This window comes from Xenopus tropicalis, chromosome 3, assembly GCF_000004195.4.
Source record: "Xenopus tropicalis strain Nigerian chromosome 3, UCB_Xtro_10.0, whole genome shotgun sequence".
Lineage (NCBI taxonomy): Eukaryota > Metazoa > Chordata > Amphibia > Anura > Pipidae > Xenopus > Xenopus tropicalis.
The window spans coordinates 64,062,579-64,277,370 of NC_030679.2; the positions used below are offsets into that span (position 1 = coordinate 64,062,579).

The 214,792-nt window shown below is 36.9% G+C and overlaps 1 protein-coding gene across 1 annotated transcript; it reads left to right on the forward strand.

The window, feature by feature from the left end:
• The first annotated feature begins 53,719 nt into the window (after positions 1 to 53,719).
• Positions 53,720 to 168,518, forward strand: nell2 (neural EGFL like 2). The gene is given in 20 exon segments (NM_001097285.1): positions 53,720 to 54,391; positions 54,696 to 54,824; positions 82,947 to 83,097; positions 93,090 to 93,263; positions 93,352 to 93,448; positions 94,705 to 94,777; positions 94,886 to 94,968; positions 98,788 to 98,916; positions 100,927 to 101,029; positions 114,534 to 114,625; positions 120,793 to 120,895; positions 125,851 to 125,979; positions 134,542 to 134,667; positions 140,026 to 140,148; positions 140,895 to 140,990; positions 151,671 to 151,811; positions 154,343 to 154,536; positions 156,105 to 156,281; positions 156,393 to 156,617; positions 167,632 to 168,518. Coding segments are annotated over 20 exon segments (2,445 nt in total). The 5' UTR covers positions 53,720 to 54,342; the 3' UTR covers positions 167,683 to 168,518.
• Positions 168,519 to 214,792: the final 46,274 nt, after the last annotated feature.

The window sequence follows — 214,792 nt, forward strand, 5'->3', positions numbered from 1 at the left end:
TGAAATCTCTCCATCTGGTTGAGTGAGTCAGCAAGGAAACATTGAGCCGACAGAAGTTCTTAGGAATACAAAAACAGAATCTAAAGCTATAGAAGATGTCACTTATAACACTCGCAAAATGATGTTTTAAAATCAGTTCTTTAACCTTTTGAGTTATTTTGTAGTAAGACAGCTTTCGTGCTAGTACAAATTTGTTTGGTTTTATGCTTCAACTTTTTTACATGCAAAATATAATTATATTAAAAAGGTTAAAACAATAGCATATCATTACACTAGTTTATGAAGGTTTTCTTAACTTCCTGCTAATGAATCCACTAATGAGCAGAATAATTAATTTGGTAGCACAGACCACAAATGACAATAAAACTGAATCCACAAAAACCACCAACATTTTAATCTACGATGTTCTTCAACCTAAAAAGCTTTCTTTGGGCACCTATTTATTAAATAAACACTTATAAACAATTATACAAAGATACGTTTTTTACCAGTGGTGCCTTATACATTTTAGCCCTTGTATTTAACAGTAATAAATGTTACTTTTCAATGCCCGAGCACTGAATTCCTATACAGTTTTATCAACTATATTCCCCTATGGCTGCCTAAATCATGGACATCTTTCTATCTATCTATTCTAATATATCTATAAAACACATTATTAGGTTTAAAAAAGGGGAGTGGACAAGCTTCCACTATAGGCCCTCCACGACATAGGCCAGGAAAATTCCGGTCCTCTGTACCATAGAAGTCGGACAGCACTGATCTAAAATATCCTTATGTCATTGCCCTTAAGGACGAAGACAAAAAGGCTGATCTACTCCAGAATACTACTTCCCAAAAGGACGGGTCATATGAGACTCAAGTCCATACTAATAAGCAAACTGCTACTAAAACCAGCAGTGTCTGAAGGTAATATTGCTTCAGTTCATTTCAATTTTAATTCAAGTAGCTAACTGCCAATTCAGAGACAGACAGAGAGGAGTGGGGAATGGTGGAGAAAATAGCCTCTGAAGCGTAGGAGAAGAATAGCACATGAGTTTAGTAAAAAGATTGGTATATGGAGGGAAAAGTCCGGATAGTGCTTGGATTTAGGGTACAGAATTTCACATGGGGGATAGGGACAGAACAGCATATTTGGGATAGGAGAGCAATGGCAGTTGGGGGGCCCGAGAAACAGCCAACCTGCTGGCATCCGCTCACTCATGTCTATGCACTGACAAAAAGACACATGGGGTGCATGTTTGCACCAAAATGCCAAAATATTACTTGTAATACTTTTACCTACTTGCTCCCCTGGAATATTTTCTGCAAACTCCCATAGGATTAAGAAGTGATACTCTCCTTGTCCAGGGTATTAGCATATGATTTAAAATACATGGGAAAATTCCAGCTATTTTTGCAAGGTGTGGAGCAATTTATATTTCCTCTTTCAACATCTGTGGGTCATGGGTGTCACTCTATAACAAATCCATATCACTGTAGTTTAAAAAATGTTTACATGGTATTATGGTTGCTCCATCCCTTTTTGAAGATGGAGGTACGGCGTTAGCATTATTGTAGTTCATGATAGTTGCAGATTGTCAGAAAAGAACACATTTATGAGGGGTTTTATAGGTGAAACGCCCCTTCATTATCATAATCCTGTTTGGAATTGTCGAATTTTGTGTAGAACATTATTCTAATACACTGTTAACAGTTATATACTAATAATGTATCAAGAGCATTAATTTAAATGTAGATATTCAGGTTCAATGCAAAATCTGCCAGGCCAAATTTTCATTTTAATGCAGTTCTAAGTATAATTCTAATACTATAATTGGAGCAGGGTTAATTATTTAGTTAAGAACATAAATTCTAAAATGCTTTTCTTGGTGGTAGATTTTTCAGACTCTTATAAATATTGAATTAGCTTTCAATTTGCCTCAAGAAATAGTTAAAAAATGTTGGGCCCACAGCATACTCTTCAATATATTCAAAAATATTTGTAAAGCCACATGCCATGTTCCAAATTTTAGATTTACTTACAGTAATTAATTCATTTATTTTTTTAATAGAGTGTCTGTCTAAGAAGGATAGCGGGATCATATTTCAATGCAGGTGCAAAGTGCTAATTTGCAAACAAAAGGGCTCATTATGAGCACAAGGGCAATGTTTAAGGTGCAATTTTAGATGCAAGCCACCATGTTTTTCAATTACAATGCAGTGTGTTTTCACATAATTCCAATGTAATTGTGGCAATGCCAAAGCACACACAACCGCATGCCAAACTGGATGCACCAGATACAAGTGTCATTATTTAGGAACAAGTATGCTGTTTCTTTTGACCTGGCCCACTGTGGGAGCCCTGGTGCTACCATCACTTTTAAGGGTCCAGAGCTCCCCTGTATCACTAGGCATACTTGAGCATAATTTGCACGGGGGTTGGAATGAATACACTGAGGACAACTATGTGGGATTGCAAGGAGCACTTGCTTGACAGCAGCTGTGGTTGCAGCCATAGATAAGCCATAAGAGTTACCATGCATTGATGCTATTCACAAAAGGTACTTCACGCTCCTTGCCAAACCTTGGGCAGAACAGCAACAGCATTCCCCTTAGTGCTCACTCAGACAGACCTTCTTCCCTGTGTCAGGGAAGCTTTGCACATCGTGCCAGATAATAAAAATTGGGCAGGTGATCAGGACTGGGCCCTGTTGCAGGCAGCTTCCTTGCAAGTTATACCTAGGGTAAGGGTAGGGGGCAGGAGTTGGTATGCCTATGTGGCTCCCCCTACCCACATAGTATGCTGTTTCTTTTGACCTGGCCCACTGTGGGAGCCCTGGTGCTACCACCACTTTTGAGGGCCAGAGTTCCCCTGTATTACTAGGCTTACTTGAGCATAATTTGCACCAGGCCCTGTTGCAGGCAGCTTCCTCTGTCACTCCCTAACTTGCAAGTCTTGCCTAGGGTAAGGGGCACAAGGGGGTATGCCTACATGGCTCCCCCTACCCATTTTCATGAATACAATCTTGCCAAACTCAGGTAGTGGTGTGTTCATGGGCCTAGCCGTAGGTCTCAGTGCTTAGAAATAAAGATCAGAGACAGCAATTCAGACAGTACTCAAGGCAGGGTGCAAAGTGCAAAAGAATGACTGATTGTTTTTTGCATTTTGCACCCTCTATGTACTGGGATCTGATACAATTAGAGAAATGATTGGAATGGCTGGATTACACATTTTATCAAACTACACAACTGAATGTTTGGCCTTCTGAGAGTATTGATCTTTAATGAAAATAGGCAGAACCCCATGATAAAGCATGAGATATGAAGCCCCATTTTGCTAAAATGTATACAAATGCTCATTCATTAAGTTGAATTGCCTGCCATTTTGTGTCCATGAAGGTGCATCGCATCTTAGGTTGAGTTTGGCGCAACTTAGCGTATGCCTGCAATTCTTCTGAAATTGCACTTTGCACAATGCCCTACATTCAAAAATGAGACTTTGAAAAGGAGATTTACGAACACAGCCACAAGGGTGGTTGTGGTAAAATAGAAAATGTTTCACATATTGACACCATTTATAAAACTTGCTTCCAAATAGGCTTTTTGCACTTCTGTATAGTTTAGCTAAACACAAATGTGCACAATGATGATGAACTGTGCCCAAGGGTGCATATTGGTCTGTGGAACGCTGGAGCTACTGTCACCCTAAACATAGAAATAATTCCATGGCTTACAGAGCAAGTTGCAACATTTTTGTCAGAAACTACAGATTTCAAGAAATACACATCTCACTGAATGCAGAAAGGGGCTCCTACTCTGACCTCAATTTTTCCTGTATGTAAAGCTAATGAACCCCTCATATTTGTCTTTTGACATGGTTTAGCTTTCTTCCTATTTTAAAGTAGCTCTTAGTACTTGTTTGGGGGTCTATCCTAGCTTCTTTACCCTTATACAACTTTTGACTATGCTTCACTAGTTCCTATCAAAAACAATACTGAAAGATTAATCTGAGGATAGTGGAGTGGACAGCAGATGACAGTGTTCCAGAAATCTTTCTGCACTATTTATATAGTTTCTCAAAGGCCTTTCTTAATTAGATTACAGGGTTGCTTGGAGACTTTTGAACAACTATATCAGTATTTGCAACACCTCACTGTAAATTGCAGCACTCATTATCCTCCTATTTGTGTCTGTAAATTACCCATCAGCTTCTATCCCATAAATGGTTCAGTTGGCCCATTAATAAGATTAAATCCACCATGAAGTTGGGCCCGATTATCCCAAAGTGTCTAAACTGTTAAAGGTGTTTTGTTTTTTTTAAAGAAAACTGCATATGGTCCATGTCTATGCTTTTTTTTATATAGGGATGAGCAAGTTTTTTCCCCAGACATGGATTTGCAGCGAATTTCCCCATTTCGCCATTGGGGAATAGTTTCACAAAACTACAGTGAAAATTGGGCTCGGAAAAATTTGCCGCCCAGAATTTTTTTCTCGAGCGTCAAAATTGGCACGGTCGTGTCAAAAAAAGCGTAGGTGACAAAAGATAGCCGCGGCGACAAAAAAAATAGAGTGACAAAAAAGACGCAGGTGACAAAAAAATCACGCGACAAATACATTTTTTGCGAATTTTCTTGCCGTTTCGCGAATTTTATGGTGAATCGAAACGGGACAGATTTGCTCATCAGTAATTATGCATATTTATAAGTCTGTAAAATTACCTTTTTTTGCTTTTGCCTTTAGTGTACCTGCAAAAAAAAACATAAATGAGAATTGTGTGATAATATAAGAATGTGACAATAACAATCCTTGTTTGTCAAAACTCATAACAGTTTTAAAGAAAAAGTGGGTACTTTCTTTCTGAATAAGTAAGGTATTTGAAACAAAACACTAACAATTTAGAGCAGGTCTAAGCAAGATAACCACAGGGAGTTGGATGTAGGTCATGGATTAGAAGATAGAGTTACTATGGAGATAGTAGGGGTTTGGAAAACCCGAGAGAATGAGAAAAATAGAGTATATGGCTCAATTTTCAACAAACAGTACTCTCATTTGCAAAAGTGCCTGGTAAAACAGATGAACTGGCAGATGGATAGATAGATATTTAAAGAAGATTAGTAGTGATAGAAGGAGTGGGTATATTTGACTGTTTCATATTACTGATAAAGGAATCAAATTGTTGTAATTAGTATGCACAGAGAAGATGAATATAGAGTGAAGGAGATTGGCCAAGGACAAATATGAATTGATAGAAGAAATATAACCAGAACCAGTAGTAGAGAGCATGAAAGATTGTTTGGTTAAATAAAAAGGAAGCCTCAAGGTATCGAGTCACAGAGACTAATTATGAGCCCCCTGTAACATAGAAATCAAGGACATGAATAGTAACATGCTGATTTCATGTAATTACGCCAGTACTTGTGAGACACAGAGGGCGAAGTATAGAATAAAACTCAAGTTGGAAGAATAACATTTCTCCTTGACAGACATACAGCAAAAGCTGCATTCACTTTATTTGACTTTTAAGTGGACAAAAACTCCATTAAATACAGTTGCTTATTTGTAAAAATTATTTTGGAAATCAGCTGCACCCTTCTGTACATCCCCTATCACATGCTGATATGGTAGGCAATCACCACCATGGTGCTTGGGGCAGATAGCAGTGTGGACATAGATGGTGGACCATTAACACTGTTTAATGTCAGTATATAGTCCTAACCTATTTTTATAGTTTGAAAATTACTAACTTTTTCTGATTGTACCAGCTATAACCCTAAAACTATTGTGAATACATTTGGTATTGTATTTCAAGCAGCTGTAGTTTTTATTTATACATGCTAGCAGCTGACCTTAGTGCCGCCATTATAATCTGCATATTTTTCTAGTCATATAAGCATTTCCAATATGTTTTTCTTTTCTGAAAAAAAGCTTGCTAGAACTTCAGTTATCCCTGTCAGTGTAAAATACAGCACCAGTAGACAACAGTTTTAGATAATCTTTTTTACTGCAGCTAATATTTAAATCAGCGTATCCCTATAGTACATTTTAGTTTAATAGCCAAATTAGTTTTTCTTAGGACACAAGGTTAATGCATAACTCTGAAGCAGTGTCATGTCTGTGCTGCTAAGGATAGAGAGATCATTTGTCCCCATCTGTTATAGGCTACTTGTTTATGATTTCAGGATATGGAGAGTGAGTTCCAATAAATCACTGGGTTTCTTCCTGCTAATTAGATTGTATAAAATGGATATTGATGTGCCCATGTTCCAAGAACTGCTTATGTATACATTCATGCTGTTAGTAATCCAGATGCCTTGCTTGGATTTTATACAGGCCTAATAATGCAAGGCTTAGATATGCATGAACAGAGTTTTATGCACAATTCTTTTATTTTAAGCACTGTTCTATTCTTAGAATCTAACCTTCCTACCCAATGTCCTTCTATTTCTAAGTAAAGTATATTTTTCATTTGTAAAGCAGATGGACCAGCACATTCTTTTCCAATTCTGTATTCTGTATTGCAGTAACGTTTCCCAGAAGGTGCAGTAAAACATTCCCAATAAAACTTTTTTTTATTTCATGTATAGTAAAAATGTATTGATTTCCCTATTGGGCTGAACAATCCTGGAGAAAAAAAAGCATATTGGTTGTGGTCAGTGATTTTTATTTATGCTATTATTCATTAAAATATTGCTGCCTATGATTTCCCATGCTGCAGGTGAATTATCCAATATTTACATTTTCATGGTCTCTATTATAAATTGATAATATCATACAAAGAAGTCTATGGGCATGCTGAGGGGGAATAAAATATTCTTGCAGGGCCACATCTTCTACTGTATATTCCTCATGTCTTGTGTAAGAAAATGAGTTTGTTGTTTATTAACCTTTTGTAAATTTCTGCAGGCTCCATATTCCAAATAACCTATAGGGTTGTATTTGTTCTTTATCATTGTATGGGATGGCACCCCCAAATTCAAAACTTTTTATTCTGGTTTGGAATTTTTTTTCCAAATCATAAAACTTTTTTTCTGGTTTGTTTGCTATGCTGTATTAAAATATAATTATGTGTCTTCAGGGCTTTTCCAGATGGTTGGCCACATGGACATTTTAGTAGGAGGGAAATTTTTCCCAATGTTGTTGACAATAAAGATGCCATCTGTTATAGCAATATTCAGAAACTTTACAGACTATATTTAGCAGGCTGATTAAACCTTTATGTTTTCTAGCATTCCTCTGAAGAATAATACAGAGATAATACAAGGGACACAACTTTCTTAACTTAGGCATCAACTTATGAAGAAGGTAGATTGGTTTCCTCTTGTGAGTTTAACCAAGACAGTAATTTAAATCCCTACAGATCCCTACATGTAAAGTGACTTGGTAGTCTGTCTGAACTTGATACATACTACAAGGTATTATATTACTTTTACATGAACGAAAAAGTATAATATTCAAAAAGAGCCAATTTACTCACAATAAGTAAGAAAGCTAAAATACACAAGACAGCACATACAAATGACTTTAATAGAAAATTATAAAATTGTGCTTAATGTTCTGCAGTATAAAGTACACAGCTGTTAAATACTGACAGGAATGTTACTGTAAGAAATCTGCCAAGAATATTAAGTGCCTAACTCCAAATATATTTGCAGAGTGTTCTTCTAGAGATAACGAGGATTTCTAAAAATAGCCTGGACTTGTAATGTCTTATGCATTATGATTTTTTCTTTATTACACCAGTAATTTTCCCTTTTTGTTTTCAAGGTGTACATAGCTCCACCTGGTTTAGGTGCAAAGGTTCTATCTGTAATTTGGATCTTCATACCTTAAGTCTACTAAAAAATCAATACAACATTAATTAAACCCAATAGGATTGTTTTTCCTCCAATAAGGATTAATTATTTCCCAGTTGGGGGTCAAGTACAAGGTACTGATTTATTATTACAGATAAAAATGAAATCAGTTTTAATAATCTAAATTATTTGATTTAAATGGAGTCTATGGGAGATGGGCTTTCTGTAATTTGGAGCTTTCCAGATAACGGGGTACCAGATGATGGTTCCCATACATGTACGGCATAGCAGGGATGCAGACTCATGTTTTATTTTGGTTTTTGGGATGATATAGTTCAGCTGGAGGAGAGTTGGACATCATTGTTCTGTGTAAATACTGTCCAGTGTTTATTATATATTTGTTTTAATGGGAACCATGCCTAGAAGTGGCAAATTGCAAAAAACTTTTGTTAGTTTCAGATATAGACACATACTTACATTTTCTGCTTGCCAACTTTCATGTTTTGGTTATTAAATATGTAAACTGCAAAAAATCTGTCTCTCTTCATGCATGAGTCAGAGTTAGATTTTGATGTTAATCAGAATCTGATTTTGACTCTGAGACGATTTCCAAGAAGAGGATACTGATGAGTAACTTTTTTATTTTTATTTAAAAATGGTATGCTTATATTACATTTTAATTTTTACAATAGACAGGTATTAGGTAAGAATGCTTCCTTTGCAGAAAGGTTTACAGTCATGAATGATTACTAGAAAAGTTGGTTGCTGGACCTGGAACAACTTTTGCTTTTGCAGTGTTTGAAGAGTCTGCAGATTTGTTTAAGTAATTTAATTGATGTACATTGTTTTTTTACAGACCTAAATATCTCAGTTAAATTGGTTTGAGTTAAAAATATTCATGGGTGCAAAAGAACACTACTCTGATGGCTTGCATACATATACTATGCCTGGAGTTCAAGTCCTAAAGCAATGAGAAGTACTTTCAATGAAGAGCAAATCTAGCATGGATCTGTGGATCACTACATGGTCTATACCTTATTATCTATTAGTTTGACATTTCTTGAGAGGATAAATGAGCATCTTACATTTTGTAAATCGTGGTCTTTATTAGGCATGGAAATCAATGATCCTCACCCTTGTACTGTCTTAGATGTGACATTGTTCAAATGAATAGCTCACTACAGCTGCACTGGTCCTTGAACTATAATGGGGCGCTGGAAAGAACAAAGGAATGCTTTTAGTAATTGTTCTTTTTGTTAGTGATTGTGAATGATTTCACCAACATGTCATGCTATAAATGGCATAAAAAGAAAGAGTTCCTATATGATTTCATGGCTAATGAATCTATTCAAAAGACTATTCATTATGTTCTTTTATATTAAGTATTCATTTATCATGTTTTCTTCAACACATTTATATGAGTAGCTTGACAGTTTAGGATGAGGAACAGATATTGCTTAAATATTGCTTGTGTACAGTAAATCTGAAAATGTAGATGATGCCACTGTGACATTCAACTAAATTCTACAAATTCTGAATTTATAATTGTGTATAACGTCTTACCTAAAATTATGAATATTAAAATCTTTTGCAATACACAGAGAATACTCAAAAAAAGACCTGCTACTATTTATACACATATAATTGTAAGCTCTCAGATGAAAAGCCTTCTATTAGTAGCCTCCCCAAACAAAAATTGACCCTCTACCATTGACTTCAGCCCAGATGCAGATACATTACTTCATTCATACATAAATCATTTGATGCAAAACTGCACTGAAACAACTGTTCTTAACAGAACTGTAAAAACAATCATACAGTCTTAGATAACATACTTGACATTTGTGTTTTGATTTCATAATATGTCATTTAAAGATCAAATAAATATACTGTCTGATATTTTAACCTACACTGTAGTCAGTTATATTTTATCCAGACTTGAGTGTATTTGACACATAGACATCATACTGAGTTCCATGAAATCCTGAAACTCCCCAATTTCAGGGGCGGGCCAAGCAGACTGGGCACCCTAAGCAACCCGACTGGCCTGCTCACTCCTGCATGTGTGTACATGAAGAAGCAGTGACATAGCTGTGTAATGACTAGTGTCTGGGGCGAGAGAGTGCCAATAAGGTGCCTCTTCTGCTTACCCCTAGTTCCAGCCATGCCCACTTTAGAATAAGCCCTACAAGGTACATCAAAGCTGTAGATAATCTTGTAATCTTAGGGGCAGATGTATCAATGTGAATAAGAGTTTACTACAAAAAAACTCACCCACTTTCTATTTATTCCTGTTGAATTTTTAGAAGCAAATTTTTTAATCGGTGAGAGTTAGAGTTCAGCAGTTGACCCAGTCCCATGGGTGCGGGGAAAGTAGTAGTATTTTTCAGTGGTAAGCTATAATCTCGCATTTTCATAACTCTGCCCCTTAATTCAATAATTCAATATTTTATAGGGCTTTATGACGATATTAAAAGGCAAGGAAACTCCCCTAGAAGTTTTAAAAATGCCCCACCCATAGGTCCCCTTCCTAATTCCCCAACTGCAGCAAGTGCTTCTCATTGGCTTCCCCTTCTTCTGTACCAGGCCATAGAATGCAAAGCAGTGCATCTACCTTGGTGGCCACCATGCTTGGCTACATGCACTGGAGCTAAACTGGTCCTGGCTGGCCCTACACACATTATATAAATATTTATAACAGCCAATTCTCTGAACTCACTGGTTTCCACTTACCCTCATTTTTAGATTAAAATTGAGAAGAAATTTGAATCAAATGGAAAAAAGAAATCATCTTGATCTTGATACAGGGAGTAACTGAAATGCAAATAGCTGAGTTTTTTGCCTTTTAAAGTAAAATAGACTTTAAGTGATTTTCTTGTTCTCTAGGAAAAAGAAGGATCCAGCAGAGGCTCAATTTGAATCGTTTTAACCTCTGTAACCATGCAGTAATGTGTGATAATATGCAATGAGCACGACTGTTACACATTCAAGAGACATCGTTGAAAGTGAATATATTAGGTGAGTAAGCTCATAGGCTACAGATAAAAGGTTATTCTAAATCTTGGAAAATCAAAGCATCCCTTTTGTTCACATTTTTACAGCAAGTAGGAATATAGATGATGTTAGTCATGGTGTAAAGGCAAGTTGAAGAATATGTTTTAAAGGAACTGTACACTAGAGTATTAATATTAGATACTGTATGTAATTTTGTAATAAGAAATGGCTTTTTAGCTAATCTCTCAACATAGATAGATAAGTATTAAACTTTATATATTGGTCCCCTATTTTCTACTTAACAACCTAATCTAACAGTACAATTTATCTTGTGCATTCTAGTTTGTGCATATGTAATGGCATCAGAAGATTTATAATGTCATCGTATTACTTGTATTACTGTTAGTCATGACCATTGCCTAAGTACTACTGAACTGCCTGTCCATGACAACACAAATAAGTGTTATATGCTATAATGGCAAGACACTGGTAACCATTATAGATATGTGCGGGGTTGGACTGGCCCACCGAAATACCTGGGAAAAATTCAGCTAGACTGCCCCCACTGTTAAAGTCTGCCTCCTTTTTTCATCTCTCCCTTTTGACCATTTGCAATTCTGTCACGGGGGGGAGGGGTCTTCGCCCCTGTCGCGCAATTGTGAGTGACAATTATAAGGGGGTGGAGACTAGGGCTAGCCCAGAGAGGTACCTGTCTGGTGCCCCACATCATTGTGCCTCTTCTGCCTATCCATAGTTCTGCAACATAGTTATATCAACACGGGAGCACTTACTGCTATTCATCCACGTGTGCTACTCGCGGACCAACTCCCAATGGCCCCAGAACTAAACAATCACATCCAGAAGAAGCGGAGCACCACGTGGTGAAAAAATAAATAAAATCAGTCTTTATTCAGTCACATTAAAATGGCACATGTACAGCATCAGGACTTACGCTTAACGCGTTTCGTGACCTCACGTCACTTCATCAGAAGCTTAGAACAGTCCCTGTATGGGAGGGGTTATTTATTCTGGCCCTGCTGCTGGGCACTGCCTGTGCACCACCCTTCTGGGCCCCCTGAGAGCCCACCAAATGCACACTACCATACACACTACAGAAGTAACCCCCCCAGTAAAACCCATGGAAATCTTTGATTTTCATGCTGGACCAAATAAAAGATGAATAAAGATGTCTGTGTGTTTCACTTTGGAAAGCTCATCCATCTTTAATATATATGCAGGAGGTAGAATGGAGCAAGCAACACAGGAACACGACTTGAGCAAGAATGGGTGAGGTAATGCTTTCAATCTATATGCAGTGATCATAATGTCAGGGTTAATGTGTTTACTGGCCTTTTAAAAAAATATTGTGGTAAACAATGCATTTTTGGGTGGATGGCAGTCACAGCCGCAGCAGCAAATGTGCTTTTGTTTATAGTGGGCTCCTGTGGTGATGTTCTCTGGTGGGCCCCACGTACCTTTAGTCCAACACTGGGTATGAAAACTACTTTCCTAAATGCATGAGACCTGGAGTTTTCTGGATAAGGTGTTTTCGATAATTTAGACCACCATGTCTTAAAAACACTTTTAAACATGTAATAAATCCTATTGTTTTTGGGTGGTTTTGCCACCAATATGGATTCATGCAGTCTACAAATGAAAATGCTAGCTGATCCTTGTCAGGATCAATAACCCAAGCAACCAAAAAAACAGAATAACTGTGTAAGTTCATATTTACTGGTATTTCTATTTTTAATAATTTAGTTTTCAAGCCTTTTGCCTACTGATCTGTCATTCTGACCTCCAAACTGTTTCCTAAAAGTTCATAATATTTTAAAAGTTAAACCCCCCCCCCTACAGAATAAATTATATGTCATTACTACTAATACCAGAAATACCAAGTAAAAAACTGATTCTCTAAGGGTTTAGAATCATATTGTATGCGATATTAGTATTTGCAGAAGAAAAATCTACAGAAAAGAATGGAAGGATGAGTCTAGCCAGAAAACAGATTCAGAACCTATTTGTTTGTTTTTCATTTATCTAAAACAGCACTTCCTATAAACTTCCCAATGTTATATTATTCCTGCACCAATCTATATTTATTTGATTATTTATATGATTTATCGTTTAGTTTGAAGGCTTGGCTGTTCCTGATATCTATAAATTGTTTTTGAAATCAATATCATGAAATCCAATTTATGCAACATAAATTACTGCAGCATGAGAACAACCATAGCACAGAAGCCTTTAAGTTGGACATTAGGATGCAAAGGCTTACATACTGAGATATAGGCTGCTTTGAATCTCCATTATAGATATGTATTTTTTTTTTATACATAGCTGTAGATAAAATGCGAACGCTTAATCTGTATAATGCATCGCAATGTCATATAAAGTAAATGTCAACGTTGGCTAAACCAATTCAGTCAAAGAGTCTTGCTAGTAGCCACATAGATATCAAATCATATTACTGCTTAGATCCCATTATAAGACTTGTAAGGCGACTTTCATAATAATACATAAATAGTATATATAGGGGCAGATTTCTCAAAGTCCGAATTTGGGATGTTTCGAAGTACGATTGGCAAAAATTCGGATTAAATATGATAATTTGTGATGTGCATTAATTGCGCGAAAATTCGTATCGTGGTCATACAAAAATATGGTGGTACGATCCGAAAGTTCCAAAATGTTCATATCCGAACGATCGTAAACGGTGCGAAAACCTTTCTGTGCCTGATTCTGGAAGCCTCCCATAGGACTCAATGGCACTCTGCAGCTCCAACCTGGCCCAAGGAAAGTCACGATACTGAAGCTTGAATGAATAATGAAACTTTCGTAGCCGTTGTGACTAATACGATATTGTCGCACAAATTGATGCAAAGTATGAAAAAGTTGCCGAAAATATTGCAAAAAATACGCAAAGTTCTAAAAGTTAGAAAAAATACAAATTTTTCACATTCGTACTAATTCGTACTTTAATAAATGTGCCCCATAGTGTACTCTTCTTTAATTGTATGTATATCTTTATTTATAAAGTTCTACTTACTAGAATACATTAATACAAACAGGGGGTTATTAAGATAATAATAGATAAATACAAAGTATAACAATAAATACAAATAAATACAAGATACAGTTGCAATAAGTTAAGAGTCAAAGACACAAGAGGATGGAGGTCCCTGCCCCGTAGAGCTTACAATCTATAATTGTCTTTAGATTATTTAGGTAGTGTTTAAAAGTGGTTTATGTTTTCACTGGTAATGATATAATAATATGGTACAGGTATAGGGTGGAATTTACAAAAAGGTGGAAAGCCATGACAATCAATAAGTATATAACCCTTCTCTGCTTGAGGCTGATGTCAGACGAGGCGTAGGGCGGATATTTTTGGCGGAAAAACGCTTGCTGAAAATTCCGCCCTATGCCTCCGAGTTATGCCTGCACCCGAATGAATGGAATACGCTCGGGTGCAGGCACATGTAGCCGATTAAAATGCGAGACTTTCAAACTCTCACGTTTTTATGCGTATTTCCACTACATGTGCCTGCACTCAGGTGCAGGCACAAGTAGGAGGCTGGTCTAAAGCTAGAAATACAAAGGAGCTTTTATTTTTAGAAAAACTGGTAACCCAGGTGGTTGTTCAAATTGAATTAATCTAGATAACTGACCCAGGGGACCTGAGCCATCTTTTCAGGAGAGAAACATATCCACCACCTGATGCAGCCCTTGCCCACAAGATTTAACAGCCAGCAAAGTCCTTATCTTGATGAGCTGTCAGCAGATATTGGTTGAGATTACCATCATTTTGGCTGTACTCAGGCCATTAAGCTGTGTGGTCAAAAGTGGCTGTGTTTACCCAAACACACACATATACATGCATATGCAGCACTCTGAAAAGCTCCAACTAGACTGCCAATAGAGATGGATTACATATAAAAGTAGGGGCATATATACAGTAGGATCTGTTATTAGGAATATCTAAATTATGGGAAAACTATCTCTCATAAACTCCACTTTAATCAATAATAATTTACATTTTCAAAAATGACTTTCTTTTTCTCTGTAATAATAATAGAGTACTTTGTACTCAATGCTAACAGAGACATAATTATCCTTATTGGCAGCAAAACAATCCTATTTGTGATCCAAATTAAAGAAAGACCCCTTATACAGAAAACCCTTTACCCCAAGCATTCTGGATAACAGGTCCCATACCTTTACCACTTTTGGATTCTTCTTATAAAACATAAATCCAAAATTGTTTATACTGTAGCATCCATTTTATACATTTAAACTAGTACTAGGTTGCTGCATAAAAAAGATGGCTGCTCTCTAAATGCCGTCACCATCTTTGTCTAGGCGCTGCAGCTGCTTTGACAAGGGGACTCCTCAATTGACCCTTCGCCTTGAGGCTCCCCACTGAACCCCCTTGTTACTAATAAATACTACTAATACTAAAGCCATAATTCCATAAGAGGTCGCTACTATGCTCTGCTGAAGACTTGAATGAGTATTAGACTGCCTCTACCTACAGAGAGGATGGCCCCAAACTCTGCTACCAGCAGGAGCTGCATAACCAACCATGAGAGAAGTTCAGCAGCCCTGCTGCCGGTCCTGGATCTGCAGTGTCTCGATGATAGGAAATCCAAGCATGCTGTCACCTAGCACAAGCAGTAGTAGCGTGTGTATCTATCAACAATCCACCGTGCAGTCACAGGAGAGAACCTCCTTTCTCCCTCTGCTAAAATTACCTGGCAAGGTCCTACCGCTGCTGTAACAAGTAAAAATTAAAATATATTATCATATATCCACTGTTTTGATCCAGAGGAAGGCAAAAAACCCAACCCGAAGCCTTTGCCAATTATGCCTCAAGAAGGAAAAAATTCCTTCCTGACCCCCTTGGCGATTGGAAACATTCCCTGGATCAAGCAATCGTAGTTAACATGAATTAAATACAATGCTGACTCTTAAGTTTATACCATATAAAGATACAGAAAGCACAATATAATATATAAGTGCATTCAGGAAAACATCAACATTCAGTTATTAATAGATATTGTAAAAACAAAAAGAAGAGAAATTCCTGACATTTTGCAAAATATGCAAAAAGGGGGAGGGTGGGTGGGATGTTTCTACCTGCTCAGAAGATAAGGAACTGAGTGCCCTCTTTTTCGGACATCACATCCCTCTCATTTTCTCCGCCCCCCAGGCCGGCTTTCTCCTGCCTTAACTCTTTCCTTCTCACCTAATCACAGTTGAACATAGTTCTGCCAATCTCTAAACATAAACCAGTGTAATCTGGCTGCTGGTTATTCGATCCCTTGTCATGCAGCCCCTGCGCTTATAGCTCCAGGGTTTTCCTTTTATTTAAAAGCCTTACTGATCATGTGTGAATCCTTTAACCAATTGCCCCTCATAATGTGCAATGCATAATGCCCATGCTCCTCTGCTGCCTGCAAGTTTCTTTGGGAGTGACTGTGGAGAAGGAATCGAGCATGACCCTGGAGATCTGTCACGTCCATACCAATTGTTTGGAGGTGGGTGTATGGGAGGGGATTGGAGGAGGGAGTGCATTTCAAAGAGAAAGACATAAAGGCAGGAATTACTCAGGCTTGTTAGTAATACTTATAATAATGCCTTTACATTGGGATATACTTTTTATCAAGCCTTCTTTGTCCTTTAAAAGTCATTGGCTCTTTTATGCTTGGTACGCAGCTAATTATTTCTGCTTCTTCTCTGGCAAAAAAACAAAAGCCTATCTTGCATTATGTAAGGAAAGATTTACCCTCAGAGTCTGTGTCCCATGAGACAAGATAGGATTAAATACCATTTACGTGAACAGCTCATAAACACGAGTTAATACTCTGATGCTTAGAGTGCCTTTGGCTGGCTTAACAATCAGAGTAACAAAGTTTGTCCAGGTGCAGTACCCCATAGCAACCAAAAGTTGTTTGCTTTTAAACAGGTAAACAGGTGACCAGTAAATTATACCTCGTGATTAGTTGCTATAGGTGACTATACCCGTAGCAAACTTTGCACCACTTATTACATAACCCCTAAGAATACTTATAAATTATATAAATATATGACATCTTAACCTTAAAATAATGAAAAAATGAGAGAACACATTTAAAGCTTGTTTAAAAAACAATACTATTATTATAAAATAGGGTGATTTTCTGATGAAAGTATCCCTTTATATGGTTCCATGAGTAGCGTTCTAAATGTAATCAAATTTTAAAGTCTGCTTCTGGAAAGACTGCTGTAAAACTAGCACCCCAGAGACCTTATTGTATGTTTTACAGTATAATTATAAACTATACTATCATGGAAAAACATGTTTTTTTTTCAAAATGCATCAGTTAATAGAGCCTCTCCAGCAGAATCTTGCATTGAAATCCAATTTTTAAAAGAGCAAACAGATTTTTTCTTATATTTCATTTTGAAATTTCACACAGGACTAACCATTTCATTACTTTCACAGGTGCTACAGCCATGTGATCTAATAAACTTCAGTCACTGGGGGAAAAACTGTCCCATGAGCCTCAGTTATATACTGTATATATATACACACACAATATGACCTAAAATGCTAAATACTGGTATATTCATTTCTATGAACAATAACTCCAGATTCTAAAAAACAAATGACATTAAATTCAATGAGAGACAGATGGTAGTGGCACCAAAAATTACATTACATACAGTAAGAAACATTGGTAGGTTAGCCCCACATACATTAAATACAATAAGAGGCAATGATTTCTGACTTCCCAGACCCCCATACCCACTCAAAAAGCAGGTTTCCTCAAGCATTACAGAAATCAAAACAAGTTCATAAATTGTTTGCATTGTTTGCTAAAGTTGTTGACATGCCTAGTGGTAGACATGAGAATAGCACCCAGGAAGGAGAACCCCTGTTTGCTGCTAGAAACTTGGGTTATTGAGGCTTAGGTCATATTGAAGGTACACTGAGTAGGAGAAACAATAGCTTTTCTAAAAACAGTTCTAATGTGTAGCGCTGGCTCCTTCTGAAAGCTCAGACTCAGGAAAAATGTACTGAGATGGCTGCCTACACACCAATATTACAACTAAAAATACATTTGTTGGTGCAAGAATAAAGATTAAAATGGTAGAGTGAATTATTTGCAAGGTAAACAGTGTAAATTTGAAATAAACATATATACAAATATATAGATAATAAATATAATAAATATATATACTTCTGCAGGGGGGCCCAGCCCTATTAAGGTATGCCACTGTTTAAGTCCTGAGCTTGTTTGATGACTAAAAGTTATATATTGAGGAAACATAGACAGCTAGACACAATATTTTTCCTCTGCTTTTTCACCCACGGGATCTCAGTATAAAATACTTTTGGTTGTTTCTTTGAGAACGAATTCTGGCTTAGGGGAATATAGCTTTGTAATGATTGACTCCAGAAAATGTGTTTTGTGACCTGTGATTCCATTTGTAAGTTTGCAGACCCATCAGGATATGCTTTAAATTATTGGTAAGATCATTCTAATCTCCATTTCTTTCAAATATATTGCTTTCCATTTTCATTTATTTCCCCAGACAGCTTCTATGCTGAATATCAGAGGTAGAATGGATAGAGAGAGTAAATCTTTCTAAATTTGGATCAGATGAAAAGATTTTGTTGTTCTAACTCAGATCTGTTGTCTAGCTTGACATCTTGATGGACACAAGAAAATAAGAGATGCTAGATGTCTTGAACCAGGGATTGACTTTGTTTACGTATACTTTTTACCAACAATTTACCAAAATGACTTGCAAGTACAAATATGTTTACATGCCCAGTGCCTTTTTAAAAGAATAATGGGTCATAGGTATCACTTTCACAAATAGATCAGTCATATCCTTGTGTCCAGGGTTCGGTAAGTGATTTATCTGGCACCATTTAGCAGATAAAAATGCCTCACTGAAATACCTTATTGTTTTATTAAAACAATAAGTTTTACTTTTTTGTAATAGATACATGCATTCTTCCATCTACAGTAGTAACCTTTGTATTCACTATATCTGCATACATGTTTTATAAAGCACTGAAATGTAGGGATGCTAATGCTATTTAGAATTCAGAAAGGGTTAAATGGTCAGGAGATTTTTAACCCTTATGATCCTAATCAGCATATGTTAATTAGGATTCTGATTTGGTTCGGGATTCGGCCGAATCCTTCAGGGTGGATTCGGGTGTTCGACCAAACCCAAAAAAGTGGGTTTGGTGTATCCCTAGTTACAAACAGCTGACATAGGGTTGAAATTGTCACAGCTGATGTCTGGGATGACCTCTAACCATTTTGAGAAAGAGTCTACCGCTACAAGAAAGTTCTTTCCCTGGAGTGGTCCTGCAAAATCAATATGAAGTCTAGACCAAGGCTTTTTTGTAATCTCATAAGGAAACACTGGGGCTGCAGGGAGGCTGTGATGACAGTTCTGGAAAGTGACACACAGATGTATGGCTTCTTCTATGTCTGTGTCAATTCTGGGCCACCAGACATACAGTAACTCCTTGCAAGAGCTTTCATATACATAATTCCTGGATGGGCTGCATGTAGCATATCTAGGACAATTTTGCGTCCTCTTTGAGGAATGACTACTCTGCTTCCCCATAATAAACACGCTTTATATGCAGATAGTTCATGTTGATGACTTAAACAACTCTTCAAACAACTTTTCATTTGGCCATCCCATCCACACCCAGTTGAGAACACGAGAAAGAATTGGATCCTTTGCAGTCATATGAGAAATCTCAGTAGCTTCCAGGGAGGGATTCCAGCATAAGTATTTCAAGTAAATGGGGTAGTAAGCAGTCTGAAATCTGTAAAGGCAAGCGACTTAAAGCATTAGCATTTAAGTTTGATTTTCCAGGTTTATAAAGAAGAGTACAATCATAAGCACTTAGCATGATACTCCATCTGAGCATTCGAGGTGACATAACATTAGGAGCAGGACTATCTTTTGAAAGCAAACCCAGTTTTATGATTAGTGTGTATTTCAAATGTATGTCCATAAAGGTAATTATGAAACTTCTTAACACGAGCTATGACAGCTAATGCTCCTTTATCAATTTGTCAATAGTTCCTCTCTGCTGATATCAATTTTCTAGACTAGAGTAATGTGGGAGAATGTGGCTAAGAACAGCGCCAACACCATAAGGAGATGGATGTTTAGTAAGTATTAATGGCCGATCTTCATCATAATGGACAAGAAGAGAATCAGATGTCAGCAACTGTTTAACTTTGCAGAAGGCCTCTCAATGTTTAGGAGTCCAGTTCAATGGAACCCCTTTGTCAAGAAAGCAATGAAGAGGCTATGCCACTGTTGCCTTGTGAGCAAGGAAGCTGTGGTAGACATTGAGCAACCCAAGGAATGCTTGAAGTTCTTGTTTAGATTTTGGTTCAGGTGCATCGTGGATAGCTTTCACTTTACTTTCTGTAGGATGAAAGCCTGAAGCATCTTAATGGTACCCCAAGAAGTTTACGCTGGTAGCTTTAATCTCACACTTTTCTTTTTTTAAACAAATGCCTTGAATCAAAACGAGATAGCACAGTATAGCCAGTATACTTTCAGATGACCCCATTAGTAGAACATCCTCAAAATATGGTACAACACCAGGAATGCTGGATAGCAAGGTTTCCATAAAACACTTTTCAAAGTGCAGTTGAAATCCCAAACTGGAGGCGCTTTACCCTGAATGCACCCCGATGGGCATCTGTAGAAGCTTCATCCACCAACAACTGTTGATATTCCTGGGCAAGATCAAGTTTTGGAAAAACTTGCCACCAGCTAGTGTGGATAACAGTTGATTCACAGCAGTCACAGGATATGAATGCTGATTAAGAGCTTTATTCAATGTGCATTTATAGTCTCCACAGAGTCTAACATCACCATTAGGCTTAAGAACTGGCACAATCGGTGTTGCCCATTGTGTGTGTGTCACTGGCTCAAAGACCCCTTGTGCTGTGAGACGTTCAAGTTCAGCTTCAATATTTGGACGTAAAGCATATGGCACAGATCTGGCTTTTATGTGTGGGTGAAATTGCAGGGTCTAATCTAAGTGTCACAGGTGGACCCTTGTAAGTGCCTAGTTCATCTGAAAAAACTTGTGGAAATTTCTCAGTGACATTATTACTGATCCCCCAGTTACAACATGGATGCCTTGTATGCTGATTTTTAATGGGGAGAGCCAGTTCCTTCCCAAAATGCTTTTTTGAGTACCTTTGGCAATAAGCAGTGGTAACATTCCGCTGAATGTTTTGTACTGAACACTTACAACACAACTTCCAAGAAGCTCAACAAACAGCCCATTATAGTCATGGAGTGTGCACCCTGGCTTTGATAATGTGGGAGGATTATGAGGGAACAGTTTATTAAGTAATTCGGAGCTTATTATGGTAAATGCAGCTCCTAAGTCAATCTTCATTTCACACTGATGGCCATGTATAAAAACATTTGCAGTATTTTCAGAGTTTACAGGGCCCTCAGGCTAATGCCACATGAAGCATATGGCACATATTTTCGGCAAGCCGAAAAACGCTTGTCGAGAATATGCTCCATATGCTAAAAGATCCCCCACCTGTGCCTGCACCCAAATGAATATGCTCAGGTGCAGGCACATGAAGCCAATATACGCCTAAAAATGTAGAAAATACAAAGTCTCAAGTTTTTATACAGTTATTAGCTACATGTGCCTGCACCCAAGCGTATTCAATTCATTCAGGTGCAGGCACAAGTAGGGGGAGCTTGCCGTATTCTCGGCAATCGTTTTTCGGCTTGCCCAAAATATGTACCATACCCTTGCTTTGCAAACACGTATTACATGGCCTTTCTTCTTACAGTCAGCATCTTCTGACAGACAGCATTCTTAAAAGGGCATGCAGAGCGTCTATGCTGACCACTACATCTAATACATGGCGTAAATGTATGATGAATTTCCTTAGTGTGTAAAAGTGCAGTTTCTGTAGCCAAGGCCTACTCATACTAACAAGTTTTTGTTTTTGGAGAGGCTGTGTTCGCTTCTAGGAAGTAGGAAAGTCTCTCTGCAAATGAGTCCCAAGAAGCAGAGTCACTTACATCAAATTCCTCCATGTGTCCCAGGGCAGCCATGTCTGCAGTGGATCTGAAGTTTTTCCTGACAATTCTTTTTTCTGTACTTTTCCTATTCTGCTGCTCTGTCCAGACAGCACAGTTCTAATCCTCGTCACCACAAAAGGTGTTGGGTTCACAGTGGAATTATACAGGACTCAATGGTAATGCTTTAACAACCTATTTATTAGAGCTCCAACATAGCTAGCTATATACAGACATTTGCTAGGGTCCATGGCTGCATTAAATTATATGAATATTTGATATGTTGAAATCTTTCCACAAACACATTTGGTTTAACTGCAAAACTATTTTTAAAACTTACATTATATATATTGTGTTATATTTGGAGAAATATATTTATTGCTCAATGCATATATGACATATTGCATATGAAGAGATATTATTGTTTAATATGATCATAGCAAGGACTTACATGTAGGTAATAGAAAGTTTGATGAAGATGTGTTTTTATACAAATTGAGAATAATATAGTTTATATCTTCACTGACAAAATGAATGGAGCTTGTTACTAGGATACAAATTGATGAACAAAAATGCCACATAAGCCTAGTTGGGAAGGATGAGCAGATGTTAAGATCAAAAGCTTAATCCTCTGTAATTTCTCTATCCAATGAAATGGTTTTTGGCATTTAACCCACTATATAGTTCAGACTACATAAACAAAGCTGTAGATGTGTAGATGTAGCTGTGTACATGTACTGTAAAGTGACATGGTGACATCACTGTCATATGAGTATTTCTTTTATTTAAAAAGGTGCCTTTGGATAAATAGCACATTGTATTGTTTTTATGCCAGACACTCCATACACCAATTTGATCTTCAGTCCCATACAATACAAAAGAAGGACATTTATCTATTGTTCTACTGTACAGTGCTGCTTATATAAGTAGCGCTCTATAAATAAAGATACACATACATACAGTGCCGGATTTCTTATCCAGGCTCCCCAAGGCCACACCCATTCGCCCCCCACCTCCCGTGCGCATGCATGAACACCAAAGCCACCCTCACCTCCCCTCACACATGCGTGTTTGTGACTGCGTACTTTTAAACTGACATATGGAGCAGTGGGGAGAGGTCCCCATTTAGGGGCATGCCACCCCTAAATTTGTGCTGCCCTAGGTCTGGGTTAAGACTGACCTAGTCCATAGCACTTCTGTGTCCCTAAAATAAGGCATTAGCCTGTAGGATACTATTACTTGACTCTCCTCTCCTAGGTGGAGCAAGAAAGCTGCTCTTTCTAGATACACTCTTTCTTAGAAATGCTCTGATATTAATTAACCTGTTCTTTCTTTACCTTGTTCACGGGGTCCCAGCTCCCCGACTTTACTAAGGGTGCTTGTCCCCTTTGGCCTAACCTTCTGGGCCTTGGGGATCCCAGGCTTCCTGGAGACATCCACTGAGGTCAGATGCTGCAGGACAAGAAGAAAGAACCAACCCTTTCCTAACACTATATTAACGTGTGGTAGGGTGTGGTCTAGCCTTGGGCCAATAAAATATTATATGTAAATTATAAACTAGATATATTAATCCTTGGCTAGGGACAAGGAGAAAGAAAAGGTAGGGTTTAAAGCCATAAGGGCATATTAACCGTATGGGTCCCTACATGTGCTTTGCCTGTATCCTTGGAACAACTTAGGAGGAGCTACAGTCATTGTGGTTTTCCAGGTTTATTAATTCTCTGTGCAAATTATAGTGGAATACCTCATGTGTCCTGTACAAGCAAGTAAGTTCCACTGATATAGTAATGGCTCTGTCTGTGAAAACAAATATAGACAAAAATAGTGGTAGAAATGAATATGTTATTTCAGTGAATTTTAGTTTTTATTTCAAAAACAAAAATAAAAAAGTTTGCATTAGCAAGGAGTTTTTGATGTATTTTGACACTTTTTAATGCAATATTTGAAGCAATCTTTATTTTGTATGGGTGGCAGAGGGACTTTTTTGACAAGACAAAAGTGAAAAGAATATAAGCAAGTGATTTTCAATAATTATGTTTCTATGCCCTTGGCTAGTTGGGTCATAGAAATTCACATCCAGCCCACAGGCTTTCAGTTGGAAAGCTCTGTAAAAAGATAACGTCTGCTTAAAGGAGAAGGAAAGGCTAGTAAAGAGTTAATCTCAAGCTGCAGGCATACCTTCAGTTGTCTCAATAGTGCCCTTAAGTGTCCCCATATTTCACCTGTTAAGAAGATCTGAAGCCAAATAGGAAGAAAAAACGCTGAGCTGTGTAAAGAAAGTTCCCAAAATGCCTCACTCCTGCACAGACACCCAGACCAAGTGAACATGCTCAGTTGGAAAGACTATGAGGAAGCTTCCTGCTGATTGGCTCAGATCCACATTCCTAAGGGGGGGGGGAGTGAGTTCTTAGCATTCTTGAGGGACGGGGGAGCAGGAGAGAGCAGAGAACAGAAAGCTGCGTGTCTCTGGCACAGGAATTACAGACACAACTAATCTTTTTTCAGAGAAGTCAGTGCAGCGTTTCTGTGAGTGCTTATGGCTGTATTTACATAGACCTTTCTGATAAAGCTTACTTAGTTTTTACCTCTCTTTCTCTTTTAAGCACTAAAGTTGTATCTGTCCTCCTTTATATTTGTTTATCAATTGTAATAGCCATGTTGGCTTGGGGCTGAGTTCTACTTATGTGCAGCCAACACTTAGGGGCCTATTTATTAAGGTTTTCCGAAAAAAGTTATTTTTTTTTCACATTTTTTAGTTACGTAAACGATTATTTAATTTTTTTCGAACAATTTGAGATAATTCTGAGTATTTTCCCCTAAAAAATTTGAGATTTTTTTTTAAAACCAGGAACGCTCCAGATTTATTAAACTTTATGTGACTTTTTTAGACTGACAAAAATTACACCAGGTTTAAAATGTCAAGAACCATTGAGTCCTATGGAGGCAGAGAAATAGAATAGTTAGTGAAAGTCTGTCCGTGACACATTTTTAAGGGGAAGTTATTGTTTTGAAGTTATTGTTATTGAAGTTATTGTTTTTTTAACACACTTTTAAGGGGAAGTAATCCTACCATTGTTTTCTATTTCACACAGTTTCAAGGGAAAGTTAATCACATAATTGTTTTGGGGACAGTTTCAATGGGAAGTTAATTACGTAATTGTTTACGGCAATTTATTCTCGAAAATTTCGTAAAACTTTCACCAAAATTCTCAAATGTTTGGATCAGATATTGCACAATTTGATCTGATTTCAGATATTTGCATTTTTAGCTAGCAAAAAATGTATGTGGAGAAAAAGATCACCCTTTGTGGCATTACTCTAAAAGATGTGCATAAGCATGTCGCTATAAGGTTCTGCTGCCTTATAACTACACATACACGTGTTGGTTTCATTTAAATGTCACATTGCCTGTTGCTGTGGGATTTATAAGCCTCTTTGTGATTTAAAAAATTAAGATTAATAAATTCTAAACCATGAATGCTGCAGGCATCATTACCCTTTGTATGGATTTATCTTTTAACGATGACACTGAACGAATAGCCCTATAAACTTCAGTTTTAAACCTAATTTTTAGTACACTATAAATTCATATAAGCTGAAAGTTTAAAATAACCTCCACTAAATATCTTTAATAAAACCAGTTACAAGGCATAATTTTATGCAGATGTATATACGTAAATATATGTACATTTTTATTTCTTTATAGATCAGAACAAAGACATGAGGTTTCCGACACACTTTAGCAGTACTTATTTTTATAGCATTTCTGCTAAAAGTAAGTATTAATTCTAGATTTTTCCATAGGAAAAGAAACTTCTTCCCAGTGTAAGGGATGTAAAGGAGTTAACCATCCCTACTGGAAGGACATGTAATCTATGATGTGTGGTTGGTGTTTCTATTTGGCCCAAGGGTAGTATGAAAAGATCCTTTGTACACAGAATTTTTATCACCTGGCTCTACCTGGTTGTTACACCACGAGTGTCTGCCCACAGTGTAACAGGATTTTCACAAGGTGTGCCAAGGGATTTTTACTCACTATCCTACCCTCTTGAGTCCATACAGTCCATACAGTCTGTGGGATTTTCCTTGGGAACTAACTTACACTGCAATCTCCTTAGTGAACACAAAGCTGCTCTTATTAGCTCACACTGTGTCACAACTTCTAGAGAATGCTGTAATACATACTACATAAAACCTTTTAGAAGCCTTCATGTCATCTAAGGTATCAGACTAAGGGGCCCATTCATTAAAGTAAGAATTTCGGAATGTTCTAAGTACGATTGAAAAAAATTAGTACTAACCACAATAATTTGTAATGATGTGCGTAATGATGCGCCTTCCATAGGACTCAATGGCACTCTGCAGCCTGGCCACAAGATAGTTATCGATATTATCGTTAACATTATGAAAAGTTCCAAACTTTAAAAAAAATACGATTTTTGCAATCCTGGTCATTGTGCTTTGATAAAAACTCCCGTTGACTTTAATGAAGTGAGAAAAAAAGTCACATAAGTAGAAAGTCATGTGGTAGGATAGGAGTGAGAAAAAAACCCCATTGACTTTAATACATTTGGAGTAAGAAAAATGTCGCACATGTAAATAAAAAGTTGAGCGGTAGCAGCAAAAAGAACACCTATTGACTTCAATACATTTCTCCAATTTGTTGCTGTTTTGTGAATTTTTCAGCAAAGCAAAACGGGAAAGATTTGTTTATCACAAACGTTACCTGATAGAAGGGGGTTGGCAAAAATTACAAATTTGAGGGTTTTTTTTTTTATCAAGCGCAAAAAACACTTGAATTTGCCATTTAACATGTGGCAAGTTCATGTACAAGACAATGGGCAATGTATTTTCAAATGTCAAGCTTTTTTTCCAATTCATTTTTCAAGATTAATTCAAACTTTGGCACACTTATTGAAACTGATGTGTTTTCACTGTGTTCCAGTTGTTCTTTTCAGTGACCAAATTTTTGAGTTTCTCCTTAAATAAGTGCTTGTTTGAGATTTTCCAGCTTTTTTAATAAATGTGCCCCTTAGACTCTCTCTTAGATGATCCCTGGAGAAAAGGTCTTGCAGCTGAACTGCCATGACAGTAAAAAGCATGAAAGAAACGTTCCCCAGGCAATCACTCACTCAGAGGATAGGATTGACACCTCAGTACTTGAGGGTCCCTTGCAGTGTAAGCCTCTCAGGTAGCCAGAGCCTCTTCCCACCTGTGTCACCTCAGGAATTCTCAACTCACAGCACAGAACTGCTCTTGCTCATTAGCCCTGTCTATCTTACACCCCTGGGGAGTAATGTGACTGGATCTAATCTGTCATTTTTTACGCCTAGTTTTCATGGTCCCTTGTACCCCGATTTCACGAAATAATGGTTTCTTTAGAGTTTAATCTGGATCTACTATACTGAGGCCTACCTCCACCTCAGGCCCTCTACCATAGCTACTAAAGAGACTAGGTACTTATCTCCTGTTTTATAGACTAGGAAACCAGTAACTGTTAACTTGTCCCTGTGCAAACAGGAATCACTTCCATTTGTTGCTATCCAGCCCTTCCTGAGCAGTAGTGGAAAAATAACCATTTAGGACTTCTATATTAGGCATGCGACAACAAGAAAGCTCAAGATTTTTCTTAACCTTATAAAGCATTTACACTTTCAGCTACACTAAAAGAAGCTCCTAGTAAATTCTTAATGTACAGAGCTAGATGCTGGGAGAACAAATGGTAAGTACAGGGTACCCGTAAATACAGGCTTACTAACTTACGCAAATGCAGTGTGCAAAGTGCAATTTCAGGCACAAGTTGCCATGTTTCTTGCCCAGACTGCATTGTTTTTTCCCCACAATTCCAGCATCATTTTGGCTTAGTGCAGCCTTGCGTTTGCTAAAAATGCACAATAGTCAAAATGAACGCAATTGTGTAATTGTTCATTCATGCAAAGATGTGCTGGGATGGCTTCACTTCTAGTATATAAAAACAGAGTAATTGTGTGATTCTTTGGGCACAAGTCTGGTGTGCTAATTGATGCAACACTCTATGAAAACTGGAGCTACCCCCATGTTCAGTCTGGCAATAGCTTGTGGGTTAAGTTTTGCCATTGGCTGATTGTTTCAGGAAATGTGCGTAAAAATTTGTTTTATTTGATGAGCTTCATTTTCGGCGCTTCGCAAATTTTACACCATTTTGCAAATCTTTTCAAAGATTAAAGGACAATGAAAGGTTAATATAAATTAAAAGTAAGTCTGAAGGCATTCTTTTTAAGTACTTACTGCATATCTAAATTCCCAGATCCCTGCTTGCATCTCTGAAATATGGTGCTGGCAGCCTACAGCAGTGTGAAGACTACATTGACATCACTAAAATATATCTTCCCTTCCTGTAGGCTGCCAGCAGCAGCCTTCCTATTCTCTGAGCATGTGTGTAACTTGATCCTGTCTCCTGTTCTGAGCTACACATGCCCACCAGCCAATCAGAACTGGCAGAGGGGAGGGAATGAAACACATGCAGTATGAAGCAAGGAGGGAAAGGAAGGGAGAATACCTTTTTAGAGATGGCTGCCTGTTCTAGAAAATGTGAAGTAAGTGTGACTGAGTAAATATTTGATTAGGTGAGCCAAAACATGGCAGACACCGTGGCGCGATTTCGCGCAAATCGCCGAAAAAGACTTGCGTGGCTTTTTCGGCGATTTCCCGAAATCGCCCCGCCGCGTCTGCCATCCCGCCGGCGACTTACATGTTCGCCGGTGGGATGGCAGAGGGAAGGCAACTCGGGGAGATTAGTCGCCCGCGAGCAGGGAGTTTTGCCGCGGGCGACTAATCTCCCCGTGTACCAGAGCCCTAAGACAGCATTCAAGGAGATTAGTCCTATCTATCCACATGATATACAACAATGACAATTTACAACTCAAACATATTCTTGATAAGACAGAAGTGATATGATAGGCACAATTGTATTCATCCTTTGATGTTGTATGGGCAGCCCATGTACTACCTTTAGTGAAATTTCTGAAAATAGTTTTCCCACAACACAGCTACCAAAGAATTTATAGCAGCAGTAAGAGAACTTTAATTACATATTGCAAATAGTATTCTGTTCTAACTGAACAAAAGTGGTGTAATGTAATGGAACCCTTAGACCCAGTGGGCTTGTAAGTGCATTTATATAAAAGTGCAGGTCAGGCAGTTCACTTAAGTCTAGAATCAATGATTTAAGGAGATGTGTATTTAATTAGGTATTGTGCATTTTTTAAGTGTTCTTTAAAAATAGAAACTGTCTGAGAAAGCAGTATAGATTAAAAGTGGTCATTAAATCTCCTTTGTTACTTGGTCTACAGAAAAACAAGATCAAGGTATTTGATTGCTGTAGGATGTGGGAAGTGATATTAAAATAAATCCACATTTTTGACAATGCAAAGAAAAACCTTAGGTTTGTTTAAAATCAAGGCTGTTTAAAAACAAAGAAGCATATGAACACAGGAAAATCATGTCCACAGAAAATTATGTATCCTACTTCTGGTAGCTAATAATCTCTCTGTGTGATAGAAGCCCAAGGTTTTCATCATAGTATGGCCCTCAGTGGTTTACAGAGCTTATGCTTATTGGCAATTAAAAATGCAGTGATCAATACACCTTATGTGACACTGACCTAACAGAACCTTAAATATACCGGGGCCAGAACTAGGGGTAGGCAGAAAAGTCATGTGCTTAGGTTGCAATGGTGGTGGTTGGGGAGCTATGCATGTACCTTGTTTGCCTACCTCAAATTTATTGCAGAGGTGAGGGAAGCGTGAAGGTGGGGAGATGAGCAGAGTGTCCTCCCTTGGATCAGCCCTAGGCCCAACAGTGGTACATACAAATATATCATGAGCATGCTAAAAAAGGGCAACTTCACCAAAAACAATTTAGTTGAGATAAATTATAGCTAAGAATGCTAAGAGTAGAGAAAGACAATTTTATTAAGAAGCTGCTGACATACCAGAAGGGATGAGGACATTTCAGTAATTCCATGCATTTCCATCATTTATAAGACTGAATGCACATTGTCTTTGCATTGTTGTGCTGTCAGCTGCAGCTGTAATGTGCTTACAGTGTCATATCATAATTAAGAAAGCAAAAATAAAGAGGGGAAATATCTTACAGAATGGGAGTTTATTGCAAACAATTTGCTGTTACATTTTTGAGGTAGTTCTGCGCCAGCATAAGTGATCCAGTGACAGATTATGGAACAACTTTTAAAACAATTTTACATTTTCTGAGTTACTTGGTCCACAAAATATTTGGAAAAACATCTGCATTATAATCTTCTTAAACACAGGCAGAGAATAATGAAGATTTAGGGAGGCCTAGCCACCTCGAAAGAGACCTAATTCTATATATTCATATATAATTTTAAAGGAGGAGGAAACTCATTTTGGCATTTTACTACCAATAGATTTGCCACATTAGTGCCACCTAGAACAATATATTTATTCAGCAGAAAGCATTGCCATACCCGAGTTAAGAGCCCTAGAAGCTTCCTCTGTTTGCTTAAGACAGCAGCTGCCATTTTAAATAGCTTCCTGCTCCAGCTCTAGCCTTATAGCTGAGATCACACATTCCTTAGGGTGGGGGGGAGTGAGTTCTTAGCATTCTTATGGGAGGGGGTAGCAAGAGAAGGGAGAGAGGAGATAACTGCACAGACTCTGACCACAGGAATTAGGGAGGGAGACAAGAAATCCTGTGTTTCTTTTGATAGAGGATTCAGTGCAGGGTTTCTGTGAGTGCTTATGGCTTATGGCTTTCTGGTACTTAGTTTTTACCTTTCCTTCTCCTTTAAGTTTAATAATGGAAATCCTTTTATTGGTAACCTTTGCATAAAAAAATGTCACCCGAATCCCTTGCTCTTTTTGCCACCCCTGGTAACTGGACACTCACTGCCACCCGAGGCAAGGTACTCGCTGGCTGTGACAATAGTTGATTGAGATGAACCCATTTAACAATCTTAATAAATGGAAATAATGTAATTCCTTAAAAAGACACAAACATGGTTCAAGATTATACACATTTTTACACAAATTTTGCGCTACCGCATGCGTTAATTTTAACGCTTTGCGTTAATTTGCATGCAGAAATAATACTAACACATGATTCACAAACACTTAGACGCGCTAAATATCGTTTTTGTCTGTGCGAAAAATAACACCTACAGCCTCCAGTTTGCAGGGAAATGGTCATTTTCAAGTAGTTTTACGAAAGTAATGCCGTGTATGGCTAATATGGCGTGCGTTTTTTCGCACCCGGCGACTATTTGTGCGCGATACGTTGATTAGCGTGCGTTCCGCCAAATACCGCATGAAAATAGTCTTCCGACTTAAATAACACAAGCAACATCGCGTCTAAATTAACGCAAGTATCCTTTTAGTGAATCGTGCTTCAAGACATGAAAAATTAGACGCAATTAAATTTTTAACGCATGCTATAAATAGCGCACGTTTTAACGCACTTTAGTGAATCGGCCCTATGATTTAATATATACTAATTTGCATTACCACTAATTTTGTGTGTATAATACACACACATAGCAGTTTTTATACTAAAAAGGTTATTTATTGCTTGTAAATCCTGAGTCACCTGAAAAGCGCAAAAACGTTTCTAACAATAATAATTATCAATATCATAATTAATATCATAAATAGAGTCTCAGATGTGATTATTTGGTATTTACAATATTCCTAATGCCACTTCTAATGCTTCATGAAACAACTTCACAAGCCTCTAACCTTTTCCACCTACATGCGTTTCACCAGATTGTGGCTTGCTTAGGGTGAAATGATGCCATTTCCTGATGCCCTTTTAAATCAGAATCACTAGCGAAGTAAACTGTGTTGTCATGGCAAAAATTCCTGCTCCTGCTATCTTTTAAAGAGATCATTGCAAATTCATATGTGGATACTTATCCAATTTATAGCTATTTCCAATCTACATCTTTCTTTCAAGGTCTAGAATATGTAGCTTTCTATCTACTTACATCAGTACTTTATTAAACTACATACAAAAAGCCTAGGGTAGAACATAACACTCAAGGTCTACTAATTACCAAGATTATTATCAGAAATGTAGCCAAGATAAATGTAAAGCTTCACAAAAATATTTGAGACTTCCACTCCTCAATTAACTGATTAGGGTATTGAATATTTAATTAATGTGAAGGGAGGCAATTTCCTCCAATTAAGCTAGATTGCCGCAAGTAATATGTTTTACTCATGGTGATCCCAATGTTAGTCTATGGCAAGGCATTTTCAGAGGGATCTGTAGCCAACGGTAGCAAATTTTTTAATGCTATAAATCTCCCAGAGTGTCATTGGCATTATACCTATGACAGATAACACTTGCCCTTATCAACAGCCCTTCAGTAATATGAATACTATTTAACTGCACCACTCCCAATGCAAAGTAAAAAAGGTGCCTTTTTTAGGCATACCTGGTTACTAAAATTACCCTGGGCATAAAGCAAATTTTTACCTCCACCTTCTAATAATGCCACTGAAACCTATATACAAAAGGTTAAAAGAGACAGGGGCTTGTTAAAATACAATGAAATACTAAGTATGAAACAACAGAGATAAAACAGAGATAACATTTTTGAGCAGTTTCACAAATTTTTTAGCAATGAAAAATGAGACAGATTTGCTCATCACTACCCAAAATCTATAACAATTTACAAACCCAGCTGGCAAATCAATTATAGCTAATGCTGAATTTGTTTAGGTCTTAGGGTCACATTTACTAATCCACGTATGCTCCGAGCATTCGGTCGGCGTATTTTCGGCGGCTTTTTCGCATTTTTCGCGACTTTGTCATACTTTGCGACAACAACAGAAATTGCAAGCCACAAAACATGGCAATTTCCAATTACTGAATAGTGCTCAGTGTAACAATAGGCTTTTTCTTCATAGATCCATATACAGCAAAAAGTTTTGCCATTAAGGAATACAGTTGAACTTATTTGGTATACTAATGTGTGTTTGTGCTTTTTTTTTTGTTTTTGCTTATCTTGAATGTTGAGACCTGGAACCCAAACTGCATAAGGAAAGGGGCCCTGAGGGAAATCTGAGCATTACCTGTTCTGTGGGTATTATCCTCAATTTCAGGCCAGATATCGTTCAGGCATGCCCCTCGCTCCTGCCCCTACACGGGCCGGTAAGCTGCCGAATCAGTCCAAGGGACCGACATTGGCAGCAACAATTGGCCCATGTATGGCCACCTTTACCCCAGAGACCAAAATACATATCTGCTGTTGAGGTTACAATTTAAATGTTACTGTTAATTTTATGTTTAAAGGGGTAATTCATAGCTATTTTTAATAGTAATTATTACCTTTTTCTCCTGCTTTTCATCTTTTAAGTGGGTGGGTTTGGGGGGGGGGGTCACTGACTTCAGCAGCCAAAAACAATTGCTCTATGAGGCTACAATGTTATTGTTACTGAATATACTCGAATATAAGCCTAGTTTTTCAGCCCTCAAAATGTGCTGAAAAAGTCACCCTCGGCTTATACTCGAGTCGGGTGCCATGGGTCCCTCCAGACTAGCACCCTCTCTCCTTTGTGTGCAAATTAGGCCACCTGCAACCAGACCCTCCAGTGCCCTGGCCCACTCCCAGTCGCAATATTCCCCCTTACGTGTCCTCCGGGACTGGGTCTGCTGCCAGTTTGCCAATGTGCAATGAGCGTGGGGTAGTACTCATATTGTTTTTGTTGACCCTCTTCTCCACTTACAGAGCTAGTTTACGGTTTTTCTTTTAAATAAATATTTTAAAAACATATACCCCACTGATGCCTCAATTTATGTAATTTACTGGTTTTTATTTTGATTATTGAAACTTAGCAGTAGCTGCTGCATTTCCCACCCTAGGCTTATACTCGAGTTAATACGTTTTTCCAGTTTTCTTAGGTAAAATTAGGTACCTCGGCTTATATTTGGATCGGCTTATACTCGAGTATATACGGTACTTTTTATTACTTATCTTTCTGTTTAGACCCTCTCCTATTTATATCCAAGTCACACATTCAAACCACTGCCAGGTTGCTAGAATAAATTGGACCATGGCAACAAAATAACTGCTGGAGAGCTGCTGAACCTAAAGTTATTTAAAAAATAACAAATAATAAAAAATGAAGACCAACTGCAAATCATCTCAGAATACCACTGTCTACCTTCCTTATACTAAAAGTTAATTTTAGGGTAATTAATCCCATTAAGCACTCATCTTTCTTTTCATGCCATCTCCTGTTGATCATCCAAACTGACTTCCAAACTGTTGGCTGGCTGCTAGGATAATTTAGCCAGTGCATGGCTCAAAACATTGCAACATCTTCAAAGGAACTCTGTATACTACAATGGAAAGTGTATATCATTTTTACACAGTATTCATATCTCAAGTCCATATGAAGGACATGCAAGCATATCAGCCTTATAGGTGCATATAAATATGTCAATGGGGATACACCTTGTAGAACTTCAGCATACATGCTGTGCCTCTTTTTTACCACCAGTTTCTACTAAACTGAAATTGTATCCCAGTACACAAGTTGCTGCCTGTTGCTACAGATTCTGCCTAAGCCTATTTTACTTCCTTATCACGGCTCTGTCTAGTTTTATGAATTCCGATGTCTACTGCCTGCCCTGATCCATGACCAGGAATATTTTATATTTTTGCCTACCACGTTACATCATCTGGTGTGAAAACTTGAGATTTTGCCAATGCAGAAAGACCAAGCATGGTGGGTGAACACTAATACGTGTTTATTGTTAAACTGTAGCTACCACATGATGGGAACATTCCAACCACTGGTTTATATAAATCAGAAATTTAATGTACATATTTATGACAGTATTATTTCTTCCTAATAGTAACAAAACAGAGGGAAGTAAATGCAAACCTATTTAGCAATCACTGTCTCATTTGGGCTGTCTATTAATTCAAATGAATAATTATAAGTCATTATAAGTCATTTTTTCCAGATAATTGTTCACTCATGTCATAAACATTAAGAATTCAGTCTAATCAGCTAATGTTAGTTAACTGGAAACAGACAGGTTTATGCTATACAGGAGTATAATGTAGTTGGCTCTCAGTTGAGCCAAAAGAAAATATGAGTGGTTTAAAAGAAATTGATATGAATAAAAAAAAATCATGTAAATTGCAAGACTGCTCAGGGAAGAATGCATAAGTTTACATCAATTACATTTTTAAGCTTTGATCACCAATGTCTGGCCTTCAGTCAGGGCATTATCAGATAAAGCGCTCTGACAAAGCTGGAATGTTGGTCAGTTTTGACATGCAATTGAAAAACTTGAACTATATATATATACCATATATACTCGAGTATAAGCCGAGTTTTTCAGCACGAAAAAAGTGCTTAAAAACGAATGCTCGGCTTATACTCAAGTGAATATGGCATTCGGCATGATTTAGTAGTCATACATTGTTGGGAAATACACTGATGGAGGGGGATAAAGGGACTAAGCGCTCCTCGCTCCCTGGCAGCTTTCCGGTAGGAGAGCGGTGGGTGAATACAGGCTGTAATGGCATTCGGCGAGCACGCTGCCCCCCCACCCACTGGTTACTCGCCTTTAACATCAAAGCGATTGCTACTGTCAATGCACATAACCATAATTGTCCGTGCAGATGACATTAGGAACTTCTTTTCCGGCAGGAGAGCGGTGGGTGAATACCGGCTGCGCCGCTGGCATTCATAATCATAATTGTCCGTGCAGATCTCTTTTCCGGTAGGAGAGCGGTGGGTGAATACAGGCTGCGCCGCTGGCATTCATAATCACAATTGTCCGTGCAGAGAGAGCTGGAGAGTTTTCAGATGAGTGCAAAGATCACAGAAAGCAGGAGAGTGCCGAAACCCCGCCCCCCGCGAGTACTTGGGCGGACGCGTATGCGTATCCGCTCTCCAACCGGAAAAGAGATCTGCACAGGCAATTATGATTATGAATGCCAGCGGCGCAGCCTGTATTCACCCACCGCTCTCCTACCGGAAAAGAGATCTGCACGGACAATTATGATTATATGCATTGAAAGTAGCAACCGCTTTGCTGTTAAAGGCGAGTAACCAGTAGCAGTTCTCCATTTAGTTTGCTCAGCTGTAGGCCAAGGAAAAATGTAAATGGGATGGAGAGGGAACCAAGGAAATAAAATGATCCTTGTCTAGAACTCTAAGCTCAGTTCAGAAAATTAAGATGCTTACTACAGGGATATGTAGACCCAGTCCATACACTGTGATAACAGCACTCCGGTAGCATATTATTAGATCTACCACTCCTACAGGGAAGTTCATTATTAGCCTTATAAGTGCCACTGAAGTTTTCATATGAGTGCATAGATCACATATCAGAGCCAGCTCTTATATTTGCATTTTAAGGGGTTGGCCACATATAGTTACTGAATGCGCAGATCTGGTACCACTTTGTTCATCCACATTTAGGGCCAAATTGGGCTGACTTCATTACAATTGGATCATCTACTGGGCTTATGGAGACGCGTCAGCTAAGGACCACGTTAGTGCAATGGTATCAAACACAGAGACAGTATTTTTGTTATGTATGTTAACTAGTAAGTTGGGATCCTGTTGATGGGTGCCAACTGCCCAGGATATCCTCTAGATGTAGGTGATAGGATAAGCTTTGATTGGACAATTTGCTTCCTTTATTAATTATTTGATTATTGAAACTTAGCAGAAGTGGCTGCATTTCCCACCCTAGGCTTATACTCGAGTCAATAAGTTTTTCCAGTTTTCTTAGGTAAAATTAGGTACCTCGGCTTATATTCGGATCGGCTTATACTCGAGTATATACGGTATATATATTAGTTACAATTGTATCTCAGTGCAGGTGTAAGCTTGTTAAGTTTCTGGGCTCTCTGCCAAAAACTACCTTTTAATTAAAAGAACAGTAACACCAAAAAATGAAAGTGTATAAAATGTTATTACAATATAATGTACTTGCCCTGCACTGGTACAACTGGTGTGTTTGCCTCTGAAAGACTACTATAGTTTATATAAGCAAAACTACTGTATAGCCATGGGGGCAGCCATCAAAGGAAAAAAGGCACAGGTAATTTAGCAGATATCAGATAAAACTGCTATTATATTCTACAGAACTTATCTGTTATATGCTATGTAACCTGTGCCTTTTCTACTTCCTTGCAGCCTGAATGGTTGCCCCCATGGCTTTGTATAAGCTATAGTAGTGTTTCTGTAGCAAGCACACCAGTTTTACCAGTGCAGGGCAAAAGTACATTATATTTTAATTACTTAAAAACAATTTCATTTTTTGGTGCTACTGTTCCTTTAAGTTTGTATCTTTTTTAGCATTTAGTGCAGGAGATCAAAGGGAAATGAGGGACTTTTCAGCTGAGCTGTTAAAAGAGGGACTGTCCCACGCAAATCTGGACAGTTGGGAGGTATGTATAAGGACAATTAATACAGTGTGCATATATAATTTTATATATTATTATATATAGATTAATATCTCTAGTTCACAGTGCAGACATTAATAAATACACAAATCAGCTGCATCAGTATCCTAACTCTCTAGCTCAATATATAGGGGCTCTCTAATCTAGGGGATCTAATAGAATTTTAAATCATATTAATATCCATACATATACTGTAACATATCCAGAAAACTGTGTATATTTCATAACAATTACTAAGACATAATGCAAATCATATATATTCTCGTATATATTTATATATACATACTCATTTTAAATACCAAGTTCATATATTGCACATTACAATCTGTAAGTAATAAGCAATTCAATTACAACACACTGTTCAGACCTTTGAAGTAACATATGATCAGTATTGCCCTTTCTTGGTAGGGTGCTGGATGCTTAGGCTATAGTCAGTGTTGTGCTAAGGTTGTTTTGCTTAGATTTAACTTACATTTTGCTTAGGTTTAGCGTCAACAGCAGCCCTAATGGCTCGATACATACTTGCTCATTCCCTCAACTGTCTTTTCATTTTGCTACAATATACAAGTCTATATGAGCACTTTTTTATTTTATAAACTACATTATAAACAGTACAGGTAGGTCTGTGTTTAATGTGGTAAGCCTTACTGCTGTAAGGGTTAAAAAAATTATCCCATGTAATAAGTGTATTAACTTTTAGTATGTAATAGAATGGCCTATTTTTAGCAATTTTTCAGCTGGCCTTATTTATAAGGCTAATTATATATATATATTTTTTTTATAGTTTTTTAATTATTTACCTTCCCTTTCTGACACTTTCCAGCTTTTAAATGGGTGTCCCTTACCCCGTAGCCAAGAAAACTACTGATTTGTGAGGCTAAAATTTCAGTTAATGTAACATTTTATTACTTATATTTCTGTTTAGGTCCTCCTCTATTTATATTCATATCTCTCTTTTTCAAGCCACAGCCCGTTTACTAGGTTTAATTGGACCCTAGCAACCAGACAGCTGCTGAAATTCCAAACTGGAGAGATGCTAAACATAAAGCTAATTTAAAAACCACAAAGTTTTTATCATTTCTATGTCCAAAATGAATCCTATATATATTTATTGCAGTTAAATCCATATCCGAATTCACAATGGGCCAATGCTGTAATACAGAATTTTTGATCAACATGGTATGGACATCATATGTGGTAAAGTACTTCAATCCGATCGAGGGCCATTGCCAATTGCTTAACCTCATTTACTAATTTCCCTGGGCAACCGCTTTCATGCAATTGTCGTCATTCTGTCAAAATCCGTACTACACATAGCTTTTGGGATAGTTCAGTAAATGCTTGGTATGGCTACTAGTGTAATGGAGTGAGGTATTTCTATTGATGGGTTTTGTTTGGAGTCTACTTCCTACTAAATCCTTAGAAACCATTACATCCAAGAATTGTTTAGTTCTGCCATCGTAATACAATGTAAATTGTATAGTTGAAGGTCTCTGATTAGGATTATCCACAAAGTTTATTAACACCTCCATAGGCTCAAACCACAGGAAAAATGGGTCATCTATACAGCATCTGTAATAATTGGCATCTTTATGAAAAAGATGGTGGGCCAAAATATACCCTGTTTCCTACTGATGCATAAATGTATTGGCACATGACAAGGCTAAATATATATATATATATATAGTGTATGTGTGTGTTCTAATATATCACTGCAAAATGTTAGGAACAGTAAATGCATCAGCAGGTGAATTTACAGTTTGAGACTGACTTGAGGTCACCTGAGCAGGCAAAGGAATCAAAAGAGGGTTTTCATTTTAGCAGCCAGATCCAGTTTCCAGCCGCCATCCTTTGTATAGTCTTCACAAACAGAATGCACAAAAAGTCAAAGGCATCTTTAATCTGTGGGCTCATTAGTATTGTTTATTAATGATGTTTCTACCCAGCATAAACAATGCATTGAATAACTGTTTTTTTTCTTTCTCTTTCTCAGCTTTCATTAATAACACATACACTTTAAACATGGTACACAAGTATATCTACTGTTAATAATGTCTTGCCGCACTCATAGTTAAGGGCCTTCCACCTGCTGTGAGCTTTTATGCAGGGAGTTCATAGACTGTTGTCACCTGCTCTCTAATTTGTCTTCCATAGTGTAGAAATAATTGAAGCTATGCCCAAAGAAATCCCCAGGATGAAAATCTCTATCTTCTGTAATCCCTCATATTTCATTCAGACCAGTGCTAAGCTCTTTTCCCCATCACACTAATATACAGTGAAAAGCTCTCCTTGCCCTTTTCCCTTTAATATACAGTAAAGAAGACTTTCATTTGATTCTGTGTGCAATTCCCAATTATCCCATGTTTTATCTATTTGGTGGCACACGCAAACAAACTGATGCATCTTATGCAGAAAGGAATGCGCCTTAAAAGTGATTGCACTGTAGTTTTTAAAGGAAAACTATACCCTCGAAAAATGTAGGTCTCTATAAAAATATATTGTATAAAACAGCTCATATGTTAAACCCAGCTTTATACAGATAAACCATTTTCCAAAAAATATACTTTTCTAGGAGTATGTGCTATTGGGTAATTCTAAGTACTAAATCGCCATTTTTGCACCATATGTTTTACAGTGCACACAAATAGACCAAGGGCACACATACATGTTAGGTCGCATCAGCCAATTAATGGACAGAGTTCTGTCTTTTACACCCACACTTCTTTCTGTTACAGTTAGAGCTGCATTATTTCCTGTCAGGTGATATGTGAGAGAGCATGCAGACAATCACAAAAGGTGACTCAAGGGAAAAGATGTAAAAGGGCAATATTTACTGATAAATATATTCCTGTTGGTATGGTTCTTTCATAGGCCACTTGATATGATATAAACTATCTGATGGTTAAGTAATCATTCTGGTTGTATAGTTTTCCTTTAATGGGCTGTTTGTTCTGTAAACTAAACCCTTACAATGAATATGGCTTAAAATGCTGAATATATACTGAACTTACTGCACCAACTTAAAGTTTTGGCACCTCAATAGCAGCAACATGTCTCTACAGTTGTCACAGGGGCTCCCCATTTTGGAAAGTGTCTGCGACACTCACATGCTCAGTGCACTCTGAGCAGCTGTTGAGAAGCTAAGCTTAGGGGTTGTCTCAAATCATTAATCAGAAAATGAGGTTGGTCTGCCATATAATCTGATGCTACAGGGCTGATTATAATATTCTGATGATAAGTTGCTCTGTATATACAGTATATTCACAGTGTTGGCTCCTAAGCTCAGGTAAGTGACAGCAGCAAAGGGCATATGCAGTGAATCAGCAGAAAAGAAGATGGGGAGCATCTTTGGAGGCACAGATCTTCCTGCTAAAGGGCCTTTGGCTGGTACAGAACCCCAAAACATAATATACAACATTTCTAGCCTACTTTTTTAGTTATGTTTTAGTTCTCCTTTCATGAACATTACACACACTAACGCCCTAATGTTCATGTTATTTTCCTTACAAATACAGCAACTTTCTGACATAAATTGTTACCCTTGCTGGTATATATGCATATATATGCAAAAAATAGCTGCACTCGCTTATTAGAAAGAAAACCTGGGTGCACTTCGCAAAAAAGTAAATATAGACATATAGTCATATAAAGCAGGGCACTCACAGGACTTAAACGTATGGTGAAAAAGAAGTTTATTTGTTATTCCAATGTTTCGGTCTTCCTTGAGACCTTTGTCAAGGTAACAACAGAGTGAACACTCACCAAACCTTATATCCCTCCCCCAGAAAATGGCGCCAAAAAGTGTGTAATCATTTGTAACCATATGTGAGCAAGTGATCAGTTTGCTGTTGTTAGCATATCTGGAAACTGTGGACATAATAATGTAAAATATAGATATTTACTATAGAAAAATGTTGCATAAAGTGTGATAGTTCCAGTTATAAACACAGCATAGGTCAAAAAGCCATATGCAATATGCAAGATTATATTGGCATAGAAAGGACAGATTGTAAGAAATTATACAAATATTACAAAGTGGAGCACCACCACGATTTCAAAGCCTAAAATTAATCAAAGAAGGTTTGCAAGATCATAATTATATGAACCTATAATTTTACGAAAGAAAAAGTATGACCATAAGGATACACTTCCCCTTCTTGGGTATCCAAGACAAAGTTCCTCATTAATATATAACTTTTATTCAATATAGATAAAATGCACACTATAAGTTTGTGTTTTTTGTGGCTAAAAGGTCCTGCCATCAATGTGTGAAATCACAACAAATCAAACCCACACACATTCCATACAGTGACTCAATACCACGCTCACCAGTAATGAGTCTCAGTGGTAAGAAATGGGTCAAACCTGCCCCTCATGCAAACAATTCCCCAGTGCCTAGTACCTACAAAGAAAATCTCCCCATCAGGTAGATTAGAAAGAAGAAACCCTGCCTGACTTGAAACTAAAAGGCCCAACGCGCGATTCACCACTTACATTGGGGCTTTATCTTGGATATCCTTATGGTCATACTTTTTCTTTTGTAAAGAGAAACAGCACAAAAGTAAAGTGAAAGGCTCAGAGTCTATTTAGATAAAAAAAAAAATACATTAAAGTAACCAACCTAGATGTAGCAGAATACCTGGTCTTAATAGCAAGGGCATATTTGAGTTTGTTTGTTCTTCATGTAACAGGGGATGGTATTACACACTTCATGCTTGTAGGCCATTACATTCAGGGGTGAGTTCTTACAGGTGTGAGACCCATTTACCTCTGTAGGACAGTTTTTTAAGTTGGCCTCACATACCGCAATCAGCTTAATATCCAGCAGTCCAGCGAGTTTTGACACATCATAAGTCTAGGAGCAATTACACAATCTTACATCATTCTGTGCAAACTTGGGCACAGAAAAGGGTTTAGCCTTGTAACCTAGTGTACACACTTGTTAAATTTATTACTCAATTGTAGAAGCTTCAGGTCTCACCGCCAACACGGACCCTGCCTGAGCATGCGCAGTTGGGGCAATCAGGACATCAGCTTCAACTGCACATGCTCAAGCAGGGTCTGTGTCGGAGATGAGACCCGAAGCTTCTACGATTGAACAGAAGATGACGCCCAGGTAAGCAGCTGTGCTGCTCCACATTTTTAGGTTGGGGTTTGTAACAGGGGCAGTTTATTAACTTACAGAGTATGCGATAAGTGAGAGGTGAGGGGGTCAAGGCAGGCCAGTTAAGGGGGCTTTTATAGCTGGGGGGGTATAGTTCTCCTTTAAATACTAGAACAGAGCATATTCCATACACTTTTTTTCAGTCCAATTCTGGTGTTATTTTTATCTTAGTTGTCAAGAATGGTATCAATTAAAAAAACAAAAATGATCTTTTTTGAAAAACAACTGAACAAAACACATTGTTGCTGTATTCAAGTCATCATCTTGACCGCATTAAGAAATTGATTGCTAGGATTTAGTCCATGATAAATATTTCAGTAATAGACTGTGAGAGGTACAGAGAGGTTATCTGAGGAAATTATTAATGAACAAAAAAGAGATTATATTGTCAGATACTGCTGCACTGTCAAAGCTGTTAAGCAGACATTAGTACTTGTTGAAACAGATCCAGATTTCTGAATTTCAAACTTTGATGTCTAATCATATACCTAATAAACAGTTACTACACTTAGGACTGGTATGTACCATTGTGAAAATAGAAGGAAATGTTGGTTTGTATAGAAGGGCTCTTAGTTTTCTTAGTTGAGAGAATGGGGCAATATATATATATATATACATATATACAGTATGTCTACGTTTGCCCATCTGCCTTGTGCTATGAGCGTGAGACTACAAAAAATCAGGACCATGTGTTGACACATTGTTCACATTGTGTAAAATGTAAACAACCATCACATTCTGTGGAACACAGGCTCTGGGTTCAGATTAAATAGATACTAAAGCAAGAGGGTGTTAGACTGTTAAAAAAAACCAAAAAAAAAAAACAGGTGGATTCACACATTATATACTATGTGGCCAATTGGGATTATAATTTATGTGTCTTTACACATTTTCATATTTATATTTTACTATAAAATATATTCTGGGAGCAGAAGGTTCTGGTTGTCTAACAAGTAGCCATAGTGCTGTCCTTGTCTGTATCAGCTCTTTTTTTCAAACTGTTCTCATAGCGCATCAATGTAAGTACCTGTCAGCAGTGATATTGGCATAGATTAGTAAGTTATTAGTAAGTTTGCTGTTAAAACAGTGTCAAGAGGATGTTAGAACTTGGCATTTAAAAATTTAATAAATTTATAAATTTTGCATTTATGCATATAATTTACATTTTGTTAAACTTTTTACCAGTGCAGAAGAAAGTAACATACTGTATATAACATGCACACAAGACCCTTTCATTTTTTGGTGTAAATTGGACATGGTTCTGATATACATCTCTGTACAGCATTGGAACTCACAGAACTACTAACTATAAAACACACACACATATATATGTGTGTGTGTGTGTATCAACATACCAAGAATATAAAAAAATAAAAACAAGTATTTCTAAACATGTTTAGCACACAAAACTTAAAAAAATTTAAAATCCCCTACAAAACATTTACTAGTAAATGTCTTTGCTCGTGGGAGGACGCTGGCGGGAGCTGGAGGATGTCGGGGAGGATGCTGGGAAGGACGCTGGGGGGAGCTGGAGGATGCTGGGGGGGAGCTGCAGGATGCTGGGTGGGATGCTGAGGAGGGAGCTGGAGGATGTTGGGGAGGATTCTGGGGGGGAGCTGGAGGATGCTGGGGGGGAGCTGCAGGATGCTGGGGGGGAGGTGGAGGATGCTGGGGGGGAGCTGCAGGATGCTGGGGGGGTAGCTGGAGGATGTTGGGGAGGATGCTGGGGGGGTAGCTGGAGGATGTTGGGGAGGATGCTGGGGGGAGCTGGAGGATGCTGGGGGGGAGCTGGAGGATACTAGGGGGGAGCTGGAGGATGTAGGGGGGAGCGGGAGGAAGCAGTGAAGCAGCAGGGAGTGGGTCATAGCATGAGGACACTGGGGAGGGCCAGCAATGTTTTAGGGGGCCCTGGACTGGCACCAATGCAAAACATAACCCCTGGCTACCAATGTTTAAAGGGGGTCCTGCTAAGTTACACAATAACATTTGCAAACAGCAAGCAACTAGTAACAGTGTACTTCAACTTGAAAGGAAAGATCTGATTGGTTGCTATGGAAACCTTAATTTACATAATATAGGACCTTTCTACCATATGTAATAAAAGTAACTGTTTACCCATGGGCACTAACCAATATCAACCATACGGGATCTCTCTCGGTGTACTTCAACTTGAAAGCAAAGATCTTATTGGTCTCGCTCAGTGTACTTCAGCTTATCCCTACATATATAATAAGCACAACTGAGGTTGTCCAGGTGCAGTAACTCAAAACAACAATCAGTTGCTTCCTCTAATTGGTTATTATAGGTGACTAGAGCTGTACCTAATTTGTACCTTTTATTGCATTACCCCACCATATGATGTTATAGTGAACCCAACACAATTGTCTCTTCTATTTCCAATGATGCATATAGAAAAATAAAATATGTGATGCTAATGTATTAAAAATAATAAAATGTGGATGGTTGTTGGAAATTAGCTGGTCCTTAGAGGGTTAAGTTTACGAGTTATACAAAAAGTTCTGTACTGCCATGGAAATGCCTCCTATAATTCTAAGGTTCTCTTACATAATTATGGAAAATGATGTGCTTAGAGTGTTTCAAATGTAGTATATGGTAAAGCAAATATAATATAAATGCAACAAACTGCATCTAAGGAATTCTAGAAGCGCTATATTATTATTATTGCATGAACTATAAATAAAATCTGTTTTCCCATTAGGAGAAGCTGACACCGAGAGACCAGCAGCTCAATCTTCTAGACTGGACCCACTCATCATCTCCAATTACTCCTTCTTTTCTGTGCTGGGAAAAGGAGGATTTGACAAAGTAAGTGATTGGTTCCCATTAGATGAAGCTCTTTTTGTATGGTTTAAATCCTAAATTTGGTAGGAAGCAAAAGGAATGAGTTCTCTGGGGACTTTCTATTGATGTGTAAAAGTAACAAAATCCAGATCTGAATTCCAACTATATATCAATGTGGTTTCCATCTTAATATTGACTCGTAATGATATATTGACTCTTTTCTTTCATTTTCCAGGTAATGCTAACCAAATTAGGAGATACAGAGCCATATCTGGCTATAAAATCAATAAGAAAAACAAAAGAGACCGACTACATCTGCATTAACAACGAGGCACAACTGCTGAAGATTGGCAGAGAGTGCCCGTTTCTTTGCAGAGGCCTTGCCTATTTCAATCTCAGGTACAATGTTGTCTCAGTATTGGCATTTAGTCCCATAGATGCAGGACTGGACCAGCCTGCCAGAGTAGCAGAGTATCGCCCATAGGTCATAGTCTCAAGGATAATTCCTGTTGATATTTCTATATTTTCACCATAGGTCCACATAACACCTATTACATTTAGCATTGTATATACCACAACTGTTGTGAGAGTGGGGCCCTTAATGAGAGGTACCGCCCACCTGTCTGCCCACTGCCCCCCCTAGCACACCTGCTTGCCACACCTCCATGCCCCCTTGCCTCCACTGAACCACCCGGCCTACTGCTGCTCTCTATCATTGCCTGTTGTCTGATCTGCAACTATGGGCGGGCAAGATATCAGGAACTGGAAGTGTTTATACAACCTATAAAGGGGAAGGGGAAAGCAGGGAGAAAGAAGAGACAAGTGGATGGCAGGAAGGAACAGAGAAGAGGGAGAGGGTGGGAGGCAGTAGAACTGATGTGAACAGATAGGTGGGAGGGAGTGGAACAGATGAGAGGGTGGATTTTTGTAGAAAGACATATAAATAAGGAAAGCTGTAGATTAAAATGAATAATATACCCCATCCTAAAAAAAAATATTGTATCAAAATTACATGTCATCTGCCTTCTTTCGTTTAGTTGGTCAAGCAACTGCTCAGTGATTTTTGGTATCTTTAAAAAAAGACATTAAGGGCTACATTACAGGGCCACTATATATATAAGGCAAGCAGGTGTGCTAGGGGGGGCAGTGGGCAGACAGGTGGGTGGTACCTCTTATATATAGAGGTATCACCCACCTGTCTTGCATTGTACTTCCTATAGAGGTTCATGCAAGATTCATATACTGTACCCAATACTGCATTCTGCCTGAAGGGATAATAACACGAAGGGTAACCATCAACTGCCCACAATATTAATGAGCTGATGGCATATATTCATATTATACATTTTATTCTTTTTGTGCAAGATGTGCTGAAATGGGTATTTATTGCTGATAAAACTAGAGAATTCCTTGCCCCATTCTACAGGTATGTGACCCGTTATCCAGAATGCTCAGGACCTGAGGTATTCTGGATAAGAGGTCTTTCCGTAATTCGGATCTCCTACCTTAAGTCTGCTAAAAAAAATATTTAAACAGTAATTAAACCCAATAGGATTGTTTTGGCTCCAATAAGGATTAATTACATATTAGTTGGGATCAAGTACAATAATAATGTGAATTATTTGATTAAAATAGAGTCTATGGGAGATGGCCTTTACGTAATTTGGAACTTTCTGGATAATGGATTTCTAGGTAAGGGGTCTGATACCTGTATTTGGTTTTACATATTTTTGCACCATCCTGTGATAAAATGCTCACTACTTATATGTCTGTACCACAAAAGTAAAAATCTTTATTTACTACTTCATTGAAGTCATCAATATCTCCATACATGATTGGTGCCCTACAGACATTTAGTAACAGCATACAACAGGAAGTGGGTATTTAAAGGCTAGACAGCCAATAGAAGAGAACATAGAAAACAGAATAAAAGAAAGGGGAAAATTGTCTTAAATTGACAGTGTCCTTTATAAACAACAGGATTAAGAGAAGCATTACAGCAATGATAAAAAACATACAGAAGACAATATGGGTAAGTAGATCTATGTAAATACAATATCCAAAAAATATGCATTGTTAAGTATATGCTAGTGCAATATAACAGCCAATAGAGATGGTACAAAAATTCACCACATCTATGGTAGAATTGAATATTATTTGGTTTACTACTCCAGCCACTGCAGGATCAATCTCTCATGTAGCAGTAACATAATAGAGCAAAATCCAAATTCAAGTATCAAGTGTAGAGCAAAAATCCAAAAAACTTTTAAAATTATTTTGTAGAAAGCACTTCCCTTGCTATCATGACTCACTTTCTCAATACCTTGTTTTTAAAATAATTAAGTTTTCTTAATACACATGAAAGAAAATATAATATGTACATTATGATACTATGAAACATATTTTTGTTTAGTAGTCAGTTACTTAATAAAAAGGTAGTTTATTATAGGATAATCTTCATGGAGATAGCCATTATTATCCTGTTTAAAAGGTTCCATTCCACAGAAATGCAATTCCTGCATAGCAAGGGGATCATTCATCAGTCAGTATAGAGTTTTTTATTTTTGTACCATTCTGCAGCAGAAGCCACACACAGGCTGTTCTGCAAATCAGCAGCCCTTGTCTTCTTCTATGTAACTCCTTTAATCTCTGTATTACAGAGACATTGAACCCCTGAATATTCTACATGTTAGGATCTCAGACTTTGGCCTGGCTGAGCTAAACATCTTTCGTGATAACACCACCACTGACCGGGCCAGAACCCGGGGATACATGGCCCCAGAGGTAAGAAATGAGTATATTCACAGTATAAACCAAGTAAAGGCATAAAGTATCAGTGAATGTGCACAAGACAACTAAATAGTGTATAAAATGCAGTTGACATATATCTTTATACATACATGTTATACAAATAATTATCAACAGGCACATTTATATTTATCTAGGTCCATATGTTTTTGTATTTGTGAATATGCCAACATGAGTATTCACAGCTATATTTATTACAGACCAATAAAATAGAAAGGATAAACAGCACATCAAAATACCAGGTGTCAATACAGGTGTTAATACATGATGAACTGTATCATATTACTTTACTTATATGATAAATGTTTCCATTACCAGATTAGCTTTACGCAGGTTTTTAGTGCCACCCATGTTATACCAGACATCATTCATATGTGGCGATACAGGTTCTTATGTGTTTCTACTCATACAGCTCTTATTGGGTAACATAAATTTTTCACTGCTCTCCATACAAACAATGGCCTCTATAGCATGTGTAGAAGGTGCCATTTTGCATTTATGTGATTTTTTTTTCTTCAAAGATCCAGCATGGAAGACCATACAACACAGCAGTCATTTGGCATCACCATCTACGAAATGGCCGTCCCCGTTTGACAGGAGTTACGGCAAGGAGCTCAGGCGTTCCATCAATTCACATTCTGTAGTCCTGATGTACCTAAATGGCTGGCTCTAATAGATCTTCTAAAAAGGGTGGGTACTAAAAGTGTGATAGAGGTACAGTATTGTAACACAAATATACTTATGCTTATATGTTTATATCAGAGTTTATAACATTTGCATCCCCTTTTGGGTATGCAACAACATTAGCACAGTAAATAGACCTTGAATTAAAAATGCAATCAAATTCCATAGTTTATTTATCATTTGCCATTATAAAGCATTTATTTTGTATTTCCATCAGCTTCATTGTTATAGGGATAGGTAACCTGAAGGCTTTAATGACCAAATTCTTGCCAATATAGCACTTATACAGTAGAGCTGACAGGCAATGCACCAGAAGACAAATTTTAGAATTGGCCAAAAAGCCTGTCCCAGACTGAATGACTGTTCTCATGTTATTTGCAACAAACCCATTAGAAATTTGAATATTTAACCTACAAACCTGTGATCTTAGCAATGTTAGCAAAGCATTTTCAATAATTTTATTGGTTAGTAAATAAAAAAATCTGTGGTATTAAAATGTGTCCTATAATCCTTTAGCTCCTTATTGGAAAATCCAGAACAACGGATTGGTGTGCAAGGAGACATAGATTCTTGGTGTGCAAGGTGCCACAGATTCTTTAAAAGCATCAACTGGGTGGAACTGGATTCAAATTATTATAACCCTGGGTGAATAACACTGACGGATCAGAAAGTAGTGGGATTAGTTTGTGGAAGTTTTATTTAAGCTTTAAACACACAAGTCTCCATTCTTACACAGCCATGACAGCCCATGGGAAACCTATTCACATAAGAAAGATCTCTGCAAAAGCAACCAATATGGCTTAACTTAAAACCTTCATATGGACATCTAAAAGCAAATACAATAACTATTCCCCTGCTCATAGACTTGTGCAGTTTAAACCTCTTGTGTTGTCTTTGTGTTACATTTGTCATATTTTGTGTTACAGGTGAAATTTAATCTCACTGAGGTGAACCAATGGCAAATTATTCACATTGGTTCTCCCCTCAGGCGTTACACCCGGCGTGAATGGCGTGTGAATGCAAGTAACAGGGTTGAAGCCTTGACGTGGCGTTACTGCTCACACGTAGACACGTGTTAATTCAACCAATGGTGCGACTGTGAGTGAAGTGTTGTTTCACAGACACAATTTGCTTGTCTTTGTTCGGGACAAGATTTATTTTGGTGGAAATTGTCTTTGAAATTTGGGCTTGATGTTTTAATTTAAAGACATAGTGAACTCTAAAACTTAACTGTTGTATGATGTAGACTGATATTCTGAGATATTTTGCAATTGGTCAGCATTTCTTATAGGTTTAGAATTAATTCCTAGTTCATCAGCTCTCACTAAGCCAAAACTGTTCTTAAAATCAAAAAGTCAAAAATTTTGCCAATATAACTCCATCTTTCTGTATCTGACACAAACACAAAGACAAATTGAGAAAAGAAACTCCACATACTCATACATTGTTCTGACAACTTTGCCTTATTTTTAACATCTAGATTCATAAAAGTGCCCCCTGAATGCCAAAACCCACAACACAATCCTATTTACTAGGTAAAGTAAGGTTGATTCTGTGGATTTGAGGTTCTATACACACAATGCAAAAAGAAAAAAAAACCTATTCAGTTATATGACAACAACAATATATACAGAGATATCTCATATCAGTTTACCACTATCCTGACACATTTATGGGCAAGTGTCCTTTTAGTGAATCGGTTGAACGTGATGGACGTACGTCTTTTGTCAACCTAACTTACTATGTTACTATGTTACTATGTAAGTCTCAAAACCCCCAATGGGTGAAATGGATCAGGCTTTTTATCTCAAGTTTTTTTAAGGCTTTGATTTTCCTGATGGTATCAGAGGGTGTCATTATTTTTATGCAAACAAAGGGCAGATTTTTAAAGTTTTGGGTTGAAGCCCAGTGCTAGAGGGATTTCTCTTGTTTTACAAAGATGTTAGACCACACCTGCTGTTACCCACAGTTCTATTGTTTTTTGTGTTTATAAAGGCCAGATTTTTCACAATTTATAGACACAACAATGCTTAATTAGGAAAAGACAATAGATGAAATTGACCAAACGTGTTTAGGCTTTATTTAAAAAAAAACAAAAAACGGGCCAAGTGTTTTTTGACTGAAAAATATATCCTTAGCTGGCACCTCATTACAACAACAGCTCCAGGATGACAGCTGAGCACACTGGCACCCTTGTTTATATTTGTTTATATTTTCCTAGGGCACAGAATGCTTGGGCACTACTGTATAAACACAATGGTGGGCTCTTATTCTGCTTACACATGTAGAAAAGAGATTTCTGCTATTTTCTAGGAAACCCAGTAGAACACAGCAGAGCCATGATGGTAATTTCAGGCTTCCCCTACTAGGATGGTATCAATGAATGCATCCCATTAGAGAGAGAGAGCAGAACATGGGTTTAGAAGAAGGTGGCAGGGCCCAAGCAGGAATTAATCAGCCTTTGTTAAGAAGCTCTGGACCCGTTATTAATTAGTTGGACGGTAGTGGGATGTGACTGACCTTCAAGTTAAAGTCAAAATAATTCTTGTAATAAATAATAAATAAATAATAATAAATAATAAATGAATTTCCATACTGTTCACCTACAGGTAAATAAATATCACATATTGAAGTAGGTTTCAATGCAGTGGTGGCAGAGTTTAATGGGTGGGGTGTCCTTTATTTACTGTATATGAACCTGTAGGGAATAGAGAACCTGCATTGGCAGCTCCCATACAAACAAATGCACACAAGAAATGGAAATTCTTAGGGCCTGGTATTTTCTAAATAAGGGATCTTTTGGTAGTTTAGATCATCAAATCTTCTAAATATGATTTAAACTTTAAATAAACAAACCCAAAAGCAATATTTGTCACAAATATAAATTCATGCAGCTCAGTTACATTCAAGTCAAAGCTACTGTTTTATCATTACAGAGAAAAAGAAAATAATTTTAAAAAATTTAAATTGGGAGATGGCCTTTTCATAATTTTGAGCTTCTAGGATAACAAGTTTTCAGATAATGGCCCCCATACCTGTACAATACATGGATAGACTTATTTATCCAAATTTAAATTTGTGGGTTTTTTTGTTTGAGTAAACTTTTTACCAAACCAAATTTTTTTAATGAATTATTTTCATTATTCATTATAAAATAAGTATCTAGAAACTCATTTGAATAAACTCTAATTCTAATTTAAAAAGTTTTTTGTTTAAAAAAATGGATGAATCCATAGTACAAAAAAGCTGGTTTAAAGAGAAATTTAGCCTCAAATCCCATTTTAGCCCTTACTGTACATCCCTCCCAATGTGCAAGAAAGCCCTAATAACAATACATCGTATCTATAACTGACTCAAAATATAGCTACCTGACTCTGTGCTGCAATGGTATCTTATAGCATGTTCCCAGGCTGAGATATGTACCTGGCTCTGCTCAATGGAATCTTCCAGCCTGTGCCCAGGTTGAGATATGTACCTGGCTCTGTGCTGCAATGGTTTCTTCCAGCCTGTGCAGAGATTGAGATATGTACCTGGCTCTGTGCTGCAATGGTATCTTATGGCCTGTGCCCAGGATGAGATATGCACCTGGCTCTGTGCAATGGTATTTTATGGCCTGTGCCCAGGTTGAGATATGTACCTGGCTCTGTGCTGCAATGGTTTCTTCCAGCCTGTGCAGATGTTGAGATATGTACCTGGCTCTGTGCTGCAATGGTTTCTTCCAGCCTGTACCCAGGTTGAGATATGTACCTGGCTCTGTGCTGCAATGGTTTCTTCCTGCCTGTGCCAAGATTCAGATATGTACCTGCCTCTGTGCTGCAATGGTATCTTCCAGTGGGAGGACACTGGGGGGGAGCTGGAGGATGTTGGGGAAGATGCTGGGAAGGACACTGGGGGGAGCTGGAGGATGCTGGGTGGGATGCTGAGGGGGGAGCTGGAGGATGCTGGGGGGAGCTGGAGGATGTTGGGGAGGATGCTTAGGTGAGCTGGAGGATGTTGTGGGTAGCTGGAGGATGTTGGAGAGGATGCTGGAGGGGAGCTGGATGATGCTGGGGACGAGCTGGAGGATGCTGGGACGAGCTGGAGGATGTTGGGGAGGATGCTGGGGGGAGCTCAAGAATGCTGGAGGGGAGGTGGAGGATGCTGGGGAGGGGAGCTGAGGATGCTAGGGGGGAGCGGGAGGAAGCAGTGGGGGAGCAGGAGGCAGCAGGGAGTGGGCCATAACATGAGGACACTGGAGGAGGACCAGCAATGTTTTAGGGGGACCCTGGCTACCAGTGTTTTATGGGAGGCCCCTGGCTACCAATGTACCGATTATCGTACAATTTTTTTCCGTACAATAATATCGGAGCATATATGGTCACCTTTAGACTGCCCATTTTTGTAGCCCAAAAGTTAAAACAATAAGGCAGGGAGTTTTTTTTTTTCGTTTAAGTTAATAATATGCTGATTTTCCAGAAGCTTTTACTAATGTACTGATCTATATAATTTTCTAACCTCATCCCCCCAAACCTTTATTATTTTCCTAAAACAAAATTGTATTCATTATAAAAGCAAATTAGTGTAAATCAGTTGGGAAAGTATGAGTTTATTGCAGAAAAATGAAATGTGCGGGGAGAATTAACAGTAGAAATGTGGATTAAAACATATACTTATTCAGTCATCACTGCAGATAAGCCTAAATACAGTGGATTACATGTTTAGTGGGGAAGCCCTGTAGTTAAACAGTAGAACTGAGAGCAATGATGTCAGCCTTGCTAAGGAGGATATACCTGTATATTTCATGAGGCTAAAATACTTCTCCATTAGGATGATCTGGAAACACATGGTATGTGGGACTGGGAAGAGAACTGAAGCACAAAGCTAAATCATATTGATAGTGCTCCACTAATCTTAATGTTCCCGTCTCCAGCCCCAGTCAGTACTGCGCATTCAGCTCTTTCCTAAACGAGCTTAAAAAGAACAGGGCAACGCGGCGCCTGGCACACCTAGTAATGTGAAGGGATGCCCATTTGTACCAATAAGCCCAGTCATTCACCCACCCCCATGCCAATCACTAGAGGACACAACCTGTGCCGCTGAGCAGTCGGATTCTGCCTGCAAAAACGCTCAGATCAGCTGCTGGAAGGGGCGCTTGTTCACTCCCTCAGAGAAAAGGGACAGTGGAGCCTGTGCCTCCCCCTCCCTCCTGAATCCCTGGAGTAGCAATTAGTGTGGCTCTCCGAGCAGCTCCGGCGGAGAGGAATATCCATTGTCTCTAACAGGTTCGGAGCGAGGATTTCCCTGTTCCCCAGATTCCCCTTTGCAGGCAGATCGTTCCCGAGTCCCCGAGTCCCTGCTGTGGGGTGGGTAGGGGTCGGACCGAGGCTGCCGCCGGGCACTTATTGGGCAGCCCTGCCTAGCTGGGTGCTGCTGGAGCTAATGATGCTAGCGCTGGGGATTCCAAGTTGCTGGCTCATCCGCTGGCTGCCTGTGCTGTTCTAGGAGGGAGCCCGGCACTCACAGCAGCGCTACACTAGCAGCAGGCACGGAGATTATGGACTAAGTGCATCGGTGCCAGAATGGAGTTTATATTGGGCATATTCTGCGTTATTTTCTGTCTCAGAGCAGGTAAGAGCTCTCCTTCTTTCCTTAGAAAGTTAAAGCCATCAGCTTTCTTTGCTGAGCTTACATTAGGGATGAAACTGATAGGAAAGGGGATGAGATTGGAATTTGAAGTTGAACATGTAAGTTTCTTGGGTATTGATTGATAAAGTAGGTCATATCAGTACCCTGAAGTGGATTCAGGTAACTGCAGTTATATTAGGTACCTAAACCGTTGAAAGATTAGATAGATAGATAGATAGATAGATAGATAGATAGATAGAATCCAATCTCACTCCCAGTAAATGGTGGTGCTATCTTTCTTGGCCAGGTGCAGGCTTTGGTGTGGACCCCTCCCTGCAGATAGACATCTTCGAGGACTTCCAACTGGGAGAGGCCACCCCTGGAGTGCAGCAGGTTCAAGGATTCCATAACCGGAGCAAAGCCTTCCTTTTTCAAGGTATTCCTTAGGGAACACTAAATCCTCTGTCTGTTACTAACCTCCTAGCATCCCATCCATCTGCAATATATGTCTTTCTGAGGGTGCAGGGATTTTAATTGTTCAACAACAGCTGGAGGGCCTCAAACAGCTGGACATGCCTGCTTTGGTTGGCCTTTGTCTGGCTATATATATATATATATATATATATATACACTGATAACTCATTACTGAGCATCTTTGTTCTCTCTGCCTGTTTGCTTCATCTCCCTCTTTCATAATTTGTGAAAATTGGATCTTTTTTTAATGAGGACCAGTTTAAAATGAAATAATGTGATGGTCAGATTGTGTAAAGTGCATAAGGGTATGTTTACAACAGAAATTATTGTGACACAGTGGAGAGGGGGTTTGCATGAACTAGAATTCCTTTTACAGTTTGGCAGAATCCCAGCATTTTTTTTTGCAAGATTCAGCAAAACCAAAAATGAAAGTCATTAAGGGACTTTATTGCTCTGGCCAAAGCAAGACTTCAAGTTTGCTCACATAATCTGTAGGTGACACAGATTTATGTTTTCATTGTTTGGGGCAATGGTCCAGATCTAAAAATAATAGATCTAGCACATCCTTCTGAAGTATGGCAACCAGTGGACAGATGTGCAGTGGTCCTTGTGGTACCGATTAGTATTGTTCAGGGCTGTGCAGTGGGGGTAGTGGTCAGGCTTTATCATACTCCTGTGTGCAAGAGGAACATTTGAGCAAATGAAGTGTTTGTGATCACAATTATTTCTAACTTTACAATTAGGGGATTGGTGACTTGCAGCTGAGCTGCTGAGCAGATGATCCTCCTTAGATTTGAGCTTTCTCCACTTAGTGTCAGTGTTCTTTTGCTAGAGGTTTGCTTTCCCACTGATTGATGGCCCCGTAATTAATGTACACCAGGACTAAGGCTGGCAGATGGTTGATTTGAGTCTGGGGATGCAATGAATAATAACACACGCTACCCTGATCAGCCAGAGAGATTAATGCTGCTGGGAACCTGTGACTTATGGAAAAAAAAAAAAAGATGGGTTACCGAAAGTTTCATCCTGTGTGCACAGAAAGGGAAAATCTGAAAATAATTCTGAAATAAAAGCGCTATTACAGTCCTAAAAGGGTAGTTAGCCTTAAAATTAATTGTAATATAGTGTAGACAATACTGTTCTAACATGATGTGCAATTAGTCCGTTTTTTGCGTTTTTCTTTTGTTTTGCAGCTTTCGTGCTTACCATTAAGATTGCTTTCTTGTTGCCAGGGCCATATTACCCTAATTATATTAAAGCTGAAGACTCAAGATCAATCTGTTTTTGCATTCTGGGGTCAGTGACCCTACAAGATTTATAACAGTTATAGTTGCATGCTAGAAGGAAGCAGATTAGAAACATACAATAAAAAAAATAAGACCAACTGAATAATTCTTTAGATTAGGTTCCTGTATAGCATATTAAGACTTAAGGTGAACCTTAACTTTGCATCCCGGATTTTGTCTAAACTGAAAAAACTATAACAATGAATACAACAGGCCCAGAAACATTTTTATGCAAGGTGAGCGTATGTTACATCCCTGTGTGCTGTAGGTACCCTGGACAAACATTAACGGTGTAGATTTAGGATTGTATTGCATTCCCTCAGTATGGGCTAAAATATCTTCCTCTGCAGCCCCACATTAGCATTTGTTCTTTTCAACATTTCTTTGTACAGACAAAAACTCCCAATATGTGTCCCTGCACAATGTATGTTGGTTGACATGGCTGTTGTGGTGGATCGTATTATTGTGGAGGCTTAATAGGCCACCAGTCTACTCTTCCCTTATTGACAGGTGTTACCTAATCATCTGAAAAATCAAATGCACATAATAAAGTGCACAATTACTGGGGTAGCTCTGACTGGAAATAATTTTCCTTGCTAAATGCACTTTAATAACAGCTCCCAGATTTTATAGGTGATTGACTTAACCTACTCTGTTTGTGCTTTTAGGTCATAATTTGCAGGCAATTAGTATTTGCTTTTTTGAATGGTTGGAATGACTAAGCAATGTGTGTTTTTTCAGTTTCTCCCTAGTCTGCGTTTGTGATGCAACAAGTGCTGGATAATGTTTTCAGCTGTCCAACAGCAAACTGAAATGACAAGATATATTAAGGAGGGGAAAAGGGCATCTTGTATTGCAGATTCAGTTCATTAGGAGCTTGGGATGCAGCCAGTAGTCAATACTTAATTATGGTTCTTTTTGAAGCATGTCTGTCTCTGTAGTACCAAAATGTGCAGTTAAAAAATCAGAAGGTGAATTTGAAGGACAAAATGCCAGGTTAATAAATATTATTCTTTTGGTCACATTTATAAATGACCATAAAGTGATTAATTGTGCTAGGGTTAGAGTAATTCTGGGCATACATAGGTGGGCACTCTTTAATCAAATTGTATGTGATTTGGCCATCTGGATATGAGAACTAAGACCCCAACTACTTAGATGATTGTCGATAAACCCCTACATCTAGTGATGGGATTGTGTGGTTATGCAACCTCATTTTTAAAGGTACCAGCAACAACAAAGAGTGAATATATATATTTTATTAAATTAAAGTTTGCATCTGTTGATCTAGAATCTACAAACCATTTATATGTGGCAAATGTCCTATTTCATATGAGAGTTCTTTAGAAATTCATGAATGACATTTCACCTGTTATTTTTTCTGTGTAAGAATTAAACCCATTGTATTCTACACAGCTTATCTGATGCCTACTATGTAACCTGTGCCTTTTCTCCATGGGCTACCCCCATGTCTACATAGCAGCTTATGTATTTATTTAGTGTTTCTGAAGCAAACATACAATTTTATCAGGGCAGGGCAACAGTACTTTATATTTTAAATTCATTATTGCTTCAAGTGTAAGCACTCATATCCCATATCCAATATGACTTGATTGGTTGGTGAACCAAGAAATGCATGTTGAATTTGAAAAAAGAAAGATCCATATTTATGGTCATATCTATGTTACAAGAGTAATTAGACCAAAATTGTATGCAATAAAATTGCAGTCAGTGCAAATGACTGGTCCCCAGTTTTTGTGGTCATCTGGTCTCTTTAATCTACAGCAGGAATGAGCAAATTCAAGCCAGCTAATTACTCACCCAGCCTCAGAACATTGCACAGTTGCCATTGTTACTCAGTGACTTTTATTGATGGCCTGCTCTCTGTATTTCTGTGGCAGAAACAATTAGCATCTAAGAAACATACTTACAATAGTAGTCAATCTGAATGCTGGCATAATTGGAAGTGAGTGCATGAGGGGGCACCAATAGGCTTGCTTCAAAATCCACTATTTAGAATGAGTGTTTGCATTGTGACCTACATACTGGCACCAAAGTGTACCCTGTCATAAAATGTAACAATATTAACCCTTTGCCTGCCAAGCACGTACTAGGTACTAGATACATTCTTGTGCAGATAGAGGTTTCTCTCTTGATCGGCAGCTTCAGAAGCAATCACAGTCTCCTGGGCAATAAGGCTATGGGGTTGTCATGCTGGTCCTTCAGCCCAATTGTTGCAGGACCAACCTCCAAATAACAGACACGACTGTATTGCATGTCTGCTGCTGTACCTGCTTACTACTCGCCCCGGCACAGCCCACTCACTTCCTGCTGCACAGCACTTTGCAGACATGGACCTCCAGGACCCCTCCAGAGATGCCAGTGTGCAATATGCACTTGCATATTTACACACATTTTTACTAAGTATGCACATTTTAGTAAAGATTGCTTTTTTTTAAAAATTTTTTTACACTTTTGCATACTTATATATACTTTACTAGTGTACACACATGTATATACAAACTTTCACAAACAGGTTTGTTTTGTACTTATTATGTTGGGTTGAAAACCCCAACATACTGTTCTTCGACTTTAGCTTATTCTTCTGCTTCTTCTTCTTCTTCTTCTTCTTATTCTTAGCACCCCCCATTTTCTAAACGCTACTCCTCCTACAGTTTTAGGGGTACAACACCCAAACTCCCCACACATCTTTGCCCTATAGCGGAGCAGGTTGCTTGTGCTTTTCTAAGCGATCCGGCCCCCCGTCTTTTTGTGGCGCCGCTCCGAACCCCCCAATTTTCCCATTGACTTTGACAGGGAAGATTTTCAAACTGCTGCCACACTCAAAGCTTTAAAGCTACACCCCCCAAACTTGAATAACATAATCATGGGGTCACCCCGAATGAAGCAGCAACATTTGTTGATGACCCCAATGTGGGAGGGGCCAACAACAGCCAATCAAATTTTAATCATTGACTTTAATGGGGAAATTGAAACTGCTGCCAATCTTACAGCTTTGAGGCTACACTCCCCAAACTTGAATCACATAGTCATGGGGTCAGCCTGAATGAAAATAGGATGATTATTGGATGCCCAAAAGTGGGCGGAGCTGTGAACCGCCAATCAGATTTTACCTATTGATTTGACGGAAATTCAACCTGCTGCCATTCTCACCCCAAACTTTTTACATTTGGTCACTAGGGGACTGCAGTTTAAGTTTTGGAAAGTGGGCGGAGCCACCAACAGCCAATCAAATTTCACCTATTGATTTTTATTGGTTTGATGCCAGATTTTCCAAACTTTGCACAGTCAGTCACTGGGTGACTACGCATTCAGGTTTTTTTTTTTAAACCTGCAAAGTGGGAGGGGCCAACAGCAGCCAATCATATTGTACCCATTGACTTTTATGGGGAAATTGAAACTGCTGCCAATCTTACAGCTTTGAGGCTACACTCCCCAAACTTGAATCACACAGTCATGGGGTCAGCCTGAATGAAAATATGATGATTGTTGGATGCCCAAAAGTGGGCGGATATGTGAACAGCCAATCAGATTTTACCTATTGACTTGGCAGAAATCCAACCTGCTGCCATTCTCACAGTAATAACACCGGGGTCCCCAAACTTTGCAGAGTTAGGCACCAGGTACTGTGATTCAAGGTTAGAAAAAGTGGGCGGAGCCACCAACAGCCAATCAGAGTTTATCTATTGACTTTCAATGGGGAAATCCAACCTGCTGCCATTCTCACAGTATTAACCCCAGGGTCCCCAAACTTTTCACAGTTGGTCGGAGCCACCAGATTTCACCTACTGATTTTTATTGGTTTGTTGCCAGGCTTCCCAAACTTTGCATAGTCAGACACTGGGTGACTATGCATTTAAGGTTTTTTGTATTTTTGTAAGTGGGTGGAGCCACCAACAGCCAATCAGATTTTACCTATTGACTCTAAATGGGGAAATTCAACCTGCTGCCATTCTCACAGTATTAACACCAGGGTCCCCCGTTGGTCACTAGAGTACTACAGTTTTAGTTTTGAAAAAGTGGGCGGGCCACCAACAGCCAATCAGATTTCACCTATTGAATTTTATTGGTTTGATGCCAGAGTTCGCAAACTTTGCACAGTCAGTCACTGCGGGACTTTGTACTCAAGGTTAGAAAAAGTGGGCGGGGCCGCCAAAAGCCAATCACATTTCTTTCATTGTTTTCAGTGGGGAAATTTTAACTGCTGACATTTTCACATGTTTAATGTCAGGGTCCCCAAACTTTGCACAGTTTGTCACTAGGTGACTATGTTCCAAGTTGAGAAAAGTGGGTGGGGCCAACAACAACCAATTAGATTTCACCTATAGACTTAATATGTTTAAATTTAAACTGCGGCTATTCTTTTAATATTAATACTAAGGTCTTCAAACTTTGCAGAGCTAGTCACCTGGTAACTGCAGTTCAGAGTTAGAAAAAGTGGGTGGAGCCAACAACAGCCAATCAGATTTTACCTATTGATTTTCAATGGGAAATTCAACCTGCTGCCTTTCTCACAGTATTAACACCAGGGTTACTAGGGAACTGCATTTGTAGGTTTTAAAAAGTGGGTAGAGCCACCAACAGCCAATCAGACTTCACCTATTGAATTGTTTTGGTTTATATTTAAAATGTTGCTTTGCTCACACTATTTATGTCAGGGTTCCCAAACAAGTGGGAGGAGCCACCAACAGCCAATCCATTTCCACCCATTATATTTCATTGGTTTATATTTAAACTGATGCTGTTATTTAAATATTAATTCCAGGGTTGTTAAAGTTTCCAGAGTTAGTCACTGGGTATTTTCCATTCAAAGTTAGAAAAAAGTGGGCGGAGCCACCAACAGCCAATAACATTTCACCTATTTACTTTCAATGGTGAAGTGTAAAATGCTGTCAGTCTCACAATGAATGCCTGAGTCCCCAAAATTTGCAAAGTTGGTCACTGGGGGACTGCAGTTCAAAAATAGGAAAAGTGGGTTGGGCCACTAACAGCCAATCAGATTTCATCCATTGAATTTTATTGGTTTAAATTTAAAATGCTGTCATTCTCAAACTATTTATGCCAGGGTGCCCACTGTTTGCCACTGGGTGACTTTGACTCAAGGTTAGAAAAAGTGGGCGGAACCACCAATCACAATTCACCTATTGACTTTTATTGGTTTAAATTTTAATTGGTGCCGTTCTTTAACTATTAATCCTAGGGCCCCTAAACTTCGCAGAATTAGTCACTGGGTAACTGCAGTTCCAGGTTAGAAAAAGGGGGTGGAGTTACCACCGCCACTACCGCCAATCAGATGTCGTTGACTTTCAGTGGGGAAATTTAAGTTGCTGCCATGCAGACACTATTAAAACCAGGGTCCCAAAACTTTGCACAGTGGTTTTTACTGTATAACCAAGGTCCAAGGTTAGAGAAAGTGGGCAGAGCCCATTCAGTGACTTCATGTTTTTCAACCCAACATGAAGTTTGTTCTCAAACTTCCCTTTCTAGTTTATTTTACCCTTTTATCTTTGTTTTTTTCCCCTAAAAACTGTATATTTTGGCAGTGTGACTATTGTATCAGATATTTTGCTGTAAATGACCCATTTTATGTGAAATAACATCATTCATAATAATTTCTGAAAAGATCATTTTGCTGGTGCCTTAGGGAGAAAAGCTGCTAATAGTGCAAGTATGTCTTTGCATAATAGTTATGTTTAAATTAGTTAAAATACAAGTACTTAATTTAAGGATGCCCAGCTTGCAACCAAAATTAACTCCCAGCATCCCCTGGCTGCAGAATTCTTGCTGGGATTTGTAGTAGAGCAACAACCGGGGACTTAAATGCTTGGCGTTACCAGCAAATTATATGTTTTTTCTTGTTATTCAGCAATTAATTGTTTGCTATTCATCCCTAGCTTGTCTTTAAGCATGGATGGTGAATGGAGTTTACATTAATAATAATATTTCATTTGAAATCCACTGTCTCTTGTTAGCTGCTCACAAGCTGGAAATGTGTTAATGTGCTTAATAAAAGTCTAATCTGTTCCCACAATATGGTAGACAAGAACTATTATAAAAATGTCATTATTCTTTTAGCCATGACTATTGTTTTATTGCTCTGTAAAGCAACAATAAAGAAAAGCAAAGTCCAATTGACAAAAAAACCCCTGCCACAACAGTCACAGATTTCCAAGTAAAAGGTTGTGTAAACATAACCAAAAAAAAGATGAGTTACAATGTAATCGCTCAATTTGTTTCTTTAAAAAAGAATACATTCTGCTATAACTGGCTTTTTTTTTTTTTGTAAGGCCCCTGTTTGTATAAATTAATGTAAAGCACTGTTTAACCTGCTATACAAATAAATTCTGATGATACTGTATACTTAATTTGGTGGCAGTGCTGCCATAGAAATGGGATGGAGAAAGGGTTGGGCTCATTTGGTGGCTTTGTTGCAGCTCTAGAGATGTGTTGACGGCTTGCATGTACTGTAATTACATAATGAGAGTACTGTTGAGTGGTAAGTCACTGATAGAGATTAAGAAGTGGTTGGATGAATAAAGTCCAAGGTGCATGGGAGTTTGTGGAGGCAGCTGTGAGCAGCTTTGTACTGGTGATCTAAATTTTACCCTGAATTGTACCAGTTGCCACTTCAATGATTGATATCATAGAAGGGGTGGTTTGGGTGTATATGAGTGCAGCTGTAGCATATATATCTGGGAATCTCAATTAACAGTTAAAGTAGTAAAGGAATAACTTAAAGGGGGAACTATTGTGAACATAAAAAAAATAAGCTTCTAAGTATAATCAATTAGAAATTCTGTACCAGTTCTAAAATAATCAAGTTAAAGGAGAATGCAAGTCAAAATGTAAAAAGCATACTGCCCAATAGTCCTCCTATTGTTTAGTAAAAACGCCACACTTTTGGCTCACCTAATCAAATATTTACTCAGTCACACTTACTTCACATTTTCTAGAACAGGCAGCCATCTCTAAAAAGGTATTCTCCCTTCCTTTCCCTCCTTGCTTCATACTGCATGTGTTTCATTCCCTCCCCTCTGCCAGTTCTGATTGGCTGGTGGGCATGTGTAGCTCAGAACAGGAGACAGGATCAAGTTACACACATGCTCAGAGAATAGGAAGGCTGCCGCCGGCAGCCTACAGGAAGGGAAGAGAGATTTCAGTGATGTCACTGGAGTCTTCACACTGCTAAAGGCTGCCAGCACCATATCTCAGAGAAGCAAGCAGGGATCTGGGAATTTAGATATGCCTTTAGACTTACTTTTAATTTATATTAAACTTTCATTGTCCTTTAAGGTGACCATACACAGGTAGATTTAAGCTCTATATTCAAATCCTTTAGACCAATTCAGCATCTTATCTGCCCGTGTATAGGGGCCCCCCATCGAGCTGTGTCAGTTGGCAGGTTCAATTTTCCTAGGGCCAAACGACAGACATAGCCCGATATTGCCCACCTTAGGTGGGTATTAAAGAAGAAGATCTGCTTGTTTGGCGAGGTTGTAGATCTTATGTGTATGGCCACCTTTACTCTTTACTATCCCCCTCGACATCCAGCTTTGTGCTATTTTAAAAGTTAGCTCTAATACATTGTCTAGGCAAATGGAGCCCACATTATTATATTTGACTTAACTGTCGATCAAAATCTAATGCTGCCACTTTATTATTTCATAAACAATGTATTATATTTAGAATTTTTTATATCACTAAGATGAAGCGCAGTTCCATTTTAATGATAGTTCCCCTTAAGAAAGTGAACCATTATTGTGTCTTGTGTGTGCAACATTAATATGGTGGGAATGTGGCACTGATGGTCTATGCCATGTTGGGGCAAACCAAACCACCAATAACTGCCTAGCTATTGCTTAGTGTTTCTGAAACAGTTTAAAGGTAGTTTGCATTTGTTAATGTGCCCTTATTCTTTCCTTGGTGCCTAAATAACCATGTTGGTAATAGGGACTTGTTAAAAAATCACTAATTTACTTGCCATTTTCTAAAAACAGTGTCCTTGCCCAAAACAAGGGTTTAGCCCTCTGTATACAGGAAGAGAGGGGGCAGTAGGAACTTCCAGTACTGAGCATGTCATGTCTAAACTCATTTGCATTGAATTAATCATATTCACAGGCAATAATTTCATTTTACAAATGAACAAAGGAAAACAAAGGCTCACTCACATTAGCATTGCCCCTGTTCTTTCTGCATGAACTTCAACCAGTCTCTGCTAGAGAATAACTGAATCATTTTTATTGTATTATAAACATAAAATAAACATTGGTCATGCAGTTTTGTCTGTAAAATAATATGTTCCAAGCAATCTGATCTATCTGCAATACAAGTATTAGATCTCTTATCCAGAAACCCGTTATCCAGCAAGCTCCAAATTATGGGAGGGCCATCTCCCACAGGCTCCATTTTAAACAAATAATTTGAATTTTACAAAAACGAATTTCTTTTATGCTTTGTAATAATAAAACAGTACATTGTATTTGATCCCAAATAATATTTAATTAAATGTTATTGGAGGCAAAACAATCCTTTTGGGTTTATTTCATGTTTAAATAATTTATAGTAGACTTATGGTTATCCAAATGATAGAAAGATTCCTTAACCAGAAAACTCAAGAATTTTTGGTAACATAATATATTATAAAAATGCTTGCAATAAATGCATCTAAAGTAGTTATACTTTGCACCATAATAAACTTATCAGAAATATGCCACAATGTAATCTGCCTTTACTGATTTCAGTGAATTGTTTTCAAGACATGGTACAACTAAATATCATTTATTACTTTGCAAAAATACAGTAAAATAGTACAGTCTTTTTAGTTGTCTGCTGCAATATCACTTCATTTCTCATTTCACCTCTAGATTATGCCAAACTATTGTTTTACTGTTTGACCTGACACACACACAAGTCCACAACTGTGGAGAATTTTGCCATGTTCATGTTGTGCACGAATCCATATACAGGTATAGGACCCGTTATCCAGAATGCTTGGGACCAAGGGTATTCAAGATAAGGGGTCTTTCCATAATTTGGATCTCCATACCATAAGTCTGCTAAAAAATCAATTGAACATTAGTTAACCCCCATAGGATTGTTTTGCACCCAATAAGGATTATTTATATCTTGGGATCAATTACAAGGTACTGTTTTATTACTACAGAGAAAAGGCAAATCAGTTTTAAAATTATGAATTACTTGATTAAAATGGAGTCTATGGGAGATGGGCTTTCCGTAATTTGAGCTTTCTGGATAACAGGTTTCCGGATAAGAGGTCCGATACCTGTAGAAACATCTGTTGTACATTATGGGGAATACATTCTGGTAAACAGGATACATGATCTGTGTGCTCAACTGCACACACCATATATATCACTAAAGGGTATAGAAACAAAACCTTATTTGATATACTGATGCAGAAAGGTTACAATTATGGTTGAAACAGGGTAGCCTGTGATCCAATATGTGAATCTGATCTATTAAATAAAAACAATTGTAAGAAAAACAAGTGCATTGAACAGATCACAGGGGGGCCAAGAAGTCTTGGGTTAAGTTTCCCTGTTTTTATACAACCTGCACAATCTAATACAGTTGAAGCTTTCAAACAAGGCACTTTATAAAATATACATTTAATCCATCACATGGTGCTTTTTCAGACTTTCATGCACCAGATATTAGACTTTCTACAAGACAAATAAATGTCACTGTCAGTTATATCTTTTTATATCACTTGTCATATAACATTATATGGAGGAATTCACAAAACAACGTTAGTTAAAAAAATGTCCAAATACTTTGTTTCCCATCTCTTTTTGCAATATTTGCACATACATTTGTGGTAAGAAATAGGCAAAAATACACAAAGAGATACATAAGGAGAAATAAGGAGAAAACTGCTTGTTACTGTTGTGTGCTACTACCCCTGTGTGCAAATTTATCTTTATTGTAACTGCCAAGGAACACTAAGTTCATAATTATACATATAAATATATGTGCAAACTCCCACTTTTATAAATACATAAGGCCCCCTAGATGTATATACCTACAAGAGTAAGAATAGTATAAGGTGTAAAACCATAGACCAGCATGTACCCCATCCACGTTTTAATTCTGTACAGTGTTTACACTGGTGTGACTGGGGCAGAAGGGTCACATGCAGAATGATTAATGAGCCTTCTGGTAATGATGGATTCACCCTGTCAAATGTATTGCTAGTCTGTTTTGATTATAAATTCTATTAGTATTAGTGTTTTTTTTTATACATTTCTGTTTAATTAATGTGAGTGATGTATTTGCTTTAACAATAAATTAAAGGGGATTAAAACCCAAACAGAAAAGTGAAAGCACTTTTACTTAGAGAAGTTATCTAAGCACTCTAATCTTTGTTAATTTTCAGTTTTTTTAGCAGCAGCCTACATAGTGAGTTAACACTATGGTCAGTCACTGAAAGAGAACTGAAAGCCTGGTATTAGCAGTCTAAAGTCCCTGGGGCCAAACGATCGAACTATAATGATGGGCATAGGCAACGAGCCGATGCCGCCCCCGATCCGACTAGATTTTCTAACCTGCCCAATCGAGATCTGGCCGATTTCTGGCCAATTATCGGTCGGGCAAGCCCGTCGGTAGTCTCCATACATGGGCCAATTAGAATCGGCCCGTGTATGGGGACCTTAAAAGGACAAGCATCACAGAAACAGCTATAAATAGCAAATTACTCAAAATTGCATATGTGCATTTTGACTAAGTTTACATGAATTTTGTATTTGGGCTTTGAAATTAATATGATTCATATATTTTGTGCATGAAAGAAATCAAACTAAAAAGTTTGGTAGATGTGCCAGTTACTAAAGCAAAGTAATGCGTTATATGTCTCCAGGGAATACAAGGACCATACTGCAGTCAAACAGGCCTGTCTGAATGATTTTATGTATGTATCTGTGGCATGTGACAGATCTTGTGCTAGAAGGGCAGTCTTTTCCGTAGATGCATTTCCTTAGCATTTATATACAATGTATGTAAGAATAGCAACCTTGAAACATACTGTATGAAACTGAGTAACTGAGTAATCAGAAGTAATGATTTATGAGAACTGTCTCTTATCACCTGGGCAGGACAGTAAGATGGAAAACTGAAATTAAACCACTATTCCAGAAAATTAATATGGCTTTTAAAAATATTTTGCCTTAATAGTGACAGTGCTTCTACATTTTATAAGATGATATTGGTGCATTGTCTCTAATGGTATGACCCTAGCTCATAAAGTTAGCACCACCTGCCCCCTTGCTCATAAATCATCAATATCTATTGACATCTCAGCTTTATTTATCTTCTCAGCACCTCAGTATTCACTACTACATGTGCTTATCTAATTCACTAGTGATGTATGCTTATCTTCATTGTGGCTATATATGTACAAGCATTTTTCTGAGACTTTTTTAGAATAATGAAAATGTTATATAATGTCACACATCTGGTTCCTGATTTAGGCTAATATTTACAGTACAGTTTTTAACTGCTACTTTTACCTACAAACAGGTTTCATTTATATAAAGTAACATACAGTAAACTCTTTGATTACTTTTTACATCTGTAGATCTTTCTACACTGAGAATTTCATAAATGTGCAATTTTCTTCCACATTTGATTCCTCCAGCATATAAATACCACAGATATGTGCTTAACTTAAATTTCTATCTTTGCCTGTTTAGCGCAGTTTTTTCATGATTCAAACAATTGGTAAAAAGTTTGTTCAGCACAAGAACTATTATATTGAACAAGAGATGTACACTGTCCCTATAAATATCTTTATTTCTTATACATTTCTAAGCAAATGTTAGCCAGGCTTATTTATTATTGCACCTATTATTGCACCTTTGCATTATTACATACTGTAGCAACCAGCCACAATTTCTCTATCTGCTCTAAATAGATCAAAACAAATGTCTGATTGGTTGCTAGGGGTAAGTGCTCCATTGTTATGAAACAGGGTACATTATGTCATGCTCAATATAGAAAAACCTTAAGGGTAATGACCCATGGGAAGACCAGTCACCCACAGTTAATCTCAGCTACTTTGGGCAACTAATCTCCCCAAAATGTCTTTCCATTGGCAATAATGTGAATCTTAGAAAAGAGAGTAACATATATTTTATTATCTCTAAGCCAACGGTAACAAATTATTCTAGTTTTATTTTGGACGTGCAGATTACAAAAATGTAAACATTTGGGACAGGATCTTTTTAAAAAAGTTTTCTTCAGGGTTTATTGAACTGTCATGTTGCAAGGACAGTTAAAGCTACAGTTAAATGTACTGTTTCTGCTATTAAAGCTATTACACAAAATGCTGTTTAAATGCATATTCATAAGGTAAATAGTCATGCACTAGTGATCAATTCTTATTCTAAAGACATTTCTTAGGAACACATATTCACAGTTCCATTTTAACACTTGTTTAAGTAAACACAGGCAAAGATTTTTCAGCTTAATAGAATTTTGCTAATTAGCTACATTGCTTAATATCCCTAGAAGTCAGTCAAGAAAATTATGAAGGGATGTCTCTTTTACATTTATCAAAATGTAATTATCTAACAAATCCTGTTTGTTTCACGGAGTGTAATCACCTTGAACCAATACTGAAAATACTGATCTCCCTGTAAAGTCTCTATCTAACAGGAGTGCACATTGTTCCTCAGTGTCTCAGTTTTTGTTGGTTGCCCAGACAATAGCAGCCATGATCAGACAAAAGTTGCTTTCCTGGACTGAGTGGTCGCAGGGACTTTGATTTTCCCTAAACTATAATCCTTAACTGTATAAGTAAGATTACAATTTTATTCTACATTCTCTTTGGTGTCTGAAATAAAATCATGATCTCTCATTGGCATGCCAGGCTAGCTTTGCTTAAGGTGGCCATACACGTGGCGATCTGACGATGTTTCGTACGACCATCGGTCGCACGAAACATCGTAAGATCCGCCACACACCATTCAGGGCTGAATCGGCAGGTAAGGAGGTAGAAACAATAGGATTTCTACCTCCTTCTGCCGATTCAGCTCTGAAGGGAGAATTTTGGTCAGGCGCCTTCTATGGCGCCCGATCAAAATTTTCAAACTGGTCCGATCGGCGAGTCGTCCAATATCAGCAGCTTCCTGTGATATCGGTCGACTCGCCGACATGCCATACACGCACCGATTATCGTACGAAACGAGGTTTCGTACGATAATATCGGTGCGTGTATGGCCACCTTTAAAGGTATCTGACCTTTAGGTTCATGGGCCAAATAATTGGATATTGTCTAAATTAGCCACTTGCACCGAACAAATAGTATTGATTCATTTGTTTAGTTGGTGGCTTAAATAAACAGCGCACAACAGACGGAAGCAGCAGCACCTGGGCCTGTTGACCTCAAATGACTAAAAATGACCTCAAAGTGGATATACACAGATTGTTAACCAAAATTGCACTTTGGTCCATATTGATGCATTTGGAGGACTGGACAATGTATAGATATATGTAAAGATATGTGCCAAGGCTACTGAAACAAAGATTGTAATTCTTTGGAGAATTTCAAATTCTTTCTAGCTAGAAAGGTCATAGAAGGTATGCAAATTACGTCAAATAAGGGATCAGGGATACATTTTATTTCCTCCTATAGAATTTTATCTAATCTGCAGGAGAGTGTATCTGCACTAATATGCAGTGGATTTAGAAAAATGACCTTATGTCTTTTCCAGCCTCCATTATTATGTAACTATAATCAGGTCTGCAACCTTTTAAGGTAGAAAATATGCCTTATGAACACATGAACATCCCAAGCTAAAAGGACATCGAAAACTAAAGGAAATTAACAGTGGTGTATGAAACTTACAGGAAAATGGGGCTTCTCATATTTTCGCTGCTTTCAATTCAGACAGCAGATTCTTGGTCACTCTGAGATTCTCACATGTCCACAGTAAACACACACATGGTAAATAAAGAGAAAAAATCTTTAAATTTACGGTGCTGGCAGTCAGGTTCTTGACAGCTAGTGCTGTATATTGTATGATCAGGGCAGGCAAGTGGTCGAAACTGTATGTGGTTAAACACATCTGAACTTATCTGTTGTTGAAAGATGCACTGGTCCTAAGACACTCTGTGACATACTGAAATGGGTGCACACAACTCTCCAGAGGCAAGCATGGCAGGGGCGCACTATATTTCCTATGGACCAGTTCTGTTTTGGCACCAGTGGACCTTTAACTTTTGTCTTTTCATTTTGAGCCCAAGATGGCTTCTGTTTTTTTAAATTCCTCCTTAAGCCAGTTCCTGATTTTTTTTCTGGCTTTTTGGTTTTGACTTCAATTTGTTTATTTAACTTCTCTGCTACCTGCCCTGACCCTTGGCCCATTTTTGAATACTTACTTTTCTTCAACAGTCTGTTCTCCAAATTAGTGTAGACTTTATGTTCATACTGTCCCACAATGTCCTGGGGCCCCAAAATGATATGCGTGAAGACCAGTTATAGCAGGGATGCCCTTCTCGCTAGAGGGGAATCTGCTAGCTGTCTATCATTAGGTTCCGATCCCAATAGAATTGATTAAATATGTAAAGGATTGTTGTGACAGTCTGTGAAGTCTTGGGTTAAGGTTATGTGGGACAATATTTTCATTTTGTATAATATTCACAAGAAAGTTTTACCTTTGATTAAAATACATTCATATGAGACACTGTTTGCCTTTATTTATTATTATTATTGAATATTAAGAATAAAAATATATAAACTATACATATATAACATTGGCTCAGAAAGCCCCAGCTCCTATATATGAGAATTTTCTAGCTTTTTTGATCAACTCTCAAAGATGAGACCTAGTGATGAGTGAATCTGATTCACGAAACGGTGAAAAATTTGCAAAAATTTTTTTTTTTGATGTGACTGCAATTTATTTGGTCACGTCAACATTTTGCAATCGTCTAGGAGAAAAATGTGGAATTTTGATGCAAATCCATGTCTGGTGAGAAAATTTGCTCATCACTAATGAGAACTATCCTGTAATTCTTTGATTATGTAAGTATTTATTTTCTGTTGCTAGACATCATACATAGGAGTTGATGGTAAAACTCATTGAGAAGCTTCTGAATTTTTCTGTATTCCTAGTCATTCTGCTCAGGAGAACATCCCTGAACATCTTTTTGTTTGGAAAGAGAAGGGGGAAGTTAGTAGATGCTTGGAGACAACTTGATTATAAGATCTGAAAAATAAACCTATAATAAAATGTTATTAAAATTAAGTATTTTAAATAACATAAGTAATAACCATGATCCTTTAATAAAATCCTTTTGTAAAAAACACTTAATATGTAATGGACTAGATTGTTTTTATTCAACATATTTATTGGAAGATATGAACGTTTATGCTTTATTTGCATTAAATTTTTCCTTTAACATTTAAACAAGCATGTTAATTTATAAAATATGATCTTTTGTTTAAAGAACACTAGATTCCTTAGTGATGGCAAATAAGCACTATAAAATATGCAGTGACACATACAAATGTTGCATACAATTATGCTTTTTGCAGAAGTCTCCTCATAAATAATGAATAATATTTTATTAAGTCAGGTCTTATTGTGTATTTACCACAGAGAAAATCTGTAATAATGCAGTTATGATAAAATAGAGAATCATAAAAACACATATAGTCACGGATATAATTTCTGAACACATCCCCAGTAGGATATCCCACAGAGTGATATTATTCATTCTAAGTAGGAGATTTGTCAACATAACTAAATCAGATCTTTAAATACAGCCATGTTTCTTGAAAACACATAAGAATGAATACTGGAATATGCTGCTCTATAATGTTATATATGTTCTTTATTCTATTGTAGAGTACAGTATATACATAACAAGCAGTATCCTAGGCTATTGTGATACTAAAATCTACAGTTAGTATTGATGTTGGTATATATGGTTTATGTATGTGAGTGTATAGATAGGTCAGTATAGGGTTGTCTGTGCTGGGTTTACTTGGAAGGGTTGAACTTGATGGACTCTAGTCTTTTTCCAACCCTATGTAACTATATACAGCATAACATGTGTCTATTAATGTTTGGCAAAATATAGAAAGTGAATATGATTTCTTTATAGTGGTGCTGGGACTGTAGGAGTAAAAAAAACTAGGACTGTTTGGAGGACCCTGAAATTGCTGAATATGGTGAAAATCCAAAAGGACTGGAGTTAGAGAAGAAAGGGCCCTTTGCTATGCAGGAAGGCTGGGCCCCCATCCGAGGAAAGACAAAAATGACATACAGATCAAGGTTTGTTTTTGGGTGGATGCTTAGAGAACAGCAACTGCATTCTGCACTTCATGGAGGATCTAATTTAAATAGCTAACATTTGTTTATAGTATATTTTTTATATACTTTAATTGATATTGTCCTTAAAGGGCCCCTCTGGTGATGCTGTCTCTGGGCAAATGGTCTGTGCTATGTTAATGGCTTGACCTAAAAATCCAGATGTTCAACATGCTGTATAGAATGAGAGCGTTACAGCTTTTTTGTTTGATAGTAAAAATAAAATAAATGTGTGTACAATACTTTGCAAAGAAATAAGGGAACATTGGCTGTTTTATCACATTTGTTGATTATATTGTGTACATTAAAAATGCACACAATGTATTTCTGTTAGTATCTCTGTATAGTAGTACATTTGCTAAAAGACATGAGGGCACATTAACCAATGGCATGCCAAGAGAAGCAAAATATCACTGCATTAAATGCCAGACATTTAGCACATGAGATCCCTGTCCCTAACGCCTGTATTGAACAGGCAGTAAGTACAGGGTCCCCAATGTGCTTTGTGCTTTCAAGGGCTTCTTCATGCACCTAAGGAATGACAATAGGTGCACGTGGACATCCAAGGGCCAACAACTTGCCACCTATTACAAAGTTGGCTCCATTTATGCCAATCAATGTCAGGCACAAACCTTTGTGTCAGATTACAGAGACACACAGAATTGTGCATTTGGCAGATGCGAAAACATAAAAACAAGGTGCATTGTGGGCAAAAAAATATTGCCAGTTTAAATCTTTTTAAGCAGTTTACAACTTGTCCTTCTTTAGTAAATAACCCCTTCTTCTAATCAGTTTATTTTCCAACACATAGCAGCATTTTATAACCTTTATATCAGCTATTTGGAACTGAGTTTTTTGTATTTCTTTTTATCTTAGTTTGCACAATTGTTCGCTCATTAAACTATTCTTAGTCTTTGAAATCAGCTTCTTTTTGTATAATGTATTCTCATAATTTTCCTTCTGCTATTAACAGATACAGGTATTTAGGATTGCTTCACTTGTGGCTGTTTTGCTGCTCTTAGCAAATTGTTCATTTAATAAATATTGCTACAATAACAATGGACTCAAAGCAGAAATAGTGATTTGTTTATTGCCCACGGTATTTATCATTCCCAATCCTTTTTTGCATAAAATTGCCCTCAAAAATGTGTCCTGTGGTTATATAACTGTACGTATTATCTGTTTTCATTACATACCAGAGTAACCTAATACAGTTCTTCAAGCCTTATTATCACGCCATCTTCCTTGATTAGTATTACTGATTCTTTGCCTCAAGAATCACAGGGAAACCACAAAATATCTATATTTTTATGATTCACATCCATCCCACAACCTGAAGGGCTCTTTAACCCTTCTGTGCCTGTTGCCTTGGAGTTATTTAACTCCGTGCTTACATCTATTCTTAGGCATAATCCACATCTTTGCACAGACAAACTGACAGTATGTACAATATTCACTCTTCTAGTTTAGGATCTTGAATCAGTATCTTAAATATTCTTCTTTAACCTCCATTTGAGGCTTGCCAAAAGGCAGAGTCTGCCTAAAAACTAGTCAGAATTCAACATTCTGATTTATTATTTATTAATCCATCATTCTTAGCATTCCACTGGCACCGTTGTCTCCTTTTAATTCATTTTTAAATGCTGCTGCCACCAAATAAAGACAACTTGCTTTATCTGTATTTCTTTTCTGAAAAATATCTTTAGTGATGCCATCCCAGGACTTTTCTTTTCAAACTGGCCTATTTTAAGCATTATCTGACTAACTAATCTATCTTATTTAAGATACTTGAATTTCAATAAATCTGGAATTTTGGGGAAAACATTGATTTTGGGGGAAAAACCCTGCTTATTGTGCCAGTTTTTTTTTTTTTTTAAATAGTGCACATTATTAAAGAAACCCATAATCACCTTTCTAAGTGAACTAGGAAATATCTTTAAAGGAAAACTAAACCCCGAGAATGAATACTTAACCAACAGATAGTTTATACTATAATAAGTGTCCTGTTAAAGAATCTCATCAAACTGAAATATATATATATATCAGTAAATATTTCCCTTTTACATCCTTCCCCTTGATCCACCATTTAGTGATGGGCTATGTGCTCTCTGAGAGATCACCTGAAAGGAAATAATGCAGCTGTAACTGTAACAGGAAGAAGTGTGGAAGCAAAAGGCAGAACTCTGTTTATTAATTGGCTGATGGGGCCTAGCATGTATGTGTGCCCTTGCTTATTTGTGTGCACTGTGAATCCTATGATGCAGGAGGCAGCCCTTAATTCCTAAAATGGCAATTTAGGAGTACCCAACACATTGGGTACTAAAAGTACTAAAAAAGTATATTTTTATGAAAATGGTTTATTTAGATGAAGCAGGGTTTTACATATGAGCTTGTGCAATATAATTTTATAGAGATCTACATTGTTTGAGAGTATAGCTTTCCTTTAACTGTAATTTCTGTTCTTGTCTTTGTAGAAAAATATGAATCGTGATTAATCCCCCTTATTAGAAAAACTGACCTTTGTACCTGCTGATCCAATCAGAAATATTTTAATCAACATGTATTCTATTGGCCATAATTAAGCTCAGTAGAGACCATAGAGACCGTTTGATTAAAAATACATGGATATCCCGTTTATTAGTGTTATTAAGGCTTTTTACCAGCACTGGATCAAGTAATAATTACTCCTGCTGACATCATTTTGCTGGTCTGGAAGGTGTCAAGGGGCATGATAAACAGATTTATTAAGTTTAGTCAATAGATAATCACTAATAGTGAGAAACAATTATTGATACAATCCCTGAATCCAATTTTTTTAATAATGCCTGATTATCTGGTAAATTTGAAAAATAGTAAAATCTTGATATGGTAAATAACCTACATGGGAGAAAATCAGGTTTAGATGCGTAGGTGGTGGCCCATAAAGTGGGATTTTAAAATAATTACGATGTAAAAAAGACATATTCACACCTAGACCGTACCAATTTGACATATCACTACAGGTATGGGATCACTTACGCAGAAACCTGTTATTCAGAAAGTTCAGAATTACGGGAAGGCCATCTCCCATAGACTCCAGCAGATAATTCTAATTTTGAAAAATGATTTCCTTTTTCTCTGTAATAATAAAACAGCACCTTATACTTGATCCCAACTAAGATATAATTAATCCTTATTGGAGGCAAAACAAGCCTATTGGATTTATTCAATATTTAAATTATTTTTAGCAGACTTAAGTTATGGAGATCCAAATTACGGAAAGATCCCTTATCAGGAAAACCCCAGGTCCCGAGCATTCTGGATAACAGGTCCCATACCTGTACTGGGATTATATGAGAAACAGGGCCGGAACTAGGGGTAGACAGAAGAGGCACCTGCTTAGGGCGCAACAATGAGGGGGCGCTAGGCAAGTACCTCTGTGCCAACCCCTAGTACGTGATCTCTTACCCAGCCTGGGGACTGCGAGCCTTGTTCCCCCCCCCCCCCACCTAATAGCAATATTTTGCAGATAGCCTGTCTGACTTGGCCCACCTCTGATGAGAACTCAAGGTATCTGCAAGATATTGCTGTTAGGTACATTTTTACATCACAAAGATAATTCAAAGATTATAAAGATTTTATAATCTAAGAAGCCAAAAAGGAAAGCATTTTGTACTTAGCCTTCTAGTATAACATCCTATCAGTAAAAATATATAGAGAGGGCGTTGAATGTCAACAAGCTTTAAAATAAGACAAGCTTTAGGGGCCCATTTACTTACTCACGAACGGGCCGAATGCGTCCGATTGCGTTTTTTTCGTAATGATCGGTATTTTGCGATTTTTCGGATAATTGTCGCAACTTTTTCGTTGCCATTCCGAATGTTGCGCAAAATCTGGCGATATTTTCGTAGCGTTAATACTTGCGCGAAAAGTCGTGACTTTTTCGCAGCTTTCGCGCCAAGTACGAAAGATTCGGATTCATTCAAGCTTCAGTATGGTGACTTTTCTTGGGCCAGGTTGGAGCTGCAGGGTGCCATTGAGTCCTATGGGAGGCTTCCAAAATCATGCTAAGTCTGAAAGTTTCGCCCGCCGGTTACGAGCGCTCAATACGAAAAAGTCGCGACAAGATACGAGCGCATCGTAATGGCTACGAAAAAGTCACGTTTTTTCGCGCAAATCGTATTGGTAACGAAAAAGTCGCAACAATTTCCATAAAGGCGCCGAAAATTCGCAAAAAATACGAAAAAGTCGCAAAATGTTCGTTTTCCAATCAGAATTTTCCCAATTCGGATTCGAATTTGTGTCTTAGTAAATGTGCCCCTTAGAGTCTGAGAAACACTACTATAATTACTGTACAGATCATTATATTTAAAGAAAAATGGACTAGAATGACCACCTTGATTTTCAAATAAACTGAAATGGTAGCATCATTTTTCTCCAATTTTAAACCTAATAGATTAATTCTAACAGTAACTGTCCTCAAATATTTTTTTGAAACTTGACTCACAACAGCTTTGTGCTTTTTCCCGCAGATCATTTAACATTCTAACATTTAACAGAAGGCGTCTACCAGTTTTAAATTAATGATTTTCTATTTTCAGATGATAATCAGAGGTGGATTACACCCATTTGCATAATATGGGGATACCTAATTACAATTTAGTGAAACTACAGTTAATCCATTAATGTGCATTCCATTAATATCCATTATTGTAAAATTTAGTTTATTGCTCCAGACTGTGAGCTTGCGTTTGGCTGAACAGTACAGTGTGATTTGCTATGCAGAACAGGTTTAGATTTAGAAGGCACATTTTCATCCTCAAATTTCTTGTTCTGACATATTTGCAGTGCTTAATAAAAGTTGTTGGCAGTAAACCTCATTTAATTGTGAATGTATTGACTTTTATAATAACAAAAAAAATTATGAGGCAATTTTATTTTTTTGTTATATTGAACAAAGGAAATAGATGCAGATGAACAGATTTTGCATACTTGACTTGCATACATAGGGCTTATCAATGTGCACATCTAGTGCTACTGAACCATAGCAACCAGTGAACAGTTAACCACAGCCAAGTTCATCTTTTCCAGGGAAGTACTACTGAAAGGTAGTGCTTCTTAAAGATTTGTTTTTCAGAATTCTGAAGTTATCTGCAAATGTCTTTAGCATAAGAAACCATCCATATGTTGATTGAAAATATAAATAGTATCTTAAATAATCTTTCTTGGTAATCAAAAATTGTTTAGGAAGCCTGCCCAAAAGAGATGTAAATCACCAAGGAAATGTTCTGTGTTTATATTATATATAATAAAATGTAACTTTTATTAATTAATGATTAAAAAGACCAATTGTTAAAATAACTAATGACTAAATTACAAATAAAACCATTAAACCCCCAAATCAACCCTGTAAATCAATTCCTGTACCTTCTAATCAATGGGGAAATCAACCTTATACATGGTTATAATAAATGCAGTTCATAGGCCAAATAGAACAATTCATTTAGCAGTATAGTGATTTCCTTAATTGATGATTAGTGGGAGGGGGAGGGGGGAGAAAGTTAGGAAGAAAACATTCTGCTCCAGTATATCTATAATATAAATAAGGGTGGGAAATTATTAATTGTTTTGATTTACAGGGTTGATTTGATGGCTTAATGGTTTTATTTGTAATTTAGTCATTAGTTATTTTAACAATTGGTCTTTTTTAATCATTAATTAATAAAAGTTACATTTTATGGCGTAAACACAGAGACTTAGCACATAGCACTTTAAGAAGATAATACGACAAAGCTGAGTTATATTTATGTACTTATTGTACAGCGCTGTGGAATATGTTGGCGCTTTATAAATAAATGTTAATAATAATAATAATATATGCAGCATTATATAGCATTTTAAAAATAGAAAAACAGTGGCAAAGGAAAATGTTCCTGACTGGTTCCAAAATCTACATCTTTGCATACCTGAGCAATCTTATAGTCTTCTAGGCGATCTTTGCAACAGTAAAAGATAAGGGTCTTCATTAATTACTGATTCATATACTGAAGAATTAATATGATGACAATTTATTGGTTATACAAAAAATATTTTTTGACTCCCCATCTTTAGTACCCCTAGTTATTCCTTACTAGGTTTATGTTTATACCTTTACCTGCGAATTCAGGTTGAGGAATTTGTATGCTTTAAAACAGAGTTTACTAAGAACTAAACAAAACAGATGCTGAGGATTTAGTGTAGACTTTGGAAGAAGTTAGGACAGCTAGGAATTAGAGTTCTGCATGAAACCTTACCTTACTCACACTTTGATCTCTGGGTCTAACATGCTCGTTGAAGGAATATATTTTTCATTAAGTAATTCCGCTGAGCTTTTAGCATCAATGCAGGATACTTTGTTCAAGAATTTATTTTTACTGGAAAGTCACACTCCTTTGTTCCTTATTTACTCCCCATGGAGAACTGAAAGCTTATTTCACATCCTTGTTTCTATCCACTTTTTCTTTGTGTATAGTAAGATCCTTAGGCATTTGGATTCTCTTTAATATCAGTCTTCACTAGTTATATAGGTTATGTTTTTTCCATTTAAATATGTAAACTGCATAAAAAATATTTTCAAATAAATGCTGCAATAATTATCATAGTCTACATGATTATGAGACTTATATTTTGGTTATTATTATGAACATGTTAGTCTCACTAAACCCTCTGTTTTTTGTTTAATGGAAATACTAAGAAGAAATGATGTCCCTTTGGATATGGTTTGGTTTTCTTTTTCATCTCCACTAATGTTTTAACAGGCATTGGGTTGTCGGTGAAAGCCACTACTTTTCCCTTAAAAACTCCCTTAACACTGCCTTCTTATTAATCTTATACAATTTTATGACTAGGCTGCACACCCTAACATAGCATATCATGTATTACATTATTGGGACTATGGCTTTTACACCATGGTGTTTCCCAGTTCTATTAAATTAAAGTCCTCATTAGCACTTTCTATTAGAATGTCCTACATGGACAGCTGCCATTCTGAAATATATATCTTCAAGAGGTATTTGTGGGTACCAGGTGATCTTCAGCTCTTCACATTAAGGTTGCTAGCAAATGATCTCCAGGAGTGGTTTAGTCTTGATTGCTGCTGCAAGTAGAGAAATCAAATTGCCATGGGAACCATATCTTATAGAGGACTTAATATAAGTGTATACATGTACATGAATGCATGTATGTAAAAACATGGTCTCCAATACTAATTCTAAAAAAGAAAGTAAATATAATGTTTCAGTCAACCTTAAATTTATTCTACAAAATCCTATGAGTTCAAGCTGTATTTTTACATAGTCTAGTTGGCAGTCTGTGTGTTAAATGCAAGATCTGTTCTATGCTTTAAACCAGTTTTAGTTTAACAGATTTCTGCCTCTTCGACACTGACTTCTCCAAGGGTTTTGTGTCATTTAACAACAAATCTAAAATGATCATATAATGGTTTTTATATACAGGTATAAGACCCGTTATCCAGACCAAGTGTATTCCAGATAAGGGGTCTTTCTGTAATTTGGATCTCCATACCTTAAGTCTATTAAAAAATTAAACCATTAATTAAACACAATAGGATTGTTTTGCACCCAATAAGGATTATTTATATCTTAGTTGGGATCAATTACAAGGTATTGTTTTATTACTACAGAGAAAAAGGAAATCAATTTTAAAATTCTGAATTATTTGATTAAAATGAAGTCTATGGGAGACAGGCTTTCCGTAATTCTGAGCTTTCTGGATAATGGGTTTCCAGATAAGGGGTACCTTTAAAGGTTAGTCCTCTAACTGAAGATATAAATGCCAGTTTGGGTAGGGCAGTACTGTTGTGGGCATCATTACAAGTTACAATAACATAGAGGCAAATATTAATATATAATATGATATAGTATAATATGCTTGTCTGCAGAAACATAAACTATGGGTAAATTCAGTCAAGTTAAAAGTGCAATGGCATCACTAATTGTGAACACAAAAAGGGGAAGTTTATCAGGTTATGAATTAAATGCATTTTGATAAATATTGTTGTGTATAGTATGTCCATCTAAATGGCAGTCCTTGCTTTCGGAGAAGCAGCATCACACATCTTTGGTGTGAGAATGACTTGAAAAATAATTGTCTATCAATGTCATCAATGTGAATAAATGGAACTAGTGTTAATTCCGAAACATGAGATCCTTATTAAAGGAGACATATTCTATAAAAATTTAGAATGTACCAGTGAATTATACTCCTCTAGATATAGAAGGATTGTGCTAAAAAAAAGTTTTGTTTTGGACTGATTTATTGAGAAATTCCACCAAAACCCCACGAGTCCTGCCCATCTGTTGAACTTTCTGCTGGCTGAATTATCTGGATGTGCTGAGGAGCCGGCAGCCCTTAGTACACTGCATTGTAGGATAGGAACCAATCAGCAGCTAGGTTGACCGGATAGGGAACTGAAGCCTGTCTTTGCTTGTGTGACTGCAGGGCTGTGATTGGCTTTCCCCCTCCTACTGTGCTTCTGGCAGGGACCGTTAGGACACGCCCACTCTTCATTTGAAACAAGGACAGAGAAGTGATAGGATCTATAGGGAGCTCCAATAAAGGGGCCATTTTTACATATAGGATTAATTTTTAGCACAAAGGGAAAGCAGCACCATATATTATTCATAATTGCCTACAAAATTAGGGTTTTTAGGGTCTATTTGTTTGTTCAGCATGGAAACAATCCTCAATATGTAATGTAACAGGGGTATGGGGGGGGGGGTACCTCACAATGCACTATTACCCTCTACTGTTGTACTCCAGACCTGGTCAAAGGGCCTTACTTCCAGCAACTTCCAGTAGGCACATGTTATACCAGATTGTTTCCTCTCAGGTGGGCCCTGGCTAATTGTGGAGGATGGGTTAACCACACTGATAATGCACACCACATTCAGTCTCTCAAAGAACTTTGAGCACCAGTGGTTGCTGAAATAGTTGAACAATTTATTGATGAATATCTTACAATCTCCTATGTGGGTGTGCTCACTTTAGAATACAGAACTAAATAGCAAGTGCCTAAATGTCTTCTTACACATTTCATACTCACACTATATCTCACACAGCTGTTGCAAACACAGAGGTATTATAGCCTGCCTTTTGATGAACAATCTCCATCACTACAGAGGTAAATTACTACAGGAATCTTCCTATTCCATGACTTAACTGCTTGGGTCCCTATAATGGCAGCATTGACACAGCAGGGTAGTAAACCTGACTAATCTCCTTGTTGGAGCCTCGAACTGCTCACTAACTTCTCCTAAACCTATATTTAACTCCTAGAGTGAACTATTACAAAATCTATCCCAGCACTTCTCCTATACTTGGCCTACCTCCACCCAGGCCCTCTGGAGCACACCTCACACACTTTTTACCCTCTTACAGTAATTACAGGCATAAAGTTATACCAGTTGCAGTAACCCATGGCAACTAATAAGGTTTTTGCTTGTAAACTGGTAACTAATAAATGCTTCCTGCTGATTGGTTGCTATTGTTGGTTAACCCTGTAGCAAATGTTGCACCTTTTATTAACCAGTAAATGCTTCCTGCTGATTGGTTGCTATTGGTGGTTAACCCTGTAGCAAATGTTGCACCTTTTATTACATAACCCAATTAGTCCCATTAAAAATTCATATTGAAATACTAGAATTTTTAATGACTGTAATGAAAGAGAGTGTAGGATGGTTTTGATGTACTTGGCATGGTTAAGTATCTTCCAAACAATACGGAACATTGAATTTGCTATGTTTAAACAATTCCTTTTTCGTTTGGGGAGGATGAGTAGATTTTTGCACAACATTTATTAAATGCCCATCAAAAAATTAGTAAGTGTGATTATAAATACACCTTGTCCACTTTTGATTGATTCCAGCAACACCCAAATCTACAGTTTCTGAAACTCGCTAACATGCAGAGGAGAGGAGTTTTGATGGCTTTTTCAAATTTGCATCTAAACTAGTGCACAGACAGCCCTGCAGCTATTGCACATGCATATTACAAGAGAAGTAGCAATCTTTGCATCTTTAATTACATAACCTCAAAAAGCCTGAACTGTGTGCTGTTGTGGTAAATAGGTGAATGGCTACATTGCACTGATCTGGTTATTTGTAACTTGAGCTGATCAATAACACAGCAAAGAAATCTGTAGTGCAACCACTTCCACTGATTACCTAAGAATGTGTATAGGCTCCAAATACTGTACATATTTACAAAAAGATATAGCATCAGATACAGGTACATTTGGTGGTATTACAGTGCACCTCTTCCAGTTGCCAAATGTTTCCACATATACATGGCCATACTAGATCAGTTTTGTTGTACATATTATTCTAAAGGCTGAATGCCAGAGTGGTATGGGCATTCTGAATAAACCATGACACCTATCAAAATATAATTTCACTTGTTTTTTAGATACATCCAGAAGCATAAAAGCCTCAGCAGAAACTGCAGAAAGAATTTTCACGAAGCTGAGAAATAAACATGAATTCACAATTTTGGTGACTTTAAAGCAGGCCATGTTAAATTCAGGCGTTATTCTTTCTATCCACCATGCAGATCACAGGTAAGCGCATGATTTGATTGTATCTATACCTTATGGAGAAAAATACAACTTTTAACTGTTTAAAGACTGAGGATATTAAATACAATTTTAGCCAATAAATATAGTTTTTAACTACTGACATTTCTACTGTTTGTACTTAGTAAATTATCTACACAGGTTATATGATGTTAGGTATTTTCAGTAATGAATGCTATAGAAGGAAATGTATTTTAACTTTAGGTCATTAGTGTACATACTAATAGGTGTATTTAGATGTGGTTGAGGTGCAGGATGTTCCAAGGTGTAGCTGACAATACCTAGAAGGCAAAACAGACAGTTGTAGATAAAGTATAGCCACACAACAGCTTATACCCCTGTGCTAAGAACAAACAGCGGGTAGTTTTGCTTTAGAAGTATCTAAACTTTAGTTCAACTCTCAAAATGTAGAACTTGTTAGAAACAACTGCTGTTACTGTATACCCAATATGTAAGATTTTTTTCATGTGAAGAGTTAAAATACCAGTAATGTTCAATTTTATATGGGAAAGGTTTCATTTCTGTGTAAAAACTAAATCAGCCTTTGTGTTTTTTACTGTGTCCATTAGGGATGCAAAAAACCCACGTTTTTGGGTTCGTCTGAACCCCCGAACCCACCCCGATGGATTGGGCCGAATAACGAACTGAATCCGAATCCTAATTAGCATATGCTAATTAGGATGGGGAAGGGTTCATTTCCCCCCTAACATTTAACCCTTCCGAATGCTAATTAGCAAATGGTAATTTATACTAATTCGGATTCGGTTCGGCGAAGAGCAAGGATTCGGACGAAACCGAATACTTTGAAAAAAGGCTGGATTCGGCCTGAATCCCAAACTGAATCCAGGATTCGGTGCATCCCTAGTGTCCATATATGTCTTATACCCCAGATTGAGTCTGAATGGCTGCTTCCATATCTGCACAAAATGTTATTTATACAGACTGCAGCAGAACTTCAGAAACAAATACATGATTTTTAGCAGTGTGGTGTAACAGTACATTATATTTGAATGCTTACAAAACTCTTTTAATGTTTTGGATCTGCTAGTTTGGTGTTACATAGCAGCTGTTAAAATCTGGTGCATAAGTTGCTGGCAAAGCTTTAAGCACTGCTATGGGGAAACATGTTAAAACTAAACTACTTAATTTAATTAGAAAAACTGTAAAAAAAAAAGAACAATAGAAAACACTATTTAGAGCCAGATTTATGATTGCTCCAGCCTTTTGGGGGGAAGGGCGACATTGTGGAGTCAGGGAAATAATAATAATGGCGTATGCACACAGACAGTGCATCTGCCATGTTGATGACACTTGTGGAGAGATCGTAGAGATCGTATTTATTAATCCAAATGTAATTGAATGTGGTACTTTTGAGGAAAGAACAATTAACGATTTGATCAAGCAAAGGAATGTGTATACGATGGCCAAAATACATTAGTAAAGGCTTGAGTTGTCCTTTAAAGTTAAAGGCTTCTCAGTTGGTGTATGCTTTCTGTGACTGCATAGGGTTTTACTGTGGCTGCATAGGGCTTTTCTGTAGCATATAGATGTAGTCATAGTGGGAATTATGTCCAAGACGAAACCACTCCGTTTCAAACTTATTATGATAATGAACAGTGGTTTAATGAATTCCTCTTTGAATCATGCAGTTCCACAGAGTAGTATGGGCTTCATTTTAGACTGTTGATCATACTACTGCATACTGCTTTTGGGAAAAGAAGGACTAGTACTAAATATTTAGCTTTTCCAAATGTCAGACCTGGCTGTACCAGTCCTGAGAGAGGAGAGAGTGTAGGTTTTGTTGAAGGAGGCTAATAATGTGGTGCTCTCTCTTGAAACAATACAGAAATATATGGCAGGTGCTAAGCCTCATTAAGCCATCAGCATTTCCTGTTTATGAAAATGCCTGGGGATGTACAGCCTAGGCTCATACTATGTGCACATCCAGATTGCATAAAGCATCACGCATTGCCCTGCACAATTCATTTTTGACGAACTCTGTGAATCAGAATGTTAAGAGCTATGTGTTTTTTTTATGTCATGCAGTGTAGCACCTACTTCTTTATATTATTATGGTACAACTGCGTGAATATTATAATGCTATACAAGGTCAGTACATGTGAGCCCAGCTAAACTTTTTGTTTAAAGAATTTACTTATTCACATATTTGATTCACTTTATTCACCTCTGGTGTTAAGAAATAGAAGAGACCGACAGGCAATAGAATAAAAATTTTTACAGATATTTAGAGAAGCAGTCTCACTGTTAAGAGGCATCAGATGCCTATGAGTGTGATACCTGCTGGCTCATCACAAGACTATGCAAAGTATTTTCAAAAGTAGTACTGGGAAAACCAGTGGGATTCCCAGCAGTTTGTTAAATTCCCAATTTATTGACATGTTTCTTGACAGTTAGAAAAGTGGTATAACAAATGTATACATTAATGTAAACATTAGCTCACGGCATTTATACAATTAACAGGTGGTATCTTATGGCTACATTTGTCAGTTCCTCAGCTCATTAACCAAGCCCTGTTTGCATAACTAACTTTTAAACCAACACAAGAATATGACTTTTCCAGACCATTTAAAGGCTTGCCAATAGACTTTAAGTAAGGTTCATTAAAAACAGCCATAGGTACTTCCTATTAGAAACACCACTGCATGTAGTCTCATGTCATTGGGGCAACCCCTGTCTACCACTGGAACATCATGGTGGTCCTGCCCTAAAAACTGTGTACCTGATCATCCTTCATGATTGGGAAGGGATTATTAAGAGAAAAACTAATACGAAACCCTGCACGTGGATGTAAAGAGTGCTCAGGCTCCCCCCATGGTCCTATATCTCAAAAGGGTGTGGTTTAGTAGTAGGTAAAAATGAAGGTGCTACCTAATGAAAACCATCCTTCACAGAGAGGCTGTCATAGCACAAGGCCATATGTGCTATGGCTCTAAGGGCATGTAGTTTTATTGCTAAAAATATGGTGGCAATGAAATATGTAAAATATTAATCTACTGTATGTGAAATTGTTATAGTGTATCACTGAGTCTAGGGAATTGTTAATGTCAGCATAACATATTCTAAAACCATTAATGTAATTACCACCCAGTGATTCTAATGAATCTTATATTACTAACAGATTTTTAGTGAACAAGCTCAGCTTTCATGTTACAAATATGGCAATTAAAATGTCCTTTACCAGTTACACAACAGATGATTAAATGATTCAGATATGCGCACACTCAAGATACCTCTCAGGCAATAAGATATAATATATCTATGTAGTTGCATAACTTTAAGCAGTTAATAACAAAATGATATGTTGCAGTGGGTTGGGTCTCAGAGTGATACACATGAGTCTCCCACAATAAAGGCAGGTATTAATTTACATCCCCAGTTTAGAATTGGTATTTGAAACTGTAGGCACTAATAGAAGATAGCAGAAGATACTACTCAACCTTTATTTTTTAGCCCCAGAATACAACATCATATATGCTGTATATATATATACGCTACACCCTCATTCCCATCAGTGCACCTAAATCACACACAGTAAGGGGCTGATTTACTAACCCACGAATCCGACCCGAATTGGAAAAGTTCCGACTTGAAAACGAACATTTTGCGACTTTTTCGTATGTTTTGCGATTTTTTCGGATTCTGTACAAATTTTTCGTTACCAATACGATTTTTGCGTAAAAACGCGAGTTTTTCGTATCCATTACGAAAGTTGCGTAAAAAGTTGCGCATTTTGCGTAGCGTTAAAACTTACGCGAAAAGTTGCGCATTTTTCGTAGCGTTAAAACTTAACGCTACGAAAAATGCGCAACTTTTCGCGTAAGTTTTAACGCTACGCAAAATGCGCAACTTTTTACGCAACTTTCGTAATGGATAGGAAAACTCGCGTTTTTACGCAAAAATCGTATTGGATCCGAAAAATTCGTAAAGAATCCGAAAAAATCGCAAAACATACGAAAAAATCGCAAAGTACCGATCGTTACGAAAAAAACGCAATCGGACTCCATTCGACCCGTTCGTGGGTAAGTAAATCAGCCCCTTAGTGTTTATAAATTAGGGTTACAAGATCTCTTAAAAATTTGGGCTCATTTCTTGAAATGCATGTTGCAAGACCACACTGATTTCATTAAAATTATATTGCAATCAGTGCAGCCCTTCCAGCTGGATTTTCTAAACACGTCCCTGAATTTTCAAGTGATCTGGTAACCCTATCATATATAAACCCCATTGCCTAAAAATTACCTAAACCTATGCAAACTGACATATATCACAAAGAATAAATTCTCTTGCTTCCCAGTGTAACACAATTAACTAGATTTTTGCTGAGTATAGGACCTGTTATCCAGAATGCTTGGGACCTGGGGTTTTCTGGATAAGGGATCTTTCTGTAATTTGGATCACCTTACCGTAAATATACTAAAACATCATTTAAACATCAAATAAACCCAATAGGAAAGTTTTGCCTCCAACAAAAATGTTTTATAGCTTAGTATAAGCTCCTGTTTTATTACTGCAGGGAAAAAGGAAATCTTTAAATCAGAATTATTTGCTTATAATGTAATCTATGGGAAATGACTTTCCTTAATTTGGAATTTTCTGGATAACAGGTTTTCAGATAACAGACCCCATACCTGTATTACTATTGTAGGCCCTTGGGTTTACATTATTTACTGACTACCTCTCCTTTTTTCACTCATTATTCAGTAGCTGATAGAGTTTCATATTCTGTCCTCTGACTCGGACATACAGTAATGTAAATATAACCACTTTATTATTTATGTGTGAAGATAACCTGATAGATCATGGCATCTAAACATGTAGTAAGTGTGTACTGACACCTATAAACCCAGGGATGTAGGTGCATAAAGGCAGAGAAAGGCAAGGTACACCATTCTTAACCTAAGGTCTCTAATGGCCCCCTCCCCCTGAATATATCATTTAAAGCTTTTCATGGGACAACATACTTTTACTGGCCTTCCAATGAAATACTGTTATTTACCCTTACACCCCATACTGTTTATTACCCTCACACACCATATCCATTTTTAATGTTTTCTTGTTTTTGCTACTGACATTAATAGTCTCAAACATTCTGGTCAGGGGTGGATATAATTACTGTAACTTTACTCTATGATGTTAATTAAATAAATGGTCTTAAATGTGCTACTTGTCTGGCAACCAACAGCAACCAATCAGCTGGTAGAATTTATTGGTCCGCTGATTGGTTGCTATGGGTTACTAGATTTGGGCAATAATTGAACTTTTTATTATTATTTTTATTACCCTATATATTTTTTTATTAATAACTCTTTAAAACATTATAGTGTATACAGCAGCGGTATATAGTCAGAGACACACCATGGACTTAAAAAGTGTAAGCATTGTAAGTGAGGACAGAGCAAAGGTACATCAGAAGTCTTTTATCAGTCTTTTATTTAGAAAGCACAATGAAAATCAGAATTGAATAAAGCCTGCTTTACTTTCATACAAAGAGTTGAAGGCAGTTTATTTGATTCCTCTTTGATTATATGGAAGGTCTTTCAAGAGAGAAATAGAATTTTCACTGGACAGCACTTTTAATGTAAAGCGTGTTTTTCAATTACCTACATGTATTTTATCTCAGTTGGTTTGGAAGGAGGGCAAAGAGAACTTGCATCATGTTAGGGGGAGGTGGCTTTACAACCCATTCTGCAAAACATAAAACAGACTGATTTAGCATTGGGATATTGAATTTTACGTCTATCAGCGAGAACAGCAGTTGGAATTTAAACTCAGGAAAATAATGTTTTTATAAATCCAACATATTCATCTCTGTCAAAGGCAAACTTTGCCTTTGTATTTTTGGCTGCAACCATACAAATTTTATCATTTCAAATTCATGTCCAAATGTGAGTTGACTTTCTTTGTTGCCACATTAGCAGTAAGGATTATTTTGCCATGCAGTCTTTTTTTATTTGTTAATTTATATTTTACCATTGAGCAACAAGAATTAAAACTAGAAAGAGAAGTTTGAGAAGAAACTTCATGCTGGTTTGAAAAACGTGAAGTCACTGAATGAAATCTGATCTGTTGTTGGCTTGACCCACTTTTTCTAACCTTTGACCACAGTTACTGTATATAGTAAAAACCACTGTGCAAAGTTTGGGGACACTGGTTTTAATAGTGTCTGAATGGCAGCAATTTAAATTTCCCCACTGAAAGTCAACAAGTGACATCTGATTGGCAGTTGGTGGCCCCGCCCACTTTTTCTAACCTGGAACTGCAGTTACCCAGTGACTAATTCTGCAAACTTTAGGGACCCTAAGATTAATAGAAAGAACGGCAGCAGTTTAAATTTAAACCAATAAAAGTCAATAGGTAAGTTGTGATTGGTGTGTGAGCCCATTTTTTTTAACCTTGAGTCGAAGTCACCCAGTGACAAACACTGCGCACCCTGGCATAAATAGTGTGAGAATGACAGGATTTTAAATTTAAACCAATAAAAATCAATGGATGAAATCTGATTGGCTGTTAGTAGCTAAACCCACTTTTCTTATTTTTGAACTGATGTCCACCAGTGACCAACTTTGCAAAGTTTGGCATCAGTTTAAATATAAACCAATGAAATTTAATGGGTGGAAATGGATTGGCTGTTGGGACTCCGCCCACTTTTTGTAACCCTGAATACATGGTCAGCCAGTGACTGACTGTGCAAAGTTTGGGAACCCTGACATAGCGTGAGAAATAGCGTGAGAAAGGCAGCATTTTAAATTTTAACAAAAAAAATTCAATAGGTGAAGTCTGATTGGCTGTTGGTGGCTCCACCCACTTTTTAAAACCTAAAAATGCAGTCCCTAGTAAACCTGGTGTTAATACTGTGAGAATGGCAGCAGGTTGAAATTCCCCTTTGAAAATCAATAGGTAAAATCTGATTGGCTGTTCCCAGCTCTGCATCTGCATCCAACAACCATCCTATTTTCATTCAGGCTGACCCCATGGCTATGTGATTCAAGTTTGGGGAGTGTAGCCTCAAAGCTGTAAGAGTGGCAGCAGTTTGAAAGTCTTCCCTGTCAAAGTAAATGGGAAAATAGGGGTGTTCGGAGCGGCGCCACAAAGATACGGGGGGGCGGGATCGCTTAGAAAAGCACAAGAAACCTGCTCCACTATAGGGTGTAGAAATGTGGAGAGTTTGTAGGAGGAGTAGCATTTAGAAAATGGGGGGTGCTAAGAATAAGAAGAAGAAGAATAAGAAGAAAAAGCGGAAGAATAAGCTGAAGTCGAAGAACAGTATGTTGGGTTTTTCAACCCAATAACGTTGGAACTCAAAGCACAGGATTCAGTATTTTACAGAAAATAATCTAAATCTAATGTAAATAATATAGAATATGCTGAGCATGGATGTGTTGTTATGAAAAAGGATAGGGATTAAAAAAGTAGCAAGTAGTGAACTGTAAGGATAGAGAGTCAGATACATTTGATAGTTTAGGTCCCTAAATAATAATGTACATTTTAAAAAGGGCACTTACTGTAAGTCTTTGAATACAGAATATAGGCAAATGGGCATGTCAGCAGTGTGAGGAGGTGCTAAGAGAAAGTCAGCTGTTCTAGACGTTACTGAGAGATTCAGGAGGGTGGGATGGTAAATGTGACCATAAAAGGCCAGTTTATCAATGACTGAGATGAGAAATGTCGAGCTTGATTAAAAAAATCACAATATTCTTTCAGCTCAAGGTTTTTAGTTATTTAAAATTTTTCCTATATGTTTTCTGGAAATCTTTTTATTGCTCCACTAACTCCAGAATTCTCAAAATATCTAATTTTAAAGTTGTTTTGCAGTTAAAGGGAATATCCACCAGGACCGGGATTCAAAATAGGCCCTGGCATTTCAAGTAAACAGAGGCCCAAACAGCAACCCCCCCCTCCCCGCCAGCCTATTAAATAGAAAACAGTCCCCGTCAGAAAAAACATATTTGTAAAGCATCTTCAAAATATTTCATATAAGCTGTGATGCTAAAACTCTTTGCTATCTTCTCTGGCAAGGGATCGCCAATTCTACTTACTGTAAGATGTGCAGGAAGACAAACAAGGAAATTCAGGACTAATTCTGTACTGCTTATGGCATACGCCCTATGCCTTTCCACTCCAGCTTTCTATGCATTTTATTGATCTGATTGGCTGAATCTTGCCTGGAAATGACCAGGCAGACCCAGAAAATATTAGATGCAACTGTGCCTCATATGCGGCAAAGCGCATGCACAATTGTGTAATGTTGCCGAATTGGACACAGTTGTGGTAGGGGCAGTGCAATTGTGTTGATTGCATTCCTCATTAGCTACCACAATGACACTGAAATTCTAAGAAAAAATGTGCCATTGTGGAAATAAAACATGTCGATTATACTCAAATTGCACTTTGCTTTTTGCACTTGTGCCCTAATGTATATCAAAGGCCTTCAAAGTTCAATTTCAGATATTTTAGATATATCAGTTAATGTCCTCTTTAGAGCTCATCTTCAGTTAGTTTCCAACTGAAGATAAAAGCTAAAGCTTTAGGCTGTTGCACTCAGTATATAAAATATGGCATTTCTATCCATATTAATTTTTAGGGTTTAGTTCTTCTTTTACGACCTTCTAAATAGACTTCTAAACAAACGTGGCATCCCTTGTATTACAGGCTGTCTAAAATGGGTAAAAAGGGTAAATACCAAACACATACACACACAAACACATATATGAAATATTAATACATAAAAAACTAGATGTAAAATATTTGTTCCAAATTATCTAAATTTAACATATATTGTTGCATATATTGTTTTCATGTAGTCGTTTATTGTGAATTGGTTCCCTAAATTTTTAGCAGAAGGTCATATATCAGTGATGTTATGTGTTTAATTTTATTGGTGTCACTCTGAGTCTTGTGTGTTTGGTTCCATGTCACATATACATAAACTCTGTTCTACTCTAATCTTGAGGGTGGTCCAGTTAGAACTGAAACATGTTTGATAAATCAGGTTTTAAATGCCAAACCCATTAAACATAACTCATATTAAAGATCTGAAATCAATTTACAAAATAGAACTTCAGGTGTGTAGAAATAAGAGATGCTCTATCTCTCAGATAGGTTACAGTAATAATCATCAGTGTCATGACAGGGTTCTATATATAAATATTGCAACCTACTTTGATAAGTTTTCTGAGTAATGTAGCACTAAATGTCAAAATGTATTATACCTCTATTCCTGGTGGCGCTGTCACTTTGTGTGTATATGGGTTAAGTAACATCTATAGGTAGTGATGAGTGAATCTGTCCCGTTTCGGTTTGCCGAAAAATTTGCTAGAACGACGAAAATGTCGTGCGTCAAAAAAAATTGTCGTCCGCGGCTATTCTTTTGTCGAATTTTTTCATCCGTTTCGCGAAACAATCCGCCAATGGCGAAACGTGGAAATTCACCGCAAATCCATGCCTGGCGAAACATTTCGCCCATCACTATCTATAGGTCCAAACCACCAAATGGCTGGTAAGGCAACCTCCACTGTCTATTTCCCTATGTTCATATACTAGACATTGGGCCAGATTTAATTTGATCAGAAAAGCTTATCTCCTAATTCAATTCCAGATTGTCCCATAGAGCCAGATGCAATTTAATTGCTGTTTATCACATAAAAACTCTGAAGTCTATGGGAGTAAAACGGAAAATACTGGACGTGAATTAAGAGAAAAGTTTTCTTATAATGATTTCTTAAAAATCTTTGGAAAGTTATTTGTCACTATGGATATTTCAGTGCTAGTCAAAATATTAGCCTTGTTTTGTGAACACTTGTGTGACTCTATATTTATCAACTAATACAAATCTATTTGTGCAAGTTCTTACGTATATTCTTTCCATTTATTACTGAACATTTGCTTGCATGAGCTGTTTTACTCAAGACTTTCCTAAGATGCCAGGCTAATTTTGCTATATTTTGTGTGTTTTGCAGATATTTGGAACTGGAAAGCAGTGGGCATAGAAATGAAGTCAGATTACATTACCGCTCAGGAAGCCATCGGTCCCAAACGGAAGTCTTCCCTTACATTTTGGCAGATGATAAATGGCATAGATTCTCAATAGCAATCAGTGCATCACATCTGGTTTTGCACATTGACTGTAACAAGTAAGTACACAATATGCTTATTCAATTGTATGCAAAATGTTATATCTACATAAATATAAAGTAGTAATTTTTCCACTGTGTCCAACAGGATTTATGAAAGAATTGTGGAAAAAACATTCATGGATGTACCACCAGGGACAGCATTATGGGTGGGACAGAGAAATAATGTGCATGGCTATTTTAAGGTAATAAACATATTGTGCTAGACAATATATTATATGTTTTATATGACTTTCTTTATTTCAAACACGCATAAAACACATTTAAAATAGAAGATATTGCATTCTGGTTGAATTGGCACCATTTTTGAGCTTTATATCTTAACCATTAAGGCTTAATGATATCAATGATTTCTTCGTTTTGATTTTAAATATAAGTTTGCTATATACAAATGTGGAATGAACAATTAGAAATATATTATGCAGGTTTCATTAAAGCATTTGGTTTGCATAACTTTAGCCTATATATATATATATATATATATATATATATATAAAAAAAATTCACGAAATGGCAAAAATGACCTTGCAAAACAATTTATTTTTACATGGGCGACAATTTTTTTGACCCAGGCGACAATTTTTTTGACCCAGGCAACAATTTTTTTGACACAGGCAAGTTTCTTTTTACCGCAGGCAACACATTTGAAACGCACAACGATTTTTCCCACTGTGAATTTTTGCACGAAAGTTCGCTGCAATTCCATGCCTGGTAAAAAATTCAGGCAGGAGTAAATGGGAACAGCAAAATTCAAGATAATAAGATATTCAGCAGGTTAATTGAAAATGGTGTGTAGAATCTGATTTCACTGGGTTTGAGTTGCTTTTTCACAATTGTAGTTATCAAGTTTTTTAAAGAGTTTTGAATAAATAAGGACACCTGTCCATCAAGTTCAAACTTTTATGCCTATATATAACCTGCCTAACTGCTAACTAATTGGCTGCATATTTTTACATCCCAGGTGCATGATCTTACATTTATCCACATTTAATCACATCTGCAGAGTTTTGTGTCAAATACAAACACTGATACATTGCTTATAATACCCTCCCCTAAGTCATTTATGAACAAGTTAAACAAAAGTGGACCCAGTACAGAACCCTGAGGGACGCCACTGAGAACCTTACTCCAAGTAGAGAATGTACCATTAACAACCACCCTCTGTACCCGATCCTGTAACCTGTGTGAACCTAATACTGCTATTGCAACTTTATGCATTTTCACTTTTTATTATTTGAGTGCATTAGTACATTATATTTTTTAGGGATATTTAATAAATCTGTTAAACAGGGAAGGCAACATTTGTTCGCCTTTTGGAGATATTTTGATTGGACTCATTATAACCTAGGTTTATAAAGAAAATATTGAATGACATGTATGACTATGAGGAGTTTAGCTAACAATGAAACAAAGTGCTCACATATCTTTTTCTTGTCTATAGGGTATAATGCAAGATTTACAAATAGTTGTCATGCCACAAGGGTTTATCTCACAGTGCCCTGATCTTAATCGCAGTAAGTATGTCATTTTCTGCTTTCATTAACAATAACTGATTTAAACACTAGTAAATTTTGTTTTAACAAATTGCCCTTCCCCCCCCTTTTTGCGAATTAATATTTCAGCATGCCCTACATGTAATGACTTCCATGGACTCGTGCAGAAAATTATGGAGCTACAAGACATATTGGCCAAGACATCAGCCAAGGTATTGTTCCACTATACTTAGCAATAAGAAGAGTGGCTTCACTGCAGGGATTCAGAAAGTAACATTGAAATAAAATATAATCAGTTTCTGCTATATAACATGTTCCTAAAATTTTATGTCTTTTATGTCTTAAATTAAGACAGATATAACTATAGCATAGAAACTACTAAGCAAAAAAGAGTATAAATTGTGTTTTTCTATCAAAAATACAGTTCTCAAAAAGACACTGCACTTTCTCTCAGATCTCATGGGGGACTGTGCAGACCCATCATGAGAGGTCCACAATCATGTCCCAATGTGGTCCTCATCTAATGTGATTTTCAAGCCTTCCAAATCAATATCTAAAGAAGCCCTGATCAGAAATCAATGTCAGAATCCTGAAGCACTTATATTGCCTAATGACAGCCCCTACTGGACCTAATTGTCAAGAAAAAGGGGCTGATCCATTCATTGTCAAGATTTGCATGAAGCTTGTTCTGCAATAAAAATGTATTATGGCTGTTTTGCATTGCATGCCATGGATTATGTGTCTGGACTTTAATTGTTAAAAGTTGGGGACTGTGAGGACTGAATGTTAAAATAAGGAATACTACAGAAATATACTCCCTCATTAAACTGTATCAAATCTGTAAGTATCTTACCTACCTTTATATGATTTGTGGCTGGAGTTTGACTTAAAAGTTTTCAGTAAACCCTATTCACTTTGCAGCGTTTTTTCCCAGTAAAACTTGAAAATCCTTATTAAATGTAAATAAAGTCAATTGTTTTGCTACAAAAGCTCTGGTACCTGTCCTATACGTGTAAGATACAGCACCTGTGACTAATGCTAGAAGAGTAAGCAGTTAAAATCAGAAGGATGCTTGACATGTAACATTATGTATAAATTCATTAGTGCTGTAGCAAATGGTTATTAAGATGTACACTGGGCTCAGATTGCCAATGCTGCAGAACTGACAACATTTCTCACAGCTTGAGTAAATGGCTTTCATGATCCCTCATTGCGCTTCATTTTTCCTGTTCTGAGATTAGAGTTATTATATCACCGTTGTAGATGATCATTGCAGTCAGCTCAGTTTTAAATTTAAATTGCAGCAGATGCCGAAAAAAAGAGATCTAAATGTTATATAAAAGGTGCACAACTTTTTTGTGTACACGATACACATTGTCCTTATTAAATATAACCCCTTTGGCTCTAAGGACACTGGTCACGCAAATAAAATAAAAGTTGTGTTATATATGCCACCCAAAAATGAATCAGGGGAGCACCTTACCTGCTAAAATCATTTGCTATGCATAGGAACACAGAATTGCAAACAAACATAGCTTGGTAAATCATATTGCTCAGCCCAGTGGAAAAGTACACTTGAGTGCTTCTGTATTTTAATATGCATTATTTAGAGGTTTTATACCTTCTACTGCTAGATCTCAGCTTAGTACAAGTTAGTATAATCTCTGTATTACGGGAAGACTGTCTCCCATAGACTCCATTTTCATCAAACATTTTACATTTTTTAAAATGATCTCCTTTTTCTCTGTAATAATAAGCATTCTGGATAACAGGTCCCATACCTGTGTGTGTGTGTGTATATATATATATATATATATATATATATAAGGACAGAGAGCCGCACGCACAAGGACTTAGCGATTAGTGAAATTTAGAGTACAGTTAGTACTGGAAACGTTGGATTTTTTCAAATAAATTTTTTCACTAATCGCTAAGTCCTTGTGCGTGCGGCTCTCTGTCCTTATATTTCCTCATTTTGCCAGCACCCAAGCCTGTGTAGGGTGTGCTCCACTCTCTCTTATATATATATATAGAAAATAATTATCTGTGGCCAGCACACCCTTCAATGTTTCATCAAAAATTTTTTTATTGTAGATATATTGTTAAAACCAACGTTTCGGTCCTTATTAGGACCTTTCTCAAGGATGGTCCTAATAAGGACCGAAACGTTGGTTTTAACAATATATCTACAATAAAAAAATTTTTGATGAAACATTGAAGGGTGTGCTGGCCACAGATAATTATTTTCTATACAGACATAATTTTGGTTATGCACCCCGCAGAATATTGAGCCTTGGAGTGCGGACACCATTTGTATTGATATATATATATATAATACACAAGAGCCATGAATATCCTGTAAATTATGTCCTTATAAACAGTGCTAAGTAATGTCATCAGTTATAATAGGTTCTTAGTGATGTCATTTCTGTCACATGACTCATTGGAACTTGTGTATTATAATAAATAATGTACCCCATGTTGTAAAATATGAGGATATTAAAAGTCACCTACTAGTTCCATGACCTGTATTCGGCCTCATGCCTTTATATGGTCATGGAACGCCTTTGTGAATTATAATAGTCTTATATTTTACAATACTTTATCACCATATATATTAAAATTAATATAAAAATTGTGTGTGTATGTGCATTTAGCTATATGTATATTATACATTTATACGGATACCCATATTCTCATTATTGCATAGACATATTAGCCATACAGAAAACTGTATTTGCTACATCTTACACGGCTACTAACTGCTCTTGCAAAGTGATATAAAATATTTGCAGATTGATGGCAAGAGACCAAGAGATTCAGTCCCGAGTGATTCAATGCATTTAGGGCATTTAGGATGATACAAAAATACACATAATTTTCTTGTAGCAAGATAAATGAAAAATAAACAAAATCTGAGAAAATAAGTTTGTGTGAGATAACTATGTTTCCAGTATAAAATATAGTCTTGGTACAGAAAGAGCTCATACATATTCATTCTCTTGCAGCTGAATAACAAATGATTAAATAAAATAGAACTGACGTAGGATACCTGCTTTTTAGTGCTGACTTCAGCAGAAAAATGATTAGAAATGGTGAGATCCATTGCTATTGTAGGCCCAATGGATAGATTTCTGAAACCGTTAAATTACTCATGCCTAAAGTCCCTGTCGCATCCCCAGCATATTTGTAAATTATTTCTCTGTTTAAATACAGCCAGTCAAAACACATTTTATTGCTCATCAGTTTTACTGTACTGTATGTGCACATCATTTATAGCACCATGTATATTAGCTATTAATAAGACATTTTATAATGTCCTGCTGAAAACAAATGGTTATGCTGGCACAGTAAAATTGAGATGTTTTGTGCAAAAATTGTAATTGTGGAGTACAGGATATGCTGCTTCAGAAGTTAAAATGTTGCTTATATTTCCATCATTAAAAACATCCACATAATGGAAACCCACACTATACACTTAAGGCATTTCATGGCTTTGCGCTACGACATCAGCAGCTACTACTGTTTCCCTATGAAGCCACATATTTAAATACACTTTCAAATTAATAGCAATGAAATAAACCCATACAAATATATAAACCTCACTGGATAGTTTTATATATCATTTACAATAGCAGGGCACCTTCCACTACCTATTAATACACCCCTGTTCAGTGAAGTGAACCAAAAAAGGACTATTGGGTTACAGCAGATGACGAGAGATCAGCAGAACAGCTGCCCACAGCAGCTACATACAGAGCAGTAGAAAGTAGATTACTAGTCAGCAAAGCTACCTAAACTTTAGTTTTGTACTGAATTGTACAAAATGTGTGTTCTTTATTGGAAACCCATTACAGACTAATAATTTATATCAGTGTTACTCATGTAGAAAAATCTTGTGGTGCTTTATTGTTCCATCAAATGTGTCATTCCTTTACCCTATTATTCCTGGATCATATGGAAGCTGGAAAACAATGTGGCATAACATTTTGTTCTCTCTTCTCTTCCCAATGTGTCAAATATGTTTTCAGCTGTCAAGAGCTGAGCAGAGGATGAATAGGTTGGATCAGTGCTATTGTGAGAGGTCTTGCACAGTAAAGGGCAACATCTACAGAGAGCTGGAATCTTGGATGGATGGATGCAAAAAATGTACATGCACGGTATGACGACCTGTCTATAAATATGTGTAGGGCTTCTTCACGATGTTCTTATGTAAGACACATAAAAAATGTCATTCCAGTTCTTTAAATCATGGATTTCCAACCTGTGGCCCTTAGTAGTTGCTGAACTGTAATTCAGCATTCTTGCAATTACAGTTCAACATGAGATCAAGTGCCTCAGTATGCTAAATTACCCCAATTTTTCATTACCAGTTGTAAATGGTATCCAAAAAATGTAATACAATATTTAATCCTTATGTCTGTTAATGCTGCAGAAATGTAGGAAGCATAATATCTTCCCTCAGGCAACAAAAGATATATTTATATTTTATAACTGGCATGAATTATTTATAAATGGTGCAGCTGGAAATATTTGAATGCCCGCGTAAAGAAATAGTTGGTATACTTTCTCTACACCCTGCCATTTTTTTAACCTTTCATATCATTAGTCCTAAAATATTTTCACTCAGTAGAGTGAGAAGGTCTTTCCTAATGTAACAGACAGGCAAACCATCCTGCACAGTTTGTGGCCAACATTATTGTCATACAGTTTGAACCATGCAGGGAAAATAGGCTTAACCACTCTCAGAGCCATACCTTACATATACTGTAGTTCCCAAAACCCTCTAATTGAAGCAAGGTGATTATCATGTCCGTTATCTAAACAAAACAATCTATAACCCACACTGCTGCACCCATGGGCAATAATAATGCAGTGTCTTTACAGTCACATACGCATCCTCTGAGGAAATCTTTTCCTACTCCTAAGGCAAATATCTTTTTCTGGGTCCCACCCAGGTAAAATATACAGTAAAGTTCTACCAGGGTTTTCTGTCATAATCACAGTTTCTGCCAAGTGCCAAAACAATAGGGCAGTGCTCAATGTATTCACCTCAGATGCAGGGATATTGTTTCCTTCTAATTCCTCATAATAGTTTCATATCTGTAAAATTGTGCTTGAAAAACATATAACAGCTACAGCAAAAGGAAGGAGACAGAAAATGTGATTATATTTATCCTTTCACTGTAACAAATGTTTGTAATTTCATTTGTTACAGACTGGAAAAGCCAATTTAAGTAACAAATGTCATTGCAACTTACAGTTTGTGCTTTATGTCTCAGTCTGTACACTCAGCATTAACCTCATCCATTTGCATTTTTCAATTCTACCAGTCAGCTGCTGGGTATTTTTTTGAATCCAATGAATTTGCCTTGAAATGTAAGATACATCTACCAATGCATAGGCCTCACAAATGAATCATTACACAATGTTCAATGCAACCTTAAACCATACAGCACCTGTTTGTAGATGAACTTGTTGGTTACTCACTAAGATTCAATGTACTATTTCTCTGCATGTTAATTCTAACTATTATTTGGAGGCAGGGAGCACTGACAATTACAGTGCCTTTCAGCAGCCCAGCGTAGCAAGGAAATAAGATATTGCTTTAACTTTCAGAGCTGCAGAAGCTTGTTAATAAAAATGGAAAATACGGAGACCTTAAGCATTAGTCTAGAGATTTTAAAGTACAGTCAGAACTGCAGTACCAGTATAGAGTTACAGTCTCTTTCTCAAAATTTTGATTTGAAGCTACATATACCCATAAGGATATTTCCAGCCAACCCATTAGTAATGTCACTGTACAGGCATGAGTGTGCGGTTCAGCACTTATGACATACGTTTTTTAGGTTTTATTTACCATTTAACAACACTGGCTCTCAGATATGTGAGGAGTAGAATTAGAGCTTGCTGCAGTGGTATTCCACCACTGTCTGTTCAGTTTTCAGTGGTGTATTTATCAAAGGATGTATTCTCACCTATTTCACCTGTGGCAAGCTCTAGAGACAAATATAAAATTTCTTTTCTTAACCATAACAAAAATATCTGAAATTAAAAGTTATAGTGGTTGACGTCAATTTCAGTTACCATTGTTATGTAAATACATGTATTTTGTTGTGAAATAAACATATTTATATAAAGACTATAATAGCACTGGTTTTATTTTACAGAATGGGACTGCTCAGTGTGAAACACTTACCTGTTCTGTGCCCAACTGTTTGAGTGGTTTTGCTCCTGCATATGTTCCTGGCAAATGCTGCAAAGAATGTCAACGTGAGTTTCTCTATATCTTTTTTGAAAATGCTTTTAGCTTGCACAAAAATAGTGGGACATGCTGTCCATTTAAACAAGACAGATTTTGATACCAGTGTTTACCAGATACTGGCTTTATTTTAAATTGTGGTGCTGAGTTCCTACCTGGATTTTGGTGTAGCTGGTACAGAGATGGGTTGAGATGAAGGTTGCAAATATATAGTACATTATCTGTGTGTGGCTGTATGCACACAATACTGTTAAGGTGCTTGTCTTGCACTTACTCTCACCATTTCATGTTGTTGTAGATGAAAAATACATGTGTAATGTGTAATGCATAATGCATGTGTAATGATACATTTTATGGCTCACTTACTTAGTCAAGTGAAGTGTGCAAAGGGCAAAATTCACTATGACTTTTATCTAAAATGCTGTAGCATTTTCCCACAATTGCAGAGTTATGCCAGAAAATTGTCTGGATGGCATAATGTCAGGCTCTTGTTTGTTTCAGAACAGAAGGTGGGACAATGCAAGAATGAGCAACAGATAGACAATGAATAGTATAATCACTGGGGGGAGACAACATTTTAGGTACACCCCCAGTGACTATAATCACTCACCCAAGACACTGGTCTCCTTTAAATGTTTGTGTATTCCTAGCTTTAGGGGCCCATTTATGATTGCACAAGGCATTGCTAAGGCAACCATAAAGGAAACCCTGCATGAGTTTACTAATCATGTGGGGTTTCATGCTGAAAAAAGCTTGGCAATCTTAGTTACAAAAGTCCATTTGGGCAAACTTACAAGTTTGCCAAGCTTTTTGTCAGCACAAAACCCAGTGTGATTAGGTATATATCCCTAAAAATGCAGGAATGGGCTATTCTTGAAATTACTTAACAGCAATAAAGCCAATTGTAGGAGTACAATGATCTAAGGTTAGGAAGACTGGTATCAATATTTCAAAGTGTGTCTCTGAAATTAAATACAACTGCCCTTATGAAATAAAAAACAATTATTTTTTAATTATTTTTTAATAATTATATAAGACTGATGCATATTACTAGTCTACTGTTGCACACACCTACATCTAATGCAGGGGGTAATAACTAGTAAAATATACACTTTGAATAATGATAGTAACAATATAATCTTTAAATGATGGGAGGCAAATGGGCCTAGGGTGGAGGGCTAAGTGAATACCTTATTAGTAATGAGCAATTTCAATCTATATTTGCCTTGAAAACATTCTGCTGTGTGACCCAATAACTTATAGTTATAAGACAGTACAACTGAAAATGTTCATATGTGAATTTCTAGTGGACTCTGTGGCAGTCCATTCATTATTCATTAAGTCTGTCTAAAGTGCCCATCTCTGCACCAAAGTGCCTTTTGTATATTTGATGTTTTGACTGGTGAAGCTTGTGTGATGAATGGGATTACTATGTGAACCTGGGTAATCTTGAGAGCCTAGACCCTAGACAACAATTTACTAAGTAAGGATAGCATTCAGGGGGTATCTGTGCTCATTTTGCCAATACATGATTAAGTATTTCAGAAACTTGTACAGCACTAAAAGTGATCCAATGAGTTGCATGGACTGATTCCACTTTTCAAAATAGGAACAGATATGTTTATAGAAGAGACATTAAACTGTCTTCCTACTAATACTGTAGGAACAGCACCAAAATAAATACTGCATTATTAGCTTGCAATTTCCCCTTCATATAGTAATAGATTTTTTTTAATTATTATCATTTACATTAACATTATGTAACATTTGGTGGCCAAACCTTTTTCCAATACTATTCTTTTTAAAGTAGGTAGTTTAATAAAGGCTGCTCCTCTTACTAAATCATTCAAAGAAGCATTCAGATTAGGATACGCAGGCTGTTAAAAAAAAACCTTCTTAGAAGCAAAGGAAATAAATTATTTAGGCTGCTGGTATATCCTATTTTTAGCCTTTTGCAAAAAATGAATTAGGTAGTGCCTGCTGCTTTAGAAAAAAGGGTTTGCTTAGAAAGATAAAGCTATAGAAATAGCCTTAATGGTTAGTAACTGTGTACAAATGTATAATTAAATCTATGGAAAACCCTGAAGAAGGTTAGTTATGAAAGTATGTAGCTTTCATTTTTTACTTGGTGGCAACACATTTTACAACTTTCAGAATTATATAGTGTATAGCTAACCTTTCTATATTCCATTTATATCATTTTTTTCTCTAAAGGTTTATCTGTACACTATACAAAGCATTCATCTTGTTGCTATGGAGTTAAAAAGAAAAGCAGTGCAGCGTGGAGAAAACAGATATTGCTAACACCACCCCCACAAAGCTATAGACATGAAACCATGCGATATCTCAAGGTGTAGTGCTTTTTCATATATCTCAAAAGAGGTCAAAACAAAAACAAGTTTCTGTGTCTTTCCATCTGCTTGATAGTAAATGCTAGATGATCAGCTAACTCTGTTTATGTAGTCAGTGTTTTTGCTAGTCTTTAGTTGCAGCTGTTGCTGGTCTACAACATTTATCATGCATCATACTTTACAGCATGCTGCGAGTTTTAGTCCAGCAACACCTGGGGTTCCCAAGGTTAAGTTGCAGCCATTTTGTGTTATAAAGAAACAGTGGGCCATTGCATAGTGCCTTTATATTCCTTCAGTGATCATAAATTAAGGTGGCTTGGTTGCATGCATTAAAGGAATTCAGATGAAATGAGGGAAGGATGGAAAGTGAGAATAGGTTATCGCTTATCATTATCAAGGGTAAGACTCACAATGACAAAATAGACTAATATATCACACAAAGCCCACCACTGTGGCAGTGGCAGTATGTTCCCCAGACAATGTATAACTGTTGCCAATGTACTTACACTTGTCACTTTTCCAATACGCCAGGTGCATTCCAAGGGCACTGGGAACTGTGAACAGAGATCTGAACTTCTAATAAATCTTTCTATACAAACCTAAACCTCTTGTTTTATGAAAACCTCTTATTTCCAGCAGAGTTTGTACCTACATCACTAATATAAGGGCACTGACCATACTGTTACCAACAATGCACACTGTTTTACAGAACCATATGCAATACCATAAGCAAAACCCAGTCACATCAGCAATAATGTTACAATAAAATAAATAATGGCATTTAAAGTTTACATGCCCCATATAATAAATGATTTTAAATAAGACTAAACTCAAAATAACCTCCCTGGAAACAGTGATTCTTTTTCATGATGTCCAGTGCCTCAAACAACTTCTGTATAAGATCCAGTAATTATCCCTGATAAAAAAAAATAAGTCACAGAACAGCTATTTATTTCAAGTTTAAAGACATGAAATATAAATCCAAGTTTATCTAAGAAAGATTAAAGGTTTACCTACATTATTTGGCTTAGGGTTGCCACATGATCACTTTAAAACTAAATCAGATCACCCTCTTTTAACTGAGTGTAAAAATATTTGCTGCAAAAATACTTATGTTGTCTCCAGCTCCTGTTAACACCTACTGGAAATGTTTTCTCCTATGGAATATTAGAGTAATAAAGTGTATGTGCAAAGTTACAGTAACACTGTTAAAAATAATGCTTTAAAGGGGTTGTTCACCCTTGAGATAACTTTTAGTATGATGTAGAGAGTAATATTCTGAGACAATTTGCAATTGGTCTTCATTTTTTATTATTTGTAGTTCATTTTTAGTTCAGGAGCTCTCCAGTTTGGTGTTTCAGTAGTTATTTGGTTGCTGAGTCCTAGTTGCATTAGCAACTAGGGAGTGGTTTGGTTTGGATGAGAGGTATATGAATAGGAGAGGGCCTGAATAGAAGTAACAACAACAATAAAAATGTAGCCTCACAGAGCAATAGTTTTTTGGCTGCTGGGGTCAGTGACACCCATTTTCAAGAGTTGGAAGAAAAATAATGGCAAATAATTAAAAAACTATAACAAATAAATAATTTGAAAACCAATTGAAAACTTGAAAACCAATTGAGACCAATTGAAAACTTGCTTAGAATAGGCCATTTTATAACATACTAAAAGGTAGCTTAAAGGGGCCGATTTACCAACATTCTGATATGGGGTTTAGAGTTTTTTGAAACCACAAATAAACTCAATTCCACTAACACCACAAATGTCTAGTCATTTATTAAAAGATCTATGTTTTTCCAGAAATCTTCGTGGACAAACAAAAAAAAAAACCTGAAACATTTTAAAACCACAAATTAAATAAAGACTGTTATTATTATTATTATTTATTAATAAAGCGCCAACATATTCCACAGTGCTGTTTACAGTTTGCCTAGGACGGCTCCCATTGGCTACGTGACCTTGACAGGTTTTAGATGGCAATGTTTTGTATTAGTGTTTTTTGTGGGTTTGATGCTTAATAAATCATAAAAAATTCATGGTTTTTACATCAAAAATTTTGGCACAAAAAACAAAGAATTACAAATGTTAGTAAATGCTCCCTTAAGTGACCTTATGCTAAAAGTCAGTCAGGTTCTGGAGCAATTAGCCATGATGTGCACACACGAAAGAGTTCAGAGAAGTGGATGATCAAAAAATGAACGTATTGTTGGTAAGTATAAAGCATTACACTCTCAGCAAACTAAAACAATATATTTTTTAGTTGCCTGTATTACTTTAAACCTTTATTTCAGTTCAGCATTATATTTTCTAAGTGCCTAAAGGATATTAAGCAGTATGACAGTTTTCATTACCCAGATTTATTGCAATAAAAATTTTATTAATTTAAATATGCATTTACATCTCAATAGTTAAAGAGACAGAGGTCATTTTAACAAAGCAAAGAAAAAAATTGGATTGAAACTGAGACTCTTCTTGGCTCTTTAAATATGAGCCATATCATTTTTAGAACTCTCATTTATGAATCATGCCATGCCAGCTGATCTATCTATGCTGTACTTTTTCTTAAAAACATTGCACAAAAATGGAATATTATTATTATGATTATTATTGTTGGAGAAGAACATACCGACTTTTTGTGCATTCAATTCCATTATTTCCCTAGAGGGAGACTTATGAGACATTCCTAATATAAATCTGAACAGCATACAGCACAGCTCTACATTGCATAATGCACTGAAAAATGGGCATTTCCATCTGCATCAGATTTTCCATCTCCATCTGATCCCAGTAACTGCACCATGCTGTGGCAATTATCATGTTCAATATAGCCAGAATTTGACCTTTTTGCAACTGCTGATGGGGCAAAGCCATAACTGTACATCCTCTGATGCTAGTAAAGCAAGAGACAGGGAAACTATTCACTCAGCAACGGCAGTTGAAAGATTAAAATTTCTATCTTAAAGCAAGGTAAGAAAGACACAGATTTTTACAGTACAGTTATAGCACTGGCTCCTCCCGGTGATGCATTTCAGGGAGGAACACTCCCATACCCTCTCAGGACATAGTGCCTGGATGCAAGTAAAATATGTAAATACCGGAATTCAAATAATGGTATTGTACAGCACAGGGTTATGTGAAACAGAAAATAAAAATGAATTAGTGCTGCATAATACAGGTATGGTACTTGTTATCCAGAATGCTCGGGACCTGGGGTTTTTCAGATAAGGGGCTTTCGGTAATTTGGATCTCCATACTACAAGTCTACAAAATAAATAATTTAAACCTTAAATAAACCCAACACGATTCTTGGTTAAAATTTTGAATTATTTGATTAAAATGGAATCTATGGGAGATTACCTTCCAGTAATTCGAAGTTTTCTAGATAATGGTTTTCTGGATCCTATACCAGTATTAAAAGGGGCACTTATAAACTTGTATTTGTATACAAAGAAAAATATACCATGTGAATGGCCCTATAAACTTTGATTCAGCACAGAAGTCATCTTACTATGAATATAAATTTCCCAGTAATTATATGTTATATTTTCTCCCCCGCACCTTATATGGATGCCTTACTAGCCAGTAGTAAGTGTATTGGCTGGGAGCATGGCTGGGGGAGGGACAGAATTAGAATCTACACAGTGCAGGGCAGGCTTTGTAGCCCACATGGCTGTAAGTACAGAAATTCCCAATACATCGATGTACTACTTGGAATATAAAATGATTTGTTTTGTTGAAAATAATGTCTATTTAACACACACGCACTATATTTTCAATGCATTTCTAAAATACGTTTTCCTAGTTTCAGTTAGTGGCAAGATTGCTGCTTCCCTTGAGAACCTAATATGTTTCTGAATAGGTTTCTATGTTCGCAATGACTAAGACTGAGAAATGAAAATAAAATGCAGTTGATTATTCTCATTCCTCTTTTTTCTCCTGACGGAGGGGAACAGCCAGTTGCCTTCAGCACTGAAGTACCTGTTCTAAGCAATAGCTGCATACTGGAGTGTAAGAGCCCCTAAAGTAGATATCTGTCGCTATCAATTCAGTTAGATTCTTCAAATGCTTTAAAAAGAAATTGTTAAAAAATATTGTTTAAAAAATTGTGGATCTGGGCACCTGTGCAAGAGGCATTTCTGTGTAATGTTAAACTTTCATAAATGAGCTGCAAGTTCCTTAACTAAATTTAAGAGATTTTTTTCAGTTCAATTTCTTTGAGTTTTCCAAATTTTTCAACATTTTTTTAAGGATTTTTTGATCTATTGTTCGAAGCATTCGAATTTTAAAAGTGTTATTCACAAATTTGATTTTCTTATAAATAAGCCTCTTGGGTCAGATTAACCAGTGGTAGTATTTTTTCCCACAATTCGTGTTTTTTTGCACTAAAAACATGTTTTTTCCATTGAAAACACAATTTTTCGCCATATTTTATGTTTCAGAACATAATAACAAATGAATTTAAAAATATGCCATCTAAAAGCTGTCAAGGTCATGTAGAAGTCTATGGGAGCTGTCCTAGGAAATAGTAACAAGCTTTAAATTGTGCTTTTGGTTTTCAGTTTTTTTGGTTTGTTAAAGCATATAAAAAGAAGAATTCAAGGTCTTTGTGTTCTTTTCATTTTCGTTTCATTTTAATTTGTTTGTGCTTTTTATATTCAGATCTTTTAATAAATGACTAGACATTTGTGGTTATAGTGGAAATGAGTTTATTTGCGGTTTCAAATAACTACTAAAATCAGAATGTTGCTAAATGAGCCTCCCTATGATTTATGATTTTTTTATCATCACTGAAATTTACAGAACTACAGTATTGCAGGATTGAAATGCAGGTATTTTGCAGGTAGCAGATAGAACTGGCAGATGTATGAGTAAGGGTTAGTGGTGAGCAAACCTGTCCCTTTTCTGTATCTTGCTGTATGATAGTATTATTTCAGGTTTATGTTGATATCAGATCAGGTAGTGGCAGGTCCAAATGGGTAAAAGTGCAGGGTTGTGGGTCCAGGGCACAGATCTGTAAATCTATACAAATCGACTTGTGCAGGTTTGTAGTTTCTGTAAACATTTTGACTTTCAAGCTTTCTTTATTAAGACTGTGGAAAAAATAATACATGATTTTACAGACAGATATTTGGAGTAAGAGAGCAGGATTTCACTTGACCCTCATTAAAACTGAAGTTGGCCCTGACAAGTGAGGCTGACTTAGAGTGTAGCAAACACTTCTCTGACTGATAACACATCCTCTGTAAAAAGCAGCAAGTCACCCACTGTTCCTACCTGCTGCATTCAGAACTAAAAACCACAAAGAGGATTTACATAGGGGGATAATTCAGATGACCACATTTATGTAAACCTATGCTATCTATTGCATTTTACTAGCTTATGGGCAATGTTGTGAGTTTTCATTAACATTTCTAATAGCTGCAGTTATGAATAACTTGCCTATATGTATTTTCTATAATCTTTTGGTTTCCACGTACTAGACTTAGTAAAGAGATGAATGGTGCCTCTTCTCGAATTCAGTTGGTAAAGAATTCAGTCATAATTAAATTATGTTTCTGCAATCTAATATTAAACAAGCTAAGGACATCCACAGGTTAAATAACTAGGCAACGCAGAGTGCTTGCGCCTGTAATGAAATTAGGCAGCACAAAGCAATTCATTAGCTAACTGCTTTAGCAGGGATTACAAGATAAAGTAAGCTAAGATAGCTTCAGCAATTAATGAAGGATTTTTGTAACCATACAGTCTAGTAACTTATGGAAGGAAGATCTTGATTGTGAAGACGTGAATGTGCTGAAACCTGTATCATATTTAAGAATTGTTTCTTGCAAGGACACTGCTCTTGGTAGGATAACTGCTATTTTCCCTATTTTCCCAGTTCCTAGGAAACATTATCAGACTCAAGGGACCATAGCAGAAATTGTATTAATGAAGATATTACAGAATTTATAAAGGGCTAGGTAGTGCAAAGTGCTAAAAAGTGGGCAAAATTTTGAATGCTTAAATGTAAAGCACCAATTCCTTGGTTCAGCCTCCTCTGATGAATTGTGCACAGTTATATTAAAAGTGCAATGAACAGAACCTACTGGATTTAAGGAAGCCTTGAAATTAAAGCCTGCTTTGAGTAGATGCTACTTCCATGGTTCCCTTAAGGGGGATTGTAATAAAAATTGCAAGTGCTGTGTAAAATGCAGTATTTGAGAATGTTAAGCGCTGCTTGCAATGTCATACTGTTCATTAAACATTTAATACATTGTGAATCTTTTACACCTGCTGCATTAAGGGTTAAAAACATGGTAATTTCCTTCAGTTTTTGTGCTCTGTCTGTTACAAATGTAACCCTCCATCAAATCAAATCACTTTTATTGTCAAATCATACTACTGGTACACTGATACAGTACATGTGAGTTATTGTGTATGTTAGGTCATTTAGTGTTACTACATCAGAGTAGCTGAGCAGCACAGTCCTCAACAAGCATATAGAAGGGGATAGGGTTACTTTTTTAAATTGTATTAGGTTTATGAACTAGCTTTATTAGCAGTGAGCTGCAAAAATACTGAATTCCACTGAGACAGCTCTGCCAAGTGTCATGCATTTAGCATGACAGTCACGCTCTCATACTGAAAGAACTAAATGTCACACAATATAGCAATCCTGATAGAACTACAGAAAACTGAACTGATTACTACACTGTTGACATTTACTTTCCAGCTTATGCCTTCTGTTTCAGGGCTGTGCAGCACAGAGAAGAGGTCTTCACCGTGTCACTGCTTCTTTCTGGCCAGGCAGTAGTGATATGTGGGTCAAGAAAACCTCGACCTGCACCCAACCCTAACCCGCCCGCTCCCAACCCTACCAGACCCCGCTTCTTCCCTCTGTTTATAGACCCGTGCGTGACCTGCACCGCAATGATGTCACAAAAGGGGTGGTGCGTGCCGTGTGCGCGCCTATAAAAAGAGAAGCTGGCAGCCAGCAATATTGTTGGCGGGAAGGGTGTGCTGGAGAGCTCAAACCGAACCCGCCCACAACCTGCAATAATTACAATGTCTTGATTGTGTTTATGTGAAATTGACCTACTGTGCCCTTTTAAACTTTTTTGATGCTAGTGTTTCTGTGATTTGCTAAGCGGCATTTGACATAAACATGGTCTGACATAGATCAGGCCATAGATCATAGAAGAGAAAACTGGAAACATAGATTTGATGGCACTGGCACTATGGAAATCTTTTATTATCAAGAAAGAATATAAAAGTTTATGGGTGTAGGACCCCTTTTATAAGTGAAGTTTTACATATACTATAATTGTTTAATAAAATATTAAATATCTTATATCTTATGAGCTCATACGCATGTGCTTCTAGTTGCGTTAAACCTGTCATCGACGCACACTTGTGCCTGAGTGAGTACAACAGGATTGATTTGAAAGAGCTGCATTTCTTTTGCATTCCTCCTGCAGCGGAATCCATGAAAGATCCACCAAAAGGCTAAAACACCCATGTGTTTTTTAAATTTCTAGGATCATTTCTAATTTTGATGAATTATTAGACTTTCTGGTTAAGATACACTATACTGGAGTTTTTACAGTGGCATTTTATTAAAAATCAACCTTTCTTTCAACAACCACTTTAGCCAGTGTGAAGCAAACTTAAAAAATGCATTGTCTAATTAAGCTGATTAACTGTTTTACTTGGGCTTATTATTTCAGTTAATTAGTACAAAAAACTTCATTAGGTGTCATTTTACAGAAAGCCCACGCTGATCATGTTTCACTGTGTCTCCTAATAATAAACGTATGCTGCCTTGCTTTGGGAGAGTGAACATCATCATTAGTATAAAAAATTATTTTATCAGTCCTATGGTAATGGTGGTGCATATGGTTGAAATGTATCAATTCTAATTCTGATATATATATATGGCTGGAATGTACTGATACCTTAAAGGAACCCTTAAAAGCAGAACTGATGGGAACCCTAATTTAAGTAGAAATAAATATAGAAAATAGAGTAGTAGAGAAATAATAGTAAGAAATATGGAACCACAGGATTAGGTGGTACACATCCAAGGGTGTCTCAGAGCTCAGTACTACCCCAGTCGACGCCGCATCCCTCCACCCATGTTGAGTTCAGGACAAGTAGAGAGGAGGCCACACTACTAGCACTAAAAGCACAATAGCACTCTCTGCACTAAAAGGGGCAACATTCTGATTAAAAATTAGCTCTTTAAGTTACCAGGGGTGGATTTTTGCCGCCCTGATAATTTGTAGGGCACTGTTGTCTTCGCCTCATGGCAGCATTGCCCCTGGAAAAATCTATACTTTTTTTTTTTTTGGAGAATGATATACGGTATAGAGTAGGGAGAAAACCTTTATATTTTCAGTTGCAAAATGATTAAGATAGACGCATATAAAATTAACTTTGTTTTTAAGGAAATACAGTATATGCTCATCTATCATGGGGCTTGCAACTGCATGATGTACAGTAATTCTTGGCTCTGATTTAGAATAATCAGCGGTCAGGCATTAACCTCCCTCCTGGTAAAGTCATCATTACTCTTCAGAGTGCTACAGGTTCAATTACAACACACTTTCATTGGGAGTCTAACGTTAACGTTATGTTTGAAAATTATAGTTCAAATGAAAGCAAGTAAATTCTCTAGTATTGTTAATGGCACAGTAATGAAGGACATCTAACAAACGTTTTGTGCATCCTTATATCCCATTGTCCCTATACATAAATAGAGTTTGGAAAATGCTCTGATTCTATTATAGGGGGAATTAGTTACAGACAATTAGCCTGAAAACGATGCCACATAAACCTGTAGTAGCCATATTGGCTGGGGAGAAGTATTGATTCTTTGCATGCTGTAATGACAGGTAAGGGAGTAATATTCAGTATTATCATTGAATTAATTCAAAGAAATTACTAAACCTCCTGGATTTCTTCTCTGTGTTGGGTAAATGTAACTTTTCAGCCTTCAGTAAAACTGGCATATCACAAATCAAGGTAAGGGTGCCATTTTAGAAATGAAGCAAAGAAATTGCTGGTTTTTGTTGTTGTAGAATGCAAATGGCTTTTATAAGTTTAATTTTGCATTTTATCTGGGAAATCCGTTTATTGTGTGTAGTGTTCAGTACAATATACTCCCAACAGCAATTTAAGTATTATTTCTTTAATCTGTTTGACCTAAATGCTTTTCTACATAGAAAATCAATTTAATTTGCACATCTAAGACTTAAACCTGAAAAGACTTTTCTAAATTATGGAGTAACAGTTGTTTCGCAAATGGAACACTAGTTATTTTACATAAACGCCAGTCATCTTTTGTTTGATGTCAACCCTTCAAGAAAAAAATCATTATGTGTAAATATTCATCGCTATGCCAGATTAAAAGCATATGTCTTATGATGGTGGCAAATCTGGAGCACAATGACAGACTCTGGTGGTAAATCTAATATTTAAAAAATCCTACACAAATGCAAACAAAAGGCAAAATCATTAGCTAAAAACCTTGTAAACAAGAAAATCCTCTGAAGGGTATTACACAGTGCCAGTTATATTAGTATAGAGAAAATGACCAGTTGTTTTTGTATAGTAATGCATAGTAATGTATTCAGAGTGCTTCCTGTTGAAGGCTGAACAAAATGACAGATGCTGCAGAACAGAAGGTCACTTCTACATGCAGGAATACATTTCAGAAGCTTAGAGAAGCTGGGAAAGGTGAAGCAAAAAGTAGGTCAGGCAAGAACAAAAGTGAATGGTCTATGCAGCAGCACAGGAAGCTTTATAACAAAACTAAAAAAAATTATAGCATGTGCTAGCCTATAAAATATAAAAAGTGCACTGCCATTCCAGTTTGCTGAGCCACCAGTTTAGAAGTCAACCAGTGGATATTGTCATGAATTGTTGGCTTTTCTCAAAGGGTAGGAAGCTCAGATGTCAATTTCTGTAGATGGAACAAGTACTTACCACGTGGATATATGAACTAAAAAAAGGTCCACTAACCTCTGCTTTTCAAGATTTCTATAAAATTGAAACTGAGGGCAAGCTTTTAATAACACTACACTAGTTACTTTAATTACCCTCTAAACTACTGTCTATACTAAATTTAAGTTAATGGTGCAGTTTCATGCCAAAAGGGGTACTAATCAGTTTTTATTTATTTTGCGCAAAATGCATAAAGCTTTGCCTCTTGAGATATATTCTATTTAAATATTCCTTGTGCAGAATAATTGGAAGTAAAGTTTCCACAATATGTTGGTGCTTTATAAATACATAGGTGCCAGCATCTTAGAACATTAAGGGGCCCATTAACTAACCATTGGATTTTATTTTCTCGATTCGGATTTTTTGTGCTAAAAGATGCAGAAAAAGAGTAACAACTTTTTCGAGATTTACTGTGTGTCAAAAAAAAGATCCGAATCTGACAATTCACCAGTTAAAACTTGCCAAGTTCATGTAGAAGTTAATGGCAGAGGTCCCTTCCCTTTCCTTGAAGATCGTTCTTTTGTCTTGAAACTTTAGAGTTTTCATATTTTTGATGGTGGTTTTTTTGTTTGACAAGTCGATAAAGTAGAGGTTTTCGTGTAACAATGTGAAAATGTCAAGTTTTCACAGCGAGAATTAGAAAAAGTGACAGTTTTTCTCACATGGACTTTGCATATCAGATTTTTTTTAGTAAATATCAGAAATTCAAGGATATTAGTTTAGTCGAATTTTAAAATAAAAAATGAGAAATTATAGAGTTTTAGTAAATCTAACAGTTACATAATTCAGAGCTACTATGGTGTTCTGATCTGTTCTGAGTTACAGTCTTGCATGTACTCCAGGTGCTGTTTCATCCTTTTTAATAATATTTTATTTTATTGTTTAATGTTCTTGTCTGTTTAACTGTATTTTCCGTGAGACAGGCATCTATTCTATTTTGTTCAAAGTACTATAATAAAAGCCATGCTGCTTCTATCCAAAGAAGACGCATAAATTACTGTATTTTGTATTACAAGGTTATGCCTGATATTTAAATATTTGGTTTTAGAATGAAGACTTGTTATGTAGTGATTACATATATTATTTTATTACTATCCATAATGTTAGTAGCTCACCTTAACAATACAAGACAGTGTATACGTATATTACTCATTTACTAGAGTTCTACTCTTCATTATAGCTGTCTGCATGTATCAAGGCCAAATGTACTTTGAAGGGGAACAAGAAGCTGTCCAGTCTAGCTCAGGAGCTTGTGTACTGTTTCAGTGCAAGGTAAGTGTTTTGCAAATTATTAATGCTTAAACACATTTAGCATTTTAACTTAAAGTGAACCTGTCAGCCTAAGAAATAATTTCACATTCTTTTGTATTGTGCTAGTTAGGCAAATTAAATGTTACTTACACTATGTAAATTATTTAAATCTTGTTACTTCAGTCTTGGAATTACAAAATTACAGCAAGCAGGCAGGCACCATTTTCTGAACACTGTTATTAAGGCAAGCTTTGCACTGTCCCAAAATCTCCTTTGCCCATGCATGGGATACACAATTATAGACTGTGAAGAGAGAGGGGAAAGTGAGGAGAGCAGTGCCATCTAGGATGTGCAGAATGGAAAGTAAAAGTAACTGCTTGCCCCACATAAAGGCGGGGCAGGCAGTTACTTTTATATATGATTGACAATTGAGATTTTTATGTACCTTTATAACAGGATCCTGGTACTGGGTAACCTGCTGTACTTCCAGTTTAATGGGAAGCAATCTGTGGTACAAGAAGTTTTATTTATCTGCATATTTATACTTTTTTATAATAAACTGACATTATTATTAATAATATCTATTTAATTTTTATTGCATTATATTATTTGTTACTAAAAGAATATATTTTAAGCTTTCTGTAGCGTTACAATACTCTCACCTTGCCAAAAAATTTGCAAAACAATTTGAAATCATTACTTTTCAAGATATTAATGGCATAATATAAAATAATTGGTATAAAGTTTGCTCATATCTAGTGACTCATAACAACCAAAAAAATGGAGGGCATTTCCAGACAAAGAAAATCTTGCCTATATACAGTAATTAATTCAGAACTAGATGCTGAGATCTAATAAACCTCCCCAAAAGAGGAATTAATCATAACAATGAAAAAGTAGATTGATCTGACACAAGGTGGTATTAAGGTGGTACTGCAATCAGAAAGACTTTATCAAAGGTTTATTTGAGACAAAAATGACCTTGTATTCACATAGTGCATAAGTCAAAGCCAATTTCCACATGAATAATATACATACTACCCAGCATAAAAATATGTAATATGGATACTCCAGCCAAAGAATTACCACAACATTTTGGCAAAAATGCCTTTGACAAGAGGAATTATTAATCTGCCTCGTATTTTGAATGTTATATTGTATATACACTGTATATTGTGCCCATTAATTAGATTAAAAAAAAAACTATTACTTTTTTTCTCAAGCAAATTTTTGCCAAAAATAAAAAACTTGCCACCTAAAACCTGGTACATCTCTTAACTGCTAAAGGGCTGTGGTGGCCCTGGGCTGGTATAGAAGCCTAAAACACAAGATGTTACATTTCTAGCCTAATAGTTTTTTGTGCTTTAGCTATCCTTTATGGTCAAATAAATGTTAGGGGATAAATAGCTGCTCGTGTAGGTATACAAGGGCATCTAGAACAGGACTTTTTAAATATGCAACCTAGGCAACCCTTTTTATATTATTTATACATGCATACATAGTTTCAAGGTACTGCACTCCCATATATATATATATACTGATATTATAGTGCCCGTTGAGATCTTTTTCTGAACATTGACCTTGATAAAGGTCTCAGTAAAAACTGAAATGTCAATCTTTACAAAAATATTTGTGTTCTATCCTTTTAAAAGCCCTGAGAGTGTTTTATTGATAAATGTTTCACTGGAGATGAAAGATGCCAATCTTTCATTTTTATAAAGAGCCCAGAAAGTGCTGTACTTTTTTCTGTATGCATGTATTTAACCACAAGCAGTAAAAATGGGGAGCACACTTCTATATCCTACTACATGCATAGATACACATGTGCAGATAAACGTACACCGAGAGTAATGAATACAGTTAGAATAATTGTGGGGCCACTGAACAGTCCTGTCCGTGTCCTGCTGTGTGTAAATTCATTTATGGTAGAAAAATGGTGTAAAAAGCAGTGCAGAATAAAAGACACATTTATAAATCTGTGTATATTATATATTTATACACAGTTAGATATATACAATGTTTTTTTACACCACAATGCCTGGGTAGTGCGGGTGGTAAAATCAGGCAAAAATCTACTTGTTTGGTGATTTTGCCCAATAAGTAGATTTTGAATTAAAATTCTTAAATTCCAAGGTTGTTTTTAAAAAGAAAGTAAAAAAAAAAAACCCATAAATTCTGTCAGTAAGCATCCATACATTGTGTTTCTGCTTCAGTAAAAGACATAGCTGTACATTACTGTACCAAAGTTCATTTGGGAAGCCTGCAGATTCCATGCTATTCTGTTATTTTCATGTACAGTAGTTATACAGGTACTCTACACCATGTGCCTATGTATAAAGGAGAAGAAGAAGAGCACAACATTTTGTTTCCCCTACACATAATGAATAGCTGTTATTGTTATTTAAATGTCACCATACATTCTGGGCTTTTGTTTCATGTTTAGTCCTTAGAAAAAAAAATAATGAAACTGCAACAGAGAGAGAACATTTCCATACTTTAAACAAAGGTTTTTCGTGGGAAGCCTAAACAGCTCAATCATTCTCCTATAATGGTCATGTTTAAATAGTCATGGAAACAATATGGCAAACAAACTGCAGCATGCTACAAAGGAACAGAATCAGATCTCAGGGATTTAAATCCACTAATGCTGGAAAATACAGATGGCATAGCAATTTATTCTGAAGTACATTCATTTTATAAGAAGATGAAATCTTCTTTTTAGTTTATCTAATGGCAATGAAAAATTCCCCTTGTCAGAGCCATATGTTGCCATTGAAAGACATAGTCATTTGCGTTCATCTTTATGGGGTGATGTAATAAAAGTTTGCTGCCTCTCTTATAACCCATTGCAACCTATCAGCATATAGGATTTGCTGGTCAACAACATCTGACTACTTTTATTTATGGGTATCTGACCTGCTGCAAAGTGTGTTTTACATTACTTTAATAAACTCTTAAATTTAAATGGCAAATTGGAACAAATCTGATCTACGTGGCATATACATATATTTGTTTTTTCTGTCTTAATATTTTTTTTATTTGCATTAAGATTCAGGCTGGAATTTATGTGCTGAGTAACATGCAGATTATGGTTTCTATTGAGATGGTGGTATGTGGTGCTATGGTAAACTGGAGTGGTTTAGAGTTCATTATTTTCTAATCAACCTCATCATTAGACATTGCCCCTGATGGTGAGCAGAGAAAAGCTGAATTATAATGCGATGGGCCAGGCTTCTTAAAAGCCAGAAGCAAGGATAGTCCAGTGGACAGGGCAGGCGACGGTAGGGCTGCTACCTTTCCAGGTAGCTAAACCTAAAGGCTGACATAATGGGGGTGTGCCATGTCCTTAGAGGAGGGGGGTAGTTATACTGAGAACATAAGGGTGTAGAGTTTAACTATGTTAGGGAGTCCCACCTGCAGAATTCTGAAACCTGGAGACACAATTTTATACTGGTCAGCCCAAAGTAAAATCAGGATGTCTGGTTCAAGACCATACAGGCATAAAATAGACACGTTAAACATGGCATTGGGGGACTTACACATCACTTTATTTGTATATACCACATTAAAAGATGGAATCTGAAAGGCCAAACACACCTAGAAATGAAGAACATCCCATGAACAATACATATTATTGGGATGCCAAATGTACAGTTTAGAAAAATATTACATTATGTTTGCCTATTGTTTTTTTTTACCCTGGATGTTTTGGACAGTTTCTGTGGCTATTTTGAAAACAATACACTGCAGTGTTCTGTAATATTTATAGATACATTTGGAGTTTTACAAAGGGGTCAGCTCCCTTGAACTGTTACTCTACCCTCATCATTGTCTCCGAGTGCACTTAATAACCTATTACTGCTAAACTGGCAGCAATAACTTCAATTATGGCAAATCTGCTTCCATTTACAGAATCTCAAGGCACAACGAATCCGGTTATTCATACATCTAATATTTTTTTTACCTGCACAATGAACAAACGTTACATCCAATGATTTTTTAAGTGCCTCTAAATGAACCCCTTTCCGTGTTATCTACTCATAGCACATGGAAAAACTTTCACCCAACATAATCAATTCTATAAACTGAAATGATATTCACAGATGCTGATTGGAGATACCCACACACAGAGGTAGCATTTAAACTTGCAGTTTGCATTGAAATACCAAAAGCACAGTCCTTGAATTACCTCTAAACCATAGATACATAGTAATATAATATAATATAATATAATCTGATCACTGTTAATGATTGTGGACATGGAGCAATGGACAGAGGCAGCAAAGGAATACTGCAATTCACTGCTTTAAGGCACACATAGGCAGTCAGTATAATTGTGTTATATTTAAGGAAACATTTAAATTGCTTGACTATTGAATACTACTTTACAAGTGGTTGTCATGGGGTATTTGACAAAAAGCAAACTTAAAACTGTTTATTACATAACCCTAATGATCTGTTAAAAAGGCTACCTTCACAGAGCAATTGAAAATGTAATATTTTGGATGGCATCCAACCAAACATAATCAAAACCAACCAACATCGAAACATAGTGACATTATACTGTATATGAAAACTGTACAGTATAGAGCAGGATTGTCTGGCAATCTTGACACAAATGGGGCCATACTACTCACACATCGAGCTGTGTGACTAAATGAAACCTCAATCTTACATACCCTGTGTAGCAGAGTGAGGTGCAACAGGCTGAACAGCTGGGTCTGATTAGCCTTGGTTGGCCTGGCCAAAGGAAAGTCCCGATACCGAAGCTTGAATGAATAACGAAACTTTCGTACTCGTTGCGACAAATATGATTTTGTTGCGTAGTATGAAAAATTTGCGGAAATTAACAAAAAAATTGCAGAAAATATGCACAGTTCTAAAACTTAGAAAAAATACGAATTCATTTGTACTCATTTGGACTTTAATGAATGTGCCCCTACATGTAACAAGCTGCATAACTTCTGAAAATAGTGTAGCAGAAATGTTTGTGCTCAGCAATGCATTCTGTTGGAAGGGTTTTTAGGTGAGAGGCACAAACAGAGCAGAAACAATGCTGGAGGGAGCAACCAGCACCACAGTTATTTTAATAACAGGTGTTATTATTATATATTATGTATAAGCACAAAATATGTAGTACAGTAGTTGGTTACAGTGATAAAGTTTTTATATGTACAGGAAATCTGGTTGGGGGTTCAATACAGGTAACATTGTAAAAGCTGCTCCCAATCTCACAAGGCTTATTCATGTTTAATTAATTTCTCATTAGCAAAAGGGTTACTTTGTATAAGACAGATATTATGAGAACAGCAGTAAGATAAAATAGCAGGGCGGGAACTAGGGTGGGCACACAATGATCTGTCAGTTTGGGGGGCACAATGCACAATGTCTGTCACTGCAAGAAATGCCACATTTTACTTTCAAGAGCTGAACTACTTGGGAGATTTTGATCAGGATTTGTGGGTCAGACTTTATCTTACCCACAAGATTTTGTCATGCTACAGCATGAGATTTTGTGGGATCTAACAAAATCTGATCCTCCATGCTGTAATGTAATGTAAAGACAGATGGTTGGATGGTGTATTTTATTAATGCACCTATATCCAACAGGCAATGCATTGTAATGTAACAGACAATGTATTTTTATTCCTGCCTTTTCCACACTTAGGACAGATTTATTATGTGATGAGAAAAAACCGTGACAAAACTGCCCACATGTCGCCAAGCTTCACCGTGTAAAAAATGGAGTAATTTTGTTAATGTGTTTTTTCTTAAAGCAAATTCTGTCGGAATTTACACTAGGTCTGAAATTAAAAATAATAAAATAAAATAACGGTTTTAAATCTGGCGTTCGGGAGCTTAAAATAAAACCATGCCATTTATTTTTACACCGTTTTGCAGCAAATTTTGTTTTACACAGTATAAAATTTAAGCCCCTTGGTCTCAACTGAATTTAGTTGGTGAAACTATATAGAGGTATAATACTTTGTAATACTGCAGATTTCATACATTAAACCAGTTACAGTTGTGTTTTTTCAAATGTTCCCCAATACAAAGTAAAGTAATTTTCCTGCTGCTAAGAAAGTTAATAATAAATATAATTGAGGTTTCTGTTATATATTGTTTAAATATGAACTGTTTTTTTTCTTATTTTGTAGCTGATCCTTATGTTGTGCCTTATTTTGCAGAGTAATACAATGCAGCGAATTGAATCACCAGAATGTTTGCCACTGAACTGTCCCCAATCACAGCATATCACTTTGCGGAGCGGTTGTTGCAAAGTTTGCAAAGGTAGGACATTGTAACATACTCCTGCTCCCACATGCTCTGATGGTTTCTCTTTACATGATTTGTTTTCAGAAATTAAAAATTCCCTCTAAGTTTATAAAAAAAAATTCATATACAATATTTGTAAGTGATGGGCCCAAAAGAATACACTGCTAATGAGTCAGCTTCACATGATGGCTAATTACATCTAATAAATGACTTACAGGGACTGGGAGCATGGCAGCCCATTTATAAAGCCTTGAAATTATTGAGCATAATTAGTTATGTATTACGGCACAATAGTGCCTTGAGGGGAATAGTATTGGCTTTCTTTATCTCTCTCCACTGTGTTTCACTTCTGTGCCATTTTATTCACTTTTAGATCATTTGAATATAGGGATAATAATGAGCAACAAAGATTTTTTTAATGACTTCTTGCAGATTAGAAATATTTATTAGGCTGCAGACACATAGTTGTGTAATGTCACATTTAACTTCTTATAAAAAGCTGCGACAAACAGGAACTGGTCAGTACTGTACATAGACAAATTATATATTCAGACCTTTCATGGGATCATGGCATAACCATGAAAACTGATTTTATCGTTATGTATACGGTAAGATATGGTAACATTTTGGAAGGACAACAATCAAAAGAGAGTGTCACACCAGCTCCCTCTAGTTTTTGTTGCTTATTCATTAGGCATATAAATAATATGTTATATTAGGTCCTGTTCCTGCACTCTCACAGATAGTACATACTCTTAAATAAATAATAATGTTTGTTGGTATGTTGAGGTTGAGTGAAGTTTTCATGGGAATTGTAGTAAAGTGTTCCATTTTAGCAACTTTTTAATTTGAAAAGCATTGAATGTCACACATTTCTAAACCTTGTATTGTGTAAAAGATGCTATGATGTTCTTTTTTGCACCATCAGTACTGATTATAATTATAATATTGGAATATATTCACCTTTGCAGTTAAAATAAACATGTGTGAAATCAGACAAGCCTAAATACTGTACCATGACATCTAACTATACAGTTCAAATTCATTTTATCTTTATCTGATTCCCTGAATCCAGGATGCCAAAGCACCTCTGTGAACTCCCTTATTACCTTCTCTCCTGCTGAAATAATTTGTCTTCCTTTCCATTAAGTGCAGTATAACCCGCAGTGCCTGTTATCTGTTTAACCAGTTCATTTTTTTTCATGAGGTAATCCTGCTCACCTCTTGTGCTCAATTAAATATGTCTCCTATCTATCATTTATTTTTAATGTGGCTTAATCATGAACTTGCCCCTTCCTCTTCTGCCTCCTCCTATTTAATATAGTTTCATATTGCTGCCTAGCAACTACTGGCTTCAGGGAACAATAAGACTAATATATATTTCTTATTTAGCAATAGGAGCGATATAAAATTACAATTTACTGTAGATTACTGATTATATATATATATATATATATATATATATATAATCCAAAGGAAATCGGCACTCACCATTACATGAGCACTAGCCGGGTGCTAACCAAAAAATGTAGAAAATAGATTGATAGAAAGCACTCACGGCATATAGAGATAAAACAAAAGTTTTTGTTTTATGAGCTCATCGCATCAACGCGTTTCGATCCCAATAGGATCGTCATCCTGATGACGATCCTATTGGGATCGAAACGTGTTGATGCGATGAGCTAATAAAACAAAAACTTTTGTTTTATCTCTATATGCCGTGAGTGCTTTCTATCAATCTATTTTATATATATATATATATAGAGAGAGAGAGAGAGAGAGAGAGATTATATAATGGTTTTCAATACACTGGGGAAGATTTTGTCTTTGAAAAGTCAACATTTGGTTATGTGAGTATAAAATCATTCTGAACACATGGTAGCCTTAGAGTATTCATGGCAGGGGTTTGAAAACCAATGCACTAAAATACATATTTGTTTTCCAATATACCATATCAACATTCTAGTTAACAGAGCATTTAGACAAACATTATATAATTTGATATTCTCTGTTTATGTAGATTGTGAACATGAAAAATTACTTCTCTAATGGTTAATGCCAGTCAACACGGGAAAGCTATAACTGATTATGAATTATTGTTTTCACAAAATAATTCAAGAGTAAAGTGTTTTAAAAGGATATTAAATACGATGCTATACAGAATATGGAAAACATTTCTGTTCGGCTAAATGATAGGCTGCGTAGAGATCTATTTCAGAAATGTACCATTGGTTTAAAGGGACAATAGACACCTAAAAGCACCTTTGCAAAAAATGTGCACAATATATAGGCCATGAAATGACATTCTGCCATTGTTTTCATTTAAAAAAAAAACAAAAGAAAAACAAAAAAACAACTTGTGTTGCAGCACTTCAGGAGCAGTAATGTTTTCAAGTAAAAGGTTTGAATGTGTACTGCAGGGCAGGACAGGAGAGAGGTGCTTGCCTTGGCTACAGTTAATCAGTTTGTGAAGCAATGTAGGCTATGGGGCACACACTGACCTGCATGTTAAACCAGACAGACAGGGCCCTGCAATTACCAGCAGGACACATCATTTGATCTAAGTCCATAATGACAATTTGTTTAGCTGCAGCTGAGACTGTCCCTTCCTGAGGTTAGTGAGAAACTTTCCCAAGTTCAAATATCAACCATTTATTTATTCAGTAAACCATATCCATTTTATAACCTTCAAAATATGTGAACTGACCATGTGGCCCTAGTAACCCAGTCAGTATCCAATATCAAAGTATAACTTAATATAAACAATTAAAGTGTAGCCAGTCCATAGAATGACCTATACGTAGAATCAAAGTTAGTAGCAGTCTTTACATATCATTGTCAGTAAAAAATACAGGTGTTTTCATTAAAGTTAACATATAGCAGTTTAGGTGAGAGGGAATTTATTGTCTCCGACCTAGAGGATAAAATGAGGGTTTTAGCTTACAATTTATTTTTGTAAACTGCGTGTAATTGTGGTTTTAACTTGATATGTGAAATGTTATTGAATTTGTTACAGACAATGAATTCACTACTATACAATAAAGAAGCTCTCAACTTTTCTTGGATTAAAATAACCTTTTTATAGATAAAGGGACTTGTTGGCTATCGGTTACAATTTTAAGCAATTTATAATTACGGAGACAAGACCAGATAAAATAGAGGGTTTGTGTGGCCATGGCCCTAGCCTTTCACTAGAAATGTTTACTCCATTCAATTAGCCACACAACTCAAAAAACCTTTAAAAGAAGCAGGTCACTCACCGCTCCTTATCGTTGGTCCGGGTGCAATGCCCCAGACCCACAGCAGAGGGAGATACACCGAATCAAAGCACCATGTAGCACACACTCAATCGGACACCAGGGCAGCAGTGAAGGTTAAACAACTTTACTCATAAATACATCCTGACGCGATACGTGTGTATGCCCACATAGTCATACCGTAAGGATGTATTTATGAATAAAGCTGTTTAACCTTCACAGACAATGAATTGTAAAGATTGCTATATAAATATGTATAGGTCATTCTATTGACTGTATACACTTTTTTTATTTTTGACCTGTTATATTTTAATATACGATATTGAAAGGGTTAATTAGGCCACATGTTTTATCGGGTATATATTAAACATGGCTCACTGCATGTTGAAGTGATGTACCTAGGAAATGGAGAGTCTCCAGAAAGATTGTGCTAAAAATCTGTTATAATAAATGATCTACAGGCAATATCCTTGTGTGAGCTGATGTACCTCTGATGACCTGTAACTGGATGTTGTGGCATGGAAGCAACCTGGGGAATGAATTTATCCTATAATAAAGTCAGTGGTCTACCAAGACAAATAAGCATAATAAGGCACTTACCATAGATATTACCATAGAGTCCCTTACTACGTACCAACTGGATTGTTGCTGCTTAAAAACAACGTGCTATCTCTACTCGGTCAGTTTCTGAACTTATGAGAAAACCTATAAATTGGGTATTTTCTGCTTACAACACAGTGAAATTATCCCTCAGATGGAATTTATATGTAATATATAAAAACACAAACAAGATGGTTTCCAAAAACTCTTATCACTGGTGTTTAACCTAAAAAAAATAAAATAATCTCTAGTGAAGAATGTAATTTTGTTGATAGTTGCAACATATGCCTTCAATCCAGGGGTTCTCATTTACTCTATTAATAGTATTTGACAGTTAAACCACAAGAAAAGGATTTTTTTTGCTCTTGAATTATACTGAGGTGTAGTAATTTGCAGGCTGATATAAGGTACAGTTGAAGGTTAATAAAGTGGGCTCTGGCCTCCATTCTATAATATATAATTGTCAATCTATATACATTTATGCATGTCACTTATACAATTTATTTATTACTTATTAGTTATTAATTAAAGTAAACCTTATTTTTCAGTCTGAGTATAATGGCAACTGTTTCATCCAATTTTTTTCCAGAATGTAAATTCCATCACTTGTGTGGGATTTTTGTTGAGATGCATTTATTGCTATGGTTACTGGCTAGAGTAATCTAATTGTACAAAGTAACATTTTCACACAGTGTGAAAAAATGCAGTTGGCATAATTGGCTTCAGTGATCTAAATAGGGAAGGATATTAACATTTGCTCCGAAAACTAGAGGCAAATGAAGATTTTGTGAACCAGCTTATTAGATGTCTAGTTGACTCATTTTTTTTTTAGCAGTTTTAATTGCATTCTTGTTTACAAAGAAACTATTGAAGAAAATATTGCATCTGGGTTTCATGTCTGAACACAATTAAGAGATTTGCACGTAACAGAATAATAACAATTGTATGATCAAAATTCCTGATTTTGTCTTTTAATGCTCAGGTTTATCGAATTTCATTGAAACAGTTATTGCTTTACTGTTGAATAATGTTTTTTTATGTTTATGAAAATATAAACTACATGTTGGAGAAAAAGTAACTCTTCAATATACACAACTTGTGTTTTTTTTATAGGACATGACTTCTGTTCAGAAGGACACAACTGTGTGGAATATTCCATCTGTAAGAACCTAAATGACAAAGCTGTTTGCATTTGTCGTGATGGTTTTCGGGCCCTTCGAGAAGATAGTGCCTACTGTGAAGGTATGCTTGCCAAGTATGGATTGTGTGCATTTGCCCATGGATTTACTAAAGGCTGAACCAGCAAATGTGCTTGGCAGGTTCAATATTTTACATTACTGTAAGCAATTCTTTGTGGCTGTCATGTTAAAGATTATTGAAGGCTTAAAAACAAGTCTAATTCATAAGAATGTCTCACCTTTATAACTGACAGATGTTTTTAGGAAAACAATGCCACCAGTTTTATTTGATGTTCATATAAAGATGAATGTCTAATGGAATTAATGTGAAATAAAGATTCCTTAGTCATGTAACCCCTATTTGGCTGTAAATCAGTCCAACCCAGGCTAGTATAGGTTTACAGCAAGTGACCTGTGGAGCTAGGGTGTAGTGTAACTACAACTCACTGTAGCTGTGTGCTGTAAAGATGGGCGCTATAAGATTCTTGCAGTTTAACGATAGAACAGATTTATTGTCAGAGACAAATAGCAATGCAGGGTTATACTCAGAAAGGCACAGATATAGCAGAGACCACCTGAGGATAGCAAGAGAGGATGCCACCGGTTTATCCACCTCTTTGGGAGACTGGGAAGGGTAAAGCACCTGTCAGCACGGCACCACTATGGAGGGCAGTCTGGACAGTTACCTCAATCCTCAGGTTGAATACCTTTAGCTTGTATAGGTCCTACAGCCGACTATGGATCAGGGATTTACAATGACCTGTATTCTGTGTCTTAACCGTGGCCCTAGGATAACTTCAAGCTAACCTCATGGTTGGAGCCTGAACTGCTCTTACTGTCTAGTTCTCTCTATCTCACTCTCCTAGAGAGTGCTCTTACGGTTTTCTGCTATTCTATATAGACCTCATTCGCAGGGTCCCTGTTCCCGACTTCACCAGAGTGGATGTAAATCTCTGGGGCAATGGCTTTACTGGGGCCTTGTTCTGATCCCAGGCTCAGTGGAGCTTTCCTGCCAAACACTATGAGATTGCAGGGGGTGTGGTCAACCAAATAAGCCAATAGGTATGAGTGCATATTGTAAACTAGATACATGGGTCTTTGCCCAGTAACAGTGGAAATAAGGAAGTAGTAGGTTTAAAGCCATAGGGTAGGATAACCCTATGGGTCCCTACAGTCATTTTTACCAGCTCAAAGAGCTTTACAGCATAATTTTTTACATAAAATGTTAGTTGCACAGCCTGTGCAAAGAACTAGTTAGGGGACACTTTTACACTGTCTGTGCAGTAGGAAACCTGATTTTGATAAAGCTCCAAATTAGAGGAAGACCATCTCCCATAGAATCCATTAAGAGTAAATAATTAAAATTTTTAAAATAATATCCTAATTTTTCTCTGCTATAATAAACTGTACTGTGTACTTAATGGTATTTAAGCTGCATTCATCTATAATGGTACCAAACCAGTCCTATTGAGTTTTTTAATGTTAAAATTATTTTTTAGAAGATTTAAGTTATGGTGATACAAATTATGTAGAGATACCTTATCTGTAAAACCAACCATTCTGGATAATAGATCCTACACATGTACCCTCATGGGTTTTATCCTGCATTGTAAACCATACCCTCTTAACGGGATGCAGTAAAGAGCATTGGTTTCCCCAAAATGTAATACCTACTTAGGATAGGTGGAAGTCTGTCTGGCATAATTTCTGGTGTTCGCTGTCTGAGGTATGTCTGTGATCAATTCTTCAGGTGCAAGTGCGGTGCACCTATTGACACAGGGCTCAAAGGGATCCCTGGAGCTACTGCCTGGTCAGGAGGTGGTGGTAGCTACAAGGGTTCCCATTAGTAAATTGACACAGCAGCCAATTCAGAATGGAAGGAAGGGAGTGGTGATGAGTACAACTATACGGGAGTTCAAGGAGGGCATTTTGATACAAATTATACCTTTAATAAAAGTGGTGTTACGCGCAACTCACTATGAAGAAAAAAAGGGCAAGTTGTTCACTGTACTTGCAGACTTAAATGAGTCCTTGTACCTTTTGAATATGTCGTCTCCTTCAAAGAATTTTTATCAAAAAGGGCGTGGTTGCCTCAAAAACGGCCGCGGTCGCATCAAAAAAAGCGTGGGCGACAAATATAGACACGGGCGATAAAAAAAAATTGAACAACAAATGCGTTTCGCAAATTTTTCGCCGTTTCGCAAATTTTCTTGCCGTTACGCGAATTTTAAGGCGAACCGAAACTGGACAGATTCGCTCATCACTATCCATGGTGCAAAAAATGTTGGGGACCACTGTGCTAATGGACCAACAGAAACAATTTATATTCATGTATTTCATAACTATTTGCTATTGGACCAACAGAAACTTGTGCTGGATTAAGCACAGTGCTTTGTAGTGTTTGTAACTAGAGGTACTGACCTTCAGGATGTAAAAGGCAATGCTAGCCTGGTAGTAACCCACTGTATTTACTACCAACTGACATGTTTATATACATGTTTACTTTGACTGATAGCTATCCTGCAACTGTAAAATAAAAATGACATTTCATTTATAAAATCATACTCTGTCACACATGTCAAAAAGATATGCCAATAATATTTGAAAACAAGAACATTAAATGAAACTTAATGATGTTTGACTTGACAGCTGCAACTTAGATGTTCTAATCTCTTTTGCTATTGAAAACCTAGAAAAAGATGAATATGTCAACTGAAATAAAGTACTGGGTTATGCTCATAGCTGAAAAACCAAATCACAGCTATTACACTATGCAAATGATTTCAATTACAGTATTTATTATATATGTGCATGCTGCATTGCGAGCAGCTATGCCAATACAGTTCTGTTTATTGGTATTACAACTTTGCCTGGGTGTTTTAAGAAGGGCAAAGGATTTTCACAAATAACATTTATAATTCTAGATCCAGTTAAAGATTAGGATGTTCTATGTAAAGAGCTGATCTAAAGGCTAGGGTACCATCGCCTATTCCCACCCACAGCCTTTGGAACTGGGGTGGGGTATATTTATCTTTATTAGGACCTCCATGATTAGACACTAAATTCATGGAGAGGATTGGGAAGATTCCAGACAAATATTTGTTTTCATTTTTTCCCACCCAAGGAGACGAGGGTTAAAATGTATAACCCCAATATCTAGCTGCCTTTGGCCCCTGGCTAAATGGTAGGGGATCAACATTTTCCACACTTCTACCACACACGGCATATTAAATTGCTCTAATCTACCTTTCACTTGACAGGGTAGGCATAATCAAGGGACCACAGTTCTAGGTAAATACTGAACCCTACTTTAAGTACATGGATTAGGAAAAGGGGATGAAGGATTTTCAGGATACCTAACTACTATACTGAGCAGTTTCACTTCAAAATCTACTCTGTGAGCCTGTGCCCAGGTCGACCCAGTGGCTCGGGGTGCAGGCACATCAAGAAGCTTTTTGGAGTGTAGGGGAGGATTCATCACGTTTGGCAGAAGCCTCACATCTGGGCAGCTCTCTTCTATTTACTTAGAATCCATGGCATGAACCCACAGCATATCTGATAACTTTAAATACAGAATATCTGAAAAGTTATATTTCTTAGGAACAATGCGGCCACAATAGAAAATGATAAAAACTTTATGGACCTGGTATAGAAAATCTAATATCTTACATAGCATAGAGAGAAAAGTGTTAACTCATAATATATAAATGCCATGAATAAACTGTAAACTATTAAAATATGTCTGTCTAAAAGGTGCTTATTGATGTCATTTGTGTCACATAGCTCATTGTGACTTGCGTATTATAAGAAATAATATAAATACTACTGTAGTATAAGAATATTAGAAGCAACCTACTAGAAGCAGTTCCCTAATTGCACCTAGGAGAAATTGTATAGGATTTTGTTTCATAATTAAAAAAAACACAGGATGGCATAAGTCTACCTGATGCCTGATTTCATACATTAGATGTGTTACTGTACTTTTATTTTTTTCTCTCTTACTTTTCTCTGCACTTTTGGTGCACAATTTTTCTTCTAATGTGAGGTTTTCTTTAAAGGGAGTCTGCCATGATTTTTATTGTATAGTTTTTATTTCTAAATTACACTGTTTACAATGTTATTCTTGAACCAAGAAATGTTTCTTTTAGCCATAGTGTTGGTGTATAGGCGCCATCTCAGTGCATTGTGCCTGAGTCTGAGCTTTCAGAAGGAGCCAGCGCTACGCATTAGATTTCAGATAACCTATTGTTTCTCCTACTCCCATGTAACTGGAGGAGTCATGAGCCGGACTTAGATTTTTTACTGTTCAGTGCTATTTTGATATTCAGGCTCAGAATTAAAAGCCATTGCAATCTGATAAAAACCTTGTAAAAATCATCTTATTTCAACCAATCTTTCAGGTTGCCTCTATATATACATTATTTTGAGAAAGAGAAGGATATCAGTGTGTAAATAATAAGCTCACTAAAGCTTTCATTCTTTTCCTAGTGCCTTCTTGTCTGTAGACAGAGCAGTCACAGCAACAGAGATTGAATTCATTTACAAATACTTTGACCCCTTGGATACTGGAAACAAATCATTCTCCATTTTTAGATCTTCTGAGAGAACAAAAATGCATTAATGTATGGAAAACACTTTTAAAGCACATCATACATAAATGTATGGAAAACACTCTTAGAGCAGGTCATGGCATGATCATGTATATTAATGAATGCTACCAGGGCTCTTCGAATGATGGCTTTTTGTCTAATTAAAATATTGGAACTCTCATAAATGAACATTTTAATTCCTAAGATGCCTACTTAAAAGTCAGCAGCTGCAATGTTTTTCACAGTCTTTGCCTTTTTGGCTTTTTGTGGCCACTGCAGAGATGGAAATGTCTGAGCAGCAAAACACACTGAATTGTAACTAATAACTTCTCTGGATAGACGTACATTGCACCCATGTGTAATTATCCTCCAAATTACAATATCTTGTACAGGTATAGGACCCGTTATCCAGAATGCTCGGAATCAAGGGTATGCCGGATGAGGGGTCTTTCCGTAATTTGGATCTCCATACCTTAAGTCTACTAAAAGATCATTAAAACATTAATTAAACCCAATAGGATTGTTTTGCATCCAATTAGGATTATTTATATCTTAGCTGAGATCAATTACAAGGTACTGTTTTATTTCTACAGAGAAAAAGGAAATCAGTTTTAAAATTCTGAATTATTTGATTAAAATGGAGTCTATGGGAGACGGGCTTTCCGTAATTCAGAGCTTTCTGGATAATGGGTTTCCGCATAAGAGATCTCATACCTGTACTTTGAAAGTACTCTAATGATAAGTAGTTTTTTTGTACATGGAAAAACAAACCACGTTGAAGGATGATCACTGTCTGTTACAGTACAGAAAGGCCTCAAACACTGAATCATATCTACCCATACAAGGTAACACATTTAGTGCCAGATTTATCAACATTCTGATTTTAGTGGTTATAGAGTTAATAAACTAACCATGATGGAACCAATTAATAAACTAATTTTCACTAAAACCACAGATGTCTAGTAATTTAATAAAAGATCCAAATTGAAAAAGCACAATTGAAAAAAAATTCAGAATGAAAACAAAAAGAACACGAAAACCACAAATCTTATGGACTTATAAACATAAAAACCCCCAATACCACTAAAATTAAATAAAGATTGATACAATATGCCTAGGACAACTCCCTTTGACTTCTACATGACCGTGGTTTTAGATGGAGCATTTTTGCATTTGAATTTTTTGCGGTTTTGACGCATAATAAATGGCAAAAAGTTTAAATGGCATAAAAAACCATGAATTGTGAAAAAAAAAATCAGTGTAAAAATTCAAGGAGTCAGTGTAGGGTGCATAGATCTGGTTTTATGCGGCATTGGCATTGGCATTGATGGGTGAGTAGCCTGGCTGCTGCATTTTGTTCTACATGTTATCTGCATAGTTCTTTTTTTGGGAGACCATAATACAGAGCATTGCAGTAATCCAGTCTTGAGGATACAAAAACATATTTTCATTTTGGTATGTCCTCTGCTGGAATCAGATGTTTTATTCTTGCAATGTTTCTGAGATGGGAGAATGCTGATCTGATGGTGCTGATACATGATGTTTGAAGAAAGCATCACTATCTAGAATCACACCCAGACTGGGCACCTGCTCTGACAAACCTAGATTTATACCTACAAGTTTCAAATCCAGCTCTCTCTTGTCTGGGTTTGCTTTAAGCCAATTAAGGTTCATTCACACTTGCAGATCAGTTAAAAACCTATTGATTGTGGATACTGGATCCCTATTGTTTGGCTTATAGGACAGGTACAGTTGGGTATCATCTGCAAAGCATTGGTAACTAAGGCCATAGTGCTGGATGATATTTTTAAGTGACAGAGTTTTTAGCTTTAATTCCAGCCTAGATAGAAGTCACCTTGCCAGCAAAGTAAAAAGAAAACTCACACATCGCCTGTGGCCTTAACCATCCTATGTTGCTGAGCTTCTACACAAAGCAAAAGGGCTCAGCAGGTCTGTTCTGTGCAGCTGCAATCTTGTGTGAAATGTAACTTGACTTCTTCTAAATTATTTTGGTCTGGTAATCAGTGAGTTGTTGATTTAAACAATTTCTGACTTGTTCAGAGTTTCTTTCCAGCCTACACCTTTTTTCCCATTTCTCTCATGGCATTATCAAACCAAGGGGCATGGTAGAGAAAGGAGAGAGTTTAACCCAGATACAGAGTTGTCTGATTCTGAAGATTGCCTTAAGGCTTTTGATCTACCTGTATATAATTGAAAATTGCAGCTGTGACTATATTGATATAACTATATATCTGTTCCTGAGTTAGGAGCTAGGTTTGTCTGTCTAGGCCATGACCTAGCGAGATGACAGATTAACCTTTTGAAGCTGATACCTTATTTGTCATTATAAAGGTGCTTTTCTTCTAAAATAAAAAAAAAGAGGGGGGGGGGATTTTTCTCACTTTGAACAAGGTGCCAATAGAATTAGTAACTTGGGGATTCTTAAATTCTCGAATAAGTGGAGAGGCAGAAAAATGTGGCCCATCTGGAGTGTGACTTACACTGCTGTCAGGAATAACCAACTGTGGTTAAAACAGCCCCAGCTGCCCTGACCAGTGGCAAAATGCTCTGTTTGCCAGCAGATATAACAAAAAATAAACATGACAGTACCCCTTTAACTGTGTGCTTCATTAAGAGCTTGGCAGGTGAATCATCATTGTAAGAATTGTTTCCATAGTTACTTGGTGCACTTTTAGGTCTTTAAGAATTGTGCAAGAAAACTGTATTTTTTAACCAGTGCTTGCCTGACAATCTGTTCTATGAAAATCCTTTCCATATTACACAAGTTGTTTGTTAACAGGAAAGCAATTGTTGACTCATACACAAAATATTACAAGCTCATTAAATTTGATTAAAAAAATGAACTGAACAGCATTAAAAGGTAAATTTAGCAACATATGGCATCTCTATAGCATCAAAATAGAATTGATTATCACTTCTAAGATAAAGTTATACAAGTACAATTTATTGACTTTTTAAAATAATCATACTGTATACAGAAAATAATCATTATAATACTGCTACGACTTCATTTGAGAGCAAACACAGGTTTGTTTAAATGCCCTTAACAAAACAAGAACGCATTAATACATGCTTTCTTTTCCACATATACACAATAAAGCCTAAGGCTGACATCCTACACAGAAATTAGTCACCCGCGAGATATCTCTTTATACTACTGCAGACGACTAACCTCTCTGATGGCTACGCATTGCTCCGGATTTCCACAGTCGTGCAAAGTTTCTTCCGGCAGACAACTTCTCGCAACTTCGCAAAACTGAAGCAATGCGTAGGCCTTTCCACCATGGATTCCCTTTATTGCCGGTGAAAAGGCATTTCGGAAAGGTTAGTTGCCCGTGGTAGCAGAGATCACAGGTGACTACATCACTCCATGGGACATTGGCCTAAAGATGAATGAATACATAATAAGGTATGATTGCTTTATACATTGCTCATAGGCTCTGTGATTAAGGATGGGACCATCCAAACGTGTCAGGCGCTAATGAAGCTGCTGGGTGCTGTATGTCTAATGTGAGGTTAACAAAGGAATTTGTTTCTAACTTTTACAGAGTTGCGGCTTAAACTTCCCTTCTTTGGCCTTAGCAGAAACAGCCTCAGTAAAAATAGAGACTGTAGCTATCACATGGAAAAAAACAGTGGTGTGGAATATGCTGCTTGATGAATTATTTTTATGTCTTCACAGCAATGTTCCCAAGACAGCTAATTTATATTTCTATCTTTGGTGGCATTGCCCTGGCAGCCACCAATTTTATAGTAGGGCTATAAGAAAAAGTGCATGGAGGCAAAGCATTTAATCTGAAAGAATAGTAGAAGTGAAGGGTTTCATTTGGATGCCATAGCATCTTGTGATAGCAACGTTGTGGCAATATTTAAAATTCTTTCAGACCCAATATTTAGTGAATCTTGCAAAGGTTATGAGATGCATTGAATATTCAGTGACACATGAAAAATCGATAAATATCACGGTGTGCCCTGCAGAGGGAGGTTTCATACTTCTTGCTTTCAACTCTTCACAGATATTGATGAGTGCACTGAAGGCCGTCATTACTGTCGGGAAAATACAGTGTGTGTGAATACTCCGGGCTCCTTCATGTGCGTCTGTCAAACTGGCTATTTGAAAATTGATGATTACTCTTGCACAGGTAAGGAAAATAAAATAAGGAAAGATACCATTACAGCTCTAATAATGGATATAAGGGTATACAAATCTATTGTTGCTTGCTAAATTCTTACAATTTATTTTATCTAAATGAATATTAATTTAAAATATAGTTTTTGCATGTCTTTCCTTTTGATTTCAGTGATAGGGTGGATGCAGAGTTATATTTTCGGAACCTGTTATAAAGAATCTAAAATATTATAATACGACTAGAAGCTTAGGCAGTTAAAACTAATGGGCTTATTTAAATTATCCCAATTTTGTATCATTTCATGCATTCCTCTCTGTAGGGGGTGGGCTAGGCAAGACTGAGAGGCAACCTACTAAGAAGTCACTGCTGACATCCTGCTGGGTCTAAAATAATAGCTTGCATCCTAGCAGCATATTGAGCTATGGATAGCTTGCCACCATTAGATCACTGGCTGGAAACATGGTGGGAAATTGATATTTGGGCACATTTACCTTAGGGATTAAAGACTGCAGAACACTTCCCTTCTAACTCTTTCCCTAATATTTTGCCTACTGTCATTCTTACAGTAGGAAAATGTGTAAAATATATGCAAATCCATTGACATATGAGCCAGTAATGATTACATAGAACTGTCAGCCAAATCATAACTATTACAAAAGGGTAGCTAGAAACCTTAATAAAGCAGAGCCATGCAATATAGTAACCACTGTTCAAACCAGGGCAAACTATTATGATTTCACAAAGAATATGATAAACCAGTGTGAGTGTTAATCCACATATTTTTAGGCATTGCTGTCATTGATTTAAATACAAAAACATCTCAAAAACACGATTTAATTTGTTTAACAACATAATTAATTACGCATTAAAACCACAAGACACAGTAATACAAAACTTCACCAACCAAAAGCTGTTGAGGTCATGTTGAAGTCAATGGGAGTTGTCCTAGGCAGATTGAAGCAATCTTTATTAAATTTGTGGCTTTAGAGGTTTTGTTTTTTTTTTCCATTTTTCCAAGCCTACAAAGTTTTATGTAAAAATGTAAAAACCATGAAAAATTTGTGGTTTTCTTGTTTTTGTTCTGCATTTTAATTTATTCTTTTTCAACTAGGATCTTTTAATAAATAACTAGACATTCATGGTCTTAGTGGCAATGAGTGTATTCAGAATGGGGATAAATCTGCCCCTTGTTAAATATTTGTGCAATATTTTAGACATTACAACATTACAAATGGAAATTTTATATGATGATTTTGTGTGGTCTGTGTGAAATTTCACCTATCAAGAGATTCTCTCAGACAAACATGGATATAACATTCTCTTAATTTAGCATTTGGCATTTAAAAATAGGAAAATAAATCTTTAAATTTCATCAAGCGAGTTATGAAATATACAGAAGCTAATTACTGAAACGCAATTAAAAATATCTACAGGCATTGCTAACTGATCACTTTTAAGATGAAATCTTTGATCACTAAAGTCTTTGTGCTTTGTGGCGCTCTGGTGCAACAAACCCAGGAACACATGGCCAGTTTCGTTAGAAGCCAGTAGAAAAAGATTTTTCTTTTATATTGCTCTTTTATCAATGAACAGGGAACACAAACATTGCTATTGCTGAATAAAGATTATTATATATAGACCCTAGAGGGTTTACATGTGAAATAAGTATTGAGAGTTGAATGGTAATAATGTCCTTTGGACACCAATGCATTGGTGTTAGGTGACTGGTTGGCACTGTTATTGGGAGATGTTGGGATAGTATGTTAATATGTGCAATACTTCCAACTCAGCAAGGCCCACAAGAGCTGTGAATAACCTATTTGACTGATAAACATTACATTGACTTCTGGGGAAATTATTGCATACAGAAACAAATCAGTGGTGCATCCAGTAATTGTAATGGTTTCCAAGTGGGATTCAAGATGCAACACAGTTCTTTATTGGGGGTTCTATGTTGAATAATTGAATTGATGCAGCATGTATATTTTTGCATAGGTCCTGGACAAATTGTCAATCTGGCATCCAAGAGGTACTGTAGGTAAAATGATAATATGATAATTTGAATTAATAAGGTAAATTTGTAGAAATACATGTAGTTATATATTTAGCTGTAAGAAATGCTACTCTGTACCAGCCATAACCGGCATAACCAGCCATATTTTCTAGTTTATAATGTAAACAATAAGAGGTGAGCAAGACAGCAGCTGTAGATATCAGAGTAGCACTCAATAGTAAGAAATCCAAGTCCAGCTTGGGACTCCTCCAGTTACATGGGAGTAGGAGAAACAATAGGTTACCTGAAAGCAGTTCTAATGAGTAGTGCTGGCTCCTTCTGAAAGCTTGGACTCGGGCACAATGCACGGGATATGGCGCCTCCACACCTATATTACAACTAGAAAAATAAATTTGTTGGTTCAAGAATAAAATTTTAAATGGTAGAGTGAATTATTTGCTATGTAAACAGTGTAATTTAAAAAATGTACACCATAAAAATCATGACAGAATGCCTTTAAGTAAAAATAGTGATAAAATATTCTGTGTGCAGAAAGCAAAGTGCAAACAGCTAGAAGTGGGGTTTTACTAGTTTCTGGATTAACTAGAAGCTAGGTAACAATTATTTAAGCAATAGCTTATAATCAATTGATATGTTTTTTTTTTAGTTTTCTAAGTACTACGAAAGGGAAAAAATGTCACAGGTCACAGGACCAAGTACCGTAACTTTAAGAAGAGTTATTTTTAGTGCCTAAAATCTGGAGATACTATAAAAGTTATATATAAAGAAATACATTCTGTCATAAAGAGGCAAATTCCTTCAAGCTAAATTAAGTTTAAAAAGCAAACAAAATCAGGACTAGGACCTTTTGCAGATAATTTTAAGGTTAATAGCTAGAAAGTAGCTTTTTCATTAATTCAACGGACCCATGGATGTTTTAGGAAGTGCTGTCCCATGTTGTTACTATATTTATAAAGTCTGCAAAAAGTGATCTAATTTTTCATGCCAAGATATTTACTTTACAATTTTTTTAAATAAAAAATTCATTCATTAACAGGTGGTGTGATTAAACACAAGAAGTTAATTAAAATTGTATACTGGCATGGCAGTGGTGTACTGAACTAAATTTCGTAATAATCATTGGCTGTGTGACGCAGTATTTTTAGACTGACAGGCTCCATAAAACTGCTAACCATAATCACTGGGGAGGATTAATTGTCTGCCACAGTAATTACAGATGGTAATTGATGTCATTTACCTTGTTATAGACCACTGGATGAGATGAACTTGGGATAAACCATCTGTCACATGCTGATAAATCTCAAGTTATGGGATTCAAGCTCTGCAAGGGGCCCTGTTGATGAAGAAATTAACAATATCGCCAATCACATGAAAAGCTTTAGAAGTCTCATGCTGAAAAAATAGGCAGATACTTCTGCATGTATTTTTAATATTTAGTGATCCAAAAATTAAAGACAGGAACTTGTTACATTTAGAAAAGTGCTTTATTTGCATGAGCATCTACAATATTAGAAAGAATGGAAAAGGAATTTATCACAACTGCTGTTTGCAGTATACATTCCATTATCTAGAAACCTGTTATCCAGAAAGCTCCAAATTAAGGGAAGGCTATCTCCCATGTTTAAATGGTTTTTAGTATACTTTAGGCATGGAGATCCACATATGATCCCTTATCTGGAAAACCCCAGGACCCAAATATTTGGAGAACAGGTCCTATAGCAGTAGGGTTTTTTTTCCTGCAATCAAAATTTTCTTATAGTCTTGTTTTTTAAAGAGATACAAATCTCACATATATATGGTGTATATGCCAATATTTTTTCTTTGTATAAAAAACATAATCATGAATAAAAAGTGCAAAAGCACAACCTGAGATTTAAAAAATTAGCCCCCTATGGGTGTGCTAAAACTCACATTCTAACTAACATTTCTTATTTATGAGTGGCAAAGACTTTATGGCAGAATAATATTTAGAGGCATTAATAAGCAAATAAATAATCAAATAAAAAGGGTATTTACTAGCGGGATAAATATATAATTATGTGTCTTTATAGGTCCCTGGTAAGGCCTCACCTTGAGAAGGAAATTAATGAGCTGAAATGAATGCAGAGACATGTAACTAGACTGGTAAAAGGGATGGAAATTAAGATGCACTATCAAGGCTGGGGGTGAAGAGAGTAAAGGAGTAGTCTCCTACAGGCTTACTTGCCTTAGATTAGGGATACAGAAGTGCCAGGGACTAGGCCAGTCTTTAACCCTGCCCAACCTCTTTATGAGAAGGTATAAACCAGTGGACATCATACTTTAACTGCTTAATCTGCATTACCATCAGTTGCACTGCTGAATGCCTGTCTACCTCATAGGAGTGTGAGTATCTTAACCCTGCACTTATATGCTTTGTCTTGGACAATAAACACTTATCAGTTGGTTCACAAGAGCTCCTGGCGCCCATTCCATCATTTATCTGAGCTTTGCATTACACAGTAGCAGTGGGGGTGTAGTACTACAACACCCACCATAAGTATCTTCCATTTAGCGAAGGCCCATCCTGAGAATCTGAGTCGCATGTACCCCATGCTCTATTCACTAGCTGAACATATTTGACTTTATCAGCCAAATAGGGGTTACAGTAGTTTAACAGGGACATTGAAGGTGAACAACCCCTTTAAAGGAATGCCCTAATAATGGCTTCTGTATAAATTAATCAGTAGGGGATACCGTTGTACCATTCTCTCCAAGCAGTAAGTAGAACTTAGGCTGGGATATGTGTTATGATATTATTAGATAATCAAGTTGTTATGCGTTAGATAAGTTAGTCAATAACAGTTTTATATAAATATTGACTCAAGGTATGGAGATCCAAATTACAGAAAGATCCCTTATCTGGAAAACCACAGGTCTGCTGCATTCTGGATAACTGGTCCTATACCTGTACTGTCCCTTTAATTAACTTCTTTTAACATTTCTTTTTGTCCATAGAGGTGTGAGCTTGTACCATAATAAAAATTATTCTTTTTTTAGCCTAAAAATGAATGTGCAATATTTAGTTAAGATTTGATATGACATTTCATAAAGCTGTGACTGCTGGCTTTATTTATTAAGACATGTATTGTCTATTCTCAATTTACTAGTTATCAAGTAGGGGGAGCTATGCAAATTTTAAAATTCTACGGTAGCAGTGATGAGTGAATATATCCGGTTTTGACAAAATATTTGCAAAACTTTTTTTTTTACATAACCTTTTTTTGTGAATTTTTGCGGCAGGTTCACAAAAAAACTAGCAGCAGGAATACCCTTACTTTGGTAGCAATAAAAGTAAATATTCATCCCACTAAAATAAAGTGATCCATGTTTTTCAGAACACAATGAGTGTGCAACCAACCAGCACAGCTGTGATGAAAATGCAGTGTGTTATAACACAGTGGGAGGACATAACTGTGTCTGCCAGCCTGGATATACAGGAAATGGCACTGTCTGCAAGGGTAAGATATATTTCAACTAATACACACATATTGTTTGCTTTGTTTTTAAAGAGAACCATCTGTGAAAACATTTATTTATTTCATCTTGCTCCCTAAATACTCCTTATGCAGCGTACTGGAAGAACATTCTGTCACAATCCCTTACAGTTAAGCTGGGCCATTACTCTATTTTGGACAATGTGGTATACCTGTCTCTAAGCACATACAGTAATGTTGGAGGCATTAAAGGTCCTTTAACAATAATAATATTGTATGAAGCAACTGTAATTATGTAGTACTCAACAGTTAGTAGCCACTTATTTATAATCACTGCACATCAATAACAGCGGTGCTTTATCTTACATTGTGCGCACCCTAAAATTTATATAAATAATTAAGCATAAGAATAATTATGGTGGATGTGTACAAAATTTTACTGTCTACTATATTAAGGACCTGGTTTGTTTTAGGGGCAACACATGTAGATTTATTGTGACAGGTATGTTTTAGTTTGAATGGAGAATAGAACCATTTTTACTTTTCGTTGTGATTTTTTTTATTCCAGTAACATTCTATATTTTGTCTGGCCAAAAATGTACTGCAGAGTATAAAGAGCAGCTTCACATGGTTAGTATATCATGAGAATTAAAGCTTAATAAAGGTTTTAGTTTAGTAAAGATATTAGTTAATATGCAGTAAAAATATAAAATATATGGTTGAATAATGGATATTAACAGTTATTTGTGTTTTCATTACTTTTGCTAAAGCTTTCTGTACGGATGGCTGCAGAAATGGAGGCACCTGCATAGCTCCTAATATTTGTGCATGCCCACAAGGCTTTACGGGGCCCAGCTGTGAAGCAGGTAATGGAGAATTGTGATGTGCATGATGGTCAGAGCAAATAACACAAAACTATTATATACTTCACAGTGGATAAGGTGTCCCCCATGAATCAAGCATGAATGACTGATACACCAATAGTTTCTTATACCTGTTACATTGTTATGAGCTAAATGGGCTTGGACTAAATGTTGGCCTTTCAAAGGAACAAAACATTCTGACAGTCTGACAGCCACTGCCTTAGGCTACTAAATAACATTTAAACATTCAAAACCCCATAAAATGATTTTGATACACACTGACTTCAGTGTCTAAAAGGTGTTATCATTTTCATTACCCCTTAGTCTTTAGTATGTTTTTACTTGTGGGATCCATTTCTGACCAATAGTTTATGCATTTATCATAAATAAATCTCAGTGATGGCAAAGCTTATATCCTTATATCCTTGTATGACTACTTTATATTTTAAAAAGTACCCAGCTTAGGTGTATGAAAATTGAAAATATATTTAAAATCAAGCTCATTGCTAATTTCCAGCTGTAAGTTGTAAGGGTAAGCTCCACCCAGATAATAAAAATAAATACTTTTTGTTAAAAAAAATAAAAAAAATAAAAAATTATATATATATATTTATAGAAAAAGAGTTCCTTGGTGCAAAAGAAAGTGATTTTATATTTCTAGTTGTAGGTAAAGTGCTTTGTGTATCTTCATACTATGCTTTTATTTTGTTTTTCAAGGACACTTTGTTATTAATATGTCATTTATTTGGCTTTATGTTGTTCCTTGATTGTTTCTTTTATGTTTAGATAATATTCTCCATTTGTGTTTGTGCTTGCTTTATTAATTCCACACACAAACTGTTACTTTGGGGAGTCTTTCTATAAATGTGCAAACTCGCTACTGTGTAACTGCATAATACGCAACAGAAGTCATGCCAGCCAGTTGCTTTTTAAAATGTACTTGTGATTGTGCTATGTTCAATTATGTTTCAAGTATCACGTTTATATTGCTGTATAAAGTCAGACGCTGAAAGCTCACAGAAAATGAATTAGACTTTGCTGAAACATATTGTTTATTAAGAAATTTTTATTTCTTTATCTTTGCCCTCTGCTGTCAGCTGGTTATCCTCCTGAATGGCAGTTACCAAACAACATATGTAACATATATGCAACAGAGGCCCAAGGAGATTTTTTTCTGCATTTATTCTTTACCAAAATATAAGACCAAGGGATTCATAGCAATATTTTAATTCTTGTAGCTCAGTTTATGTGTTTGGTGTCAGTTGTAATCTTTATCATTCAGCCAAGACAATTACTTACATTCAAATATCTCCAATATAATGCAAAAATGTTATTAGTGATCAAGCATTTAGTGTTATCGTTTAGTCATTGGAGCCACAAACCCATAACATCAAGTGAATTTTAATCTGGGAATGTGATCTCTGCAGGCCACCAGGAGAACTAAAGCTTAACTAAAGTAGGCTAGAAATGTTATACATTATGTTTTGAACTTTTGTATCAGCCCAGACCAACCACAGCCCTTTAGCACGGAATATCTGTGCCTTAAAGATACCCCAGTAGCTCCCCATCTTCTATTCTGCTGATTTGATAATGATAATAGCATGCTCTGTGCTACTGTCACTTACTGAGCTTAGGGGCCGACACTGTCAATATACTGTATATACAGAATATAAATGTAACAGTATGAGGCTGATTATTAATTCAGATTCACATTAAATGACTGCTTTGAAACCAGTCCAATTAGCACCATAACTTAATAAACAGCCCTGTAGCATCAGAGTATATGATAGTTAAACCTTAATTTTTGCTTCTGTGAAAACCCCTAAGCTTAGCTTCTCAGCAGTTGCCAAGTATTTGAGTGTCACTGACACTTCTAACAACTAGATGGGCAGCTCCTGTGACATTTGAATGCCTGGATCACTGATTGCTTAGGCTAGCAGACCTGGAACATATGTTGCACCTTTTTATTACCCATACCCTATATAATCATAGTTATATAAGTGCCGGCTTAAAAAAGATAACTATTAATGAGTTCTAAATGTACAAACAGGGTAAGCAAATTATTAAGCTTAGTAACTAGAATTGCATATGCATAAAATGAACTTCATCAGGCAGTTTGTTGCTTGCCATTCTTATTAAAGGGTTGTGCTGTGATTAGCTGTGATTGCTTTCATTTACTGTACGGTATCCTGCCTGCATCCGGATATTAAAATGTTTCCGATGATAACTACATAATATTAGGTCGTTAGATATTAAGTGCTATTGTATGTACTATGTTATGTGATATTTGTATTAACACATGATTTATTTAAAAAAAGATCAAAATCACATTATTCAGGCAATGACTAATACCTTCCTGGCCCAACTAATCTCCTGGCCTAAAAATAATTGAAGAATAAAACTTAAAATTCATTGGCATAGTTAATATAATGGACAAGAGTACAATACATAATAATAATCGTAAACAGCAGGTATTAAATAACAACCATGAAGAATTCCTTAATATGAATTTATTATTAATAATAATAAATAAACTCCTGAGTCCCTGGCAATGGGACCAAATAATTGCACAACCACGGTACCAGATCACCAGCTGCTTGTTCCTTCAGCATGGTGAGTACATAGGGTTACATGCGCAGAAGATATCGAGCCATACCACCTCCCAGAGACCCATCGCTCTCAGAGCAGAAACAGACAGTAGTATAATGCTGGCTCAATTCCTAAACTACTTAATCTGGATATTTGAAAATGGTATTCCTGTTGTGAGAGACCTGCCCATAACCAGTGACTAGGCCCCATCTAAGCCAAATTATGGACACTCATACCTCTGCAAGCAATTGTAAAGGCATTCTGTTATAATATTGGTGGTAGGCAGCCATCTCTGGTCATTGTGCCTGATTCTGTGCTTTCATAAAGTGCCAGAACTTTTTGAAAAGCTATTGTTTCTCCTACTCAGTGTAACTGGAGGAGTCATTGCCAGACTTAGGTGTTTTACTATTTAGTGCTACTCTCATGTCTACCACTAGGTGGGGCATTTTTAGCAATGCAGGTGTCAGGAACATGTTATCTTGTTACCTGTCAATTGCTCTGCTAATAGGCTGCTTGCAGTGCAGCAGGAAAGAGTGGCTGAAGTTTATCAGAACACAAGCCCCACATTAAATTTCAAAACTAAATTTGCTCTTGAAAAATAGATTTCAATGCATGATTCTGCTGGAGGTGTGCTATTACCTGATGCATTTTGTAAAAAACATATTTTCCCATGACAGAATCCCTTTAGCTTGTATCCCCATTACCCATATTGTGACAACTAACACAGAGGGGTTATTTATAAATAATTTATAAATTATTCGCCCAGTGAACATATTTGGCATGCAAAGTTTTTATTCACAGTGTGAATGTCATTTTTACATATGACATATTCGCAAATTAAGAATATTATGCACACACTAAACTGATTTTGCAAACTGTGAATTTATATTTGCAAAGAGAAAATCGGCACTATATACATGCATGCTCATGCAAATCGCAATCTCATTCGTGAGTTTTTGTGAATCGCAAAAAAAAGTAAAGACGGCATAGAAGTAAAAAATTAAAGCGTTTAGGGGAAACATGCGCAAACAACCATTTGCAAAAAAAAAATATGTGCTGCCTTAACTTTATAAATGACCCCCACAATGTCAAAACAAGGGTAGGGTGAGTGTGACTCATGTAAACTTTTCCTCTTAAGCTCCACCCCACCCTGCTGCTAACCCTTTGCTTTGCAGGTTTGTCCCGCCCCCCATGTGACCTTGGCTATAATTTGCAGCTCTGGGCTGTCATTTGTAGAAAGTTTTGGGTTTTTTTTGGTTTTGCTTCATCGCACAAATGTAAATGTGAAGGAAACTGTTCCCATTTATTGCGTAATAAAATGTAAGATGTTTTGCTTTTATAGTTAGGATTGCAAAAGAGCTTCCTCTGAGCATTTCTTCATCTAATTTATATCTTCTGGCAAGGATATGAATTTCATTACAAACATAATTTGTACAGGACTTGACAGATGCTATAAATAACCTATAAATATCTGTGTTGTTAAGATGGCCATAAGTAATATAAACACACAGTAAATACCATTCCCCTGCCTGCAATGAGAGCCTCACTGTGGGAAAGCTCTTCTTAACTATGATTCACATGTGTTCCCTCCACATGCTGCATGATGGGTTTAAACTGAGCTAAACAGAATCCAAATGCACGAAAATCACATTTTCATTCATATAAACCATTTGCCAGTATTTAAGGTGATGTCCTGTAACACAGTTTTAACATGTGCAGCATTTTCAGGACTAAAAAGGAGCAATGTTGGACAAGGGTGCCTGGGGCCCACCAGAGAACCTCACCTCAGGGCCCACCAAACGCACAAGAATATGCTGCTGGTCTAGCTCTGCCTAGCTGAAATTCCTGCAAAAAATCAAAGATGGCCATGCATTACGCAGTGGAATGCATGGTCATCTTTAATTTTTTTTTCATCTTCCAAATGAGGAAACCCATTTCCAGCATGAGCAGCAGGTGGGGGCCCACCATGATTTATCCCCTGTTATCCCTATGGGCCAGTCCAACCCTGATTAAAAGGCAAATGTGTGTGGCAAGTTTTAAAGGCTATTGATATAATGCCACATAAATGCTTGATTTCTAATTAGAGGTCTGTGTCTGGTAATGAGGCACCTGTAATTATAGACCCACACCCAACCCGCCCATCCATGACATCACAAAGGGGGCAGGGCAGAAAGATGTTCACCTATAAATACAGGCTGCCAGATGGAGGCTAAGGTTGTGGGAAGGAAGGAAGGAAGGAAGGAAGGAAGGAAGGAAGGAAGGAAGGAAGGAAGGAAGGAAGGAAGGAAGGAAGGAAGGAAGGAAGGAAGGAAGGAAGGAAGGAAGGAAGGAAGGAAGGACGGACTCAGCCCAAACCTGCCTGTGACCCACAAGAATTTTGCACAGGTCAGCCCGCCCAACCCTGGGGTAAACCAGCATGTCCCACATGTTTCAGGCCAGCCCACACATAACTAGTGTCGGGTGACTGTTTGGTGGTACTACTGTACATGTAGTATTTGCTGAAGTATTGTAAACCGAGTCATTGTCAGTGGAAAATTAGATTACTGTTCTAAATGGTGCACTGCAAGATCTTGTACTGGGTTCCACATTTATTTAATCTGTACAATTAATGACACAAAGGAAGAAAACAATTAGTTACGGTTTGCTGATGACACAGCAGTATGCAGTACAACTAGATGCATCCAGTATGCTTCATCTTACAGGAAATCTTAACAAAATTATGTTATGGGGCTAAGTGGCAGAGAAGTCTCAGTCAATGTGAATAAATGTAAAGTTATGCAATTGGGATTTAAATATATGCAAGCAATTTATATAATGAGTCTAAGCTGCACTCCCTCTTCTGAGTGCCATAAGACTATAGATTGATTACTGTAAGAAAAAAGCCTATCATTTTCTTGTAGAAATCAATTTGTCCTTTTTTCATAGAATTAGCAAGGCCCTTTGAATCGGAACCACATATCACCAGATTATGTAATGAGCAACAACTCAAAGCTGCTTGTTTAAAGGCATCCCTCTATTTTGGTGGATCATTTTCCAGCCTCTATATCAAGAATCATCACCCATTATATGACTGATTTCTCAGCAACACTGGCTGTTACCAATGGTCATTTTAAATCAAGTGCTAGCTTCTGTAACCAACTTAATGTCAGGGCAAACTCTATGGTCAGTTTATGTCAGAGCACAGTTGCTACTCAACCATCCTTGTTCTAATTCTGATTTCCTTTTACATTTTTAGACTCAAACCCAGGGAACTGTGCAAATCATTTCTGCTCAAAGAAAAATATATTTTTTATGTCATGCCATGATTCTTCTCATCTATTTAATGATATGGATCACGTAGAGTGATAACAATCCATAGAGAAATATGCATTAGAGTCACAAACCATCCAAGTTTCACTAGTAACACTTCAATAATTGATGTATTCTAAAATAAGTAAAAATAGTCTTATCATAGCTATATCAACACTGATCTCTGAACATGGCGACATAGTGACAGCTCCAGGGAAGCAAGTCAGTGCAAAGCAACTGTATTTTATTGAGATTTTATCTGAGAATTCTGACCTTGAGAATGAAACCCAAGCTATATAAAAATATTGAAACATGGTATTTTCGAAAAGAGAATATTGAAATTCTGTTCTCTAAAAAAGTGTGTATTTCCAAGAGTGACATGTAGAACATTTATCAGATATACCCAGAGAATCATAGTGAGGTGCAATATTTTCTTAGTTAACAAACACAGAAGGTTGCGTATCTTAATACCAAGGATAAGCACCAAAATCACTAATAATATGTAAGACAGCAGCTTCAATATGAAACTACAAGTACTTTCAGTTCTTTATGCTATCAAAAAACACACGTGAGTTTATTGGCTCCTAAGGAAAATACTCCAACATTGTATTTGTGTTTTGTGCCTGTGGTAGGGAGATTAGACAAAGCTCAAGTGGGGCAGTGATATAAATGATAAAAAAAACATACAGTTATATAGAAGGGAACCCTGCACAAACAATACCAAATTGCATATGTAGTAAAGACACTCAATTTCCGTTGTCATAGATGGAGCTTACTCTCACTCTCCAACCACAGTAAACTTATGCTAAATGAACCTATGCTGTGGGCATTGGCCTATGGATGCTCTCTGCCCCAGGTAAACCCCCCCCAAAAGAATCTACTGATTTTTTCCTGCCAATGGCATTTGTGATGTACATTTCTTTTGGTTCAGTATAGCAATTACTGAAATGTGTGAAAAAATTCTGCGGGTTTATGATTCCTGCAAACTATATTATTCAGTAAATAATGACCTTTAATTTACTCTTATGCAATCTGCAATTTCAGTGGTAAAATAAAAGTAGTATAAACTGGCTTATTCACAAATGAGTTTAAAATCAATGTCTAGGAAATTATGAAATGTTATAAAGCACTTTCCTTTATTGTAAGCCTTCACATGCACACTCTCGGTACCGCATGATTATTTATAATAAAAACACGTTACCCTTTACAATATGTAATAATTCTATGAATTTGTAGAAATAAAATAGGTGTAGTTTAAAATGATTTATGTTTCTGTTGAATGCATTTCTAGTAAATGCAGTTGATCTGAATACAATCAAACCGTTTGTGCAGCTATTACAGGAATGGATTCTGTTATCCAGAAACCTATTATGCAGAAAGCTCTAAAATAAGGCATTGCCATTTAAACAAGCACTTATTAAGTTTTTATGGATTTGTTTTTCTCCATAATCATTAGACAGTGCCTGGTACTTGATTTCTAAGCCAGCATATTTCACATTGGTGATAAAACCATTGTGGGTATTTAAATGTCTCTTAGCAGTCTGTTAGGAATAGCTGATTTATACAGAGCTGGTTGCTGAATAACCACTGAAAATTTAGAATCCTGTTTAGAAACAGGATTTAACAAGCACAGAAAAACACAAACCCCAGTATATGGAATAGTCAATAAACAGGTTCAAGTTCAAGAAGGGTCTTGGCAAGTGGCAATGAAAAACATAGTCATTAAATGAGAACTATACCCCCAGGCCTGAAAACCCCCCTTAACTATCACTGCCTAGACCCCTCACCTCTCCCTTATCGCATAGTTTTTAAGTTTACACTCTGTCCCTATTGCTAACCCCATGGCTAAAAATGCAGAGAAGCCACGAACCTGGCCAACATCTTACCAATGGAAGACTCTTCGGGTCCCTCTGCCAATATTAATGCATGCGCAAGCAGGGTCCATGACGGCGGAGAGACCCAAAGAGTCTTCAGTTGGTAAGATGTCGGCCAGGTTCGTGGCTTCTCTGCATTTTTAGCCATGGGGTTAGCGATAGGGACAGAGTGTAAACTTAAAAACTATGCGATAAGGGAGAGGTGAGGGAGATATAGGCAATGATAGTTAAGGGTGCTTTTTGCGCCCGGGGGTATAGTTCTCCTTTAAAACAGGCCAAATGTTAGGGCAGGCAGAAAAAAACGTGCATTGTGAAAAATCAGGCCAAGGGCCAAATATATCAGCCAGTCCCAGGCTACACTGCCGCCTGTGGCTCAACCTGTAAAAACAGAGGCTAGTATATACCAGGTCCTTGGTTCTAAACTGACATAGCCTTATACACTTATGCCAAATTACATGAAATTGTTTCAGTCATTTTGCATTATAGATCCCAAAGCTATAATTCTTATTTACAAAACTCTTTTATTGATTGCATTCAAAGGTTGTATAGATTCTAATTTCACTGTGTAAAAAATAAATGAACAGACTTGAATTAATAGACCCCCCCCCACCCATAAGAACAAAGGTGAATATAGGTTTATTTAAATAGTGTAGGATGTGGATGATGTTTATTATGTATCTTCTCAAACAAATTAAAGGGTTTTTTTAAGAACAGGTGGAAACTAAAGCCATAAAAGCTGATGCTGATTCAGATTAAATATTTGATAAGAGTCCCAAAACATTTCTTATCATGTGTTTTATCGGAGGTGGACATGTTTTCATTAGACTTCCATAAACGTTGGCTCTTATCAGGCATTGGTAAAGCAACTGAGTATGATTGATTTCTAAAAACAATAAATAAAGGTAGTCTACAATGATTTTTCAAGTTTCAGACAAATGTAAGAATCAGATGCTCAAGTCACAGCACACTTCGATAATCTCAGAAGAGAGAGTTCTGCCTGTTTTTGTGAAAAGGCAATGCTTTGCTCTTTGCTCAGTGATATGGTTAGTGGTGTAATAGAAATCCAGCTATAATTTAATGCCTTTTATAAAGAAAGGTTTATGTTGTAAAATATAGAAATATATCTAGTTAAAAAAAAGAAATTATTATGCTGAGAATAATAGAAGTTCCAAATTATGGGAAGGCTGTCTCCCATAGGTTCCATTTTAATCAAATAATTTATACAGGTATGGGACCTGTTATCCAGAATGCCCGGGACCTGGGGTTTTACGGATAAGGCAACTTTCCATAACGTAAGCCTGCTAAACCCAATAGGAATGTTTTGCTTCCAATAAGGATTAATTATATCTTAGTTGGGATCAAGTTCAAGGTACTGTTTTATTATTACAGAGAAAAAGGAAATTGTTTTTAAAAATTAGAATTATTTGCTTATAATGGAGTCTACGGGATATGGCCTTTCCGTAATTCTGAACTTTCTGGATAACGGGTTTCCAGATAAGGGATCCCATACCTGTACTTTTAAAAATAATTTCCATTTTCTCTGCAATAACAAAACAGTGCCTTGTAGCTGACTTGTTTTAGCTGACTTAAGGTTTGGTGATCCAAATTATGAATTGATTTCTTATACTGTATATTGTAAATGCCTTTCTCCTATAACATATAACTGACTAGGCTACTTTTAATCAAAACAAATGTAGCCCACTTTTTAGACAGTGCTGCTACTGCTGATGCTTTTAGTGCTAACAGGAGCCCTGAGCCCCCGCTTACTATGGGGGAACAGGTATACTGTTGTTACTTGGTGTGCCTCCACCCAGGGTAGGGACAGGTTGAACTGTAACTCCCCTCCCTGGGAACTTAATACTGTACTGTACTTCTTGGTCAGGGACTCCCTGCAACTCCCGTTACCTTGCCCCTCCCTAGGGGTTGCTGCTTACCAGGCAGTTGAGGATCCTCTCTTTCAGGAAGAGACCAGGACACTGGTATAATGTTGAATCAGAAGACCTTATTTATTGCAGACAGACAGATTATTCCAGGAGCACACTTATCAGTCAGGGCACACCCTTCTCCTTGGAGAACCTCTCTCCCTGGGGCTACCCACGGTACTCCCGCCAGGTGATCCTCCTTTGGGGTTCCCTCCGGTACTCACGCCAGAAGACCCTCTCTAGGGCTCTCTCCGGTACTCCTGCCAAGCGGACACCCACTGGATTAGGAATCTCCTAAACTGACCACTATACCCCCTGACTCCAGCGATGTAGTGCTGGGTGATCTTAATCCCACTTGCTCCTGTAGGGGTGATGTCTGCCCTTACTAAATAAACTACCTATCACTCCTAGAGTGATCTACACACTGACCCGTTGTACACCTCTTAACAGAGGGAGGTCCCGGGCTGGAAAACCTAACAGCACATGGCTGCATTCCCTTTTATATCTTAACACACCACCCAGTGACTGCTGCCCAAACTACAGGAAAACTCCCATTTAACTAATTTCATCCCAGACCACCTTAGATGTCCCAATACCACCCTCTGGGGCCTATTATAGGGTACCCATCCTAAGAGGCCCAACTTTGGGGATCCAAATATGACAAATATGAGTTATGACAAACAACAAATATGAGTTACAGAATGCAGCAAAGGACTTCAATTTACTAAGTATATTAAAATAAAACACAAATTAAAAATTGTTACATTTATCCAGTAGCCTTAAAAATAATGGGAGTGGTTTTCCTTTAGCAAAAATAATACTTAAAAATGAGAAGTAATTTTGTGTAAATGTAAGTATGCCCTGCAGTGTGTAGTTCACCTGCCGCACCTGTCACACAGAAGTACTTTTTGTTTATTTCTGTCACCACTGAGTAAGTTAAAACTGAATGCAAGACAGTGCTCAGAGGTATGTATACATCAGACTCATTTTTTTTTCTTGTTGCTGATTAGACATTGATGAATGCACTGAAGGTTTTGTTCAATGTGACAGCCGCGCTAACTGCATTAACCTACCCGGCTGGTACCACTGTGAATGCAGAGACGGCTACCATGACAATGGAATGTTTTCCTTAAGCGGAGAGTCATGTGAAGGTCAGTACAACATATTTTTATAGTAAGAATTCTGGAAATAGAAACTTGAGGGTTGTTTTACTATGGCTTCTTCATTTATGTAATAAATAAAAACCTACCTAATAAAATTAAGTCAAAAAGAAGGATTTAGGCACATTTGAAGTAGTTTCCAAACTGTAAGAAAGGCACCAGTCTGGAGACTGCTTAGGAAAAGATTAAGAGATAATGCTTATTTACTGCCTTGGATATGCCTGGAACAATAAGCACATACTTTTTTATATTTTTCTGTTAATCCAGTCCAAGGTGCACATTGCAGCCATTTCCCTGGGCAGAAGTGCTGCCAAAATAAACTCTAAGGCAGTGATCCCCAACCAGTGGCTTGTGAGCAACATGTTGCTCACCAGTCCCTTGGATGTTGCTCCCAGTGGCCACAAAGAAGGTGCTTATTTTTGAATTCCTGGCTTTTGGGCAAGTTTTAGTTGCATAAAAACCAGGTGTACTGCCAAACATAGCCTCATGTAGGCTGCCAGTCCATGTAGGGGCTACCAAATAGCCAATCAGAGCCCCTATTTGTAACCTCTGGAACAGTTTTCATGCTTGTGTTGCTCTCCAACGCTTTTTAGAGTTGAATGTTGCTCACAGGTAAAAAAAGGTTGGGGATTTCTGCTCTAAGGTGTAGGCTCTCGCACTCCTTGCATTTCTGCCTAAGTTATAAGTACTGTTATAAGTACTGTAGATTATCCTTTAAATGTCTATGGGACATCTATCTACATTATTGTCCCAAAAGTATCCTGTCACATGACATAGATGGAATCTAATATTTATAAAGGCTGTGGTGGGATTCAGGGCCGGTACTAGGGGTAGGCAGAAGAGGCAGCTGCCTAGGGCGCAAAAACTGGGGGCTCCAGGCAGGACCCTCTCCTGCCTACCCCTAGCTCCTTTTTCATTGCCCCTGCCGCTTGTCAATACGCAGTGGGGGCAATGAACTATCATGTAGCTGCTGAACCCCCCCCCCCCCCGTAACGGCGCATGTGCGCTGAAACACAAGGGGGGAGGAAGGTGCAGGGGCGAGGTGGCCGACTGGTTTGCCTAGGGTGCTCAGTCAGCTTGGCCCGCCCCTGGTGGGATTTTTTACTTCCTAACATCTCCAGATGGTCTGATTGAAAGGAATAACCAATCTCTGAAACAACTTTTATTTCCTTCCTTCGGCTGATATTTTGCAGAATAACAGTCCATGGATTATCCTCTTTTTCTTTTATTTCCTTCCTTTGGCTGATTTTTTGCAGAATAACAGTCCATGGATTATCCTCTTTTTCTTTTATTTCCATCCTTCAGCTGATTTTTTGCAGAATAACAGTCCATGGATTTTCCTCTTTTTCTTTTGTGTGTATGATCTCAACCTGGTTGCTTTCTCTCACATTCCTGATGACTTACATTCTTGCAAAATATATTTGGTTCTAGACCTCAGTGTTATTTAGTCCCATGTGTAAAAAGTCCTATCTAAGTTTGCTGTAGGCAGAAAGGCTGTTACTGACAATGACATAGGTGACCTGCTGCTGTTTTTCAAATTTGTGATCATTTTCCACTCACTTCATCAACTCTAAGTGGGAGCTCTTTTACTGTAACCTCTGTAATGGCTAGGGTGGTGTACCCCTCTTCACTCAGATGTATCTCCTAGATGGGGGTGGATCCCTACAGGTGCTGCCACAGAAAGCCCATGGCTTCAAATGTTTGCTGATCAGTACCTGTGAGGTGTTCCATCTCTGTTGAAAGGATCAAATCCTGTTATACAGCTGTTGCACATCCAGCAAAAAAGCCTTGGCAGTAAAGGATGTTATATGGAGGATCAACCTTACATTAATATCCTTAGTTTCAGGATTAGATTTTGGACAGGCACTTGTCCTCATACTTCTAGTAATATAGTGTTTGCAGAGTGTGGAATGGGGGAACAACAGGTTTGGTTTTACTCAATTAATGTAAAATGTTAAACAATTCTAACTGACTAATGTAACTAAGTTATTTTGAAAGTCTCTTTGCACTTAAAATATATTTAAAGTATAGTTATAATACCTGGCAATCTAATAAATGTGTTCTGTATTTCTATTTTTTTGGTTTATGGTACAGGTATCGGACCCCTTATCAGGAAACCCATTATTCAGAAAGTTCTGAATTACAGAAAGGCTATCTGCCATAGACTCCATATTAATCAAATAATTCACATTTTTAAAAATGGTTTCCTTTTTCTCTGTAATAATAAAACAGTACCTATTACTTTATCCCAACTAAGATTTAATTAATCCTTATTGGAGCTAAAACAATCCTATTAGGTTTAATTACTGTTTAAATAATTTTATTAGCAGACTTAAGGTAGGAGATCCGAATTACAGAAAGACCCCTTATCCGGAAAACCCCAGGTCCCAAGCATTCTGGATATGGGTCCCATACCTGTATATGATATTATGTGCAATATGTAGTGCTTTTCTGTAGAACAGCATTCATGAAGCTGGGTTTCTGGTAAATAATCTAAGAGTGTTGTATGATGTTTTTCACAGACATTGATGAATGTGCTACGGGAAGGCACAGCTGCAGTAATGACACTGTGTGCTTCAATTTGGATGGTGGATTTGATTGTCGCTGTCCACATGGAAAAAACTGTTCTGGTGACTGCACACATGAAGGAAAGATTAAGCACAATGGGCAGATTTGGGTGTTAGAAAATGATCGCTGCTCTGTTTGCTCCTGTCAGGTAAATAATTTATGGATAATGGGCAATTGATTGTGAACCTTTGATTTATTTCCTTTGATTTGAAATTGAATTACCGAAAATGTAGTGTAAGGTTTTGTTTTCAAAACATCATATCATTGTAAAAGCAGAATTCCAGCTCTTATTGTGTAAAACAGCACAATTGATTGCTCTACACTTGCAGCTGGGGAGGGGGAGGCATTGGGTCTGCCACCTTGGAAGGCAAAATGGTGAGAAGCCCTACTTGCTAATTATTTCAACCATTTTTCTACATAAAAATTGTACAATTGAAGTTACATTTTCCAAAAAAGCCTTCAACCTTATTTATATTTCAATTTGTTTTTATAAATCTATGCCTATATTCAGATTTAGCAATTGGTCATGGGAAAGATCATAATTGTAATGTGTATGGTCACTGCTTGTTTTGGCTTCCATATGCCGGGCCAAATCAGGCTTATCTGATTTTTGGCTCCAGGTCCAACAATTAAGTGAGGCATTGGAGCCTACTGAGGCTTGTCAGACAAGGCCATATCAATGTGCACCTCCTTGTCTGATAAATAGGCCCAGTGTCGGACTGGCCCACAGGGCCACAGGACCAGGAAAATTTCCGTTGAGCCCAGGTGTCAGTGAGCCCTCCTGCTTTTAGCAATTTGGCCTAATTCATGGTCATTACTTATTTTTCTATGGGAACAAAGCAACTGAATGTATAGAAGAATAGATTATATTATGCAAAGATAAAAAACTAGGAAAATATAGAGACTGAGTAAGAAGTGGGTGAAAAGTAGTTTGGAGAGTGGGCCCATGGTCTAAGGTTTTCTGGTGGGCCCCTGGCATCCCAGTCCGACACTGGATAGGCCTGTCTGGAGGAACCAAGCAGGCAGATTTTTTTCAGCCTGTGTATGGCCATCTTTAAACAGAGCAGTGATTCAAGCACTCTTTATTCTTTTATGATGAAAGATCAAATTCAAGGGGCCTCGGTTTAGCTATAGTTGTAACCCCCTCTTCAGATATTATACCATTAATAATTTTCCTGCACTGAGATTCATGTCTTCCCCACACTCCTCATGGTTCCTTATGACATATTACATTGGCGCTTATATTTCATAATTATTTATATTTTTTATTTATTGCAGTGTTCCTTTCTATTGAATTGCACTATTGCAGTTCAGCACCTATTTTAGTTAATTAGACTGTCAGGTCAGATGATATTTAATCAATACTTTATATGCTTGTTCTTAATAGATGTACAGTCACTGCTTGAGCAGAACTTTACTTTTATAAAATGATAAGAAATTTTGGTTCCATTTGCATCAAGTATCAACAAATAAGTTTTGTAACTATAGCTAAAATAATGTATTATTATTTTAATTATATTATAATGAAGTCATTAAACCTCTAGTTTTCTCTTTAGCAAATGTATAGTTCATAGTTTTGTGGTAGTAAGTAAGGAAGTTGCTGTATCCATAAATGTGCACACAATTAAATTGGTTCAGTTTGATCTAAAGCCACACTTCCTTGCAGTGTTTTCTATATATATCCTTCTATTTCTAATAAAGAATATTTTATTGCAGGTTGGGTTAGTAATGTGTCGCCGTATGGTTTGTGATTGTGAGAATCCAACTGTTGACCTTTTTTGCTGCCCTGAATGTGACCCAAGGCTAAGTAGCCAATGTTTGCACCAAAGTGGAGAGTTGACATATAAAAGTGGAGACACATGGGTACAAAATTGCCAGCAGTGCAGATGCTTAGTAAGTATCATAGAAAACCAGCTCATCCCAAAATATTTCTTTCAATTGCTTGCAGATAACTGGTTGACTATTAAATGTGTTGTTACATTACATTTATGTCTCTGCTTTTAGCAAGGTGAAGTTGATTGCTGGCCCCTGCCATGCCCAGAAATTGACTGTGAATTTAGCGTGGTTCCAGAAAGTGAATGCTGCCCACGTTGCATCAGTGACCCATGCCAAGCAGATATTATACGCAATGATATCACAAAGACTTGTGTAGATGAAACAAATGTGGTTCGGTTTACAGGCTCCTCTTGGATAAAACATGGCACGGAGTGCACCCTCTGTCAGTGCAAGGTAAATACTTTATAAGCTATCATTGTTGTTTTGCAATGCATTTTCTGTCATAAAATACTATCAATATACTATTGCTATCCTCCCTTGTTTGTAGTATTTGTTATGCAAATATTTTATTAGTTCCCCATGAGTGTACCATAGATAATAGTAAAGATTATACCCAAGAGATTCACTTACTAGTAGATATTCAGCACATCAGCAAATCTCAAGACCAAATCACTGTCAACAAACTACTTGTGTTTGCTAGTTTTAATTTACATTTTCAATTAATAGAATAAATAGGTTTTGTTTAAGTAAAGTGGTATGCTTTGTCTCATAAATCAATATATGTCAAGGTTGTGGATATGAAACCCTGAAGAGATGAAGAATAGCCTCTCCTCCATCTTTCACTAGAGAAGCAGTAAATGGAATGATTAGAGGACTGGGCTCAGTAGGGGAGTGGTAGGACTGCGTATTACAGGCAGTTTACTCTCCCATAGAAATCACTGGTCAGAATCAAGAGCAGGTCAGAAAGCAAGCAAGGTCATGGCAGGCAGAAGAAATCGGAAATCAGTAGTCAGAACAAGGATCAAAAATTTGGGAAGTTGAAAATCACAGGCAGGGGTCAGCAACAGAAGTGTCAGTCCAGAAATAATTCCTAACTCAATTGGTGCAGATCACTTTACAAGGAATGCAGGCCTCAGTGGCAGAATGTGTGTTTGTATGCTCACATGTCAAAAAGTGCATGCAGAGCATGTAAAAACCCACCACCCCCTAGACTTTCCCCCACGGTTCTCTCTAAGCTTGTGAAGGAGCTGGCTTGTTGGGATGTGAAATGTAAAATTCTTTTTCCAACTGAGAAGCACAGACATTGGAAACTGGTTCCCAAGAATTCTCTTCAGGAGTGTAGTCTTTTCACTGAGCCAAGTACTGGTGTAAACCTTGAAGAATCTTTGAATCCAAAGTTCCTTGAACCACTACTGGTTACGGTGGCTGGGAATTCAACCACAGGTCTTATAGAAAAGCTATACCCCCAAACAATGTAGGTCTCTATAAAAAGATATTGCATAAACAAGCTCATATGTAAAACGCTGCTTCATCTAAATAAACCATTTTCATAAAAATATACTTTTTTAGAAGTATGTGCCATTGGGTAATCCTAAATAGAAAATTGCCATTTTAAGAATTAAGGGCCACCTCCTGGGATCATTGGATTCCCAGTGCACACAAACAAGCCAAGGCACACATACATGCCAGGCCACATCAGCGAATTAATGGGCAGAGTTCTGTCTCTTGTTTCCACACTACTTCCTGTTACAGTTAGAGCTGCATTATTTCTGCTCATGCGATCTCTTAAGTGAGCACACAGCCCATCACTAAATGGGTCAAGGGAAAGGATGTAAAAGGGCAATATTTACTGATATATATATTGATTCCAGTTTGGCGAGATTCTTTAATGGGTCACTTAATGTAATATAAACTATCTGTTGGTTAAGTTATCATTCTGGGGGTATAGTTTTACTTTAATAAAGAAGAATTAAATACAGGATGAATTTATAATGTTGTCGAAAGTTTGAGCCTAAATGCCACATGATTCAATTAAAAACTTCCCAGCAACTTCTGAGTTAACGTCTTGGTCAGAAAAGAAAGACTTAAATGATGAGTGTATGACCAAACCAAATTCCTAACTTTGAAACCAGGACAAAATAGTCTCTTTGAGGGATGAATAAAATCTTACATCTGAAGAAATATTTTCCAAGGTCTCTCAAGGATAAAAACAGGTTGAAGAAGACTATGGGGCAGACTTACTAATCCACGAATTCGAATCCCGAATGGGAAAAATTCGGATTGAAAACGAAAATTTCTGAAGATCGCAAATATCCCGAAAATGCTTACGAAAAAATCGTATTAGTCACGATAATATCGTATTGGCGATCCAAAAGTCACGAAATTTTCATACCGAACCATTGTAAACAGCAGTAAAACCTTTCCGATTTTTTCGTGCAAGCATACGAAAAAGTCGTGCGGCGTACGAAAAAGTCATGCGGTGTACGAAAAAGTCGTGCGGACGCCCGAAAAATTCGGCGAAAATACGCTCGGAGCGTTCTCATGAACGCTCCGAGCGTTCGTGCTTTTGTAAATGTGCCCCTACGGGTAACAGGAATGTACATCATTCTTGCAATCCTCAGATATACCAGGCCAAAAAAGTAATACAGGTATAGGAACCGTTATCCAGAATGCTCGGGACCAAGGGTATTCCGGATAAGGGGTCTTTCTGTAATTTGGATCTTCATACCTTAAGTTTACTGAAAAACCAATAAAACATTGATTAAATCCAATAGGATTGTTTTGCATGCAATAAGGGGTAATTATATCTTAGTTGGGACCAAATATAATGTACAGTTTTATTTTTACAGAGAAAAAAGAAATCAATTTTAAAAATCTAAATTACTTGATTAAAATGGAGTCTATGGGGGTTTCCGGATAAGGGGTCCGATACCTGTATATGATAAGTTCTTAGGTTTCCGTTTCCTCGGTGGCCTGCTAAAAGATGGGAAAGGGAAAATTTTATATCAGTAGGTTCTTGATTCATAAAATAACCTTTCTGAAAAGAAAGTTCTCCTTCCTTGTCTTTTAAATGATTTTAGATCTCTAAAAGATTGCTTTGAAGAAGTTTAAAATTCTTAGGTTTGAGGATGGTCTCTAAAGAAACAAAAATGCCCATCTTTCTTGCTGAGGTTTAAATCTAGCTGAACATAAATATTCAAGGATTTTATAGTCAGAAAAAACACAACAGGATGCTGACCACCTTAGTAATTTGCAATCACCAACATCATCATTTTGCTCTAAAAGTTTTTTTTTAGAGAAGAAGTCAGACAAATGTAATTGAGTCTTTGATCCATTTCTCTGAGAGAAAAACTATCCCAATAACAACTACTGCCATAATGAAGGGAAGGGATGGGTTCAGAAAAAGCAGGTTCTGCTTTTGACAAGCACTGAAATGTTTTGGTTGAACTAGTAAGGTCTATGGTAGACAAAATTATATTAGAAAAGTTCTTTATAAAATTGCATTAAAAATTAGCGAAGCCAATAAATCTTTGAATTTTTCTAGGACATACCACAGAAGCACCCAACCTCTACACTTTATGGGGCTGATTTACTTACCCACAAATGGGTCGAAATGAGTCCGATTGCGTTTTTTTCGTAATGATCGGTATTTTGCGATTTTTTCGTATGTTTTGCGATTTTTTCGGATTCTTTACGAATTTTTCGTTACCAATACGATTTTTGCGTAAAAACGCGAGTTTTTCGTATCCATTACGAAAGTTGCGTAAAAAGTTGCGCTTTTTTCGTAGCGTTAAAACTTACGCGAAAAGTTGCGCATTTTTCGTAGCGTTAAAACTTAAAAGGTGCAAAGTTTCGCGTAAGTTTTAACGCTACGAAAAAAGCGCAACTTTTTGCGCAGGTTTTAACGCTACGAAAAATCGCCAGATTTTACGCAACTTTCGTAATGGATACGAAAAACTCGCGTTTTTACGCAAAAATCGTATTGGTAACGAAAAATTCGGAAAGAATCCGAAAAAATCGCAAAGCATACCAAAAAGTCGCAAAATGTTCGTTTTCAAGTCGGAACTTTTCCAATTCGGGTCGGATTCGTGGGTTAGTAAATCAGCCCCTATGTGTGTGCACTTCTCCCCACCAGGAACATGTACGTGTCTAAAAAAAGTTGCGTTTGCAAATTTTTCGTCGTTTTGTGATTTTTTTGAGTTTCTCATAATTTTCAGCAAAGCGAAATGGGACAGATTGGCTTATCACTAACCAGGAGATATTTCCTGACTGTGCACTGGCTTCAAATAAAAAGCACATTAGCTTTATAATATTAGATGGGCAGTTTATTCTTTTGTCAGCCTAATAAATAGGTCTTGCTTTGGAAATGTGTATTGCCTGAATGAATTTCATTGTTGTACAGTCCAGTGAACATTTATTAATGGTTGCGTTTTAGACAATTCAAAGTTTTTAATAGTGAAACGTCAATCCAGTAATAAAAATGTATAACTATAACATGCCACCCACATATTTACCTATATTGGTGTGTGTGACCTCTATACTATGTAATATATATATATGTATATCTCCAACATGCACATTTCAGCTAAGACAGGAATAAAAATAGCTGTCCAACTAGGTCATTTTTTTATTTATGGGAAATTCTGCTTTCCAGATAACAGCGAGATTAATGAGGGTGCTACTGGTACAGCTGACTAAAATGGATTTCTAAGCTGGAACAAGGATGGCAGTGTCTTTGGAACTAAATAAATAGTCCTAATAACAGGTTTACTTGACCTATAGAACTTCTAAAATATGAGTTTAATGTTAAAGATTGTTTTTAGTAAATCTGAGTGTCATACAAGGTCCAGTGCAGTGCAGGTCTTAGTAATGTAGGCTTTTTGGCTTCTCCAATTTATTATGCGTGTGCTATATATCAAACAACCGCTAACATTCTAGGTAATGATCTAAATATAAAATTGCCATTTATGTTTTTGAACTTGGTTGCAAGTGGCATTTGGGTCAGAATTTGATAAACCAATTTATCGTGAATCCACATATGCAGCCATTTGTCAGTAAGAAAGGACAGGAGAGCAAAATATCAATGGGCCAGTTTTTTTTAATATAGACATAGGAAAAGTACAGCCTTGTACTTTTCCTCTGACCTACAGACTGTTTGAATTAAGGTTTTTCTAAATTTTATAAGCAAAGATAAATCATCAAAGAATTGATAGACATGTAAGGAAAAGGCATAGGTAATAACACAATGTGTAATTATATATGTGTACAGAAAGCAATATGGAGGTACAGAATATGCCTGAAACATTGTAACAGATTTATAGTACTAAGCACTGCACCAGTGAATTCTATTTTTCTGCCATTTAATAGAGTGGAACAATCATTTTCCTTGCTTATTGCCTGAAAAGTGTGCAATTTCCTGTTATTTACTTTCAAGCCAGCTCCATAAGACCTTACAAGATAAATCTATCTATGTTATGCATTATTTCTTGCAGTGGAATTTGCAGTTCTGACATGCCATACCAGTTGTGTTTAGTGTTTCTTTTGAAAAAAATGTAATGGAAATGTAAATAATTGGCCTTGGAATTATGTATGACTTTATGTATTTAGACCCACTACTAAAATCCATGTTGGGAATGCATTTTAAAATTCTAGCAGTGTATCCACTGAAACAAGGCAATTATGGCTTTCTCCACAGAAGGGCAGCATTTTTTGTTCTATGTTAGAAAAGCACCAATAAATGCCTCCACTATAAGAAATAATACTAAAAAAAATACAACAGCAACAACTGCAAATCTGTGGCAAGTGTAGTAATTAGTGTAGCATAGTTACTAAACTGCAGGATCAAGTGCTTCATAAGTTTACTATGTTGGTTTTTTCCATTTATTCCTGTAAATTCCACTGTAATGCTGGCCTGAGTACTGTTATAATATAGCAGAACTTTTACATCCTGAATTGACACCAAAGGGAAACCTTGGAGGTTATTTTAAATGCAGTATATTTCCAAAAATATCATTTATTTTGATGCCAGATTTTGTCAGACATGCTCCCTGCACTTCCTGCAGCTGCTCTCATGAATAGTGTGTGAGTGCACCTATTAAATCAGTATGTTGCTGTAATTCCTGAGTTTTTATACGGTTAGTTCATTTGACTATACAGATTAAGGCCAAGCAAATTGCACACTAATGCTGTTATTCACCCAAAGTAAGCATATTAGCATCATCCCAATTCTGCAACTGTTTTGTGTGCGGACACAATGTGGGAAAGAACACTGTATTGTGGGGGGAAAAACACAGCAATTTGCACTTCACTACATCTATAAATGATCCTTCACATGTTTAAAATATACCTACAGTGTAATTAAACCAAATAAACTGTATCTAAAAAAAATAAAGGCCCTCATATTTAATACACCTAGCAAAATGAAACCGGTGTTTTACTTACTCACTACTTCACTCTGCTAACATCACTCTCACTTTAAAGGCCTGGTACCAACTTTAGCAATATCTACAGATAATGACTGGTTTCCAAGATAAATGCCACCAAGGCAAGTAGGCCAATGAGAGTTGGTGCCCTGCAACACCATCTCACAAGTCCATGGTTTATTCTCTCTTACAATGAGACCCAATTATGTCTGGGTACTCAAGATTACAAGCTCCCCTTATCTGTTTGGTTAATCTCTTTAATATCAGCAGCCACACAATATACTGTGCAATGATGTCCACATCTTCTATTTCTGCTAATTTTTCATTAATTATGCTCTACTATACATTGCCCTATTATTTTAGGCTGACCTCTGTTGTTTCACCACTAGTGTCTAGTAAAGGGAAATATTCCAGTTTAGCCTGTATCACACCTTTGCATGATGATGTTGAACATGTCCTTTAGATGACATAAGGCCAGAGGCTCATAACTTCTTCTGTATAAAGATAGAAAAGTGGCCACTTCACTTTGTACCATTTGTCAGTACAAATAGGCCTGAACCTCAACTGTTTCCTGTATCAACAATTCTATACACTTGGGTTTGACCATCATTTCAAATGTCATCATCAATGCCATTTTCTTTTCTGCCCATAATGCCAAAGTAACAATTAGTTGGTTACCCCTGGCAGGCTTCTCCCCTTGAGGGCAGTATAGTAGTTTCATTTAATGTGACTGCTCCAGTAGTGCACTGAATTATACTTGGCAGTGGCGGATGCATTTGATGTGTACAATATAGAACTAGCAATATAAGAAGATATCAAGAGATACACCAGGGGAGAATAGAGTTTGTCTAAATTAGCATCAGTTTACATGATTCTAAAAAATTACTAGTGTAGTATTTTGCTTCCACCACTGATTTCAGACAGTTGTAGGCCAGATGCATCACCTAATGATTTCTGTAAGACCAGACACCACAGTTACATCTTGGCCATTGAATGAAAAGATGAAGCAGCAGATGCTCCCATTATTCTTTTTACTTTCCAATCCATACTTCTCTTTCTGTAATAGTCCCAATGTTTCGATGGAGAAGTCTATTCAGTGCTGGATGAGAAAGGGTGGTGATTTCATCCCACAACTTGCATCAGCCTCTTATTCAGCTCTCTTACTGTCTATGGATTTCTTATGGTTTAGAGCAGGGATCCCCAACCTTTTATACCCATGAGCCACATTTAAATGGAAAAAGTGTTGGGGAGCAACACAAACATGAAAAAGGTTCCTGGAGTTGCTAAAAAGAGCTATAATTGGCAACTGAATAGCCCCTATATGGACTGGCAGCCTATAGAATGCTCTGTTTAGCATTATACTTGGTTTTTATGCAGCTGAAGGTTGCCTCCTTAACAGAAATTCAAAAATAGTCACCTGCTTTCAGGCCACTGGGAGTAACATCCAAGGGGTTGGGGAGCAACATGTTGCTCACGAACCACTGGTTGAGGATTACTGGTTTAGAGGATGGTCTTTGGAAGTAACCAGGATGGAAGCCATTTTTTTGCCATATTGTACCAAGGTTTACATATGTTTAGTATGACGTTTCTTTATAGTGCAACCTCTGCCATATCCAGATTTCTGCATCAGTTTAAACTGAGGGCATTTCTATTGAACTTGTTCTTTAATGTCCTTCCAGCACACATTCATCTTGTAAAGCACTGCAAGCAATTGATTATTCATTATATGGTCAACTCTCCATTAGACCTGATGCTTTCAAATGACAGAGTGAAAAATGAATATTTCAGTTAGGCCATATTCAATTTTTTATGTATTCTCTTACTCCGTACTCTTCAGAGGATCTCTTATCTGAACTGTTTCTTTCAATATTCACCAACACATTCCCCTGGGAGTAAGCAAAAAAGCACAAAACGCAAGAAACATTTATGCAGAGACAATATAAATAACACAATTATTACACAGAAAATTCTGTAATGGTTCCCCGGCATTTTTTCTTTAAAAAAAATATTATGTACTTTAAAGACACAGCATTGTTAAAAAGACACTGATTTAAAGACACTATGAGGCAGATCTATAAAAATTTGAATGTGTGTCATTTTCACAAATTTAGTACTAAAAATTATGATTTGGGGAAACAGAAAAAAAACGTGCATTATTAATTTGGCCTTATATATTGGTGTGTTTTTAACTTTGCCAATTATTTTTATTCAGAGATAGGTATTTCATTTTGCAGTCTTTTCAAATTGTGGAGCATGTATCTTACCGAAGGAAACACAAAGATAACATCCAGTAATACCTAAAATGGAAACTATTGTATTGTAAACTATTTACAGAAAATCCTGAATACACGTGTAGTTTGGTTAGGGGCCAGGTAACAAGGCACATCCAGTGAATCCCTTGGTATAGGTTCCTGTTACGGGAAACCCTCTGAGCCCTTTATTGTAAGAGCAAAGGATCACTTACCTTTGCCCATTCACACCAAAAAAAACAAAAGGGGTGGCATAAGGAAAGTGTTTTGAGAAAGAAAGATAAGATAATATAAGATCTCTGGTGTTGAAGATGAAGTGAGAAATACAAAATGTGGATTTATTTTATGTTTGCATTGAAACAGCAACATTTAAAGACAGATATTTTCCTTTTCTTTCCTATGCATTTATCAGTATTGTATAAATATAATTACATACTAAAATGACCTTACATACAAAAAGGTCAACAGCTTTGCAAAAAAAAACACAATATGATTTGTCAATGTTTGGTGTTCCAGGTTGGCTGAATTTAGATTAAGTGATGTTTTTTTTAAAGTATTGATCATTTTGCGTTTCATAAAAATGCTAAATATTATACATTTGCAGCTTTCTAGACTAATGGGCAGATTTATCAAAATGTGAGCTTAGAGCTTAATACATAAAAACCCACCCACCTTCTATTCATTCCTATGGGATTTTCAAAAGCATATTTATCAATGAGTGAAAGTTAGAGCTCACCATTTGATAAATACACTTCTAAAATTCTCATAGGAGTGAATAGAACGTAGGTGAGTTTTTATGTATTAAGCTCTGAATTTACATAATTTTGCAACTGTACATATAGGGGCAGATTTATCAAAATGTAAGATAAGAGCTGGTATAAGCTACGGACATGTATGAGGGCAAACTGCATGCTCAACCAACAGCTAAACAGGATCAACTGTATATTAGACAGGTTGTAGGCACATTTAGGAAAATATACATTTGTTTGGTGACTTTACTCAACAAGTGGATCGATTTGTATGGTTAGCTTAAAGCCCAGTCAGGAAAATGTTGTAAAATAAGAAAATAGAACAAGTGGGAATTTTTCTGTATTATCCTTGAATATAAATTGTGTATTATAATAATCATAAGCCAAAGAAACCGAAAGCTATAAGTACTACATATGAAAGGCCCAGAAGCAGTCCAATATGCAGAATATTTTGTAAAAATTGCAATATAATTGAATCACTGAGCTTCACTTTCTGGTTTACAGATTGCTTTTAAGCCCCACAATTTAGTGTATTTTTATTAAGTCAGGAATAAGGCCCCATTTGCTTTTTACATTAATTTACAGTCTCTTTACTACAAGTAGTAGTAATTTAGTATATAATATGGAAGAAGAAGTGTGGTTAGAGAAATTAGAGAAATAGAGGGTTTTTCCTGGTAGCCCAGTGAGCCAGTCTAACCATGGACTTAGGTTGAAATGGGGTCCAAAGATAAAAAAAATCTCTGAAACATGATTCCATAATGATTATAAATCTGTATGTTCTCTGCTTGCCTGCCACACCATGATTGGATTTGCTTTAAAGAGTTGATGGAGAATATTTTTAACCCCTTGTGCATTAGGATGTGGGTTCCTGGAAACACAATAACATCCCTGTACTACCAGTCCCTAGGGGTAGGGAAATAATCTATTTATATATAAAAAAACAAAATGTTTGCATATTTTCTAATGAAGAACAATGAAAATGGCTGAAATTGTAAATTTCTTTGGTAAATATTAATTAAGAGCAGATGGTGCTAGAATTTCCTTAGACACAATATAGATCTGCATTCAACATAAATATGTAAAATAAAATGTGCAGTTAAGTGGGAGAAAATTACAGTCATTTATATTTTATAGTAGTAATAGTTCCTCCATTCTCATCTTCTATGGGTAATCAATTGGAATGGATAGTGATAGAATCTCATGTATCTCTGTTCGTTATTGGTTTTCCAGCATCAAATAGACCAAAGCTAGAGTGCAAAGAGCTCATTCTCTATGTGCTTACTTAGTTAAATATAATCCCAACCCAGAACAAATATATGGCAACAAAAAGTTGTCAAATTTCTTTTATGAAACTTATAGAATCAGCAGAATGGACATTTTCTCACTTATTCTCCTCCATTTGAAGTTGCCTTCCTACCGGCATTAATGTGCAGATGGAGTTTAAGTAGAAGCAACAAAAAGTCTTGACTGCCATCACATGCCTCATGTTACCAGAAGAGGCTTTTTTGCTGGTTGGTTGCTGTGGGTCACAAGACTAGACTTGGACCATATAAACCCTATTTGTTGACCATAAGTGGAGTATATATATTTGTAGAAAAGGTCAATGGAGGATGCTTTCATCACAGTATTTCCACAGCAAAATATTGTAAATTTAAAAAAAGTTCAAAATAAACAATATTTAAGTTATGGTATTCATTGAACTTGGATTTCTCACTAGACCAATAGTGGACCTGGATTTTGGCATGAAAATGCATAAGCATACTTGGATGTTTCTGCCCCAATCCACTCCATGTGTCTAAACCCTGTGAGTGCAGGCACAGTAGAGACCGAGGTCAGAGGATCAGCTGATTCTTGGCCTGCGTTTTTTTATTTTATTAACTGTGCACCCAATTTCTCTTCAACTAGGACTGGGTAATTGCTCTTCAGACTGGGTAACTATATTACTCTAAAAAGCATGCATTGACATATTATATTGTTAGTTACAATACATGTGTTGAATTTGCAGAGATTCCAAATGGTAATTTCTATTTTTCTCTCCTCTGTCTAGAATGGCCATATGTGTTGTTCAGTGGATCCCCAGTGCCTTCAGGAGCTGTGAAAAGAACTCATGACTTTGGTCTCCAGAAGGAAGGAAAAAAATACAAATAAAGAATGTTATTCATCCTCAAAGACCTTACACCAAAAATGCACATAATTTTGAAAATAGTATTAAAACAATATTGCTTAATGTAACCATTTGCGAAATGAATTTATGGAGGCAAAAATCCAATGGCTACTGAACACCAAATAACTGCACTACATTTGTCAGCTTGGGGCCAAATAAATAGCAATTCTTACTGATCATTTTGTGTACTTTTATGAGTATTCAGATGGAACTCAAGCAGAAATTACGACAAACTATGTAACGCCCTGAAAAGTTCAGTAGGTCTCAAGGACAACAAGCAGATTTTTTTTTATTATAGTTTTCCAAATGGTTGAATTCCACCAAAACCCAGGAAAGCTGACTGTTTATTAATTTGTACTCCGAATGCCACATGCGCACACCCACGCTGGAAAATGACCTATATCGCTTTGAGAGATGCATTTGTTTGATCCTTACCCTTAAAATGAATCTGTTACATTTCTCACTGTTTATTACTTGCGCATTTTCTGGTTTGTCACTGATTTTTGGCTGAAATATTTTATTACATATTGTAGAAAGTGTATTTGAAAAAAAAATCCAATTGATATAAATGTGATAAAAGCACCTCTTATTATTTTGTAACCATAAGAAATCAACTATTATGTTATTCATGTATTGGCATGGTATAAAAGGTGTGCTCATTGGGGAAGTCCATCGTTTTATGGGTTTTTTTCTTGCACTTATTATTTCTGAACCTGTTTAGTACTGTTGTGTTCTTGTGAAGATTTAAATAAATGTTTCTCTTACAAATACTTCTGACATGTCATTTCTTAAAGAGATTTGTTATGCACTACAGAATGTAATGTTCTGTAATAATACCAGAAGGTCTCCGAGTTGTTCCTCATATATATTTCAGGAAGCATTGATACATTACAATTGAAACAGTGCAGAAAAATGATGTGAAAATTATTGTCAAAGGCTTACATTCATACAAAAATGCTATTATGTTCTCCAGTAATCTATCAGTTATTCTAACACAATATATTTACTATGGTTACTTTAGCACTCTGTCATATTATTCCCTTTAGACATAGCTAAAAACTGTATTATGTATATTGGTTAGAAATAAATACCTCAATCTTGTTAAACTTTGACAATTCCCTTTTTTAAGCATTTTAGCATAGAAGCAGAAATAGGGGAAAATTACATGATCAAAATACCAGAAGTAAGTTTCACTATAATCATACCAATACAACAAGATTGTAGCACTTTTTACCGTCTTTCCTAGATATTCATATTTGTTACTTGAAGTGATACTGACAGCTCTGGAAACATTGGATTCCAGACCAGTAGGGCAGAAATGTATTGAATATGGAATACATAAATGTGATATTTATAAAGCTCCATTGTTGGCCTTACATTTGAATTAATGAAAAAAAGAACAGAATTTACCTATATTAAAAATTTAATCATGGTACTTATGAAGGGGTTTAAATAATTTATTATTTTTTTTTACCATCAGAAAAATGCTAATAAATGTGATAAAATTCAAACTTCTGGGAATTCATTTGGATTTCCCAGTTTGAATTTTCGTAAATCTGTCGCACTGAAGTTATGGTGCAACTTTAGGGTCTTTTTTCATGGAAGAGAATTCTGTAGTAGGTAGCCGGGCCTCTATTTAGATGCACTTTGGCCAGGGAACACAGCTTTGAGATCAGAAACAGAACGGTGAGAAGAGAAGGTAAGCAGCTAAGTGTTTTAATTATTTATGTTCTATACTGTTAATGATTACTGTTGTGGTCTACAAGAATGGTGCCATTTTAGCTAGCCAAACCAGAGGAAGCAACTCTGGCTCTGAAATCAATCTTGTTGAAACAACACAATTTAAATGGAAACCAACCACTTATGTTGTATTCCACACTGTAGGATACACAATAAAAATACAGTTTCTTTTCTATCCATGCCTAGAGCACTGTATTTGGTGTGTGGCTCTTTGGGAACATTTGAGTTTGTCCATTATTAGGTTGTGTTGCCAGTGGTCATAGTGTGTGAGCAAACTTGCTATAGTGTATTGTGGCTTTTTTATTAGCAAATCAACAACCTGAATGCAGCCACTAACAAACTATATGTGAATTTAACTGGATAGTACACAACTTCTATGAATTATTTCTCTTATTAATTTAGCGAAATATGATTTGGGTCTGGACAGTAATGTTAACTTATTCTAGTAAACTGGGATACAAATTCTATCCATTAATTAGCTGTTAAAATGTGTGGCTCATTTACAAGAAAATGGCACATGAATTTTATTTACTGTTTTATCATTAACGTTCTTTTTTTTGGCTTCTCCAGTGAAGAAAGTTATTTATGCAAGTAAACGTATTGACATTCTTAGCAAGTTGCAGAAGGAAATTGAGCAGCTTAATGAAAACAAGTAGAGGTTAGATAGGGAGAGGGTAAGAGTGACAACAAATCTATTCCTGGCTCTGCTGGCAATTGGCTTACTTACAGAAGTTAATTATCCATAGCTTTATTGGCAATTGGCTTACTTACGTTATTCCGAGTTTTATTGGAAAATGGATTTCCGTTGTACACAATATGACAACTATGACAGTGTTTCCAATCTCTTTTTGCCTGACTCTGTGCATGCATAATAACATTACCCACAGTTGGGCTGGGTGTAATCTTCACTTCAAATAATATCTTCACTAAAACTTTGATAGAGGGATTTCCTATGAGCATTAAACCTGCAAAGCTGCAAGATGTGTATATGCTGGGAGACATGCTTTAAATAAATATATATATATATATGGCCACTTTGCAGCTTGGATTTATAAAGTATTTTGTTGTCATAATGGTCAGTGTGGGAGAAATCCTGTATACAGAGCCGGTACAACTACACAAAATAATACCATTATTTCTACAGTAAACAAAGCTTGAGATAATTTATATATGGGACACAGACATGCCAGTTTCTTCTAGCAAAGTGTTCTTTAATAGGTAAAGCTTTCTTCTATTTTGTCCTGGCACTTTGCTAAAATCTGCCATAGAACTAACTCATCAGAATTCTGCATGGGTTTGTTTCTATTGTCAAGTCAACAACTTGGAAAGTGCCCACTCCATGTAAAACAAATATGCAATAGCCAGTAAGATTGCTGTTCCCCAGGGTTATTAGCATTTTGACAATTTTTTTTTAAGGATCCATATTTTGATCGTTGATGCTTGTTACAGTGACGTATATCCCTGTTACTATTATTACTGAGATGATTGGGAAGCACTATTACTATATCGGCCACAGTTAGGTTAGAAAACTATAGTATTCAAATTAATTTTAAGACCCACAAATAACTAAGCTAAATGAATGTTCACATTGACAACTTAATTGCTGTCCTTGTATCTAAACCTTTTTGTACTGTTGGCAAAAGTGCAGTATACATAGGAATAAAAGGATGATCCTTAATAAACCATTCTGTTTTCCCCTAGTGAGTACCCCTATAACAGCCCAATCAGACTTACAGCTTTTAGAAGATATGTAAGTTTTAACACCAGATCATATCTTAAAGCAATAAAGATCTGTTTGATAATTATAAAAGTTCAAAATGACCAGTGTCATCTGAATTTCTAATCATAATCAGTTCTGAAAAAAAGCCTGTTAAAAGCTTGCACTTCTAAGGGCTGATTAATTACCCACAGTTAATCTCGGCTACTCATCTTCCTGAAATGCCTTTCAACTGGCAATAAAGTGAATTGCTGGTGAAAAAGCCATACATGACACTTGGTTTTCCAAAGTAACATGAAGTTTCCTGCAGGAGGAAACTTCAGGCGACTTCGGAAAACAAAGCGATGCTTTGCCCTAAAGCAGATCAGATATGTAGTTATATAAACTGTAATAGTAAATTTGTAATATATTTGTTAACATATAGGCAATGCCTTATCCTGTACAGTATGTTGGATGCACATTATACACACAAATATAGGATGCGTTGGCATATAAGTACAATTAAACTAATCTCTCACATCCAAAAGGGACCAATTTAATATTGGATAAGTCCTGGTTTGCTTAGGAAGCTTTAGAGAATTGGCATCTAACGTTCTTCTTTTTTAAACAAAGTTATCTAAAAAAGGTAATTTAAAAAGTTGTATAAAATAGATAGCAACTTTTGATTAGCATAAATAATGGAATTTAGAAACTTAATACTATGATAATAGTGAATTATTTATGTGACGCAAGTGAAGAATTCATTTTATATGAGTAATTAATTCATTTATTAAACAAAAAGATGTACAGTAGATTGAAGGCCATAAAAACTCCTAAAAATGTATGAAAATTACCAAATATTGGTGAATATCAGGAACAGGAAATATGGAGAGCAAAAAACTTTCATTATGATTAGCTACTGTGAATCCTAAAGGATTATTGCACACTGCTAGCTGAAGGGGAACTCTGGCTTCTGAACCAAAATTTGTTAAAGAGCCCCACACAACACAGAAACTCATAATATACCTCTCACTGTAATATGTTTCTTTAAAAAGTATGAATGAATACAAATTTCATATGCTGATATAAGCTGCAAAACAGTTCTTCTCTTTCTGCATCATCTGAAATCCTGGCAGCGGAGGAGGGACTAAAACATTGATGTTACAAATTGTGACAACCTCTCTACAGCTTACAGACAGCATGCAGGAACTACATAACCCACAATGCATTGAATGTGTGCAGGGAATTGTGGGATTTGGAGGATGCAGGCTGTAGGCAGGCTGAGGACAGTCAACTACTGTTACATTTTATTTAAGCCTCAAAGTAGTCAGCCAGATTAGCAGGAACAACCATGAAAAGGCAGCATCTTTTTGAATTGATGTATATTTCGAAGTTGCTTGAAATTATGTTTACTTTTCAAAAAGTTGTGTTTGGGTAGATTTCTTTAAAATAAAAATATACATGCATAAAGATAGTTACATGTTTACTTTGATGTGTTATAACTGTGATGTGATAACTTTGTTGCAATGTGAAAGAGTTAATCTGTAACACTCAAACTAGCGAAGTGACGCAATTTCCGGAAAAGCCTCTTAAGTGTGAAGCGGATCAAGAATTATTGCCTAGGAATACATATGGTAATAAGAAACCCATCAGGCATTTTTGTCAAGAAATAAAGATTTTTGCTTTAAATTTCCTGTCCTAAGGGTGGTCTGGTGTACAAGCTCATTTATATTGGAATAGAGATTTATACCTGATATAGAAATCAATGTGAGTTGTCTTAGCAAAATTAATCACATTTCAATCAGGGTTTTTTAATGAACAAGCACACCATCTTGTTTGGGGAGTTTTAAAAAATAACCTCTAAAATTCACAAACTCATTTGTAAAAAAAATATGCCTCTTAATGTTGGTTCTTTCAGGAAGGGATCCTGGACAGTGTTAGACTTTACAACTATCATAATACAAAAGATTTTTGCCAAACAAGCTATTAAACTAAAAATATAGGGGTATATTTATCATGCTGTGTAAAAAAAGGAGTGAAGCATTTCTGGTGATGTTGCCCAAGGCAACCAATCAGCAATTAGATTTCAACAGTTAGAAAACCAAAGCAAAGGATCTGATTGGCTGCTATGAGCAACATCACTGGTAATGTTTTACTCAATTTTTTACACAGCGTGATAAGTATACCCCTAGGAGTTTAAGATATTCAGGCCAGCTAGAAAGAGCAGTTCTGAACTCCAATGTAGGAGGATAGATTGGAGGTGATACTGCCGGTTAGTGTAGGGATAATAGTGGATAGGAAAGTAGGTTAGAGAATTCCCTGGAGGTGATCCAGGTCCACTAAAGGTGTCACAGTGATGAAGTCTTTCCTAAGGGTGTGTCAGTGTACGATACACTCTGTTATTGAATGTGAGTACTTTGTGCCTGTTAACAGTGGCAATCCTGAGGCAGCATCCTGTATGGCGCCCCCTCTCACTCGCACATAATTTTAGCACTTATATTTTAGCATCAGAGCCGGTCCAGAGGTGGCTGCACTAGCAGAATTTTAAAAAAAAGGCGTCTTTTTCTGCCCCTGGTACCTGGATGCTCCCTGCTGCCTGAGGCAAGGTTCTCACCTGTTAATCAGGATCCAGAATCCCGTTCTGAGTCTAGTCCTCAGTGTATAGTTCTCAGTGTATAGTTCTGTAATACCTCTCCGTTCCTCCACATGTGTATGTGAGGGTCCTGGTTGAGACAGAGGGTGTGATATAACCAGTGCTCTACACTATTTGAGTTGCAGGAAGTCCTGGGTTGAAGGGTTACTATAATACAATCAGTTAATAATGTAGACTATTCAGCTATACAAGAGTACGCATAGTTAAAAAATAGGTTTATTTAAAAAAGATTTAAATTTTAGTTTCCACCATGTGCCTGTTTGTCAAAATATATGAACGTTAGATGGATTTTTAATATGACTAAATACTGTATAAACTGCTTCGGAAGAGTATATGGGGCAAGTGAGTGTGGAAAAGTCTTTCTGCAGATTTTTTATGTACAGTAACCAGGAAAGTCATGAAAAAAACATTTGGACAGAATAAACATAAATGAAGTTGAAAGTTTTGCTCTATTTAAAGAACACAATGTTCTCACCAAACTGCAGGTGTTCCATGAAGCAATGACGAGATTAATTATGTAAAATACATCATTTTAAGGAAGAAGAAAACAAATTCATTGTATAATTAAGTAGCAACCTGTACCTTATGCAAATTCCATACATTGCAAATTGACTGAATATGGCAAGAGTAAATAAGAAGTATCTGTAATCAGAATACAAACCAGCATAGATTCACACTATAACCTTGCTAGGCACTAATCATTCTGGGCTCACTGCCACTGAACATTTTGTTCCTTCCATTTATATTTAGTGTATACTTACATATAACTCTTAATTACCATCGTTTATAAAATATTTTTTTTCTGTTGTACAGGCCTCAATTAAAAGAATTTAGTAGTATAAATATAATAGTACTTAAGCTTATACATAGCCATTGAATAACATTAAATAAATATATAACTATAATGTTACTACAGTACTAGAAGGGAAGACATACAGTATATATGGGTTTCTTATGTCATAAAAGGTACAAAGTTTGCTATAGGTCTATTCATCAATAGCAACCAATCAGCAGCATTTACTCATCAACTGTTTAAAATGTCATCACTAGTTGTTATGGGCCACTCCAACTGAGAAAACAGTGCCTTTTATGACACATAGATAAGTTAAGTTCATTAAATAAGGATTCACTGTGCTTAACAAATCAGCAGAAAACTAGTAGCACAATGTATGAATATTTTCAATTATTCTAAACCAAAAAATATTCATTATTTTTATTAGTAGAAAAGAATACCAACTCTCAAGGCATTCTCGGGCACTGGTATTGTATTCTACTATCTACTTTAACATTTATGGAACTTATTACATTATTTTTGTTAGTATTCAGGTTGTTCCAATGTTTTCTTTGTACTAATTCAGATAATGAAATATTTCTGCACTATCCTCCATTCCTCTGCTCCTCACTACATCTCTTCTCTGGTATCTCCGTACGTTCCTGGCCGACTCCTTTGTTCCTCGCAGAGCAACCGTTTGGTTGCGCCCCCCTCTACTACTGCGCCTCCCGCCTTAAACCCTTCTGCCTTGCTGCCCCTTACATTTGGAATGCCCTCCCTGATTTCCTCTGGAGAGAATCCTCCCTCAGTCTTTTTAAAATTAAACTTAAAGACTGCCTCTTGGAGCACTCGCCCAGCACCTGATCTGGGAACCAGCAATTATATTGTAGTGTCACCCACTGTGACCTGCAGCACTTATATTCTCCTATTTGTGTCTGTAAGTTACCCTCCCATATAGATTGTAAGCTCTACGGGGCAGGGACCTCCATCCTCTTGTGTCTTTGACTCTTAACTTATTGCAACTATTGTACCTATCTATTATCTTAATAATCCCATTTGTATTAATGTATTCTACTGTACAGCTCTGCATACATAAGTAGTGATTTATAAATAAAGATATGCATACATACATACATACATATATACTATTCCTGGCACCTAAGTACATAGAATTATGCACTCTAAATATTGTCCTTATTGGGTAAGAAGCCATGTATATTAATGCTGTGGATAATATGTAGCTATGCCACAAAGTTTCATTTTCTTTTTTTTTACAATTTGGGCATTACAGTACAACTGAGGTTTGATTGAACATATTATTTCTGCCATTTATTTTTAAATTATAAATGTTTATTTGCCATACAATTTACATTTGTAACAAAAACTAAAAGTAACTAAAAGTAAATTAATTTAAATTTAACCTCCTTCTGCTTGTAATGAGATGAGTATTTATTTAGAGAGACTGAACACAAAGCAGACAGCATTCTTTTCTTACATTGCTAGTAGCTGTCTAGGCATTGGGCACACATATATCATACATGAGGGTAATAGTTCAAAGTTGCAATGAACAGCTATTTTAGTTTTACGGTTTAGCAAACTAAATGGGACGCATGGCACTGATCCATAACACTTTAATAGTGGCTATAAAGATAATGATGAAATGTTACTGCTGTTCTGCTAAAAGCCATACAAACTACAAAAATATAGGAGATCAGAACAAAATCTACAATAGTTTTATACAATGGGATACCTAGCAATGTCTGGCATATTCGTCTGTTTGCATGCTCTTTACCTATATTTTCCCTTCAGCTTGAGCCATCTGGTAATGAACATTAAGAAAAGAGATAGTAGTTGGGGGCATGGGGCAATCAGATATATTCAACTAGCAAGAACAGGAAAAAAATGATACCTACGAACTCACATAAATGAGACCTAAACCCAGAGCAAAAGGAGACAATTGTAAACTTGCTTGTTAAAGTTGCATTAGCAGGAAAGCGTAGCAGTTTGTCTCTGTGTATTGTTGCAATGTCAAGTCATTACAATAATCACCATCAGGGCATCATCATAGAGCATTACTGTCATCATCACATTATTGTATTGTGATGAACAAATCCCCACAAAATGCATGATTTGGGTAGCTGAATCCTCAATGTTGGAGCAAAAGCCGGTAACCTAGCTGTCTGTAAACATAGCAGCTAAGTCTTATCTGCATTCTCCTGCTATAGAATCTGATTAAAGGAAAACTATACCCACAGAATGAATACGTAACCAACAGATAGTTTATATTATATTAATTTACCTATTAAATAATCTCACCAAACTGGAATTTATATATCAGTAAATATTGTTCTTTCACATCTTTTCCCTTGAGCCACCATTTAGTGATGGGCTGTGTGCTCCCTCAGAGATCACATGACCAGAAATATTGCAGCTCTAAATGTAAAAAGGACTGAGAGTAAAACAGTGTTTCTTCCCAAATACAATGTAAAATACTTAGCAGTAGTTTAGAGTAGTTTTGGAAAACAAAACTTGAAAATGTTATTTAATTGTTTCTGCCAAGTGTTGCTTGATGACAGAGTTTCCATATATACTTAGGATCAGAGTCTTTTTGTCCCAAAAGTCAAAGTAGGAGCAACTAACCTTTATATAAATGGCTCATTAACATTTATTACACTGCTGCTGAAAATGCTTCTGGCTACAAATTGGAGTAACTGAATGATAAGGCTTAGTTGAAGGAAAGTAAACAGATTTACATTTAAAGTACATTTATATCTGAAATCTAAACATGCACTATAATGCATGCAGATCAGCCTGAAGAGCAGTTAGGGTGATAACAGGAAAGAATACCTATTTTTTCTCCTTATATACCCAAAGCTCAGCTTCAAGCTCAGTTAGGATGAGTTTTTGGGGGAAAAATGTATTTGTTGCCCTGGACATTCTTGGAACTATATAGTGCTGCTTCATACCTATATCCTTGTTATGTACTAAGGTAGGTCCTGCCCAAAAGGTTTAACCTGAAGAAGGGCTTGATTTGAAAAGGTTCCACAACTACAGCTCTTACATTACAAGATACAACAGAACTCTATTAAACATTGAGGAATAAATATTACATTGGAATAAAAAGTTTATAAAGGCAACATGGTTCCAAGTATTGTGGTTTATCTTGAGTGGTGATGCAGGTGGAGAGAAGCCAATGTGAACTGCCAGGCACAAAATCAGCATGTGTGTGCAGACACATAAAGCATATATCTGTGCTTTCTTTTCTTATGTAGGGGTTTACCAAAAACGGGCCCTTAGGACAGGAACCCCTAGGACAGACCCCAGGGTGGTGTTGGGAAACAGGGACACTGGGATGACTGGGTTGCACATGGTTAATAGGGTGTACAATTGTAGTTCGGGTTATGGCCACAGGGTGGTGTATAGGCCCATATAAGTAACGCAGCCATGTGCTGTGGAGGGTGGTTAGTCCTGGGATTGCTCCAGTAATGGAGTGGGTGTCCCGGGCACAGTTCTGAGATAGGAGTTTTGTGATAGATCGCTCTAGGAGTGATATGTAGAGTAGCGAGTTTAGAATGGGCGGACATGGCCCCTCCAGGAGTAGTAAGCGAGGTTAAGACCTCCCGGCAGTACATCAGCCGGAGTGCAGGGAATCAAGAGGCTAGGGAAGGTGTACCAAGGCACCACCAGTCCAGGAGGCCGGATCTGAGGATGCCCCGTGAGAGTACCGGTGTGGGTCCCTGTGGGGTAACGTCCTAGCGTGAGTACCGGGGGAACTCTATGGTAGAGTGTCTTACCGTGAGTACCGGGGAGAGCCCCTAGATGGGAACACATGTCGGGAGTACCGTTGGGTAGGCCAACAGGAGATGGTACTCAATGAGATGTATGGAGATATACCCTGCACTGTATACTATGGTTAAGCTGCTCCTGGAGAGGTGTCCGTCCAATAAACCTTTTCATTTACTTCATTCATATACCCGTGTGGTGAGATCTATTAGTCCGGAGGGGCACATCAACCTATGAAGTTCCCAGGGGGTAGGAAATAAGTCCATACCACTATCCCTGGGTGGAGGCACGCCATTGCTGGGAAACGCCTGTCCCCATAATAAGCGGGGCTCAGGGCTCCTGTAGCGCCAAAGCAAGCAAGTAGTACCACAGTATTTGCACAGGTGGGCTACATTTGGAGGCACTGCTGAGATGAGAGCAGGAACTTTTTGCCAGACAGGGCTCTAAAGGAACTGAGGCCTAGTGTGTCTGTGAAACCCTTTTCCCGACTGGACTAGATTTGGGCCACCCTGATCCGCATCCCCAGGTGGGATTTGGCGCGAAAAGAGGAGCAAGGGCGCTCCTAGCCAATAGGATTGCAGGAAGATTGGCGCCAAGGGAGAGCCGGGGAAGACACGTGAGATTTAGGCGGGGCCGAAGGGAAAGTACCTGATTTGCATACCGACCGCCCCGTGAGGTTCAGCGGCCAATAGGATACGTTAGAAAGTGCGCCAAGGGCTGAGGAAGTGACGATGCTAGTTGACGTCACGGCGGCCATTTTGGGACTTTCTCAGTTGGCAGTGAGTCGTGAGAGTGAGCTTCTCTACAACTTCACAGCAAGCATGTCGATTAAGTCCGGAAATGAAAGAGGGAGTGAGACACCCATGCTTTCTAGACCGGAAGTTGGTAGCCTGTATGATGCCAATATTCGTTACGTGTGGCTAGGATCTTTTGTAGAGAAGCCCACGCCGTTGGGAGAATTCATCATGGTGCCAATATGTGGTGACTGCGGGGCCGAAGTCCATTCAGCTCTAAAACAGGCCCTGGGTCGCTGCCCAAGCTGTGGACACAGAGGCTGGATGGGACCTTTGAGAGAGGACAAGCTAAATGATGGATACAGAACCACGCTGGCAGTGTTGACGACTCTAAATACCAACCAGCCAAGTCCAGCCGTATATGGGCGATACCTAGGGGACGGCGACCTTACCCTGGTGTCCGGGCCACTACAGTTGTATCCCTGGAAGGTGGAGATCTCGGGGTCCGTAGCCTCCGGGGATGTAAGTAGTGAGAAACCCCCGGGGGTGAATGAGGAGTCCCAAGGTTGGGGATCCCAGGCCGAACGGGTAGAGAGTGAGCCTGCAGCCATTTTACCTGAAGCCCCTAGTATCAGTCAAGCCCAGGCTGCAGTTGAGCCAGAACCCCAAGGGGTGCAGCAAGGCCCGGAGGAGGCTGCGCAGAGTCCCGAGTCCACTAGTGATAAAGGGGGACCACCCGAAGTAAAGTCTCTACCACCCTATATAGAGGTTCTCAAAAAGAGAAATGAAGCCTCTGAAGGAGCCAATGGGGCAGTTAGTACCCCTAATCCCGGCTGGGATAACCTGGATGAGACGGAGGAGGAAGACTTCTATAGTCCTCAGTTGTTTAAACTACCTAACAGTATCCTAGCTCCTAGAAAAATTACGAAAGAGGAGGAGAAGGACTTCTGGGTTCTGCCTGGTAAGGGTGACCCTGATATATTCTGCCGAGTGTCCAGAATACAGCGGGTCATGAATTACAAGATATTTAGGCTATGGGGATACTATATGCCATACGCACCCCTCTGGGTGTATGATAAAATGGAGTCCCTAATGGACGATTGGGTGGTGGCGGAGATAGCAGCCAAGGAAAAGAAGGCTGGGAAGTGCCTGTACCACGCTGATCCCCTGAAGAAAATGGCGGCCTGGAAGTTTGTCAGAGCGCTGGAAAAAGAGTGGTGGTGGGGCCGCACTGTGCTACGCCACACAGTATATAGCTGCGGGAGAAAGAGCCCAGAACCGCGCTATTTTAGTACGGAAGTTGAATTGCCCAGTGGGGTACCAGTGGAAAAGCCACACCCTTGCTACTACGCTTCATATATTGATATACAGATGCGTTTTGCGTATATGGTGTGAGAGAGTCTTCAGTGGGACTTGTTTAATCCCAGGAGGGAACTTTTCAGTTCAGGGGTGAGTGACACCTGCCGTTTAGGTGTGCCCCTCAGGAGGGACTTGTCCTTTTCCCAGGGAGGAACCGTCGGCGATGGGTAAGGATCACCCACGTCGCAGTCAACCGGCTGGTTGGGAGGAAAGTGTCGCTTCTGTCACGATTCCCGGAGGGGAGATTCTGAGTTAGCCCAAGAGGGCGCAAGTTGCCTAATGCCCACCCGTTGGTGGATGAATGGACCCAAGGTGGGATCACCTTGGGAACTGGACTCCCTCAAGGAGGAGGGGAGGGCCAGGAAAAGGAAAGTTTACCTTTATTTTCTTTGCTGTAAAATAAAAGAAAGTGTTTTGGTTTTTGGGCAAATAAATTGTCCGGTTCTTCATTGAGTGTGAAATGTCTAAGGGACAGAGACTCTATGGGGACTTTCACCAAGACTATGGAGGGTGGGGATGTTTTTATGTCTCACTTTTCCTTTTCAGTCACCCATTGTACCCTGGCAGTCTCCTGGAGGAACTGTGAAGCGTGATGTGAAAACAATATGGTAAATGTATTGTATTTAGTAGAATGTGTGTCAGCCAGGAGGTGACAATTTGCTTGTGGGGGGAGAATGTAGGGGTTTACCAAAATGTATGGAGATATACCCTGCACTGTATACTATGGTTAAGCTGCTCCTGGAGAGGTGTCCGTCCAATAAACCTTTTCATTTACTTCATTCATATACCCGTGTGGTGAGATCTATTAGTCCGGAGGGGCACATCAACCTATGAAGTTCCCAGGGGGTAGGAAATAAGTCCATACCACTATCCCTGGGTGGAGGCACGCCATTGCTGGGAAACGCCTGTCCCCATAATAAGCGGGGCTCAGGGCTCCTGTAGCGCCAAAGCAAGCAAGTAGTACCACAGTATTTGCACAGGTGGGCTACACTTACAACAGGAGGAACATTATTTATTATAATACACAAGTTTAAGTAAATCATGTGACAGAAATTACATCACTAAGCACCATTTATAAGGATATATAATTTACAGGATATTCATGGCTTATAATTATAATATATTTTACACTGGCTCAGACCTTGCATAACCCATTCAAGTCAATGGGAATATTCAGACAATTAAAAAACTTCTAGCATAAAAAGCTATTATACCACATTAGCGCTTTAATTACCTGTAGGCCAGGTTCCACCTAGGTTTTCTCCTACTTACATGGAATCCTATAAAAGTGATGACCATTGATGTGTACCATGAATGAGCAATGGGTGCCTTTGCCGCTACCTGCATATCTGCATCCACACTGAATTGCAACAGAGAGTGCTTGCCTGGTAATTCACAGGGAAATGTATTCATATGAAATTCTAAAGTAATTCAGCAATGTTTTTAAACATGAGCGTCACTTTGGAGGAAATGGTATTTAAAGATTGCCTAATCTGCACACTATTTATTTCAGCCTCAAGGTGCTTTCAGTGTGTATTCAGGCATTAAGAATATATTATTATCATGACAAATAATAATGAAATACAACAGCATGGTGTGTAACGCTTTATTACTTTTGATTTCTTGAACATTGTGCTGATTATAAGGTGAGGCAGTAACATTTCTTATTTGTTGATTTGTTTTTCCCCCTAAGACAGAAATATGCTTTGGGAAAACGTAGAACAGTTGGTATGAATACAGTTACAATGTTAATATGGGTATATAAGCCCATCAAGGTTAGCCCTTCAAAATATTTCCCAACATCACTGACCCTCATTAGATGGAAAAAATGCAGTTTTGCAAAATTACGCTGACTTTTACCATTATATACAACAGCCATTAAAACATTTATTGTTAAAGGAACAGTAACAAAAAAAGGAGAGTGTTTTAAAGTAATTAGAATATAATGTACTGTTGCCCTGCAGTGGTAAGAATTGTGTGTTTGCTTCAGAAACACTGCTATAGTTTATATAAATATGCTGCTGTGTAGTCATGGGGGCAGCCATTAAAGCTAGACAAAATGGAGAAAATGCTTTGAGGCCACTGGAAGCAACCCCAAGGAGTCGGTAAGCACTGGTTGGTGATCACTGATATAAACAATAGTAGTCTTTCTTAAGCAAACACACAACTTTTACCAGTGCAGGGCAACAATACACTGTATTTTAATGACATTGATACACTTTAATTTTTTAGTGTTACTGTTCCTTTAAGAGCTATGTAACAAGGTACAATGCTTTATAATTTGATCTTACTCTCTTGATGTTTGCCTGTACTTACAATAGCTTATATAATAAATCCCAAACCCAAGGTCCTTTAAATACAATCATGCAGGAAACCAGTTTAATGCCATTATGTGGTACTCACTCTGTTAACGACTATGCATCTTTTATCCTTAAATTAATCTACACTTACACTTATCCTATAAACACCCTAATATGCTCACGGTATACTAATTCACTTTTTATTTATTCTGAAACTGCAAATCAAGGAAGCATAAAATTGAATTAAAAAAAAAAATGAAAAGTACTGAAACGTGGCTTGGGAAAGTCCAGCATAATCAAGGCACAGCGATTAATCTGTAAATATGTGTATGCTGACTAATGTTGCATTAGCTTGTATACTAAAGAGGTGTGTAACTACTTTCTAAGGAATGTTACAACAGAGGCACGTATAGCACAATACAAAAGTGTGCAAGTTGTACAGTTGTGAGCACCTTTAAGGACATATGGTTAAGTGCTGTCAAATTTAAAGATATATTTCTATTACAAAATGTATTAATAAATAAGAAACCACACACAAAACAGTTCATTATTGCCACGTGGTTTGTACCATAATTAGCTTTCAGGGTCTTCAGCGGGGATACAGTGTTCTGATGATCTCAGGGTCTCAGAGGCCAGTGAAGGAGATGGGCAGTTGGATATTTCACTGGATTTTGTCCTGATTGAAATTAAAGTTGGATCATGTAGGCATAAAGGCTCCTCCACAACTGCCTGCAGATTCTCTATAGTCATTCCCATTTCTTTGCTGTACTCAGAGGGCGATTTCCTCTTGATACGTGTGTATGTTTTGTCTTTATTTTCCATCCCTTGTTCACTTTTTTTAAACCGACCGAAGAATGATATGAAAAATCCAAATAAGACAAAGACCATAATACTTGGAACAAAAGCCAGGCATTTAACATTCAAACTTGCCCCAATAAACCTACTATGCAAGAACATATCCCCTTCTACATAGGTCTTGTTTGTATATGGGTCTGTGTTATTTGATCGCCATTCATACGTTAACGTTGTCTTGTTAAGATTTTGTAAACTTTCAGCATCTTCAACAGTATATATCTTCTTTCCTGGCCCTATGTACTGGCCATAGGCTGATGGCTGGTAAAATATTTGGTTTTTCCACATATTAAGATCAAGGATAAGCACAAGAAATATAATGCCATAGTTAAACCATTTTCCTGCATTGTAAACAAAGAACAGAGAAAGTTGTCTTAACCTTCACATTTAAAGGTGATTATTATACCATTACAATTTGTACAAACAGGCTCAGGTGTACGTTTACAAATGTTTAAAAGACATTGATAATGATCTGTGCCAGAAACACACAACAGCAGGTTTACTAAAGTGTGAGCACTTCTATCATTGAAGATATTATATCCAGACTATGCAGTTAACCTAAATGAGTGCAAAAAATTCACAACTCCCAGAAATTACTCTGAAACGAACTACTAGGCTTGCATATATAATCCACTAATCACAAGACAAAGCTGAGGATGTGAAATAGCTGCCATAGTGCAGGCTATGGTAATTCATTTGCTAATTTCAAAATTGCTAGGGAAGAGATTATTGTAAAGAATTCTCTAGAAAAGTATTTTGGTTGGAGAGAAACCTTCCTATAATTGTATGCAAGCGGATGGAACTTTGGAAAAAGGGCCCAAAATAACATTTACATGAAATACCCTCAAGGCTTTATTTTTTAAACTGTGTTTTTACCTCATTATTCCTTTACTGTATGGGCATTTGCCCCACTTTGAATACTGATTTTGGCTTTGGCCAAACAACAGATATTTGCTATGTGTAGCTAGTGTATCTTCCATTACAATCAGGTAAACCTACCTGTAATATGTACATGATATTCTTCTTTAAAAATCCGATGGAAGTATGGAACTCTGAACTGTAAGTGAGCAGTAGGCAAACCTGGAAGGTTAACATCAACATCCCCCATAAAGTGTGGAAATTCCCAGTCCTGCAAAAATACAGAAATTGAAAAAAATATAAATCAAATATAATCAAATATAAATTCTGAAAGCAATATTATGGTTTTTCCATTATGCTGTGCTGCTTCTAAGAATTTTAAAATACATATAATTTACCTTATGCTATTAATACGTTGTAATTAAAATTATTAGATATTTACATTTACCATAACAGCTGCTACAGCTACTGAGCTACTGTAATAAGAGAGCATTTTCAGAGAATTCTGTCTGTGAAGCTAAGAAACATTGGGCTAGCCCCCATATATACACAGTCCATAAGATTATAAGGTTGGCAATTTTAAGATATCCTAATCTGAATAAAAGGAATACTGTCCGGGTATAAATGTTTTTCAAAACAGATCAGTTAACAGAGCTTCTCCGGCAGAATCCTACGTTGAAATCTGTTTTTCAAAAACACAAACAGATTTTTTTAGATTTAATTTTGAAATTTCACATGGGGCTAGCCATATTCTTCATTTCCCAGGATGCCACAACCATGTGACCTGTGCTCTGATAAACTTCAGTCACTCTTTACTGCTGCGCTGCAAGTTGGAGTGAATTAACCTCCATCCCTTCCCTTCCCCCAGCAGCTGATCAGCAGAACAATGGGAAGGTAGCAAGATAGCAGCTCCTAGTAAATATCAGAATAGCACTCAATAGTAAAGGTCCCCATACACGAGGCGATTTCACTCGTTGTGCGACGAATGATTATATCTGCAAACGATCGTATGGCGATCGGGTTTCCATACGATATGCCATCCACGGGCAACGATAATTTGCAAAGATTTCATTGTATCATTATCGTAAAATACGTACGATCGTACATCTACGTACGATCCAATGTCGTGGTGGAAGCGGTATTTATTTATTTATGTTCGTTGACTTCCGTTGCTGGCAATCATGACATGCGCAGAGAACAATCGTTCGAAGACAAATGTCTGACACTCACACCAACTGGCAGATTTTATCGTTAAACGACTAAAATTTTTAAACCTGGCCGATCGATTTTGGGGACAATAATGTCGGGTCGATTAGTGGGCCGACGATCGTTCGCACACCATCAACTATACGATAACTTAACGATAGTATCGGATCGTTCGGGAATCGGTCATTTGACAGTAAAAAATCGGCACGTGTATGGGGGCCTTAAGACTCATGCGAGTAGGAGAAACAATAGGTTACCTAAAAACAGCTGGCTCTTTCTGAAAGCTCAGACTCAGGCACAAGGCACTGAGATGGCGCCTACACACCAATATTACAGATAAAAAATACATTTGTTGGTTCAAGAATATAATTTTAAATGGTAGAGTGAATTATTTGCTATGTAAACAGTGTAATTTAGAAATAAAAAGTATACCATAAAAATCATCAAGTATCCCTTTAAATAAATGAGTGCTGCCATCAGGTTTCAAACAGGTTTTCAGACAGACATAGCTATAGTTATAGTTCTTCAATAAACTATGCATACAACTTTGTAGTAATAATAACTATGTATATATAGTCCAAAAGCTCCTGAAGTTTGAAGTGTCCTCTTATTGGCACAAAGGTTATAGAAGATTTTTTTCTTTTACTTGATACATCTAATTATCTAAACATATCTGCTAAAGCATTTTGTAATAGTCATTATGGAAGATGCATTCCCCCAAACAGCACTTGGCAGGTCTAACAGCACAAATAAGAAAACATGACTGCATGACAGTGTAAATCAGATTTTCCCCTCTGGAGCTGTGAAGCAGCTGAGAAGCAAAGGAAAGTATTTTTCTTCTCTGGTGCTGATACTGGAACTTACCAAATTATTTTTATTGAAAATGAAGCCCATGGCCTACCAGGTATATCTTAAAAACTAACAACAACAAAATAGATCATTAAATAATAAACAGTTTATTACTACTAATTTCTAAATTTCTGCTTAGCCTCTGTAACAATACTGTGCACTTAATGGTAACTCCAGGTAAACAAGAGAAGCTTAAAGATAATAGGCCTTGGGGAAAATTGTAAAACATGCTCAAAATGCAAACTCCCTAAAATAAAATATATCCCTACCTCTACCCAACTTGCATTCACAGACAAAAAGCTGTAAACTAAAAAGAAAAACCCTTTCAAATTAAACATAAACCTACATTTCTTTCAATCCATACCCATTATAAATATATTTAATAGTGATGAGTGGATTTTTTCGCCAGGCATAGATTAGCTGCGAAATTCCACTTTTTGCTATTTTTTTTGTGAAACTGCCGTAAAATTGAATAGTTTGTGGTGGAGTCAAAGAAATGTCATGTATGTAAAAAAAAGTCATGTGGTAGCTGCATTTGCGCACATTTTTTAGTTGTTTCACAATTTTTTTCGGCGAAGCAAAATGGGCCAGATCCACTCATCACTAGTATTTAAAGTTCTTAGCTGTGACTCAATTCAATGCCTCGCTGTTTATAAGCTTACATAGCCTGTGTTTGGGTGCATCAGGTGCTTCTTTCTTGCCAGTAAACCAGATTTAATGATGATGCCTGCTTGCTTTTATTGTGAATTTAGAAAGAATGAAGGATTTGCTCATTTGTTTAATATACATTAAGTTTCTTTTGTTAAATGTACATAACAGAAGAGGATTTGGAATAATTTTATAGGTTGACAGGTGTCATTTACAAGAGATTATTAAATAAAAAGGAAAGTTACTGAGGCAGTTTATTGCCAATAGCTTAGCCACAATATTGCAAGCTAGAATGCTATATTTATTCTGTAGAATGACTTGCCATTACTGAATAAACAGTCCTATAAGCTATCTCTGTTTGTTAAAGGAGAACTACACCCCCCCCCCCCTTTACTGGCTTCTACCCGAAACTTCTACAATTAAACTGAAAATGGCGCCCAGGTATGCTGCTGCACTGCTTTGCATTTTTAGGTTGGGGTTGCGACAGGGGCAGATTTTTATTTTTATATTACAGAGTTTGCGATAAGGGAGAGGTGGGGGGGGGGCGTCGAGGCAGGCCAGTTAACGGGGCTTTTATAGCTGGGGGGGGAGTAGGAAGAAGAGAGGAGGGAGAAGGTTGGGGGAGAGGAGCAAGAGACACCACATTTCCTTTCTTCTATTCTGTATACATGATCTTCTGTGTCAGACATTCTTCTCAGCAAAATCCTTCAGAGCACAGCGAAAGCCTGCTCAGTTTTCTCCTCTCTGCTGCTGCCTTGCTGACTGGAAGTGACATCAGACCAAGCTAAAATAACAGCTGCTATTTTAAACAGAAGGAGCTTCTATGGCTGTTTACTCAGGTATGGTAAAGCATTATTCAAAATATAGTGTTCTAGCTTTCACTTCTGTTACTAATCTATTGGCAAAAAATGCCAATAAAAAAAAAGTAGCTTTCCTTCTGCTTTAATGGCAAGGTCACACAGGATTTATTGGTATAATTGTATTGTGTTTAATTAACGTATAACACTTTTTTGGTTGACTTAAGGTATGAAGATTCAGATTAGGGAAAGATCCCTTATCTGGGAAACCCTAGTCCCTAGCATTCTGGATAACAGTTCCCATACCTGTAATATTCCTTATTCAACATTGCCTACATTGTTGTGACAAATTCAACTGCTTCCACTGAATCTAAATTAATCAGCTAAGCCGTGTGTGTCAGATTTATGGCAGTGTTATGCTGAACATGAGTTGATATAAGCTGCCAACTTATCCCCTCTAGTCGTCACCTTACTGGCCTATGCACTGGGTGCTCCGGATGGCCTGATTGATATCTGACTAAGAATTAGCCAGGGAAAATTTCCATCAGGCGAGAACCTCATGTCAGGACCTGCCTGGTCATGGTCTGCCAGGCTGTCATGTGGTAAACAGAGATTAAAACTATCAAGTTATACAGTGTGAAAGCTGAGCAGTAAAAGCAGCAAAAGCCGGTAATGGTACACATGAAACATGTCTTGTTTTACATATGAGATGTGAGCCCAGGAAGCATGTGTTACACATGCATGCACATACAGTATACAAAAATCTATACTTCTAATATTAATGGTGCAGACTTCTAGATGTATTGCCACATCAGCACTATGTAATTGGTTGGTTGGAGAACAACATTTCATGGGGGTCTTTGTACACCTAGGGATGTAGGGAGGGAATTACACCAGCAAGAAGTGGTGAGTGCTGTTACTACTTTCTGCAAGCACATACACATGCATTGTAGGACAGTAACTATTATTGCCTCAAGCACTGTCCTGTTATATGGACTTGCATCTCTGCTTGCTCTTCTGTTCATTTGTTTACTTTTCATCAAGTCAATAGCAAGTATTACCTCACTGAATCAGTAGATCTTATTAAAGTGTTTGGGCAGCATTTTTTGCATGAAAAATCAGCAATTCTTCTATCACACTCAGAGAAAGTGTGAATGTTTGATATATTTTAATTGAGGCAAATAAAAAAAAATCAACATTATATGAAGAAACATAACAAACCAGCTGGGAGAAGTAATTTAATTCACTTAACCATAACCAACTCTTTTGCTCCCCTGAGCTCCCCACAGTAGGCACCCCTAGCTCAGTTACAGATGCAAGAGAATTCATAAGTAGTCCCCCTTATCAATGCTGTATCAGTCATCTAGTTTGTATCTAGTTTGTATATAACACTGGGATTACAATGCAGGTTTTGTTTGCTAATAGTTCACTGTAATTAGAATTAAAAGGTCAGCTATAGTGCTGTTTAGGGGTTTAATGCCTTCAGCAATAACTGTATAAAGCCCGAAACATTAATGTATCAACAGAGCAGACAGAATTTTTATTGTAGGATCCTCTTGCTTTGATTAGGAGGACCTGGAAAGAATGTTAATGTGCAGTGTTTCTTTAAGTATATATTTCTATGGGTGCTGCCTTATAGTTCCTATTATGCCTTATCCATTAGTAATAGAGGGGAGGATACTGGGATTTGTATTCCAATGACAATGGGATGGAGCAACAAACTTAAGGAAATTCAAGGATATAAACAATTTAAAGAATGTATTTATTTGTGCCTTTATATATTAGTTGTACATGATTAAAAGACTTTAGTATTCTAAGCATCCTAAAACCCTCGGAATATAAAAGAAAATACAGGACAGGTCATTTATAGTGAACAACTAATCTGTCCCAGTTTGCTTTGCTGCAAAATTCACAAAACAGCAAAAAATTTGCGAAACACATTGAAGTCAAAAGGCAACATTTTTTACACACAACTTTTTTTTATTACTCCAAATGCATTAAAGTCAATGGTTGTTTTTTCTTACTCCAAATGCATTAAAGTCAATGGCTTTTTTTTTTTGTGTGATGACTATGGGGCTGATTTACTAACCCACGAATCCGACCCGAATTGGAAAAGTTCCGACTTGAAAACGAACATTTTGCGACTTTTTCGTATGTTTTGCGATTTTTTCGGCGTCTTTACGAATTTTTCGTTACCAATACGATTTTTGCGTAAAAACGCGAGTTTTTCGTAGCCATTACGAAAGTTGCGTAAAATCTTGCGATTTTTCCGTAGCGTTAAAACTTACGCGAAACTTCGCACCTTTTAAGTTTTAACGCTACGAAAAAGGCGCAACTTTTCGCGTAAGTTTTAACGCTACGAAAAATCGCAAGATTTTACGCAACTTTCGTAATGGCTACGAAAAACTCGCGTTTTTACGCAAAAATCGTATTGGTAACGAAAAATTCGTAAAGACGCCGAAAAAATCGCAAAACATACGAAAAAATCGCAATCGGACTCATTTCGACCCATTTGTGGGTTAGTAAATCAACCCCTATGTCTTAGCGACATTTTTTCTTGGAGAATTTTTTGTCTCTGCACATTTTTTTCCACTGCAAATTTTTGGTGCAAAATTTTGCAGCAAAATGTGGGAATCATGCCTTAATGTGAAGAAATATGACTTCATTTAGACTGTTCCAAAACATATGGTTGGATAAAGGCAGTGACATCTTCATGTAATATACCCCATGATCGGCAGGCCATCCCGGGTGTGCAGTGGTAACTTTGTCGATGCCCCAGAGAACTGGGTAAAGCATGGGTAGGAAGGACACAGCGCTTAAACCAAAGGTGACAACCCAGTAGAAGTATCAATCAACCAGCTTTGGCAAGCAATGATGACCAGCTTTAATAAAGTATAAACTGGAACTGGTTTGTGTGTCATTTTACCTGTAGCTAAATAGGCTAATGGGCAATTGTGGATGGATGCATAAGTGAAATAATTATTTCACTTTAAAATATTTTATTGCACCATATAGATTAAGAGAATTGTGATAAGAGCTTTAATTACTATATCTTTTATTGGTGTGTTCTCTGCTATTTGTATGCCTGTCATACATGAGGCAAAATACTAAGCACGTGAGGTCAGGGCATTGGGTAATCTGCAATGCCCCATGCTCCATCTGTAGCTCATATTTTAATGAGATGCAGGGTTTTATGCTAAATGACTTATGAATTATCTGACTTTAACCTGAGTACTAAATTTGAGACTGTGCTTGAATAAAGATTCGACATATCTTAGATTAATTTTTTATATCCTGATGCATTTAGTTCTAAAATTTTGGCAGCAGCTCAAATACTGTATGTCTCACTGTGGCAGAAACATTCTTCACTTTAAAAAGAAAAGGAAGTAGTAAGCAAAGTGCTTTCAACTTCAAAAGCTACCTTATCTATAAAATCTCACTAAGCTTAAATGCAGCAAGTCACAAAGAGAAAGTAAAACATCCCAAAGGTAATATATGCCAGAACAGTTCCCAGCAATACCAGGGAATATTGATTTTTTTCCTATAAGCATGCCTTACCTCTTTTGACTGAGAGTTGTATTTTTATTATACATGATATATAACGACTAGATAGATTAGTTACTAAAGGCCATTTCACTACTTTCCCCTGTTCCCTTTCCCTTAATTAGCCTGTTAAAATAAATTAAAAAAAAAAAACAGCAAAAGGTTAATGATATAATTATGTGGCATCATTTATGGATTCTCATTAAACTGGGGATATGTAATGATAGAGCGATATTATTTAAAAACATAGAACCAACTGTATTATTAAAAAAAAATAAAAAATACAAAGGTTAAACCAATAAAATCCAATGATTTTTAATTTTGTTAAAATGTTTATTATTTCTGCATATTGGCCAGCAGAGGACTGGAAATGTACAACTAAAATTCATATTAGAACAGTAAATAACAACATGATAGAACGAGATCTAACCTCACTCTGCCGTTATGTTTGGAATTGGCTTACAATGGGCCAGATTTGTTCATTGAGAACATTATCTCATGGTTTATCTCATTGAAAACTCAATAGAAAATCTGAAACTAAATTAGGAGATAAGAATTTTGTTTTTTCCATCAAACTGAATCTGGCCCATTCTTATCTACATTCAAAACATGATAAATGTTTATACAATTAAACCTTTGTATCATGTTTTATTGCATTACATGGGTGCTGCCAAATTTCTTTACATTTATTCTCTTGTAATGTGGTCCTAAAACTTGTAAAAATGGCCCCTTTAATGGAGCTCCCTATAGATCCTATTGGTTCTCTGTCTGTGTTTCAAATGAAGGATGGGCATGTCCTAACAGGCTTCAGTTCCCTATCAGGTCAGCCTAGCTGCTGATTGGTTCCTATCCAACAGTGCAGTGTGCTGAGACCCGCCGGCTCCCCTGCACATCCAGATAATTCAGCCAGCAGGAAGTGGAACAGGTGGGTGGGACTAGTGGGGTTTTGGTGGAATTTCTCAATAAATCAGCCTGAAACACAACTTTTTTAAGCACAATCCTTGTATATTTAGAGGAGTATAATTCACTGGTACATTCTTAATTTTTATATGATATGTCTCCTTTGAACACAAATATATAGTAAATAACAACAAAATAATACAGATCATAAATGGCTTTGAGCATTTCAGAAATATGTCACTATGTAATTTGTTTAAAAGAAAAAAGAAAATATTTGCATCTCTGCCCATCAGTTTAAGCTAATGATGGGACTTTATGGCAGCTACTGTTGGATATAAAAGCTAGTGGCAATCATAACAGAGGTCATTTACTGAAATCGCAAAATGCAATGTTTTTTTCTCAGAATTCCAGCAAGTGACACAATTGCAGCCTGTGTGTGAAAAGTAACAAACTTGTGCTTGCACTTCTTAAAGGGCTGCTTTGCCCTTACAGCTTAACCTTCCCATTTAAACAGGTTGCACAAAATACATTTTCTACTGCTTCTCTTGGACATTTTTTTGGCAAATGTCTACGTAAAACATTTGAGAAAACACTGAAAAAAAATATAAAATAACTGTCCCATGGCAAATCAAAACATTGCTTTCCCTCTTTTTAATGAATGTAGTGCATCTAGCATTACTGCTTCAAGCAGTGGACCATCTAGATTTCTTCACATCAAAATTCTACCTTAAATCTTTATCTTTGCCATCCATCAGTAATTCCTTGCTCTTCTCCACTCAAGCATGTGTAGACAATAAAATCCTTCCTTTAGGCTGAGTACAATGGTGAACATGGATGCTTTAATATACTGTGCTTCATAATTTGTATCCTCTATATATACTACATTTTTCTATGAGACTCTTAAAAAATTCAGTTACCTCCATCTTTAAAGCATTTCTGCTGAGACTGTAAAATATTCGTGTAATGCTCTGGCTCACAAGCTGAATGAACCATTCTATACCAAATAATGATTGTGATTAAAGGAGTCACACAGAAAAGATTCTTTACTAGTATGGGTTTTTACTATCTTCCTGTTAGAGCTCAGGGTTTTCTGCAACAACAGAAACATAGATCTTATAATTCTATGGGAATATATAATCTATGCACAAGAAACAAAATCCAAAGACAACTAGATGTAGGCAGAAATCAATATAAAGGCCAGAACTGGGAGGTTTGTTTTGCCAGATTTGCTTGCCTGAGATGTGTTTGGAATGCCCACTCTGTGACCTAACTGGATGTGAGTGTTACCCTATGCTTCAATAAATGATTGAGTGTGCAAACCCACCTCAGTGTGAGTTGAATGGCGTGCATGTGTTACAAACTGTTCTGATAACTTCAGCACTAAGAGACCTAGTACATGACTTTCCTTTTAAAGACTAGGAAAATCTGACACCCCTGGTTAGTTACAGAACTACCAGGGAACACTGCCCCCATTTCAAATGCAAAACAGGACCAGCCCCAGCTGGCTTAATCCTTATGGGAAGTACCTGAAGTAAAGATGCGCAAAACCTTTACCCTCCTACATGTACAAAGATAAAGCATCCTAAAAATGAATGATAGGGGGTCTACTTAACAATTTGATGCCAAGTGTACAAAGCTTTACCAAAGTATATCGCATGTAGAAGTCCCAAAATGTAAATAATGCATGCAAACTTTCATGCAGCTGAAAAATAAGCATCCTGGATGCATCAAAGAGCCTTCAAGAGTATGTAGACCCCTGAAATATATTTTTGCAAAGTAAGCCTTCCCCTTAAAGTGGACCGGTCACCCAGACATAAAAAGATCCATAATAAAAGCCCTTTTCAAATTAAACATGAAACCCAAAGTCATTTTATTAACATATCAATTTCCATTATAAATGCATTAAAAATCACATCTGTCAATCATATATTGACAGATGCCCCGCCTCTATGCCTTAGGCAGACACTTACTTTCACTTTCAATTCCGATCTTCTTAGATGTTGCTCCCATCCTCACATTTGTAGATTGTAAGCTCTTTTGGGCAGGGCTCTCTTCACCTCTTGTATCGGTTATTGATTGCTTTATATGTTACTCTGTATGTCCAATGTATGAAACCCACTTATTGTACAGCGCTGCGGAATATGTTGGTGCTTTATAAATAAATGTTGATGATGATAATGTTGATGATGATTCTTCCTTCTCACCATATAATTTTGTAACCAGTGCATGGACACAGGGCCGGATTTGTGGCGAGGCCACAAAGGCCCGGGGGCCTAGGGCGGCCTCGGGACACCTGGAATAGAAATCCGGCGCTGCATGGACATGGATATCAGGCCCCCCATACTGGCACAGAAACAAGATTTTGCTAGGATGCAAAGCTTGCCTTAATAACAGTGTCCACAAAATGGTGCCTGCCTACTTGCTGCAATTAATCCAAGGCAGAAGAAAATAAAGTTAAAAGTTTATTTTGCTTGACAAATAGAATAGAAAATAATTTGGAATTATTTCTTAGGGTGACAGGTCCCCCAAACTGGGCAAATTTGATTTTCTACTGAAAAGTGCCAAACAGCAAACCAATGCTAAATAAAATGTTCCACAAATACTACATTTGCAATATTTTGTCTCCCACAATTCCTTATTTAGAAAGATAAAACAACAAAGAGAGGTTATTTAACCTACTTACAGCTTAATTATAAACTCTGCCTACACTAATAAAAGGATGCAGATAAAATGTTTGCAATCAAATATATACTATAGAAGATTAGCTACATACAGTAAGTGCTAGTCAATGAGTTAATAAAATAACTTTAATTGTCTTCCTAAGACAATTTCGAAGAAAAAAATAGAACTTCCACTACAAGTATATCATTATTACCACTGTTACAAGGCCAAAGAAGGGAACTGCACTGGGATTGTACAAGCACAGGATATCCAGACAGCTGTCAGACTTAAACAATCCCCTTACAGCGACTATGCACTTTTAACAGTGTATGGAAGTAATTGATCTGAACAACCAGCAAAAAATAGAAAATAAGAAAAAGAAGAAGAGCCAGGATCTAAGCTCCTGTATAAGAATATAATTAGAATGAACAAGAAAGCTAATGCAGAAGAAAAAAGAAAAAGAAGTGGGGACAAAAAATTTATAGAGGAATTAGAATAGGAGAACAAAGCTCATGAGATATGAAGAGGCAAATAGAAAAGATGTGGGAGGCAAAATTGGATGACATTAAAAAGGGGGAAAGGGAACGAGAGATGGGGATGGGGTGAGAAGGATAGATTAAGTAAATAGGCACAACCAGAACAGCGCTAGTGTGGATAAGTGTACACTGAATGCAAATCTGAACTAAATTTTTGCATTCTGCAAACTGCACTTAGCATTAGTAAAGAAAAAGAAAAAGGAAACATGGAATGAAGACAAAAATAATATTTGAGAAACATGTAGGGTCTGAATAAATACTCAAAAAAGTGGTAAGGACCACTGCTTTAAACATGTTTAAAAAGTTCAGATATATTAGTGATATAGCATTAGGCCACTTCAAAGGCTTATGTTTGCCTCTCGTGTATAGTCACTCCTTAAATACTGGACTCACAGTTCAGAACAGTTCTTTGACGTTTCTCTAACAGTTCATATTAACGTTCAAGACAATCCAAACACATCTGCTACACCAGCACCAGGCTAAATCAGTAATGTAATAACCTGAATGCTCTACCTTACAGATAACTGATTGACACTTTGCTAGGACTGTTCCACCTTATAAACATAAAACACACAAAAAGCTAAAAACTAATTTACATAAAAAACCTTGCATATCCACATGTTGCAAATATAAAGCCAAGTAACTAGAACTCCGAAAATTAATTCAACCTTTAAAAATGAGAGGTGCCAGGTAAATTTTATCTATAAGGAGTAGAAAACAGGGTCCAAATTATTTAACCCACCTACCCCAGTGAATGAAGGCACAGCTCAGACATTTGCTGATTTTTATATTTTCTGACTTTTTTTTTTAAAGTCTGCATTTTACTGATAATTTTTCCACTATGGTCATTTGATTATGTTATAAATACCATTTAGTCAAATTATGCAGGATATTGTCCATTTTTTTTAGTGTATCATAATATTCAGTATTAAAAAATGATCAGTTACCTTAATATTAGGTTTTCATTACAGGTTTTTAGTTTTTATGTGGTCATATTATAATGCTTACAATATAACAGTACATTTACTGGTAGTGGAAGCACAATATAGGTAAGTATTATGGTGGTGACACATGTCATAAGGAAGAACCATAATATATTTAGCAGCAGATGAGTATTACACAATGCTTGGGTCGGTGCCTTTATTTAACTGCCCTTATATTTATGAATGTTTATAATATTCCCTTTTATATACATAAACACATACATACATAGCTCATTTAATTGCAAGTACAATATGACATTTTACACAATGCACTTGTGCTAACAGATGCTGCTAGCAATTTTGTGTCTCCTCGCATGGAAAACACTGTACCAGTGTAGACTGTATTAATGAATAGCATACAAGTGCTAGGGGAACTACTGCCAGTCTGGACATGGCAGTTATTTTACAGTACCTTTAGCAGGTTGTGCCAATTGCGGAAACTGACTTGAACCAAGGGAATGGCATTAATAACACTCCATGCCAGAAAAAAAGCCATTACACACAAATACAGGGTAATGGCATGTGCCCCAATTTGCACTCAGTTTTATCAACCTGCAATTAGACCAACTCTTGAAAAAAGAATAGTGGCTTGCATCCGGAAATTCACATTTGCACAATGATCTACGTTCATCCATGAATAAATGTCTTTTACACAAAAAGCAGGCTTTTCCATCAGTACACATGGTGCCAACTCTTTTGACTGGAAAAAAAGTATTTTAGTTTTCTTCAACTAAAATATTCTGTGCACAAAGGTTTAGACTGTGCTGAGCAAAACCAGAAGTGTAAAGTTATAATGAGCGGAAAGTTATTTAAGAACATTAGTAGTGTACACAATGTGCTGCCCATAAGGATTTTCTCTCAATACGGGAATGCTACTTTTTCACTCTTTGTAAGGAAAATCAAACTTAATGCTGTAGAAAGTTAAAACTTGACATTACAAAGAATCACAGTACAAACAATATTGCTGAAAAAGTAATTGATTTTTCTTAAGAAAGAATAAAGTGCAGTTGGTAAAAAAGCAATAAAATGGCATTATTTAACATCATTTTGGGAAAGGTTTCAGAGGATAATAGCAACACAAACCGATTTAAGTTATATCAAGTAACAGTTTTTTTGCACAGGATTGAATTACAGAAAGCTGGCTTTCACATACAGGGGGCACAATCCTAACTAATAAAGGTTTTGTAAAGTAAAATGGTAAAGCATACCTTAACTGCAAAAAATGTAATGGAAAAAATGTTATTTTAACAATGTTTACAGGGGTCATTTTTGTAAAGCAAGTAAAATAAAGTTCATGGACTAATAGATGTATAAAAACAAACTCTAAGCTGCACAGGTAGTGTGACTTTTCTGTTTGATTATGAGTCTGACGCCACTTTAAGAAAGATGTACCAGCAACATACAATATATCACATACAGCACCACTGTGAAAGTCCATTTGCTTTTGACTTTATTCTACTAAGTACTGTATCTCATGACCTGGATGAATGAAAATTGTCATAGACATCGCACAGGATTTATTCCAAAGAAGCAAACCATTATAGCTTAGAAAAGACCAAATCATGTTTTGCCATTAAACTCTTAATAGAAAATATTAAGGGTGAATTTGAGCTGAGCTTTTATATGATTTTTTATAATGAGGCAAACATGGGTATTTCAATATCATTAGCAAATGGTTTTTAGTTTAAGGTTTTTGAATTGGGAATCTGTTCTGTAGCTCTCTTCAGAATTTAAGTTGTTATCTGTTGACAAAATCACAAATACCATAGGAATCAGGCATAAGTTTAAAGGAGAAGGAAAGGTAAAAACTAAGTAAGTTTTATCAGAAAGGTCTATGTAAATAAAGCCATAAGCACTGATAGAACAGCTGCACTGAATCCTCCATCAAAAGTATATAATGTAATTATATACAAGCTGGCTGGGTTTCTTAAAAATGCCTAATAATTAAATATTTATTTACAAAGAGAATATGGGATTGCTACAATTAACACTGGTAGTATGTAAACACATTTATGAATAATGTGAAATCCATGTTTGCAATAATTACTCATGAAAAAAAACACAAGTTCATTAAAAGTAACAGTGTGTAATCTGCAAACTCTTGTAAGGCATAAGATCACCTCTAGTTTTATTTATTAGATTCATTCAAAAAGCAAATTGAAAAGCTAATATCATTTTTACAAACCTCTATAAAAATATATTGCAATACACGTAATATAATAATTATCAGCAATTTGATGTACTTGTTCATTAACCACTTGCAATATACACACATTTTAATTAGTTTGTCTATGTTTTTATGTTTTAACAATCTAATTAAAGTCTATATAATGCTTTGCTCCTGAGAGTAATATAGCAAAGCACCCATTAGGGATTCATAATTTTCAGTATTATAAAAACACAACTATATTTTCTCTTTTTAATGACTGGTTATGATTATGAAGGTGCTAACTCAGGTTTTTTCTTAACTCAGCTTTGATTGTTCCTGGGTTGGTTGTAAAAGTGCAAATTTGTTCAGAAAATTGGGGGTGCACACTATGGAACAGGACATACAGTTTATTCTGAATTAATTTTAAAAGTGCATGCTGAGCACGTAATATATTTTGTGTTTATATGCAGTTTTTTCAATGTAATTAAGTGCATTTTTGTGAATTCCAAATGGAACCCTCTATTCTTACGAATGAAAGTCGAGAGCAAAAAAATGCAGAATGTTGCATTAAAAAATACAGAATGAAATGTAACAAAATGCAACTATGAATGCTCATGAGTACAACCAGGTAGAATATAGGGATGTAGCGAACCTCAAAAAAAAAGTTCGCGAACTTACGCCAAAAAGTGTGAATATTCGCGAACTTTGCGAACCCCATAGACTTCAACGGGAAGGTGAACTTTAAAACCTAGAAAAGCCATTTCTGGCCAGAAAATTGATTTTAAAGTTGTTTAAAGAGTGCCACGACCTGGACAGTGGCATGCAGGAGGGGGATCAAGGGCAAAAATTTCTCTGAAAAATACTTTGTTAACTTTGTTAAAACCGCAAAGGCAGCTGGCAGACCTAGCGGAAATACGCAGCGTTTTTTGCTATTTCGCGCTATTAGCACCATGGAAACGGGATTTGCTGAAAAACGCCATGTGTGGCTTGTGCGGCGTTTTTAGGCCAAGAAAAAATGCAGCGGAAAAACACCACGCGAACCCAATTTGCGAACATACGCGAAACTCGCGAGCACCCGATGTTCGCGCGAATTAGTTCGCTACATCTCTAGTAGAATATAATTGAATTAATTAGCTGATGCAATTAGGCGCTCTGAAATCTTAAATGTACAAAAAATGCCAGTGGGTAACAGCCCTAATCCTTCCTTGTAACTATATGTTAAAATATTTTGATTTTTTTTAGTAAATTCTTGTCCTTTTTCATTACAATTTTCCCACTGGAAGCAAACGTTCTGGGAGTCTTACATTTAAATGCACCCAAAAACTCTAAAAACCTGTGTACAGTGCTTATTATTGTTGAGATAAGCAACTGACAAATCTTTGCCCCCACAACCCTGAGGTAAAATCTTTTAACTAAATTGTACCATCAGACATAGGGCCAGATTTAATTCAGTGAGAAAAAGGTTTATCATGTGAGAACTGAATTGACAAGATTAAATTTGAGATGCAATTCAATGCAGAAAAACGTCTCACGGTTTATCATGTGAAAATTCTATTGAAGTCTATGGGAAGAAACTGGAAGTGAATGAGAAAAGTTTTTTCTACCCAAATTGAATCCATAAGTTTTCACGTGATAAACCATAAGATAACTTTTCCCCATTAAATTGAGTCTGGTTGCCCAAAGTGTGCTAAGATTCTATTAAACTATAGATCACTTGACGTTTTCTGGACCTATTTAAAAGAAAAACCAATACACTTATGAACTCAAACATGCACATATACAAGATATATATAAGCGCTGTCATTTTAGAAAAAAGTAAAGTATTAAAGAGAAATACCTGCATAACAATCAGAAGGTCAAACACTAAGATAAATGAAGCTAGAAAGGCCCGGGAGACCTCATCACTTGGCAGAAATCCACGATTCAGTTTGTCCCAGCTTATCCAGTCAGTGGTAATAACCAAAACAACAACAGAGGTTAGGCTAAACAGAACAGTCCTGTAAAACAGAAGATATTAAAAGGGCAAGATGTTTATATGCATTCATGTGTTGCAAAAACAATGGGTATGACCATTTAAAAAACTAAAAAAAAGGTATGTAGAGTACACAATATATTGCAATTTATGATTATGAATTGTGATTTAAAGAGATACTGACAACTAAAAGTAAACTTTTTTTTAAATATATCACAATATTGTTTTTGCTATTTATAAATTTGCCATAAAAATATTTGCCTGATGCTTTTACCTTAACTTTCCAATCCATGCTCATGTTCCTCTATAAGGGGACAGCCATATTTGTGCAGCATGAGTCCATTAGCATTAGAAGCTATAACTGACAGGCAAAACTTTGGCAAAACTGTCAGGTTTTATTGATGAATCGTTGATAGAATTCTTTTGTTTTTACCTGCATATCTTAAGATTTAGCTATAACTGTTAGTAGAGAAAATGAAAGATCACATTTTATTTCTATATGATTATAATATATTTTTATTATCCTGTAATTAAAATAGCTCTGACATGTTACATAGCTCTTAACAGAAACACAGGGACACAGGGAGAACATGCTCCATGCTAGCAGTTTATTTTTATAAATAGGGTGCAGTAAAGAGGGGTCATTTACAAACTCTGAGACAGTATTCAAGGTGCAAAAAATGGGTGCAGTGCCTTCTTCTATTGCAGAATTGCCACAGGTCTCTGTTTAGATCTCTAGCTGCAACAAAGATTGTATTGATTGTATTAATAATGGGCTGAAGAGGTACATAGGCATACTGCCTCCCACACTCTACCCTACTATAACTTGCATGTCATTCAGTTTTCTGGAGATACGCTGCCAGGCTCTTATGCCCATTAGTGCCATTGCACTTCTCCTCCCAGTCTGAGCAAATTGCCCCTAAGGAACACAATATGATCTGCACAGTAATATGCCTGCTGGTGTAGCCTTACGGTGTAGTAAATAACACACTGTGCATTATTTATCAATACAGAGCAATTTTGCACATGGACAGTAACCTACTGCAAAAAAAATCAAAAGGTTTTCATTCTATTAGCAGTAATATATTACAGTATATTCTGCCACCTCGGAACAAAGTTCCTGATCACAATCTTGCTATGTTTTTTAGCAGAAGACTCTTACATGCCCAGTTGGGAGTTCCTGTTTAGTACAATGCAGCCTTTGCTTTTAGACCACATACCATTTGTGTATCAACATTAGGTATCTGTTTGCTCTCTTTGGCTGTTTTTGAGCACAGAGACCTTCAAAATTTGCTGCCACGTTATGCAGTGCTTGATCCATGAGGGTTGGCAGGGGGAGGCACAAATGCTTCTGCCCACCCACCCCCAACCAAGGACATGCCCTTGCACCCTTAAGTGCCCCTAGACTCTTCTTGGTTTTCCTACATTTGTAGCACACCCCTGAGTGTTGGCTAGAAGTATCCTTGAGCGTGTGTCTATTTGAGATGTGTTGATTTGTGTAGGCCTTAAACTTGGCAAACTCCTTGCTGACCCCTTGGTGAGTGCTTACTAGGTTGCTGGTGATCTGCCTAAGGAGGAATGACCAGGAAACTTGAGATTACTGGTTAACCAAACAAACTTCTTCATTTCAGTGGTATTATATGCGGACTCAGGTATCTCTCCCTGGTATCCAAACCAGGAGCTTCTCTCTCTCCAGATAATCTCCCCTGTTTGGAAATATGCTATGACCTGCTAGCCACTGAATTTACCTTAACTACGACCAGTAATGCCGGGAGGTGATAACCTCACTGATCTCCTCGGAGGGGCCTCAAACTGCCCAACTAAATTCCACTATCTATCCTTTCACTCCTAGAGTGACTATAAAACATCTAACTAACTTATTTAATGGGCTCCTGTAGCTACCTCTTAGAAAGGTGAAGTCCCAGGAAGAAGACCTCATGGACATGTGAGTCATCCCCTTTTATATTGTGAAGCACCTCCACCTAGTGGTCACTGCTGAACTGCAAGGGAAACTCTCTTTTAACCTGGAACGAATAGTTATAGTAAGCACACTATTTGGACCACCCTTAGGTGTCCACATCCCAACAAAGGCTACCCACTGGTATGCCTGTCTAAAGGGGAACCAAGGCAAAGGGGCACAAATCTTGGGGTCCCTACACATATTTAAGAGCAAAAGGACATTCATTCATGTAGATTTCCCTGATCATGTTTTCGTCAGGCTATTACTGATAACTGGTGCCCTTTAAATTACATTTGCAAAGTTATATTTTAAATCAAGCTTTAGGTCAAAACATGGCCACATACTTCTGTTCTCTAAAATCCACAAATTATACAAGCTAGCATCTAGTCCATGAAGAGGAAACATAGCACCATTTGACATATAAAGTAACAGGAGCATTGCTTCCATGAGGTGAGTTGAGAAGCTTGCCTCAGGTGTCAGTACACCTAAAGTTACCACTCCTGATAGCTTGAAGAGCTTGTCTCTTCTAGTACAGACAGCACTATTGCTCTCTCTGCACTAGCAATGCACCCCCTACAGTCCCTTGTGACAAACCCTAAGAACAGAGGGGCGAGGGGGGGCTAGATCCCCAAGGCTGTTTCAGGGGGGCACTAGGGGCCAACACTCCCCTGTAAAGCAGTATCCCACAAGGAAAGCAATGGTAGGACTAGAAATGTTGGCAAGGTACATAATTAGATTACCAGTGCACAGATAATCCCCCTGCATAATGGAAACTAAGTATTTCTTATTTAGTATGTTTGAGGGCTGGATTATGTCAAAATGATGATGTCATAAGGTAAAGTCTTTGAGCAGACCAGGGTCCATAAAAATGCTTTTGGAATGTCACATCTGGCCCAAGGGTCCTCCAGTTGGACTGCCCTGATCTAATTAATAGAACTTGCAGCAAGAAATATGTAAAATAAAGACAACAGACATCACAAGTGTCAAATTCACTTTACAAGATAAAAAGAATTACTCAGCTCAAGTTAACGAAGTTCAGAAGGGATCAGATATATACATGGGCTGAGGACACATTTGTAAAAATAGACCATTCCATAAAGGAATTGTATTTCCATACTTTATGAAGGATATACACTACCCCCTTTTTTCAAATACAGTAGGAATTGCAGGCACATATAAGTGTAGATCCAGTGTAATGTGAAAACAAGTGCATGTTGGGAAAATGATATCACCAATGCAAAGGTGACATAAAAAGATAGATAAGACACAAAATGCATGTCTACATATAAATGATAGATTTACAGAGGTCACACCAAGCTGAAATGGTCTCCTAGATACAAAGGAATGGTCTCAGATTCAATCTTCTCCCTAATAAAGCATTTTCTGAATCACTTTCCATCTCCTGATGCACAGCTCTCCTAATGAACATCCTAACTAACTTGGGAGATGTATCTGATGTCAGTTATTCCTCGCCAGAATAAGTTAATAAAGCAGCTATCATTGCTGACAGAGAATTTTCACATGCCCTTGACTTCACAAGTAGTAAGGTACAAGAAATATGCAGACTTGACTAGAAAGTGAACAAGCTGATTCAAACTCTTTTTTCCATTTTTATATTCAGCTTTCCAGTTTTGCTGATATCTCATATAGTGATATTCTGAACATTTTCTAGTCATTACCATTCCACTAAAAGGTCATAATTTTCTTAGTATTTTAAGAAATATATAAAACTGCAAAATCAAATAATTATCCATAATGGTCTAATATCTAAATTGAAAGGAAAGTTACTGGATGTATTCCATGCATATTTATGTAAAAAGCACTAGCAGAAGGCAGAAAAATATTTCAAGTTCAGTATCATTTCTTGTGCACAATACTGGGGAGACAAAGTCAAAACACTGAATCCTTTACAAGTCAGGAATAAAAATGGGCCACCAATGACACCAGTCATTGGGTCTAAAGATGCTTCTTGCACTTCCCAATAGTATTCAGTGCCAATACATCTAAACAACCTCCTGTTCCTGTTGACAAAGGAAAACCCAGGAGTTATCATCCCTTTTAAGCCAGCAGAAATTTCAGGGTTCCCTCTGCAGACTGTGTCAATAAGCTTTGCAGACTTATATGTCTAAGGAATCACATACAGATGTCATTTCAGGAATCAAAATGACCCAACTCACCCTCTTACATTGGAATTGTGGGGATAAACGTTGCATTTTGGGTAAAAAACATAGCAAAATGCATCTGGAAATGCATTTGGTGCACTGCATTTGTGGTCATAAATACCCATATAGTGTAATACATAATCATAACTAATTTCCCACCAATTAATATACACACTGCAACCTCATTTACCTTTCCTTTTGTTGGGCCCTCCATATTCCCGTTCGGCCTGTCCCTATATGCTCTTGTAACAGAAGCATTTGCACACCACTAAGGGCTGGTTGGAGTTACCTTGCATCTCTGCCCAGCATTGAAATACATGACCTAACTGGCAAACCTGCAGGAGTACTGATTAAAAAATCAATCCACAATGAAATACTTCTCGTACTAATCTATACATCACCAAGTTATATTTTTCCTTTCTAAATCTTAATAGTTTTTTTACATTTCCTAAATAAGTTGCCCTTTGCAATCCAAAGTCTGTTCAAAACTAGGTTTTGATACTGTTTAGCCACCATTTCTGACAATACAAGAGTGATTGTAAACTTTATTTTGCACTAGTGCATAGTGTATGTAATAAAACTTCTTAATAAAAAAATTGTTTTGTTTGCTCCCAAATTTTACGCCACCATGCACAATTTGCATTCACAATGCAACAACAGTCTAATCAACGATATACATTGTACAATGCAAATTTCCTTTGTGTGCAAATTTTTTTCTGTACACAGGTTTGCTGTCTTGAAGTCATATTGGATTTTTCATTACCCTTTATACATCACATTCAATCCCACACAAAATCTTCCTGAGTGCATTTTAAAAAATAATTTTAATCTTATATATGCCCCTTTCCCAGTTAAGAACCACCAAAATACCAGTCTACTCATTAATCATTTCCCAGCTCTTCATTTTCTTAACCTCTGTATAACCTCTCATCTCCCTGTAATGGATACCAATACAGTATATGCACACATTAGATTTAAACTCTCACATATTCTCACCACTACAGAATTTAAACCCTAGCAAAAAGGGTCATCATCATTTACTACAGGGGTTCGTCTGTATGTCAGTTACTATGTACAGCACTGTGGAATATGTTGGTGCTTCATAAAAATTACACAGTATTACATCCATTATTAGAAAAACATTAAATAAAATACTGACAATTTTAATAGTATTGTATATGAAATGCATTAAAGGTCTCATTTACAGCTGCTGTTGGTACAAGTACTAGCTTCCACTTCCCTGGCTAGCTATGCAGCTATAACTGGAGTATAATCATGTTCTTTTTAGGGGGGTGCCTGAGGCTAGTGTCAAATACCGTTCTAAATATTTTTTAATAGAATATAGGTATGATCCGTCACAGCTCAGCATTTAAACTGAATAAACTTCTATTTTTATGTTTTTATGCTCAGAAGTCATTCTATGTATCTATTGTTGGGGTAGAACCTCTAAAGTTTTTGCAATTAATTTTTAACTTGTACTGTATCCTAAATGGACCTATTCTTCATTTGGAACTTGTATTCCAAAAAGTGGTAAAAATTAAGTGTTTGCAGACTTTTCATATAAACAAATTCTGGCAGTGAAAAGCTTCTTTAGGAAAAGAGTAGTCCTTTTCTTAGACTTTTACTTAAAAGAGAAGGAAAGGTAAGAATAAAGTAATCAGAAAGGTCTATGTAAATACAGCCATAAGCACTTACAGTAATGCTGCACTGAGTCCTCTATCAAAAGAAACACAGGATTTCTTTTCTCTTTTTTTATTAACATGATATTCCAGCGTCTGACTACTTAAAATGGCAGCTGCTGTCTTAGGCAAATGGAGAAAGCTTCTAAAGCTGTTTACTCAGGTATGGTAATGGTTTCTGCAGAATAAATATATTGTTCTAGGTGGCACTAATGTGGCAAATCTATTAGCAGTAAAATGACTTTCCTTCCACTTTAAGTACTTGGACAGGTTTGTCTTTCTGCCATGTTCGTGCTACTCCCAGGGCTACTGGTAATAACTATATTTATACTATTACTTATCGCCTAAAGGCAGCTTTATCCAGATTTATTTCATCCCAAATATGCTGATACGATAGTATGAAGTAGAAGTATGTGACAAGACTAATAAATCACCCATACCTAGATGGTAGATGGCAGCAGGCAGTTGACTGTGCACCAAAAAACGGAAACATGAACTTAGGTTCCAAGGAATGGGCTGATTCAGCACACATTTGATAGTTTTTCTTCAAAATTATATAGATAAAACTTGAAAGTGACAACATACACATTAACCCTGTATCTGAACAGAAATCAATCTCCTAAAATTGACAATGAGTCACATTTGCCACTCACCAAAGCAAATGTTAAAATCTGGCAAGTGCACATATCCTGTGTGACTTCAAAATCATTAAAACATTTGTAATAATACCAACAGTATATATATAACAATTACTCTACATGTGATATCCAAACTGGCTGTTTTTTATCTCTAGTGATGAGAGAATCTGTCCCTTTTTGCTTCGCTGAAAAATTTGCAAATCTTTGAAAAGATTGACAAAACACCAAAAAATTAGGGAAATTGTCATGCACGCCAAAATCTGCCAATGCCGAATCTGTCTGACAAAAAACAAATTCGCTCATCACTATTTATCTGCTATTACTAGTTGATGTGGGTCAACTACAGTCAATGTTATTTTTAAGAAACCTATTAAAAAGATCTTCTCAAAACAGTTAAAAACTGATTAATGTTGAATGCTTAGTTAGTTTAATTAGTGTGAAAAATGTAGCAATTGTTTTGATAAATACTCCCTTTTAAAGGGTGTATAATATGTAGATGATTTGTAAGGTGCATTAAAATGGACCCAACTGCTGCCCCCTCCCCAGAACATTACATAAGCAGTAGCATAGGTTGGACAAAATGCACTTAAAGGCACTACAGTACTTTATTACTTTACATATGGGTGGCAGCATTGGCAGAACAAATTTACAAGGCAGACTCTCTTTCCTCCTATTATGCAGTTGTTCTTAAACAGACTCTTGTGGTATGCCTGCTCTGCTTTATTTGCTGTTCCATCTCACTGAAGAAGAAAAGTCTAGGAATAAATATGTGGAGGCAGATCTAGCATTTAACCTTCTGTTCACTACCCTTTCAAACAAAACGTTACTCCTGGCTGAATACAAATGCATAGAAAATGCATAAGATGAGAAACTTGCTTTGAAAAAAGATTTGCCTGTATTAAAAATCCATTAACAGTGGCTAATAATGATACAGCCTACGCTAGGACCACTTAAAAGACACTTTTTCTGGTTACCAACATATTGTGAATTTAAGGGCCTACTGTTATCATACAGCATGATGTATGGGAGCCATGCAGGCACCAGCGGGTATGAAAGGTCCTTAGACTACCCCCACCTTTCTACTAATGTACCAATAGTTTATCTAAACTTCAGTAAGTAAAATAATCCCAAGCTAATGAAACATTTTACACACATTGTACTACACCACTCTATGCAGTCTTGTTGCCAAATTGTAACAGGTTCAAAACCATATCAAAGCACTTGGCGTCCACACTAATTGCTGACAGACATGAAAAAGGAATCTCTTATCTCCTTTAGTTTATACTCAGCCAGAAAAATTCCATAGATATACAGTAGGTTCCACAAGGCTGTGTCCAAAACTGATAATAGACAGGAAACACTAACCTGCAGATTTTCTAGTGAAGCCATCAAGTTTTAGATTAAGCATTATATGGTATATAAGTATTGCCCAATGACAGCAAAATATATAGTATATAATACTTAAAGTATGCATTATATTTTAGAAAACACACACATATATATAGGTCAGGGGGCTCAAACTCAATTTACCTGGGGGCCGCAGGAGGCAAAGTCAGGATGAGGCTGGGCCGCATAAGGGATTTCACAAAAAAAAGTCGGGAGCTGCTGATTGCGGAAATGACGTTATGCCATCATAACAGTTATTATGGGAAGACGTTCTGTGTGCACAATTAGCTCCTTACCTCTTCCCATAATAACTGTTATGATGGCATAACATCATTTCCGCAATCAGCAGCTCCCGCCCACCATGCCTTGCATTATCCCTTGAATCTCAATAAAAATCGCAATCCATTCATTCGGCGTTGGTGCGGGCCACAAAATATTGTACCGAGGGCCACAAATGGCCCGCGGGCCGCGAGTTTGAGACCCCTGATATAGGTCCTTTTGAGGACCAAAATGTCAGATTTTTTTATGTTCGCAATAAACTTTAACTTTTATAATTTTTAAAAGGGTGTGCAGGTCGTGAAACTTTTTTGCTATATATATATATGTAGGGACCCATAGGGTTAAGTTCCCCTATGGCTTTAATTCCCTACTTCTTTCTCATATTACTGTTACTGGGCAGAGTCCCATGTATCTAGTTTGCACTATACAATTATACATATTGGTTATTGTGGTTGTCCCCACCCCTTGCAGACTGATATAGTGTCTTTGGCTGCCTCTGTTTCTCGGTGCAAAGGTCCACTGAGCCTGGGAGCAGGACTAGGCCCCAGAAAAGCCATTTGCCCCAGAGTGTCACCATCCACTCTGGAGAAGTCGGGGACAGGGCCCCATGAATGAGGAAAAGTAAGAGCAGTATAAATTGTCATAGCACTCTCTAGGAGAGCGAGGTAGTGAGATTTAGTGAGCAAGGGCAGATTAATAGCCCCACCAAGGAGAATTAGTTCTGGAAGTACCCTACCATCCAGCAATGTAGGGCCACGGAGTAGAGATAGGAGACAGGCTAGAATAAACCCTGATCCCTATTCACCCAGAGGACCCTACTCAACCTGAGGAACAAGGTATCTATCCAGACTATCTTCAAAGGGGTATCAAGCTGAAAGGTGCATTTACCCTGCCCAGACTCTACCAAGAGGTGGGATAAACTGGTGTGCATTCTCTCTTGTTCCTCAGAGTACTGCTATCTTATATCATCTTGTCTGCATTTGTGAGTATAACCCTGCATTGATATTTGTCTTGGACAATAAATGTATACTATAGTTCAACCACTGAACCTTCTGGCGTCCATCTTTGCTAAATCTGCACTACACAGCTACAGTAAGTTGTAGTTAAACTATACCCTCGCTCCGTTAGGTCTCTTCCACCTAAGCGAAGGCCTATCTTGTTTAGATAGGACCGCATTAGAGTTGCATGTAACCCATGCTCTAATCCTAACACTAGCCTGGGTTTTGCCTTTTGCCTAAATATAGCCAAACAAGCGTTACATATATATATATATATGTATAACAAAAATGGGAGCCAGCACTCACGTAATAAACGAATACTTTGCCTGGGTGAAGTCCCCAAAGGTATTGAATGAACAAATTCCGATGATTAGGTACCATATTTTTATTAAAGTGGACAGACAACTGACGTTTCTAAGTCCTGTGTGAGCAGTCCTTAATCATCGGTATATATATATATATATATATATATATATATATATATATATATATATATATATATATATATATGTAGTGCACCTGCTTGTGCACCAGTTTTTGCCTTTTAAAAACCTAACTGTGTTATGTAAAAGCGAAAGTATGTTAGAAAACCAGTGTGTCTAAGGTTAAAATATGCAGAAATTGGATTTTTAAATACAGGGAAAACCTTACAATTAATACAAAACTAAGGCATTCTTTTAACATGAAAGTGATGAACCAAAGCATTTCTTAACATCACTGTTGAAAAAGCAAATTTTCATTTAAATAGTCTGGCAGAATTACTGCTTTAGAAATAATACAATTGCAAGCTTAAGTGTAAGGCCCACACTGTGAAATTACCTTTTTCATTGTAGAAAACAAACTCTAAAATATGCCCGACATCCTGGTAGAATTTTAATAGCTTGCTACAGTCCATGGGTTGTTCTTTCTGCCCTCTGAGAGTGAATATAAATAGCAACTGTCATTCAGCAGCAACACTGAGAGCGCACTGCAGTATGCTTTCCTGAGAAATATGTACAACATCAGAACAGAAGGAAAAAGAGTGAATCAATTAAACCGAGACATATAAGGCCCATTTAGGTGTTGGAACTTCACAGAAAGCATTTTCACATATTTAATGGTTTCTTTGAAGCTCCAGTCTTCAGTCACATGGACTGCCCTGTGTTGCCTGTCATGCAAAATCATTGAATATATAAAAAAAACTGATTTATAATTTGATTCTCAAAAGAATATTTTAACCACAGTATGTGGCATTGTAGTGGCCAGTGTACTGCTCAAACAGATTCATATGGAAACAACAATGCTACATCTGCTGATTTATTCTGTAAACATGCCTGAAATATTTATATAGCCAACCGATTCTTTTTTTTATATCTGCTGTTTGAAAGTTAATTTGTCTTTTTTCAGAGTCAGCACAAATGTTTTGAAGAGAAACACAGGAAGAGTTTTAGCAGTGGTCATGCTCCAAACAAAAAACCACGTCCTTGCAAATCAAAGAAAATCTTTTAAACTATGAAGTGTATTGATTTTCTTAACACTTGCAGAACCTTAAGGCTCCTGTGAAATTACCATTCAGGAGAAATATTTTTATACGTTCTGTATCATGTTTTGTATTACCTTTTATGCAACATTTTAGCTCTAATTATAAGCACTATAAAAAGAAGGTGGTTGATTTGCAAAGCATTAAAAAACTAGTTGATTTTCTACCACTGGATTTTCTGGACAACAAACCAAAGGTACAAAAAACCTTTGGACACTAAAAGAGATAACTGCTTGCTAAGTTGTTGCCTTGTTGTGTCCATAATTCTTAAAAATATAGATGTACACACACATCCTTATCTTTAAACATGAGATAACTATTTTAATTAACTTTCATATTTCTCTTTCTAAATGGGAATTTTGATTAAAAGGTCTGTATGTCAGAATGAAGAATAAGGCATGGTATCATTAACCTTAGAAACATTCTGTTCTCTGCAACTTGCCTTTTAATATGTGGATGTTGCTGTAGCAATTAATGGGATTCCAACTCAAGTCAACTATGCTGAAATGCAATTTCTGATGGCTTCCTGGCCTTTGCCCTGTATATATGGTTGCTAAATTGCAGTTAAACAAGTAGTTTAATTGGTTTGTGGGAAGAATAAAAGTCTAATCAGCAAACTGTGTGCATAAAAGACAGATGTAGCTCCTTATATGATACAGGTAATGCAAGAACAGGCGTGTCCCATATGATGTTAAATAATTAATTTGTAAAAAATGATTCTGATAGTTATTTATAACAATAAAATCAATATTTACATTTAAATTATACCCTGGCTAATTATTTGTCTAACTGCTGTTTTAACCTTTTTTTCTTATAATCCCCGATAACAGACTAATAATGAAACTAGTAAAAGGTGCCATGCTGGAATATTTAGAGAGAGCACCAGATTAATAATTTCTCTGGATATTCCTGAATTTTCTAAGATGCATTCCTATAGTTTATATTTATACAGGTACCTCCTGCTCTGGACCTGGAGTTTATTTGGATAAGGGGGGCTTACTGTAATTAGGATCTCCATACCTTAAGTCTACTAAAAAATTATTTAAACAGTAATTAACCCTTTAAGTGCCAGCCGAATTCGTCATTTCGGTTCCCCCCAGTGCCAGACGTTTTTTAAGCATTTTGTACTCATTCACTTTAACAATGTTTTTTGGTAGGAAAACCTCCATGAAACTAGGGAAATTATATATCGTTTTTTTCGTCACTAATTGGGCTTCGACATACATACCAAATTTTATAACTTTTCTGGAGATATGATGTGTATTTTGGGTGAAATATGTAAAAAAAAAATAAAATTATGAAAAATTTCTGTATATTTTGAGTTTTTTTTCCATAGAAAAGTTAATTTTACACACTTTTTTTTGTTGTTTGTAAAAGCCCTGATACTCCCAAGTCCAACGATACCAAATATGTGGTGGTACCCCACAGTTCCTGTCCAGAAGTAACCCCCAAACTAAAGCAATACTTTGTACAATATCACACCAGAACAAAGCAGAAAAGCGCTTGTAACAGTTAATGCAGCATAACTTATATGTAAATCTAAAATATCCCCTCATGTTTGGTATCTTTAGAAACTACAGACCTTCAGGTTTCTAGGTGCAATGTAGTTTTCACTCAAAAGCCAAATACCTTTTGTCAGTGCATTGTGAAATTTGGAACTTTTTATGACATTTTTTTTTTTTTCTAAAACGTAAACTTGGACGCATGATCAAATGTGGATTTGACAAAAAAAAATCTCATAAAAATTTTCTAACAAAGGCATATTTGAAAGACAAACTTCTCCTGAATAAAATGATGCCCCATATGTATGGGTGCACATAAAGACATGGGCACCAAACACTCCAAAGCAGGGGCAATGCACAAGGGCAATTACAGCTAAAAATGTGGGGGCTGCGCTCTATGTGCACTTCCTGCAGTTTTTCAGTGTTAACCCCCCCTACCTGTGAAATAACCCCCACAAACTATATATTTCTGAAAAGTGCACACCTTCAGCTATTCAGAGACACCACTCTTCTCTTTCTACATGGAAAATTGTGGCCGCAGTCCCTTGCAGAAGTCAGCGCTTTGGTCAGAAATCAAGGAAAAACCAGATAAAAAACCTAGATTTCTCCCCAAAATCTCCATGGCAACTACCAAAAACTTACTAAACATCAATCTGCAAGTTCCCCTGAATAAAACGATACCCCATATGTATGGGTGCACATAAAGACGTGGCCACTAAATGCCCCAAAACAGGGGCAATGCATAAGGGCAATTTCAGTTGAAATTTTGGGGGCTGCGCTCTATGTGCACTACCTGCAGTTTTTCAGTGTTAACCCCCCCTAATTGTGAAATAACCCTCACAAACTATATATTTCTGAAAAGTGCACACCTTCAGCTATTCAGAGACGCCACTCTCCTCTTTCTACATGGAAAATTGTGGCCGTAGTTCCTTGCAGAAGTCAGCGCTTTGGTCAGAAATCAAGGAAAAAACAGATACAAACCTAGATTTCTCCCCAAAATCTCTATGGCAACTACCAAAAACTTACTAAACATCAATCTGCAAGTTCCCCTGAATAAAACGATACCCCATATGTATGGGTGCACATAAAGACGTGGCCACCAAATGCCCCAAAACAGAGGCAATGCAAAAGGGCAATTTCAGTTGAAATTTTGGGGGCTGCGCTCTATGTGCACTACCTGCAGTTTTTCAGTGTTAACCCCCCCTAATTGTGAAATAACCCTCACAAACTATATATTTCTGAAAAGTGCACACCTTCAGCTATTCAGAGACACCACTCTTCTCTTTCTACATGGAAAATTGTGGCCGCAGTCCCTTGCAGAAGTCAGCGCTTTGGTCAGAAATCAAGGAAAAACCAGATAAAAAACCTAGATTTCTCCCCAAAATCTCCATGGCAACTACCAAAAACTTACTAAACATCAATCTGCAAGTTCCCTTGAATAAAACGATACCCCATATGTATGGGTGCACATAAAGACGTGGCCACCAAATGCCCCAAAACAGGGGCAATGCATAAGGGCAATTTCAGTTGAAATTTTGGGGGCTGCGCTCTATGTGCACTACCTGCAGTTTTTCAGTGTTAACCCCCCCTAATTGTGAAATAACCCTCACAAACTATATATTTCTGAAAAGTGCACACCTTCAGCTATTCAGAGACGCCACTCTCCTCTTTCTACATGGAAAATTGTGGCCGTAGTTCCTTGCAGAAGTCAGCGCTTTGGTCAGAAATCAAGGAAAAAACAGATACAAACCTAGATTTCTCCCCAAAATCTCTATGGCAACTACCAAAAACTTACTAAACATCAATCTGCAAGTTCCCCTGAATAAAACGATACCCCCTATGTATGGGTGCACATAAAGACGTGGCCACCAAATGCCCCAAAACAGGGGCAATGCAAAAGGGCAATTTCAGTTGAAATTTTGGGGGCTGC